The 288,358-nt window shown below is 40.8% G+C and overlaps 1 protein-coding gene across 3 annotated transcripts; it reads right to left on the bottom strand.

Annotated features, from left to right (window-relative positions):
• Positions 1-52,946: 52,946 nt before the first annotated feature.
• Positions 52,947-248,902, bottom strand: lingo1a (leucine rich repeat and Ig domain containing 1a). Of its 3 annotated transcripts, none has more exons than XM_049573561.1 (3): positions 248,549-248,902; positions 145,697-145,841; positions 52,947-56,898 (listed from the first exon to the last, which is right to left on the bottom strand). In XM_049573561.1, the coding sequence occupies exon 3, from the start codon at positions 56,884-56,886 to the stop codon at positions 55,039-55,041; it is 1,848 nt and encodes a 615-aa protein (XP_049429518.1). In that variant the 5' UTR covers positions 56,887-56,898; positions 145,697-145,841; positions 248,549-248,902; the 3' UTR covers positions 52,947-55,038. The 3 variants fall into 3 exon arrangements, with proteins under 3 accessions (XP_049429518.1, XP_049429519.1, XP_049429517.1); XM_049573562.1 differs by lacking the exon at positions 248,549-248,902 and adding an exon at positions 248,099-248,118; XM_049573560.1 differs by lacking the exons at positions 145,697-145,841; positions 248,549-248,902 and adding an exon at positions 88,064-88,767.
• Between the last annotated feature and the right edge of the window lie 39,456 nt (positions 248,903-288,358).

Here is a 288,358-nt window from a genome sequence, read left to right as displayed (position 1 = left end):
TGCACATTTCAGTTTACCATCTTTCCAAATTCAGGAAGTGGAATTCCATGTTTCCTTTCTTTAACTTCCGCCACTGAGTGAGTCACTCCATCCAGGACACAGGAGGTTGGGGAGAGATACATGCTGAAGGCTGGGGACAGATTCACAGCATATCAGTTCGGGGAATTGAAGCATTGCTTTGGAGGACAGTGACTGAGTCTCTAGGGCCAGCAACTGCTCTGTTTTACCCAACCAGACATCTCTGCTGTTTCCCCTGCTAGCCTCCTGTGTCCTACTGTCCTCTCACTTTGTCAAACTGCAGCATCCCGGGAGACAAAGGTAAAAGGAAAATGGGGAAAGTCTACCTTTGCAGGCTCTATACCTCACTGTCTGAAAAATAGTAAGATTTACACTGAGCCACAGCATTCACAGGTCATTTCTCTTCAAATCTGGCTTTGTTTGCCAATATGTTGTTTACTGATTCTCTGCAACTGCTGTATTTGTGCTGACGTGGGGAGCTGATAGCATCGTGGAAACCTGTTCATGATGCATTCTGAATGCCTTATATGCACATCACAACAGCTCAAATACAGAGAATTATAGAAACCAATTAATGCAGTCGAACAGATTGATGTCAGTTACAATTAGTTTTCTTCAGGGGCTCGTCTTTCAGAAAAATGACAATCACCAGCGTTTTTTTCCCCAAACAGATGTGACCAGATCTATCATAGATATACTTTAGCTTTAGCCTGCTTTCAGACCTTTATATCACCACCCACATCTCAGATCTGTTTAGCGATTCAAATATGTTAAGTGTTGTGCTCGTTGACTTTTGTTTTCCATGGTTGGGGAAACAAACAACTACTCCAAGCTTTGTGAGCGGGATCAAGAATGGGTGAGTCGACAAGCTAGTACTTGTACTTGGCTACAGCAATAAAAAAAAAACAGCAACAGAAAGTTGGCTTTTAAAATGGCAACAGGTGTGGGTGGGACTGACACAGTCAGCCCAGTTGGCAGGAGAAAATGTAGGCATTGAACGTTTCTGTAAACCACAAATAAGTTACATTTGCATGTTTCATGCAAATCATATCAACCTTTCTAAATGACAGCAATATTCACGATGTAAAATATAAGCTGACTTTGTCATTGGGAGGTGGAGGTGATGGTGGATGGCATGTCACTTGGCAAGATGCCTGTTGCTGCTTTTTAGACACCAAATGTGAGCATTTTTTAGCTATTTGTTGCTGTTTCTCCAGCAGAGATAGTGGGACAAAATTCAGGTTTTTGTTTTACCAAAAATGACTCTGTTCCCAGCAACAATTGACCCTTAGCTAAGCCCCGCCCCTTTGGGATGGTCTGTCAAGCTGTCGCAGTAAGCATGGAGCCCACACTGTAACTAACTGCACTCCCTGAAGAAATATTATCATATTTTTGGAAAAATGAAAGAGTGATTCCAGAGAGAAGCAGACAGAGGGGTCTACAGTCTGTGTTTGAAGGATATATCCAGGATGTCAAACTGACTCAGCAGCAACAACAGGTTAAAAAGACAAAGATAGTTAGAAGCTAAAGCCGAACTATAGGCTACAGATCACAGCGTAAAAGTGAACCAACGCATCACTGCTGATCGCCACACAAGACAATGAATATAAAGGGAAACTTTGCTGATATTGAACCAGCTGTGTGACATCACAGTGTGTGCAGATGAACAGTGTTTGGCTTCATCCCAGTGCCGCTGCCAGCTCCGGGAAAGGCAAACACTGTTCTTTTGCACACACTGTGATGACACACAGCTGGTTCAATATCAGCAAAGTTTCCCTGCTTCCCTTCACTGGTTCCTGTACAGCAGGGTCGGTCCTTGTTTCACTGTTATAATCATTAAAAAGCAAAAGCAGCATGTGTATACATTCAGTAGGCTGTATCTTCAGTAGCTAGCTAGCTAACCCTACACTTTTCAGGGTTTGATTTTGGTTTTGGAACAGGGAAGAAACGTATATCTTTTTCCAACCTCTCCAGGTAACGAGTATCATTAATACACGACGTGCCCCAGGCACAACATTTAGGTCCAAATCCACAAAACCAGCCTGAAAATGAAGGAAATCTGAAACGACTGCATTAGAGTCAATGAAGCACAGCTGTGTTGTTGTCGGACCCTGGCCCGATGCTGTGTTATGATTGGCCAGGCTGTGTCTGGGGGCAGGACTTAGCGAAGGGTCAATTGTGCCCCCCAAACTGTCTATTTTTAATCAAAACATGATCTATTCCTGACCACAACCACGTGATTTTTGACCCTAAACCTAACCAAGTGGTGTATTCTGGCTCAAATAAATAAGGGCGGCCATCAAACTCTGCAAAATCAAATTCCTCCTCCACAAAGTCGAAGTCTGGCAAAAAGTCAGCCATTATTCTATAAATCTTTCATAAAATAAATGAATGAACTTTTCAGGCTACTGTCCGGTTCTGCCTTCCAGCTGTTGCTGCTTGTTCTTGCGAGATTTCAGGCACAGTATGAGATCGCTGCTTGTTCTTGCGATATTTCGGCCGCGCTTTGGAAAGCAGAGCTAAATGGTAAACAAACATGGCACCACACTGGTAAGGTAAGACAACACGTTTACATGTCGTTTTCTATATGTTCTCTGACATTTATCCTAACGATATGAGGCGGTCTTTGTGGAAAAAAGCTTGTTTAGTGGACTAACTTTGCACTTGAAGGTTGCCCATTCACTTACGTTGTAACAGGTCTGACGCTACTATGCGCCCCGGCTGTATCTAGGCTAACGGCTAACATGCTAACTATTATTTTTATGTCACTAGTCACTTGAAACAAATTTAGGACGATAGGTTGAAATAAACCAAAATTTCCCTTTAACTACCACATGTACCAACATTTCTCTGCCAGTTTGGCTGACACAGATATACAGGTTGGTGAAAATCAACTCAAATAAACAACTCTTAAATGGGCATATTGTTTCGGTGTTGACTGCTATAAGTAAATAGTAGTAGCAGTAGATAGGTCACTTGCTACTCGTTAGTAAGGGCGAAAGAGAACACATAACTGCTAAGCTAAAATTAACATGATGTCAAACTAAATTATGAAGTGAAATGAAACTGCAATTCAGCCTGATTATCAGGCTGCTTCAGCTCGTGTTTAGGTCTCCACAAAGAATATGTATCCATCTATTCATTACTCTGGGCGTGATGTAGGAAGACATCCTGAATGAGAAACTCGTCTGTTGCAAGGTCAGCACTGGCAGAGGTTTGATTTTTGTTGGACATCGTCTAGTTTTCTCTGAATTCCCCAGACCCATTTCACAGAGCATGCCTCGTGTATACATGAGTTTATTTCTGCCCATGTGATTTCAAAAAAGGTAGTAGTGGTGTTTTTCGATGGAGCACATTTAAACAAGACTGAACTGAACCTTCGAGGATGCTAAAGCTGACAACCTGAGCCAAAAAATGCAGGGTTTTTCTGGATTCTGAATTCAACATAATTTGGCAAAGTGCTGCAATCAAATATGTGCAAGCACCCATTGCTTTCAGATTACTTTCTTACTTAAAAGCCGCATTTCTACTGTTTTTATTACTTGATCGTCACAGTGAAGATAATAATGATGTGATAACATTCCATCGCAGTAAAATTATGTCTCACAATATGTAATAAACCAATAAGCAGCATGTTGGGAGATAAACAGCCTTCAAATTCATTGATGTATTACTTAGTGTGTTACTCTTGGATCATTGTCTCACCACCTACAGCAACACAACCTCCCTAGCGCAACCCACTGCATTGTTTTTCAGTCTCAATGCCCACCCGGACTGTGAGTCTGAAGTAAAGCTTCTCTAAAAGTATGCACTGTCTGCAGATGCAAAGTACAAGACAGAGAACGAACTTTTGTTAGTAAGTGTTCAGCTCATCATTATTTTAGTGTTTTCTCCTGAAAATATTCCCCTACATCTCTCGCTGGTTTGATTCAGAGGCCGAGCAGATGGAAGAGGCTTTCGTGAGACAACTGATATGACCACAACTGCTGACACATGCAGAGATCCCACAGCATCCTGTACCAGAGCTAGTCACTACGCATAGTCTCAAACTTGATATACGGGCGGCACAACAATTCTACAAAATGCAAAGGAACAGAGATTTTGAAACGGAATAAACAACAGGTGGCATTGCAACTGTTTTTTTGGTTTCAACAGACACACAGTGCCATTAGCAAGACAAACCACTCTGCCATCTTGTCTTATAGAGGACAGCTTGAAGTAACAGAGCTTTTGGGCCGTAGGGTGCCATCGGTAGAAAAGAAAGATGGGGGGATATGAGCGTCAGATGGATGTGTTTGCAACTTAGAACAGAGGAGCACCTGTTTACTTGTGGTTTGAGAAGGGTTTGACTAGCACTAACATTTACAGCCCAGTCACCAGAAGAAAATGTCGGCATTGTACATTTCTGCAAACCACAGATATGTTTCATTTGTATGTTTCATATGTGTTATATAAATGTTTCTAAAGTGATGTACTTCTAAATACATGTTTATGAGCTGACTTTGTCATCAGGAGGTGGAGGGGATGGTGGATGGCATGACACCTATGCGAGAAGGCTTCCAAGCCAGACCACTGCAGACAACTGTTCAAAAACAACAAACAGCAAAACCGGTTGTTCATAAGCGAAACATTGTGGCGTTTCCAGTGGCGTTTCTGCCACCAACCCTGGGTGTCTCTAAGCAAAACATTACAGCGTTTCCATCAGTTTATGCCACCGAACCAGGGTGTTTTTAGTGAAACATCACAGCTTTTTCAGCAGTGTTTTTGCCACCAATCCTGGGTGTTTTATACCAACATGTGGTATTTCCAGCAGTGTCTGTGTCACTGAACGTGGGTGTTTTTAGCAAAACATTGCCGTGTTGCCAATGGCTTTTGAGCCACCAAACCTGGGTGTCTTTTAGCCACACATTGTGGCATTTCCAGCAGCTTCTGCCATCAAACCTGGATTACTTTTAACAAAACATCACAGCATTTTCAGCCGTGTTTTTGCCACCAAACATAAATGTTTCTTAGCAACATGTGGCATCAACACACCAGCACACCAACACTGACTATTTTTTAGCGACACATCACAGCATTTTTTAGCAGTTTGTGCCAACGAACCTGGGTGACACATGACAGTGTTCCCAGTTTCGTTCATGCCACTTAACTTGTGTGTTTTTGTTCGTCATCACAGCATTTCCAGCATGTTGTGCAGGTATTATAAGCCAAAACATGACCTTTTCTTAACCATAACCAATTAATTTTTGTGCCTAAACATAACCACACATTAAGCACAACATTGTTGAAAGTTTAAACATTTTTGCAACATAATACTGTTAAACTGTTACACATCCGTGGTTTAGAGAAATGTGCAATCATTTACTCTGGTGACTGGGTTGAACATTAACCATGGTAGTATTTCTTGGAGACTACGAGAAGCGAGTTTCCTGGCAGAGAGTGGCATTTGTGTTGCTCCTCTTGTCTAGCATACCAACATATGCAAATCACCTCTGCAGCCTACACCAGCAAACTAGCACTCTCTCTTCTTCTTGTCTTTTTATCAGACATGTTTGAGCCCCAGCCAGCAACTGGACACTTTCTTTAAAACTGGAATGTTTGAGTCAGGCGATACTCCACTCTGTCATTTTATTTACCCAATTTCCAGTCTGGAAATGAATAAAAGAACATCAATAAACTTAGATGTGAATGTTAAACTAATTCATGTTCTGCTGTATGTTTCCAGAGGGAATACTTTTTGCCACCTTCGATTTCACATCTCATCCACCATTTCACAGAAATTAGAAACAGATAAGGTGACTCAGATCACTCAGGAGGGCGAGAAACACACCTTTGCAGTCACATTTAAAAGCTTTGCCTCGGGCTAAATTCATGAGAAATTTTGAGTGTTTTCATATTTCTTGGTTAGAAAAGAGCAGCAGCTCCAACGATGCTTAAGAACAGTAAAATACCTAACTGCAACATATGTTGGAATCACGCACAGCTTGTTTTTTTGACAAACATTTCATAGCTTTAAACTATAGTACCGGCAACAGTAGTTAAGTAAGAACGCCAAAGATTTACCACATGTTTCTTTTTAAAGGAAGATAAACTGCACAACAGTTAAACACAGTTATTGAGCCATCACCCTTGTGGAAAGAGTAGGTTTGAGCTGAGGTTTGTTGCAGTGGCACAAAGAAAGAGAAGTGCGCTGATAGCATCCTATCAAAGGAACTGTCATGGAATGTTTTGTCAAACACTATATGCAAGTGGTGTTTACTTCTCTGAACAACTTGTCCCCTTGCACTCCAACAAGGCACTCATGCATATACGCCTGTCAAGGCAGAGAAACACTTCTTGTTTAATGCAGGGGTGTCAAACATACAGCCTGCGGGACAGAAGCGGCCAACAAAAGGGTCCAATCCGGCCCACTGGATGACTTTGCACACCTAATACTGATGCACTTGTGAAGGCTAAGATGTGCCAGGTTTCAGAAGCAAGTTAAACCGTAATTAGCTTCATGTAAAATGACAGCCCAAACGCCAGAAGAATGTTGGCATTGTACATTTCTGCAAACAGATACGTTACATTTGTATGTTTCATGCGTATCATATCAACGTCTCTAAAGTGACACAGTATACGAGCAGACTTTTTCCTCTCAGATTCAGCTACAGACAACCTTATTAATCCCACCAGGGGCAACTTGTTTGAACAGCTTGCCTTGCACGCATACTATAACATAACATACAGTAACATGTAGACACATAAATAGCTGAGTAATAAATACAAATTTGTGTTCAGTGGAATAAAAGAATCTACAAATAATAAAAACGTTAATAGGCTGGTTATCAATAAAAGAGGCAAAAAAACAGTAAAGACACAAATTTACAGTGAATTTAAAAGATGAATAGTCGAGGGAATTAAAGATTTTGAATACTGGTTGGTTTTTGCCTGTGAGAACATATCCAGAAGAAGCTAAAGAGTTGTGGCTTTTTGGAGGATTTGTTGATTGCAAAAACTGATCAAGTCCCGTTGTGTCGCCTTTGTGATCTTAGAGCAGAATTTAACAATACTATTCCGACTATTCTGAAGGTATTTAGGCCACTCTGGAGGTGCAGGGGATGGTGGATGGCATGGCACCTCAGCGAGAAGCTTGCTAAGCTGCAGACCTGTTTGAGACTCCCTGTGTTTAAAGATAAATGATTAAAAAAAGAATATTTTTAATTGAAAAACTGAGCCATTTGCTTTATAGGTCTTAAAAAAACACACCTTAAACCCATCTGCATCATAATTTTCATCAATTTTTTTAACCTCTCTAACCCCGCCAGGACGTCGACATCCTCACTCCCCCCCACCTCTGTTAAATGGTATCTCCCAGGCGCAATACGTCATCAAACCATGTGATGTTTGGTATTGCCGGATTCAGGAAGCTCTTGACTTTTCAAAAACAGCATCGTTTTTCATTTATTTCTTATGGATTTCGCACCAGAGCAGCCTAAACACACAAAGTCCAAAATCACAGTGAGTGGTGACAAGTCATGTCATGCCGTTTTTCGACGGGAAAAGTTAAAGGATTACTCGCGATCTTATGCAGAGCTGTTAGCGGGGACTTAGCTCTTTTATAAAAGGTAAGAGTCTCACTCCTACCACTATTTTTAGCTGAGATATACGGTCTAGAAAGTGGGATCATAACTTTCACATTTCATATGGCTTTATTTGGTGATATTTTATGATGTTTCTGTGTCATAAACAACATCAGCTATCATAATCACACCTGATTTCAATCAGGTACAATGTTTGAAGCTGGCTGAGTGTTGTTTGATCACTGATAGTATTGTTTTGAAGCCGACTGACCGACTTGTCATTTGGAGCTCCACCTGGATCTTTTTATGGACAAAACTCTGTAGAATGGTCATTCTTAGAGTAGCTACTTAGAGTAGCCCCACAGTGTCATTTACCTGCTCAGATGAAGCCACAGACAGTTATTCATTCTGAAAAACATGTTTTATTTTATTTTAGGCAAAATCTTCAACTTTTGCATGCATGCATGTAGTCAGAGCGGTTCAGAAGCTACAGTCATTTTAATTTGGGTATGTCATTTTAGGCGTTTTTGCTACAAAATGGGGGTGGAGTACAATTAAATTGTCAGTAGCCATCTCAAATGAAATTATATGTCTTGACTTTATAAGCTATAAAATCTATAAATATACCATAAAAACTATTCCATTAAATGATACATTTCTTACCTTCTTTGATATTTATGCCAAATATGCAGTGATGATTTTTGGGTAATATGTATGTTGATGTTGTTTAATGTCAGGTCTCTATATGTGTCAAGACAATACATGCTATAGGATGGTATATAGGATAGTGTGATAGGGGCCTGTCATACCTTCCTTACTCCACTGATTTATAAGTCAGAGGATAACTGAACTTGCTCCCTCAATAGCTTCCACTTTAGTTTGATGTGATAATGTCAGCGTTGCTACACAAGAGTGGAAATGTGTGGAAACATGCACATGTAATGACAGAGGAGTAAACTGACTGAATGTGGAAAAACCGAGACATATAGTCAACACTGTACTTATTCTCCCTACGACACCTCTAGCTGATCATCACTTTTCTAGATGGATGAATATTCTCAGAATGTACTTTGAGTTCTTTACACTTACAGTAAATAAATGGTAACATTTGGTGGCGTTGCTTTGACATCCCTATAAGCACACATGCACATAAAGGAATAGACACCTTTGCACAAGTGAGATAACCAGGTGCCAACTCTGATTAACACATTTGGGTATTTGTAATAGAAAGCAAAAGAGCGGCCATGCTCAATAAATCATTTTTACACCTTTGTTGAGAAGCACAAAATCAACAAAATCAACAAAGCACAACACAATATTTTTCTTTTATAATTATGCATTAAGACATGCATGAATTCTCTGTTTAAAGCAGTGTTTATACAGTAGATTACCCAGATGTCCAGAGTTATTGTATAATGCAAAATACTGTGGTGTTAGATGTGTTCACATGTTGACATTTGTAGGGTTGTAAAACAAACAGGTATTTCTCAAAGGAGATTATGACAACTGAGACTTACAGATGAAAGCCCATCGTCATTAAGCCTGTCTTCAGTTTAGGTCAGTTACAGTAACATGTCACCTCTTCAGCTAATTTCACTGCAGAATGAATGCAGATGGTCAGATGACTTGTGAGCTCACTGAGTCCTGAAGCAAGCTGAGCAGATGGATGCACAATTTGAATATGTCTGAAAGAACATGCTGCAAAATATGATGTTGTGTCCTTCATGAACAGCATTTTATTGCTTCAAATCGTCACTTGTTATGGTATGAATGCAGCTATGTTTGCTTTGAATTTGACATTCTGGCCCAAATAACTTTTTATTCATTCAAATCACTCAAGGTCATTTTGTTCTTGAGAGAAGCCTCATTACAATGGGACAAGAATGTGATTACACACAGCCACTGCAAAGAAAAGAAAAACAGAAATGATGTGTCATGTTGAAGTGATTATTTATACAAGCTGCGTTTCTCTGTTTCAGATTCATATAAAAGAAGTGGACCACAGGCTCTTGCTGTGGTAGCTGGCCTTTCTTCTTTCAGTTTCAGATGTTACATTTGGCTTCTGAATGGTATCTTTTTCTTTTCATGACATTTACAGTAACAGAGCAGACAAGCAATGAAACCACTGAAAAAACTGCTTATTAATGATCAGTACATGATCAATATAATTTAGGGTCATCTGTAGGCAGAAATGGTATATAATATTCAAAAATATATTTTCATTAGTTCACAATCACCTAAAAATTAGACAAGACTAGTCCATACCCATTGGTAGCTTTGTCACCTTCTACCTATGCCAATCCTCAATGCCTATGTGCAGTTTCACATAGATTGACCATGTAGAAAAACGTGGGACAGACAGAATGACTGACTGACAGAATGACACACTGACAGTTGCCCACGTACAGTTTCACATGGTGTGTGTTTGGGACACAGGTCATAGATTAAATAGTCAACTGAACCCATTAAGAAGAGCAAGGTATTCAGAGTTTTTGAAAAACGTGGGACAGACAGAATGACTGACTGAGAGAGTGACACACTGACAGTTTCCGTGATTATGTACAGCATACCATACCATGACTTAGTCATACCAAAAATTAAAAAAAACCCCAAAACATTCAGCCACAGGGGGAGCCACAGTGATCGGTCACATTCTAGCCATTTTTAAGCATTTTTCTGTTGTTATAGTGCCACCCAGTTGCTAATTAGAGTTAAATTTCTCCAGTCACCTTGAGGCGTCCTGTTCTACAAATCTACCAAGTTTAGTAAAAATCAATATGGCAGTTAGGCCTAGATAAGAAATTAGCTCTCTAGTGCCCCCATTTTGTTTGATGGGGTCAATAATGGAGGGGTCCCCTCAGATTATGTGTGGTCATATGCCTACAAAGTTGCGTGGTGATGGGTGAAACCCTTGAGATGTTATACACCTTTATGTGATGAGCCACGCCCTCCGCAATATTCATTGCCTTATAGAAGCTCAGTTTTAGTAAGTTTTCCAACTTTTGCCAAGAGGGAACTTTAGATATTGGTCCCTAGATTATGTTCACCCAGTTTCATGCAGATCGGTCAAACTTCCTAGGTAGAGATCGATTTTAAGTGTTTTTCAAAAAATTCAAAATGGTGGAAAAACTATATAACTGGGAGTTATGGGTTCTTGAGGCTCTTATTGTTTCATGTCTCTACGACATACGGGGCATGAGATATGCCCATTCAAAGTTTGCAATTTCAATCGGTTGCCATGGCGCCCCCCTTTGGCCAATTGATGTAATATTGCTTCATTCGCATCCTCCCATGACCCTCTACCACTGTGCCAAATTTCACATGGATTGACCAAGTCAGTGATGAGAAAAACGTGGAACAGACACACACACACACACACACACACACCCACAGACAGAGTTTTTGAAAACAGAGTTTTCATCATTATATATTAAGATAATCCTTTATTCGTCGGCGGAGAGTTTTGCAACATTATAGCAGCAGAGGGACAGTGCAAACAGGGAGAAATCGGTAGAAATAAATACAAAGCAATATATAAGTACGTAAACTGTATAAAAACAAAGAGCAGTTTATTGAGCAAACAGTATAAAAACATAAAACAAAAACCAAGATTCATCCAGGGAACGTTCCCTGATGCAACAGATGCAGAACAGTAACAGGTTCTCTCATTCATACTTTCTAGACTTGTCCACATTTTGTGGTGATCTAATGAGTTTTCGACTCTTGGAGAAAATAAAAGTGTACACTGGGTGGCTCTACAAGTAAATTTTATTAGTGTAGAAACGGACAACATGCAAGTTTTTGTATTTTGGTATTCCACTCTGGGAAAAAAAAACAAAAAGCAATATAATAAGTAAGCATCAAAAAGAGGCAGAATATAATAAAGAGACAGACTGATTTCACATCATTGACTGCTGGCAGTAAAGATATTGCACAGTCTGAGTGGCAGAATTTAAATTATTGCATGTATCGTGTGTGGATATTTCACAGTTAGTACATACAGATGTTGCACATGAGTGATGACTGTCAATAGTTTTAGTATGTTGGTCCACTGGGAGCAGTGTTGGTTGTCGCCTGACAGCAGCAGGAAGGAGGGACCTGTGCTATCTGGCCTTCAAACACCACGGGCGAAGCGGCCTGTCACTGAAGGAGCTGCCCAGTGCTGTCAAACTGTCCTGCATGGGGTGGGACATGTTGTCCATGAGGGATGATAGCTTGGCTATCATTCTAATTTCTCCCACCACCTCCACTGGGTCAAGGGAGCATCCCAGGACAGAGCTGGCCTTTGTAATCAGTCTGTTGAGTCTCTCCCTGTCAGCTGTCAACCACCTCTAAACCACTCCATAGAAGATGGCTGATGCCACCACAGAGTAAAAGAAGGTCCTCAAGAGTGCTGTGTACTCCTAAGGAACTGAGTCTCATTCTCTTGTATAGTGCGTTAGTGTTGTCTAGTCTAGTTTATTGTTCAGGTGAACACCCAGGTACTTGTAAGATTTCACCTTCTCAATGTCCATTCCTTGGATGTTCATTGGTACTGGGGTAGAGTGTTTGCACCTTCGGAAGTCTAACATCAGCCCTTTAGGTTTTCCTGCACTGATCTGGAGGTGGTTCCTCTGGCACCAGCCCATAAGGCCCTGGATCAGTTCTCTGTATCCCCTGTCATCCTCGTCCGTGATGAGGCCGACAGTTGTGGAATTGTCAGAGAGCTTTTGTAGATGGCAGTTGGCTATAATAATAAGCATCGCAGTGTTTTTGTTACCTTAGAATGAGCCATTTATATCCGCCTGTGGAATGGGTCCTCTCCTGTCGAGTCCGCCAAGTCTGGCTCTGTATAGGGCCATTTGCGTCTTCATGTCTGCCACCATAGTCTGCCTTCACAATCGGCACTAGATGACACTAAATCTTAAACACTAAACCTTTAATTACACAACATGCAACTTGAGCAGTATGTCCAACACATTATCATTCCAAGTCGTTAAATACAGTACTTTTCAGATGCACTGTCAGTAGCTCTACGTGTCAAAATATGATGTGCTAGGTACCCTCCTGCATCAGTTTTAGGGCTCATTTATGCTCAGCGTTATATACGGATACGGACACGGAGGGAGCCTTCTGTCCGTGCTCTGCGTTCATTTCGTCCATATTTCTGCACGTTTCCATAAAGCTTACGGATATAGGCCAAACGGAGCAGTACCACCGGGTACCATTGGGACAGTGTTGCTGTCACTGCCTGATACGTAGCCTAGCTCTAGTGAGACACGAAGAAGAAATAACAATTCAATTTCTCTAATCGGCAGACGGCACAACTAGAGAAAAGAATTCTCCGTCCTCCAGTCGCAATGTATTTAACGGCCTCACCGACCACCGCCTCCTACAACGCTGCCTCTGTTTTTGTCTTTTATACAAGAGGTACATTATCAATATCTCCTCCACAGTCGCCATGTTTGTTTTTGAGTTTGTTGTTGTCATAAACTTTTGATGCTGGGCTGCCTCTTGGTGGATATATTGGTCAACATCCATGCCAACGTAAAGTACACATGGAAGTATGTGGGCAGTGACGGTAACATCGTTTGAAACGGACGTATACATTTTCGTACGTAAAGGGAGCATAAATCAGCCCTTAGGCATTCAGGGATGGTATATCAATTTAAGCTTGTTAAATGCATTGTGCCTTTTTTAAAATAATTTTCTTTTTTCAAGGGAAATGTACAGGTTCTGATCTTTACATGCATAAAACTTACAAACTAGGTAGAACACTTCATTTTTAGGTTTACTTCCTCAAGCTAAGGCAACAAAAGTCCATGGCTTAAAATAAGTAATGTCTGCAGTTTGTTTAACCTATCCACCTCTTCCTTCCCACCCTAGCTGGGCTTTCTTGCTCTTTATACTACAGAAGTTGCCCCGAGCGTCACAAACAGCCACCGCCTGCTGCGCATTATACAGCTGCTAAGGGTGCTTCTGTGGATCAGTGTCTGCAACCAAGGTCCACTGACAAAGCATCAGTATTTAATGAGTTGGGCGTGAGAACAGGCTGGTGTGCCATCATCAGACAATTGCTGTTTGAATCTGTTTCTCAACATGCTATGAACTGAAACCAGTATATGGTTGCAGTTTGCTTTTTGATGGTGAAACCACTACTGAAAACAAACAGCCTAAACCAGTGGAGACTTTCTATTACGACTGATATTTGCTGTCTAAAGAGGGACTTTGATGGAGGAATAATACCAGATGTTGCAGACAGAATGAGTCTTGACACCAGAGGCTTTTGAACAGATGAATGTGTGCCAGTAGCTCTTAACGAGGCTGTGGGGCAACACTTCCAATGAAAGTGGATGTGATTGGTGTTTCATAGGAGTTGTATTACCAACCATCGGAAAGGCAGAAGAACCAAGTTCCCCTCGAGCTTTTCAGTTTCCCTGTTAGGTGATGTTAAGGAGGTGAGCACAGCTGGCTGCACTCATCCTTTCCACTTTATGCTTTCTAGACATTACAATATATCTATACACTAGCAACTGTGAACTCATCTTCAAATGCAAATTGCAGAAAGTCCAGAGATGTTTAGTCCCAAAACTTTTTTTCTCTGTTCTTTCGGTGGTGTGTACTGAACCGAGGAGACAGTCTTGTATAAGTGCTCAAAGACTGGCTGTTTGAAGAAGTCCAAACAAAGCAACTGCTCTTTTGCAGGACTCAAAGTGAGTGGAAGTAATGAAGAACAGACAGTCAGAGCTTCAAAGAAAATGTGCTGGAACTTTCAACCACATAAAATATATTGTACTGAAAATTGAACATATTCTGAAAATTTTAAAAAGGGAGCCATAGTAGGGTTGATAGGGTTGATAATAAAGTTTGGATTCATGATGCTGTGTTTGTTGCTGGTTACTGGTTAGCACACCGGGAAGTGAAGAATACAACCATTTACCTTGTTGGCTGTTGGCTGGCTGATCCCAGCTGGCATGATGGTAACGATTTAACGATTTGAATACACTGTGTAATAAATGAAATAGTTTAATCCATCCATCCATTTTCAACCGCTTATCCCAAGCCGGGTTGCACGGGCAGCAGGCTGAGCAAAGTACTCCAGGCGTCCCTCACCACAGCAACACTTTCCAGCTCCTCCTAGGGGATCCTGAGGCTTTTCCAGGCCAGCCACGATATATATCCGTTCATAGTGTTCTTGAATTACAAATCCAGCACAAGAAAAGTCTTGCTAACATTCTGCGCAATCATTGCCAGGTCAGAAAACATTTTAGCATGCTCCTTCCACCACCATAAAACCTAAAAAGGTTCCTTTGGTATCTTGAACTTGACCTAGGCTGTCACCTCATTTTCGGACTGCAAAGTTTCTTTGCCGAAGTCCAACACATCATTGATGAATGAGACAACGGGGTCAAAGGTTCAACTTGTGGCATGGACTTTCGAAATAAAAGGAATTGTGACTTGATTTTAGTGATTTAGATGTCAAAATATTACAACGCATCTTTTTCATTGCATTTTTTGCCCATGCCCGTACCTGTGAATTTATAAACCTGCTCCTGACCTGGTGCAGGACCCTGGTTTGGGGCAGCATTGAGTCCAGAGTGATACAGAGAGCTAAACAGACTGTCGAGCTTACGATGGTTTTACCAGGCTACCAAAAGCCTATTTCACAGACAGCCTATTATCCCAAAAAAAAAGGTCCGTTGCTCCGAAATCCCCTCTCTCCAAAAATACACACTCCCTGCAGTGAGACAACCAAATGACCAGAAAAAAAAGTTTGCATTATGTTTCTGTAAATTTGTCATTAATGCTGCGATTAACGTGTCTGTGTTTAAGAATAAAACCCATTTGGTTATGGTTTGGAAAAGACTGTGTTTTTGCTGGTACAAAAGTCACTGAAAATGCAGGGATGGGATGGTGGGAAGAAAAAAGCAAGGGTTAGTGACTCAAACACTGCTGGAAAATTGAAACCAACTGCAGGGAATGTGCATTTCTAGAGCAATGGGTCTTTGTTTTTGCGAGAGTTGATGGAAAAATGGGCGTTTGGTTCAATGGGAAATGTTTCACACTATTGGGGTTTTGGAATTTTGGGCCATCGGAACAACTGTAGCCTGTAGCATGTGCAGCCTTGTTATGCCAAATAAAAGGAGAGCTTAGTTACTGTGTCTGTGTACTGTGTTTATTTACAGCAGCAGCTTCTGCTGTAGCTGTTTGATTCAGAGTGACTTTGACATTGTTGTTGCTCCAGCTAAGAGGAGCAAACTGGCTAAATCTGGTGCTGGTTGTTGAGCCTGCTTCCTGAAAAGTGGCAGTAGTTGAAGCTGTGATTGGCTAAGACGTGAAGATGAAACAATAATAATTTCTTGATTATCAGATGTTTATTTATCTTATTATTGATTTTATAATTAATTCTAATATCAAACACATGGCATTCAACATGTTTCTAGAATCTGATAAGAAAAACAAAGTGATTGTCATCATCACACTCACATACACACACATCAAAATCTTTAACATCCAACATTTACACCCTTCTCAAGGGCAACAGCCACATTGCTAATTACAATAAAGTTTAAAGCAATTTGGAAAGGAATCAAAAAAGCAGGTAAAAACAATCAAATATTGGAGGAATTCTGACTCCTTAATGTTCTCTCATTCTGGTTTCATTCCAAGTCTTCTGTGCACGTCTGCTTTTAATAGCACCTCAATCTGTTCTACATACGTTTTATCGATTTAATTTGGTTCATTTGAAATCTGTGGCAATTTATGGGTGGATAAAAGAATGTCTGAATGTGATGGAGATCTCTGAAGAGTCAAAACAGTTCATCATTTCTGTCCATTCTTGATTTCCTGTACTGAGCCCACCCTGTCACTCCCCTCACCCAGGAAGTCACAACACATGCACGAGGGCTCATCCGTCCTCTCTTGTGTAAACAACCACCTCCTCAGACTCCTATAATTTCTCCCGACACGCAGTCTGTGTATTGTCTTGAAAGTGGTGTTAAATTTGAGCCGTGATAAGATACAAATCAAACAGATGCTTTCGCTATTAGAAATTTGTGCAATACAGTGATGCATTGTTCTAGGACAGATCAAGGTTAGTCTTGTGCGGTCTCTCTACATGAATTATAAATAGGTTCTGCAGGTGTGTGTTTGTGTATGTGTGTTTTGTGCGTGTGTGGCTTTATACAAAAACTGCAAGAGAAAGTTTACAGGCCTGAGAGCTCATTGCCCAGCAGAGATGAAGAGCCTGTGTTTGATTTGTGCAGTGTTGTCTTGACCAAATACAAACTGAAAAACTGTGTTTAATCTGATAAAGTTTGGGTTGGCTGCAGCAACAACACTAGACCAAAGTGTATTTTTCTGTTTTTTATATTGGTCAGTTGCCCTCTGCGTAAGACACACATCCATCCACCCATCCATTTTCATCCGCCTATCCGGGGCTGGGTTGCGAAGCAGCAGGCCAAGCAAAGCACCCCAGACGTCCCTCTCTCCAGCAACACTTTCCAGCTCCTCCTGGGGGACCCCAAGGCGTTCCGAGACGAGACGAGAAATGTAATCCCTCCAGTGTGTTCTGGGTCTGCCCTGGGGCCTCCTACCAATGGGACATGCCTGGGATACCTCCAGAGGGAGGCGCCCAGGGGGCATCTCGGTCAGATGCCCGAACCATCTCAACTCACCCGTTTTGATGGCAGCAGCTCTACTCCGAGCTCCCTCCTGATGTCCGAGCTCCTTACCCTATCTCTAAGACTGAGCCCAGCCACGCCACAGAGGAAACTCATTTCGCCGCTTGTATACACGATCTCATTCTTTCGGTCACTCAAGACCATAGGTGAAGGTTGGGACGTAGATGGACCAGTAAATCGAAAGCTTTGCCTTCTGGCTCAGCCCCATCTTCACCACGACGGACCGGCGCAGCGCCTACATCACTGCAGAAGCCACATCAAACTGCAGATCCATCTCACGCTCCGTTCTACCCTCACTCATGAACAAGACCCTGAGATACTTGAACTCCCTCGCTTGAGGCAGTAACTCTCTATTATCTGGTAGCTCTAGTAAGTCCTTAAAAACTCTCCAGCTAATTCAGAATGCAGCAGCACGTGTACTAACAGGAACTAAGAAACGAGATCATATTTCTCCTGTTTTAGCTTCTCTGCACTGGCTCCCTGTAAAATCCAGAATTTAATTTAAAATCCTACTGTTAACTTATAAAGCTCTAAATGGTCAAGCTCCGTCATATCTTAGAGAGCTCATAGTGCCATATTATCCCACCAGAATACTGTGCTCTGAGAACGCAGGGTTACTCGTGGTCCCTAAAGTCTCCAAAAGTAGATCAGGAGCCAGAGCCTTCAGCTATCAGGCTCCTCTCCTGTGGAATCATCTTCGCTCTCTCTCGTATCTCGTATCCTATTACTGCATCTTGCTAACTCGGCCATTCTGGATGTCACTAACTCAGCTTCTTCTCCGGAGCCTTTGTGCTCCACTGTCTCTCAGATTAACTCATATCACAGCGGTGCCTGGACAGCGTGACGTGTGTGGTTGTGCTGCTGCCGTGGTCCTGCCAGATGCCTCCTCCTGCTGCTGCTGCCATCATTAGTCATTAGTCATACTTCTACTGTTATTATACACATATGATTATTGTCACACATGTATACTGCCAGGTATTAATACATACTTTCAACATATTGTACCGCAGTAACCATAACTATAACTATAATATTATTACTTTCATTAATGTTATTGTAAGCTACTGTCATTACCGTCTGTCCTGCATCTCTCTCTCTGTCTGTCTGTCTGTCTGTCTGTCTGTCTCTCTCTCTCTCTCTCTCTCTCTCTCTCTCTGTCTCATTGTGTCATACAGATTACTGTTAATTTATCATGTTGATCTGTTCTGTATGACATCTATTGCACGTCTGTCCGTCCTGGAAGAGGGATCCCTCCTCAGTTGCTCTTCCTGAGGTTTCTACCGTTTTTTTTCCCTGTTAAAGGGTTTTTTGGGGAGTTTTTCCTTATCCGCTGCGAGGGTCCAAAGGACAGAGGGATGTCAAATGCTGTAAAGCCCTGTGAGGCAAATTGTGATTTGTGATATTGGGCTGTATAAATAAAATTGATTGAATTGATTGATTGATTGATTGATTGATTGATTGATTGAACTCTCCCCCAACCCAGACACGCAGTGGCAACCTTAACTATGAAACACAGCAGGCGCTGACATTTTTTGACACTTTGGACAACTAACAGTATAACAAAGTATAATGCCGGGTTCACACTGGACGCAAAAGTGCCCCAAATTGCTAAGTGTCGCGCTTCCACCCAGTAGTAGTCGCCTGGCCGTTAACACCAGAAGTGCATTTCTCCACGCCGATCAGCAAGAGATTCTCCTCTCTGCTCTGTTTAAATCACATGTAGAGCCACATCTCTCCATGCTTGTGTGTTTATGTGTCTGTATGCGTGTGTGTGTGTGTGTCTGTCTGTATGTGATTGCATGTGTGTGTTTCTGCACATCTCTCTCGCTGTCTTTAGACACAACTGACAAATATGTGGAGGCACGGGATGCCTATTCTTTCATATATCATAGACGATTTATATCATATTTAATTTTCACTTTATATCGTGTACCATGCATTTTCAATGAGTTTTCTGTCCAGATTTGCTCATAGCTCCTGGAAAAAAATAGACCAGGCGCCGAAACTATCACTGCAGATCACGTGCCGGCCAGGGCGCCTGGAGCCATGCCATGTCCAGTGTGAACAGCCCAATCAATTAACATGGGCGCTGGGAGCAAGCAGGCAGCACTCCACGGAAAATTGGCATGCTTTGCGTCGCTTCTACGTCCAGTGTAAACCTAGCATAAATAGTAAGGGAAAGACGCCATAGGATGAGCAGAAGGGGTGGTGGACGGGTCAAACCAGCTCCGTATTTTACCCTGGAGTCCACTATTTGTGTACCTGTGAATCCAAAAGGCAATTGCGTTATCTCAATAATGTAGTTTGCTTGAATGTGTAGCATGCTATGCTACCGACGTATTTCATGTGATATGTAGCGTATGTCATTTGATGTTATATTACATTAGTAACGAGCATAATTATTTCAAGCCAAACCATATATTTTTTTTCTAAACCTTACCACGCTTTGTTGCCTAAACTCAAGGAAGTGAACCTAAAAACTAAAAAGTATTTGCCCTATGTTCTAAGTTTTTTTTTTAAAAAAGAGACGGTATAGCTTTTACGAGCAGGACCTGAAAACAATTTTATTTTGAAAAGACACAATGCACGTTACTAGAGTGAATTACTGTGCGTTAACTACATCTTACATATGTACAGCAATATACGATTTAGCTTAACTTATTTAATGCAATGCACAAGCTAATTTCTTTATATAAAATACTTTATCTTCTCACACAGTAGTCTTTTTTTTGCACTTCCCCATAAAAAATATTGATATTACATTTCTATTGTGTGTATATATATATGTATGTATAAATTAAATGATGTAGCCTACAGTTTTTTAATTACTCAGATTCAGAGGTGTTGGCGTGTGTATTTTTGAAGTGAGACTTGCTGTTTCTTTCTGTTCTTTACGCTGAAATAACTTAATTGCCTCGCTGCTCCGGTTCTATACTTAACGTGCAAATATGAGAGTGGTATCAATATTCTCAGATAATTCTCAGAAGGAAGCATATTTCTTAAAAATGTTGAATTATTCCATCAAATTCACACGTGGGAATTCTCTATTTGCTACATCCCTCCTGAATGCCCTGGTAGAAATGGTATCGTTTTGCATGAGTGCTTCCTGCATTAACTTTGTCGAGCTCTGTGGCACAGGATTATGTTAAAGGCCATAGATACAGGTTTAATAGGAATGTGTTGTTTTTGTACCACTGTTTCCCGAATCGTTAGTAATTTAAACACTATGCTGCATTCCCCCTTTTTTCCATTAATTGTACATTTACCTTGGTCTTATTGTAGAGGCCTTGTTGGTGGACAAGCATAATTGATGGTAGAATGCAACATTTTTTATTTGGCCTCAAGTTCAGAGCAAATGCATTTACCTTGCACAGATTAGTTTCGAATTAAACTTATATAACATGGGGTCTAAGCAATCAGACCTCTCCCGGTAGCTCCCTGCGACTCATTTCTTTGAGCAAGTTTAATTATCTTTAATGGCAAAGTCAGGCTCTGCATATCTGGCGAGAAACAAGGTCCATTCCTCATAAATTCATTATACTGTTGGGCCTAGGTAGGAGGTGGTGCTTAAGGCAAGTAAATGTCTTGTGTCATTTATGGAAATGCAGAGAATGAAGTTTGCTGTGGTATTTTGTTTTGATTAGACTGCAAAGAAAATTACCCATCGAGACAGAAATAATTAATTGTAATCAACCTGTATAATAACCGTGCACACCCTGAGGGATGGCACATTTTCAAATATGTTAAGAGGAATTTGTATCAGATGTGTCGGTGTGTACAGGCAGAGGTTCTTCTTATCTTTAGTATGAAGATCCAAATAAACTTTTGATAGCTTATGTGAAATTACTTTATTATATAAGGAAGCATTATCTCAAAATGACTCTTCACACAGTTAATCAGGCTTAAAAATAAAACAACTATTGAAGGAATGAACCAAAGATTATTTTTTCTTCTTCTGTTTTTTATCTAAATCATCAAAAAATATGATATTTTGTCTTTGTAAAGCACCAAACATGCACATTTTGAGGAAATATTTGCTTCTAATGGAGATGACTGTTGCTGTTACTTTGTTACCATGGTTACTTCTGTTTTCAGCCTGCTGTTGAAGCATCTGATGTGTGTGTGTGTGTATGTAATATATATGTGTATATATATATATATATATATATATATATATATATATATATATATATATGTATATGTATATATATGTATAGATAGATAGATAGATAGATAGATAGATAGATAGATAAAAATCTCCCCATGGGGGTGGTGGTGTGTCTTCCTCAAGCTCAGGTCCACGCTCAAACGGAATTGGATCTGGGGAATTTCGAGGCCAGGTTGATGCCTTGCCCTGGCCTCAAAATTGGTCTTGGTTTGGACTTGGTCTGTAACGACGTATGGGTGGGTGGCTTTCAAATGAATGTCAGCACCAAAGGTTTCCAAATATAACATTGCATTTTAACGAGATGATCAATGTTATTCACTTTGCCTGCGGTTTTGATGTTTTGACTGATCTATATATTGACAGTGGATTAAAAGATTTGCTGAGATATCAGTGGCTGCCTTCTTCTGTTAACTGTCATTGGCTTGTGTCACATGATACACAGTAATGTACTTTCTGTGTGTGTGTGTGTGTGTGTGTGTGTGTGTGTGTGTGTGTAAGGTCACATGTGGGAAAGGATGACACCGCCAAGATTATCTTATTAAATTTCATGCAGATTGGAGTTTTAAATTATGCAACCATTACTCAGAGTCAGAGCTGCTCTCCAGACAGACATGATGTCGTTGGTTGAGTTGAACCTACAGTAAATGGGCGGAGCCTGAAATCCACCTCCGATGTGTTTCCTGGCCAAGTAACACTACACTGAGACTTAGGGAAGAGCCAAGCAGTAAGAGAAGAGGAAACTAATACTGTGATTCCTTCTCACTGAGAGAATGTAATCTAGCTAATTATTTACTGTAGGTAAGCCAGTTAACCTTACAGTTACTGTAAGCTAATCTTGTTAGCCTGTGTACCTGAGGCAAAGACTACCAACATTTGAGCTGTTGGTCCAATTGATCAAATTGGGATAAAAACACAAGGAGCACTGTAAGTCCATAAAACAGGACACAAAGGGGAGAAGTTAAAAAAGAAATAAGAAAAACAGACTAACTGAGAAACAGCGGCACATGTGGATTAAACACCTGTTTTCTTTCTTTAGGAGTGGAGTCAACTAATGTCAGATGTTAGAGCGTTGGATGTAACTACAATGTGCTTTGACAACTTCTCTGTTTTTACCAAGATTTTTTTGTGGCGTTTCACCAAACCTCAGGGAATGGTTGACCGAGTAGGTCGAAAATAGTACCTAAAGTTAGCTAACATAAGCTAGTAACATTAGCCTGACAGCAGTGCTTCGATGTGCAGAGTTGAAATACGAAAGACAGTGAAACTCAAGCCTTTACTCACCTGACCCAAAACAAGATGGCAGTTGTTTCAGATGTGGATCCAACCGCACACAAGGTAGTTATAGTCAACTAGTCCCTTGAAAACTTTCATAAGCTTGGCGTGCAACGTTAGTTAACGTAGGTTGTACTAGCCATTGTATCCAGTTGTGATATAATCGGTCAAGTTGTGGATAAAAAATCATATTTTTTTGTTTTGTTTGGATCCCATCCATCATGCAGGTTCAACCAACCTTTAGCTGAAAACACACTGGCACCGCCACAGTGCGTCATGTGACACGTCTCAAGTGCCACCCCTAGCACACACCGGACGCATCGCACTGCAGCTTATTAACAGACAACCACATAAAGTAATTACTACGTTTACTTAAAGGTCTGTACCTCCTCCACCTCTGCGTTAGCTTAAAATTACATGTGGACAGCCCCTAATTAAACTTCATTTCTTACCTAAAGAGCCGATCTCCAGAGCTTTAACTCGCCAGGCAATATCTTTTTGGCCATTGTCTTTCTAATGACTGGCTTGTGGGTCGCTCAGTTCGGGATAATTCTCAACCTCAACAACAAGTCTCTCCTTGTCCAGTCTTTGTCACACACGAGACAACAACAACAACAGAGTTCTCTTTATGCATCAGTGGTGAGAAAAGGAGTCAAGCTGCCATAGGAGCAGAGAAAATGGGCTCCTACGGATGCTGGTATGTACAAGCAGAGAGCTAATGGGGGAAAAGTGCATTTAATTCCAGAGCAATGAGGCTGGAAATAGGATGGTGGCGTAAAGTGCTGCGGGACGGCACATCCAGGTGCGCCTGCACGTGTCTAGCCACCGCAGATGTGGGGTTGTGTATTGAGAATAATAGGAGCGTATCAGTGTGTTTTGCCCCTTTTTTTATGTTTCTTTCCTTGATTTCTAATTCACACAGTATAGCTTTATCACTTCCTGAACTTAAACAAGCTATAAGGTACTCAGGATCAGGAAAGACACAATCTATTGTAGCTGTTCTAAACCTGTCTGTACTTTACATTTGCACTCCACTGCAGAAGACAATTTTGGTTCAAGCCACTATCATTCTGAAATAGATAAAAAAAAAAAATCTAGGTTGTTCAAATTTCTGAATTTGATAGCGTTCTTTAAGGCAGTGGTTCCCAACTGGTGGGTCGCAGTCGAAAAGTGGGTCACAGGTCCATTCTGAATGGACCGCAAGCGACTCATGAATGTATCAAGTTTGTATAAAACACACTTTACGGCACAGAGGTTTTATTTTGAAGTGCTGTTTCTTGCTGTAGAGTGAGTGACTAATGGACATCTACTTGGCAGAGACAGCGAACTAGCTCAATGACATGGCCAAATGCCAGTGTGACGCTGAATATATTACACTGTGTGGACCTTGAACTAATGACTAAGGAGAAATCTGGATCCCGTGGCTGGACCAGTTGGGAACCACTGCTTTATGGGATACACCAACATTTTTCAAGTGACAAATTATCTGCCCTGCGAATGGTTTTCTATCATTAGCATGTAGCTTGTTAGCTTGCCACAACATAACCAGAACAACAACAACAACAAACTCCTTCCAAAAACGGCACTGTTTCACCTTTACCACCAACCAAGTCTGAATATTGACATCTGCACCAACACCATGCTACAGAGCAGCATAGTTAAGTAACAGAACTCATGGGATGCTGTCAGCTGGTTTGCAACATGTCACAGGCTCTGAGACAATTAATGTGGGTGTATGAATCCACTTGAGCTCTGTGAGGGTGTGTGTGTGACTTCCTTAGAAGTTTCACTTTCAATTAAATCTCACTTACAAAGCAGTTCTCTAATATTGTACTGTGTGTGCAAGTACTTATTCCTACTACCTCAGTCACAGCAGAGTAATTACACTACTGTGGAAGCAGGCTCGTTAGTAAAGTTAATTGTAGATCCCTGTTGAACACGACCTGTCCGCAACTGTACTTAATGGTTTAACGTGTTGTGTTTTAATACGATTCATTTCAAAACCAAACATTTATCATAACATTTTACGTGCATCTATGAGCAGATGCTGGTCTGTATGATCCAGTTATGTTCATCTGTGTAACCGTAATATACTGTATAGTGACTGCAGCAAGAGGTTCTCCCTTACAGAGCTCATTACCAAAAACAACAACAAAAAGAAAAGCCTGTCTGTATCCCTCTGGTGTAGCCCAATCATCTCTGGCAATGGCTGTATACAGTATCCATGGAAACAAGAAAATAACCTGGTAGAGCTGAGGAGGACACTGGCACAAAAGAGAGGTTGTTAAGTTTATTGCCTGAGAACAAAACAAAGAAAGACAGCGGACACTTACTCAAAAACAGCAACAGATTTTAATTCGAGTTAATTAGAAGAAGCCTTAGACCTCACAAGTCACACGTGTGATGACTCATTCTCCAGGAGGCTAATGTCGGTGCTATGAGCTGGCCCCGAACAGTGATATGAGTGGTTTTGCTATGTGAAAAAATGACTGGGGCAACCCGTAGCTGCAGAGCTCCCCCTGGCTTTGACAAAAAAATTAAATGAATAACGATTATTTTTATGTCAAATTTTACTTTAAATTTCTCGTCTCGCCTAAAATGATTATTACATTTCAGTCAGGAACACTTCAGTCAAAGGAAACTTTATTTCAATTTGAAGTATTATATTGTATTTATTATACTCATGGCTCTGTTCTGGGGCCTCTCTGCGCACCTCTCTGCCCTTCTGCGTGCCAATGAGGAGAGCTTAAGGCGGAGAGAGCACACCTTTCTGCCCTTCCATGTGCAACGGAGGAAAGCCTGAGGCACAGAGAGCAAACCTCCCTGCCCTTCCATGCGCCTACATGGAAAGCCTGAGCAGCAGCAAAGAACAGAGCAGCATCAATGACAAACAGAAATGACATTGATAAGTCAGACACAGCATGAAAAGGAGGAGCTGGGGTGGAGGCAGGTTGCAAAGCGGCTTGCAGAGGAAGCAGCAACAGTAGGCAGGTCGGAGCAGTTTAAATAGGGCGCCCTGAATGAGATTTGCCAATTGGTTGCAGAGAAAGGAATCATGTGATCTATCAGCTGACTCCATCAGTTGATTGGGCTGTGTGATATCAGCTGATGTAGCTGGGATGTGAGCTGAGCTTGACATCGTGTCCTGCCTGAACTAACGCTATGCTCAAGCATAAATACACACAAAAAATGTTTTAACAAATAGTCAGCTAAAATGTGCATCATATGTTTACGGCCTAGCGCCTTTTCCTCTAAATTTTGCCGAACCTCAATAGCAGTCCTATCTTGAGTTTCTCTAGCAAAGCAAGCTATGGAGGATTGGTTAATCAAAGGATATTACAATTCTTGGTATTCCGTTGGAAACTGATGCAGCACAGAGTTCGTCCAGTTCACTTCCAATATCCGTACAATGGCGGGAGGATGTTAGTTCAGGTGGTGCCGATCTTCTCCAGCTTTTACTTGATGTTAACGTGAAAACCTCGCGTTGGCTAGCTAGTGGCTAGTTAGCAGAAGTCGATGGAAGTAGAGTTGACAAACTGATGAGTTGATGTCCTCATCACCATAAGTCACCACCGTCCAACGGCAACCACAAAAAGCACCGCCAAGAATTGCAAAATTGACATAACAGCCTACATTTAGTACAAGTTTAGTGGAGCTGATAGTGAGGCGTCTGAAAAACATCTGTGTCTATGTCATATACCTGGGGTTTGGAAACCAAATCAAACTGACCAAGAACAAAACCCTGTATTTGACAAGCTTTAAACCGAGACATTGGCGACAGGAGGGTAAGATTATCAGACAATGGGCCTCTGGGCATAGATATGCAGAAGTCCCACCCCCAACCCCCCATGTCTAGCCTCATTTTGTCTCATTGTGCACTTCTTTGTAGTTGTACAGCACATTTTTTTGTGGTGTTGTATGTGAGGTTTTGAGTCTGTTTGAGGTAATTCAGTGTCTCTTTTGGTTATTTTGTATCTCTTCGTGGTTGTCTTGCCGCTTTTTCGTGGTTATTTTGTGTCTCTTTGCAGTTCCTTTCCATCTCTTTGTAGTCATTTTGAATCTCTTCCTCACCAGTACATTTTAATTTGAGCAGCATTTTGCGGGTGAGGGCTCGGGGGCTCCCCCTTACACTTTCAGCCCCCAGGCCTGTGCATGGTAGTCCCATTCAGTTTATCTTCCATGATTGGCATTCAAACTGGAAATCAAATGAAATAAAATCTGGTCTGTGTAAAAATATCTTAAATTCCCACTCAAGTCACGCCGTCTGTAACCTCAAGAAGATCCTGCCAAATACAAGCTGTACTATTTAAAACGTGAGGAGTTGTTGCAGTAAGTCACATGTTGTCGACAGCCGTGTTTATCACCCTATCAGCTTCCAAGGATGCTTGTAATGCCTGCTCTCATTTATTTGATACAGTGAGAGGCTTAAGCGGCCACCCAGTGATTAAATGGAAATTGCGGAAAGCCTTTATTTGAAATGTGCCACGACCATGGCAGTTAACTCAGCAATTTGGAAGCAATGCTTTAACACTGCCCACCTGCATGAAATATATCCTTTTTTTATAGAGCACTTGGCTGCGTGCTGTTCTAGTGTTTTTTCCCCTCAGTAATCTGTATCCTCTCTGCAGCAGTTTTTTCTGTTTCTTTTTCTTTATCAGGTGTGCAACTCTGCAACTGCCATGAATTATCTATGCCTGTGCATCTGTGCCTCTGCACCATTTACACACAAATAAACACCTTGCACATATTTGACTGACTGCACCAGCACTTGTTTTTTACTACATCCCAGTCTGCTCTTGCCTCAGAAGTGCAACACAACACACCTGTTTTTCACTGTACTTTAAAGAGCAGCAAGCTCTCAGCTTATACTGCTTTCTTGGTTTCAGACATCATAGAGCCGTGAGTCTCTCAAGTCCCCCTTTAATGTGTCAACACAGTCCTCACCCCAGGAGCACTCGGTCTCTGCAGTTGGATGTGTCGCGGGTCCTGTCAAAACAAGGAATGTGTTTATTAGCGAGCATACTGGATCGTACCATTGTTTCAGATTGCTGAGCCTGAGATAACCAGAAGGTACAAATTCAGATCTATTGTCTCCAGGGCGAAGCTGTGCAGCTCAGGCTTCCAGTTAAAGCCGCTCACATCCTTAATGGGGTCAAAAGTTACACTCTGCTGCAGTGCTCATCATTAATAAGCAACAGTTTTTCCAAAACTTTTACAGCCACACAATGTTTCACTGTAGATGCACTCGGGCTCCTCACACAAACACTTACTCATCCACACTTTACCACTGAGCCAATTCACACAAACAACTGAGCCTGAAGACGGCCCAAAGGCCCCTCAACGGCAGTTTAGATGCCTTTGAGCAGTGTAATGTAATTTGGCAACATATGATGGAAATGAGGAAAAAATATGATATGATAGTTTTGTTATATTGCACAGCCCTAAATACAATTTAAGCATTACTAGTCTGGAGTTTCAAAACATCAATTGCAAAAGCTGTCTTCTCTCATAAATGGCAGTCCACCCCAAAGTCCCAAGTGGAAAGAGGTGAGCTGTATACCCATCAGCAGCTGTTAGAATCAAATGAATGGGCTTTTTGTTGCAAACGATCTGTAATTTTTGGTGACAACGCCAGGTGGTTCCTCCAACCTCACGTCAGATTTAAAAGTGGCTGGTGCAATAGTGACCTCAACGTAGAGAAAGTTTCTTGAGACAGAGTTTTTCAGAGTGAGACAGAGGCCAACAGAAGATGACTGGGTGTAGGCAGCTCACAGATGTACTCTAACTAAATTAGTCAGGCTGTTGTAGAATAAGAACAAAATGTACTCAAGCAGCTCCTCTCTGGACAAATACAGAATAAATGAACAAAATATGCATCTTTGTCCAGTTAAGTGTTGAAAGCTTTGTACTCCACACCACATAAACATACGCAAAACCAAAGTAACAAGCAGTTGATGCAAATACACAAATAAAAGCACCGAATGTGTGTTTAGCTTGCTCTGCGCCTCATGTTGTCCCTTTTACGATGCAAACTCTGCAAAAAATCAATTATGTGAAAAAGAAAAAGGGGACGTTTATTCTTTGAATTGAATTGAGTCAAAGAGCAGAAGTCAACACACTGGTGAGAGGCTTGTATTGTGTTTGTGCAACTTGCAGAATCAACCTGCCAAAGCTGCTTTTGTGCTTCCTCAGACACTTCAGCTCAGGTTGTACTGTCTGCTATGTAAATGTACTTCTTGGGTACAAACGTATTTGCCTATTGGTTCTCTGTGGACTTTGACTGCTAAGTTAAAAGAACAAGTTTCTTGCTTTTTTACCACCCAACTGTTTCTCAATAGGCGATGTAGTTTAGTTTAGGTTATTTGTAAATACATTTACATTTTCAAAGGACTTCAGTTAATTTTGCACCAACACCAACAAACTGCCTTATCACTTCCTGTTTGTTTGCTTGCTAATCATCATGTTTACTTGTTATGCATTTTGTCACTTTGCAACAAGAGAAACAGAGAAGAAAAGAGACGGAAAAATTAGTTGTACATGTTCTGTAAGGCAAGGCGAGTTTATTTATATAGTACATTTTATATACAGAGACAGCTCAAGGTGTTTTATAAGAGTGGGCGATATAATAATATCACAATATTTCAGGGTATTTTTGCGATAACGATATTCTTGATGATATGAGAAATAGTTTTTAAAATATTACTAATTTAAGAAAATAGAATTGCATTCAATTGCATTGAAACAAAAATCATCGTCTTTAGTTTGTAAACAACAAACACAACTCAGAGTGAGATTCAGATTCTGTATACAATATTCATAGTTAAACAAAATAAAGTCTACCACAAATTACACATTTAAACAGCTCCCGAATATAAAAAAACTAGTCCATACCCATTGAGTGCACAGTTGCCCACGTACAGTTTCACATGGTGTGTGTTTGGGACACAGGTCATAGATTAAATAGTCAACTGAACCCATTAAGAAGAGCAAGGTATTCAGAGTTTTTGAAAAATGTGGGACAGACAGAATGACTGACTGAGAGAGTGACACACTAACAGTTTCCATGATTATGTACAGCATACCATACCATGACTTAGTCATACCAAAAATTAAAAAAAACCCCAAAACATTCAGCCACAGGGGGAGCCACAGCGATCGGTCACATTTAGCTATTTTTAAGCATTTTTCTGTTGTTATAGGGCCACCCAGTTGTAATTAGAGTTAAATTTCTCCAGTCACCTTGAGGCGTCCTGTTCTACATATCTACCAAGTTTAGTAAAAATCCATATGGCTGTTAGGCCTAGATAAGAAATTAGCTCTCTAGCGCCCCCATTTTGTTTGATGGGGTCAATAATAAAGGGGTCCCCTCAGATTATGTGTGGTCATATGCCTACAAAGTTGCGTGGTGATGGGTGAAACCCTTGAGATGTTATACACCTTTATGTGATGAGCCACGCCCTCCGCAATATTCATTTCCTTACAGAAGCTCAGTTTTAGTAAGTTTTCCAACTTTTGCCAAGAGGGAACTTTAGATATTGGTCCCTAGATTATGTTCACCCAGTTTCATGCAGATCGCTCAAACTTCCTAGGAAGAGATCGATTTTAAATGCTTTTCAAAAAATTCAAAATGGCGGAAAATATGTATAACTGAAGTTATGGGTTCTTGAGGCAGATTTGTTCCTCATGAGGAGAGGCATCTCTGTGCAAAGTTTCACGTCTCTACGACATACTGGGCATGAGATATGCCCATTCAAAGTTTGCAATTTCAATCGATTGCTATAGCGTCCCCCTTTGGCCAATTGATGTAATATTGCTTCATTTGCATCCTCCCATGACCCTCTACCACTGTGCCAAATTTCACATGGATTGACCAAGTCAGTGAGGAGAAAAACGTGGAACAGACACACACACAGATGGAGTTTTCATCATTATATAGTAAGATATAGTAAGATATACCCTGGGATCTATATTTATAAAAATCAGCAGGTGATTTCTGTCTATTTGAGCAAAATCATCAGTTGTTATAAGGCATTCATGAACAAAAACTCTTAAAACCACTTGATAAAAGTAGTTCAGTCGGTGCAAATCTTCTGGCAGTTTGTTCCGACAGGATGACATGATAACTAAAAGCAGCATATTTCGTTCTCACTCTAGGAACAGTTCGCTGGCCTCAGTGGGCGATTTGTCAATTTTTAACAGGGGGACAGACCCACCTCGAAGCCGACCCTGCATTATGATTCAGTGATTCAGTGCCATTTCTCTGAAGTTGTACCTTGTATTTATGCGACAAATACATTTATTGATGTGAAAAATATTTTAATGTCTGTGCCCTCAGTTCAGATCTGAGTGGGTATGTTTGCTCAAAAGATGCTCTGTGCTTTGACTCGTACCCGTGCTTCACACTGCTGTTTTTAATAATCATTACAGTCATGAAACATATGATGAGATGTAGTGGTTTGGAACAGCCTGTGGGGAGAATGAACATGTATGTGTCTGTGAATTCTTCATTAAAAGCTTGGTTTTTCGTGTCTGCACTCTGCAGTTCCCTCTTTGGAACACAGCATGTGAAATTACTTTTCTCTGACTCACTTATTTCTCTGACGTTTATCTCTCATCTCGTCTCTCCCTGTGTGAGTGTCTCACACTCACTTGAGTCGCAGTGCTCATTGGAATGCACAGGTATGATCGACTGAGTAGCATCATGTAAGATAGTCTGTGAGTTTCCTGGCCACTTAACCAGTGCTACAGATGCTGTGCAGTTTAAAGGAGAAATGCTCTGTCAAAATGTGATCATTCACATTAGAATTAGAATTTATCGGTTACAGGTCTGGATCCGGATAGGACAGTGTCGGGTCTGGACGTGGGTAATGTAGAGGGATGGTAAATTAACAAAGACTATGGTGTCCCCCTCATCCCCCCTTAAATTGGGTCAACAACTTTAGCTATCAAAAGAACCATTTTTGACCAAAAAATATTTTTAAAAAAATCTGCCTGGAGTCTAAAAACATATTGGAGCCTCGTAGTAAGACTACATATTAAGTCTAAACTAGCCTATTGACATTAACAATTGGTCTAAATAAGCATTCAAGAATATGTTTTACCACAACATGGCTCCTCTGCAGTGGGCCATTTATGATTATTTGGTAGCTTAAGTTTGCAGTGTTGGTGGTGAAAGCTTCCGAATTTGTCCAGCCATCATTAAATTCTGTATTTTCCTCTGAGACTTTTATGGATTTGGAGTTCATTGTTAGCCGAGCTAGGGAAGTTCAAGATGAGCCACCGCTGTTGACGTTTGGCAAAATTTAGAGGGAGCTGCAGATTGCCTGGGAACTGCCCAGTGGTCTGACAGTCCATTGGTCCAACCATATTAAACCCATTGTTCCGAAGAGCTGTTGTTCCGAAATCATCATGATGCCCTGTGGTTAAGGTCTGGTTAGGTTTAGGCACAAAAAACACTTGGTTAGGGTCAGGAAAAGATCATGGTGTGGGTTAAAATGAAAAAGAAAGTGACAAACACATAAGCCGTGAGCCTGCTTCGCCTCAAGCCTTTCCCAGCTGACTCAGAGCCGGTCGCGGCGCACCATCAAGGTAGAAATACGCCCGCTGGGAGCCGTTCAGCACCGTGGACCGTCGGACTAATGGGATGTTGGACCAATGGGCTGTCGGACCAATGACATGGACCCAGGTTGCCTACCCCTGGGTTAACGTGTTCCTTATGACCCACCACAGACCACAGTGCCTGCATGAACACAGCATGTGCATAGTGGAACCGCCTGTGTTTTCCTTTTTTCATTTATTAATTTTTTTGCGCCCATGTTAACGGATTAGAGCAGCCACACTGCCCGCGTAAGCAGTGCTGCTCAGCTGCGGAACATCAAGAGATGTGGAGTTAATTGTTAATGACAATGCAGTGGCTTGCACGGCTCCACAAACTAGTGGCATACCAGGTTTTATGGAAATACAGTATTCATACCAGCAGGTAGCTCTGAAGTAGTGCCACGGAAACAACGCTGTCTGAGTGAACACCGCATGCATGTGAGCCGCAGCAGTTCAGCAAGGTTACTGTCATGCACTGCTCACACAGGCAGTGTGGCCTGGGCATTAGGAGCCTTAGGGTTCAAAGGGAAGAAGTAGGTCAGAAACGTATTTAAGACCTGAGCCATTAAATAATTTATACATAACCAGCAGTAACTTAAAGTCTGTTCTATAGCCAGTGCAGAGACCTGAGAACTGGTGTTTAGCTTTCTTAATCTTTGTGACAACTCAAGCAGCAGCATTCTGAATGAGCTGCAACAGCCTTCATGTTTTCTTGGAGAGACCTGAGGAAAGACCAGTATAGTAGTGGTCTGAAGACAAAGGCATAAATTAGTTTTTATAGATCCTCCTTTGCAGAGAAGGGAAGTATTTCAGGTAAATCTATATAGAATATGTATTTAACTGAGTATTTTGTAATTTGTGTTTTTGCTAGATGGGGAAAAAGGAGCTTGTATCTGTGTTTTTGAAATACTAAAAACACAAAATGTTATACGTCAGTTTATTCTCTAATAAGGCACATTTTTATCCCCAGGTTTAAACTGTAGAGAAAAACTGCTCAACAATTAGTTACCTAGAGTCTTTGGCTAAATGCCAACTAATCATGTGACATGTCCCGGAGGATGGTACTTGTCTTTCTCTTCTACTATTTTGGACTCTATCATACTCTGCTGCTGTAATGGCCCTGTTTTGTGTCTTTTGCACTCATTCAGTTGGTTGCCTGTAAAGTTGGAGAGCTTTTAAATTTACTTACTCCACAGCATTTATGAAAAAGGCATCTGCTAAATGTCCAGTTTTATTGACTTCTGTAAGAACTAGTGCATCACTAAGGCCGAAGTGTTCAGTCTCCTCAGCTGCATTTCAGTTGGCTGTTCACTCAGTCAATAGATGGTCGCTTTGACTGACAGAAACCACCCAGCATGCAATACTGAATTCACAGCCATCTCCACCTCCAAGATTGGCCACTTCAGATCTATGATGTGGGAAATTGGCAGAGCTCATGTTTTCACTCTAGGGGGGTTGAGAACGGACCCATACTGAGGCTTTGAAATGCCTAAAATGTGATAATATTAGCTGTAGAGAATGTATTTTTCTGTTTTCAAATAACAAATTACTTGTGCTTTAATGAAATACATTTTCTTTTATCAGTATTTTGTGTCTTATTTCAATAAATTTAAAGAGCAAGTATTTGATATTTGTAACAAGACAGTGTTTGATGTATTTGTGCCCAACCTTGCTCTTTAAGTCCAGTTCAGACCAAAGATTCACGACAAGACTTGGAGTTGAAAGATGCAACTACTTGCAACGCACCGTTCAGCAGCGTTCTAAAAACCTACTGGTTCATATTAATGCAACTAGATGAGATCTCTATGCAACAACTCTCTGTACTCCTGTTTTGATTTCCAGCTTATTTTATGGCTCAATGTAATTTGTAGCTTCTTGAAATATGACCATGAGGATGGAAACAGAGGGCTGGACAGAGACAGAGCACCTGCTGCAGCAAGTGAACACGCCATGACTTGACCAGCGGACTTCACTACAAGCTGATTGGCTGAAGAAACTGGTGACTTGCTTTATGTTCTAAAACCAGCCGCTGGTGATTTGACGAGCTGAGTTGCAGGTGACACCATCAGCCGGTTTGAGTCGAACTCAGACCGGCCAGTTCACACCGCTGCAACTTTTCTCTGCAATGTTCTTAAACAGTTTCATCTCGTCCCGAATCTTTGGTCTTATTTGAGCTTTTGATATGTATCCTGAAAGTCTCTCCATATTTTTAAAGTGATAATCAGCTAACTTTGTTACTGACTTGATATGGCTCTTAAAATTGCGATCAGAATCAATAATAACATCAGTATTTCTGTCTTGGGTTTTTGACTTAAAAGAAATTAAGTCAATATCAGCCTCCACTATTTGCCTTTCTTACTTCATAACTACATAAAACAATGGCAGTTTTGTCATTATTTCACTTTTGGTGTTTGCTAAGTATTGTTATGCTACAGTATGTTAACATGCTATAGTCTGTCCCAGCATCACAGACATACAATGACATGGCGCAAAAAATCTGTATCAATTAGTTAATTTTTAGCCACCTTAAAAAAGGTCTACCTAAAAATATATATATATCAGTGTAAGTGTGTGCTACATTAAAGGGCCAGTGTGTAAAATGAGTTGAAAACAGTGACATCAGTAGTCAAATTCTAGATTGCAAGGCTCGCTCGCTCACCCTTCCCGTCGGGTAAATGATGGTGGACTCGTAGGGACAAAAAGCCTTGCGCACAAGTTTTTCAGGAGTAGGTTTATCTAGCGACGAGGTGAGTGTTTATTTAGAAATCTAAACCATGTTACAATATTGTAATGAATCCCTCACGAGCAGGAGACCAGAGTAACGTTCGGGAAAAAGGCCAGTTTATTTGAGCACTCTAAAAACTCCAGTAACACTCCAGGGGGTAAAAGACTCCGTCCCAAACTCTGACTCTTCTAGCGTAACACACACACACTCCATACACACATACTCGTTTACCATACTGAGTGGGGACCCCCTCCCCTCTCTGCTCCGCCAATCTCCAGCCCGCACACTGACTGACAGCGTAGCCCAGGGCTGCCCGATTAGTTTTGGCCCGCGGCCCATGCTCAAATTTTCAATAATTAAATAATTATTATTTTCCCGCTGCCAGCAGTCGGAATATCTCTTTAAATATTTATTTATTGTTGCACTTCCTCTACTGACCACAAATCAGCATTGTGTTACATTGAGGGTAGGGTGGCGTTGTTTAGCTCCCATCAGCAGTGATGAATGTATTGGAGGCCTAGGCGTGAAATGTCTGGCACTTTGGAGTATGTTCTGCTCTGTATGGTTAATGTTTCAGCTGAAATTAATGTAAACACAGTTGAGTGATTTACAAGAAAAGGCTAAAAAGCTAAAGCTGTTGTTCAATTATATTCCTATTTGAAAATGATTGTTCAAGACAGTGGAGACTGTAATATATTGGTCTTGTAGGGACATGTTGTGTCCCATGTTTTTAGAGACATAGGCCTGGTACTTATTATTTTTCTGCTTTCAATAAACAGAAATGTTATTCATTTTCTAAATTACTTTGTATGACTGTTTATTTTGCATAGTTATATCATAGTCATTTAATTAAATGCACTGCAACATGAATGTTTAGTTTTGGCCCGTGACCCTCCACCCTGAATCATTTTTGGCCCTCCACTGAGAAGTATTTGGGCACCCCTGGCATAGCCTGTAAACAAAACTCAGCTGTTTATTTAGCCTAGCAATATCTCCGGACTATAGTAGCTGCAATGGACGACTTTGAACGCGATTTTGAAGAGTTTCTTGTAGCGGATACAGACCCAGAGCCATACCTGTTTGAGCCGGAGCATACAGATGAGGAACTCCATGTGTTTGATGCTGAGCGGGCGAGAAGAGAGGCTGAATGCACAGAATGGGATTCGGTGCTACCATTGTTGGGGAGATATATCATCAGGAGGAAAAGCGCCGCAGAGAGTGCATCACAAGGAGTGAAGTTGCGTCTTCTTCTCCTCGCAGATGACGGTTCGGGTTCATTCTCTCCTGTTGCGTGGTAAGTGTGGTCCATTCACAAACTTTATAACTAAAAAAACTTTTCACTACTCTCTATCAACGAACTACTAACACTCTCTGCTGTTTCCTCCTCCTTCTGTCTTCCTTCCGCTGTCTTCGTTGGTTTATTTATACACGCGAAACACGTTCTCTGGCTGGCTGGATTGTCTGCTCGGGCTGCCTTACATACATGGCGGCGCAAGATGGCGACCTCTCTAAAGCAAGGCCCTTGCTATATATATATATAAAAGCATAATTATATGGCTACGAAAACCAAACGAATTTTATTTTATAGCGATTATACACTTATATAACCATATTAATGGGTAGAATATTCAGATTCAGATTCAGATTGACAATAAACCATGCCAAATATTACACACTGGCCCTTTAAGAATATTTTCACCACTTTACCTTGCTGTCAGACAGCCTTTTCCAATGGGGAATTTAAGCAGTTATCTCAATGCCACCAGACTCCACTGGCAAAAAAAGTCATTTTAGAGCATTGCTGGTTTACCACTGCCTTGATCAGTCAGTCTGTAAGGTAAAGCAGTGAAAATATTCCAAATGTAGTGTTCTCTTAAATAATATCTTGATAATTCAGACTAGCATTATTCCGGTAGCTAAGATAAGTTTTGCTGCGGCACTCATCCACAGCACTACACTGCTTAACTTTGTGCCAGTAGATTTGTTTTTTCAAAAAAGCTAGTCAAGCAACAGTACATAAAATAAGCACAGCAGAAATGTCAGATAGGTCAGACCACCGTGTTGAAGTATATATCTTTAATGGGTACAGCTGAAAAGACAACAGAAACAAACGTGTGGCCTGAAAATTATATCACGGTATTTTAGGGTATTTTGGAGATTTTTTTATCAAGCTGTGAGCATCACATAGGTTTATTACCAAAGGGTTTATTACCAAAGGGTTATGACAAAATCACTTGATGACACCGACTCCTGTGTGCACGCTGAGAGAGGAGAGGGAGAGATGTTGTGCTGCTGCCAGAGGGGCTGATGAATGAGTTCAGTAAGTCACTAAAAGAGTGTGAGAAGTCCGGGGCTGTTCATAAAACATTCAGGGCGACACAGTTTATTCCACACTACTGAAGCTGCTCCTCTTTTTGGAACCACCGCGGAGTTGGTGCTAATTTTCTTTCAGCCATGCTTGTTGTTGCCGTGGGTAACAGTATGACGTCAATATGTCAATAAGTCCAAATATCGCGAGTATCACGACATGAATTTCTCATATGATAATAAAAACTAAAGAGGTATTATTGTGAACAAGATGATATGGCACACCCCTACGAAACACGTTTGCCGATCACCTATCTCTGCATTTCAAATCAGTTTTAGTGCAGCATCACGGTGATTCTGTGTCCCACTAATACATTACTGATATGGCTGTAATAGAGAGTATTGCATTTGTATTTTATTCTAAGCAGGCAATTTTCTCATGTAGTTATTTTGTTTGTTGCTTTGCTGATTTGTTTTCTTGATATTGTTAACAGTTCAGCAGTTGAGATATGTGTAAAAAAAAAACAAAAAAAAAACCCATCAACTTGCGAGCTTTAAATTTCCACACAGATGAAAATATTGTAGATGTTTTTTTTAAGCTTGTTTTCTATCCCATTTCTGCTAGAAATGACAAAGTGCTAACCCATAAAGGCAAGTAATTTAACCGCCTAGAGAGTTTACTTATTTTGCCCTAATTAGTTGAGCCAACTTTCCTCCTGGCTGCCCTGATATTGTAGTAAATGGTTTTGAATACCCCTCAGCATGTTCTCAGCAGTCATTTATATCTGTGGGTAAAATATGGAGTTGCTGGCTGCATGCTGGCCATCTCATAGTAATGACTACAGGATAGTAATTCTTCCCTTTAAAGCTTATGCTGAAGTAATAACTGTAAAATTGTCTGATGTCCTCCGGTTCATTTGTTAAATACTAACACTCAGCAGACCGTCTGGCTTTTGATAAGGAACACACCTTGAGCGAGATTCATGTGCGGCGGTATTGATGCGGTTTAGATACAATAACAAAGTAATTCCACAGTCACGCGATGATTGAAAGTAAGGAGGGAAAAAAAGGAAAATAAAAGTATTTCAGAGCACTCTGTATTATGTTATAAGACAACTGATTTCAAGGGCTCTCCCTCTGCGGTGTAATTTGAGAGAAACAGGATTTTCTCACCCTCATCTTTCTCCTTGTGACTCCTTTTAAATAATTGAAAGCTGAGCAAAGCCGGGCAATTCTGTCCCACTGAATGAGAGCAAATTCTTCTGTGGGCTCCTGCAGTGAGACTGTTGAAAAAGCCAAAACAGCTTAGATTTGTAATATCTCTACAGCTATGTGGTCTCCAGCCATTGTTGTACTGCTCATCCCCAGGGCTTTGCAAAGAGAAAGTCATTGCTGAGACATTCAACTGGTTTGTGACATCTGCACTATTTCACTCTGAGGGATTTGGGTCTCAGAGAACAGCTGGGCTGATCACAGTCTCTGTCGTGTCTCCGTTGGAACTTTAGGATATCAATTGCTCTGCTGAAGGTACTCTGTCATGCAGTTATTACCTCTGTAGAAAATGAGTGACTGCCTCTTGAAATTGCTGTACACGATAAAGCATGCTCCATACAATAATTACGGTGATGTCAAATGCAAGTGATTTTCAACATGTCTGTACTTTTTGAAAACAGCCTGTAATTAACATCAGTCAGTATGGAGGACTTCTACTTTGATATGCACATCAAGCGTAGAGAGCACAGTTAATTGGGATGATGACAGAGCTTTAAATGAATAGATGCGAATATGCTCAGTTTTGACAACATGCCTTTGAGTAGACACAGCTGTGTTTTGGGAATTATTGGTTTCTGGAATACGAGCACTCAGGGATTCAAGCGCTTCCATTAACTGCTCGGGAGGTTGTTTAGGCGACCACATACTGATGTTTATGACATATAGTAGATGTTCATGGTTGAATGACTAATTTAAAGGGTTTTCTTGCATGAAAATCCATATATGTTGACAGTTACAGTAAAAAGACTTTGAAGTACAGCGTTCTCATGCACACCTTCTGCTGGAAAATTCACTCCATTACATTTTTTCTTTCATGTAATCAAACATGACGAACTTTCACAAATGCAAATTTACTACCATTTTTCCTCTAAACAGATGTGACAGGTTCTATCATAGATGTGCTTTAGCTCTAGCCTGCTTCTAAACCTTTATAACTCCAGCCTCATCTCAGCTATGTTTAGCGATTCCAATGTGTTTGGTGCTCATTGACCGTTGTTTTTCATGGTTGGGGAAACAAACAAACAAGATCCAAGCAAACCCTGCATAGGTTATATTTGTATGTTTTGGTTTTTTTTACAAATCATATCAGCGTTTCTAAAGAAATGTAATGTACGTAAGTATATGAGCTGACTTTGTCATCTGCAGGTAAAGGGGATGGTGGATGGTGTGACACCTCAGTCGGAAGTCTTCAAGGCTGTGGGCCACTGCAGACCAACAAACAGTCATCACTGTGTTATGAGTGGCTTTCTAGGCACCAAGTGGGTACTTTTTGGCAACTCGGGGTTCTACATACAGAGAAGAGGAACCCACAGATGGTCCCAAGCCCTGTTGGAGGTTCAGCAATAATTGTAGATGGCATAGCTTTGAACAAGCCCATTCCAAACAGCAATTTTTTACGATGTTGGCTCTACACACAGAGGAGAGGAACCCATAGATGGCCCAAATCCCTTTTGGAGGTTTAGGAATGATTGTTAGTGACAGGGCCTTGATCATGTCCATTCCAAACACAGTGATTGTTTTTAATGTGGTGGCCCTACACACAGGAGAGGAACCCCAAGATGGTCCCAAGCCCTGTTGGTGGTTCAGGAATGATTGTCAAAGACAGAGTGAACAAGTCCATCCCAAACAGAGAGATTTTTGTTATGATGGTGGCTCTACACACAGAGGAGAGGAACCCACAGATGGTCCAAATCCCTTTTGGAGGTTTAGGAATGATTGTTAGTGACAGGGCCTTGATCATGTCCATTCCAAACACAGTGATTGTTTGTAATGTGGTGGCTCTGCACACACAGAAGAGGAACCCCAAGATGGTCCCAGGCCCTATTAGTGGTTCAAAAATGATCCTCAAAGACAGAGCTTTGAACAAGTAAATCCCCAACACAGTGATTTTTTTTCTTACGGTGGTGGCTGTTCACACGGAGGAGAGGAACCCATAGATGGTCCAAAGTCCAGTTTGTGTATCAGACATGATTGTCAATGACAGAGCTTTGAACAAGTAAATCATCGGGGATAGTGCCACAAAAAAAGTTTTTTGTTTTTTTTTTTGTTTTTTTTTACCAAGACATTCCTGCATTTCCAGCATTGTGCCACCAAGACTGGGTGTTTTAAGCCAAGTCATGATCTTTTCCTAACCATAACCATGTTGCTTTTGTTTCTGAGCCTAACCACACATTAACCACAGTGTTGTTGGAATGTAAAGTTTCAACATATCCGTGCATAATGTACAAATGTAACACCTGGTTTCCAGAAACCTTCAATACCAGCCTTTATTCTGACTAATAGGTTGGAGGGACACACCTGAGTGAGAGCTCTGTGCTTGACATTTGACCCTGGTCCCTTCAGGACCAATGGGTCTTCATTTAGCAGTGAGCAGTGAGATACTCCTCTATACTCCTGTGGGGTATATACACCTGGGACCATCACTTTTGGAACATCCGAGTCAGTCAATATGTTCTAAATGATCAACTAGCTGCTCAAGAGACTGTTGTTGATGCCTGGGAATTCAACAGCTTTGGGGTGCTGCCTGAAGATAAAAACGGCTAGTCATGATGGAAATGTGCAACAGATTTCTTAACTAGTTAATTTTATTCATATAGCCCAATATCATAAATCACAAATTTGCCTTTTGGGGTTTTACAATCTGAAAAACATACGGCATCCTATATCCTCAGATCCTTGTACAGTGTTTGATTGTCTGCACATACTGGGTTTATCAAAGTATGGACTATGGATATACTATCCAAATATATGTATATCCTTTGAACGTTTGTTGTCTGTGCCATAACAATTCTAAAAAGGAAATTAATATTTAAAGGGGTACTTTCATGGCATCACCCAGGTGTCTTGGCTTTGGTGTGAAGACTACACTTGCAACCTGCATTGCAAACTGGGGCACGTACTTAAAGTAGGATTTTTACCAGACCGGGAGGATGTTACAAAAAATTCTGTGAAGCTGCATTGTGACAAGTAAGGGATTTTTTGGAGCTAAAAGGCAGGGTATCTCTTTCTGCACTGCACAGATTCGGATTATTCTTGTTAGGGACCTCGGCTGACATGGGGCCCCATTGGTGTGCAAAAAAACTAAATTTGACCCCCTAAACATGCTCAAAAACTCACCAGAATTGGCACACATGTCAGGACTGGCGAAACATTTGATGCAATGAAAAAATTAACCCCAAAAGTACCAAAATGGGCTCTCTAGCGCCACCAAGACACTTTAAAATGGCCACTGCAGCCCGTAGGAATGTAGTAGAAAGATCAAACCAAAACTGGCTAGTTCGTCTCATCGAGACCTACAAATCACGCACTGACACCCCTGACCTAAATCCAACAGGAAGTGAGCTAGTGCCTCTGAAAGTAACATGAGCAAATGTGGAGAAATTGTCAGCTGTGAGCTAGAGTGGACAGGGGTCTAAAATCGTCTAAAACTTTTTGTCTTTAACAGCATGAGTCCGAGGTCCCGCCCAACGCTGCTTGCAGCTTTAATTTTATTTTGTCTTTTGCAGCTTCCAAAGCTTTATAGAAGTACAATAGTAAACTGCAAGACTGGCCCTTTAATATAGAAAAACAATCTAATTGACTAAAAGCATCACATGGTCATTATTTTTCTATAATTCAACAATGGTGAAACAAGACTTAAAAAAAACATATATCATATCAACACCAACTGTTCAGATCAAATTATTATATTTGTCAGGCTGTAATTTATAGTAAAACTATGATCAATAACACCAGATGTCTCAACATTTCTGATTCTGCCTCCACAAGTCCACTATCTTTTGTTGTGTTATTCTCGTCCAGTGCGATGAACCTTTAACATCACTGAGATAACATGATGGTAGGGCCTCTGGAAAACTACCCAGACCGACAAAACACAACATCAGGAGGAAGATGGGGAAAATAATGAAAAATGAAACCCATACTCACCTACAGATATCTTGGAACAATGCTGACAAATGGGAGCAGCAGCCCGGCTGTGCTGTTTTCATCAGATCACGTCGTCTATCTCGCAATGGCACCTGCCTCAGCTGCCCCATCGAATTTCAGTAGTCCGGCTGTCCTTGAGGCAAGTAGGCAGAAGCCAAATTATTTGCACATTGGTTAGCCACTTCAAGGTGAAACAACAACTGAGCTCTCAATTATTTCACACTGGCATATTCAGGCCTTATATGCAGGGGAATTGGAAATGGAACAGAATTATAGGATGGATTGGCCCCTTACCTCCTCACCTAGTTACCTTGATAATTATTGCTCAGATCACCTTGGTAATACATCTGCCTGCAAACACTCTGCTGTCCCCTAAAGTGAGCACAAATGATAGGTTCAGTATTGACAGTCGCCAGCAGTGGGTCCGTTTTAGCAGGCTGCCAAAAAGATGGTTTTAATGGCAGACAGATGCAGTCTTTTGGCTGTCACATTTTTCGAATTGGGAACTCATGACTCTTTCATGGGGTTGTTAAATAAATAAGGAGGGTAGATTGAGTTGCCTAAAGAGACGTGGGCTGTGGCATATGGCCCAGGCAAAAATGGGCCTCAACAGATCGCCTTTTTGGACTCCATCCTGGTACATGCTCGATAGCCACGAGTCGGCCAAGACCGTAAAACAATAGCAAAGCAGTCAAAAGCGAGTAACAGAGGGGAGTCAGGTGGCTTTTTTTTTTTTTTAGCAGCAGCAGGGCTCGGGGAAGTGTTTATTGGCTATGCAGAACTGTCTGCTCAACATCAAAGCAACCCCTAAGTCCCCTCATGGGAACCACGCCAGACATAAACCCCTGAACCCAGAAGGATCAAAGTCTCACCCACTTTTCAACTTAAAGCACATTAAATACATATGAATATTCTGAATATTATGTCACACATATAAATAGACAACCCACCATCAGGAAACTATCTTGTGTGCATATCATATGGTAATTACTATGGGTATTTTCAGAAAATGTATTGGGAGTTGAAAACATCACTTTTTTTCCTGGGAAGTGAATTTATGCATATTTACCGATCCACTACAGTAGTGTGTGTTCATATATTTGCATGTATTTTAAATAACATCATATGCTACACTATAGTTGGCACATCTTATAGTTAATTATCCAGAAACAAGTATGAGCGTGTCTCAAAAATAAACTTGAGATCAAACTTTTTGCACTTCATTAAGGTCATGTTTACATCTATTTCCGTCTTTACTGTACAATCACAGTGTCCGCTGTGTTAGTGAGGCGCCCTGTAGTAAACACAAGGTCATTTTCACCTCAGAACCATCCAATAAATGTACTCGAGGACGCACAGGACAGGTTAATATGGGATTTGGGCCTTTATCGGTGGAGCAATGTCCCAGCTAACAATGATATAAAGCAGGCTCGCTGCTGTCTGGCTGGTATGGCAGCCTCTAAACTTTATCATTCAGTCAGAGGAAGCCGGTAACAAAATAAACTGTCATGTCCAGTTTCCCAACAGTCCTGAAGAGAGAAGTTCAGTCAACAGCCTCCAGAAACAGACACATTGCTACTCACTCCTGAACAAAGGATGCTGCTGCTTTGATTTTGACTTTCACTGAAACAAGACAAGACACTCCTACTTTGTTTTGTGTGTCCGGTCTCCTCAGCAGAGCTGCAAACTGCTCAGCCTTGGGGATTTGTTGAAAGTAGGAAGCAGTCATGGTCTGTTCACATTAGAGCTGATATACTGAACGTGATGTTTGTTTTTTAATCATACCCATATGTATGGATGAGTGTGGGGAACACTGAAAACAGGGCTTTGCTTTGGAGATATTCTACTCCATGACTTATCATGCCACAACAATAACAAATACCGTTAAACTCCATAGCTTTACTATCCATCGTGTGTGGCCTCAAATGGATACTTTGCCAATAATTGCCAACCAGCGCTGTATCATAACAGTGTGAGTAGTATGTGTAAATGAACTATGGTAAACTTCCCTCCATCTTGCACACTCTCAGGTTGTTGTTTGAACAACATACTAAACATATTCTCAATCCCACCTCGTCACATATCGACATTTTGTCATGGACTTTCTACATCCAGGTATGACATGCAAGATCCCCTGTGTGCGTTGGTTGTTGACTTTCTTGGACACCCAATCAAGTTCTGCCTGTTACATGCATTGTCTTCTTCTGTTTTCACAGGAAATTTAACGTTTACATACAGTCTACCAAAAATTTTTTACAACTAACACACATGGTTAGGTTTCGGAAAAAAGAACAGGGTTTGGCTTTAGAATCTTGCGGGACGCAAACGTCACTCTCTCTGGTTAAAGTCAGTTGGACCCATCCTTCCTCCCCCTGCCTGCCCCAGTAGGACTTTCGGGCGCCTTAAGTTTTGTCCTTGTCCTGCTGCATTTCCCTGTGACCCCGGCGGGCACCAGTAAACTATAACAGCAACCGACCGTGTGTGCCGATGTTAAAGGACACCTTTTTTTCGCTGGTTTCTGACGCCACAAGTCACTGCCCAAGCGCCAGTTTTAAACGACTTTGGAGTGAGACTGGGCTCATATTGTGCATCTGCATTTTCTTACACCTGCCAGCACAGAGACAGAGTATAGAAGTGAATCAAGACAGACCCACCTTTTCTTTTTTCTCTCAAACTCAGACCAAATTCAGATCAAACTGTAAAACTAGGCAGGGCTGATCAAATAAAAACCAAGTTTTGTTCCCGTATCAACTGTCGCCTAAAATGTCTCTTCAGAAAAATAATTCAGTGCACTGTTGGGCTGCAGTATGAGAATTCATGAACAAGAAATGGACGCCATACTGTTTCCTGTACTGTAAAAATGGAGGCTTAAAAAACTAAGCTGTGCTGATCAAATATGAACCATGATTCTGTAACTGTGTTGCCTATTTCTCAACTTAAATGTTTTCAGAAACATATTTTAGCTTACTGTTTAACTATAATCTCAGTTTGTTAGCCATATTGTTTCCCTTGTCACAACAGCCAAGCTTGCATTACACCAGCAAGCGTTTATCAGGCCCCCAGAAGGTGCACCTGGCTTTGAGTCCAATTTTCATAGTGGCCAGACGGTGGAGTTACATCTTCTGTGCCTGTCATGTGGTGCTTTGAAGCCCAAAAGGACACATCCCCATAGACTTACATTGTGAACGAGATGTCCGTAAATAAGTGGATAATTTTTTTGGAGCCTCACAATCCCCGCATAATGACTCGTTTCACTTTATGAATTTGATCCATTTGGTTCTATAACATTTGAACGTCTAGGAGAACTACCCAATTAAATCATTTTATCCCCATGGGCTAAACCAGAAGTAGCCGAGTCCGCTGGTGGAGGTCTCCAGTGCGACTGCTCTATGGGCCTAATGATGGAAGGCAGCACCAACAATCCGGGTATTTTCATATGTGGCAATTGAACGTTTTTGGCTTCAAGCACCACTGAGCAACTTTCACAGGTATGAACAGGGTCCTGCCTCCAACACTGTATCCGGTTGTCTTCATACATCCATGGCGTTTATTGGTCCGGTGTGGCAAAGTGCATTCTGATGGTTGTAGCTTTTCTACCTCTTCAGCAAAAGCCAATGCCACAGCCCTTTCCCTCTGTTTTCTCTGCACATGTAGCACCAGAGTCAAAGGTATTTGTGCTTTTTTACTGCATAGACAGCCCAGTTTTATGAAAAGACAATCTTTCCAACAGTGAAATACTTTATTAGATGCATACTATGTGTTTTTAGCAATATAGTTTTGACAAAATACAAAGGTAACTTCGGCTTTAAAATGATGTTAGTACTTTAGCAACTGTTTTGTTTTGAAACATCGCAGTAACTTACATCATCACTGTTTCCTGAAATTATTTTTTTAGGGTTATAGTTATAGAACATTTTTGCACGTAAGCCTGTGTACCCTGTGTGTTGAGTAATAACAGCCCCTCTACAGTCGCACTGAGATCATCTGGCATTTTAAATCTATTCACTTAATCCTCCTCTCCTTCCTCTTTCCCACCACGTACAGTACATGAAGTACTCAGCGACTGAAAGTGAAGTGACTGAAAAAGCAAATGATGTAATGTTCAACTAAATGGCACCTTACAAAAAAAAGGTCATTATTTTTCAATGCCTCTAAATGTAAAAGACAGAATTCAAACAGGGTCACACTTAATGTGCCACAGTCCAGCGATACATACTGTGCTATCCAGGAGGAAATAATACAGGCTGTGATTGTACAAAATTACAATAAAGAACAAAAAACAAAAAAACTGCTGCTTTCAGGGGATGTCAGACTTAATATTTTGTGTTTTATGAAAACTGTTGTCTGCTGCTACATCCCATTTTTCCTAATGCATGAAAATGACAATTTGTAGCAATAAACTGTAAAATACCAAACCACTCTGTTGAGCATGAAAAGTTCTATCCCCCTAAGCTGAATTCATCACATATCATCTTCTTACTGTTATTTTTTATGTTAACATAACAAGCATTTTGATGCTCTAAATAGATATTAAGCTGGTACGTCATATTTCACCTGTTATATATGACTTAAATTGTGTGTAGGGGTTTTTAATTGGAAATGTTTTAGATCACCTTCAGTCTCCTGAAGCACCTGTGGCAGACAGAGTACAGTACATTTGTCTGATAACTGATGCTCGTCCTGTCATGTTTACACGTTTATGACACGTTAATATGCTGGTTGCTCTTTCCAATGCACCTGCACCTATTAACGGATTATTATATTCTGTATGTTTTAGCCCATTAACTGCAGATTGTGTGTACTTACATTACTGCAGCCTACTTTAGAACCAAATTTCAGATTCATTTCGACTTGTATGTGCCTCAAAAAGCCCCATTAGGATGTGAGAGCTTCTCATTTAATATGATCGTGAATATTTATCTCAAGTGGGACACTGTGCAGTTATCAGATAAATCATGATAGGGAAAAGATATGACAGTTATGAAACCCTGCCTGAATTTCTGTTTTAAACAATATGATGGAAATATCACTAATCACAAGGGACAGGTTTTTGTTTTATGAAAAAAAAAAAAAAAAGCATATCAAATGATGCATTTCATTAAAATGGGTATTTATGTGTTATGTGTATTTGAAGTTAATATGAGTTTAATGTTCAAATTCAAAATTAAGCAAATAAAATTAAGGTTAAATGTCCAAAATCTGGCTTAGGGACAAAAGAAATATAGCAAAAACCAAACAAAAGGCCACTTTACACCTTTATACGGTGTATATATACATACATATATGTAAGTAGTGCCCGACAAGGTGTCCATTATCACTGTTTAATGGCCAGCGTGGCTTTTCGCAGTCAAAATCTTACTCTTTTCACAAGCTATAACTTGGTTTCCATGGTAACACCTGAGGGATTACTAGGGATACACAATAACATTAGCATGTCATCGTTATCGGCCGATATTGGCTTTAAAACGAACTATCCCAATTGGCCAACATGCTTTTTTTATTTTGCACATGAATTAATATTACATACATCAAAAAGTATTGTATTTCATGTCTCCATCTGCTGGTGGGTCATCATGATGAGAGTATGCATGCATAATATGTTGTTAATTCCATGACAGAAGAGACTTGGTAATTAGGCAGGGAAAAAATGGCATATATCAGTATTGGTATCGTCAAATGAGTTGTTACACATCGGCATCAGATATTGGCAATAAATCCAATATTGTGTATCCCTGGGGTTTACCTCATACCTGGAACGTAAGGTTCTTATGTAATGGAAACGTTTTTCACTACTACAGTAAACAGGACGTACCTTAGATATGACCTAGCAACCGAAGATATTCTATGGACCCTTTGGACCGGCTATTAGCCAGAATGCTAACATCATGCTAGTAAGATTCAAAGTCAATAACTTTGCGTACAGTTGACAAACAGAAATATAATTTGAAAATAAGTTTAACAACAAGGCTGGCTCGCTATAGCTGTGTCACTGTCCCCAAATCAGTATCAAGATTTTCACGAACAAACGATACGTCATGTGTAACGTTGCTGTCGGAGATGAGTGCTTAAATTAAGAGGAGCGGTGTAGTACCTGAAGGGTGTGTCTTCCTCCTGTGGTGTTCAGAAAATGAGGCATTTATTCCCGGTGTTGGGAATTCATTGTAAACGGATTACAGATACTGATACTGTTATGTAGCCGGCCCATTAATTTAAAACAGTAGCAGACAGTTGTACCAGAACTGCTTTTTAGGTGTACATTATCATTTTTTAATGGGCACCCTGAGGCCAATCAGAAATCGAGTATTCCCCCAGACCATGGTATAAATATATGTTAATGACTAAATTATTTAGTGAAAAATATGAAATATATTTTTGTTTTTCATATTTCTGTCAGGGACACAGCAATCACGATAGCTGAAGAATCACCCATAAGCAAACAAACAATTAAACAATCGTTTATAATACACCTTATTGTGTATTTATATGATTATCTAAGGGCTAATGCCAGACAAGGTGTTCATTGACAGTTTTTAATGACCGACGTCGAGGCGTGACCGTCCAAAAAATTGTTTTTCCCATGCCAAAACTTGATTTCCTTGGTAACACCTGAGAGATTTCCTAAAACTTGGATCATTGCCACCCCGAAAGGTTCTTATGCAATGAAAACATTATTTGCTACTCCAGTAAATAGAACGAACCTTAGATACGACCTAGCAACACGAGATATTAGTTATTATATATTAGTTAGATATTAGATATGAGAAGAATCACCCATAAGCAAACAAACTATTAAATAGCTATTTATAAAACACCTTATTTTGTATTTATGTATGATTATGACTGTTATACTGTATTAGAGCTGCACTGTGAGACAGTATGGAAAGAGTTGTTACTGTATGTCTACTGACAATGACATTATAATGTGTTTTAAGGTTTATATGCTTATATAGAAAGTGCTAGCATTAACTGCAACACAAATATACAATATAAAAATAAATACCCTTGGATGCAGCTGTGTAATTAAAGTGATTAAGATGTGAGCACTTCCAGTATGATGTATGGCATTTCAAATAAAATGAAGAGTACTCTTGATTATCAGTCCACTTATGTCTGTTCCATTAGCATGCCATTGGGATTAGCCTGTGATTTAACACCTTTGTTCATTTTATTATATGTAGAGTTTGACTGACAGTGACTGAGAGAGATAAATTAAGATACAGCAGGTTTAGTGTGGAGTTAGATGTAAATAGGGGCTTTAATCTGACCCTTTGATACGGATATACTGTAATATAGACATGAGACACAGCCTCCCTGCCACAAGTTTATATTTTACATCCAACCATAAATCTCAAATGACTTGCTTTTTATTTTAGGCATCTGATGCTTCTGTTGTGTGACAGCGGCGCGGGCAACTCCAAATTCACACTTTTGTTTGCTTACGTGCGGTGTTTCCCAGATGTCATTAAACACATGGATTTGGATGAGTGCAAGGAACACCCAGAGGTGTGTCTGTATTTTCATGCTCAGTTGAGGAGAGGCGACTTGTCGCACGGTGTCAGAATCCATCAGCCTGTTCCTGACCTAGAAATTTAAGCACAGATCTAATATCTGAGGAATGAAAACAATGGATGTCTCCATTACTCCCCAGGGCTCCGAGGCCTCAAGAATAGCTTCTCTCCTCCTCTATTCTTCCTGTCTGTTTTCAAGTCAGAAGATAAATGAGCATGCTTTGATACAGCTTGAGGAAAAAAAGAACGTCAAAAGTCCCCATGGAGCCCTAAGCAAGGAAGCAAGGATGTGGAATAAAAAGGAATGGGACAGAGATCCAAACTTAATGCAGAGCAGCACCGTGCTTTATGAAACTAGGCTGTCCTAGTCGGATCCCTGGTCATTTCCCATAACCTTCAAAGGCTAACCTAATTTCCTCTTGCTTCGCTAAGAGACACTCCAAAATAAAACCGTTATTCAGTGTTAAACAGCTATTATTCTTTGTTTCAATTTGAAGTTCACTAATTACTATTATTATTCTCTCTTTTAAACAAATGTGCAGCATGAATGAATAATATTCCCAATACATATCTTAATGTTTGTGATCCTTTACTAATGGTGGGTAATTAATGTTTAGAGGCCAGGCAAGTGAAGAAGTGAACTAGCAGTACCCATGTAAACAAGTAATTAGCGCCGAAACATATGATGTGAAATTACCTTGCGGTCTGCATCATCATTTAATGAGGTATTCAATCAAAGAAATCCAACATTAAGTTGCTTATTTGGTCACTGATAGACAAAAAATACACTCAAATGCTCAGCTAGACTTCAGCTTGTGCTCGTTAGGAAACTCTCTAGAAACTGTTTCATTGATCTGTAATGATGATGAAGAAACTGTATCAAGGTCAATGGGACTCAGCTTACAGTGGCCTATAAGTGAAACAATCAATGAGGTCATAATGTTACAGTAGTGACGAATGAAAGAGTTTCACAGCCAGAGATCTCAGCACCTGGAGAAGTGGTTGTCATTGGTGCGATCTAGGGATCAACCGATTGTTTCAGGGTGATTCCAATACCACTTAATAGTAATCAAGGCGACTGATCAACGGTATACATTTGCAGTCAAATGAAAATCCTAGTGTAAAACTTAGAATGAGATAAACCTCACAAACAGCCGTTAATCTTCTCCCCTCTTTGGATGTATTGCAGCCTGCCCTTCCTGGTGTTGATCTGTTTTATAACCTCTGCAATTACACCTCCAAAACACTAGCTGACGGTGTAGTTTTTATGCCTCTGTGTTCCTGTTAAATGCAGTTGAGTTTGATTCAACTAAAACACCTAAAACACACATGAAACATGGCCTCATAGCAACAGCATTAAATAAAGTACAAATTCGGCTCCGTTATAACTTAAAAGGAACTGACGCACCAAGCCGACGGTGGGCTATCCGTCAAAGTTGGACTGTTGGTGAGTGTCTGCTGCCTCGTCGGGCCCCATCGGCTTTTGCGTCAGCAACAGTGGTGATTGAAATCACTCTGACTGGCATTTCAGCCCATCGCATGAGAGGAGAAACAGGAGTGAGAAAAATGAACAAAAAGCTAAAGTCAAGAGACCAAAACAAACTTGTTATATTAGGTCAGATTATTTTTCTTTAGCCATTGAGCTTTTTAGCAGAAACATTTTGTGATGGTTTCTGTTGCTGTTCACTGGTGCACAGTAAATATGCTTTGTTCTTTCAACATTGAATTGTGTTGTTGATGTGCTAACAGGCTAACTAGCATTGAGACAGTCTCCCGGTTTCCCTTTTTGAAAGTGGATTACAGACGACTGTAGTCTGCTGGTGTGGAGAGTTATTTCCTCTCACGCAAGTGCAGAATGTACATGCAGGTTGACGGTCAGCTGTAGTCTATGTGGTGTGCTCATGTGCAACTTTTTTTGGCTGAGACACGGCAATATCAGAATGCAGCAGGAGGCTTTTGGTGCCGCTAATTCTCTGAGGTCAGATTAGTGTGTCTGGGCCCTTAGGTTCGAAGACTAAAATGATTGTTTTTTGCCAGACCCACATATACAACATGCTAACGTTATTAACACAAGCCAATGAAATTGTGAACAGTGAACAGTGTGTAAATTAACCTAGCTTGGTGGAGTTTTCCTGACAGTCACAAACGTGCTGCTGTCCCAAATGAAGGTTTCCATCCTGAGTTCAATGCGTATTGGCAAGTCCACGCTACATACCTCTGGTGTATGACATGCATGTTTTGTCAGTGATCAAATGTTTATAGTTAATGACCTACAATAAACTCGACACATTAATCGCCCACATTCAAGTGATGTCTTACTCCGTCTTTTGTTCCTTGAGGTTCTTGTACTCATACAACTGAAGTTTCATCCAATGACTACTGTTACTACTTGCGGAACGGTGCCATCAGAAACACTGGGTGTTTTTGCAACTTCATGTCATTGGATTTTGATGTTTAACAACTTCAGTAATATCTGCTGCCTTCCGTTTGACACAGTTCCACTCACTGATCAGAGCAGCTCCAGTCGGGGTTCGTTGCCTGACTTATTACTCTTGACGTGTAACATTGAGGGACGCTGACACTGAGGGAGGCAACAGACTGCAGACAGAGGCAGGTGGCAGCATCAGAGCTGAAGTACTGCATTTTTCAATAAATTAATTTTGTCGGCTATCAGATGAAAAAAATATTGATTCCCTTGAATTGTAAAAAAGGTGAATGTCATGGCCAATAATTGGTCAATCCTTAGTATGAACCAGCGTTATCCAAACCCCACACATACCCAGCTGAAGTCCTGACTAACGGCACCTTCAGAATCAAGATAGGACCATCATGTGTTTAAAAAAGTCCATAGATTGTTTAATACAACATACCATATTCTCAACAATTCAACATCAACGAAATTTTGTTAATTAAAAAAAAAATCTGCATATTACCTTTATTGCACAGAACAATTTGAATGTATTTTCCATAGATTTCTTTTTTCAGATCTTTTTTTCTTCTTTTTTTGTAAAAAGTTGGCTTGGACTACATGGTCAATATAGTCCAGGGTCAAAATAAAAAAGAAGGAATAACAGAAACAAAAAACAGGATCCCGGGATCACTCGGGACCAAAAAAAGGCTAGGTACAGTAGCCACACTTTGAACGAAGAGAGCATTCATAATCAGCAAGAGGGAGAACCATGAGCCATATCCAGTGATTTTTTTTTTTTCCTTTATGCAAAACGGATTACACCAAAGCTGCTTCAGATTGCTCCATGGGTGAAACCATCTGTGTCACTCGAGCCATCTGCATATTCTGTCCATACTTCCAGCCCATTACTGTGTCGTTGTCTGTAATGTCATCCATCATAAATAACTTGGCCTTTATCCTCACACACGTTTGCAAGGCCCAGCTGTCCACAGTGTGTACTTGAAAAGGAAAGGCTGTAACCTCAGATTTTATATGCAGGACCAACTGGGAGCATAATATGCGCAGTTCCTTTCCCCCTGACAAACATTGCACATTTCTGGGGAATAGCAAACCTGTTAATGATCCTGGAAGGTAATATTTCCATGGCTTTGATGGGGGTGGGGTGGGGGGGGGGGGAGCATCGGCATAAATAAATCATTGATTTCATAAAACGATCAAGAAAAATAACCAACAATGAAAGAAATATTCTACAGCTTGAGGAGCACATTGTATCCAAAAACGTGAGCACCACAACTTTTATTCCTCACAATCATGTTGAGCACAAAATAATACCGTTACGTAACAGTTTCTGAAATGCAATTTTAAAAAGGCAGGGAAAAGCGCTTATGGTATCAAGGTACCATTCTGTTTGATGGCAAAACCCTGGGCTAGATGCTGCATCTATTGTTGGTACAAAGCCCCATCATATCAGCAACATCACACATTTGCTTTCTTTATCATGCCCTCAATCCATGTGTGTGTGCGTGTGTGTGTGTGCACAGTCTGGTTACATCCGAAAATTAGGGATGAGGGATACTGATATCTGATACTGGGCTCAAACGGCTTTGTTAAAGCATTTCCCCAATGCTAAGATCCTATAAAGAGCCTTGCTGAACAACAGGATTTGCTGCTACTTGTCAGTACTAATTTATGTCATTTGTATTTCTAAAAATGGAATATTTGGACTTAGCTTTTGGCAGATTTTTACGGTGCGGTACTGACAATTGGTCACCCCTGTACCACTGAACCTATGTGTTTTCAGGACACTTATATTCGTGTATCATTCTGTTTTTTGGGTCACATAATGACCGATGTAAACTGTTTTACAGCAATCGTCATTGTACCTTCTTGGGTTTAGCTGCTGTGACATTCACATTAGGTTCTATGTAGTTCCTCACATACAGTTTTGCATTTGAATTGTGCCATACTGTGTTATGTGTTTCTGCTAATTGCTGGGACAAACTTGTTTTCATCAGGTGTTGTGACACAGATATACATTTAATGGATTACAGAACAATCATCACTGTAGGAAAGGAAACAGACCATACCGTATGTAGCACATAGTATAATGATGATGTACATGAAATGCATCAACGTCGTATAAATGTGCTCATCAACCCATACAAATCCCATTCATAACTTGACATCTAACCTCGGAATTAAAAAAAACAAACAATAAATTAAAAAAATACAGACAAAAAACAGCGATGGACAAAATATGATCTGCCCGTCGCATTCTGGCTGTTTGAAGTGTTTTTTCTTTTCTGATATATTTTTCCCAGTATAAATCCACAGGAATATGAACTGCTTATGACAAATCTTACTTTCAATTAATGCCCCCGCAGGCCTCGTAGAAACCACCAGTGCCCCGTAGCACCAGATGTGCTTTCATTTCCCTCTCACTTATGAAAGTCAGGAACTACCCTCCTCTCTAGTAACTTCAGTCAGGAAAAAACATTACTCTATGTTAACAGACCAGGATCCACAGGTTTGTAAGGGAGGAAAGAAAATGTCTTCTTTTCCATTTGTCTTATTTTTCGAGTTCAAAAATGAATAAATCCCACAGCTCCGTTAAATCATTTTCATGTTAAACTTGCGGGGAGCATCCACCGTGCTGCTGCTCATGCCAGCGTCCGATTTCCGTGGCACGTACTCGATCTCGATGTTGTGCTTGGTGTTGCCTTTACCTCTGCTCCAAAGGAAGAGCAGTACCAAGCAAAACAAGACGACACCGAGAAAAGAGATGAAGCCCATTGTGGTGGCGATGATCAACGTCTTTATATCAAAGGGGAAAGGGGCGTTGGCTCTTGTACCGTTAGCACCAGTTTCTGTGGGCTGGTTGGAGATGAAGGCAAAAGTCTTGTTGGGCTGGTGTGGCCAGTCAGGCGAGTAGCTATGAATGTGCAGGTGAGCAAGAGAGGTGTCATTTCCACCCGCGTTGCTTGCTATACACACATATGTACCATTGTCTTGAATCTGGGCATAGCGAACCTCGAGGGTGCCGTCTGGCAACACAGAGAGCCTTCCAATTGTCTTGGTGGTGATAAACTTTTTCTGCGGGGAGAGCCACATTATCACTGGAGCAGGATCTCCATCTGCTTGGCAAGCAAAATGAACAATGGCTCCCTCATCAACAAATTTCTGCTGGGGCTTGCGATCCCTAATCCTCGACTTGCGACATGTGAAGTAGTTGGGCTGCAGAACATCCGGGAAGTCTTTGAATTCTTTGCCTTGGACAAACTCAGGGGAGGCACAGGTGGGCTGCTGCCTGTTGAAGTTCAGTCTCCAGCGTCGACGGAAAACCCATAACAGTCGGCAGTCACAGGCCAGGGGATTATCATACAAGGCAAGGGTTTCCAGGTTGCCAACTGAATGGAAAGCCGACTCCTCTAAAGTGCTAAGAGAGTTTCCAGACACGTTTAGAATCTTCAGGTAGTTCAGACCACGGAAAGAGTAGGGCTCAATCATTGCCAGTCTGCCTCCTACCAGGTGAAATTCCTGCAGACGCAGAAGATCATGGAGCTTATTCCCCTCGATGGTGTGGATCGGGTTATATGAAAGATTAAGAAAGCGCAAATAAACCAAGTGCCGCAGGGCTACATAGGGAATTGTGGTCAGGTTGGCATTTGCGATGGTCAGGGAGGTGAGATTTAATCCATACAAGCAATTTGGGGTCATCGTATCCAGATATGGCCAATTGGCTATTTCCAACACTTTGAGCCGATACAGCCGTTTGAAGGAGTAATCCCGTATGACATTGATATTGAGGAGGCGCAGCCTGAGCGTGATCAGACTGTGAAGGTGGGTGAAAGCCTCTGTTGGCACAGAGGACAAGTTGCACTTCTCCAGACTCAGGTGCTCAAGGCTACTCAGGCCATGAAAAGCCCGGTGGGAGATAAAAACCAGGTCGTTATCACCCACCTCTAAAGACCGCAGGTTGTACAAATCCTGGAACATGTAGTCCAACAGGATGACAATCTTATTCTCACTTATGTCCAGCTGCGTGAGATTGCTCAGGCCTGTGAAAACGCCGAGCTGGATCAACTTGAGCTTGTTGCTACGCAACCCCAATGTCCGCAAGCCGTAAAGGTTGTTGAACGCTCCGGGTTCTATAGTGGAGATCGTGTTTTCGCTGAGCTCCAGGTGTTCCAGGTTGGGAAAGGTGGCAAACTCGTCTGGGTTGATGGTTCTGATGCGGTTCTTGCTGAGGTCCAGCAATCTCGTTTCTGCAGGAATGCCCTCGGGAACTGTCATGAGCTTCTTGCGGTGGCACATCACAGAGCGCTCTTGAACATTGCACTCACAGCGGGATGGACAGCCTGTAGTGGAGCCAGACAGCACGGTGCCCAGCATCAGGATCAGAATGGGCTGCCAGCAAGCCACCAGGTAGCTGTGCCCAGTCGCTTCCCCGGCCGCCATCTTATCGGTTACCTGGGGAGACACAGAGAAGAGGAAAAACATTTAGTCCTGAAATGAATCTCAAACAACTGACACACTGATGATTTTTACTGCCAAACACTGAAAGATTTTGACATTAAATGGAGATTGTGTAACATTAAAATATATCAGCTCAAACAGGGACTTTAAGAGAACATTCAAATGAGGTTGTATGACATGGTTTAATATCACTGAGCTGATATTCCAATATGCAGCTCTGCTAAATTCAGCAATGTCACATCATATGAGATGGAAGTAGTGTCCAGCAGTGTAAACTGACAGCAGTATGAACTTCTATTAAAACACTTTCCTTTGGCCACTGTGTCCGTTTTCTGCCACACGGTTAGTTAAAGAATCACAAGTGCTAAAAGGATGCCATTCTTGTGTGACACAATTCCCAACAGAACAGAGTATGAATCCGGGTACAATATTCATGCCACACACTCAAGATGAATAGAGGTGGGCGGTTACGAGGAATAAGGTATGTGCTTGCATAATTGAGAGTGCTGACAGTTTTGAATTCTGCATCGTTCCATTTTTCTGCACAGAGCTTCAAAAGGTATTTCAAATGCAAGCAACTGCTGTGAATGCACAGAATTCTATCAGACCTATTTGCTATATAGAACAGGAAGTACTGATCCTAGCAAGAAAATCAAAGGCCAAGTAATTCTAGTAATCTACATACATCTTGCACCGCACAGTCACTGTGCCTGCTGTATGCTGAACACTATTTCCCCCGCACACCTTGCAGACGATCAATCAGTCAATGCTCTCAGCCTGATATGAAGTGAAGGGGCACAGCTTCAAGTGGAATTAACAGCATTTTTCAAGACGGTTATCCAACTCATGCTGTGTCACAGACACATGTGCTGAGCACATCTGTGGTTTGTTCTGGTAGCATAAATTCTTTTTTCCACCCCTACTCTCTTTTCATCCTACCTCTACTCTGAATTCGCTGTCAGGGTTGAAAAAAAAAAAACACAGTAGGGGGGATGGGGTGGCAGTAACAGGAGGATGCAATCAAAGACGGATGGTGGCAAGTGTGATGTATGTGCTGTGGCTGACACACGGCTTGTGCAATCCTTTACGATAAAATATAGAGCATACACCACCAGGGAATTGGATACTGAGAGATAAATACAGGATTTAAGAGTAAAAAAACAAACCATATTTAATATCAATGCCATCTGTTAGCATGCCTCAACAACTTCCACTAACAATTGAATTAAGTATTTATTTGATCAAGCTAGAATATGCACAAAATTATTCATATTATAGTGTGAATCTGGAGCATCATTTATTTATGCTATGATCTGCAGACAGTGATTCTGAAACATTAGTTGTATGAAGGGTCCAGCAGTAAAAAGGCAAATGGACTTAAAGAGTGATGATTTAGGATTTAAATGAATCATTTAATCACTTAAATTGTGTTGGATTCCAACATTTAAACACATGTATTTGGATTGTTATTCAGTGACGTGATGAAATGTGCAAGATAAAAAACCCAGACGAAAAAAAATCCTTCACATCTAGTTCACACTCATCAAGACATGTCTCTGGGGGACGCCTGTCTGTGTGTGATGGCTGTTGTCACAATATGTAGAATTTTGCCAGTGGTATGCAGTTTCATCTCCTGCTCTAAATTTGCCTTTAAAGTCGATTGCCAGCCGGTCACATGGTGCTTTTGTCCTGATCCACACAATGTTTGTGGAGAGAAGGATAGTGCAAATGTTTGTGCCTCAGCAGATTTCATGGACCATATTACATGTGACAGATGGAGACTGTAGAGAAACAGGGAGGAAAAATTTGTAATATTATGGTTGACAGTTAATTATGGGGTGACATGTTGCCACCATTGTGGTCAACACTAATAACTTTTTTTTGCCGCTAAACCAATCGACAACTGGACATCAGACTCATCAAAAAAAGGGGGGTTTATGGTTTCGATTTACTTCAATTTCTTTTTATTCCCTCTGAGGTCAAAGTTCAAATTGGGGATTTGATGATACCATCTGTAATCAAGTGAAACCAAGACATTTCAAAACAGGCAGAGATGATGGTGCGCCCCGAGACCAAAGACGTGCAATGTAGCCCGCTGTGCTCCTCGCTGCCTCCAGCCATCCTTAATCATTCTTATACGTTAACCCACATTGATCAAGTCGGTGCTGAGCGCTGTGAGATGGAGTGTCGTGGGGCTTTGTATGGCATGCTAAGACACCTTAGAAGAAGGAGTGGCCTTATCGCCAAGCTCAATTCCATCTGTCATCCTCTATCATGTGGCTTTCGCATATTGGATATCAGTCAATGAGATGCTATCATGTCCAACTCTATTATCACTGACACTGAAACCCAATCAGGAAAATGATCAAATCATAATCCCTTGTTGGTAAAGCTACATGACTGCAACTTCAGCAGGTTATGGACCCCAGTCAGGCATTTTAATGAGTCCTGGCACTCCTCTACCCAGGGTCAAAGTCCCCACAAAGTAACACTGCACCTGATGACTCAATCATAATTCACTGGATCCTTTTTGAAGTTCTATTAGAAAGAGATGTTACTCAAGTTTTCAGAGTCATTCCTTCAGAATGTTTGCCCATGTATTTTATGACGGAGCAGCTTCACTGCACATGGCTTCAGCAGCAAATACGCAGAGAAACAAATAAAGATGGGGACACATTAAGATGAAGAATGCCATCCGCGGGTAAACATTTGCAGCTCTGTTTTGTTAATGATCTAGTGTTATCATTCCCTCGCAGGCATGTAGTCTGAATGCAGTTCTTCATTCCAATCAGCACTCAAGTGAGCTCCCAGAGAATTACATTAATTGAGGTGAAGTGAGAGGGGGCGTGCTTCTTAAAGAAAAGAATGTGGTCGACGGGAAGTAAGACAGCGGTGCTGAATAAATGAGGGCCCACTGGTCCAAGACCAGTAATAACTAGATCAATGAATAGTGAGATTAATGCCTTTATGACAGAATCCTCTGGGATCCTGAAGATGTTGCCTGGAATTAGAAGGTGGATGGTGCCCTACAGTATGTGGCCATCTCATCAGTGGATGTACAATCATTACAATCATAATTAAAGTCATTAAAGGGTACATTTTCCCATTTTTTTTGTGTCTAAGTGACTAATGGACCAGCAGTTTTTGAAACTCATTCAGTATTGAGCAAGACAGCTGCAGCCGGCAACGGCTAAACAAGCTGCAATGAAATATTAATGGGGAATGTGTCAATGTACATCCACTAAAAGTGCTTGTTTTTGCCACTGACAGGTTTAGATTCTTGTTGTAAGTGTCTGACAACATTATCCTCCTCCTACCTGAGCTTTTCTGGGATGCATTTTTGTATTTTTTCCTAGCTATTTGGGATGAGAAGGACCTGATAAGTACACAGAGCTGAGAATTCCCTTTGAAGTTGCAACTATAAAATTTGATCAGGTTTTGTACCCTGTCCACTTTTGTGTCAGGATAGGCTGCAGACTGACTTTGCAGAGATGGCTACCAGCTTTTTTTTTTATACATGGATTACTGTGTTGTGCTTTTGCTACCACCAGACACATAAAAAATGTCCATGAACGATGACAACAGGTCAAAGATAAGCAGAATGAAGTATAAGGTGCAGCAAACTGTAATGTCCTCATATGAGGACGCAGGGTCAGAGGAGGTTATGAAAGGGGGTCCATGTCATTGGTCCGACAGCCCATTGGTCCAACATCCTATTAGTCCGACGGTCCGCGGTGCTGAACGGCTCCCGGTGGGCGTATTTCTGCCTTGATGGTGCGCCGCGACCGGCTCTGGGTCAGCTGGGAAAGGCTTGAGGCGGAGCAGGCTCACGGCTTATGTGTTTGTCACTTTCTTTTTCATTTTAACCCACACCATGATCTTTTCCTGACCCTAACCAAGTGGTTTTTGTGCCTAAACCATCATGATGGTTTCATCATGATGATCATGATGATTTCGGAACAACGGGACTTCGGAACAATGGGTTTAATACGGTCGGAACAATGGGATGTCGGACCAATGGGCTGTCGGACCAATGGGCAGTTCCCATGAAAGGACCCCTCCAGAGATAGACCTCTTTGTTAAACATTAAGATCTGTTATGTTTAAGCAGAAACAGCCTCAAAATTGTAATCACAAGACCAACCAGACTCCATTAGAATATACAGTAGTTTTATCATTGTAATACAAGCGACATTCAAAGTCAACAGAAATGAAATTAAACTCACAAAAATCATCTTTGTTCATATTTCAACTGTTCCAACAATCAATAACTCTTGTTTGGTTGAGAAGAACCTTTAACTTACCCAGCTGTATGTAAAAGCATGCTGACTCTACACATGCTAAAATTACTTATTATTCAAATGGAGTCTGGTTGGTTCAGCAATGATGATTTTCCTGCTGTTTCTGGTTAAACAAAAAGTGTTTTACTCTTTATAGAAAAGGTCTGTCTCAGTAGGGATCCCTTCCATATTGTTCTCTGACTTGGCCAGTTGCAGAAACACACACTTTTAATAGACGTAAATTGACGCTGCACAAATGCCCCAATTGGTTATTTTGCGGCTTGTTGTGCCCCTGCAGGCTGAAATGCTTTAGCTCAATACTGGAGCAATTTCAACAACTGTTGTCTCCATTAGTCACTTAGACACAAAACATGGGAGAATAGGATCCAGTATGAAAAATATTAAAGTTACCTTTTAAATCAAGTTTATTTAAAAAAATTAATAAATTTTGAGCTGTCTTATCGAGGAACATTAGCCACATGAGGGTTTCATTTAGCCCTCTTTAAATTGGTTTCCTCCACAAATTTTCATGTTTCAAATCAAAATCAAATTAAAATCTGATCTAATAATGAAACAGTTCTTTGTCAGGAAAGAGCATATTTTTCCACAATTCATCTTTGGTGCTTAAGATGTTTTGTTTTCTTGTATACAGAGACAAATCAAAAAGATCAAGCCACCATTCTCATATAATTGTGAGGCTTCTTTTAGAGGGATGAAGATCTTTTTTCAGTCACTGTATTTAAACCTTGTGGTGCCACATGTTTAACAGGTTTTATGCACCCACTTGTTGTAAGCTGTTTTAATTGCTCCCTGTCCTCACGTAGCTTTAACTATCATGCCACTAAATCTTGCTCCACACGTCTGAATGAGGCTGTCTGTCATCATTACGTTCTCCACAATAAGCACAATCAAACAGAAGTGGGGAGGGGTATTGTTACGACTTAAGCATTGCCCAGAGCTTTAGTTTACCTGTCACAAGACATCACTCCTGAGCTTTGTTAATACCATAGTTAAATACCTGTAAGCTTCTGGGAAATCCCTCAGATGATGCTGACGTTATCTGGAGCACAAAGTGTTAAAAGCCTTTAAAGCCCATTCCCCTGCAAAGTGCTTAGTCAGCTGGCAGGCTAATCCTGAATGGACAGACCCAGCTGCGGAATTTTATTTACTGTTAATATTTGCATGACTCTGATAGTCTATCCTGGGATAATTTGTGGTAAGCAGATGCCACTATACCCAATCTCCTCCTTATGTAGATGTAACAAATGCATATGTTGCAGTATGCCTGTTTTACCATACTATTACTGTCATTTGTCATCATATCAATTGTGTATGCTGATCCAGTTGCTGAGATTATGAATTAAACTGATTGGTAAGATGCTTATTGGTTCACTTCTTTGCAGTAAGTAGCAGTTATTATAACACAGAACATGTATATTGACAGCCACACTTTGGCTAAATCCATCTTAACCAGGAATGTCTGACCTTTAGCTCCCCAAGTAAGATCACTTTCACACTGCTATAATGTCGCTGAGCTGAATTTCGAGAGAAAGGTTACCCTTATGTCATTGAGAAGCTAAGCTGCCTGGTGGGATTGCTGGCTGGAGCCGGGCCTGTGAAATGGCAGGGCTTAAATGTAAGCCGACGCCCAACAGATGGACAGCAAAGCCCTAATCCAGGCGAAGAAGCTGGTTGGTGCAACAAGGTGCAGAATTCCAACGGTGGCCAGCTGTTGTCCTGATGAAACTCTGCCATGAAACCTGTCGACACGTCCCTCCCGAACTTCACCTCCAAAAAGGGTCATATGCTTTCCTCTGCAGGTGCTCTGCTTACTCATGTAGAATTCCATCTCATGGCTCATGGAAAGTGTATTTTTTAAACTACAATCAACAGGAGGGGCAAAATATCATGGATTGTGATAATAAAATAAGTTGATCATAATGAATTTCCATTACTGGGATAATCTTGAGTATCGTTTCCAGCAGCACCCAAAGAGACTCCTTAGCAACCAACAATGAAATGGACCCTGCAAACACAGGTTGCGTCCACACAACCTCAAATACTGCAAAAGATCTTACTGATTAGGGCTGCCCCCTGTCAACCAACAGTCATCATTTAGGGCCATTAGTCAATTAGTTGCCTGCATGTTCACAATATTAATTTAATTATTAAATGATATATTTTGGGCAGGGCAACACAGTGGTTTGAGTTGAAGGTGTGAGAAAGAATAGTATCAGTAACATTGTTAACACTGTGCTACATTACAGAGAAATACAAAACCGTACTAATGAACCTTCATTAATATAGGCCTATATTTTATCTCCAAGTGCACGTCACACACTGAGCGAGCCGCCTGTTAATGACGCTGTGGGCTAATGGGCATGTAGCTACTTCCATGTTTCAGATGATACGTCATGTTTGTAGTCGACCAATGAAGATGAGTTTACATATCACCTTGGGTTCGTCCTTCACCTTCTCAAAATGATCCCACACTTTGGATTTCCTGCCCGACATGTTATTAACTAGCCTGTGGAATAACCGAATAAATTAAATTCCCACATGGTCCAATCATGTAGGTTTTGATTTACTTTGACAGGGCTCAGCTTTTAATAGAGTTTCACATTTGCTTAGTTTTTCTGCAACTAAGCGACCAATAAAGTTTTGCCGAAGAATGACCTTTCTGGTCGACTAACTTTGTTCGACTATTAGGCGGCAACCTCATTGATGATGATTCTGTAACACTATTTCACAGCATCACAAACTATGGCCTCCAAAGTGACCAAATTGGAGCAACTGAAATAACTAATCTAATACAGTGATATACAACTTACAGCCAATGGGCCAGATTTGGCAGAGGTCTGGTCTAACCCTTGAATGTCCTCAAATCCTAGAAACACACCTGCGTAAGCCTGATCCGTGTGGAGTGCTGTAACTGGATTTGCCTTTAGGGTGAGATGAGTGAGGTCAGTAAATGTTGAAAACCTGAAAACAGGAATGTACTTATTATTGCATATGCTGCTGAATATAATCAATGTTTGTATTTTAAGTGGCCCCTGGCCTCCTGTCATTTTGCAAAAGGGGCCCCTGAGCAAAGCAAGTTGAGTATGCCTGCTCTGAAGCAATAAATACTGAATGTTATAACCTTCATGACAGCAGGATGCATTGCAGGACTTTTCTACTAGTCTGCATTACTTATAGCGAGGTGTACCTAATAAACTGGCCACTGTCACTGAGTGCCTGTACTGTATATAATCACAAATATGTATTAGTTTTTCTGTCTGAATAAGACCTTTGTGTGAGAACTGGTTTACAAGAGTAGAGCTGAAAGAACTCTGGTGTTTTTTTCCCATCCAAACACACTGTTATCCATCATTTTTTTAAGGGTCCTCGAGCCTTCAGACATTTAATCCCAAAAGCCACACAGCCTGCTGACCTTTGCTCTGACCTTATTGAGTGGTCTGGGTGGTAGGCGAAGTGGTCGATCAAATACATTATTATTGTTGTTGTGATCACAGGTTCCATGGTTTTGCTGTATTTTTTATTATTTTCATGCTTGCAAATAATAATTAAACAAATTGGATGGAAATGTAAAATTAAGTGGGACTTCCCCTCAAGAGGATCTGTTTACTCACTGTGTGTTATTTTTTAAAATAAAACAAACAAATTGCTAATGATAATGGCAAAACTCCATAATTTCTAAATGGGTGACACTGTGTGCAGAGATCACTACTCTAATGATTGCGGCTGTTAAAACTCTGAAAGTCATGTTTCATTGCACCCAAGATCACCCAGGCTCCTAATTTGGGCAAGCTTTTTACAGATGTGGTGGGGTATTATGTCTGCGAGAGGGAGTGTGTGTCCTTGTGTGGTGTTCCATCATTATTAAGCTCATTAGCCCCGTCTCCCCAGCTCTGTTCAGAGAATCACCATTAATTTTTGCTTCTTAAGGAGATGTGTTTTCAAAGATGAACAGCCTCCAGAATGTCAGACTTTAAAAAAGTGGATGCAGGATTTTGGAAGCACTCAGATCAGCACTCACTAATGAGAACCCACAGTCCTTTCACTACATCCAGAAAGTAAAAATAGAAGCCTGCCAATAGTGTTGTTTGGAGGAATAACAAAAAATCCAATATCGTTTTCTGATCAAAGCCATTTGAGTTCAAAACAATGTTAATGATGTGTATGATTTGACCACGAACAGTTGCATATTTTAACACCTTCTGACTATGTTGCCTTTATTTTAAGGAAGCTACAGGAAGCTAAGTGACGCTAACAAAATCAAAGAAGACAGTATTTTTGACACACAATGTTCTTGTGAATAGTATGTCTGGTATCTAAAAGACACAACCATTACAGTCTAAATGTGGGCAGTATGATCTCTAAGAAAAACTTATGCTAGGTTCACACTACACAACATTTTTGTCTGTTCCGACAGATGCAATGTCAGATTAGGCGATTGTGGAGACATAAAATCATGCCGTGACTTGGCCGACAGACATGACAGACTACACATTCGTCCATGACCAATTGTTGCTGATCGTCTTTCATGAGGTGTGTGATGTCACTGTGTTGTTGTCCTGTTTTTATTACTATTATCTCAGTCACTATGGCTGTTCATGTCCCAGCTGAAATGTTATTGTAGTAATGTAAAAAGCGCCACCAGATGGCAGGAGCTACACTCTGCAAGTCACTGAATCCTGCACAACAAGTTCCTGCAAATGTTTCACAATAAAAGCCCGTTTAGAAAATGAAGCGATTCTCTCAACCAAAGTTATAAGGGGCTTTAATCTTAAACAGGAACAGGAAGTGCTGAGTTTGAAATGACGGTGCGATGCATTAATTTTATCAAGGCAAACGGGAGTAAAAAGTATAAATATAAAAGTACAGAGGGAATAATAAATAATGGCCCGTTTCTAATGTAGTCTGTTTCAAATGACGCTGGTACCCTCTGCAGTTGTGGTAAGTAAAAGCCCCACTAGTATATTTTTTATTTCCTTGCTTTATGTCCGTCTCAGTTATGAAGAGGTAACATTGTTTGCTAGCTTGATGCTAATGGCAATACTCACTGGGTTGCTAAAGTCCCACTGCTGTTCCGCCCCATCATTTCCCCCTTTACTAAGTGTAACGTCCCTAGAGGAAATATCAAAAACCCTGGGGTGCTGTTGTCGTACAGTTCTCTACAGCAGCAGATCACTCCTTGTTTCTATTGGTCAAAGTGACTACCCTGGAAATCGTGAGTTCTCGCGAGAGCACAATTTGAATTTGCTCAGCGAGTCACTCTGGCAATCAGTAATGATGCTCATTACCCATGCCGTTGGAGCCGAGCTGCACCAATCACATCGGTGTATCTGATATAGGTGGGCCAGAGGCGAGCTAAACAGATGACGACAGTGCTGTGATGACGAAGTCCGGAATCAGTCAGTAAACATTGCAAGATGGCTACGGATGAACACCAGTTGTTTGAAACGGCTTTGGCCGCTACAATGAACGAGTTAGACTTGGCTTTTTTTCTAAAAGAGGAACAGAGATTTGGGTCTGGATTTCCATGCTACAAAGTGACGGCTGTGACGGGAGAAGTTGTGAATGACAGAAAGACAATCAATCATGCTAAACCTTCTGTTGGAACGTTGTGAGGTGTCCCAGACGTGGCGTTGGTTGTCGTCTACGATGTCACACTACACAAGATGAAACGATGGATTATCGCTTATGGCACTCATCGTCATTCACGATCCAAGCCTACACCGTACGAAGCTGTGTCGGGCTATGATTGGCTGATATCGTGTAGTGTGAACCCGGCATTATTGGCATTTTAGATATGGCAAAGGTACACCTTCTCATATTAGAGCTGGGCAATATGGAGAAAATTGAATATCTTGATATTTTTGACCCCATACCTCTATCGATATTGCAATAATAACGTAGGGTTGACTGTAAGTGCTTTAACAAAATATTTACACAATGAGGTTTCTGATAAATAATCATCAGTAATGTGGATATAACACAAAGTGGGTTAAAAAAAGAGCTAGAACAATCTGGTAAATTCAGAAAATTACCTCACTTAACTGTAATGCAGCCTTTAAAGACAACTCTTATGGTATACATATCCAAAATCTAAGACGATATCTAATCTCATATCATGATACTGATATAATATTGGTATATTCCCCAGTCCTTTCTCATAGTAATATCAGTAATGCATTCTATGGCCACAGAAAGGCAAAATGTAAGCTGTATCAAACCATTATTAACCAGTATCACAGTATCAGTTCCCATAGCTCTAAAAGCAACCAATTCAATCTCTACACTGATATAACCTTGATCAGATTTCTTTGAAGTGCCTCTGAAGTGCAAAAATATTTGATTTTATTCATGTTGAGTTTTCACTGCGCAATTCTGTTTCTTTGAAGCCTGTCAAGCATTTTAGCATCAAAAGTGAAGTTGTGGTTCACGAAACTAAAAAGTATTCATCAAATACTGATGCTTTGGAAATATGATAAAATGGGTCATTTGCAAACCAATTATGTTAAACAAGTTGCTAATTCTAAAACAGCATGAACTTTGCATCATTTTATTTTTCTCTATCTGTTCTATCCATTTTTTTTCTGTGTGCTGCTGCAAGTTTTGCAGGATTTAGCAATGCTAAATCCTGATGGTTAACAGGTATTACGTGTACACAAGCGACAAACCCCCGGGCTGAAAAATGGAGCCAACATGGAGTTACTAAAAACTGCAGTTCCTCTAATGGCCACATGAGGCTGGCTCCAATAGTGAGTCAATCCCCATTGACCACCACGTTAAAACTGTCCAACTTTACAGCATAAATAAACATGTTTACAGTCTGGTACAAAAATAAGTTTGTGCTCTTTAGCTATTTTTCTTATTCATGACAACTGTATGAGAGATTAACTTTTACATAACTCAAACAATTACATTTTATTGAAGCTTAAAGTTATGCTTAAATATGGGCGTGGTTTGAATGGCAGGCTGTCTGCTAGGTGTCCCCTCAGCTAATTCAAGTCACTCAACCACCCTCATCTTCCCCAGCTCCACCCTCTTGTCCAAATATGGCTACTTCTGGCTCCAAAACTCCAAGATGGTGACAGCCAAAATGCCAAAAATGGGGGTTTACAAACCAATGGGTGACAACACAGTAGCTACATTCATTATCTATACAGTCTTGTTGGTTTAGCCCGCTAACATTTGCTAATTATCACAAAACACAAAGTACACTACACGTGGTAACTTTACAGTCTGATAGAATACAAGACTTGAGGTTGTTTGGTCCAAACATACTGCAACTGTTCACCTTCTGAGTGGGTAAAAATCTGATGTATTTATTAAAGCAGCTGCAGCACATTTCCAGTGTTTGGGAGCAGAAAGTAACTAAGCAGAACAGCTAGATTGTGAACAATTGAGCTCCCCTAGAGAGAGCTGCTGGAATGGCCGTTTCCTTTTTTCCCCCTAAGGCTGAGAGGAAATGCTTTACAGGCGGGAGGGCTGCTTCTCACAGACACACACACACACACACACACACACACACACGGAGTTATAAAATTTCTGTTTGTCTGTGTATTGCTTTGTCCCATAATGCTTTGCCCCCCCACTCCGAGGCCTGATCTTTTGGATTTGGGACAACTTGCTGACAGAGCCTTCAAGGCTTGAGGCGATTATGTCACGGGGCACACGGTTACACATGGACTGTTCTCCAAACACTGCAGGAGATGCCAACCTTCAGTGCTCTGGAGCACCACTTGCTGCTACACTGGCAAAACTGAAAGCACTGCAGCCATGGCAATAAATGTAGGAGAAACAATAACCGATGAAGGTCACAGGGCTTTTCATATTTCATACTGGATGCAGATCTTGGATGAGTGTTTCAGCATGTGGGCACAACCTGGCATGTTGTTTTTTGTTTAGTTTGGAAGATTTAGAGGCCAGCACTAACAAGGCCCCATGAGGTGCTTTAAGAAAGTCTGTTTGGAGCACTCAGCCAAAGACGATATATTTCTTTTTTACTCAGCAGTTCTGGTCATACTTAAAGATCACAAACTTTGTTTCACTGATGACTAAAAAATGTACATAAAAGGGTAAAAGGTCATAAGGTCTGAGATACTTAAAGGAGCTCCATATGAAATTCAAAGTGTATCTGATTCAGTGGTTGTCTGCACTCAGCTCTCAACATGGAGGTGGCTGAGCTGGTGGCAAACAGCTGTGCTTGGACAGAGCTAACAATGTTAACTGGAGGGGAACTGGAGGGTGGGTAGGGTTGGGTACCATTCATAATTGAACCGATACGGTACTGGTACCGGTATCTGGAATTTGGTACCGGTACCAAACGGTACCTTATTTCGGTACTTTTTAAAGTCTAAACTTCTCAGTTTCAACATTTTATTGAGAACATTTAGGAACAGTGCTGCACGTTAACCTTTGTCTGCACATTTTTTTTGTCACCATTGTTGCTGAGTCTGAGGTGCGAGTCACGCACTCTGCCTCCACCTCAGGTACCGAAATTTGGCACCGATTCATTTTAAGTGAATCGGTACTCGGTAGTACCGACATGAATCGGTACTAAGTACAAAAAGTACCGAGTTTCGGTACCCAACCCTAAGGGTGGGTGCTACGCTTTTGTGCCACCACTGATATATCCGGTAATCACCGCATGAACACAATGCATCGGCATCGGATACACATATGGGACTCACATGCATTAATATATACATGCGGCCGACACTACAGAGAAGCAGGGATTACACACACAGAGGTAGTGAGACTTCATCCACTCCTCAGGACGCCATTACTCCACTAAATCTTTACATAACAAGTTGTGGTTTGCTGCTACACTAATGATCTGAATATCATATAGAGCTCCTCTAAAGATCACATCTACATCTACATCTACAGCTGCAATGGTTATATGATATATGTCCCCATGACACAGACAACAAGTTCTATCAAGGGATTTATTAATCAAACAGGTCAAATGTTAGCTTGATCTAGAGTCTTAAATGTGAAGATTTGCTGCTTTTCTATCATTAAAATAAAATATCTTTGGGTTTGGTCTTTATTCAATAGACTAAATAATTAGCAAGTTAATAGAAAAAATACTCAAATGCAGTCAAATGTGGTCAAAGTTTGCAGATTTTTACAGACATCATTAATTTATTTGAATCAACTGTGCAGCAGACATGAGCTTATTAAAGGTTATTTCAAATTTATCGTCATGGTACTTGAGCTTGGCTGTAGATCTTCAGTACATAAAATAGTCCCCAAGGCAATATGACTATTCTTCAAAGCTGCTTTGCTCATGCTAAAAGAAAAAAAATGATGTGACTGTATGCACGACATGATATAAAGGGTCCCACATAAAAACTAGAATAACTTGTAGTTAAGATGCACATTTGTCTTTTGTGAACCAAAACAGTGTTATTCAATTCCTTTGGATCCAAAATTAAGAACCCTTTTCCTTCTCTTGCATAATGTACCCACAAGCTTCTGATTAGGAAGAAACACTGACGCCTCACCATTATTATTGTAATGAATTCACAGGCTATTGTGCAAAAAGCAAAGGAGCTTAGGCAAATAAACAGGTTCCCCCATCGCTGCTTTGATGAGCAGCCACGAAAACATTTACTTACGTAATCATCCATCTTCCCTTCACCTACGTGAGGCACAATCTTAAATCCAATTTTCATTAAAGGGCAACAGCAAGAGAAAAGTTGTTTTCTTATAATTCTCACACTGAAAGTTTTATTTTGAATATGATTACCTTCTATATGTTTTTAAGTGTGTAAGTCAATATGGAAATTCAGCAAGGGAAGTTCACAACCCCAGACTGAAGGACATAAAAAATTCAGACAAAGTCCTCGTCAACTCGCTCCCATATCCAGCCACAGCATCCAAACTTATTTAAATAATCCACATTTTTTGCTCAGAATAATCATTCATGAGTGATGAGTTAATATTATGCAGCTAAATCAAGCCCTCACCTCCTCTATTGCGCATAAGCATTTGGCGAGACATTGTGTCAGATTTAATTTAATAGTGACAGTACTTATGGAAATCAAAGCAGTCCTCAAGTAGTGCTACTGGGGAGGGATCATTTTTTTTGAAAGGTGAAGATGTTAAAATTGTAAAATTCTACATGAGAACCCTACTGAATATCTCCCAAAAATGAATTCAAGGGTGAAGGGAAGATATAAATCAACGTTTTGAGAGGGGGGTACTGAACATATTACTGTTCTCACTCAATTTGTGAGTGAATAAATTTTTCCCACAGATGAAGTGAGTGAATTTGACAGTTGCCCCGAGTGTGTGTGTGTGTGTGTGTGTGTGTGGGGTGGGATGGTGTTTGTATATGGGCGAGCTTGTATGCTTGCTTATGGACCATCCACTGTATCAGCTGCGTATACGTCTGTAGGATGTAGCTCTAATAGATGCGACTACACCGCAAGCTACACTAGTTCCTCAATTAAGGAAGTCAACATGGAAACATGACTTCATTTTTATAATGAATAATTTAGGCTATATCTTATCGGCTGCTAGGAAGTGTGATGGGCACAGTGTGGAGCGGCTTAGGGCCATATTGACTTTAATTGTGACTGGCATCTGAGGGCTTTCCTCTCAGTGTGGCGAAGAAAATGTCCCCTCTGCTTAGCTGGCCCTGCAGCTCGCAACGACGCCTTTTAAAGGGAAATGAGATGTAATTAGTTGATAGAGAGGTGACCCCGATGTAGAAAATGCCACACTAATGCACTGGGAGCAGACACTGGAGGATACTGCTGTGGCGGCTGTGGTGAAGAACAGCATAGATCGCAGCTAAAACCATTGGTAAAGGGGAGTGCCAACTATGCATTAATTCATTATTGTATGTCAGCATCTATGTAATGGAAGAATTAGTTCTCGGGCTGAAAAGGTTTGCATTGTTGGAGAAAAAAGATCTTGCCACTTGATGTACAGATCACTTACATACACTTACTGAACATCAGGCAGAGGACAGGAAACATCTTGGAAAGAATACAAACAAAACAGAAATGGTCCATGTCAGGGTCAGTACATATCTTTGTCACAATTATTTAGGGTGTCCTTATAAAAAATGTAGAGCTGCCCCTGACTAAGAATTTTCCTGTTTGACCAATAGTCTTCATTTAGAGCCATTAGTCGACTAGTCGCCGCATGTTTAAGATATTAATTCAATGATCAATGATATATTTTGGGCGGGGCAACACAATGGTTTGAGTTGAAGGTGTGAGAAAGAATAGTATCAGTAACATTGTTAACACTGTGCTACATTACAGAGAAATACAAAACCGTACCAATGAACCTTCATTAATATAGGCCTATATTTTATCTCCAAGTGCACGTCACACACTGAGCGAGCTGCCTGTTAACGACGCTGTGGGCTAATGGGCATGTAGCTACTTCCATGTTTCAGATGATACGTCATGTTTGTAGTCGACCAATGAAGATGAGTTTACATATCACCTTGGGTTCGTCCTTCACCTTCTCAAAATGATCCCACACTTTGGATTTCCTGCCCGACATGTTATTAACTAGCCTGTGGAATAACCGCAGGTACCAGCCCTGGAAATTAACCTGACTCCTGTCTGACTGCTGCAAATTGCTCCTGATGGCTGTTCCATCGGTGTGTGAGAGCGTTTTACTGAGTAGCAGGTGGCACCTTGTATGGTATCCTTGGCCACCAATGTGTGAATGTGTGTGTGAATGCGGTGAAAGGGAGGCCGGAAGACTAGAAAGGTGCTTAACAAGTGCAGTCAATTTAAACTCTTCTATCATTATTAGCTTTACAAATCCAGTATCATTTCTTCTGTATTCATCTACTTTAGGATCACTTTAATTCAGCTACTAATTTTTATAATTACATTGGCATTTTCAAGATTTTTTTTAGATTTCCTTTTATATTTAAATGTGCTATACATGACATTCAGAGTCTGGGCTGGGATTGCCTGCGGACGGCTCTCACCTCTGACATCACAGCAGTGGTGATCCCAGACTATGGGACGGCCCCAGGCAAAGAAGCCCACTGAGGACCCCAACACAGCTGGTGTTTTTCTTCCTCCTCTTCTTCTTTCTTTCGTTTGTGTTGACTAAAAAGGTATGATCATTTTATTATGCTGACAATCACACCTAATGTGTGTAAGACAGTTATAGGTAGCTAGCTGGGGCACTGTGCAGTGCCTTTATGGCAGGTTTAAGGGGTTTACAATATAAAGAACACAGACGCTGGGATTACAACGCACACACAGAGTGAGTGTGACCTCTCTGCTCAGGGTGCTTGTTTGCTGCTGCGTTAGCGCTCAAAATCTCATGTATAGACCCTTTAGGAGCGTAAATGTTCCATATGACATGCAAGAGCATCTCGTAATGCAGCCCTGAACTGCAACAGCCATTCCTATTCAAGCAAGACTTCTGTGGCATTGAACAGATTAAAGCAACAATCACGCCATGTGTCTCCCAAGGCCTTCCTCCCAGCACTCTGTGTACCATTTCACATCTCACCACTGTCACGTTTTCACCACAAACCAAAGGAACAAAAAAAGCAATACAGCATCTTCCTACCCTCAACCTTGGGTCATTTTTCTCATTTTTTTCTGAAATGGCATAGTTCTTTCAAATAGTTGTTTTTGTAGGACATCCATGAAGGTGAACGTAAATCAGAGGCAGAGAGGAGTGTATTTCATGGCTTTAAAATGGATGCCGGTGTTACCACATCTGTAGCAAGGTGACAGAATAGATTCAAGACACAGTTTCATTTTGAAACAATACATTAAAATACAAAAAATGAGGTCTTTCCCTCACATTGTTTTGGATTTATGGCTCTGAAATGTACAGATTCTTGTATAAAACTGCCTGAGCAAAGTCACTTCAGCTTACTCATTTAGGATTTATCTCCCTCACTAGTTTGGGCTCAGACAAAAACACTGCCTCGTAAGTGCTTTATCAAAAATCAGAGTTGCATTATAAGAACTGCACAAGAGCCAGCCAAAGCTCCGAGGCAGATTGTGTTTCTGCACCACAACAAAACAAAACGTGTTCTTTTATCCTCCATTACTGCGATGTGAGGAAAGTCAAAAGGTAGATTTAACCTCCAGAACAATTAATGACAAGTCTGCGGTGTATTAACTGAGGTCTTCCGGTTCACCCTTTATATAAATAGCAAGGGCACGCGAGCTGTTGTTTTAATGTTTTCACCCAGACTTTCATCTGTTGACTTTCAACATTAAATAAAATGAGAGTGGACCCAGAACAACAAGGCATTTGAAATTCATACAGTGCTGTTCCTGCAGTGCCAAGCAGTGACTCAGGATACCTACTTCAACCAAAATGAATCACCTGATTGTATATGCAAACGAAATGGCGCCTGTTGAGGCATGCAAACTGATTGTAAATGAATTGTCCAGAGGCTTCGGTCTGTTAGGTTATCGATTCGAATGGCTTTCTGCTGGACAACTGACACAGTGGAAATAATTTACAGTATTTAGGTTATAGCTGGATTTGTTACAGCTGATATATAAGCTTTTTGCAAGGCTTGCACTGAAGGCATGAATCAATCAAAAACAAAAACAATCCTAGGCTCTTTGAGCCTGCAGGACTGAGATGTTTGCCCAAACTGAGTGTACTGTACTATCGATTTTTCCCAAACCTATACCGCAGCTCATCAATAAATCCTTTGATTCCCACTATCAGCATTCAGTATTTATATTTTCTCCTTTCCTGGGTATCATTTCACTAAAACAACCTTATGTCAGTGCTTTTTTTTCCTCCTCCGCAATCTACAGAGAGCGGAGCAGCCCTAGCCGACCCCACCGTGGCTCCAGTGCAGAGATAGGGGAGCTTAATCCATGTCCTCTGAGAGATTGCCCAGAAAGATGAAGCCTTAATTAGCCAGATAAAACCCCACATAATGGCGCTATTGATATAGACTGGGAAATGAGGACTAAGCAGAACCAAAAAAAAAACAAAGACTACTGTATATAAGATGGCCGAGATGGGCTTGGGAGACGGTTAGAAAGTAGCTGCAGTGGATGGAAAAAAGGGGGCAGTTCCCTCTCACTCTCAACTCCAGCAAGGGAGCATTGTCTCATCTCTCTGAGCAATCCACCTGCTCCAAATTCTCTCATAAGAAGCTTAGAGAAAAATGCTGACCTTCATATAATCAAAGATTATGAGGAGGAAAACAACAACACTTTTTCGGAGTACTTAAGCAATAGCACTCATGGGAGGTTTGAGCAATTAAAGGCAAAATTACTTGTCTAAGCTGTCCTTGTATCCTCCTGTTCCCTATCTTTGGTTCCCTGTAGTATGAGAGGAGGTCATAAAGATAGTGAAAAGAAGAGAATCACATCTCACCAGCTCCGCTAATCCTAGGGGTACTAGAGGGAGCGGAATCTTACTTTTGGAAAGACAATCTAGGTATTTCACATGCTACACATGGATCAATGACAAGGTGACCCTGTATCGTAATACCAGATGGCTTTAGGGTTGGCAAAGACACTGCAAATCCCTTGTCAACACTTGTGCACCCCTTAAAAGAAGTTGCAGAAAAATGAATTAGACTGCATTTCTTCTCAGCACTGGATCCTCAAAGTAATTCTTCTAAAACAGATTAAAAATGGTGCTTTTCGGTAAGCTCACACAGACTATGTGTGTGTAACTGTCTCTTAGAAAAACCTCATTAGATTCTGATTGCAACTCATCAAAGTCCCATCCAGCCTCGATCTGCAGAGCTAGGAAGTGAGATCTGTTCTGCCACTCATGCTTTAATTAATGAGAATGACTGTCTTTTTCCTTTCTGTCCCTGCAAAGAGCAGTGCCTTTGTTGAAGCATGCTGACAGGCAGATGATATGCTTGTGGACACACATATTAGAATTTCATCTCTGTAGTCTTGTCATGTTAGCCTTGTTGTGATGTAACTTGTTGTCTCCTCTGTAAGTGTCCTACAGCGCTGGAACACTGCTAACTGTGCTGGAAACATCTTTGCAGCTTTCTCTCAGTTTAAAAAAATGTGTGCAGTCTGGATGATTAAACACATTGTTATTTATAGCGCTGGCATGGGGATGAAATAACAGAAATGGTAGATCAAGGAAGGAAAACCATCCCACCTGAGAGTGACAAAACAAAGATTTTGCTTCAGGGCAAAAAAACAGTTGTGCTGCAGAACTTTAAATCTTAATGACATTGAAATATTGCATTCAAAACTGAAGCAATTAGTCAAAAAAAAAAAAAATCTTTTCAGTCAGTCAGGGCTCGACAGTCATGGTCGCCAGGTTACTAATGGCAACCATTTTGAGAAATTGGCAAACAATTCTTGGTCTCTGGTTGCCATCAGTGACAAATACTTTTTAACACAAAAATAGGGACTGCAAACACCAAAACGTGCACCACAAATAAAATACATTTTCAGTGTTGGAGAGTGGCCAGTTACATGTTACTACGTAGTGAAATGGTATTTAATTACAAAGTAGCTGCAGTTGTAATCAGTTACAGTTACTGGGAAAAAAAAATGTAAATAAATGACAGGTATTGATCAAAATGTTGGTGATTATTAAGATATTTTTTTCAGTAAACGGTTAATATGTAGAATATGAGTTTCATTCAATTACTTTGCATCTTTTCCTCGAGCATGGATGCCTTCTTTCTGCATTGTCTCCTTTCGGACAATTCTAGCTTTATTGCTCAGTTAACACCATTGCCCAACACAGTCTCACTATGACCTCGTCACATATCGACGTTTAATCCTGGACTTTCCACGTCTAGATATGACGTGGTTGACGTTCTGAGATAAATACCATTCCCACAGGACATTTACTGTCTAAATAGTCTCTTTCAAAATAAATGTACTACATTTGTACAACACTGCAATTGACCTTTTATTTCCTTCAACAACTAACACACGTCTTTGAGTTTAGGAAAAAAGAATAGGGTTTGGCTTTTTAATCTTACACTCTTTCGAGGGGAAAGTCAGTGTTTATTAAAGCCTTTCCAATCCTGTACATTTTTTTAATTTGTTACATTAGTGATGTTTAAATGTTACAGAACACTGCGCATAACAATGCAGCACGTGTTTACTCACGAGCAAAGAACCAGATGAACCTTGACCCATGATTAGATAGGATCAAATAATTAATATAAACAGATAAAACACAAACTACAAATAATTCTGTTTGGTTGATGTAATAAAACTTTTACACACTCTACAATGTCACATTTTCATTATAAAGCTGATGTATGACTGCATAGTATCTTAATTACTGAAAATATAAGGTAACTGGCAGACAAGTTTTCAGTTCTGGCAACAAAAGCTGATGCCTGGTTTGCAGCCTGGTAACCACTTTGAGAAGTTTGCCTTGAGCTCAGTCAGTTATTGAGTAAAATACCAAACATTCTCTGTGTCTGTTATCACCACTGTGAAGATTCATGCTTTTGTCTGTTTCATGTCATTGTAAATAGCCTTGGGTTTTAAAATGGTGGTTAAAGAAACAGGATGCTGGACATCAACACAATGGGCTCTGGGAAACTGTGATGCTATCTTCTGGTGTTTTGAACATTAATAATGAATCAACTAATCAAAAATTACTAGATTAAAAATTGCTTTGCTTATTTCAAATTTAAAAAATGCAACATACAACAGTGACGGCATAATGCACATGATGAAAATGCTTGGCTATGTCTGCCCTAAAGCCTGGTCATATTTTCACTATTGCTATTTTCATCATTATTTAAACATGGTAAAAGCAAGCACAAGAAAATGCACAAGAGCTGAATTATTTATTTGGCATTTGGTTCAGGAATAGGGTAATGATAGATTGTATTAAGGACGGGAAGATTACTCCCGAGGTTTCTTTTTAGGGCATAAGACCAATTTACAGATCTCATTACTTCTCATTATAAGCATGATTTTCATGTGTAGTGAGAGTTAACCCATAGTTCGATAGAAAGCACACAAGAGTTTTTTTCCCCCCTCCACCTTAAATTGACTCATTCTGTCATCGTAATAACTTTTGCGCACCTTTACACCTTTGCCCAGAGTCCCTTGCTAAATCAGTTCTGACCGGGAAGGGTTAAATTGCCTGGACCATCCTCTCGCCCAGAATCAGCGCTCCACAGACCTGATCTCTCTCGCCTCTTGATTCCCACAGGTTCCCAAACTACTTTGCACTTCTGTGGCAGCACGTCACTCGCCAGCGTCCAACAAGGTCAAATGCCATTTCATTTTCTCGCCTTTGATCGCTGCCTGGCTCTTTCATCAGTCTCACCCTCCCCATCCACCCACATGCCGCCACCACTACCATTTCACCGCTTAAACTGCCCTCACTCATCCTACCCAGATTTACAGAATGTGACTGGCAGTAGCCGGAGTTCAAATCTGCCCGTCCAGAGGTAATAAATAAGCAATCAATCAACTTGAACTCGTCAAACTTGTAAAGTCAGAGCTATACTTTTACTTTAGAGAGGATTAAAAAAAAATCCAAGTAGACCACACCGTGCATTTAAGGTGTGGCACACGCATAAATCTCAAAGCCCTTTGGCAGTAATTCTGCTTCTCTTGTCCTTGAATGGAGCTCCCTGAATTTTCTTTTACTGAATGAAAGCAGAAGCACATTGATTGAATGAGAATATCCATCTCACCTCTCTGTTTAATGAACCCCACCCATACTGTGCAGCTCAGCTTAGAGAGGAGGCTGTGTTTTACTGTATGCTGCCCTGCAAAGGTCCAAATCAAACCAAATATGCCACGACCACAGAGCTTTAGTATGATATTAGCTGTAAAATGGACATTATGTGGGTATCCTGGTGTGGTGATCCCCAAATGGGGCTCCTTGAGGGACTTCCAGGGGGTCCCCAAAAATTGGGGGATACTTTATCTTCACTAATTAATTCATTATAGAGGTGAGCCCATCATGAGTCAGAGTCATAAGAGAGACTGTTCTGGTTTCATCTTCTCAGCTGTCATTGACAACTATAGAATTCATGTCTTAATCTTATCTAACAACCAAAATCTTTTCCGATGGAGGTCCCTAAACCAATATCTTATCAAATCGGGGTCTGTGACCTAATGTGCATCAATTTAGGGGCACCAAAAACACTGAGAACCACTGTCCTAGTGCTGTAGGGGTTTAAGATGTTGGCAATGTAATCTGCACATCCCTGGTTTGAGCCCGGCTACCTATAGTTACATATCAACCTTTCACTCTCTTCTCTTATAAATTACCACTTCTATGTTTTCTGTCTAATAAAGGCAAACTGCCCCCCCCCCCCCCAAATACTTATAAAATTGACATTGCCCTACCGTTAACACTCATCATTGTGTATGTGTTAGATCCAGTGTATTATACCCCCCCAGCTGAATATTATATTCCCATGTAAAGGATTTTGAAATAAAATGGGTACAAGATGGCTGATTATGGATGTACCAAACATTTCAACATATTGAATTATGAATGCAGTGGTTAGCACTGTCGCCTCAAAGCAAGAGGGTTCCTGGCTTGAACCCAGGATGGGGAGTTCAAACCCCATGGTGGGGGAGCCCTTCTATTGTAGATGGCAGACTTGCAAATGGCACAACTGTGACACAAGAATTCCAGTTTCCTGTGGCAACAAAAGTACTTCGGTTAAGATCATGATTTTGGTTAAATATCAATACGAAGAGGCGGCACGGTGATGCAGTGGTACAGCAAGAGGGTTCCTGGTTCGAACCTGGGGTGAGGGGGTTCGAACCTCGGGGTGGGGGATCCCTTCTGTGTGGAGTCTGCATGTTCTCCCTGTGTCAGCGTGGGTTTTCTCTGGGTACTCCGGCTTCCTCCCACAGTCCAAAGACATGCAGGTTAACTGGCGACTAAATTGTCCATAGGTGTGAATGTGAGTGTGAATGGTTGTCTGTCTCTATGTGTCAGCCCTGTGATAGTCTGGTGACCTGTCCAGGGTGTACCCTGCCTCACAAGCCTGATGAAGCCTCCTACGTGAGGCAAAACGTTGCTTATTTGTTTGGTGTGGGAACAAAGCACGGGAGCAGCAATACATCGAGCGCGACAAATCTTTTTCCTTTGATGTCAGCACCGATTGGAAAAAGTTTATTCGGAGGATGTGCATTCTTTATGTTTGTTTCACTGTACCCCACCTCTTGCCATAATATCAGCTGGGATAGGCTCCAGCAGTAAGCAGTTATGGAAAAAAAAACCCAAATAAATAATAAAACATGAAAAAGAATGCATTTCAAACACCCTGACTTTTCCCATATGGTCACGTACTTCAAATAATTCCTTCAGTTAAAAAATTGTTCATTTTAAATCATGTTAAACGATTCAAGATGTTTCTCAATGGTTTATCTTTAGCTATTTATTGGTAGAAAAATGATATATCTCTGGATATGGAGTCTGAAGAGTTGCTTGCTTTTCTTGCTTGTTATCATAACATTATAAATTGAACACTTTGGGTTTTTTGGCTGCTGCTCAGACTAAATAAGCAATTTTGACACATTAGTTTGGCTGTGGGAACTTGTGATGGGGATTTGTCATTATTTTTGAAAATGCTGTCGAGCAAATCTGAATGCTTGGGGAAAAATAACTAATTAAAATAATTATTAGTCGCATTCATTCTGGATTTTTTAATGTTTGCAGTGTTTATATACTGTCAACATCTTTTAGACGTAGCAGCAATGCAGGTGGCCAAGTGGCAAGAGCTCCGGAACTGGTGGTCAGATTCAGAAATAGACAGGACATTATGTTTACATGTCAGAATATACTGAACAATAGGCATATCCCAGCTGACATCATCAGGTATTTATTTACCATGATATAGACTTAGCAGCATATGGCACCTACATTTGGTAGACACAGTAGTTCGTTCTGATTTTTAATGCAAACACATTCAGTGACACCGCTTTACTTCCTGTTAATTCTACAAAAACTGAAATAGCTCCTTTTCACGCCTATCTGCAGGTGAGATTGTTGCTGCTGCTTCATGTCTTGAAAACTAACATCTCCTATGCCACCCAGTCTGGTCGATAACCTGAAATCTGACCCCTTGTTTCCTCCCCTGCACTTTTGCTCTCCTCCATCGACAGTATTAGCAGTTCTTTGTTACAATATTCCGTCATTCCTTTCTCTCCGCGTTGACAGCGAGTGGGTGAAAGAAACCCAGTGTGAGGGAAGGGAGAAAGAGAGACAGACAAACACACAGACAGAGAGAGCTTTTAGGAAAGTTAAACAGAAAAAGCGTAATCGAGGGAGAGCACCAAAGAGACGGAGAAAGTGAGCTTTTAGGGAACTAAAAGCTTCTGCCCCTTTCATACCTCAAAGTAAGGCCCCCGTTGTCTCGAATCACATGATGAATGGGAGTAGACTGTCAATGGATAAAAAGCAACTACACTTATCTGACGCAAGGAGGGTATAATGGGCTTGAAGCACATTAAAATATTTGAATGATCAGAGAACACTTTAATCAATGTGTCACAGAGGGAAGCCTTTCTATATCATGGTGAGCATTTGAACAGAGGTCTCCATGTTCTTCATAAATTCTAATGTGGCTGTTAATGGCACTTTTTGAGTGCCATGAAATAGCAGCAGCAAAAACAAGTTCTGAGACATGCTCAGACCTTACTCAGAATGAATTAGCTAAATGGCAAGGAACTGGCCTGCATATTGTTGAGCTAAACCCCCAAGCAAGTCCATTTCAGAAATACTATGCACGAGAGAGGAGGTGGCACGGTGGTGCAGTGGTTAGCATTGTCCCCTCACAGCAAGGGGGTTCCTGATTCAAACTCAGGGTGGGGGGCTCGAAACCCGGGATGGGTAAACTGCATGTTCCTCCTGCACAGAGCCGGATTGGCGAGTTGATCCGAGGTGCCCAATTTTCCGCCTCATAGGGTAGACATATTGGTGTAACCTTTTTGGTTTAAAAGAACGAGGCGCCCTTCTGCCACGGGAGGAGCTGTTGATGATGCCACACGTGTGACCCACTGGCGGTGGATAAACAGGAAATGGCTGATAGCAGGAATGAGCAGCTAGTAGCAAGAGGGAAACGCAAACCTGACAAACTGGGGAGACAAGGAATTGCGTGCCCTCCTTGCCCTTGCAAACGAAGAGGCCATTAACCATCAAACGGGAACGGTGAAGGACAAGAGAATCGCCGAAGAACTGACCAGCCGCGGCTTCCCTCAGAGTACGTCACTGTTTATGTCACACGCTGAGCTACACGTTTTCTTACTTGCTCACGCCCCCCAATGCCCCGAAAAGGTGCATTCAGTATGAACAAAAGTAGGCAGGCGGCATTTTGCCGTACTCCCCGATTTTGTTTTTATACTGCCAATGCTGAAAGAAGACTGATTGGGCTTTCCTGCAAATTTGCACAATTCCTATTTTAAAAGGGCTTATGTGTCAGCCCTGTGATAGTCTGGTGATCTGTCTAGGGTGTACCCCGCCTCACACCCAATGTCAGCTGGGATAGGCTCCAGCCCCCCCGTGACCCTCAAGAGGATAAGCGGTTACAGAAATGAATGAGTGAATGAATATCCACAAGAAATGGAAAATGTATTCATTTATATGATTTAGATTTGTTCGTCTTTAGGGCTTCAACTAATGATGATTTTCATTGAAAATTAATCTGACAATTATTTTCCCGATTAATGGATTACATGTTTTGTTCTATAAAATGTCACAAAATAGTGAGAAACGCTCTCAAATGTCGTTTTGTCCACAACCCAAAGATCTTCAGTTTACTGTCATAGAGGAGTAAAGAAACCAGTAAATTTTCACATTTAATAGGCTGGAATCAGAAAATCTAGACTTTTTTTCCTTAAAAATGTACTCAAACTGATTGATTATCATATTAGTTGGTGATTCATTTAGTAGTTGACAACCTTGATTGTTGCAGCTCTAGTCATCTTTAGCTTTTGAAATCACAGAAACCTGTAGCAGATCTGGTGTAAATGACAACTTCACTTCTAAGTAGATCCTCGGTCAGCCTACTAGACAAAGGAATTGAGAGTCGAGAGTGCTAGTACAGTACCTAAACACCGAACTGGGTGAACTCTGGATCTCAACAGGGTATTCTAACAGCTATTACATCAGGGAGGTGGGGCAGAAACACAAATCTTGTCCCCACTTATGGAAAATAACATACGCTCCATTCAAGTGTGGCTGCATAAGTGGAGCTGCTGTTGTCCCACTGTTGGGTCTCCAGTCGCCACTGAATAGCACGGTTTGAATAGATGCTTTCAGAAGAACAGATGCAACGTAATTGTAATTTTGCCGCACAATGCTAATCATTACCGCTGCAAAACAATTTATTCAGACTCTAGTTATAAATGTATGTGTGAATATCAAATGTGACAATGCTACTCATTGTCTACACATGGAAAGGGGAGCATTGTAAATAACAACGGATAAAGAATTCACACTAGAAAATCATCACATTTGGTGCTTTACTTTTCACTAAACGTGAAATTAGAGGGCGCTTTTTACCACTTACTTCAGCAACTTCTATTTAGGTGTGTTAGCTCTAGCTTCCAATCCAAAGCTGTCAGTCTGAGGCCATCCATTGCCTCCGCCGCTGTGATTTACAGCCCACTAGCAGCTTACCAGAATGACATACGTGCCATTCACACAATCATCTAAAAGATGGGTGTCTTGTTTAAGTCTGCCTGGCAACAGGGGCACCAGCACTGGTACTGATTAGTCCCTATGCTGTGAATACAAATGTCCTCTCCAGAGGGTTGGAGAGGAGCTTTAGTAAGCACAATAACACCTCCCCAACCCTTGACCCAAACCTTGTCCACCATCGATGCCTTTTTTTCTTTAATGATGCATCCTCCAAGGGATTCCAAGTGGTTTATGACAGGATGATATTCCAGTAATGTTATTCCTGGCAATGGTCAGGAGTTTACATCTATTTAATGTACATGATTTCGAATATAATTTCATTGAAAGCTGGAGGTAGGCGAATTCATGGGATCATTAAAATGCTGGCAATGGTCAAGCATTATTAGAATAAAATCTATATGGATGCTGTATTTACATGTAGACTCAATAGGGTCAGGGCTTGCGGAGGTACAGTACTCTGAGCACACTGTAGGCAAGAATCCATTTCTGCTGGCTGTTGCCATTTGAAAACATGTGGTAATCCAGCTTTTCTTTGTGGACACTTTGATTTTCCACACAAGCATAAAAGGTGAAATGGCTCTCTCAAGGCACCTTTGCAGAAACCCTCTAAAGACATTTTTTCCACAACACTGTGACTCAGATCACAATTAGGTGCACTTGTACCAGCTTTTCTTATATGAATCCTTTAAAGGTGAATGGACCCTACAGGCTCATGTAAATGTATGGCATTAAGACATGCCTCTAACATGCCTTTAGCAAGACTCCTTCATATTCCATAACTAGTCGTAATTTCAGATATTCTCGTTCTTTTCTTTGCGTTAGTAAGAGCCCTGGAGTACCTGTCAAACATCCACTTAAAATAAAAGCCAAGTCACAGTAGATTGTTAACATTTTCTACAGCAACATCACGCGGCTTTGACCGCAGGGAACATTCTGTTTTTGTATATTATAAATGTGGTATCTGCAGCTTTGTGGCCAGTATCACTGGTGCCATAAATACAAGGTTAGCAATTCTGTGTAAATTCTGGATTAGTGTATACAATAATTATGTTAATGCATCCAACATTACAAGATTAAGGGCAATGCAAGCACAGTTGGACAAATTTGATTCCGGGAACGACACAGTGAAAGCCACTATCACTCTGATGAAGGTAAAATGGAGGGCAAAGCATTGGTTGCATGCCCAAATGTGTTTATCCAATGCAGTATTTACTGCAGGACCCCAGGATAAATGAGTAGTTATTCAACAGAGCTTTGTTAAAGCAGCATGTTTGTTTGTAGCAGAGGACATGTGCTTTTTTATAATTATTGGTCATCAAGAGGCCTGAAAACTGTTACCCTGTGTGAGAACAATAAAGGAGTAGACACTGTTGCAAAGAACAAAACCCCATTTCTTTTCTTTCATCAGTGCAGAGACACGTCCTGAGCGTGACAACCAGGTGCTGCAATACAAGAAACAGACACGTGGTGTTGCGTTAGTTCCACTCTATTTGAGGGAACGCGCGAAATAAATGTGTTGCTACTGTTATGGAGTTGTGCCACACTGACACTTTCACAATAGGTGAACCATCTTCTGCTCAAAGAGATTGCCCTGCTGAACCTTTGAAAGGTAGACAAAAAAATACTGATGACTTTTAGACAGCACTTGCAGCTGCTCTTCCTGCTTATGTAGTTCAGACAGCAACCACCAAGGACAACAGTGACTTGTGAACAAGGAGCTCCCTCCCCCTCCCATCAAACAGCTACTATGATCCCACCGCAGGCCTTTTATAAACATGCCATCCAGCCCCGGGCATCTACGCATCAAGGCAGTGGCATCAAGTGGAATGGCAGCCGGAGTCTTATAAAAACAACATAATTGCCATCATGGGCAAAAACTCCCAGCACTGTGCCACTGTAGAATTATGTAGGCATCATGACCTCACAACTGGGAGCTAATAAACACCTTGTCAGTGCGGTAGGTGTCAGCTTTACACCCAGGGTGAGTGTCTCCAAGAGACATGATAACGCGTCATAAGCCAGCATTAGCGTGTCGCTAACACTATTGGTCATTTAGTGTGTTGTGAGAAGGCAGGCCTGTGATCAGTCAGCATGCACTAACATCATGGTCCACACCATCACCACCCACTCTGTCTCGACTGCTCCTCTGCCCCGGTCTGCTGACAAATCTATGTGGAAGCTGATCTTTCACGAGTTATGAAAATGCTGCACACGCTCTTATCTTATTGGCTTGCTGTTCCATTCTTTCTGCATGTGATTAAATTACAAACATGCCAAGATGTTACCATACTTCACAGAAATATAATGCTGTTATGGGGTGCGTGACTTTCCAGTGACATCTGATACTCTGTATTATCTCAGCAACTATGTAGAGGGTTTAGCTTATTGCAAACATTGATCAACGTGTTGTAATTCAATATAGTATGTCAACAGCAGCATAATGTTGTAGGAGAGGAGGGAGGAGGGGAGGAGGGGTCTCTGTTACTGTGTCGTATATCCCATGGCAGGGCAGAGAGGTGAATCCTATTGACAACTTGTAGATAGCCAAGGTCAGCGGCCGCACATTTGTTTAATGAAGGCGACCAGGGCGTCTGGACAAAGCGGATCACACACCTCAGCAGCCTCTTGTTGGCTGTTGTACGGCAGCCATGATTCAGTCAGCAGCATCTCAATCATCAAATGGAACAACAGTAAAATCTAACAGGAACAGGATTTTAAGCATGCAAGTGAAGTTTGGAAAGAAAAATCCCATAGGAATGTAGTGATACTTAAAGAAGAACGTGTGATAAGGTCACTCTGAACTTACAGCTGAGTACCACCAAGACACAAAGGGACAATGCCAAAGGCATTTTTAATAAGGGGAGCAAATGACACTGGTGGAGATCAAAGAACTCAGGATGGGCTCCAATGCACCCACAGGGACAGGCTATAATGACCCATCAAGCCCTCCTGTGCCACACCCTTGCCCGTGCATCTGTGTGATATCTCAAAGCGTATCAGCTATCTATCATCTTGGATTGTGAGCCCAGATAAAGCCGAGAGAGGCTGCTCTGCTGCTGCTGCTGTTGCTACTCGAGCTACGGGAGGCTGCTCCTGTTCTATCTGGCTGTCCGCTCCCTCCGGCTATTTATAACCAATAGAGCTACAGCACTTTATGAATGTCCGCAGGCACAGCATCACACAGTCTTCTGATACTCTGCCGCAACTGTTTTTTGTGTGTCATTATAAGAGGCAGCGCTGGACAATAAAGGAAGGGGAACATTTTCAAGGGGGGGGCATTGTCATATATTCTCTGCAAATGCTGCCTTGAATAACAAACAACAGACGGCGTGTGGCACCACAGACACACACCAAGTTTTTCATCTTGTGTCCTGCATGTGTAGCTGCAGTGGAAGCTATATATAGATCCCATCAGTGTTTTGTTGAAAATCCAAAGGTCGTTTCTGGGGATCAATAAAAATGCACGACTCTGTTGCAGCATGAAGCCTGCTTTGCTTTTATACGCTGCCCATTTGAACAGATAGCCATCTTTGCAGATGAATAAAATGGCATATGGGGAGGATCACGACTGCCTCACACTTCCACACAATGAGAAATGTTATCTCAGCAGAGCCTATACGTGACCAAATAAAGGCTAGATTAAGATAACATTTTTGCAATTCACCCCCCCCCTTCTCCCCTGCACACACACACACACACACACACACACACACACACACACACACACACACACTCCCCATTTCTCTCTCTTCTCTCACACACACATACACTCTCATTCGCGGGACAATTACATTTGATTAATGGTTTAAGCCTTCCTCCTCTCAGACAAGCACCACATAGACAGAGAACTGGCCAGAAAAGGAGATTACACTGTAAAAATGCGCACGGATAACACATCTATAAATTAATTTAGGAATCTGCGATGCATTTTTACCTGCAGAGGACGCGCCTAACCACACTCAAGTCCCCGTTTCTGTCCTGTCAACCGATTCTGCCCTGATCATCGCGGGCTTGCAGGGATATTTTAGCCGATGTGACATCGGGATGAGATCCGAGGAGTTTTAGGAAAGCCTCTGGTGTGATCTGACGTCGCCAGTGGCACGGCACAATTCACATATCTGAGGGATGTTTTCCTCAAAGTATAGCCCAGGAGAGATCACAGCATCCTGGATAGCCAACCTGGCCTCAGCCCCTCCACACATTATTAAACTGCATCGACATGAGATTGAGCCCAGTAATCTGCTCTCCTAATCGGATACTCACCTGCTGTAGCCTTCACTGCTGCCAAGCATCCTTTCGCATTTCTCCCCGACGGCAACTCCCAGCCACCAACACTCAAATTGAGACGCACTATCTCAAGTCCATCGCCTTGAAAGACAGCTTTCAAAAAAAAAAAAAAAAAAAAAGGAAGGAGGAGAGGCCACAAGAAGAAGAAAACACAACAAGCAGCCGTTTTCTTGCAGATTCCCAATGAGTTTCTCCACAACGGCGGTGCTGCGGATCGAAAAGATGACAGCTGTAGTTAAAACAGGCAACCCACACGCGCACACACACGGCGCGATCCTCCCTGGGTAATAATGGGACTCCCTTTGCGCCCGAACTCGTCCGAGGATGAGTGTAGAGAATAAAGAAGGAATGCAAATGGCAGGTAGAGAGAGAACAACTCCCACGCACCCGTTCCCGATGCAAGCGCACAGTTCTCGCTCCTTGATGCAGTCTCCCCACAGCCTCACACTCACAGCTCTGTGTGACTGGCTGTCGTCAGCGGCACAGGCAATCTGCTTGCTGAGGGGAGGGACGGAGATGATCGGCGGAACGCACTCTGCCCGGTGTCCTACTCAAGTGTGTGTGTATGTGTGGTAGAACTATGTGTGGGTGTGTGTGTGCTGTGTTTGCCTATATGTGTTTGATCACTGCAGTCTGTTCATTTGCTGGTTTATTTATTTCGACTCTGCCCCTTTTCCTAACCAGCCTTATCTGTCCAGATTTGTCTGTCCAGATTTCAGCCTTAGCGCGCACACACAAACGTTTACGCGCACGCAGGCGCACGGACGCACGCGCGGAGGACACATTTCAAAACAGAGGATGTCTTCTGGGGGGGGGGGATTGAAACGAAATGGCTCACATTACCCCCGCAACATGCAGATGTTTCCAGTGACAAGCTGCTGGCAAATAAAGAAATACAATCAGATTTAAGTCTCTGGGAGCGGAGTGGAGACATGGAGGGAGGGAGGGAGGGAGGGGGTCTATAGGAAAGCAGCAGTTCCTCTTTTGAGAGCCTGGTGGCACTGTGGGCTTCAGATACTGCAGACAAACACACACATTGATAACACACAGCCTTTTGCAGGAGGCAGGCCCTGAATGTTGTCTAATACAGATCTGATCCTTTGTCTCTCCTTGTGATTTAAAAGGGGGTCTCGGGCGCAGTCAGACAGACTTCACAGGGGGCCTTAAAAGCAGGAGGAGTAAATATTTCATAGCAGCAAACCTTTATCTTCCATCTCCAATCCAGCGCTCCCATTTCTCTGTCTTTCATGTGATGCCAAAGTGAGAGAAAATCAAATTGTTCTTTAACATAGTGAGTTGAATTCAACTTCACCAGATCTCAATTATTCTGGGATCATTTCATGATCAATTAGGTCAATTTTAAATGCATTTTAACTCAGTTTTAGTGGCTGAGTTGTAGGACTCATTTGTAATCAGTGCCCACGGTGTACATTGATTAGCTAAGGTTTGTGGGAGGACAGCAAATCGGATGGATTCCTTAACACTAGCCTCTGCTCACCCATGAGAGGCCTTGGTTAGTCATTAGTCTGCCGCACGTTGCAGGGGGGCGAGGGTTCTCTCATTTGTGGAACAAGATTTCACTCACTTCTTGTTACAGTTTGAAGGGTTTGATCTTGTTTGCATATTATTCATTTATTTAGGCATCTGGGAAAATACAAGGAAGACATCAAGAGAAAAATCTGAATTCAGATGTAGATCTTGGGCCAGTGACACCACATGTTCGAATACAGCCAGTTCTCATTCCCAGGTCATCACAACACTTTGTCACACCCCTTTCACAATGGATGTCTCAGGTGAATATGGCAGACCTTCTGGCCAAATAAAATCTCCAACGAGGAAACAGGTAGCCGGAGCATCGACAAGGAAATCAATCAGTTGAGCAGGGCTGGATCGCGAGAGTTGCTTTAAGATAGACACCACCTGGCAAAAGAAAACCTGAGGGCCCAATACCACTTGGTGAAGAACTGCAACACTGGAGTTGGAAAAGATGAACCTATCACGGGGAGAGGCTCAACATGCTGCCAAGGATCAAAAGAGTTCATTGAAGCCTTATGTCCCACAGGGAATGAAGAGGAGTAAATAAGTAAGTTGTCACTCTCCTTGGCATGTCACACCATGTTGAAGGTACCTCTCTGCGTCTCTTTAAGATGCACTGGCCTTCCAACTAATTCCAATGTAATTTCATCCACAGCAATATCTGAAGTTCAGAACTAATATAGTATAAAGAGTGGGAAAGGCCACTTAGAGAGGTGATGCAGATGGTGGCTGACTTTCAGCCAGGACACGTGATCGTTCATGTCCAATGTGACACTTCAAGTCAGTGCTGTTTTAATGCAATGTTACATAACTTACGTCCATCTGTGATGTAACTAAGTCAATAACATGACATACATATGAGACATTACATACTTCTAAACGTAACCAAGTAGTTTTCACGACTGACAACTCCAACCACCGATTACAGCTAGTTTGAGGGAGGAGACAGCTGTGCGTCACTGTTGGTATTTGACGTTCTGGGATGAGAACATACACATGTGATCTGAACTACGCCACTTCAGAAATGAAACTTTGAAGAGCGAGATAGTAGTGTGCTCGAGGACCGTCTTTATCATACGATACTCAAGAAAAAGACGCAGTGTCTGAAGCTCATTTTTTCTTCCCATGCGCTGACACTTCAGAAATGTTGATGTGATACATGGGCGTCGGTGGCTTAGTGGTAGAGCAGGCACCCCATGTACAAGGCTGTTGCCGCAGCAGCCCGGGTTCAAATCCAGTCTGTGGCCCTTTGCTGCATGTCACCCCCCCCCCCCCCCCCCTCTCCCCCCTTCACGCTTACCTGTCCTGTCCAATAAAGGCAAAATGCCCCAAAAAATATCTTTAAAAAAAAAAAAGAAATGTTGATGTGATGCATATGAAATGTAAAAATGTTACATATCAGTTATTTGCAGAAATGTACAATGCCAACATTTTCCCTGGGTGACCGGGCTGGTGAGGTACGTCTGCAGAGACAACAGAACTTAACAAAGAGCCAGCGCTGTATCAACAGGGGCATTCGGCTGTCTGAAACTTTTCTCTGGTTCACTCACTCACTGTTGCCGAGATAATAAAAAGACATGCAATCTATTCAATAGTGAGCAGTAAACTGAGATGTCTGACCCTTCCTAATCATCATCATCATTTTCCTGTCATTGCAGATGGGAGTAATTTTGCATAATCGCTATCATTTCATCTACAATATGCATGACATGGCATTGTGAGATTGTAAGCAAGACTAGTGTCCAGGCACTCCTTTCTTGGGACAGTGAATATGGTGCATTACACAGTAAATAGGGAGTGGTTTTGGACACAGCCTTTAATTACCACCGAATGGCTCCCTGCACTGAGTCCAGCCAGAAAAACTACATTTGAATAAGTCGTACCTGTTGACAACACTTATTTAATGGATTGCACATCAGCAATTACCAAACTCTGTTATCAGCTCATATGGTTTTCTTTGCTTTTTATATCAGCCAAATATTGCAACTTTTAACCTATGTTTGTCTCTGGGAGTTATTTTTGATTACTTCAACATGATATAGGGTCATAAAGTATTTTTATTTTATATTTTATTATAGATCAGTGAATGTCTATATCTATCGGAAGCAAACGTTCATAGTAGTTTATAGATGTTTTGCAATGCTTATTCAAAATCTTGGCCCTGAGGTGCCTGGCATTTTATTTTAACTAATAAAGTGTGCAGAGGATTATAAAAATACAACCTGGTTTCACTCTGAAGTTGTCGAAATCCGGCGCTTGGGCAGTGACTTGCAGCGTTAGTCGCTGACGAAAAAGCCGTCCTTTAACGTCGGCATGATAAGCTGCCGGTCGCCGTTGGAGTTTAATCGCGCTCGGTGGCGTCAGGGAAATGGGGCGGGACAAGAACGAATGTTAAGGCGGCGAAAGTCTGAGCAGGGTGACCGGAAGGGGTTGTGGATGGGTCCAACAAACACAGACTTTCACCCGGGAAAGTGGTGTTTGTGTCCCGTAAGATTACACAGCCAAACCCTATTCTTTTTTCCTAAACCCAACCACGTGTGTTAGTTGTTCTATACTTCCTGTATATTTTGAAAGATACTATGTGTAAACGGTAAATTTCCTGTAAAAATGGAAGTGTATTTTGAAAGAAGACGATGCATGTAATAGGCAGAACTTGACATGGCATCCCAGAATGTCAACAACCAATGCGCCCATGGTACCTTGCACATCGTATCCGAACCATTGCCAAACGTTGATATGTGACAAGGTCAGAGTGAGACTGTGGTAAAAAATAATAAAAAAATAAATTCTTCATGTGTGACAACTATTCAAATCCACTGCTGTCATAAAAAAGGCATTCAAGTATTGCTGTGTTTACCAGTGTTGACACCTGAAAGCAGCTTGCATGCTTTGAGTCTCCGGGATCGGTCACCTGTATGTACTTTATTAGTAACTAAAATGAGCCATTGATTGTTGCCCCTTTTTAATATTCAGTGTGAAAAGAGTTTTGCCTTTTGAAAGGTTTTAAACAACCTCACATTCACATTTAAAATGAGCTGAAACTTAATGTGATTCCAGTGTTAGGTGGAGAGAGGAGTAACACAATTCAGGCATTATGAAACCCAAATAACATCTCCTGTGTCTCACCCTCCCGACATCATCCGACGCACCCATCACGTGTATATTGCAGTCAAGTTTTTCCACTCGTAGCTCACAACAGAGAAAGCACTAAAGTATTTGTCTGGTTAAAATGTGTCTCTGTCCTTCTTGCATCCTCAAGCTTCTCTGCACAGACCCTCAGAGCAACTTAAGCCGCTCAGGCATCACAGCTACATGTGAATGTCATCAGCATCAGTTCACGCATGGCCAAGGCACCCTTGCTATGAATACAGGGTATTTTCTCTGTATTTTAGAGCTGTTTCCCAGTGCCTGGCTGTGAAACCATTCCTTAAGGGGGGACACAGGCTTCTTCCTTTTCCAGATCAGTAGTCTACACTCGACCTGACCACATATAAACTCAGCTGCAGAGGTAGCTCAGCAGCTACTTCAGTCTAAAAGTCACTTGACATTATATTTCCCTATGGATATGACATTAAAGAATAAATAAAACTAGATGACATTTTTATTTGAGCTATGTGAGACACTCATCCGCTGGTCCAAAATGCTTTATATGTAAAACAAATATACCAATAATCATCTGCATTTTAGCAGCAGTGGTCAAATGTATCAGGACTGTTGCTAGATGAATAAAACCCAGAAAGAATGAGGTTAAGAATGAGGTCAAAACAGGAGAAAATTAGCCTTGGCAGGATGCACTTCACGGGAGGGAGGAGAGAGGCTAAGTTCGTGGTCTTTATCCCCGCCTGCCTCATCTCCATCCTCTCTGCCCCACTAAGAGCTGCAAACAACAACAGAGGTAACAATGGATACCTAGTGACGCCACGGGCTTTGAAAGCATCCCATCAATAATTAATTTGCTCTGCTGTGTTCCTCAACACCGGCACGCATGCTTGTCCTTAATGTTTCCCTATACTGGGTGTGAGATGTCTGTCACTCTCGACTCTAAAAGATAAATGGGTCTGTGATGAGATGATAAAATAATCATTTGCTTGTTTTGACGGAGTCATTTTCCCTGTTATTCAGCAGGTAAGTGGTTTTGCATACTAACCTGCCAGGCTGTCATTCTCGCAATTTAACTTGGCTGATAAGCTCCACCTTTTAATGAGCACCAGTCCTATTCTTATATTAATACACATCACAGCATTATAATAGAACCACAGTAGAGTTGCATGGCTCTCATATAGAAAAATGGCTTTTTTAAAAACTAAATCTTAAATGTGTCAGCAACAGAAGACTGAATTAAATTCTGCTGTTTTGGAATGAGTATTTTTTTTTTCCCGCAGTTTGTGACTAATAGAAACTAAAGAGTGACATCCAAACAGTCTACATGAGGTGAAAGCAAGATTCACCTATGGCAGAACAGGTTTTGTTTCCATCTTTTGTCCCTTCAGTATCCTTTTGAAATAAAACATGACAGCTACCAAAATTATATCTTATTAGATTGTACAGATGTTAGTGCTGTTTTCAGGGATGCGCAACAATATCGGCACGTCGGTCTCGGCCAATATCGGCTTTAAAATGGACTATGGGAATCGGCCAACATGCATATATATGTTGAAAAGTATTGTATTTCATGTTTCCATCTGCTGGTGGGCCATCACGATAAGAGTATGCATGCATAATATGATGTTAATTCCACTGCAGAAGAGACTTGATGATCACTAAAATTAGGTGGGGAAAATAGTGAATATATCGATACTGGTATCAGTTATTGGCTGAAAGACTTAACATATTGGCATATCAGATATTGGAAACAAATAAACAATATGGTGCATCCCTAGCTATTTTCTTTCATTTCAATTCAATTCACTTCTTTCAGTTAATTTCATTTCATTTTGTGACTCAAAACCATGATCGCGTGGATATGGAGCACAAACATGATATACAGTAATATCAAAATGGTGGCATGGCTAAAGTACAACAAATGTTATGTAAACAAAGGAGGGACATTCTAATTATGTGATTATAATAGTGAAATTAATTGAAATATAGATGGGTGTTTTAGATAATAGTTTGGCAAATACAGTTCTCTACAGTTCACAAAGCTTACATTTAACTTTTAAACAAAATATGATACTCATTTCCCAGACAATTGTTATTCCATCCATCTGTTTTTGTAACCGCTTATCCTCTTGAGGGTCGCGGGGGGGCTGGAGCCTATCCCAGCTGACATTGGGCGAGAGGCAGGGTACACCCTGGACAGGTCACCAGACTATCACAGGGCTGACACATAGAGACAGACAACCATTCACACTCACATTCACACCTACAGACAATTTAGAGTCACCAATTAACCTGCATGTCTTTGGACTGTGGGAGGAAGCTGGAGTACCTGGAGGAAACCCACGCTGACACAGGGAGAACATACACACTCCGCACAGAGGGGCTCCCTCCTGGGATTGAACCAGACACTCTCTTGCTGTGAGGCGACAGTGCTAACCACCACACCACCGTGCAGCTCCAATTGTTATACCAGAGGTTGCAAAACCTCTCGTCTCTATTCAGCCCTATCATCTGTGACTTAAGGAATTCTAGTGTTGGTTGCTCAAAAATTACAAATAACCTGGCGGTACTTTTTCGACTATACGTATATTTTGACTAAGTAGTTCAGTCCATAGGGACTTGTGTTGGGAACCTGAGGGTTGCAGACTCAAGTCCCCGTCTGGACCAAAAATGGAGTTTGGACTGGTAGCTGGAGAGATGCCAGTCTGCCTTTTGGGCACTGCTGAGGTGCCCTTGAGCAAAGCACTGAATCCCCAACTGCTCAGGGCACCTGTCCATGGGCAGTCCCCTCGCTCTGACATCTCTCCATTTAATGCATGTATAGGTCCTGTTTGTGCACGTGTGTGTATTTCAGGCCTGTGTGTATGTGACAACTGAGTGAGAACATTGAGTTTCCCCTCAGGATTAATGAAGTATGTCTTATTCTTCTTAAATAACAAGTCGTTCAACTAGCTCCAACCCAGGGCTGCATTTGACCACTTCACAGCACAGTTGTTTATTATGTATCTATGTCATAAAGGGCTGAGGATGTTAAAGACACTCTGGAGGGCGGCTGACATATTTCAACAGCAAAGTCAGATGTGATGAAGGAGGGTTTCTAGTTAAACATTCCCACAGTATTTTGTGAGTGAGGGAGTTTCTTTCTTTCTGTTCTTTTGGAGCTGCGCCAGCCCCCTTATCACTAAAGTTTTTGACTTTTGTGTTAAGGTCTTTTTTTAGGTCCAAACAATGGTTTGCGCCATGCTGTGACAGCAGCCCAACCGCAGCATTGTACAGTTTTTCTCTCAGCACAGGATTTGGACAGCTCTTGGTTAGAGAGGAAGTTCGCCAAACCCTCCTGCTGGAAACAAATAAATGCAAAATCTGCTCCACATACAGCAGACCCTCCTTTTATGACATGAATATTACAATGAAATAGTTTGTTTTTAAGTTTGTTATCTTCAGTAGTGTGCAAACACCAGTCAGCCTCAACCTCTCTACTCATAATTGACTATTATGGTAGTAATTAGTCCATTTCATTTATATATCCCAATATCACACGTCACCATTTTGTCTTGAGGAGTGTTTAACCCGTTCAGATCCCCCGTCTTCTAGTGGACGTAACTTTTCTAGGATGTCTAGATCTATGATTACTGTTGTCTGACTCCACCTAAATGCACAGACTTATTTGATGGGAAGGACAGGATGGGGTGTCAATCACAGTGTTCCACATCATCTAAAGTGGACTGCAGTATGGCTACTCCCCCTTTTTCTAACAGGCATGGCCGACCATGAGGCCAAGAAGAAAGCACAAGATTTATAGCTTTTACTCAGGATTTTGTCAAAAACATAAATTTATTGGAATGGATAATGGATCTTACTGTCATTGGAAAATGATTAGACCCTAGGGCCGACATTATAATGACCTCAGTTTGTTAGCTGGAAGCAAAACACGACTCTCGACCACAGGGCTGTAGGCATGAGACATGAGTGACCTGACATGGTGCATTTGTAAATTCAGTCTGACACTCTACACTAAAATGAGAGCCCTGCTGGTCGAAGAAACGTTATAAAAGTGTTATTTCTATATGAATTACTGAACAGTTAAGTTAGTCACACATTCACTCGCGTGCTCTGCTGCTCCGTCTCCCCAGACAGAGTGCCGAGAGTGCGCTCTGCCACCCTGAGAGTGCGGTGCTCTGGACAATTGAATGGTACATTTAGACAAATGTACGTACAGAGTGCACTCCGACACTCAGAATGAATATTTCCGAACACACCCTACTCAGACTCGTTTTATCTTCCTCCACTGTCTAAAACAAGCCAACAGAACTTGCTAGGTAGCGCTAGCTAATGTCTGTGGAGAATTGTTTTGCCTCCAGCTAAGCCCCGCCCACCAAAAAACATCATACTGTTGACTGACAGTAAAAGGGTCTGTAGGGGAAATACTGATCTGATATGATTTTCTGATGAAACAGTTTATAATGTATCCTACTGATTATGTCCACAGAATATTTTTTGACAAATTGTTTTCTAGAGATACTTCAGAAATTAAGGATATTTTCAGTCATGATGACAAATACAATGCAATATATATATATGTGTATATATATATATATATATATATATATATATATATATATATATATATATATATATATGTATATATATATATATATATATATATATATATATATATATATATGTATATATATATATATATATGTGCAATGTGTTGTAAAGCATCACTTTATTCCTCAACATCATGTAACTATTGATTAAAAAAAGTACAGACCTGCTTTTTATTCAGTGAACACCATGGACAAAACTAGATGGAGGCAAACTGGTCCACAGCTACAGGAATGTCAACAGGAATGTCATGTTCTCTCTTAACACCAGCACAGAGAGGAACCTCAGATACAGTAGAGCCAAATATTTCCCACCCTCTTCTTTATTTATTCCTGTCAAAGACAAGGACAGCCCCACTTCCTACAGCAGGAACTCAGACAGTCGTCCTGCTCCTAGGTGTGAGAGGCTCATGCTAAACTTGGCCTGCTAGGTCATGTCAATATTATGTTTTTCCAGGGTCTGCAAGGTTCAAAAATATTCATGCATGGCGGGTGTATGTTAAAGTCACAATCAGGTAATCAGCTCTGGCACAAACACCTACTCTAGGATTTATATTAGAAATATACATTCATGATTATTTGTTTGGAAACTGATAGGTATTCAATATGTGAACATGACCATAAACAGTCCCACTGCTGACAGCTATAACTGTCATGCTTCATGTTTCCTGATTACCCAACAGCTAAAACAATGCAAATATCCAGTGGTTGAAGACATACTGAGAACTTTTACTTACGTAAAAATAGCAATAACGCAATTTAAAAAAATCTTTATTACAAATAGAAATCCTTAAAAAAAATCCTACTATGAAGGATTTTTAAAAAATGTGTAGATTAATACAAAAGTAATCCCCCCGATTATCACTTATAACCCACTAGAAGTGTGTGGCAGTGTATTTTTCTGCAGAGACTCTGCCCTCTGTTTTCTCATTTTGTTTGTGTGGGATGTTTTATAGTGTAGATTAGGGCCTGACCGATTTATCGGCTGGCCGATTTAATTGGCGGATTGTAGCCATTAGAGAATAATTTTGGCCAATTGACGCCGATGTTAACACATATTTTCATCACTAATAAAATGCAGGGAATATGTTGTTAAACCTACCTCTGTTAAACTGGCAATAATAAGAACAACTCTGGCACTGTGAACGTACATGTGAATGTCTTAATTCATATAGACTTTGCATGATTATTTTATTTCCCAGTGGTTTACTGCCTTTTTGCACATCATATTTTTCTTTTCTTTTTCAATTTCTGATAACAAAAGTATTTGAAAATAGTAAAATGTTCTTCCTTCAATTTATATCTTTGTAACAAGTGTTTGAACTATATTTAAGCCATCAAAAGCAGGTATTTCGGGGTTTTTTTTTAAATTGAAAAACGTAAAAATTTAATCGGCCGATATATCAGTTATCGGATTTTTATATTCCATAATATCGGAATCAGCATCGGCCCCCAAAAATCCATATCGGCCAGGCCCTAGTGTAGACGGCCTGACATAAACTTTTAAAGTGCAGATGACCTGATGTGACCCTAAACAAATTTGATTATGTGAAGAGAAGCAATTGTTCTACTACTACTACTAATAAATATATTTGTTTTTGAGAGAGTGGCTCATGTTCACAAATGATCATTGAACATTCCTCCGCCTACATTTTGGAATTCTTAATTTAGGCCGTCTTTCTCTACCTAATTAAATGTACTTAGGTACTTTCCATCACTGTAAGTATCATATTATAGGATGCGCAAGCTTTTATCTGTGATCATGTGTTGGTGGGTTGGATTAATACCTAAATCAATACCGTTCACCAGCAGTTTGCACAAACATCCCAAACACTGCCACAGCAACACCAATCAATCTCTTTGTGCTGTACCTCTTGTGACCTTTTTAGCAGTGGCTCCCTAAAAGCTTCTGATTTACCACCACCCTGCAACATGCCTATCCTTCTGACCTTTAAATTGAATATACTTTAGTGGCACAGGCGCTTATTACTATTCTGAGCTACTTGTGTACTTCCTTGTGGGTTTCCTGGCAAAAGCAGCACCCAGACTCTTTCTGCCTCACTCCACTCCCACTGTATGAATACAGGCACATAGACACATGAAGATTTCCTCTATGACACATTCTTAGTCATTTTCTTATGTCAAATCCACTTCACATTATCAGTGTGCATACAGACAGGCAAAGTAATGCTAATTAATTGGATCACGGCTTGCAGAGTGGAGCTTCCTCCACCAATGTCGCTTTGCGAAAACATTGTTTTGTTCACAGTTTAAATTGGCTGCGCAGTTATCTCCTTGTGACATGCTAACGATGGTTTACCACTTCATTTATCACATTTCATTTTTGACCTTTTTCATTTCCTAAAATTTCAACTTGCAACATTAATAATGTCATTCAGTCACTGTCTGGCATAAGCTTGGAGGGGATCATGTGTTTGTTAGTGTGTATATCTGTCTGTCCGCAGCCAATATTGCAAACTACTGGAGCGATCAGCCTCATATTTTGCGTGCAGATATATGACTGTATGCTCAAGGACCTCTCATGGTTACGGTATTCAGACTTGTAGAAAAACTTGTTTTAATGATTGTTTTATTCTGTCATTGACTGCTGACCGCTCACTCTAGGAGTGCAAATTTCCTGGAAATGGGCTCGACTAAAAACAACAAACATGACCTAATCTGTCACAGGCCACATTTTGGCTTTCGTTGCGGCTCAAAAACTGACATCCATAGAAAAGTATTGCTTCATCATTCGCATCCTCCCATGACCCTCTACCACTGTGCCAAATTTCACATGGATTGACCAAGTCAGTGAGGAGAAAAATGTGGAACAGGCACACAGACAGACAGAGTTTTCGTCATTATAGGTCTGTTCATCTCACCTCAGCCATTTTTTTTCAGCAGTAACACGTAACTTGTGGACTGAAAAGGCAATTGATAAAGTTTGATTTGTATTTGTGATATGAATAATTTATATAATTTAAAAAAAAAAGTTACTTGGTACTGAGTGATGATACGATATTGCCACACAAAAGTATCGCAATATCATGCTGAATCAATCCCCCCCACCCCCCCACCCTATATGTGTCTCTATTTGTGAACTAAGGTGAATGGATGAGTAGATAGCATTTCTGTTTGTAGCACTGTACAGGACAGTAACATGTATACACTTACTGATGTCTTATACCAACAGGTCTGGTAGCTATAGTGAAGAGAATTTGCATAGTTCCTTACAAAAAACCTCCCACACTTTCTCTCTCACTCTCAAGCATCCATAAACACACACACACACACACACACACACACACACACACACACACACACATTGCCCCACTCATTGTCACTCACCCTCACCCTCACAGTCACTCATTTGCCCTGACTTGTATTATTGTGCTGCTATGTGAAACGCCTGGTGCAGTGAAAATGGAAAGCAGCGTATTTGGCGAGGTTGGAGGGGAAAACTACCCTCAATGGGCTTTGAATTGCCAAGATCCTGAATAAGCATTGTAATATGGGCTTGCAGGCAGCAACCAAATGTGCAAGGAATTGGATTTGGCATTACTGACATCTGGTTTTATCCCTGCGAATGCATAACCTATAATACAGATTCGAAATCCTGCACTAATAACATGCTGTCATACTGTAAAGGATATTACTGAGGGACTGCATGGGGTTGTGGGGTGGTCATTTTGGCTTTGCAGTATGACATCCTTGGATGAAAGCTATTTTAATGACAGGCAGTTCAGAGCCATAATGTTGCAAAGGTGTCGCACTGACTCGATAATGACAGTCATCAAGATCATGCAAATCTGTACGAGGCAGCACACCAGAGAACAATCTCTGATGATTGCAAAGATGGAGAAATAAGAACAATGATCAGCTAACTACACAGCATATAAGTACCCATAATCATGGCAAAAGAACTTCTTCGAGGTACAGTAGCTTTTAAACAATAGTTCCCACACATGATTGGAAACACCTGAGAAAAGAAGGCTACCAAAAACTCCTTATTTACAATCTCCAAGGCTGAAATATTCAACTAATTTCAGATTGTTTGGTGTACACTGCCTATTGTACAATAAAAACTGCTTCACAAGACTTTCTTGCCAAGTGACATTAACAAATCTATTCTCAATTTCAGGGGGATAAGAAGGGGATTATTCACACCAATTAGACCCAGCTCTGTTCGGCTAGTGGTCATATGTGCCACACTTTGTCTTCAGTGGTTTAGATTTCCCACTAAACAATTGGCAGGCTGCTGTGCTCTCTCTTTGCTACTCAGCCTCAGTGCAAGAAGTACTGCAAAGAAAAATGATGCTCCCATGCAACTTGCACACACTGCTTTGGGCACACTATCATTCCCATTAAACTAATAACAGTTAGCTTCTTATCTCACAATGTCTTGGCAAAGTCACTTCCACCCTTGAACAAAACACAATGTCTTTGAATGCCGGGGCTTAATCTATCACTGAGGCCCAAATGAGACTGCATAATCCTCTGCAATTTGCCTTCTTGTATTCTACATTATCACCGATTCCTACTGCATTTTTTTAGTACACAAATTTCTCTTTTTGGGGACAATGATGCCGTCCTTCAACTTCACGAGTCGGCCAAATTTAAATGTTTGTATTTTATTTATTTTTTTTATCTTTATGCTCAAACAACAAAAGCCATTACATTTAGAACCTAATACAAGATGAGAGCTTTCTCATGACAAGTGTCTCCTCTCAACTCTGTATGCACCACATTTACAAATGTGTGTTTGTTCCTCTGCTAGACTTATATTAAAATGTTAAGTAAACATTGCAGTTTAAGATTGTAGTGTAACTATTAGGGCTGACCCAAATGCTTTAAATCTTTGACTGTTGACATGGTAATCAACGTCCAAGGCAGTATTCATTACGGCAGTGGTTCCCAACTGGTGGGAAGTGGGTAACAGGTCAATTTTGAATGGACCGCAAGTGACTTCAGAGCATGTCAATTTTGTAAGAAACCACACTTTATTTTGAAGTACAGTGAATTTCTGGCACTAAGCTTTTATTTTGAAGTGTTGTTTCCTGCTGTAGAGTGAGTGACTAACAAACAGCTACTTACCAGAGATAGCAAACTAGCTTGATGACATAGCCAAACGCAAATATGACTGTGAATATATTAATGACTGAGGAGAAATCTGGTCCCCGTGGCTGCACCAGTTGGGAACCACTGAGTCATTTATTAACATTAATTATTATTACTTATTCTCCGACAAAGACTTTTATACTTTGTGATAGTTTTGTGACTCCAACTCGGTCTTATCTATTAACATCCGTCAGCAGCAGTCCTGTACTTCTGAAACTGGGGCAGTTTGACCACAGATGACAGGGTAACAGATACACTAGCTAGACGCTGAGAAAGTCAAGCGTGCAAAATTTGCAAAGATGGGCCCCCAAAAGTCAAGTGCAAGACATGCCACCTGAAATCAACTGAAACCTGTAAGTAACAGCTTATCTGTCCTGCAAAGTAGTCTTGTTTGTAGCAATTATGACCAATGTTACGAGTAGCTACTACAAAGTGGCAACAATAATAGTTACTATATTTTTGGTGCACCTACTGAAAAATAAAAGTATGACCCATTGTCCCTCATTAAGGGGTTACCCAAAGGAAAATGGAAATTTAGCTATTACCAATTACCTTTTTCTCTGAGGCCATGTGGTCATTTAGTAACAAACCACCAAAGATAACTGTTCTGTCCCTGAAAACAACAAGTTTAAATCAAGTTAAATCAGATAGGAGATGGCAGTTCGTTTTTCTTATTTCTCAGTCTCTCCCTCTTTCCTGTATGGTGTAACTAAACCAAGTTTGAAGCTCCCTTGTCTGAATTGCCCGGTAGAAGGGTGTTATTTACTCTCTACATAAATATGTCACTCAGGATACTTCTTTGTCCCCAAAAAATTCAGTTATGTCAACTTTTCTGTGAGTATTACACAGTTTTGTCTAGATTAAAAAGGCCACCTGCTCAACTATAACATGCAGAAGGATAACAATGGCCTTTAGACTCTGACAAGTATGAAACTCGTCAACTGTGGAGAAAACATATGCTAATGTTTCAAATCTTTGATTATATAAAGAAAAATATCATCTGCATAGAAATATTTGTGGTGTTTTGTTCCTTTGAAGGAGATTAGGAGATTAGGAGATTAAGATGGGTTTTATTAATGATTTAAGGGCATTACTTGACAGGATGATGGCTTTCTTATGCAGTTAGACAGGTGTTTTGCTCAGACTTCTCCATTAAAAGTGTTCATCAATATTCCAGTATTCAGTCATAGACAACTTTGTCTTTCTTTAGAGACAAAAGTTATTGCAACTGGGTTACTCTGAGCCTGTATCACCAGGGTGAAGCCTGACAAGATTGATTTTACCTGGGGAATTACACGCTATGCAAACCTTGATGATAGGACCTTTGCAAATAACAGAGTTTAATTCAGAAATTGGATGAGAACAAGATATTTCAAAAGGATCCTTTCCATTCTTTAGAAACAAAGTTCAAAACAACTTTTCAGTTCCTATAAGAGGTGTCAGCCTTGGCAGAGCAATTTGGGAAAATAGGTCCAATTATATCTATGAGGGCTGACAGTTCCTGGGGGATGCCGTCTAAATCAGGGTCTTTTGCTGTTGGCATTGAGTGCTAAGGGTGTTTAAGCTCTTGTAGAGTAGAAAGAGCATCCAAACTATTAGTCTGGATGGCAGACAATGATGGACCGTAAAGGGAGTTGAGGAATGGCATTATTTTTGTGCTATCACCTTGAGAGTGAGAGGAGTATAATTTGGAATAAAGACTTGTGGAAGCATTATTTACCTGTCACATACCGGGAATAACTCAGTATGCTCATTTCTGACAGGGTCTTCAGGTAAAAAATGTAGACCTTTTTAAGACTCATTGCCAACAGCCAGCCGAGTTCTTTTCTTTACTATTATAAACTACATGTTAATTGGGGTTTTGCCATCATACTTGCCCACCACTTGACGTTGGTCATATGAAACTATGACTATACATTCAGCGGTCAATAACTGTAGATGCTGTTTTATCTTTTTTGTTTTATCTAGCCATTTGGGTTTTCATTTTGCCAGCAAGACAAATGTGACAAATGTGTTTCACTATAGACAAGCTATTACGAGCAGCACTTTGGCCCCAGACCCCTGCAGATATTCCGCTCATGGCCTCAGAAACAATGGCTCCATTTTTATTTATTTTTTTCATCTGCAGGGCACCATCCATTGCCAGGGCTACTCGCCTGTCAACTCGACGCACAGACAATGGCTTCCTGACATGAGAGCTCCTTGTAAAAGATGTTGCCACCCCTCGATCTCTGTGCAAGGCACAGGCACACACATAAAAAGTAAGTGCACAGACCAACACACAGTCACCACAAACAACACACACACACGCACACACACAAATCTAATCTGGCTCTGAATCAAATCCCATCCTTTTGTTTTTCAGACAGTAAAGGAGGGTGAGGGAGTGGTGTTTGGAGTAGTGTACACTGGTAAAGTAATCACTATCTCAAGCGGTTTTGGGGTCACCCCCCGCTCCTCACCAACACTGCACCATTCTGAAGGGTTGAGAGATTTCAATCACTTTAGAGCTGCCACCGTGGCTTTAGTAAATTGTTGACAGCCAAATCCATGTCGATCCGTTGAGTGATTGCATGCTGCGAAAGGTCTAATCTCATTTTCTCTTCAGCTTCTGACTGCCTGTAAATGAACAAACATTAAGTTTAGGTTTTCAGTGTGTTTCCCTCTATACAATCCAACGTAGCATCATACAGTGAGGGCATTGTATGAATTGAAATATAATGAAGAGCAGTGCAGAAAGTCATCATTAAAGCCTCAAAAGAGTAAGGGACCTTTGACAGAGTCAAGTGCAGTCCATGAAAAGTGTCACATCCTTGAAGTGATGCATGTAAGAGTGGCCTTACAATATGAAAACGATATAATTAAATCACTTTACACTTCACAAAGGCCTTACAAAGCCGTGGATGGTCACCGTTCATCAATTTTGCTGATGTCACACACATAAAAATGCTTATAGAAGCCCAGTGCCTCGGGCTTATTTTCAAAGCCTGCACTCTTAATGCTTTTCATGCATCTAATATTGTCACTAAAAGGCATGAGTCATGGAAAAATTATCTGCTTCCTTTAAAACAGAATCATAAAGAGCTATTCCACACAAAAACCAAAGTGCTGAACTCCAAGAAACACGTTCAGAGATAATTATTAAATATTACTGATTACAGTGACACCTGCCTCAAACACTCCTGATTATTGTGTCCTTTGAATCGAATTAGAGCACGAGCAGCTTTGGTGAAAAAATGGGAGACATGTGAAAACAGAATCTATTTTAGGATAGCTTTTGATGAATATTGTGAGGAATGAATACACCAAAGATCCTTTAGTAAATGTGTGCAAATAACTGCCTATTCAGCCACGTCTACAACCATCCCAGGAAGACCTCGTCAGTGTCTACTTCTGTGTTCTGTTTTGTGTGAAATTCACTCAACCTATTCACCCAGTATTCATCAACTCATCCATACTATTCAAATACACACTATACTGAAAAGACATATGGACGTACTGATGTCAGAATATGATCATTTTATCCACATTACAACTGGAGTGGAAAGCAATATCATGTTGTTATCATGCCAAATCAAAGGTTCACCCTCCTCTCTTGAGCATTGCTTTCCAGTTTAAAAAACTGTCTTCAACACACTGGAATTGTTTGTCATCTGCCGTACATTAGAGCTCCACTGGGGCATCAAAAATCCATTACTTTTTAAACATCATTTGTTTTCTTAGCAGAACATTTTCATACTAAGCAAATGACAGACAGCTCACTTTTTAACCCCTCACACATTTCATAGTGAAAATGTCTGAGCTTGCACAAAGCTAATGGCTTGCATCTGATGCCTCATTTGAACAAGGTGGCGGCTTGGACCAAGAATATTCCCACTCTGTCACTTCGTCCCTGAAGGCTAGCTCCATTAACCCTAATGCACTGACAAAATGTCAATGTCACAGGCGTTTAATGCAGCAATCTCTGTTTTCCCCCCCTAAAAACCTAGACTTTTCAGGAACAGAAAATATGGTGGGCTGGTTACTACAAAGGTGGCTACATTTTACTTAAATTGATTCAAGATGCATTAGTGTTAAGAAAAATGCTGTCATATCAACAACCATCATCTTCCGCCACTTACTTGCAGCATCTGTATAAGCTAACTGCACACTGACTGTGACCAAACATAAACATAAATGCAGTCAGAAAACTTCTGGGGCTAAAAAAAATGAAGCCAACGTGGAAGTGCTAAAATATAACAGTTCCTCAAAAGGTAGTCTCTATATACAGACTCTACATTCAGTGAATGTAGAGTCTCTACATTCAGTGAATGTAGAGTCTGTAGGCAAACCCCGGAGATCTTGCCTCTGGAAGAAGAGCGGAAGAGCCCTGGTTTCCGGTTGTAAGCTGTTTGTAGTCCGCGTGATATTGACCAATCACGTGTGAGCCGGCTGCAGTTGTTGCCAGGTTAAATGGACTGTTCGGTGAACTAACGAGGCAGAACATAATTGGCATCACTGCAAACTCTGAATCCATCGCAATGGTTCAGCATATTTACTTATATATAAACGGAAGTCGGAAACGGAAATTCGCCTCCTCCACCCAAATCAAACCGGAATGCCAAAAAATCGGGGGTCTGCCCCCAGAGGCTGTATCGCTGTCTGCCGGAAGTCAGACGCCGAACACAGCCGATGGGTTCCGAGAATGCTCAAAAGGACACTTGAAGCTGGCTCCAACAATGAGTCAGTCCCCACAGACCCCCAGGTTAGAATGCCCAATGCTACAAAAAACATTTTTGATCTCTATAATTATTTCCCCTGTTCTTGACAACTGTAGGGGGGTGAATTTTCATGTAACACAACTATTTAAATTCTATTAAAACCTAAAATGATTATTAAGGGCATGGCCACATTGAGTGGCAGGCATCACTACAATATATGAGTCAGATCGACCCCTTGCTTCTCCAAGCTCCACCCTCTTGTCCAAATCTGGTCACTTCTGGCTCCAAATATCCAAGATGACGACGACCAAAATGCCAAACTCAAGGATTTAAAATGGGAGTCCACAAACCAATGGATGAACAGTGGCTATGTACCATAGATATATAATAACTTTAGATGTATAATGCTGGAAGCAAACAAACTGCCAACTGCCTTTTTTGTGATGGCTGTTGCTGTTCTCTGTAAAGCGTCTTTGAGTATCGTGAAAAGCGCTATATAAATCCAGTGTTTCATTACTATTACTATCGTTATTATTGTATATTATTGTTATTAATAATATCAACTAGATACCAGACCCCAAGATGGCGCCTATTCATTCTAATGGAACTTGAAGTCTTCATCCCCATCAGAAGTGATATCACTCGAGGCAGTTATCATATTTCACACAGCTCCCTCAGGAGCCGCAAAAGACTTCATAGAACTTTGTTTCACACATGCAGCAGTGCTCCCCAAGACAACACAGACTGTCACATGTAAAATCGGCGGAGTTCCCCTTTAAAGCACTGTGGGGGTGGTGACACATTTCGTCTGTGTTCACAGAATCTGTGCTGTGCTCTAAATCATCCCTCTCTCCTGTATTATTAGCTGAGAGCCACAGCTCATGTAATCTTTTTTTAGATCTCACTGTGTGAATTTATTTCTAGGATCATCTTCTTTACTGTGATTCACAAACTCCACCTTCTGTCTTTTGTCTACAGAGGTCCAGTCTCAGTGACTGCGCCATATTCAGCAGCTCTTAAGAACCAGCCAAATTCAATATTATTTGGAGTATACTGGACCCCTCAGGGTGCTGTTATGGGCATTTGACTATATTGGTGATTAGTGCAATGCGCCCAATTTAGATTGTGCAATTAAATTAGGGTTTACTCATTTGGGTCGCATCTTCATCTTTATTCTGGGAAATTATTTAAAGTCCCTGAGTATTTTTCTCTGACCTTGCTAGAAGTCTACCAGCTGCTATCTGAGTTCAGCACCAAACCACATGGTGTATGGCTTATTAATCACAATGAATCAAATGAAAACAAAATCCACAGTTGTGTCTTGTTTGATTTACAACAGTACTCGTTCCAGCACGGACAACCCACTGAGATCCAAAGTCTGTCAGGAACGCAGTCAAACAGAGCTGCATCTGTCAACATTTGCTGGAGATGTTCAGAACACAAACCACAAGGCTTTACTCAACGGAGAACAGGGGTTTTTCTTTTATCACCCTGAGGGTTTTTGGTTTACAATTTGGGGTCAACAGACGTGTCACCAGTACTAAAAGGTACAGTTTTATGAGCTGTGATGTTGAACTGCCTCCTCACCAAATAAATGATGAGTTTGGTACTTTATTGATCTCCATATAACATTGCTCTTCTTATCATTCATGTCCACAAACAGGTCACGCAAGTCGCTTTTGTTACCTTTTTTGTACGGTGCTAGACCTGCTCTTTATGAAAAGTGTCCTGAGATAACTTTTGCTGTGATTTGGCACCATATAAATAACACTGACTTGACTTGCTGTAGTGTCCTCACCCCGATGGTACACAAGCCAGAAATGATGTCTTGTATTTTGTGTATAGAGCAAAGGCTCCGTAGGTTGTCATTAGACCCCTTTACACTGCCAGATTTTCGGCGAATGTTGGGCCGTTTTGCTGGCAAGCAGCGAGCGTTTAAACACACAGAGCCGGATTGGCGAGTTGATCCGAGGAGCCCAATTTTCCGCCTCATAGGGTAGTCATATTGGCGGAACCTTTTTGGTTTGAAAAGACCGAGGCGGCCTTCTGCCACGGGAGGGGCTGTTGATGACTTGTGGGAGGAGCTGTTGATGACGCCACACGTGCGAGCCACTGGTGATGGATAAACAGTAAACAGCTGATAGCAGGAATTAGTGAGCAGCTAGTAGCAAGAGGGAAACGCAAACCTGACAGACACTGTAAAGATGAGCAACTGGGGAGACAAGAAATTGCGCGCACTCCTTGCCCTTGCAAACGAAGAGGCCATTAACCGTCAAATGACAGGAACGGTGAAGAACGGGCCAACTTATGAGAGAATCGCCGAAGGACTGACTAGCTGCAGCTTCCCTCGGAGTACGTCACTGATTACGTCACACGCTGAGCTACACGTTTTGTTACTTGCTCACGCCCCCCATTGCCCCGAAAAAGGTGCATTCTGTATAAACAAAAGTAGGCAGGCGGCATTTTGCCGCACTCCCCGATTTTGTTTTTATACTGCCAATGCTGAAAAAAGACTGATTGGGCTTTACTGCAAATTTGCACAATTCCTATTTAAAAAGGGCTACTGTCTGAAACACACCCTACATTAGATAAGTGGTTGTGATTGGCCTGAAGTGGGCCAGGTCGGCTAGAAATCTGTTTGAACAGGAGAAGGACCAGATGCATCTGCCAGAGCAAACAGAACATGAGCTCGCAGATTCATTAGGTTCCCAGGCCAAATGATTCCAACAGTAGACAAGAATAGAGAATTTAAATAACAGAGAAAGGACACAGATGCAACTTTTAGCAGAATCTTGCAGAGTTCCCTCTCCTGTCAGAAGCGCTACTCAATCATAGCGGCTTGCTTCTATCAGAATGCTCCATAGAAAGCAATAGGATGAAATCTGTTATCATAACAGTATCATTTTTCCTAGTTTTTTTTCAGGTTAGAGGACAGATAGAGCTATGATACAACAGCAATTTCACAGAAGCATGGAGATAGGAGTTTCCGCAGCGCAAACAGGCAATAGCAAATAAAACCATTTAACCTCTTCAACCTGTCTACCCTGTAGAGCCAAATGGCAAATACATAAATGTTTGGGCATATACACACGACTGCTCACGCACAGCCAAGCAAGCAAACTGTGGAGAGGTTGGATACAACATATATTGCATTCACTCTGGCCACTGCATTGTGTCAGCAGAGTCTCATTATTTTCATGCAGCTTCTGAGGCAATTATTGGGTGGGGAAATGCTAGCTCTGTATTGGTTGGCTCTGTTTGTTCCAGGGTTATGGCCATTTCTCAATGTGTGGCTCTGAGCAGCATGCCAGTTCCCCTTGTGGTGTGTGTTTGGTGTTTGTGTGTGCGCCTGTTTGGATGTTAGGGAGCGAGTTGGGATCATTATCAGCCATTTCAGTGACGAAATACTGATGCTGAAAAGGCTGCTGGGAGTTTCAGTAAGTGACTTAGAGGTCAAATGTCAAAGAGGACTTTTGCTTTTCTTTCATCTGGTAATTAGAAGAAGCTAAACTAAATCACGCTGAGCAGAGATAAGCCAGAAACAATACGGGGAGCTTCACGCTGACCCCTGTCTTTTTCTGATGTAATCATTTCCTTGCCACTCACAGGGCCCAACACAGTCCAATGTAAGAAGAGAAATTTGTCTTGCAGGGCTCACAAGTGGGGATGAGAGTACCACAAATGACTTAATTCTGGACTTCAAATGATGGCTGTTAACTGAACACCATCTCAAGCTCACTAATATGGAGCTAAATGCAGCAACATTAACAGTAAAGTAAGTGAAAGCTGATTTAATTGAGTCCTGAGTGGGTCCTACTGAGATGTGGTAACTGCTTATGTATGGTAAGGGGATACTATGCAGGATTTTTCAAAGAACAATGTAAAGACTGGTACAAAATAACCTCCCTAAAATATCACTTAGCCCCTAGAAGTGTGAGGTGTATTTATCTGCAGGGACCCTGCCCTCTGCCTTTACTTGTATATTTCCATCTTATTTTGCTGTGTTTAAGATGTTCCTGAGCACAGTGAGCAGGTGAGGTCAAGACTTTATTGAAGGGTAGGGAGACCTTAAGCAGTACACATCCAGAAGGAAGCTGCACACATCATGTGTTGTGTTTTTACGTACGTTCCAACACATGAGGAGAGAAATGCACTTCTAGGGCTCCCTGACCGACCTCATTATAGCCGAGACTTCAGAAAATGAGCGCAGGAAGTCTTAAAAAATGAAGTACGGGAAAAAGTATGAGTGTAGCTGCCAGCAGGGATGTGGTGGCTGCAGATAAGCAGTTATGGTATGAAAAAAATACAACACAACAAAACCATAAAGCAAGAGAAATATTGAGCTGTCATTGGTGTTGTCCATTTGAACCTTTTGTACCAGCCACCCATTGTACTGTTAGCTGTCTTTATAAATTATCCCCGTATGAATTGACTGATTGATGCTTTTGTTTATTCATGTAGTGTAATTGGGATCAAGATTTCATTCTCAGTGGTGAAAAATAAAGAAAAAAAAACAAGTACAAACACAGAGTGGTAAAATGAGCAGCGTGTGACATGGGCATGACAGTGAATAGTGGATTTTCCTTTTTTCACTAATGACGCATTTATTCAGATAGTCATAGCTTTGCAAGTCACAGGTAAGTCTCAAGTCTTTTCAACCAAGTCCCAAGTCAAGTCCCTTGGCAGCTGTAGAAGCTTTTTGCTTAAGTAAAATTCTGCATAGCGCACACAGCAAAAGTTAAAGTCAAATTCCTGCACTTGGCAGAGGTAATATTGGCACAGTGTATTTAACTCTGTTCAAGATGGAGCTTTTCATTCTTATGTAAATTATATTATATCTAATTCTGTTGTTATATTTTGTGAGAAATCTGAATCGGCTTCATAACCAGCAACATGTCTCTGTTGGGTAATTGTAGTGCTACAGCGTTGTCCTCTTAAGTACCAGTATACAACTGGCAGTGATATGTGATATATGTTTTGAATGTGCAGAAAGTTTTGAACATGAGCAGAAATATTGCTGAAACACTATCCAAGTGATTCACATCATCATTGATGTGAATAGATTCCATTTGCACATTTAAAGAGGTTATTCCACAGACAAAAGTAGGTTAGTGTAGTAAACTGTGCCTACACGTATGTTGACTCAGCAGAGATAACATTAAATGAGAAAAGGCTGAGACAGAATGCCTGAGAGCGTCAATATACTATTGTTTATTTTTATGTTTTGAATTGTCACCTTTGTCTGAATTTTGTGTTTTTCTTTCCATAAATTAAGATATTTCCACCATAAATTGACCCTTTGCTAAGCCCCTCCCCTGGACGCAGACAGGCCAATCATAATGCAGCTGTGCTCCATTGACTCTAATGCAATCGTGTCAGATTTCCTTCATTTTCAGGCTGGTTTTGTGGATTTGGGGTGCCATGTCATAATTCCAACATCCCATTATTCTGAAAATTACCCATTACCCAAATTACCCGAAATCTCAATGTTTCGACATCCCATTGGTCCGACCATATTAAACCCATTGTTCCGAAGTCCCGTTGTTCCGAAATCTCAATTTTGCAATGCAAAAAGTTGAAAAAGAAAGCAGCAAGGGACCGTGTTGTCTTGTTGTTTACTGTTGCCATGACGACAACAGTCACCCTGATTTGAGGAAGTAGAAACGATGTTGAAAGTTATAATTTTAACCCAAACCATGATCTTTTCCTAACCCTTAACCAAGTAGTTCTTGTGCCTAAACCTAACCAGACCTTAACCATGAAACAGTTATTTTGTAACAATGAAAAATGAGATTTCGGAACAACTCGACTTCGTAACAATGTGTTTAATATGGTCGGAACAATGAGATGTTGAAACATTGAGATTTCGGAACAACGGGTCATTTTCGGAATAATAGGATGTCGGAATTATGAGCGGACCCCAGATTGTGAGCTAAATGTTGTGCCTGGGGCACGTCGTGTATTAATGATATTTGTTACCTGTTCCAAAACCAAAATCAAACCCTGAAAAGTGTAGGGTTAGCTAGCTAGCTACTGAAGATATAGCCTACTGAATGTATACACATGCTGCTTTTGATTTTTAATGATTATAACAGTGAAACAAAGACCGACCCTGCTGTACAGGAACCAGTGAAGGGAAGCAGGGAAACTTTGCTGATGTTCAACCAGCTGTGTGTCATCACAGTGTGTACAGATGAATGTTGTCTGACTTCCCCTGGAGATCCCTGCCTGTCCGGCAGCGGAGGTCCAGGTGCTGGCAGTGGCACAGGGTCAAAGCCAAACATTCATCTGCACACACTGTGATGCCACACAGCTGGTTCAATATCAGCAAAGTTTCCCTTTATATTCATTGTCTTGTGTGGCGATCAGCAGTGATGTGGTGGTTCACTTTTACACTGTGATCTGTAGCCTATAGTTCGGCTTTAGCTTCTAACTATCTTTGTCTCTTTAACCTGTTGTTGCTGCTGAGTCAGTTTGACATCCTGGATATATCCTTCAAACACAGACTGTAGACCCCTCTGTCTGCTTCTCTCTGGAGTCACTCTTTCATTTTTCCAAAAATATGATAATATGTCTTCAGGGAGTGCAGTTAGTTACAGTGTGGGCACCATGCTTACTCCGACAGCTTGTCAGACCATCACAAAGGGGTGGGGCTTAACATAAGGTCTATTGATGCATTAAACTCCACCAGAATGCAGGAAATAAAGTGTTTAACAATCCCGCCACCCCTTTATTTGTGTCCCTACCAATGTTGAAATGAAACCTATGCCCTTGGGAAAAGCTAATGAGAATGCAGGGATGACTGGGTCTAATACAACAGGAAATTATCAGCAAAACACACAGGGACTAATGCAAAGCTAAGCAGGGAGCTGCAGGAAAGGAAGGTGTGGAGGCAGAGGAGAAGAACAAGAAAGATGGAGCGGTTGTCTCTGTCTTGCATTTGGTTTTCTTGGTTAGATCCCGTGTCCTCTCTGTATTACATTACTTTTGTGGCTTTATTGTTGTCTGAGTTGAATCAGGTGAGCTTGTTTTTTGGAGTCGTTTTGCAGCAACATAACAAATCCATGCATATATCATTGCGTTTGGATGATAACATGGGCCATAAACGTTTTGCAGCCCTCAGAGAAACAGGCTGCAAAGTGCATTTGGTAGAAGTTTAAGAACATGAGATACAATTTGAACATTTGGCTTGACTGGACAAGCACTTGCTACTTTTTTACATGGCTGTTGATGCATGGCTTAGTGACTCTGACGCTAAGTGCATGATTTTCCTGTGAGTATAGGTTGTATCATGAGAGATTCACTGTTCTGTTCTGTGAGTTGAAGTATTCTAAAGTAATAGCTCAAGCAGTACATGCTGTCAAATATTAAAGCCTTTCATCGTGGGAGGACCGCGCACATATTAACTGTTTCCTGCCTCACAAGAGCTATTAATAAAATAGCAGGTGACCTCTCCAGCACAAGGAGACCCCTGCGGCGCTACATTTCATTTATAGAATTATGAATGACACTGATGAGTGAAACAATGATTGAAGGTTAATTACATGTCAAGACTGAGGGAGGGGGAAGCCATGTAACTAGTCAACCATTTCTGCTCCAACAGTGGCGCCTGAGATACTTGAGGCTTAGTCTCACTCGCTTTGGGGACTTGGTAGTGGCATGTAGGTCTACATTTGACAGTAGGAGAAAGTTGCAATGGCATGTATGATGACTCTATCCCCTAGAGTTAAATTAACAACTGAAATAAATATTGTATCACTATCAAATATTGGGTTGAGATATATATAGAATATACTCAAGGTATCGTGGCTTGTTCCACATGGGATGTATAAAATAATGAGACTGGCATACAGACACATGCAGAAGGTTCACAAACATGGTGCGTCACACACACACACACACACTCCTCTACCCCAAACAGATGACATTTTCCTGAGCAAGAGTAAAAGCAAGTGCGACGTGGGTTTATCCATGTGCACGGCTCCAGCCCGCTACTGTTTAGTTTCATTTTGCGACCATGGAGCACCAGTGCTACTTCCAAATATTATTAATATAAACTGGAGAGCTGTAAGGGTTGTTTCCAGCTCACAGTTATTAATCCTCAGCTTTAAAGGTGGCACGGTAACAGTTTAACTTTCTGCCAACTGCAAACAACTGTTGACCGGAAACTTTAACTCCAGAGCAGAAACTTCAACACTTCAGGCCAAGATGAGCCGGGTGCCTCAAATTAAAAGCGCCAGTGGTTTTACTTTGATTTATTTAATAATAAGACATCTTTATTAACTTTATTATAACAGTACTTTATTTAACTTTATAATGATAGCACTTTATTTAACTATTATATGACAGAAGCGACTTTATTTAACTTTATGGTAACTGCAGTTTATTTAATCATTTGTATTTTAGCAGTCTACAGTAGTTTAGAGAAGAGTTCCTGTGTTTTCAAGGTTCTATGTTTCCCAGAATTACATGGCACATAATGAGAACATGACAAAGGCTCATATGATCCCAGAGTCCTACGTTTCCAGTTCTACATATTACTTCTAACGAGATCCTATTTTCCCAGGGTGAGAGTCCTGAAATTGCACTAGACTCAGCCTTAATGGTACATGGTACAACTGAGGCTGCCTTGACTGCAGTGTTTGGACCGGAGTCTGGAAGTGTTTGAAACGGGTCCATGTCATTGGTTCGACAGCCCATTGGTTCCCATTAGTCCGACTGTCCGTGGTGCTGAACGGCGGAGCAGGCTCACGGCTTATGTGTTTATCACTTTCTTTTTCATTTTAACCCACACCATGATCTTTTCCTGACCCTAACCAAGTGGTTTTTGTGCCTAAACCTAACCAGACCTTAACCACAGGGCATCATGATGATTTCGGAACGGACTTCAGAACAATGAGTTTAATATGGTCGGACCAATGGGATGTCGAACCAATGGGCTGTTGAACCAATGGGCTGTTGAACCAATGGGCAGTTCCCTTTGAAACATGTGCAGTTGGTGTGCTTGCTAGGTAATGACTTAAGGTTCTTTTATCTCAGACATGTTAGTATATTACATACCTTGACATGTTTCGGCAAAAACTTCCGTTACTTACATCCGCCGTGGCGTCACCATCCTGTCAGTTTTTGACAAGACGGTCACGCCTCCCTAGTGTCTGATTGACAGATCAGCTGTTGAAGATGCGTCACAACCACCACCAAGTGACACTTCTGAGGAAGGCGGAAGTTTCCGCCGAAACATGTCAAGATATGTAATATACTAACATGTCTGAGATAAAAGAACCTAAAGTCATCATCATAAACTAAAGACATAATGAACACCATTGAACTGTGCTTGCTAGGTGTGCAGTGTGCATGGTCACAAAAGGCAGACGACTGCATAGGAGTCCGTGCCGACCCTCACAGAGATGGGAGGATGATAATACATGTCACGTGGACAAAAGCGGATCCATGTGGATGCAGACACTGTGAATTAGCCCTTAATGTGTGTAAACAGAACATTGAACTTGGGAACATAACACCTTGGAAACATGGGACCCTGGGAACATAGGAGCTTAGGAAAAATAAGACCTTGTGAATTCTTTTTATTCTTTAGTAAACAGACATGAAAGTATACACAGCACTTAAGATCATAACCTCTCTGTCTGTCTGTTCATCTCATGTAACTTTACTTTAAATTCTAACCAAAATCATTAAGTTTTAAATGATGCTAAAATATGTCAGGATTACTGTCAAATGATGTCTACAATATTTCCATTTGATGTAGTGATGGTGCAACAACAAAAAATTTACTAAATATAATTTGGGCTTTAAGATCTCACTAAATATTAGCATTTTATCTTCAATGAAATGTTGAAACTATGACATATTGGACCAGTAGGACATGTGAGTGCATCAGTGTTCAGTACTAAAGTTCACTGAGAAGGATAATGTGATCAACCAGACAGAAATGACAGGGTGGTATTACTGAGTCTGTGTCTGGTTCAATTAGTCTAATCACTCCAGAGCTGGTCAGCAGTTACTAACAGTGATCGGCAGAACGAGTGGAAGGCACATGACTCAGAAGAGCATGTGACAGTACCAAAAAAAAGAAGACAAAATTCATGCCGAGCCCTGACCCACCTTTTGTAAGATAACGTACCTTACTGCAGCACTTGCCAGGCAGAAAATCACGTCGAGCTCTCCTATCTGTCAATTTATATTCAAATCCTCCATGTCCTGTATATACAATGTAGAACCAGGTCTCCCAACAAACAAAATACGATAATCACTTCTCCTTAATGGGTTTTCTCACAGTACTCCCTCGCCTCAGACTTTCTCCGGAGTCTTGACTCAGCACTAATCTGCTGGCAACAAATTCCCTCTCTTTCTCTCACAGGGAGGAAACAAATATTTACAACTGTCATCGCCCAAACTGATGCAGACGTGCCATAACTCAACCTCATTTGGCCAATCTGGGAAACATGATTGACTAAGGCGGTTAGGGCCTTTCAGTTTCAGAAGTCTTGACCTTTAATTACACCACCTCATCAGACCAATTAGTGTAAATACCAAAACAGTGTGCCAATATTTTTCAGCCTACCATGAGTCGTCAAATAAGGGCAGTTTCTTTGACTTTGTGTGTTGGTTAAAAACTTTAGTTGTTGATGTTAACACTGCAGTTTGCTCAGTCGCTGTATTTTACACTCTTAATCCCTCTATGTTTTGTCAAAAGCGGACGAAAAGAGATGAAGCGACACAGGTTGATCGATTGTCTCCACTTCTATTTCACAGGGGACAAATACTGTGGCTCTCTGCGACAATTCTGCAGATATGACTCTGCTTCTGTTGAGGCGCCTCACACTGGACCACAGTTTCTAGTTGATGGCTGAAGTCAAAGAGAGACTTGACGCAGCCTTGGCAGGATTCTCAGAATTAAAGGTGAGGCAGGCCACCACAAGTGTCCTACTGATACTAAAGCCAATAAACACTTGCTGCTCCCAGCTGGAGACCAGCCAATGCCACAGGGAAGCAGCAGGATTAAAAGGTCTCCTAAACGATTGATAGGGCAAGGTGGGCTCAGCAAAGTGTGTACAATGACACATGCTGTGTCGCCCTGTATTAACAGTGGTTTGTAATGTTTTTCAGGTGAAAACACTATTATTGTAGCTGTGTGATTCTATTCCTTCAACAAAATGCAGGGGAAAACAAGTTTTTTATCGAGTTTCAATCCCCTAAGATGAAACATATCATTGTTGCTACTAGTCAACCAGGCCACCTGACTGTGTGCAGGACAAAGGCAGCTTCACTATATGCTGTTACTTTGCATTAAAGGCCAAACCAGCAGGTTTGAGACTATAAACGTTACATGTAAGAGTTTACCTAACCGATGGTACTGTTTTACTTTCAACAGACCCTTGAAAGGATCAGTATACATTAAATAAATAAAATTTAGTGTCACTCCATGTATAAAATTGGGAATGGGGTGTCTTAGTGGCATGGGGAGAAGGTAGCAAACACCTCACCCTGGTTTGTGTCGGGACCTTGATTGTATGTCATTCCCATCTCTTTCTCCCCTCACTCTGTTAACTGTCTAATAAAGGCATTAATCCTTTACCCTAATTCCCTTAAAAACTGTAAGTGCTGGTGGTAGCACTACTTTTTAGTGTCAAGCTGGATTTAAAGCTGTAGTTGGTAAGTCCTACAAAAAATAAATGTTTGTCATATTTGCTGAAAGTGTCAATATCCACACAGAAATACATGAGATTGTAAAACCAGTGGAAAAGAAAATCTCTTAGTACTTCTAATGGCATGAAGTAGAATCCACTGCACATAAACAATAAATCAGAGCCAATAGTGTCTCATACAGCTGTCAGTCACTGCTCATGAACTATGTCTGCACTGGTCTGTGCCATCGATCTTACATCTGGTTTTGCACTATGTATGTATTTTTATGTGGCAGCCTTTATGTCCAAGACAAATGTCCCTCAGGACAAATAAGGTAACCTTGCATCTTGAATCTTGAATTGTGGTCAAATTGCCAAACTAAGCAACACTAATCAAATATAAATCGAGATTCTGGTACCTCATTGCCTCTGTCGTGCCTCAAACATGATCAGAAACATACTTTAGTGCACTGAATAGCTGCAAAATGTGAAAGTTTGTGACCCAGCTGCCATGGTGGATATAGTCGAGCAAAGCCCACCAGCTAGAGCAAATGTTCTCATGTTAAGGGCTAAACAGTATATTAAAACATGATTCTGAAAACATCTAAGGGGAGAAATAGACCCTTTTACTGTTCAGAAACAGTAGATGTTTTTTAGTGGGCGGGACTTAGCTGGAGGCAAAACAGTTCTCCGGTGATATCAGGTGGCGCTAGCTAGCGAGTTCTGTTGACTTGTTTTAGACAATGGAGGAAGATGATACGAGTAGATATGCACCGAATATTCGGTGACCGACTATATTCGACCGAATACTGCAAAAAACACACATTCGGTATTCGGTGGAATAAGTGAAAAGCAAGGCCGAATAATAGCGTCGTGTTTTGATAACACAATCAAACAGCGTGCGGTGACGGACGGAGTAAAATGTCGGCAGTGTGGCGATATTTTACTCCATCCGTCACCGCACTCACATTTGCAACTACAAAAAAAAAAAATAGTTTTGTGTGAGCAAAATAAATCATTCAGCACGCTGTGCTAGTACAGATTTCAAGGCAAATCTGCCTCATTTTCGCTGTGGTATCGTGATACTACTCAGAACCATGATGGGGGGGTTCATCTGCAAAAACTAATGAAAAACTAAACAACGGTATTCGGTACTCGGTATTCGGCCAAGCGTTTAATTTTATTTGGCTTCGGCCACAAATTTTCATTCCGGTGCATCCCTAGATACGAGTGGTGATTATCCAGAGCAACACACTCTCGGAGTGGCAGGGCCTCCGTCCAGTCCTTTCAACTTATCACATTTAACCATAGTTGTCTTCGTTTTTGTTGACGGGCAGTGACGGGCAAGTTTTTAGTCCTTCTTTTGTGGCTCCCAATAACACAACAAGACAACATTCTAAGACTCCTATGTAGCCTACGGCCCTGTGGGGGAGAGGTGTGTTTTGCCTCCAGCTAACAAACTGTTGTCATTGTGACGTCGGCGCTAAAAGGGTCTATAGACTATGCAGTAACAGTATCTTGATTCATAAATGATCAGTTTGACAGTTTGACCGAAGCTCACAAGCAGTGATTGACATGATCGACAGCTATGTCTTCGAGACTCCTCAGCTCTGATTGGTTGTTTTTGTCAATTCTAGCATTAGAAGCACTATAAGAAGGATGATGACATGATTTCTATTTCACAGACCATCTGTCTTATATATGACTGTGTGGACGTAGTGACAGTTTCTGTAAATAAGCATGCAGGCACTTTGGCAGACTGAGAAAATACAAACTTTGTTTTCGTTTGTGGCCGAAAAACCTGTATTTGTTTTGGACAGAATCCAAATTTAGGAGTGTATCTATGCATGATTCTGCATTAAGTGGGAGTCCAGGACAAGCTTAATGCCAACTGTTCATGAAATCTCTTAACTATTATTTCACTCTCAATGTTCATGTCATTGTTTAACGGCAGTAAGCTCACACACAAGTTTTGTAAATTCCTTTGTCCCTTCCCATTCCACTGACAAAGTGGTATGCCTTTTGTTGTTACTGTACACGTTGAAGGCCTACAGTTTATTTATGTAGCAAAATGGCTTCAGACACAGCCAGTATTGGGGGCCCTTACTTTAATGTATGGATCATCAGTATGCAAATTCAGCAGAATCAATATTGTTTATGAATCAAATTGCTTTCAAAAATGGTTCCAGATTGTGAGTGTGAGTATTTGTCTCTTTCCTGCGCCGTCAGTGTGTCATAAACTTTTAAAGTTTTCTTGGCTCTAAACATTGTTGTGTGAATCATAGTGCTTCATGCCATCTATTTTATTTTTTCACCACTGAATACATTTTGGCATGAATGAGTTTGAGAGCACTGCTGCACCAGAATCAAAAGAAGACCTTGTGCCTTTATTTGTTACTGTATAATCATTAATCGTCAATGCCTTGCTTCAGTTGTCGTGACATGCCTCAATGGTACTAAAATAGGGCATGCGAGTGAGGGAGCGTGCCCTATTCAGTTTTAAGTAGTGTGTTTGAACAGTGTACACATTTCACGCAGGACAGCTGGGACAAAGTGTTTATACATAGGCTCAAGGAGAAGTAGAATTATTAATACTAACAGTGGCAACTGTGATCGTGATATGTAGGCTTCAATAACAGTTATGCTAAATTGAATTAGTGATATAATAAACTGTCTGCCCTTCATGCCAGTGAAATGTGAGTTTGAAATTGGTGGCTTTTAAGAGGCAGAACATGTCATTTCTCCTGAAACTCTGTCATTGTGTAATGCAGATGTTTATTCCAGAGTACTTTGGCTTCAAACTGTGCGTCTGCTGAAGCTTTTAACGGGTGTGCCAATCTTAAATGTGACCCTGTAATTAATCCCTGCCTCCCAGATAGAGCGGAACACATTCAGTTCTCCTACCACCTTTGTAAACTAGCCTTTGCACTATAGGAAGGTCTAAACGTGACCTTGCAATGACATTTAGCACAGCCCCTTGAGTCCGACTTAGTGCTTTACTTTTAAGGCTATTGACACAATGTTGTGGCATAAAAGGGCTTTGAGACAAACAAGCTGCATAATTGCTTTTGTAAGGAACCCTTTCTGAAGTCTCAAGGGTTCTAATGTAATTCCCATGATAGTGCCATTATCTAACATTGCTTTCACCTTCCTACCGTGATATGCTCAGAGCTGCAAGTAATCATGGGCAGAGGAGAAGATTAGAAGCCGCGCTCTGAGGGTTCGGCTCTGCGATCACCTTGCTGCATCTCTTTCGCGAAAGATTCATTGCCCTTCACTCTTTTTCAATGATCCTCTTTCCAGATCATTAAAGCACCTTTGGCTTGAACTTTGGCGTGGCACCCATCATCCACAGCACACCCCCGCCCACTGACCCGCACCTCCGGTATCGAGAAGCCATCCTTCACCTTCTACAAAAACAACAGCCAACAAATCGCTTCTCCATAGGGAGTAAATGACTCTTTCACAATCAATGCTATTTTCCTCAGATGCGACACATTAGTTACTGCCACTTGGTGCCACGGCAGGTTATTTGTCAAACAGCTGGTTCATGTATGCTTTCAGCGAGGCTGTATTCCTGGATTGGTTTCCCAGTGAAAAGGAGCAAAGAGACCGAGAGCTCATTTCAACATTAAAGCGGGCATGATGAAGAATCTAACATTACATGTGCTATTTAACACTCTTAAACCTCACAGGGAACATATAAATCTTCTGGGTGCAGGTGTCTCAGATGATGTCAACTTGATAAGGGTGCTGGAAGACCACACAAGTGTTCCCAGACTGCAAGTTACGGGTCTAATGGATTCCTCCTGTGATCTGTGTCTTCTATCATTGCAGGCAACTGCAGTATTCTCCCTGTTGGCTGCCCTCATCAAACTCGCTGAAACCAGTACTGGGACACCTAGTCTCATTAAACCGATGTGCTGCTCGCTGTAACTTGCCACGCTTAGTTGCCAGCAGACAGAATAATTGGCTGTATCAATTAAGGTCTGCTTACTGTCTTTGCATCACACTGGCACACTCCACTGCTCTCCAGGGTGGAAAAGAACAAAGGGCGGCCAACTCAACCTGAGTCAAGCTACTACCAGTAATTTTAGGACAAATTATGTGTTCATTAGGAGTTTGTTCTTACTCTGAAAAACCCTAAACAAAACAAAAAAGACATTCACTATTTGATTTTAGTTCCTGTTTAAGTTTTTATTATTGCAGTGTTGTGTTTCCTGTGAATCTGCACCCTCCAGAATTAACCCATTGCACTTATTCAAAGATCCACCTTTTTAAAACTGTCAATCTTTTTCGATTTGTGTACAGAAAGTAAAACAGGTTAGTAAAGAAATATTTGAGAAATAAAAACATCAACTTTCATTTTTATTTTTTTTTTACTTTCCATAGGAGATTTACGTTTGCCACTGGGGATAAAAAAGCAATTTCTTGACTTCTCCGTCTCTCTCTTACACGTCTACTCTTGACCTTGAAGAGGAATACCTCCGTGATCATTGTCTCTTTTATTCCCTTCCATCTACCCTGGCTTGAGAAAATAGGCTACTGCTCGACAAGGCAATAAGCAAAGCTTGCTGGAGCTGAATATTGGCTTTGTTTGTCTTTTCTCTGTGTATGTGAGTAAGTGAGTGAGACACACCGAGAGAAAAAGAAGGTTTGGTTTCCGCTCAGTGTATCACATGTGATTTTTAGTCATCGGCTTTGATCATCAGGTCCTGCACAAATACGTCACGACATCAACACTCTGAAATTATTTTCAGAGCATGAGCACACTATATTTATTCATAACATATCAGATTTTGACATACAGAACATGTGTACTGGTAAACCAATTAGGCAAAACTGTTGTTTTCCCAAATGTGTGCCTGTGCCAATAAAGAGTTTGATAGTAAATGATAAATCTATACCTGCTGTGAAAAACACACACTTGAAAGAATCTGAATAACATGTTAGCACAGTGACAATAGGTGGAACTCCTCTTCAAACCAAGGTCGGCCTGAAAAATCCTGAAATGATGTCATTTTGTGAATCTATTATTGCACACATCGACTGCATTACAGTGTTTACAAACAGCTCTGCTGACTTTAAAATTGATTTAAATGCAAATAAAATGAAGTTCATGGTCTCCTCAAAAGCTCGCTCTCATTTCTGAAGGTAAATCCATTGAAAGAGAGTCCTCATAAGAGTATTTGGGTGTATGGACAGATGACAAGCTTTCATTTAATGTACATATTGATACTCTAGTTCGGAAGCTAAAAGGGAAAATTGTAAGTAAGTCTACTTTCAGTGCTCAGAAAAAACTTCTGGAAGTTAATTTTCTGTCCGTGATTGATTACAGTGACAAATGGTATACGCATGCAACCTCCGCCATTTTACGTAGTCTTGATTCAGTGTACCATGCATCTCTACATTTGATTACAAATGCAAAGTCCCTTACTCATCACTGCATTCTTTATGATTTGGTGGGTTGGATCACTGATCACTCGCAGACAACAGCACTGGTATATCTTTATCTATAAAGCAATACTGGGCAAACTTCTGGCCTATCTCTGCACCCTTCTGTGTGTCAGCTCTGGTAGTTACCAGCTATGCTCCTCCAAGTGGTTGTTTTTTAATGTACCCCGGGTTTTAACAGATGCGGGGTAAACTACTTTCTCCTACTCTGCACCATGGACATTGAACAATCTCCAAAAATCTCTTATAAAATTAGAAAAGCTAACATCCATTAATGTATTTAAGGGCATCATAAAGAATGTGGTGACAGAGATGTGCTTGTTTTTCTTGAGAGGCCACTATGTTTGAATAGTTGTTGTTTTATTGTAGATTTTTGTATTATATCTTGTATTTGTTGCATTTTAAATGTGTTCTGATCGGCTGCCACCTTGGTCAGGTCCCCCTTGTGATTGGTGGTGGTTAAATAAAGGTTAAATAAATAAAGACAAACTGTTCTATGTACATATCAACCATGTTAATCCCAGGTAAGGTTTAATGGATCGTTCATCTGGAGCAACCAAAAGAAGTCCCAGGAAATCAAATTATACACAGATGCCCAGCTGATTGCATTTTCCGCATTGTTTATTCGCTTCAAAGCAATTATGTTCACCTTCCTTGTCTAAGGGTAACCTAGCAAAACAGACCAATTCTCAGCTTCCTCACAAATGTGACAGTGCTTGTGTCCTGTCTGAGTAAATAACACTTATGGATGGAAAGGCTACTTTAACAGGAAATGTCCATAACAGTTGACGTTTCTAGGTTATTTCCAGGCAGGAAATTACCGGCCAAGTAATGCTATTTTCAGCAGTAACACATTTTAAGTGGGGAAAAACGTGTCATTGCTTATTTCCATGGAAATGCACTTATTGATTTAACATCGCATCTGGATTGCCATAAAGCACTAATAATATTTCATCATTCTCCACATAGCTCACTATGATATCAAATATTAATGACCTTGGCATGCAACTTTCCTGCCCAATCAGAAGGGCAAAACACAAACAGCTACAGCTCCCCCATGAGGTAATATGGAGATTAAGGCACAAGATAACTCATTACGTTGACACATACAGCACATGGTCTAACACACATATGCTGTATATAGCATGTTATAGGGTCACCTGATAAGTAGCATACGAGGGCATGCTGGAGTGGTGCTTGATGCATTGCCCTTTGCAACGCGGCAGTGACTGGCAAATAACGGTTTTAAAGATTTATGGCACATGCCATTTAGATAAACCTCTCCTTTATGTGAATGGTTGTGAGAGAGCAGATGATGGTCATCCAAAAGCTACATTTCTGCAAGTTCCCTTTTCACTTCAGGAGGTCAAAAGGGTAAAATTTGTTTCAACATATGAAATGGAAAGGCAAGATACTGTAGTATCTGCTTGGCTGAAGTACAGAAAAAGTAAGTACAATGTTAAGAGGGAGGTCAGGTAGGTGAAACTCTTCATATGGCATATTTCCTACAACGGACGCAATAAAATGTGCCTCACAGATGATGAAAAAGAAACAGGGAAAAGTAGGAATATTATTAAGACAAATAAAGGCCACACAGGAAGACAATATAAAACTGCCATTTTCATTTGTAACATGGCAAGCAGTGTAGGCCAGTAGCTGTGGACTCAGGGGAATAGAGCAATTTAGTTGAATGGGCCCGACAGAAAAGGACAGTACATCATACCAAACACTGATAAAAATGCCACATGAAGTGCGTCATAGGTTCCGAGGTGTCATTTCTGGGCAGATAGAGGAGCCAAACCACACATTTTGAAGAATGTTGTGAGGTCATAGCAGAGACAAGACAGGAATGATTACGTTTTTGTGTGTGTGCAGAGGTGGTAGTGAGGTGTGGGGGTGCATTAATCAGGTTACGGAAATAGAATAGTTGGCTCCTGTATATTAGAGAATCAGGCAGTTAGTGGAGGCAAGGTTGGTATTGATGGAAATAAGTTTGATCTTCTCTTTCTTCATCTCCCCCTCAAAGCAGATTGAAAAACAAATCACGAGTGCACAGCAGCTTCCTGTGATGCACGTGGACTGTATGAAATAATAGATTGAGCCACTGTGATGTCACCCATTGGTTTGTCGACCCCTGTTTTGAAGCCTTGAGTTCGGCATTTTGGCCATAGCCATCTTGCTGGAAGTGACCATATTTGCACCAGTGGAGTAGTAAAGAGTATACGCAGGTATTCTGGGTATACCCACCTCTTTTTCTGGCCATTTAAGCGGGACTTATACTGTGTCAGCTCTATGCAGAGCCTACGCCGTAGCTTACGCACGTAGTCTACACCGTTGTGAGCATTTATACTTGCACTGGTGTGTCTGTGTCACTCTGCAGTTACACCTCCAAAACACTAGACGGTGGCGGGGTTTCTGTGAAGTGCTGTCAAGTTGAGTTGATTTTAAAACACACATTAAACATGGCTTAATAGAGACAATTTCAACCACAAATACACAAATCAGCTTCACTATAACTTGCAGGATTGCTGGACACATTTTCCCACAAATACAACATGCTAATGATTTTCGCATAAGCCTATGGCATTTTACATTGTTTAAATTAGCCTAGTGGCTAGCAGACTTTTCCCCTACTCATATGAAGCCAGGAACAGCAGCAACATTTAACAAAGGTAACGTTACAAAATTCAGTTCCACTTCATCTCACAAGGTTCATCAACAATACAGTTAAAGAGACCAAAACAGTTTTTTGTACCAGACTGTAAATGTGTTTATTTTCACTTTAAATTTGGGCATTTTAGCAATGGTGTCTTTGGGGACTGACTCGTTCTTGGAGCCAGCCTCAAGTGGCCATTAAAGGAACTGCAGATTTTGGCACTTCCACATTAGCTTCATCTTTCAGTCACAGAGGCTGCAGTTTGAGCCTAGCACCCACCCTCTGGTTCCCCCCGGTTAACACCTTTAGAAGCATTGTTGTCATTGTTTTGCACTGTTTATTGAGTTAGCACCTTTAGCTACAAGCCACTGGCTCAGCCACCACCGTGTCTAGACAACTTGTAGCCTTGCGTTACCAGGCTCTTCACGTACGGCGAAGGGCCTGGTTTCCATTCACTCTGAATTTTGTCTGGATTCTGGTTCCAGTCTAGAGAGCGGATCCGGAATTCACCAAATTCACCAAAGTAAAAGTGTTCACCAAAGTAAAACCTTAAATTCTGGCGCACCATCGATTTACAATAAAAGAAAAAGGTTAACTTAATGGCTTGGGGCTTTTCTTGTAAATTATATTCTTTAAATGAAAAAGTTTCACCGCATTTTTATTAGCTTGGTGCTTTTATTTTGATGGAAAGGTGCATCCATCCAACCAAAATGGCCACTAAACGGCCCCAGACTAAGACAACTGGACTAGCTTTCAGAGCCAGCCTCAAGTGGCCATTCACGGAACTGCAGTTTTCGGGCACTTCCATGTTTGCTTTATGTTTTAGCCTTGGATGCTGCTGCTTGGTGTTCATAGAGCTACATCCATTACTAAGAGGTGAGGTTCCTTCATGTGTTACAGAGTGAAATCACAAGCAAACCAGTAAAATGATGACGATAAAACAAGGAAACACTGAAGACAAGTCACAGGCATTTTTTTTCTGACATAAAAAAATAAGGTGTCCTGAGCCTATGGGTACTGTATTTTGAAAGGAGTGGTCTAATTGAAGATTTAAAACAAAAATCTTAAAGGCATGGGGTACAATCATCATGACTAACCTCACAAGCATGGACAACATGGTGGCCTAGAAAACAAACACAGCAACCTATAACCAAAGGATGAGCTAGATCAAATTGACAACAGCCCGTGTGTCCATTGACAGCTATGCCCAGTGAAAGTGTCCTTGACCTTGAACAAGACACTTAAATCCACCTGGCTCAATTATCGTAAATCAGACCTGATAAGAACATCAGCCAGACGTCAGAAACAAAATGAACATAATGAAAACCATGTGTCAAGAAGGCCTTATCAGCAAATCTCAATGGAGGAAAAAATGGCACTTATCAAGCTAACTGTACAAAGCCATGTGTGTTCACAACGTATAAAAATCAGTTTCTGAATTGGTTTCACCACGCAGCACATTTAATTCTGTTCCATTTTCGTTGTATTTTTGCAATTTAGCTCACTTTAACTGTAATCCATAACTGCGCATTAGAATCTCCCCCACGACTCTGTAACTCTGGCCTCTTGGTAAACTGCATCTGCTCTCTCTGCTGTACTCTATCCACGGAAAGCCATTTCTCGTCAGTTAAACGCATCAATATTTGATGTACAATCAGCTCTAAACCATTACGGCCAACCTTGGATGAAGCTCAGTAGTATAATCTTGGGTAGTGTAGTGCACCCACCAATATGAGAGGCGATGACCTTCATGAGTTGATGCTTTGCAATCATTTTAAAAGCAGAATCTCGCCGCAACAACGTTCATGAGATAACTCTAAACCTTAACAAGAGGCAGACGGTGCTCACCTTTGAGCCCCGAATCTGTTTGCAAACTCTGGACATAAATCCAACAAACTGCAACAACTCAAACATTTGTAGCGGATCTACTTAATTTTAACCCAGCTGCACTTTTTTGATCTGCAACTCTGAACTTGTGACATAACCATAAAAAGGAAAAAATTACGGCATCCTGCTGTGATTTTTCATTAATTTCGCAAACACACTGACATCCTACTGTCAGTTCCTCTGAGCAAGATCCTCATTGAAATAATTACCAAAGCCATTTCATATTTAAGATTAATGACAATTGAATATCCATTTAGAGGACCATTAAAACATACATCATAAGCAATAGAGATTAATTCCAAGGGACATTTTAATATCAGTCCCATTATTTAAGTGAGTGTAACAAACACATAAATGCTTAGAAAAAACAGCTACAAACTGAAGGAAAACATGATGAATTTGATTTTCTTGTCCCGCTGAGTGTCAACGAGTGTGCTGACATTCACACAGATAATACTCCAAATTCCAATTCTGCTCTTATTAGAGACGAGCTTTTGTGTATCTTCATATTCCATTCGCAAACACTCCTGTATACTTGAGTACACAGCCTGTTGCCGTGGCAACAGCTTCCGGCAAAACCAACAGCAAACATAGTGTTTATACACGTGAATTACAGGACGGGCGTCAGTGCTGAAGGTGCATTCCAGGAATCTTTGTCAGCTTTCTCTTTATCTGCATTAGAGCTTTTCTGCCAGATTTCAGCCCCAGAAGCCTCGATTGTCTGTGATACACTGATATAACTCTTACTTTTCTTTAACACACATTAAAATATCAAAACATGTATGTTTTTTCTTTAATCTAAAGTGTGTGTGTCAGCCACACAAAGACATTTCAACGGGTTCCCTGGGTGGCACCTTTTCAAGCTTGTGCCTTTGCTTTCAGTGTTATGCAAGTTGTGTCTGTGCGCTCACGTAAATATGAACGCTTGGTGTGTATTCAGAGAGACAATGGTAGTAGAATACTTATGTACCACAAGGCTGCACCCCGTAAATCCCTTTACATGATAGAAATATGGCCCTTGCATCCTTTGGAAAGCTGACCTTGGATTCTTGTTTTGCGCTTAGCAGCAAGGATTAGAGGAAATCTTCAACAAACACACATTTTGCTCCGAGAGATCTGGGCCTATTTTGCCTCAGCTTTATTTCAAAAACGCAAAACAAGGCTACTTTTGAACTGCAATCTGTGGCTATTGACAGAAAAGGGAAAATACTGTGCGAGGGGCTGATTTTTCTCTTATCATTTTCTTTTCGTGTCAAAAGTAGGTCGAGCTGAAAGGCAAAGAAACTTACTGATATTCAGTTCTGTGAGAAGAAAAGACTTTTCAAAAGTCAAGCTAAACTCTTGGGCAACATGACCTCCCCATAAATTAATGAAGCTCTCTGATGCTGCCATAGCTGCCTATTTATGCCAAGAATTACTGAACTCCAGATGTGCTCTGGTTAGCTGGATGACATTTGGGTTGGAACAGGGTAAACATCTCCTATCAATTTATTATTAACAGCATAATTGAGGGCAGTCCAGATTTCCTTGTAATGCAGATTCTGTATGATGGACATCTGCTGTCTGAACTCAGCCCTTTGTTCTAGAAATTCTGTTTCTACCGAACTAAAAGAAAAACAGCAAATATGTTTTTAATGGAAACATAATGCAGAAGAGAATTACATTTTCTTTTAACATAACGAAGAAATGTTGCTATTAGCAAGTCCGTTTTCATTCCAAGGTCGTCAAATACTGACATGTTGACAGGCACCCTAGTGTGACATCAATGCCAAAGGCAACCTTTGGTGTCTTTGTAAGATGCACTGGGCTCTCAGTTTACTCCAATCTGTTGCAATACTTGAAGCTGAGAGCAACCGACCGAGTATAAAGAGCAACAAAGTCTGCATCGGGAGGAAGGAGAGGTCGTTGGGTCAAACAAACTGTACTTCACCTACGAGGCTGCTCTTGGTGTCCAATGTGAAACCACAAAGCTATTTTAACATAACGCTAAGTTACGCACCCACATGAAAACCAACAGTTACAATTGTTAAAATGTTCCTATGGTTGATGGCACTGATATCACATGACGTATTTATGTCACCTTCATTCTAAACCTAACCAAGCAGTTTTTCTGCCTAAACCTAACTGCAACTCTTTCGCAAAATTAACACACGTCACAATGTTTTTTTTAACTGTGTGTCACATAGATTCACCAAAGGGTGTGTCGCTATCAGCTATCAGACGCCAAGGGTTGTGACAGGGCATCACTATTTGACCTGGGAGTGAGAATGGGTTGAACTAACATACTCGGGATGACACAAAAACGTTGATACCTAACGTATCAGCAAAATGTTTACTTATCTTTTTTTCATTTGTCTTGGCAATCTTGCAATACCCTATTTGATTGATTGATTGATTTTCTGTAACCGCTTATTCTGTTAAGCAAATGATTACTTTGGGAAATTAAACCATCTGGTAAATTGAGGATTATTTATTAAGTGATATAAAAAGACATCAACAAAACTTTTTTCCTTTGCTAGAAATGTAAACTCTACTCACAGTAGAAACCACAAAGTGGGATGTGAACTTGGGTAATTGGAGTTGAAGACAGATGTTAACACCAAACCTCTACCTCAGCCAAAAGATAGCACCTCAGTCTAGTGAGAAAAAGTGTTATGGCACTTCCTTGTTAGACCATTAGTGCACTGCATGAATAAGCTTTGGAACGTCTCATAATCATTGAACACACTTTACACTGAGCACGAACGCAGAACTGCTTTGATTACCTTTTCACACATTGGTGAGCTGGTTGAACAGCTTAACTAAACATAATGGGAGTTATTTAAAACATCACACTTGAAAAACTAATGAATTCCTTGAGGAACAGTTGTTGAGTTTTACATATTTCATAGCTTGTGAATTTCACAACAGTTGGTGCCTGTTTTTGCTTTTAAGATGTTATTATTCTCCCCAAGAACCCCAGCAGGAAGATACGGACACTTGAAGCCCTTGATAAGAGACAATATGCATTCAATGACAGCTTGCATGATGCTGAAGCTCTGCAGCTTGAATACAGGAAGAGGAGTAAACACTGGTGGCCCTGGCATATTTAGTGCCTTAGGCAAGGTCATGAATGAAAAATTTTCATTTGTTACTGAGGTGGGATTTTAAGTTTTCTTTTGTGTGTTGAAGGGCAGGGACACGGGGCCTTTGGTAACAAGGTTGCATATCGTGTGTTGACAACCTCTGATATAACCCAAACACTTGAGAGCGGTGCTTTATGACAAACAAACATGCCTCCTCCATCTGTCAAGTAAACTGAATACACCAGTGGGCAGCTCAAGTGGTGAGTGGGAGGAGGGAGCGACATATGTGGAGAAGCACATGACATAACAGGGAGCTTTCTTTGAAAGCGATAATGTAGCAGTAGACAAAAACCCTGCTGCAATGAGGCAGCTGCTTTCTTAGATAACTGCCCAAACTCTCCACCACTGGGAATAAAGTTATTACTTGAAAAAGTGAAGACGGTTACAGTTTCCTGCAATAAAATACAGACTTGTAAAGCTTTGCTAAGTCATAACATCCAGTTTATGTTAATGGAAGTTATTATACCATAAAAACAGTAGTAGTAGTAGTGGAGGTACAGAGTTAACTGCAGCCATAGACTAATTACATGCTGTCCTAAAATTTTTATTAAATGTGTACTATTTCCTGCTCTGTAAGTGCAGTTAGAGAAAAAACATTGCATGGTCTGGATCATAATAGTATTCTACAAGAATGAAGATGTGCTGACGGTGTACTACATCCATACGAATACGTTCATTTCAAAAAATGAAGTTGTACTAAATGCACAAACCCGCTATTTTTAAATACCCCATCCCGAGAGAGTCTCCCTGCAGCCTGCTCTATTTTGTTTTAAAATGCTGGTGTGCAGCCTCGTTCTGTGGATGAGAAACGAGGTGCACTTGTTCCATGTATGTCACTAGTGGTGACGAAATACAGCGAGTGCCGGATGGAACGCACACATTTAAGAGTCCTGTTTGTGGTGAAAAAGCTAAATGGACCCAGGGTTCAGGTACCATCCTTTTTTTTTAAGATATTTTTTTGGGCATTTTTAAGCCTTTAATTGATAGGACAGATCAGCATGAAGGGGTAGAGAGAGAGGGAGTGACATTCAGCAAAGGGCCACAGGCTGGAGTCGAACCCGGGCCACTGCGGCAACAGCCTTGTACATGGGGCGCCCGCTCTACCACTAAGCCACCAACGCTCCAAGGTACCATGTCTAAAGAGTTACTTTCGGTTCCACAGGTACCATACTGAAAGTGTTTGGTGGAAATGGGGCTTAAAGCAACCAATCACAAAGTTGACAATCTGCTTCCTGTTTACACCAGCACATGTATTTCCAGTGTATGTGAATAGCCATGTGATGTGCGTTTTCAGACTTGTTAGTATGGACAGAGATTATTTCTGAAATGATGCGTAAATGCTTGTGTGTACGGAGATAGTTTAAAATAAAAGCATTAGTGTGGATGCAGTCTTATTCTACCTTGCTGTTGTGGATGTCATGACTTTGTAAAGCTAAAAAAGTATATCAATATTTTTGTGAAGGAAAATAAATGGAAATGACTGTACATAAAATATTGATTTGGGTGTTGAAACAAATACAGACACATCAACCTGTTGCTACGGAAAGAAAACTGCTGAGGCTTTTTATTAAATCTGTTTTTGTTGCAGTTTAATAAAGTACTGCTTCTAGTAAACAAACAGGAAATGCTCTGCCACTAAATACTAAGCGGTTTCACAGGTAAAGGCTATGAGGGGAAAAAACAGTTGTGGTATCTACAAAGCCTGCAGCAACAGGACTGAAAAGGTGATGCTAATTAAAAACAGTGAATTGCGAGGATTGTCTTTTCACCACCTCAGCAACTGATACCATGAATCTCATCAAGGTTTCACGAAACTTTATCTCTGAAATTTAATTGTACCACTGAGATTCATCAGTCCGCCGACAAACAAATATTTGTCCTCACCTTCTCCTTTTCCTAATTTACCTGTTTATTCTGCTGTAGCTACTTCACAGGGAATTTATCACACTTTTCTGACATGATATGTGTTGACATCATATAATATATGGTATAATACTATAGTCTGTGTGCACTGTTCGGAAGTTCTCCAGCTGGGGGAAGAGAAGGCAAAACATTCATAGTGCACCTCTCATCAGGATCAACACACCCAGCTTGGCAGTGTTGGTTAATGCAAATGGTAGAGCACACAGCTTGTAGTGTCACTGGCAGTTATCAGCTGCCACTGCCAGTTCACTGCCATGAAAATTAGAAGCATGTGTTCTGATATGTTCATTGGTGTCTTTGTTGGCTTTTTTAAAATCCAAGCCCCCATGCAAGGGTGTAGGACTTGGTACAGACTGGTATATTTCCCTACCAATATTCAGTGACTACTAAGTCAAAGCAATAACTTTGATTATCAAAACATATAATATTAACACAGTTGTCCGTCAGTGTCTCGTCAATGTTTTTGGTACATTACGTTCTCTCCCACAAGTTCCACCTCCCTAACTGGATGTTGTTCAAAGGATTGGCTTCGCAGTTTCTTGCTTAAAACACAGCAAACCAACATAAAAAAAACTAGCACTGACATAAGGCGATCATCATGTTGCCTCATGCTGCCTGTGTTTTAGTCAAAAAGTTGCACTTGAACACACCACAAAGACTAAAGCTGATTGCCAACCAGCACATACACTCTGTGCTTGCGTGAGAGGAAATAACTCTCCATATCAGCAAGTGACGGTAATCCGTATTCGTCATTCAAAAAGGGAAACTGGAAAACTGTTATGATGCTAGTCAGCCAGTTAGCAACACATTTATATGTCAAAAGAACAAAGTACGTTCTGAACAATAACAAAAACAATTACAAACCATCTCTGCTAAAGGACTCAATAGCTAAAAATGTTACCTTACCATATAACAAGTTTGTTTTGATCCCACTCCCTCTTGACCTTAGCCGTTCATTACTTTGCTCACTTCCTTTGTTCTTCTTCTGCACTAAACTACCAATCAGAGAGACTTCATTCAGAGATGGGCTCTGCCATCTCTGACAGCAATTTAACACGCTGAATCGGGCAAAAAAAAAAGCCAACAAAGGCTGAAGAGTTCCCACAATGGTGCGGGACACACTGCAAAGACTAGGGCAACAGCCCAACATTAACCGACTGCCAACCGTCGGCTTGGTGTGTCAGGGCCTTAACATGTGAGAAGCTGTGGCTCAGACCAAATTCAGACAAAAGATTCGCGGTGAAGTGAGTTGAACCATGCAGTTACTTGCAATGTGCCATTCTGCAACGTTCTACAAACCTGTCAGTTCACACCAATGCAACTAGATGAGATGGCGCATCATGTCAATGCAACAACTCTCTGTACTTGTGTTCTTATTTGCAGCTTTTCAGGCTTATTTTGTGGCTTAATATAATTTGGAGCTCCTAAAAATATGAATGAGGATAGTGATAGTGAGTTACTGGCTACAGCTGCATTTATAGTAGTGATGAAACGGCGAAAAACAAACCAAACGAGCCTCAGGTGGACTGTATGACTTGACCAGCGGACTTTACTACAAGCCGATTGGCTGTGGAAACAGGTGACGAGCTTTATGTTCTAAAACCAGCTGCTGGTGATTTGACCAGTGGAGATACAGGTGACACCATCAGCCAGCTTAAGTCGAGCTCAGCCAGTTCACACCGCTGCAACTTTTCTCTGCAACGTCTTAAACAGTGTCCTCTCATCTTGAACCACTGGTCTAAACTGGTCTTAAAAAGCACCAAATCTATGTCAACTAGATGTGCATCACTGCTCAAGGATGCTCAGTGAAAAGCTCGGTGAAGACATAGCTCTGTATTAAAGGTAATGAAGCCAACATTTGCGTGGACACTAAGCCACACAGTGATGAGATTTATGCCAGAACAGAAGTGTTTTCCATTTTCTATCTCCAGTGATGAGCAGCACACAACCATTTCCCCAAACTCTGTCTCATCCAGACAGTCCCAAACGGCGTTCTGTGTCTGCCAGATGGTTGAATAACATAATGTACTGTGGACTATGATGCAGGTAAATTTATTGTCAAGTATTATGACTTTCTACTTATTATATTAGTATCAGCACCTCCAAGTGTGAGGCCATGGTCCTCAGCCAGAAAAGGGTGGACTGCCCACTTCAGGTCGGAAGGGAGGTCCTGCCTCAGGTGGAGGAGTTTAAGTATCTCGGGATCTTGTTCACGAGTGAGGGTAGGATGGAGCGGAAGATTGACAGGTGGATTGGAGTGGCATCAGCAGTGATGCAGGCGCTTAACCGGTCCGTTGTGGTGAAAAGGGAGCTTAGCCAGAAAGCGAAACCCTCGGTTTACCGGTCGATCTACGTTCCAACCCCCCTCCAAAGCTCTGGGTAGTGACCGAAAGAACAAGATTGCAAAATGAGTTTCCTCCGCAGGGTGGCTGGGCTCAACCGTAGAGATAGGGTGAGGAGCTCGGACATCCGGGAGGGACTCGGAGTAGAGCCGCTGCTCCTCCACATCGAGAGGAGCCAGTTGAGGTGGTTCGGGCATCTGGTAAGGATGCCTTCCGGACGCCTCCCTTGGGAAGTGTTTCGGGCATGTCTAACTGGGAGGAGACCTCGGGGCCGGCCCAGAACACACTGGAGGGATTACATCACCCGGCTGGCCTGGGAACGCCTCGGGGTTCCCTCGGAAGAGCTGACGTAAGTGGCTGGGGAGAGGACTGTCTGGGTTTCTTTGCTGGGGCTGCTGCCCCCGCGACCCGGACCCGGTTATGCGGACGACGAGTACGAGTACGAGTACTCATTATATTACTACTTTTTTCTTGGAATATTACAACTTTTTTCCCCAAAATATTACAACTCAAAATCTCAATATTTTGAATATGAGCACAAATCTTGCTCAAACACATCTGAGCTATTGAAGTCCATGGGTTTATAAATGAATTAAAATACAAAAAGGAATTAATTTATCATTGACACAGGTGTCACACTAATATTTAAAGAGGTTGCTGCCCCAAAAACAAGATACAAAAGAGGACAACTCATGCTAAAATAAGTCTTACATTGTAAGACTAAGAGCTGTGTCTCATGTCTTCATTGCATTAGGGTCTAATCGAGGCTCAACAAAGTCAGTGAAGTCACTGACATACTGGCCTATTCTGTTTTTCCTGCTTGCAATGTACGTGAAAAATAGTGAGGCTAGGAAGAAACATAGAAAGCTGGGACTGATGTTGACTCAGCACTGGGGAAAAAACAAAAAAAAGTTTCTCATAAAATGCCACAGGAAATGCAGTACCTCAATGTGATGTCAAAAAGACTAGTCTAAAGATACACCACCCACAACAAAATAGGCCAGTGGGATTCAAGGTAGATCACCCAAAGCTGTTTTTAACAGTGATAAATGTTTCGTATTGGCAATTTGCTTTAATCTTTAGTTTTAACAAGAGCACATATCTGATCAGATTAGGAAACAATGTTGAATAAAAAGGTACAACACTTCTGCCTCTGTCTTTGTTTCCTCATCAAAGTGCTTCAGCATCGACTGTGCAAGAACATTTTGAGAGTATTGCTGTCAAAATTGCTATTTGTCAAAACAGCTTTGAATGTCAGTCCAGGCAGGAATATCTTGTAAAGTATTTTGTTCTCAGAGCTCAGACAGAGCTTACATGGATTCTCCAAAAATACCAATCGAGTTTCCAGTGTAGCTTTTTTGATTCTAAACGACTGGCGTGAAGACATCCTTTGGTGAAATCAGAATATAATTATCTACTTTTGACAACACGCATTGAAAACTAAAGGGTCCAACTGAAGGGAAATTGTCCCTAATTGGATAAAGAACCATGCGCTGCCCTAAAGCACAAGAAACCAATTATGCTGCAGGTACTGAAAATAAACAGGCAGCTTCAGTCAACCGTTCTTTGAGGAGAAATTCATGAATTCCAGATCAATCACATACAGTCAAGATGTCTAATGATGTGTACAGATAAATCTTGCATTAGAGAATTGACAGGGCAGCATGTTTGAAATGCAGTCACTAAGATGAATATAAGAAGAGGCTGAAGCTAACTTTCCCAGCACAGCTTGGATGTGTTAGGATTCCTTTAAGAATCTGCCGCACAGATTTAATAAAGTAAAGTGAAGCCAGGGATACTTTCTCAGCTTACAACAGAGAAAAATTAAGAGCACCATGACTCACAGCCATTAATGGCATTTCAGTGCATCTCAGATTGTTTTACTTTCCATTTCTCCCGTCGTGTCGACATGGATGCAGTTTCATGCTGTGGAGAATGTTCATAATTCAAAGGTCAAGTCGTGGGGGTTTTGTATGCAAGGTGGAGTGCAAGTCATCGAGCAAGAACGTTTCTCATTAGAGCTCGCTGAGAGGTGTCCCTTCATTGTTCTTATGCAAATGATGAATCATTTCCTGATGCTGTACATGGCAGTTATCCTGTGCAGCAGAATGTATAATCTCCACTTTAAAGGCAGAGTACAAGGGCTTTTTAATAAGTTTTATCCAGATGTAGAAGAATAGAGCTGACAACAGCTGAGCTGAGGCCTCTGTGAGTTCATATTAAACATTAGGAGATGAATAATTGGCATTTTTGGTAATTAATTATGCATCCATTGTTATTTAAACCAGATAGTATGGTGGACTGTTGAGTGGTGAGTGTGTCCGTGTAGAAATTAAGAGGATTATGTTGATTTGAGTGAGGGTTTGAGAAGAGGTTCTGGTGCTCCAAGATGTTTGTGGTGATTTTAAAAACACTGAATTCTAATTGGCCGTAATAATTCAAAGCCAATTATAACTTCCAAGTTATTGTCACAGATACAGAACAGAACAGTTGGGGGACATAAGAGAAGAGGAGCTCAGCCTCAAATATTAAAATGAGTGAGCATGTTGAGTGGTTCTATGCACTTTTTTCCCATATATACATATTTATTTTATCACTCTATTTCATTGTTCAATTGCATTTTAGATGCAAAAGGGTGTGTACATGAGTGATGATACCAGAATTTTATCCCTTTTGAGGAATACCTTTGGTACGAACTATATGGGCAGGGTCGCACATGAGCAAGTGCAGACGAGTGACAATAGGCTGCTGAGCTTGTACTTGTACTGATTGTGGGGAGTGATGGATGCAATGTACACAGAAAGCTAGCATGCCAGCTAATGTCTGCTAGCTTGCTAATATATATATGTATATATATATATTTTTTTCATCCTTTATTTAACCAGGTAAAACTGAGTTGAGAAAATTGAAAAATTGAGATTTAAAAACCTCTTTTACAAGAGTGACCTGGCTAAGAAAGCAGTGCACAAACAACATCACATAGAATTATACAAACAGCATAAAAATGTACAAATTACAGATTACATTAGGCAAACACAAGAGCTGAAAGATCTCCTTTCTCGATCCTTCAAAACTGATCTGAATTCCCTCAGGCCAATAAGTTCAGTCAGTCCTAAATCCTTTTGCAAGTCGTTCCAGCTTGAGGGGGCACAAAATTTAAACGCCTTTTTCCCCAACTCAGTCCTGACTCTTGGGACCTGCATCTGTATGATGTTCTGGGATCGCAGGCTGTAATGGCTGGAGATTCTGCATATGTACAGGCACAAATATGGGGGGAGAAGCCCAAGTATAGATTTATATATAAAAGTCAACCAGTGGGAGAACCTGCGAACAGATAAAGAGAGGCACCTTGCGGCAGCATACAAAGAACAATGATGAACACGGTGATCACTACCAGTCATGAACCGCAAAGCGGAGTGATAAACTATGTCCAATTTCTTTAGAGACTGGTCAGGTGCATTCATAAAAAGATCTCCATAATCCAGTAAAGGTAAAAAGGTCATTAAGATTAAATACTACAAAAAATGTTTTTCACTTCCCTCTTCAATGGAGCTAGAAGATGAAACTTTTGATTTACTGGTCCATCTACGTCCCAACCCTCAACTATGGTCATGAGCTTTGGGTAGAGACAGAAAGAGTAAGATTGCAGATACAAGTAGCTGAAATGAGTTTTATGGTGGCGGGGCTCAGCCTTAGAGATGGGGTGAGGAGCTCAGACATTTGGAAGGAGCTCGGAGTAGAGCCGCTGCTCCTTCACATCGAAAAGAGGCCAGTTGAGATGGTTTGCGCATCTGATCAGGATGCGTCATGTGTGCCTCCGTTTAGAGATGTTCCGGACACGTCCCACTGGTAGGAGGCCTTGGGTAGACCCAGAGCACAGTGAAGGGATTACATATCTCATCTGGTCTGGGATTGCCTTTGGATCCCTCAGGAGGAGTTGGAAAGCATTGCTGGGGGGACAGACATCTGGAGTCCTTTGCTAAGCGTGCTGCTCTGTTACGTAGCCTCGGATAAAGTGATCAAAATGGATGGATGGAATATCATATAATAGTCTCCTCCACACAGGTTTTTTTTTTTTTTTTGCTATTTGAGGCAGTAGCTTCGCTGGTCAAAGCTCACCAAAGTTGAACGGCACGCAATGCAAACATGTGACTTTGCTTAGCCCCTGGAAGAGAATGTTTTACTCACCCATTCACTTGCATTGAATGGAAGTAAACAGGAGGCAAGTATTTGCAAATGGTAATTTCAGGCATGTCTGACTGCGTCCTAGAATGACGAAGAACTGGCTAAACATAGTATCTTTCTGTCTGCATGTTTCACCCTTCTAAGAGAGACTGATGACTATATAAGAGACAGAGACTTTTTCTTCACTACCACCACTTTTCCTCTTGACATGAATGTTGTGTTCATTCTGAGGTTGATTCTATAGTGGCACTTAAGTATACTATGGTATAAGTAGTATAAGTGTACTGTATGGAAGTAGAATCCGAACACAAAACACCCTAATGATACACTACAAAAAGAGTCGACAGTGAGACTGCAGAAATGCGTTTCAGAGTCTCTCTCACATATAATGAGCTGACCAGACAGTAGCAGCTATACATCTGGATCTCAGAGGCGTTGCTCTGGTGAATCTCCTCCACCAGAAACCTTCTGTTGCATCTCATTCGTGTGCCACTTTAGACAAAACAGTCTGCCGATGAATACATGTAACTGTCTGTTATCATTTTAGACTGCTGTTTAAATAACTTCCACTTATTTGATTGTTTTTTAGCTGTAAAATCACAGTGTGTTTCAGTATCAGCAAGCCTCATGGAGACAAACAAACAAAAGAAAAATAAAAAGACCAGGAAGCTTTTAGCTCACTGTATCCTCCAAAGATTGAGACACCACATCCAAAATGTTCTGTTCAGTCAGAGGTATGGTAAGCGTCACTATTTCCCCTGTTGGCACCTTATGGCGGCGCTGAAAATACAATAAAGAAAAGCCCCACTAGCTCGCCTGCGTGTCTCATACATCTTCAGTCATGCGGAAGGCCGTCCGTCAGTTTTACTGCACATCGGCTTCCTCTCAACGCAGCATCGATGACTGATGGCCCTAAGTGCAACTAGATAACTACGGCAGGGGATGATAAAAATGTGAAAACACACATCCTAGACAGGAAATTGGCCATTTTGGAGCAATTGACACAGAGAGGCTGAAGTGATGGCACTTCCTGTAATGCTCATCCCTTGAAAAGCGGAGATGTCTGGGTGTCCGCTGGAAGATAGCTACAGTCCAGTGGACATATTACTGAGGTGCACTAACCCGAGAGATCTCAATTAATTTTTTTTGGGGCCCTTTAGTTTTTTTTTCCATGTGTTTCAGCCATCATAGAGTCAAAGCTAAGATCAGGTGTCATGAAAAAAAGTTTCAGTCAATATCCTGGTCATCTGTGGCACAAAAAAATCAATTGAAACAAGTTAGAGGTCATGTGAGGTAGAGCCATCAGAGGAGGAATTAAACAATGGCCTGGTAAAACTAGGGCAATGAGGAAAAGTGAATACCTATGAAAATGGATCGCTAGGGCTTAATGGAGAGTGGAATATTGAAAGAGGCAGACAGCCGTATGAAATTATGATGCGACTCAGCTGTACTTCATAGTGTTGGTCATTATCGGAAAAAATGATGATATCTGAATCTGCAAATATCTGTTTTTATTCTCAGCCTCATATCTTGTCTTTTCATCCTTTATCTTCCTCCTTCTATGCACCACATGCAAAACAGTGAATTGAAGTGATTGATGATAATGGTGATGACACTACAACTGTTCTTCCAGGGTTGTAAGCACATTATCTAGGTCAGCAGTTTAACCTTTCTTATGGAGTGCAATCAAGGAGTTACGTAGCATCTCTATATAATCCGATATGAATATTGGCAATCATACCTTGAACTCAAAAAGACTATTTATCAGTGCACACGTGTGTGAAATGGATCTCCAACCAATATTTTTTATCACTGAAAAAAACCCTGATCACGTAGTAACATTTCAATCACTCCTAGTTAAAGCCAGCAGTTTGTATACATGTGGGTGTGAAAATCACTTCAGTGCTGATTAATAATTCATCTGTGTGTTGTCAGAAAGTGTTACTCGTCTAATGCTTATCAAATTGCATTACCTCTGAGACCAGAGGATCGCATTGCAGGGGATGATTTTCTTATTGACCAGCCATAAATACAATTTTCTGCTGTTGATTAAGCAAAGCAACTTAAAAGGCGCAAATGGAGGAGAATTTGTGGCACTGCAGCAATCACAGGAAAAACAAGTTAATTCGTGTCATGTTTAGCACATTTAATAAATCAAATAAAGCCAAATGAAAGGTGCACTTTAAATGTGGGGGCCCACAGAGATAAATTAAAACACTCTGAAAGCTTTTGCCACAACGCACATTTAACACTGACTACAGTGGTGGAGAATTGCCGTCAAATCAACCTCTTGTCCCGGAAATTACATTTATATATGTGTTACCTACAAGAGCAAATATATTTTAAAGGAAATGCAATGACGAAACTTAAATTAATGCATCTGGCTGTTGTAAAAGTGTCATTTCTGAACATCTCAGTAAAATATTCACCAACAACAATTTCCACTTGTGCAATACAATATCAGCTTATAGCAACTAAAGCATTATAAATTTTATTATATTATTATAATTTATTTATTATACTTTTTATTATATTATATATTAATATTTCATCATATATTATATATCTTATTATAATATATATGTTACAATTTAAACTATTATTATTAAACTATTATTAAAAGAAGAAAAAAATGTAGTTATGGTTTGGTCTGGACACTCACAGCATTAAAAGGGACAGTTCACCCCAAAATCAAAAATGCATTGCCGAGTGTTGGAGATATTGGATATCTCTCCAGTATCATGTAACTAGATAGCACTCGACTTGTGGTGCTCAAAGGGCCCCAAATAAATACATTTGAAAAACTCAACAGCAATGTCTCTTTCCAGAAATCATGACCAGGTTACCCAAGATAATCCACAGACCTTGTTGTGAGCAGTTTCATGTAGGAGCTATTTTCTCTCCAACTACACCCACCAACCGTGTCACTGCGCAGAAGTAGCGTGCATCTACTGCTAGCTTACCTCGCACCTCTGAGCTAGCTAACGTTAAAGCTCAGCCAAAAAGGATGCCATTAATGTTTACATCTTGCTACATGAGCACAAGCTAGGCTGACCAAACGTCCTCTTTTGCCCGGACATGTCCACTTTTCACATCCCGTCTGGGGCGTCCGGGGGGGTTTTATAAACTGATGATAATGTCTGGTCTTCCGTGTGTTTGTGTGTGTGTGTTAGAGTGCAGCACGGGCCGCACATTTCTGTCCGAACCCGAACCGAGCCCGACATTATTTAATGACCAAAGCACTGAGTTTGTGTCACACAGTGGTTACAGGCTATTTAACAGGCCGGGTGTGCTCAGCAGAGAGGGAGACCTCCGTGTTTGAGACGGGAGAGGGCGGTGGGAGAGGGCGGCGGGAGGTCCGACACTTCCAGCGAGAGAAGAGGGAGAAATAAAACAAAATAAGATAAAATAGGAAAAACCTGTCTCCCTCTTTTATTTGGAGGTCTGAGACTTCCAGCGAGGAGAGAAGAGAAACAAACAGCCAATGTGTGTGTGTGTGTGTGTGTGTTATGTTCAGGTGTTGTCATGTAAATAACAGTGCCCAAGCAATAAACAGGACAGACAATAGGATTTTATTTATTTTTACACTACATTTTCACTGAAAGCTGACCGAATCCAACCTGAGCCCGAACACAATTTATAGCTACATTTTTGACCAAACCCGGCCCGACCCGTCGGGTACTGTCGGGCTCGGATCGCCACACTCTAGTGTGTGTATGTGTCCCTATTGGGGCCTATCTGAATTTCTGTCTTTGAGAGATATTATTTTGTAATATAACTGAATTTTCTATCCATACATATACATTTTAAATATATTAAAATGATAAGGCATCTGTGAGTAAACTGCGAGTATCATTTAAGTAGGCTATGTTGTGGCCGGCTGAGTGTCCTCTTTTTTGGAAATCAAAATATGGTCACCCTAGCACAAGCCTCTCGTCCTTGAGTAGATGCACGTTTTCTTCTAGCTGTGATATGGTTGGTAGGTGATGTTCCTACATGAAACTGCTCACCACAAGGCCCATGGATTACGTTGGGAGACTGGGTTGTGATTTCTGGAAAGAGACATTGCTATTGAGTTTATCAAATGTACTCTGTGGTGCTTTTAGCACCTCAAGCTGAGTTCCATCTAGTTCCATTATATTCAAGAGAAGGCAGACATCTCTATGGCCGATATCGCCAACGCTCTGCAGCTCACACTAAAACAGTCCAGACTGATACATAGCACTTCAGGTAAACGGAAAATCAAATATTTTCAATTGGTAAAGTGTCCCTTTAAGTTTCAGGAAAGATCGTAGTCTTAGTTAACTGTACTGACATTCAACCAAAACCAATTTTTTCCCATAACCTTATGCTCCAGATGGTCTGTTAAACAGAGACATCTGAGAAGCCCTCATTTGAAACTGTTTGGAAAAGGGCAAAAAACACGAGGCAGTTGATTGGATGAACCATCTGTCTGTCACAGGCTAATTTCAACCAATAAGGTCAACGAACCTACCAGCAGAGCCAGTTGGTAAGATAGTAATAAGACACTTGTTGAAGCCAGCTGAGAGAAGAGTGAAAGCTTCTTTCCCTCAAGAAAAGCCTTCTTGTTCTGTTCTTTGCTTCTTTCAATCAGGAAATATTTTTCAGTTCTGAAATAACTGATGCTATTGGGGCGTCTACGCAAATGTCCTCAGGAGCCACCATTGTTATTTTGAACTAACAGTCGCCTCTCCTTGTTACACACACTGAAACCATGCCTGTAACTGCCAGTAGCTGATTGATATTTGTGTGATCTCATGATCACACGATTCTAGTACGAATCCATCTGCCATGCACATAAGTTTTTCCACTAACTTTACCCTAAGTGCTTCTGTTGCCTACACCTAACCACACGCAGAGCTCAGAATGCAAACCCTGTAAAACCCTCATGAAGCACTGTTTTGAAACCACCTGTTTGAGAAGCCCATAAAGTCCATCTGAGAGTTCATGCATTCTGGAGGATGACATGTACGGTGCAGTGATGTTGATTGACACTAATTAACTCAGATGAGATGAGTAGACCAGATGTTTCAACCTTTGAAATGTCTTGTGTTCAGTCGGTGTTGTTAAGACTCTGTTGACAGCACCTTCACATTATCGCATGCCAAGTGGTGTCATGTTGTTTTCTCATTACTCCTCTTTACTGTGCTAATTGTTGGCTGGTTTTAAGATGTGCTGGAAAATCCAGAGCATAACAGTGCACTGAAGTTAGAGACGAAGTAAGATTCTCCAACTAAACTCAAATTCTGTGCGCTGCGTGCGGATCAGCGGGAACGTCTCATAATTCGGGCAGTGCAATAATACTCACAGGCAGTAATTGCTGTCCTGCTGATTCCAAAGACTGCTGGAGCTGCTTACTGTGCAAAAGGCGGGAGGCTGGAGGTGCGAGGTGGGCAAAGTCTCCCCTTAATCCACATACCCTCGCAGCATTCCCTCTTCACTTGATCAGCCACCTGCAAGAACCAAGCAACAGTGGAAACCTTACTCTCGAGCTCATAAATCAGACAGTCAGGTAATTTTCTTAATACTTTTCTCAACATGTATAAATGAGCTTTCAGTTCTGAGAGTGAAACATTTGAGGAAGTATAACAGCATGTGGAGAATCTTGTTGTTCAAACAGCAGTTACTATCTATTTTGCTCTATTAAACACATTTTAATCACTTTGTCATTACATTGTATGTGCATGTGGTGCACGTGTCTTCTGTTGATTTAAAATAGAACTTATTTGCTTGAGTAAATTGGTATTTAATAGGGCTGCCCCCTGAAAGTCGGAGATTTGAATCATCAGTCGGAGACCCCTCAGTCGATTGAGATTCCTTCAAGTTGAGCAGCCTTTTTTTTTGTCAGTGTGAAGAGTAATTCTGGGGACATTTAGCTTCCCAGGTTTAGTTGCAGAGTGAACTATCTTCATTTTCACACTGCTCTTTGGTACAGGCAGCTGTGGACCCAGACCCAGGGTGAATATGAGTCATGCAATCTAGAAAGACTTGGGGTCTGGCTATGAGTAATGCAAATGGCCCGACTTGAGGGGCGGCACCAAGCATGCATTTGAAAATATCACTGCATGCAATTGGATAACACTACGACCAATCAGAACAATACTTAGCGCTTAGCTACCAGCGGAGCTAACTGGTAGATTAGACTCTTGCCATATCCGGTCGGCAAAACAGCAAAAACGTCCTTCTTGCAAAGGAAAGACTCAAGCGCCGTCTTCTGTTCCTCTTTTAGAGAAAAAGCCAAGTCTAACTCGTTCATTGCAGCGGCCAAAGACGTTTCAAACAGCTGGTGTTCATCCGTAGCCATCTTGCGGTGTTTACTGACTGATTCTGGACTTCGTCGTCACAGCGCTGCCATCATCTGTTTAGCTCACCTCTGGCCCGCCTATATCAGATACACCGATGTGATTGGTGCAGCTCGGCTCCAACAGCATGGGTAATGAGCATCATTACTGATTGTCAGAGTGACTCGCTGATCAAATTCAAATTGTGCTCTCGCGAGAACTCTGGATTTCCAGGGTAATAGACCCCCATATTAAAATGCAAAACTTCACAGCAGAAACAAACATGTTTACAGCCTTGTACAAAAAATGGTTAGTCTCTAAAGCTAATTTCCACCTTCATGCCAACATTACGGAGTGTGAATATTTATATAACTAACTGGCTGACATTTTACAAAGGCCTATAGTTGCACATAATTAAGGGCGGGCCGCTTTGAGTGACAGGCTGTCTGATGATAGCGTGCTTCGCTTCTCGGTCAGCCCTCACTCCTTCACAGCATCAGCCTCTTGCCCAAATAGGGTCACTTCTGGCTCCAAAAAACCATGATAGCATCACTGTAGCTCTCAAGCTTAAAGTCATCACTAATGTCAGTAAACTAACCAATCAGAAGCTAGGAGGCCTTGAGGAAACCCAAAAAGCTCGATTCAGCAGATCATTGTAACTGTTTGAAATATTTAAACGTGTTAATATGTCAATAATTAACTGTGTAAACATAACTAACCATTTACTCAAATACATAAATTAACTCCTGAACCTTTGACTTGGTAGGAAACAGTTGCTTATACACGTCCAGCCAAACTGTGTTTAACTCTGTTTTGGTCCCCACCACTTCCTAAGTGAAATATTTGGAACATTAGCTGCTCAGTCATTCACTGTATCCCCCTGCTAGTCACTTTGTGTCTTTCCGCTGCTCTTCACTGAATACAGCTGCTGATGAGAGCAGTGGAAGTGAACCAAAACAATGAGCTGGAAGATCCTAAAATGCTGCATAGAAATGTGAAATTTCAGAGCATTTGCCTCACCACAAGTAACCACTTTCACCTGTTTGATTCATTGCTCAAAAAGTGCCGATAAAAGCATCTCTACAAAAATCTTGGTGATATTCCAGAAAGGAGGACAATATATCATGAAAAGCCTGACTTCAGTCAACCTAAAATATTATGGGTTAAGTCAATTCTGATTTAAACAATCAACATCAATTCAAATTCACAGCTTTAAAACCTCCTGCACTGCAATGCATTCTAACAGAGTGAGGTTTGGATACTTCAGGCAGAATTAAATAACTAAATTAATTAAGCATAAAAAAAAAACATCCGACACTATTATAGATGTCGCCCGCCAGTCACAATAAGAATATATTTAGACACTCAGAAACTTCCTACTGAAGAAGCTTTTTGCAAAAGAGCACAACAGTATTTCAGCTTTTGGATTTCACATCTCTACTCGCTGCCAGTAATAACCACATGCTCCATTTCCCTCACTGTGGGTGAGATACGATCAGACTTTGGAAATGCCAGAGAGATCTTCAGTGTGCAGAGGTTGTGGATGCCACAGTTAATTTGCTCCTTCATTACAGAAAATAAATAACAAAGAGCTTCTGATAAAATTATTAATATTCACATTCCAATAATTGATTTTGTGCTACAGTATCTCACTCTAGAGGCTGCTAGGACCACCCAATGACAGGTTTTGCAGACGGTAATGAAAGCAACTGACACTTAGACCCAAAATTCAGCAGCCATTGCTAATGACTTTTACAACCACACATTCCTGTAATATCATTACACTAGCTGAGCTACATTTATCAGCAAACAGTGCAAAAGGCAACGACCATCAAATGGCTTCGCAAACATTTGATCTTCCACATTTTGATTGGTACACACAAAACTAGCTGATGCATTTAAATCAGAAGGGATGAACCTCCCTTTGATTTCCTGGCTGGGGGAAATAAGACCTTGGATCCAAAGTAAAGTGTTGGCGCATCTGTGCTGGTGTAACGTGTCTGCAGAGTTGTTGGCAGTAACAGAGACACCTTGTTCTTCCTCGGCAAGATGTTCTACATCTCATCTGCCTCATTACTGGCAAAACAATTCATTTCAATGCATGGTTTTTGGTTCCAGATTATTTACTAGCATCTGTTGTACAGTTTTCATGTCACATTATTAGTGACATACTGTAGTTTGGGAGCAGCTGTAAAGATACACATGCAAATTCTGAACTTACATGTTAATGCCATGTCATGTCAGCACTTGAACTTTAGTGGTGGCATATTTACAAACTGAACATTTGGCATTTACAACAGTCATTAATTGAATATTGACTCACTGGGTCCAGGTTGCAGATTTAGAAAGTCTGAGACCGTCATTTTCTAATGTAGTGCACTGAATTATTAATTTACCCAGACATTCTCTACTGGCAAAATTTAAGGTGTGATCTGGGGCCTCATCACAGGAACTTGCCTGAAAATCCTATCTTATGTCAGTTTAAGGTGACATTTAGGATTGCTGGTATTAAACAAATATGTTTCCTAACTGCATTTATGGATTTAGCTATTCAGCTATTACAAAACCATCCTAACTTAGGGATTTCCAAAGTTAAGAATCCTGAGTTAGGGTGGCATAGACCCTGTCCTAAATTTAAAATAACTACCAAAGTCTATATGGCAATGACAGTAAAGATAAGCAACAACATGAACATCGAAATATAATGATTTAACCTTTTGAAACCTGGAGTGACATCACTTTTCTTGTGAGAAAACTGTGATTTCTTTCAACAACATGGGGAAAAAAGGCAAAGAGCAACTAGGTAAGAAATACCCAAAGATTGCAAAAAAATAAAAATAAAAAACAGATTTTAAAAAAACTAAGGGAAAAAAAGGTGAGGGAAAAACTATATTTAAAACAACTGTTATTATTACATTTTAAAATTATGTTACAGGATTATTAGAATTTTAAAGCATTTTTAAAGCTCATTGCCTTGTTTGTTTTTAACTTTCTTTTTTCATTACTAATTTTTTTTTGTTTTGAATTTTCTAATTTATTTTTGGGTCATTTCTTCTTTCGTTGCTCATTGCAATTTTTAAAAGAAATCAAGCCAATTTGCTCAGGTTTTAAAGGGTTAAAGGCTACTCAGACCTTGTGATGATGGGTATATATTGACTACCAAGACAGTTTATCATTTTTTTAATAATAATCAATAATCAAAATAATAATAACTAATCAATGATAGTTAATGTTGAATGTGAAGGTCCTCCACTGACATAAGAAGTGTTTATTCCTCCTTGAAGTCTTGTGTACAGTCTAAACATAGATATAGGCATGGCAAGATGAATGCGAATTGAAGTATCAAATTGGAGGTCTGGTAGGATAGGTCGCAGCCATGAGTTGAGGAATTACTTCTATTACAGAAAGATAGGACTTTTCCTGTCCTTGAAATTTAAGTTAAGATAGGACAAGTAGTTAGGATATTTTTCTGTAATGAGGCCCCTCAATAGTGTAGCTATAGTGTAACTTGCTCTAAGAATGCACCTTGACAACCAGACACCTCTGCTTTTCAAGGGATGAGCATATAGGAAGTGCCATCACATCAATTCCTCTGTGTCAACTGCTCTCCACGTAGGGGATGCTATCATAGCTAAATGGCCTTTTAGTGGCTTGTGTGGTTGATTGGCAGGGTTAATACTTTTAGGACATAAACCAGCTACAGAATGATGGGAGAAGAAAAACATTAGTTTGATTTCTGTCAGTTAGCCTTCCAAAAGCTGTGAATACATGAATAAAAAGATCCAAACCTTTAAAAGAGGTCCTGCTTTATTTATAACCCGTACCTGTATTGTGCAGAAGTGGACTGAATCGACAATGGAGGCCAATTTTTGAGGTCAAATCCTGAGGTCAGGGAAAATCAAGTCATGGACTGTGTACTGATGCCGTCAGAACCATAATTCCCTTTTCTAACAGACCATGTGTGATTGCAGACTGTGTGATGGTATGTGATGTACTGTGTTATTATCCCTATAGAGTCCACGCAGCTGAATTTAGGTATTAATGGCATTACTTGCTGAAGCAGCAAACATATTATGCTTGGCTTCCCTCTGATAATGCACAAGGTGCTGCTTGAGGGAAACCTGGAAGTCAGCTTGCCATCAAAACTGCTGCTGGGTATTCTAAGAGTGAAGCGGAGCCTGATAAGGGAATTGGCCCATTGTTTCCCCACTTGAAAGCCGTCAGCTTGGGCATGCAAAAATTATTCCTGCCACTCCGTCACATTGATGGGACCTCCGAGGATATCACTCTTACTGCTGCCGCCTCTTCTGTGCCCTACAACTACCACAGCATGCAGAGCAGTGAGTAGCTACTTCATGTTCCTGTGTGAAGTATAGCTGATACTCAAAGGCAGCGAGGATGCTTCACTGACATATTATGAAGACAGAGTCAGACGGGATAACAGGATTCAGACGATAACCTGAACACAAGCAACTTCTCTTTCGACAACCTTGGGATAATCGCAGCTAAAAGACAAAAGCACACATACCGAGTCTAAATAGAAACTGAGCACCATATAGAAAACAAGGGGAGTGGGGGAGAGAGAAGATGAGTCATTGATAAACACCATCTGCAAGCCGTGTTACATTCAAACATTTAAAATGGAGAACAGGGATCCAAACGAAATGGAAACAAGAGCGTGATAGACGATGGGCACCTTGTGTAAAAGACCTACCAGTAAGCTCGGCAGGAAAATAATTTCAAGGGTAAGAGTATATAATAAATAACATAAATGTATGCATAAATAAATTACGGATCTACAGCAGCAAAGCCTCTGGGGATAAAAAAAAAAAAAAAACTTTTCTCAGTTTCTATCATGTGCTAGCATGATTTTACAAATCATCTCCGTGAGCAGAAGTCTTTGCACTGATAGCTTGGGATTTCTCTTTTTTTTCCTTCCCCTCCGTGTCTGTGACAAGATTAGACTATCTTTCCTTGTGCACATGGATGACTGACTCCTTGGGGCCGGCCGCATCTCTCTTGCACCCCCATCCCTCCATCCCAAGGCAGAAAACATTTCTATTTTCAACAGGATTAGCTCTCACCACAAGCTACCTGACAGGCAAAAGCATCACCCGCACGGCACACGCCCCCAAGGCACCCAGCAGAACATATCATGGCCTCAGTGACTAACAGGGATCCTGGGGAGTTTACGTTACAGTGGCATGCACAGTGGGTTACACAGTCCAGCCTCTGTAAGACATCTATTAACCGCCCCTGTCTCGCACATTAACAACACAGGAGTTCTGAGACCTGTCTTTCAAGCAGTAAATAATCTGTGGCTGGAAGAGAAGAGCACACACAGTCCCTCGGTGGAGTTAATAAACACACTTATCATTAACTTAAAAGGATGGATTGGTTCAATATCCCGTGTTATAAAATTGCAGACTCATCCTCCGGCAGCAAAATAATAAAAAAAATACACAAACATATTTTAAAAAAGTAGTTAAGATGACAGCTATTAGTGCTTGCCAAGGTATTTGGTGCATCACGTTGCAAGAAAAACACTGTCATTGTGTTGCTCATGATTTCAGTAGTAATCCCTGTTCCAGTTCCTCTTATCGTCATTTGGGGATAAACTTTCTGTCAGTGTGCTCTGTATTAAACCAATACTTTTCCCTAATCTGGCCTCTGTAATCCTTCACCAAAAATTCCTCAAACAAGGGATGATACAAAAAAAAAAGACTTAAAGATGTATTTTTATATTTTTGAAATAGCCTGATTAACAATGCAGCAAGTATCAGATTTTTTACAAGCACAGATTATCTGTGCCAGTTTGAAAAGTGTGATTCACCTCTCTCGCAACAATTAACAGATTTAACAACAGCTTCGAGGTGCCTCTGAGCAAGACACTTAACCCCAAACTGCACTGTTGGGAGTGTTCGCTGAGGTGGAGCAGAAAACTGCTGTTACACTCACGGGCTTCGAGGCAGGAAGCGGTGTCAGAAAGTTGGTGTGTGAATTATAAACCTTCACTAACACCAGTGGAGGCAAGAGGAAGATCAGCAGTAACAGGATAATCTGCTAAATCTTAATATTGTAAGTATGTGAATTGTACATGAAGAAAGGGTGCTGCTCCATATTTAGTCATTTTGTTCAGGAGACACATTTCTCTATTTTCCAATTCAAAAAAGTGTTTCAGTGTTCAGTGGGTACACAGATTCCAATTATCTGTGTTTGCCATCACCGTACAAGAGCTAGAAACAGCGTCACAACTCCAATAAATCCATGTAAAACCATCCTGTGAATATGAGTTTATAATGGATTTGTAGATAAATAGCGAGGTACTTTGGAAAATATACTCGCTTGGTTTCTTGACGACAGTTAGATAAGAAAATTGACACCACGCACTCATCTGTCCATAAAATATAAAGAGAGATAGCTTAGCCTAGCTTAGCATAAAGACTGGAGGCAAGGGGAAACAGCTAGCCTGGTTCTGTCCAAGGTTTTTAATCAGGTGTGTGTCATAGCAGTTAGGGTTTACATTCGTCCATTCCTGGAACCCATCGGCTGTGTTTGGCGTCTGACTTCCGGCAGACGGCGATACAGCCTCTGGGGGCAGACCCACGATTTTTTGGCATTCCTGTTTGATTTGGGCAGAGGAGGCAAATTTCCGTTTCCGACTTCTGTTTATATATAAGTAAATTTGCTGAACCATTGCGATGGATTCAGAGTTTGCAGAGATGCCAATTATGTTCCGCCTTGTTAGTTAACCGCACAGACCGATTAACCTGGCAACAACTGCAGACGCGATTGGTCAATATCACGCGGACTACAAACAGCCTACAACCGGAAACTAGGGCTCTTCCGCTCTTCTTCCGGAGGCAAGATCTCCTGGGTTTGCCTACAGACTCTACATTCACTGAATGTAGAGTCTGTATATAGAGACTAACATGAGCCAGGATATGCTGGCTTTTTGCTGGTATCAGGAGGAGCTGTCCAGCCCGTAAAAATATCAAAGGCGTTTAAGATATGTTGCAACACAACTTAAAGAGGCAACAGATAGGATTCGGGTTTTTTTAGCTTGGCGCCACCTAGCGTCAGCGGTGTTGCTCGCACTGTCGCAACGACCAAACTGACCGTGGGGATCAGAGATAATCAATAAAATGTAGGCTGTAAAGCCACCAGTATACCTCCATGTATATGTAGAATGAGAAGGTGTGTGGACACTATACTAAATAAATGAGTAAAGAGACCGAGCAACAATTATCAGATTTATCTGAAGAAAAAAACAAATAGTAATGCAAATAATTATAGCAGAATGCACAGTACCAGTACAAACAACTCACAGTAAATTATACCAATATGTACAGTATCAGTAATCACTGTCCAAGGGCTGCCGTAGAATGGCAACGAGGATGTCAGCCGACCAACACTCGCTACCCGGTCCCTTGCGGCGATTTGCGATGCTGGCCAGCTAGGAATGAACTAGCAGCCAGTACAGTCCAGTCCTCTCTCGGCTAGCTAACATTTAGCCGTGTTACTTACTGATCCATTAGAAAGAAAGCTAGCTGGACATCGGTTTTGAAGCCTCTTTGGTCACGGAGCTCCCTCCATCTCTTGAACGTTTTTCCTCTTCTGTTATCACTCTCTTTTTTGTGCATCCTCGCCTCCTCAGACAGAGGAGCTTGTTTTCTTTTGGGAGGCCGTTTTTCACTTATCTCCAAACTTTGTCCGTCTGCCATTGTGCTCCTGATTCAATTATCTCATGCCTCGGCCAGTTTCTCATAAGGACCAGCTCCAGTCCCTGATTGGCTGACTGACCAATTTCGCAATACATGACGCGTTTCCTGTCGTAAAGCAGATTTTTTCCGTGAAAATTCGCCCCCGGTGGCAGAAGTTTATTGCAAAGATTGCAAAGCCACTAAGTAACCTATGTAAACGCTGATAGTCTGATTTTACTGTGGCCACTACCCTGTGCAACCCACGTTATTTTCATAATGATATATATAGGCAAAAATGCTGTCTGTTGCTTCCTTAAAGATAAAAATATATAATGCAGACCAGACTTTAGGATTTTAATTCCAGATGAACATATTTATCCAACAAAGCCGTACACAGTGCGGGATCGTGTTCTCCAGGAAGACTTCCAGCACACTGCGGGTCTCTTAGATTAGACCAGAAATACGTTTCACTTTACCATGGCAGGTCAGACGGTGGATAGCGGGCTTGATGGCCAATATTAATGGCCATACTGGCTATCAAAATAAAAGTCTAGTGTAAACCCTGGCAGACAGGCGGGGAGCTCCGAGGAAGCCAAAAAACTTTCATCTGCACGCACTGTGACGACACACACCTGATTGAATATTGGCAAAATATCCCTGTTTCCCCTCATCAGCTCCTGTAGAGAGGGGTGGGTGTCTATTCTCTGTTATGTTCCTTAAAAAGCAAATGCAGCATGTGTTTACATTCTGTAGGCTACATCTTAAGTAGCTAACTAGCGAGCTGACCCTATGTTTTTCAGGGTTTGAGTTAAATTTTGGAATGGGGAAGACATACTGACATAACGACTATTGTTATTACACGTGCCCAAAGCACAACATGTAGCTCCAAACCACAAAACCAGCATGAAAATCAAGGAATTCTAAATGGTTCGCATGAAAGTCTACAGAGCACATTCATGTTGTTGTTGGACACTTGTTGGAGCTGGCCAATGATACGCTGTGATTGGCCAGTCTATATTCAAGGGGCAGGACTTAGGAAATGGTCAATTAATACGTTATAGGGGCAGCGACTTCCTGGAGTCTCTGCTGGTTGCTTGGCAACATCGAGGTGATGACAAGATTTCTTTGCTAAGCTAAGATAACTTCCCTTGGCTGCAGCCTGAAACGAATATGAGAGAGGAACTTATCGTCCCATCTTCTTCCAGTGTGGTTAGTTAATTGTCTGTACTAAACAACACAGCATTAAATATAGCACATTTATGGTCATGGCATCAGGGCAAATGAGAATGACAAATCTTTTTCAGTGTGCTATAATTTTAAAGCCAACTACCTCTCCTCTGTGCCACAATGACTAGGAGGAAGCAGAGTGTCTCTTAAACCAATGAATATTACATGCTCTGCTTACTTCCTCCTCCTACTCCTCCTCAAAGAAAGAAAATCTCAAATCCCAAGCAAGCTTTGTGTCCTGGAGGTCACGACAGCAAATAAAGCAAATCCCCACTGCACTTCTATGAAAGCTGAACAATTCTTTGTTTCAATTTATACTCCAATAACATTACTCAGAGGAAGTACCTGTAATTTGATGTGATTTCAAATAATCTCACTTTCAATTTCTGCCAACTTAATGGCCTTGTGTGTCCAAATATTTCTTAAAAGCACAAAAGGAGGGAGAAAAAAGCTGAAGGCTGCAGGGTCACGTGAACCCCTCAGACAGGGCCAGCAGCTCAGATCATTAAAGGAATGTCTTCAACCTTGACATTCTGTATTTTGGCCTGTTATTCAGCCAGCTCTGTCACGATGCAGTGAAAAGTTTCTAGAGTGCCATTACTGTGAGCTGAAAATAGCATTTTAGCATCGTTAGCAATCATTTTTGAAACCCACAGACACTGTAATTCGAGCACCCTAACCCACATGATATAGTGTTCAGAACCGGATAGGATGATGGGAACCGACATGACTTCAGAGCAGTTAGTGGTGACAAATTCAGTATAACCCATTTTTTCCCATGTATGCCTGTTTTTTAATAGTGAAGTTAAGAGTGTGAGGACATCAAGAAGTTTATTGTTTTGGCTCTTCACTCCAGCACATTAGATTTAAAATGAAAAGAAGCAAGAAATGAAGCCGGCTGCAACGCAAAGAAGCAAAGAACCCCATTGAGGCCCTGAGCTAACTAATGGTATCCAGCTGTCATATGGTAGATAGAAGGAGTTTTTTGGTGTGCTGTATAGTGCCTTTATGGGAGGTTTAAGGTGGCTTATAGTTGTCATTGCAAAATGTTTCACTATGAGTGGCCAACAAGGGCCCCTTTTCCCAAATTTATTTTGGGGCCCCAAACATTTGCTCACGAGGTACAGGTATATTATTTGGCACAAACTGTTTTCCAAAGGTCCCTGTCAGTGAACTTGAAACTACACAAGAGAACAGATTTTATCTTTATTGTCCATCATGGGTAGAAATTTTCAGCTCACCAAACATAAAAGACAAACATTATAAAAAGCAGATCTGATGGCAGTTAAGATGAAGGACTTCTTAAATACATTTTAAGGTGCCAGAGGGACTCTATCGTGCCTCCCAGAGCTCAAGAGCTCAAACTAGCTAAAGAGAAGGTGGGAGCTGTGCACCAAGATACTTCTTCCTCGTCCTTTCTGTGAAGAGTTGGGTCAACGGCTTTTGTGGTTTGCCAACTATTTTACTCGCCATAGTTACAATCCTAGAGAGTTTATTCTTGGATGTACAGTTAAGGTGACCGACCCAGGCAGGAAGGTGAAAAGTTAAAACATTAAAAGTATGAAATGTAACATTTAAAAAAGCATGAAGCTAATGTTGCTCACACCACCGCTTTAAACAAAATCTGGCGCGTCTGCTGGTTAGCATCGATCATTTATGGTGTGAAAGCAAAGCGGACGAAGCACATTTTTTATGGTAGTAGTTACGTCACGTTAGCAAGAACTCAAAAGCTAAACTACGATTTAATCCATCTGCTGATGGTGAACTGTAAAGGAAGCAAGCTTAAAGGCAATCTGGATGAGCAGGGTATGCAACATCATTTGGTAACCATGGTAGCATGGCATCATGTGAGTGCAGGTGTGTTGTTTTTGTGTCCTACTCCCTGGACTTAAGCAGTAGGTAATATGATAAACGGAAGCACTTGTTTATCCTGTTTCTACCTGTCTGTCATTATTCATAACACGAGGTCCAGCTGCAGTCTTGATTTACAATGCTCATAATAAATCATTTGTATTAGGGAGCCTTTGTGACACCCCAGAAGATAAATTAACAAAGAATAAATAAAACGCTTCATGATCTGCTGTCAGTCATAGAATCTGATTTTGGCAAGAGGGTTTGTGTGGTGCTGTTGATGCAGAGTGACAGTCACCACTGTCCAGTCACTGAGTTACTTCTCAGTCCACATGATGTCATGTTTACAGCTTCAGGCCAGAACATAAAAACACAAAACTAAGCAGAAACAGCAAATGGCATGAACTACAGGTATAAAGGAAGGGGAAGTTAACTGTTAACCGTTGACCGTCCATAGGTTATTTCGCTACTCTCCAGTTTGCTGCACTGCCCCCCAGCTGGGTTTAGTGTGAGCTAACTAGCTAACATTGCCACTCATTTAACACTAGTAACATCATCCTGACCAAGCCCAGTTCTAGGCAGCCACATATGAGGGGGCAGTCATAAATGTGAAGGGGGCATCATGCTCCAGCATATTTTTGCCATAGGTAGAGCTGACAAATAAAGGTCACTCACTCACTCACTCACTCGCAGGATGTGGGGACGCTGTGTGAGTGCCCTATAGAGGGTGTCAAAGCACCGTGGTCTCAAATGTGCTCACCGCTTGTTTTGTTGTTGATAACAGTGTTTTCTACATGGAATTGGGTTGTTGTTAGCTGTGTGTCCAACCCCCAACCTAGAGAAATGGATTGCACTTTGTCAGGCCTCCACCCTAGGACCTGTCCAACTTGGGTGTCCCACCTGAAGACTAAGCTCCTGCTGGTATAGCTCTTAGGGTCACTGAGGCACACAAACCCCCTGACCACTATAGCCAGTATTTACCAAAGCTAGTCTTATAAAGAAAAACTTATCAAACTAACAGAACTAACAAACACAACAGATATAGGCTAGCAAAGGCTTTTTTGTTTTGTTTTGTTTTTTGTCATTTTTTGTTTATTTTGCTAGCAATTTAACAGATTTCTCTTCACTCCACTCTCCTTGAGCTGCTGAAAGCTGGAGGAGTGAAAAGTTAATAAAAGCTTTTTTTAAAAAAAAAAAAAAAAAATCTGTGATTATCAAAAAACAGCGTGCAGAACTAGAGGCTAGGCGGGGCTTTATGTAGGGGTCTGGCACACACAGGGCATTTGTCCTCAGGATGTGACATGCAGCAGGCACTCATCTCTCGCTGTGCTTGTGTGATTGAAGAAACGTTTGCACTGACAGGCTCACTCTCTATGCTCACACTTAACTATATATTAAGTATCTCACGACACGAGACGCTACGACGAGTTTAACGGAGCTTCACTTTACTGCTTCATTCTGCCTCACTGAGACTGAGAAACCTGACGCCGATGCATCTTGGCTCATTTGCATACTAAACAGTGATTGGGCGTTTACTGGGGGGAGGGTCTCTGCCGACTGCAGACAGTAATGTTAGATCACACACAGCCGGCACACAGCACGGAGTGGAGTGGAGACAGATGAGAAAACTTTTCAGTTTTGTGCCTTTTTCGGCGGATTTGATTTGAGGGGGCAAGACATTTGTTTAAGGGGGCATTGGCCCCTCTTGCCCCTGCGTAGAACCGGCCTCGATCCTGACCTGTGGAAACATTGTGCCCACCCTCCATTCTCCCCCCAGGTTGCTCTGATAAGTAAGCGGCTCAATTTTGAGCCACAAACCCCCCTTTAGCATGTTGTTAGCTCTGTTAGCACTGTTAGCAGTTCAGCACAGCTAGTGGTGCTAACATAGGGGGTTTACGGCTCAAAATTAAGCCGCTTACTAACACGAGCTACATAGGGGGAGACCAGAGGAAGACTATCATGTTTCTGCAGCAGTTATTACCAGCAGTAACATATTCCAAAAGCAGCAGCAAAGCTAGCCAGCGTAGTGCAGAGCAGCCAAGGCTGACATTAGCTACATTAGCTGCTTCTACATGTTAATGCAGCTTGGAGGCTGTCTGTCAGCTAAACTGACAGAAAATAAAATGAAAAGGAAGAAATTTACAACACAAAACATGACAATCACCACCTCTATGCTGATTGTGCTTTAAAATGCAGCGCTAAAGCTCACTGAGTCGGTGGAGCGCCAGACTAAAATGAAAAGCCTCTTGTATTTCACGTCTTTTTGCATTTTTTTTTCCCTTCAAAAATTAAATGGTCAGATACAGTTTAATGGGTGTTGGGCTATCAAAAGCAAAATTCATTAAAACTGACATCTACTCTAAGAGAAATATACTTATGGTCTTCCAAGTATATTATAAAACTGTGACCAACAAGTCTTCTTTTCTTTCACCTTCACATTTCACTCCCTAACAATCCCCAATTTATTCTCGGCATAACAACTTGAGGAGATTGGCTATTTATGTAGCACTAGTCAAGCTCAAAAACACAATCCAAATAACCACAATCAAACTCCCAAGAGGCAACAAAAAAACGCCTTGACGTGCAAAAGTAATCATGCTCCTGCACCCTTGTTTTCACGGTTCATGACTCCTGTCCCCCCGCCCTCCACCCTTCGCCTCCAAAAGGAATCTGAATTCATTTTAATGACTTAATTTAAAAGTACAACCCAATCAAGGTAATTAGGTGAACCTAGCAAAGTTTGGGTGACTGTCAGGTTTTAAGTCTGTGTCAATGAGGGGAAAGATGCTGCCAGCACCGGCCGTCACAGCTCTAATTGAAGCTAGGGCAGCAGTTTAACTGGGGCAGACGAACGAGGTGTCCGGAGAGCTCCGCAGGTCCACTTTAATTAACAGATAAGCAATTAATCAATTACTCATTTGTGAGGGGCAATTAACAAAAAAAATTGTAAGTCTGATCTTAATTGTGTTGTTATTTGCTTTAAGTACGCACCGTGCCTTTGCAGGTTTTCTCCCTGCAGCCACTGTGGAAGGTCCAGCGGTGCTTAAATATATCACCATGTGTTTGGGTCATTTCAGTGCCGCATGAGGAATCTGAGCACTGTCATGATTCACCATTTGCACCGCTCCATGCCAATTTCTAAGTAATCCATCAAATAATTTGCTTCTCATGAGCAAATTAATCTTCAATGTATAATTATAATATCATTAAGAGGCTGTGTATCCCTGAAAATGATGCCTAAATGATTTCATGAATCATTCCGTCCAAGGTGTTACAAAAAAAAAATAGCTAGAATACAGAATCCACTGCGTTTCTCACTAAAGAGAAGTTCTGCGTTGTTAGTTTTGTCACATAACACATTAGCACACACATTTTTGGGGTCATGAGCCATCACACTGAATTAACTCAAGATCTTTTTTCCATATGATTAAGCAGAAAATAAATGTGATCATATTGGACACAATGTCTCACGGTATCTTATACCCATCAGCAGTAACAACTTTTAATTTATACCCAACGGGTTTTGATAATGAACAACAAAATCACCTTAAAATTTAATGAGATACTTTATTATACACGTCATGTTTCTGTGAATGTTATAATTGGCACATATAGTTTATTCTTATTTTATTCTCCTTTCAGCAGTGAAGAAGAGACATCCTTGAGCATGATTTGCCTTTGTTCAGTGCCTAATGAATTACTTAAATTGTCAAGGCTAATAAAACAGTCACATCAAACGTGAGTAGGAATTCGACTCTCCAAATATGACAAATTTGTCAAATAATCCCTTCTGTAAATTCATATTTAATGTACATACAATGACTGAGTACTGCAGACAGTCTCATAAGTGCAGAACTTCAGTGAGACATATCAGTAGAAAGTTCAGTAAGCAGATGCAACTTTTTCTTTTTTAATTTTTAATTCTCCTAATGGGCGTCTGTCTCATAATAAAATTCTGAAATATTGCTCTCACTTACTGTAATTGCAGTCTTGGGTGGCTTATTTCTGTAGAGGCGCAATTACAATATTAAGAAAGTTTACTGACGGGATCAAGTTGCTGAACTTTTTTCCCTCCGAAGCAAATTTCTAAGGGCATATCATCCTTTCAGTGGCAATATAAAAGCACCAGCATCTCTTTGAAGACCGAATCATTTTACTACATGAGGGAAGCAAATGTCTGATAAAGTAGCAAGGGGCTATTAGGACAGTGACTTAACTTTAATAAGGTAAGCAGTTTACAGACTCAGCGCTCGCGTTAGGGTCGAGTCAACACCTGAATGACAACAACCGGGGCAAAGTTTTGTATTCATCGTACATTTTGGGAAAGAACTGACACGGGGTCAGTCTCTGCTTTTACATCAAAATGAATGAGATGAACCAAAAATCAGAGGATTCTAACTTCTCCAGAGGAGACACAGCAGATAAACATACCCCATGCAGCCGACTATATTCTCCCTGATTGACTGTGGCAGTTACCCATTTGATTAATCAACAGGGAGGCAGAGGAAATGAGCTAAGAGGAATAGCACTGGGAAAATATACAACTTAGAGGAACATGACTGCACACTTTAAAGTACATGATATATCTAGTCATTAAATTAATGCATATCCACTAGATGCATACTCTGATGACTGTCTTGACAGAAGACCAATGCATAGTTCATGTCAACCTGTGGGCCTGCAGCCCAGACATGAATATTATAGACAATACCATGAGACCAAGGAAACCCATTATTACACTGGGCCATAATTGCACACCTACAGAAGTTAGGGCTGTAACTCTTAGTTTCCCCAACTTTAAAAGCTGGTTTGCAACCTTGAGATAAAAAAAAAATCATCTACTTAATACTGAATTTGGCCACTTTACATTACAGACAGGCCAACATTCAACACCCAAAGACAAGTAGAAGTAGAAGTAGATTTTCACGGTATTAATTTCATGATAATATTGAGCATTTTAATCTTGAACATCTAAACACTGATTCACACGACAACATGACAAACCTAATGTACAAACAAAAATGTATTAGATTTATGTTTCAAACGGAGATATAATTTCAATAGCAAACAAAACAGCAATCACGAGGAAAATATACGCTTCATCTTTCATTGCTAACCCAGTCGCCAAAAGAATATGTTGGCATTGTACATTTGCAAACACAAATGACTTACATTTGTACATTTCATACTGTATGTATCATATAAACATTTCTACAGTGACTTCATAATCTAGAGATGAAGGGAATGGTAGATGGTGTGTTACACAGGCGAAACGCCTGCCAAGCTACAGACCACTGATGTTTAAGACCAACAGGGAACAAAACCAGCTGTGACTTAGCGAGTCATCGCTGCATTTACAGCAGAGTGCCACAGAATGTGGGTGGTTCTTGGCAAGACATCTATATTTCCAGCAGCTTTTAGGACACAAAATGTGGGTGTTTTGTGGTGACCAATCACTTTTTTGCCAGTGGGTTTTTAAGCGACCTTTTGCTGTTTGTCCAGCGGCTTTTTGGGCACTAACAGCAGTCGTTTTTACTGAGACAAAGCTGCTCTTTCTGCCACAACAGCGGCCTGAAAAGCAGTTGTTTTTACCCAGATATCGCTGCTTTTCCTGCTGGGATAGTGGCCAAAAATCAGTTGTTTTTTTACTAAGATATCACTGCGTTTCCTGCCATGATTGCCCCTGCTCCAAGTAAGATTAGATAATACTTTATTCGTCCAGCAGCAAAGGGATAGTGCAAACAGGAAGCATCAGTAGAAAAAAATAAAATACAAAGCAATATATCAATACGCAAAGTAAATAAACAGTAAACAAGCGAACACAAACTCCAAAGTTTGGTGTCTATAGTGCACAGACAATTAAAAGACACTATTTACACGAAAAGTATTTAATTAAAATATTAGATTAAGAACACTATAAGACAAAAAGGTCAAGCTCAGGAGCTGATGCCACTAGTGCGACACCATCTTGATATATCTCCCTTTGGTTTGTAGAAACATACTCAGTATCATTCTGGTGGTTGGGTTGCAGGATACTACTGCTTTTTGCCACCTGATTGCAGAAAGATCCACATACAAAAACCAAAGTAGGAGTACGTAGAATTGGATTTCTATGGCGTTAATGTCACGATAACAATGAGCATACATTTACAACCCTGAACATGTAAAAAAGCTTTTCACGTGGCAGCAAACAAACCAAACGGAGAAAAACGCTGTATTAGACTTGATTTAGTTGCAGGCAGAGATTTAAATTAAATAGCACACAAAACAGCATTCACGATCAACAAATGCACTTCACCTTGGGCGCGTTTCTCTGCATACATGTGACTGTATCATGATTCACTTGCAGCATCTCAACAGCTGTTTCTATGTACAGCACATGCCCTGACTGCAGCAAAAAATATCACCATAAGCGCTGCCGCACCGTATCTGATGGCCAGATGTTGCTGTGACATTATAGTCTCAGAATATACACAGGTCCTCACCTTGAACCATCCTCATCAGAAAGGTCAGCAACATACACCTCTATGTGCTGACTCAGTATCACTACTGCCATCACTCCATCACCAATGCCACTGTCGTCTTAGCTTCTGCTTCCCCTCCCGCCAGACTGATTACCAGTCCATTATGTCGTAAAAGAAATCAGCAGCACAATCTTCCTCTACTGTGTAAACAATCACTAATAATGCAGTGGCACATTAAGCCCTCCCTTCTCCTTTAATAATGATTTTATGGTGACACCAAGTCCCAAGACACACTCACTGTTAGTATTCCCTCACTGATGCTTAGGAAATGATTTATATCAGCGCTGAAACCTGATACCATATTCACCACATGGCACTACAGGCAAAACAGTCAAATTTATACTCAGAGACACTTAATTCACAAATGGATTGAGGAGTGGTCCAAAGAAAAGAAAGGAAAAAAGAGGCAAATTCTAGAGCAGCAGATGGTGTGAAATGACTTGAGATTTTGGTGTGAAACAACTTGAGATTTAGTGCATGACTAACAAAAAAATGCTGCCAAAAGCACTTGAGCTTATTTCATAAGCATAAATGAGATAAAGTGCAATGGAGTGGCATTTTAGGGTCTTGAGATTAATGGCGAATGTAAATTTGTGATTCTGTAAGACGTCCAACTCTGACTGACTGGCTGGGGCTCAGAAGTACAAACAGTCTGAATAATTTGGATAGTGAGATAATAAGATGCTGACACATTTTCATACAGTCAGCGTCTCACAGCGGCTGGAATCTTGATTATGGATTTAGTTTTGTGTTTTCAATTTGAGTTGAGTGAGGAAAACCTTATGTTTGGCCAAAAGTACTGGTGCCTTCCTGGGCTAAATGCTGCAGACTGTAAAGAGAGCACTTCAGTCAATATGTATGGCTTTTATAGCATGCTTCAATGTGTAAGCACAATTTTAGTGTTGTAGCTGGTGGAGGTGGAGCTCATTTAACCTTCTTCATATACAGTTGGTTAGTATTCCTGTGTTTCCAACATGGGGTCCAGTCCTCTCCAAATGTTCACAAGATAAATCTGTAGGCTGCTGACATGATTAATGCTGCAGGGAAAAGAGCTAAAACAGCACTTCTATATATTTTTTTATGTATTTTTTTTCTAACCTTTGCTTTTTTTTGTTAAATATTGGACAATTCTCTCTATTTGGACCTAAAAGACGAAAGGCTAGTTCACATTACACGATTTTCACCCTGATTTCACGGCTTGGAGACTATCGTAATCTTTTCAGTGTTCATACCTGGCGACGTGTGTTTCTGTCATTGGGAGTCTCACCAACTGCGTAACGACCTGTGTGTGCACACCACAAGATTTCTGCACCGAGCCCTCGCCACCAGAGCCCCAGATAACACGGTGATGTCACCAAATAAAGGTTTTTAACTTGGAGACGACACATCGTAAAGGCATGGATATTCTTCCCAGTGTTGAATCAGATCTGCCTCCAGGGCCTGGATCCAAACACAACGCGCTCCCCGTGATCCTGTGGACGCTGCCATTGTTGTTGTTGCTTGCCGGCTTGTCAGTGTTGCCAGATCTTGGGAGAGAAACAAGCAACCAGGGCTATGGAAACAAGCCCCCGATGACCAATATTTGTAATGATGCTCTTTGTCAGTCGTGTCAGACTTCTCCAGTTTTCTAGCATGCCAGATATCCAGTCCCAGTCACAGACGAGGGGGCGACTTGCTCGTAGGCTTGTTCATACATGAGGACTTGTCGTGGCAGACTATCTGCCAACTCACCTCCGACCCGAGGTGGCTCTCAAGATCCTCTGCGACGTCAAAATCGCGGTGAAAATCATGTAGTGTGAACTAGGCTTAACTTAAATGAAACCACATGAGAAGTTCAGAGGGGAAATTTGTCTTTGATAGAACAGATTCATAACCCCAGGGACCCCTGACCTGATCGCCAAAATAAATGTTTATATTATATTATATGTTTCTGTAAACCACGGATTTGTTTGTACATTTTTCATATGTAGCAAATATGTCTTCATGTTACATTTCTTTGTCTTTCAATTTTCTGTTGTGACAGCGCTTTGGTAAAAGCTACAGTTGGTAGCTTTTCTGAAAACAACTGTGTCACATTTGCTGAAACTGTCACTATATTCTGAAAGAAGTATATGAGACAGATGGTCTGTGAAAATAAATGATCATGTCCCTCCTTTCCTCCAACTGCCTCTAATGGCATTTGCTGGAATCAGATCAATGTATGGCAGCAACAACCAATCAGAGCCAAGGAGTCCCTAACTCAGCTGTCAGTTATGTCAATTGCTCTGTGAACTGTGGTCCAACTGTCTAGCTAGACATATTTTAGTGTACTGTTTAGGTGTAAAATAAGAAAGTTGGTCCGGCTGGTGGTTGGTGCTTAGTACCCCGTTTAACTGTTTCAGACGTGGCGGGCGGGTCACAAACTTTCTCAATTTACAGTCAAACAGTACACCATGTGTTTTTGAGAACATTTGAGGCAAAAATAAGGCGATGTAGTTTCAGAATCTTGATTCATATTTGATCAGCGCTGCCTAGTCTGACATGATTGACAGCTGCATTAGAGACTCCTCAGCTCTGACTGGTTGCTTTCATTCACATGCAGTAAGGCCATTACACAGCAACAGAGTAGGCAGGGGAGTATGAGTTAATTTCTATAAAAGTTACCATGGTAGCTTTAACATGTGGTGAGGTTCAGGCACAAAAACACTTGGTTTTAAGGCTGGTAAAAGATCATGTTTTGGCTTTAAGTACATGTTACTGTTGCCACAACAACCACTGGAAATGTGCCAACATCGCCTTAAAAATACCTGGCTGTAATTGCCACAAACACTGCTGGAAATGTATCAGCATGTCGTTAAAAAACACTGTTGGTCTTGAACAGCAGTTTGCTACTTGGCTGCTTGGCAGTCATCCCACCCCAAGTAGAAGTATAAAATGGAAATACTCTTATGAAATATAAATTCCTCGAAATTAGTAGTATAAGGCCCGTTTCCACCGCAGGAACTTCGGGGTAATTTTACGGTTCCGGGGCCGTTGGTGCGTGTCTCCACCACAGGAACCACCCCCGAAGGACAGAGTTCCAGAACTTTTACGGGGGCTAAACAAGTTCCTGCCTCGGAGTAGGTACTCAGAACGGCCCCGAAAGACTCCTGGCTGGGGCTTGGGGGTTACTTGGTGCTGATTGGATATACTCAAGGAGGGATGTGATGTCAACAGAAAGCACAAAATAGCCAACATTTTAAAAACTCAGCAGACGAGGGTTAGCTTGTTTATATAGCTTCCGCCGACATGTAAAAAACTCACTAAATGGCCCGTGAAAAAATATTTTTTCCAGCGGATATCTTAGTTACAACATGATTGAGCTAGCAAAGCAGTTTTGTGTTGATATGTGTGGTATGTATTCAGTTTTGGGAAATCACGATGTCTAGAAAGCATCAGTGGCTGCAGCTGACAGGGACAGCTAACAGCAGCAAAGCTAACATCAGGACTTCATCTGCTAAAAGCCTCCCATTGTCGGAAACGACATGAAACTACTCCAGTTAGCTCAATCATGCTGTAACTAAGACATCCGCTGGAAAAAAATTTTTTTTTTCACGGGCCAATTAGTGAGTTATTACAGACACCGCTAAGGGCTAACAGCTAACAGCGTCCCTACGTCGCCCCGGTAAATGGTTGCGCAACGATTACGTCACATCCAGAGCCCGTAACTTTACAGGAACTGTCCTCGTACTCCGCTCTCTCAGTGGAGACACGGCGGTTGAGAGGGCAGAGCGAGAGGACGTTCCTGTAGTAGTTCCTGCCCCCCAGATAGTACCAGGAACTTCTTCAGTGGAAACGGGCCTATAAAGTACAGTACCTCAGTAAATTATTACTTTCAGCACTTGCTTTAGACCAGTGGTTCCCAACTGGTGGGTCATGGTCCAAAAGCTGGTCACAGGTCCATTCAGGATGGACCGCAAGTGACTCGTGAATGTGTCAAGTTCGTAAAAACACACTTTATTTTGAAGTACACTGAATTTTCGGCACAGAGCTTTAATTTTGAGGTGGTTTCCTGCTATAGAGTGAGTGAACAGCAGACAGCTACTTAACAAAGACAGCAAACTAGCTCGACGACATTGCCAAACGCAAGTATGACGCTGAATATTTTAAACTGTGTGGGCCTTGAACTAATGACTAAAGACAAATCTGGAGCCTATGGCTGGACCAATTAGGCACCACTGCTTTAGACTATCGGTACGTCTCCAGATGCCTCTGATCTCCAATTTTATTTAGTTTTTTTCTGTCATGCTACAAATCAGTTTGCTCTTGGCAACAGTACAGTTCATCGGTCAATCACAGTCATTAAAAGTGCCATATCAAAAAAATTGCATTGGCATTTCCAAATCAATAATAAACAAAATGTAGTCACATCTAAGATAAATCTGAGCACTGTGGACTGCATGTGAAGCCCCCCTGAGACCCCCACCCCCACCCCCCCCCCCATCTCAGTGGCCTTATCTGTGATGTGCAACTGATGAACTCCTGAAAGACTCCCTTGGTCTCGCCCGCACGGATCAACTGACAGAGGGACGGGGGGCTCGGTCCATTTCGCTCTCACTGCGAGATAAGCGCTGTCTGTCAGCTTGATTGACGTATCAAAGAAGGGCAGCCTCTGCCATTGTGGGGCGACTTGACTTCTAGATAGGCTTTCTCAGCCATTCGCCGAACTAGTTTCTTATATAAACAAGCCAGCCAGACGGACATGGCTGCTTTGTTTGCGGCCATAAAGAGGTATTATGATGCTGCAGGATTTTTAGTACAATAAGACCTGAGAATTGAATAGCAGACTTCAGCAAAAGCAGGAGGGGACAGTGAGGTTTGAGAATGGACAACAACAGTGAATTCAGGATCCAGGTTACATGTCTGGAATTACTGATTGGAGTGCAGGCATATGCAGCGTATGGGTTTTCAGAGGAAAAAAAAAAAAAGCCTCAGCAATTTCAGTAATCTTTGTTAGGCCTTTTATTCTATAACTCACTGGCATCATTTGCTTTGTGTCACGCTCAAAGTGAATAAAAAAAGTGGCATTGAGAGATGCAGCAGCCACTGACTGCTGCTTAACCAGCTGAACAAATAAGTCGAGTATAAAGCTTTGAGGAGCTCTTGAGTTATCAGTATTAATCTAAGGCATCATTTGGGAGAGATGTTTATCTGCAGAGACTTGTTGACTTCAAGGCATCGCAAGTAAATAAAAGCCTGTAAATACTGACCGAGAGGCTAACCGTCACACAGTGAGGCAGAGCGGGAGAGTTTCACAATGAAAGACCAAGAGCTGCTTTCTCCTTTGATACAGCAGCAGGCAGTTCGCCAAAACACCCTTATCCTCAATTCACCACTGCTCAAATGAGGCTTCAATTATTTAGCCAGAGACCAGCGAGGAATCATAAGAAGACCTTGTGCACATTTTAGTCCTAACAGGACTCTGTGATACATTTCTCTGACTTTTCCATGGACTTCTAAACACCTGATGGATTTCCAAATGTTTGAATCCTGCAGCAGGTTGTCGCATTAAAGCACATTCACATCACACCTCTTGCCAAGGAGGTGTGCCCGACTGAAGTTTGACAGTAAGTGTTTCAAACCTGCATTGACTTCCTGGTCTGTTCCTGTTTGACAATACATAACATTACAACAAGCACAACAAAAAGGTGTGGGGAAAACAACCCATACATATTGCAGCCGTGGGCTCACACAGGGGCTTCATACATCAAAGGCTGGGAGGAACAGGCTGCCGAAAATCACAGAGGCTGTTTTGCATTCACCTCTCCGTCCTTCAAAAGCTGTACGGCTAGCAGCCCGACTGGAGAAGCCACAGAAAAGTAATTGGAAATTCAGCCCCACACAAGGAGCCACCATTCATCAGGCAGTGATAGGTACAGTAGCATTTTACCCAACTACTTTTGATAGTTTTTTCTCAAGTGGTTTGTTACAGATGAGTCTTGTGATGCAGCTGGGCAGACAAAGCATTTTCATGTTTGGGCAGTCATTGCTTTTATTCAGCAGGTGCTATGGCGAGTATTATCTGATTGCTTGAAGCAGAATAGCAACAGCACTGGCAAATTTATTTCTGCGGCCCCACTCATGCACAGGTCCAAAGGTCTACATTTAATTTAGATGATTTCTGGGGGGGTGTCTGTGCAAGGGATATTTTATATATATTTTACATATGAACTTGTTCACCCAATAAAATTGCAAATACTCAGAAACTGGTGCATTAAAATTTGTCAGGAAATGAAGTGACTGATGCTCAAAATCTTCTTGCACTTCTATGTTCTTCTATCATGTGCCACCATCTCTGAACCAACAACACGTCCAACCTTGAAGCAGATGGGCTACAGCAGCAGAAGACCACACCAGGTGCCACTCCTGTCAGCTAACAACAGGAAACTGAGGCTACACTTCACACAGGCTCACCAAAACTGGACAATAGAAGATTGGAAAAACGTTGCCTGGTCTGATGAGTCTGGATTTCTGCTGCCACATTCAGATGGTAGGGTCAGAATTTGGTGTAAACAACATGAAAGCATGGATCCATCCTGCCTTGTATTAACAGTTCAGGCTGCTGGTGGTGTAATGGTGTGGGGGATATTTTCTTGGCACACTTTGGCACCAACTGAGCATGGTTTAAACACCACAGCCTACCTGAGTATTGTTGCTGACCGTGTCCATCCCTTTATGACCACAGTGTACCCATCTTCTGATGGCTACTTCCAGCAGGATAACGCACCATGTCACAAAGCTCAAATCATCTCAAACTGGTTTCTTGAACATGACAGTGAGTTCACTGTACTCCAATGGCCTCCACAGTCACCAGATCTCAGTCCAATAGAGCACCTTTGGGATGTGGTGGAGATTCGCATCATGGATGTCATGTCAATATGGACCAAAATCTCTGAGGAATGTTTCCAGCACCTTGTTGAATCTATGCAAGGAAGAATTAAGGCAGTTCTGAAGGCAAAAGGGGTCCAACCTGGTACTAGCAAGGTGTACCCAATAAGGTGGCTGCTGAGTGTATAGAGACAATTAAAATAAAGTACAAAGTACATTGAATTAGAATTATAAATAGACAGTAAACAATAAAAAACAGAACGCTACGTATGCACACTACCGTTTTATGTATTTAGTTAGTGTGTTAGGTGTGTAATTGAGTTATTATCTTCCATAAATAAACTGAAACTCACCAATTAAAAAAAGAATGAAAGCAGAGAGTAGGAAGTGCTGTCACTGCAGAGCGAGGACGCTTTAACGACTGCCACAGCTCCTTCTGTGTGCACACACTTACTCTCTTCATCTATGTCAGAGTTTGTCACCAGACAGCCAGGTCAGGAGGTATGGAGACTTCAAACTGCCTAAAGTTATGGATGTGAGTGTCTGTAGCTCTGTATTAACCCTGTGATGGAGTGACAGCCTGCTCAGGGATTCACCCTGGTTCCCTCCTAAATCAGTACTCCTCTAGACACTTTATTGTACATTATGGCTGCTTAGGACAATTTTGGGCCCATTCAGGCTCCAACAAGACGTATGAGTCATCTTTTGTTTTTGTTCTCGCCACTTTTTGAGGTTGAGGTATTCAAATTGTTAGACACATGCAGTATAGTTGGAGATATCAGCTCTAATTTGCCTATCGATTAAGAGTTAGGGTTAGGGTATTACAGTACGGTGCACTACGAAAAACTTGACAGAGTAACAATTCATGACAATAAATGTGAAATCCCAATTTGGTTTTGTCAGATAAAATTATCTTCTCTCCCCTGACCTTTTTGTCTGTGCATGTTTGTCACCTTCCAAGCTTCATTCTTAGATCCATGTCTTATCATAAGGGAGTCTTTGTTCGCAGCGCCGGCAATTTAGGTTTTTTTTTTTTGTCTGACATTATGTATGAAAAAAAAACCTGGTGTGAACGAATCTCATCTAAAAAATCTAATTACATATGATCTGCACACTGCAATAATTGCCTGCTAAATTAAGAGCTATGCCACTGTTCTTAATTACAGCACTGTTACCCTTTAAAGGTTGACTAATGCTTGTCATTGTAATAAAAAATTTGTTCTTTATTTAATTCCTTGTTTGATTGGTGGATTGAGTGGATCTATTAGGTGAAATGGAATATAATATTCATAACTATGTTTTTGTCAGCCTGAAACTAGAGGTTGTGTTAGACTTTTCCCATTTTCCATCACTTTGACGAACAGGGTCGTAATGTAATTGCTGTGGCTGATTAATTTGATGAGTATTACCCATTTGTCGTTCACCCTCTACCTCATCAATCCCTCTGTTTTTGGGCTCTTGAGCTTTGATAACGTCAGCAATCAAGTGTTGAACAATTTTGGCGTGGAGGTTTTTCTGAATATGACCGCTCTATGGCCCGTCATTCACCTGCTCTCACTACAGGAGTGTGAGCTCCACGCCTGCAACAGTTTGTGAGAGTCGGCCCACATGCAAGTTAGCAACACAAGGCTAACATTTTCTGTTAGCAACACAAGGCTAATGGAACTTAATAGTTATGAATGGATTTTTATGACAGAGTCAAGCCTTTTTGGTGTTTGAACTGACCAGCCCTACTTTTTTTACCTAATTTATCAGCGCCCAGTCTCGCCACCAGACAATCAGAGATCTCCGCCTTCTGATAGTCTGGGGACACTCCTTTCTAAAGTGTGTTTAACACACCAGAGAAAACGGCCGGCAACGCCTCTTGCATTTTTTTAAAAGGTTGCGCCCTCCCGGAAATGTGTGCTCCCCCTTTTCTCGTCCGCAAGGAAACAAACACACAGAGAGCTTGAAAATGGATGCCGGAGTTATAGTAGATCCATCACTGTTTTAATCTGTCAAAATGACGGACGACCTTCAGATTTTTCTGTCATTGTTAAAAATGAAAGAAAAATCAGCCAATAACAGAAAATATTCCGTTCATGCTATCTATCAGAAACCAAGACTCTTGTTTTGTTGGCTTGGAATAAGTCCTTCATATCCACATTGGGAGGGGTCCTTTCTTCAAGGAGGCCACCATGTTGTATCGCCATGTTTCTACAGTATGGACAAACCAAACAGTGCCTCTAAAGGAGCCCTTTGCATTTCCATGTTATCGAAAGGCCACGATGAATTCTCTACAAGCTTGGAAAGACAGTGGTGATAGAAGGGGTATTCACTTGGCTGCAATCTGCAATCTCACCACTAGATGCCACTAAATCCTACACACTAGTCCTTTAAAGCCGTGAATAACGGTAAAGTAGCCTTGAGGTCTCTATAAAAGTAAACAGCTCCCAAAAATTACATGATACAGTTCTTTCATGTGTCTCTGCGCCTAATTAGGTTAGTTTAAAATAGTCTTTTACAGGACACATGAGTATAAGTTATTTCACTTCACCTCAAAAACTGTTAAAACAAGTTTGTTTTGCCAGAACTGAAAAAGAAAGTGTTTTTTTTCCTAGTTTGTTTACCAAATAGAAACACTGACCTAAATTTTCTGTCTCCCTTACTTCCTGTCTAAAGTCTACCCTTATTTCCTGTTTACTGATAGAGCATATGCCATCTGTGAGCCATTACCATTAAAATCCACAGACTGACACCCCGCTGGCATGCAGGGAGAGGCATGATTGAGTGAAAAAAGAGCAGACACTTTTTTATTGTCAAGACAGATTTCAAGGTGACAGGAGAGGTGTCGAAAATTTGATTGATCGCACTCAAATCCAATAGAGTCCAATAACACACACAGCTGAGTCAAACCACCTGGATCAATACCGTTCCAAGTGACTAAGACGGATATTTATTTGTCTTTTCTGTGAGAGCATTATGTAATAAATCAAGTGCAGTTGGTAATTACTTCATATGCTAACTGCCAGACATTATGATTACCTTGGGAGTCATGTTTATTATTGCCAAAGTAACTGAACATAAGGGGCTAGTTTTCATATGATGTGCAACTTGTGAACACTCAACATGCAGGCTTGGTAGTGGGACAGATGGAGAGCAGAAACACTTAAAATCCTAAACAGTAGCACACTGCAGTCACTGTAGTATGAGGGTATGATGTACATAACAATGAACTGCACAATGAAATGTTCTTTCAACAACAGTGTACAGTATTGTCTGATTACTGACTGCAGATCTCCACAGACAGACAGTGATATTTCACAAAAGTCATATAATATCCGCAATGGCACCACATGGAAAGGTCACTATAACCAAGAACTATTGAAAACTATTTTCCACCAAAGTGCCACCACCATTTTTCTTCATGAAACTGAGGGCAGCAAGGTCTGGGGATTATCCCGAGTTACTGGGATATTGTATCTTGACACAGACGTTTTTTGCAGACATCATCTTTTGATGGTTTAATGCACATACCATATTTCTTCTGGTGGCAGATTTAAAAACCTCTTACAATAAAATCCACCCTCATAAAAAGGACGTACCTGATTAAGCAAGAACGTTGCTCTATGTTTTTCCTGTGATGGGAAAAAAAACACAGAAACAAAAAAATGAGACTGTCCTCCCCCAAAATACAGCCACATATGTTGTTTTCACAGGCAGCAATACAGTCTATATATACATTTATTGTTTAGTGGAGACCTCTAGTGGACGTAGTATTAATTTTGTGAGCAAACAGGACGTCAGGCAGCATGAGCAAAAAAGTTCGCTTAGAGGACGTAGATGGGTCAAACAAACAGGACTTTCACACACCAGACAGGTGTTTGTGTCTTGATTAAAACCAAAAGTCAACTGTAAGTTTTTCAGGCTGTTCTCATGCACTGTTTGTACATACAGTATACCTAAGGAAAGTCATGTACCGAATTTTGTGCATCCAACATAGTCAAGAGCCAGTAATTTGTATATGATTCACATAATCAGGAAGAGTAAAGAAGGAAGTAGTCCCCATAAGGAGGCAGGTTGGGGTGGTGGATGGGTAGGTGTTCGGAACTAACATATTTTCACTAGTCAAATATTGCCATTTGGTCAGTGAACTGTCACATCTACCTATGATGTGCTAGGTATCCTGGGTGCGTTTGTTGATGATGATCTTGGACATCATGTCAATTTATGCCTACTAAATGTATTGTCTTTTCAAGATCCACTTTTTCAAAAACTTACATTTGTAAAATACCTCGTCTTTACGTTTGTTTCCTTGTTCAAAAGAACATGGTTAGATTTAGAAAAAAAACATCATGGTTTGGCAGAACATTCATACGGTAGGCAAACACCTTGCTCCTGGGTGAAGATCTGGGTTTGTTGGACCGATTTACCACCACTCCTGCCCACCCTGTAGGAACTTCCAGCTGCTTAAATTATGTTAATATCTGATGCTGTTTTATATTGACACTAGCCATGTTTCCATCAGCCTGTTAAGATGCACAACTAGAAGTATCGCATCGGAAAATTATGATGAAAATGCCAAAATTCGAATTAAAACCCCCTGAGTCGCACAAACTAAAATACACTCGCTTTAGCCGGGTTTTGGTTGATTCGAAAAAATGTTGATTCGCAAAACGGGGGATGGAAATGGTCAGTGTTGGGTAAGGGTTACTTTAAAAGTAATCAAAGTACGTTACTGCGTTACTTTCTAAAAAAGTAACCAGTTACTTTACTGCGTTACTCCCTGAGTAAAGTAACTCAATTACTTTAAAAGTACTTCCAACGTTACTCCCTGAGAAAAGTAACTCAAGCACTTTTAAAGTACTTTTGAGTATTCTACATTTCCTATTGGGCAATGGACCACAGGACGCTAAGCCTACATTTTTTTGTCTCTAAAATTAAAGTTATGGACCACTTGCCCTTCACGATCTGCTGCCGTAGACAACTGTATGACAACAACACCCCAGCGTTTTTAATATTTCCTCTAAGGATGTTACCACACAGAGTAAAAGGGGGAAATGATGGTGTGAAACAGCAGAGGCACTTTGTCAACCCGCTGAGTTAACGTTACTGTCATTAGCATCAAGCTAGCAAACAATGGTACATCCTCACGGTCGGACATAAAGTAATAACATTAACAAACAGCGGCGGGGCTTTTACTCACCACAACTGCAGAGGCTCCCAGCTTCATTTGAAACAGATTACATTATAGACTGTCCGTTATTTATTAATCCCTCTGTGTGTTTATATATTTACTTTTTATCCGCTCTGTTGTCTTTGTAAAGTTAACATATCGCACCGTCATTTCAAACTCAACACTTGTTTCAAATTAAAAGCCCCTTATAACCTCAACTGAGAGAATCCCTCCATTTTCTAAATAGGCTTTTATTCTGAAACATTTGTCAGAACTTCCTGTGGAAGATACAGTAGCTTGATAGTTTACGTATGGCGCTTCAAATGTAGCTCCTGCCATCTGCTGACACTTTTAGGTGACTACAACAACATGTCGGCTGGCACATGAACACACACAGTGACTCAAATAACAGTGAAAGTAATAAAAATAGGACAAGAATAACCCGATGACATCACACACGCCGTGAAAGACGACCGGGGATAATTGGTGAGTACCAGCGTGTAGCGTGTACCAGGCATAATGCAAGTCCTGAGTCTGAAATATGTCTGTCAGCGAGTCCTACTCCACCATAGACAAGGGCAGCATTTCTCCGACCATGTAGCGAGCCACAAGCTCCGTGGCTTCTTTCGGACTGATAGGTTTAACGTTATCTCCGTTATTAGAACCAAACGACAGCCGTTGCTGTTTCGGAGCTGAAGGACCAGCGTACTAAAAGTAACGGAAGTAACTGATGTCTTGTTTGAAAAGGTTCTTCAGTATTTGATTACTCAAACAGCAAACTAACGCATTAGGTTACTCGTTACTGCAAAAACTAATGAAAGTACCCAACTCTGGAAACAGTTATGTTTGAATTAACTCTGATGTAGCGCACCTCTCTCCATGGTGATATCCACACTCCGGGTCGGGAAGGCGGTAATGCAATTACAAGCTGGTTGCCAACCGCCAGAAAACGTAGAAGAAGAAGAAGAAGAAGAAGAAGAAGAAGAATGCGAGACTTGTTTTGTTTCCGGTTCTGCGGAAAACTCGCGCAACTTCGTAGTTTTCACCAAAGTCCGTACATTTAATGGAAACACACAGGATTCGTACTTCTTTTAATGCGCATTTCCCAATGATTCTAATCACTTTTGGAAGGAAACAAAGCTCCTGTCTGAAAAGGATGCCTTTCTTGATGGAGTCTGACACTGAAATCACTGACCAAGCAGCAGTGATCTTTTTCTATACCTAACCAAGTTTTATTGCCTGAACCGAACCACACATGGGTGTAACTGTGACCAGTTCACAATGTTAACCACATGTTTAAAACTGCAGCCGTTCGTATATGAGCTATTCTGTCATCCACTAGTAGGGGGGCATATTTAGGAAACACTCCTGAGGGTCGTACTAGAGGGCAGGAAAATACGACCCATGTGGTTGTATGGATTTGAGGACTTGATGTTGAAAAGCATGGTTTTTGTGTTTTTATTCATAATGTACCAATGAGTCAGATCAGCACTGACAGTGACCCTATTAAACTGATCAAGTACCGGCCATGACCTGACCAATCCACATTATACATTTGCGTGTCATTATAAAAATCAGTGTTCCCGCCACAGAAATCCCTGATCTGATGCTACCTCAAAAAATGACTCAGATGGCTCTCTTGCGGTGGTGCATATATGTTTTAAATTGTGGAAATATGGACCACTGTTGTCATATCGTCATTCTCTATCCACTTTGCATTTTGCTGGTATTTTTTAAACCGCAAAATTTCAAATATATTTAAAATAGAAGTTCAAATGAACACATTAGTGTGATTGCCCCAAATTGTGTCATGCTATCTAGTGCTACAGGGTGATATGGTTATAGCAGACCATTAACAACACATGTACATCTTATAATAAGCCTCAGACATTAGTTCTTTGAGTTCATGTAATATGTTCTAATTGTGGTAGTATAGATGTAAAGCCAAGTAGTGTAATTTAACTGTACTGTGCACATGACATATGAAGACATCAGCCATGAAGCTGAATAAGTGATATCATTTAATTGGTAATTATAGTATGTTGCTCAGTCGTCACCGTGCAGTGTGTCTGAACAACTCGTTAAACAGAAATGTGAATTCCTCAGGCCCTGAAACTGAGTGTATGGCCCCAAACAAAATCAAGTGTGTAGACTACTCAACATTTAAGAAAATACCTAATTATCTCACTCTTCCCTCTCAATCAACCTAATCTTCACTTTACATTCAGCTTCACTTTCAAGAACATAAACACAGTTGTCACTCAAGTCGTTTAGCCAAAAGACTGCACCAGATGCTTATGTTAGATTATCATGCATACTAATGGCAGCAGACTTTTCACAGCACTGCATCAAAATGTTAATTTTCCCGAGATGAAATAATCTAACATTCTGCAGTTGTAATTAGCAGTTAGTTTTCCACAATTTTGAAAAGATGTTATATCTGTAAAAGCTATTATTGGGGCATGTCAGGGGGAGACTAGCACAAGGCAAAACCTGCATTTGCAAATTACGGCTTATACTTTAACAATTTCCGAATTTCTTTTGTGGACAGTATGCACGATATCCTATGTGTCACTAGTTTTTGAGGCGACTGAAGAATCCCACACCAGCAGCATAAAATGAAGTAGGTCTAAGTAGCAAGGAAGATATGAGAACACTTCTTTCCCCAGTCCCCTCAGTCAAGATCATTCTGGATTATGTAAATCTGCAGAGTCTAAAAAAGACTAAATTGAAGGAGCTGTGCAAATCAGAATGTACCTTAAATAAATTCCCATGATAGAGTCACGGGCCACTTAATTTATTCAAATGTTGCGAGTAATCATTCTCGCTTACTAAATTTATGAGACCCATAGTTTTAATGTCATTATTGTGTAACAGATATGATGGCAGCTATACTTTGTGCACCTCAACAAGCTGCAGTGATAAACATGTCTCCCAACCAAAATGTCATTTAGATGAATCTGTAGATAAGCTATTCCCTTGCAAAGAGTGCATGCAGTGTTTTTCACTCTGTTCCAGATAGTCGTCTCCTAACATGTTAATTTGATGTTCTGAAACACAGACAGGAAACACACTTAAAACAGCAAGAGTCTCGTTGTTTTACAAAAGGTATGATGGTACACTCATCGAGCTCTTCACACTGTTCTGTTTCACAGCCAAAGTAATGAGTGCACGGGCTAAAATACTTGTTGAGATACTTGTTGTAAAAAGACTGGGAACTGTGTAGTACTGAACTGTGGAGCCAGACTGTTAAATGTACTGGAGCCATCCTTGACGTAACACCTTCCCTTCTATAAAAAAAATTATGTCACGACTGACATGAGAGTGCATAGTGTTCCTATTGCCCGCTATGTGTGATCAGTGCTACGTCCCATGTGCTTTCTTAGCTCTTTCAGTCTAATAAATACATGAATAACAATTTTGTTACATGCCACAATCTCATAAACACAACCAAAATAGCCATCACTTACATACTTTTTAGTCTTTCAGCTACTTGGCCTGCTGGTCTTTCCTAATGCTAGCTGCTGTTAGCTGCTGAAAGAGAGACTACAGCTGCGCAGCGGCTCTTGCTCCCTGGTTTATTGTCGTCTCGTTTGAGGACACTGGGACTTTATTGTCCTCTCGTTTGAGGACACTGGGACTTTATTATCGTATCGTTTGAGGACACTGGGACTTTATTATCGTCTCGCTTGAGGACACTGGGGCTTTATTTTCGTCTCGTTTGAGGACACTGGGACTTTATTATCGTATCGTTTGAGGACACGGGCTTTATTTTCGTCTCGTTTGAGGACACTGGGACTTTATTATCGTCTCGTTTGAGGACACTGGGACTTTATTTTCGTATCGTTTGAGGACACTGGGACTTTATTATCATCTCGTTTGAGGACACTGGGACTTTATTATCGTATCGTTTGAGGACACTGGGACTTTATTATCGTCTCGCTTGAGGACACTGGGACTTTATTGTCGTCTCGTTTGAGGACACTGGAGCTTTATTGTCGTCTCGTTTGAGGACACTGGAGCTTTATTGTCGTCTCGTTTGAGGACACTGGAGCTTTATTATCGTCTTGTTTGAGGACACTGGAGCTTTATTGTCGTCTCATTTGTGGACACTGGGACTTTATTACCATTGACAATGTTTAGTTTTTTTATACTTATCAGGTCCTGCTGATCCCAAATAGCTGGGAGAAATTGAAAATGCATACCAAACAAAAGTTTGTGTCTCAGGAGGCTATTACATGAACTGTAATGTTGTCCCCCACTGGGGGGACACTCCTGAGGTAGGAACATACAACCTTAGGCCAGGGGATATGGAGAAAATCAAATATCACAATATTTTTTGACCAAATATCTAAAAATCAAAGTCAAAGTGGGTAAAGGCAAAAAAAGAACAGCCAGACTAGTTGTGTAAGTTCAGAAAATAACATCACTTTACTGTAATGCAGCCTTTAAAACCAGGAAAAGACAACAATTGCCATTTTACGACGACAAAATCTGATATCTACTATCATATCACGATATCGATATAATGTCCATATCTTGCCCAGCCCTATATGAGTCAGTGGCGTGTGAGCTGGAGGACTTGTTTACATTATAGGAGTTTCATGTTCATTCAGCTACAGAACTGTCAATCACAAGAGAAAATGGATGGGACTCTAACTTCTGGAACCCTGCCTGCCCAAAATAAATCCACCCACTTCGCAGCTGTATGGCAGTGGTGTGGCTTTGTGAATGGTTTTTAGTGGATATATAAACCTTGCTCGAGTGTCTTTAAACAAAACACTCAGTTGCTATCAGCAGCAGGGTGCTGTTGTGCGGCTGACCTGTTACTCTGACCTTCCTGTGCAGGAGGGTAAACAAAGACAAAGCTTATCTACAATGAATAAGAGAGTATCTGTAGCTTCTTTTAAATAATGCAGCTAAGCTATCATTTAAGAATTTCAGATGATAAGCGTTATCTTGCTTCTGAATAGACCTTACAAATTTTCACACAGTCTCATGTCAGTTATCTTTGTTAATTCTGGGCATTTAAAGGAGAAGAACAGGATGTAAAATAATGGAATGAGTTAAACCCCTTCACAGCCATACTTCCCTACTCTTTCCTCCTGTCTTGTTCTCAAAGCTCGAGGGAGCTCTTGTAGGGAGGGAAAAGGGATATTTTTAGCAGGTTCCACAATCCCTCCTGTAAATAATTACCCTTGTTGCCGTTGAAGCTGCCAGCTCATCGGATTGGATGAGCGCACAGCGTCAAACGTCAAAATAAAGCAAACTGGGTTGGGGACATCACATCTACACAGGCCTCTTGGTGATGAGGGACGAAGGATACTCGCCTCACGCCACAGTGTAATGGGAACACTGGAGGGATGGAATGGAGGGGGAGGGAACGTGAGCCAGCACATTTTAAATGCAATGGGTAAGAAGAAAGGGGGATGAAATATGGGAATGGGAAGTTCAGCTATTGCACCAATCTGCTTAGGGAGCTGTTGACTAGAGGTAAATGTGTAAAGGTGAACATAAAGAGCGAGATAACCCATTGCATTAGATTGATATTTTAACACCCCCAGCTGCTGTAATGGAACTGCCTGGTGGCCAACAGTCGACTGCAGTTGTACCGGGCAGTTCCCAAATGTGAGTGTTTATCTGTGTAGCCCTCCCTATTCTTGCAACTACTCCCCTAGGCCATTGCTGTAAACAAGAATATGCTCTTAGCCAAGTTTGCCTGGTTAAATAAGGATGAAAGAGAAGAAACTCCAACAAGAAGGTCAACTAAAGTTTGCTGTTTTCTCGTCTTGTCTACTGCACTGGGACACACATACAATGCTAAGCATTAATAATGATAACGCTGGGTCAATTTAGGTAGGGACAGTGGTGTCCTTTAGTGTTAGTACTGCATGTTCTGCTGTAAAACTACTGGTTTCCTCAGAGTTCAAACAGAGCCACTATGCAAGCTGTTCAACAGCTCACCAACTTTTTTGCTTTTGGGTTAACAGTTACACCAAGATCAATGGCACTCTCAAGTATAAGGGTCTGTATACATTCTGCATTTTTTGCACCCCTTTAAATTAACTATTTTGAATGTAGACATGCGGCAGACAAGTTCAGACGCCTGAGCAAAAAATGTCTAGCACATAGCTGCCCTTAATCTGGTGAACTTTCATTTCAACACACCGGTCTGGTCTTTGGGGGCCCCATAAGATTTTTCTTAATGAAAAGAAATGGGTGAAATGGACAAAGTAGGTATGCAAAGTAGGTCATTTACTGTCTCCTAAAAAATGAGTACTTCCAGGATTCTGTGGTTAAAAAAAATAACATTTTGGGGTTGTGTTAGATATGAGAAATTAAACAAAATTAATGCACAAGACAAGAACGAGAGTCAACACAAATTCAGATCAGTATCTTGTAATGGTTTTGGGTCTGTGTAGCTCTGTAGTTAGAGGACAGGCAGAAACTCACTTTAGCACACGTGTGGGATTTCACAAATGCTCGTTGTTTATTTTTACGTCCACTTAAAACACTCCAACCTTACCAAGCCCGGTTGTACGGCTACTACAATTCCACACATGAACACAATAGTTGCCACACGTACTTACAACCATTACTGTTGTGTCGAGAGACATAAAGGAAAGTGGGAGCACATAGGTGTAGGTCCGACCAGCGTTTGGGTGAGCTCTCAACCGACAGAAAACTTAACGAGCGCTGCTTGATGACGTTGCTGTTAAGCGACACAGTATACATCGTATTAAAGGCACATTTCATATATTCGACTGTTACAATCTTTACAAGCTAACCTTCAAGAGTTTGCAAGCACTGCAGCCCAATTTAAAGGGGAACACCACATAAATCAAGAATTCCAATATGTTATGTCCATGGCCCGGGAAAGTTCAATCAATATTTGTGAACATGAGCTACTCTCTACCAAACCAAGAAACCAGAGAAGGAAGTCTCAAACTGGTGATGTCATAGGGTATAAAGAATGGAGCTGCTCTATTGACAGCAAATAGGAGCCTGAATTTTTGGACCCATCAAAGGTTTGTTTTCTTTTCTGTACCTAAATTAGCTTGTTTTCTATTGTAGTGCAAATGTACCCATATTACTCAGAACATTCCCCTGGGTGCTCTCAGGCTCATCTATGACATCTTTTCGAATGTATTCTCTATGGAGCAGTTTCAGGCTTTATACCCTATGACATCACAAATTTGAGTTTAAGCACTCTAGTTTTTGGATTTGGTAGAGTTGTTCATGAACTAATATGTTTGGACTGTGTTAGACCATAGGAATAACATGTATGAATTTTGAAAATGGGCGGAGTTCCCCTTTAAGTTAAAAAGAAATTACATTTGAAGGTAGGTTTAAGAAACTGGTAAAATTATTTTCGTGTTGGGACAGCCATATGTTATGTCCTTACCTGCCTGCGCGAATTTACTGTGTCATTACAAATGTACATTTAGTAGTTCATCATAACAAATCATAAGGGAAAGCCCATAGACTTCTTTAAACCCTGGTATATAAAGGGTCACTGTTTTATTTATTCATTAAGAAAAAATAAACACATTTGATCAAAACAAGACTAAACTAGTGCTCTAAACAAATATTTGCAAATGTACGTAATATTTCATTTAAACAGTGCTCCTTTTGTCTTTTGTTCTCATTTGATCACGACCAGACTTTGCACAATATCATTAGTTACTTCTAAAGATGTGTGTCACCATATGGTTGCCTTCTGCACGTGATGACAGGTGAGATCCAGCCCTCTCCAATTAGACACTAAACAGTATCACATTTTATTTTGATCAAGCAAAAGGCCCTGAGAGGGACCATTCATATTTTGTTTAATTCAATTTAAATCATTTAATATTTAATTTCACCTTTTATATTTTTTTTCTTCAGTCTTTTCTGCATCATTTATTATGTTTTATATTTTATTGCTCTGTAAAGCACTTTGAATTGTCCTTGCGTATAAGCTTCCCTCAGGGGGCAATAGAAAAATACTGTCTGTACTGTTGTCCCTTTAAAGATAGTATGGCTGCAAATAGGTCCACTTTAGTCTTTACATGCTTATCTATTTTTAATATTATTATTATTTATATTATGTGTGTTTAAACTAATATATAGGAAACCAAGCCGGTTCAGTGCCATGTGAAGTGGCAACACTTTAAAATGAGGGGCCCCCCAAACCAAACCTACTTAGTGCCCCCAAAAGTCTAAGACCAGCCCTGTTTTAACACTTCAGCCTCTGTATGAATAAACCAACCATATATTACATGTTAATTAGTCAGCTTTAGGGTTGCAGGTCGGTGGATTTTGTTACCTACCAACAGAGACAGGCTAGCTGTTTCTCTCTGTTTGCAGTCTTTGTGCTAAATTAAGTTAAGCTAACAAAGCAAGCTGCTGCTGGCTGCTGCCTTATATTTAACAGACAGGCATGAGAGGAGTATCAATCTTCTCATCTAACTCTCTTGTCTAAGAATATATTGATCTACTGAGCCGTATCAAACACAAATTGTGGTAAAGTGCGACGGACAGTTTCTGATTATGAATCTGAAGAAAAAATATTCTTTGACGAAGCACTGCTTCTCCCTGATAAGCTTTATAGCTGCTCAGACTTGAACTGAAAGGCTTTTCGGGGCCAAAAAGTGGTGGACTGTGATTACAAACGCACTGTCAACAGATTCTCAGGGGCCCACTCTCTTCTGAGGAGAATAGGCAGTCAGCCCTCCTTTGGTAATTTATTAGGACTGTTTGAAGACGCTGACGCAATTCCCCCTCTGCTGTGATGTCACTGATGTTAACTATCTGGCTTTCATCTTTTTTCGGCTTTACTGCCTTAGCAGTAACTGCTGCGTAGCTGCCTCATTTCTTTCTATCTGGAGCCTGCCTGATGTCTTTGTGTGGAAGGCAGTGCGTTGGTTTTTTACATATCCTCTGGGCCTGCATAAAAGAAACCTAATTTGGCCAAACAATGTCAAATCCTCCAGTGACATGTACCAACCGTGAACCTGCTAGATCAGATCAATTATGAGAGGAGTAACATCAGTCATTGACTTTCAATACCAGCTGCCAAATACATGTCCGAGAGAATTTTCTCAGCTGTCTGTCTAAACCTTCCCAAATCAAAGCCTTACTCTATAAGCCTTGACACAATCCATTTTTGCTGCGCACAAAGAAACATTCTTGTGGTATTTGTGTGAGGTAACTGCAAGGAATTCCTTGGAGACAAACATTGCATCTCATAATCTGATTGTACATCGTATTTGAGTAAATCACCAACATTTAAAGGGCCAGTGTGTAATATTTGGCATGGTTTATTGTCAATCTGAATCTGAATCTGAATATTCTACTCATTAATATGTTTATACAAGTGTATAATCGCTATAAAAAAAAAATCGTTTGGTTTTCGTAGCCTTATAATTATGCTTTTATATATATATATAGCAAGGGCCTTGCTTTAGAGAGGTCGCCATCTTGCACCGCCATGTATGTATGGCAGACCAAGCGGACAATCCAGCCAGTTAGAGAACGCGTTTTGCGTGTATAAATAAACCAACGCAGACAGTGGAAGGAAGAAGGAGGAGGAAACAGCAGAGAGTGTTAGTAGTTCGTCGATAGAGAGTAGTGAAAAGTTTTTTTAGTTATAAAGTTTGCGAATGGACCACACTTACCACGCAACAGGAGAGACTGAACCCGAACTGTCATCTGCGAGGAAAAGAAGACGCAACTTCACTCCTTGTGATGCACTCTCTGCGGCGCTTTTCCTCCTGATGATATGTCTCCCCAACGATGGTAGCACCGAATCCCATTCTGTGCATTCAGCCTCTCTTCTCGCCCGCTCAGCATCAAACACATGGAGTTCCTCATCTGTATGCTCCGGCTCAAACAGGTATGGCTCTGGGTCTGTGTCCGCAACAAGAAACTCTTCAAAATTGCATTCAAAGTCGTCCATTGCAGCTACTATAGTCCGGAGATATTGCTAGGCTAAATAAACAGCTGAGTTTTGTTTACAGGCTACGCTGTCAGTCAGTGTGCGGGCTGGAGATTGGCAGAGCAGAGAGGGGAGGGGGTACCCGCTTGGTATGGTAAACGAGTATGTGTGTAAAGTTATGAAGTGTGTGTGTTAACGCTAGAAGAGTCAGAGTTTGGGACGGAGTCTTTTACCCCCTGGAGTGTTACTGGAGTTTTTGGAGTGCTCAAATAAATGGGCCTTGTTCCCGAACGCTCCTCTGGTCTCCTGCTCGTGAGGGATTCATTACAATATCATAACATGGTTTAGATTTCTAAATAAATATTCACCTCGTCATTAGATAGACCTACTCCTGAAAAACTCGTGTGCAAGGCTTTTTGTCCCTACGAGGTCACCGTCATTTACCCGACGGGAGGGGTGAGCAAGTGAGCCCTGCAATCTAGAATTTGACCACTGATGTCACTGTTTTCAACCCATTTTACACACTGGCCCTTTAAGATACAGTTATTAACATGAAACATCTACTGTGTGATATCAGGGCAAGGTGTGACTAAAATTTACACTTTAAACAAAACATATCCCATATCTTTAAAATGAGGTGATGGTGTAAGCTTTTTGCTTCAGTCAGTTTAGGATAATGTCCATTTTCTATTGGTTTGTATTGCTTAGTAAAGATTCATACAACTCCAGCAAACTCACACAACACAATACACTGTATAGACCCTTTTACTGTTAGTAAATGGTATGATGTTTACGGGGGGCTTAGCTGAAGGCAAAACAATTTCCAGAGACATAAGCTAGCACTAGCTCGCAACTTCTGTTGGCTTGTTTGAGACAATGGGAGAAGATTATGCAAGTGGTGCAAACTGGACCGTTCGTAAATTCGGAGAGCTGTTTGAATGTAATGTTCGGTTATCCAGAGCACAGCACTCTTAAAATGGCAGAGCGGACTCTGGACACTCAGAGTAGCAGAGCACCAAGTGGAGTGAATGTGTGATCTGAGAGGGTCTATTGACAGATAGATGTAATCTAAAATTTGTTCTGATGCCAGTGCAGTTATTAACTTTTAAGACTGGATAGACATCATGAAACAAAAATTATGTTGCCTCTGAATAACATATTCATATTTGTATGAACGCATTATTTATGGATTGAAAAAGGGTGACACAAGCACCAGCTCACATTATTATCAACAACATTTCGCCCCTTTTTCACCTCTTTCACTTTTCATATATCCTAATGAAGCACAGAAAAGCTTTGCATGGTAGTGTCATCACACTTGGAATTAAGTTTATGGCTGCAAATGGTTTCTGGATCATTTGTCTGTTAATTGCATTAACCAAACTGCATTCTGTTTAAAACCCTACTGAGTTCTTCAAATGTGGGACTGAATACTGGGATGAAACAAGATTAAAAAAGAATGTCACTGGTGGAAAGTTATATAACTAAGCTGGCTATGCAGGATAACAACGCAAAGATTTTTTTAAAGTAATGCTATATGACCAAGGAAAAAAGAGGAAAAGGGCTGTGGTGTTTGCTTTAGCTCAAGAGGTAGAAAACCTACAACTACCAGAATGCACTGCGCTGCACCAGACCAATATATGCTCCCAGTGGTGGGTGACCTCATGCAAGCTTATCAGAAAACAATTTGGCGGCTGGCTGGTAAAAAACAATCTTGTACTGCAATTAAACGGTAAGCTGGTGATTTTTTTTTTTTTAAGCCTTAGTTTTCAGAACAGTTCACAAACTCTTGTATTACAGTCAAACTGTGCACTAAAATAAGTTTCTGGAGACATTTTTGGCAAGAAATAGGCGATACAGTAGCAGAATTTTGGTTTATATTTAAACAGCACTGTCTAGTTTAACAGTTTGGTCTGAGTTTCTCGATCAACTTCTATACTCTCTGTGTCTGTGGAGGCAGGTATATGAAAATGTGTTTAATCTGTGTTTTGAACAACAGCACAAGGAAAATGAGAAAGGAGATCTGGGCACTGTTAAGATGGAGGGAAGTTTAACATAGTTAATTTACACCTACTGCCCACATTGTTATGATGCGGAGCTGGAGGAAAATTGGCAAAGTATCCTTTTAAAGGTCCAGTGTGTAGGATATAGAGGACTATATTCAGTACAATTTTGTCCAATCAACTCAACTTCTCTGCAATTTTGACCAGCCTCCCATGAGTTCCACCAATCATAGCAGTCCCCTGCGCAAATGTCTCACATTTACATTTACCAACAAAGATTACAGCTAAAGACCGTGCAAAACAATTCCCTGATGTAAGGCGGAAGTAAACTGTTTTGCACCCTGTGCAATATTGCGGGGAACAAAAAAAAAACAAAAAAAACTGCAACTTTTTCTGCAGTTCTTACTGTTTCCCACAATTTCATCACAACAAATATGCTTGAAATACTGCAACTTGCATCGCAATATTTTCTGAAAGCTGCTGCATATTCAGGCATTTTAGGCCGCAACTATCCCCCCAAAAAGCCTTTAAAATCCTGGAGGGACTGTATATTGGCAGAAATTGAAATATAATAATCAAAATTATGTTTGTATTAGTACACGATCATCTGAAATTAATAATCATTGTGTTTCATTAGTTTGAATGGGCCATTTACACAGTGGGTGCTCCTCCTCGAAGTCATGTTGTTTCTACAGTAACCCAGAACAGACAAACCAAACACTGGCTCTACAGAGGGCCATTTGCGTTTCTGTATCAGCCACTGGTTGGTTTCAGATGGTTGCAATCTTTAACCTCACCTCTAGATGCCACTAAATCCTACACACTAAACCTTTAAATGTTTAAAGAACTAAATCATGGCCACTTCATGCCATCATCAGTTGCAGTACAGTGATTGAGACGATGTATGCAGCATGGTGCTGTTCATAATTTTCTTATTTGCTTTTGTTTTTGTCCATTTTCAGAATAGAGAGACTTATTCCTGTGGTACATTTTAGGAGCTAGATTGAAACAAACGGAGCATAAAATAGAAAGTAGCACTACTCAGTGCCGGGCACACACCCCCACAGCTAGTCTCTCAAAGTGTTAGACTATAAAAAAAGAAATAAAATATGCACTTTGCCCTCGTTTACTCTCAACTTCCTGAGCGAATTTCACTTTGATGAAGTTTGGCTTGCAGGTTGAAGGTTAATGTGGACATTTAATTAAATTAAAGCACTTGAAATCACACAGTTTAGGAGGACAGTCAAGCATAACGTAAAGTGAGTTGGTGATTAGAGGACTAACACAGATACACAAAAGGTCACCTACTTTATGAGCCCATGCTAAACTATGTCTCTTATTAGCTTTGTTTTTGTCACACCTCCTTCTGTGGAACGTCGCAGTGGACATTTTTAGTCTTCTCGTTGTGCATTTTGGACTGTTGAACAGTTTTTTTGTATCACAGTGGAGGTCTGCTCTTTCTAAACGAGACATTTCTATAGCTACATGACAGTATGTGACTGTTTGTCTCAAGGGAGTTTCTTGGGGATAACTGTCTTGTTGCTGGAAAACAAAAACAACTGTAAGTATGAAATCCCACTCCATGAATCATCAAAATCAATCTGCACAAGACGATAGTTATGATGATAAAATATAAAGCATGAAATGTTATTCCACAGTATTTTCATCTTGGGAATACTGTATATTCTTCAAGAGAAGGTTCATCTTAATAATAAATGAGCGAATGGAATGCTCATAGCCATCAACACACTTACAGCACTAAAGCAGACATACGCCTTTGTTACCTTTTACACACGGTGGTTTTGACCTTGTGCAATATTTAGTCTTTCCCAAGTCTGTGAAACCTTGTTTGTGATAACCATATGATGTTCAGGTGAGCACCATTCCCAGTGCATTATAAGTAAATGAAAGGGCATTATTGCTCTAAAAGAACTCCACATGCATCATGCTGATTGGCTGCCCTCTTGCCTCCTGGCTGATAGGGTCCTCTGAGGCGCTGGTGTGAGCCTTTGTGCTTCTGCCAAACAACAAATTCACCTTAACAAATAGCACTCACAGCTCTCGGCAGAAGGTCCTTTACAAAACTTCAATACTTTCCCCCCTTTTTGGGGCTTGTTGTACAGGAGCAGAATAGAAAGTGAGATAGGGCGTTTTTTGACTTGCAAATGGCGAGCCTGCTGGGACGACCTGAAGATGCAGCGGAACAATGTAGATACCTCCGTTGGATGTCTTGTGTGTGAGTGACTGCAGTGAGTGAACAGTGTGTGCTGAAGATCTGTCTTGGCCATTTTCACAGAGTATGTGTCTTATAAAGATGCTGAGACATGGAGGTGTTTTGTAAAAGAAAAAAAAATGTCAACAATATGTAGTTCATGCAACAGGTAACTGATGTGCTTAGCAAACAACACTGTGCACAATAACTGACTTGAGTGACTTTTAGTATGGATTAGATGGGGAACAAAGAATCTTGGAGTTTGACTATACTACAAATCTAAAGGTTAATTTGTTAGCTTTTAACAGGGCTTTCATCTGCATCTCATGGTCTTCATCAGTGAAAGGAGTCGGCTAAGAGGCCATCATATCAGTGTTGGTCACATGATAACAGTATACAGTATACACCGTTCAACCAACCACCCTTCTGTCATATAACGATATAATGCTTTATGTTTATGTTAAACATGGATTAGGAGCTAAACTGTCTCACTCACCAAACCTTTCTCAAGAAAAGAAAGGTCTGGCTGCGGCGACTCTCACTTTAAGATTGGAGAAAAAAACGCCCTGGCTTTTTATATTTCTGTCAACCAATCATAATCGTTCTTGGCGGTGCCAGCAATGGTGCGCTTGCAAAAATATTGCCGGGGGAAACAGATTTTGGTGTAACACGGCCACAAAAATATCTCCTAGAGGACGCGAACCATGGCAGAAAAATGGCTACATCCCCGCAAGATCAAACATCGCAAAAGTTAGTAAAGGACGTGTTGAAAACTGCTACACGACTGGAGGTGGTAGGGTGGGACTTCAGCGGGTGGCTCGTTCCACCCAATGAGAGGTTGATCTATGCAGCGAACTTCCGCCCGCTCAGACTAGGAGCTAAATGTTGTGCCTGGGGCACGTCGTGTTTTAATGATACTCGTTACCTGGAGAGGTTGGAAAAAGATATACGTTTCTTCCCTGTTCCAAAATCAAACTCTGAAAAGTGTAGGGTTAGCTAGCTAGCTACTGAAGATATAGCCTACTGAATGTATACACATGCTGCTTTTGATTTTTAATGAGTATAAGAGTGAAACGAAGACCGACCCTGCTGTACAGGAACCAGTGAAGGGAAGCACGGAAACTTTGCTGATATTCAACCAGCTGCGTGGCATTGTATTGTGCGCAGATGAATTTGTTTGACTTCCTCCAGAGATCCCTGCCCATCCGGCAGATGAGGTAGGGGTGCTGGCAGGGGCATGGGGGTGAAGCCAAACACGGTTCATCTGCACACACTGCGATGCCACACAGCTGGTTCAATATCAACAAAGTTTCCCTTTATATTCATTGTCTTGTGTGGCGATCAGCAGTGATGTGGTGGTTCACTTTTACACTGTGATCTGTAGCCTATAGTTCGGCTTTAGCTTCTAACTATCTTTGTCTTTTTAACCTGTTGTTGCTGCTGAGTCAGTTTGACATCCTGGATATATCCTTCAAACACAGACTGTAGACCCCTCTGTCTGCTTCTCTCTGGAATCACTCTTCATTTTTCCAAAATATGATAATATGTCGTCAGGGAGTGCAGCTTGTTACAGTGTGGGCTCCATGCTTACTCCGACAGCTTGTTGCATCATCACAAAGGGGCGGGGCTTAGCAAAAGGTCAATTGAGAATATTTGCATGAATGAACATGTGTTTCTCTAGTTTTAGTTCACCTCACCACTACAAAGTGATCTATGAAGAGCACAATATGTGAGGTCTCTGTGTGCAGTCTAAACAACCAATAATACTTGTCCACAGCGCTGCCTCATCTCTACTTACTATAAGACAAAGTCTTTTAAACCGACACAACTCCCACACACCAAATATACGCACCGCCTCATTTATTCCAAACCCAGGTGCTTGTATACATACTGATACAGTGTTCATTATATTCATATTACAAAGCTGTAATTTAATGACTCTGTTAAGCTATTGATGTCTCTGGCGCACACTGTGATGATGTACAGCACATACGCCTCTTTGGGACTTTAGAGTCAGAGATGAATCAAAACAAGCAGCGCATTATTACTCACAACATAAACAATTTTGCTGTAATGATGTTCACAAAATCCCAAGTCTTAGTTAGTCATCACAAAATGTGTTTCCCCTCTTTTCATGTCGCACAATATGGATTGTCTGTCACTGCCTTTGATATACAGCAATATCTTTATCACCTGGGATTCAGTCGGTAAAGTCAACATTAAAGGATCGCACCAAAGTAGTTTAGGACTTCTGAGGATCAGTAATGTCTGTGCCAAACAAAACGACTGTTAGGAAAAAAGCTATGATATGATTTTATTAGATTTATTGTAATATCACACCTTTTGCTGTGAACACCACAATCAAAACTGAATTCCAGCCTGACTTTAAATACGGTACATTTGTGCTCAGGGTGAAAGAAAATGAAGTCTGTTTTTCTTTTTTTTAAATGGACAGTAATGACATATGATTTTCCAACAAGTTTCTCAGTGAAGGCCTTTAGATTCAAGCCCCTGACGTCTACAGCAAGACTGAGTTAAACCTAAAACAAAAGCACCTTCTTCAGTGCTATTTGTCACTGAATCACACTGTTCAGTTTTAAAGACAGAGAGAGAAATTATATATCATATCTTCATAGTCTGTATTCATTTACCTTTAGCTACTTTGTGTTTGGCAAACCTTGAAAAACTTGATCAAAGTCCATTGACGGGAGTATAAAAAAGCAATGCTTACTTTGTTTTGAATGTGCGTCACTCACTCAAACACCTAACAGCACAGGGACATCACTGACCTGCACTTAAATACAAATTTACTTTTTTTTTCAAGTTGACAAATATTATATTAAAAGCAAACATTTAAGTTTAATTTAATTCATTATCTATCCCTGATGATCTACGTGAAATGCAAAGAACTAGTCTGTGTGGGGTCATGAGATGTTGTGGGCAAAGAAACATATTTATATACACTTAACAGCCACTTTATAAGGTACACCTGTTCAACTGCTTGTTGATGCAATAGTTAATCAGCCAATCATGTGGCAGCAACTCAATGCATTTAGGCATGTAGACATGGTCAAAGTGACCTGCTGAAGTTCAAACTGAGCATCAGAATGGGGAAGAAAGGTGATTTAAGTGACTTTGAATGTGGCATGGTTGTTGGTGCCAGACGGGCTGATCTACTGGGATTTTCACACACAACCATCTCTAGGGTTTACAGAGGATGGTCCCAAAAAGAGAAAAGATCCAGTGAGCCAAAATGCCTTGTTGATGCCAGAGGTCAGAGGAGAATAGCCAGACTGGTTCAAGATGATAGAAAGGCAACAGTAACTCAAATAACCACTGGTTCCAACCAAGGTCTGCAGAAGACCATCTCTGAACCAACAACACGTCCAACCTTGAAGCAGATGGGCTACAGCAGCAGAAGACCACACCAGGTGCCACTCCTGTCAGCTAACAACAGGAAACTGAGGCTACACTTCACACAGGCTCACCAAAACTGGACAATAGAAGATTGGAAAAACGTTGCCTGGTCTGATGAGTCTGGATTTCTGCTGCCACATTCAGATGGTAGGGTCAGAATTTGGTGTAAACAACATGAAAGCATGGATCCATCCTGCCTTGTATCAACAGTTCAGGCTGCTGGTGGTGGTGTAATGGTGTGGGGGAGATTTTCTTGGCACACTTTGGGCCCCTTAGTACCAACTGAGCATGGTTTAAACACCACAGCCTACCTGAGTATTGTTACTGACCGTGTCCATCCCTTTATGACCACAGTGTACCCATCTTCTGATGGCTACTTCCAGCAGGATAACGCACCATGTCACAAAGCTCAAATCATCTCAAACTGGTTTCTTGAACATGACAATGAGTTCACTGTACTCCAATGGCCTCCACAGTCACCAGATCTCAGTCCAATAGAGCACCTTTGGGATGTGGTGGAGATTCACATCATGGATGTGCAGCTGACAAATCTGCAGCAACTGTGTGATGTCATCATGTCAATATGTCTCTGAGGAATGTTTCCAGCACCTTGTTGAATCTATGACACCAAGAATTAAGGCAGTTCTGAAGGCAAAAGTGGTCCAACCTGGGACTAGCAAGGTGTACCTAATAAAGTGGCCAGTGTATACTGCAATATTGGTTTGCAAGAGGAACAATTACCTTCACATTTTCAGAATTTTGGCATTGACTTGGTACTGAAGTATCAGTTCTCGTGAGATCTCTGCTGTTCACACTATATGAAAAACATTAAATGTAAGACCTGGAACCATCAGCTAGATTTTCAGTGTTTAAAAATAGATATTAAGATTCACATCATACTAACTGCTTCACCACCTTAAAAATTCAACACGCCTGTGTTATTTTCACCTGTCAGCACAGAGTTGGGTATTGTTAGCTGCGGCTCTCTGAAGCAGTAACTACAAACTTTTCTGCAGCCACCTTTCAAGCCTTCAGAGGATGAGCTTTTGATACACAAAAGATAGATTTTGGGTGGAGTATCACTTCAAGGGTTTAGTCTCATACACGCTGTGGCTTTTTACACATCCAAGCTTCTCTTAGATGTTTTTTCACCAGCAGCTCCTGAGCTATTAGTGAAACCTTTCAAATAAGCCACAGCAGGTATAATTCTGCTGACACTAAACCCTCAAAGAGAGATCTGTGGCAATAACAAAGGTCCTTCCAAGAACACAGGTCTTTTACTTTTCAGGCTGGGTGATTCAGGGATAAATTCTCAAACAAAAAGACAATGCTCCAGAGTTCCACAGACTTTTACTGTGCCTACATGTGACAGCATCTAAAAAAGGGAAATTAATAATTATATAAGCCGGAGAGAGAAAGGAAATGGAAGAAAAGGAGACAGAATGCTGAATATTGGCCTAGTGAAGGATGCAAGGGAACAGGATGAAAGACCAAGTGGGAGATACAGAAGTGTAAGGGAAATGAAAAACAAGGAATATTCCTTGAAAAAAAAAACACAAGACTGAGGGAGAGAGACAGGAGCAGGAGAGAGACAGGAGTAGGAGAGAGACAGGAGAGACTGGTTATGAAGTGCATGAGGGAGGGAGGGAAAAAAATGGAAGGATGATAAAGAGATGGCACAACATCTAAGACGAGAAGCAATTCTCACTGTCCCTCCTTCCCTCCCACTCCCTCTCATTATCACTGTGTTCTAGCCAGCTTCTCTCAAAGTGTCAGGCTCAAGACAGGATGTCGCTGTTGTTGTTGTCGAGATTATTTGTGCATGTAAGGCACAGTTAGAGGAATGTGGGTATCTTCACTCCTGTTGCACGCAGGCAGAAAACAAGCATCTGTCAATCAGTTCGCCGGTGAAGGTGGAAAAGGTAGCGCTTCAGTGAAAATGAGCACAAAGCTAGTGAGAACTTGGTGGATATCCAATGTTTACTTAATGATTCCAGGTGGTTTGAACAGTAAACAAGAGAAATGAGAGCCAAGGAACTCCCCACCACCACCACCACTTCTAATGAGCACATTGTGATCCACCTTCCCTCTAGTTAAAGCTGCAATAATCAATATTATGTTGACAATGGGTCAAATTAATGTATGCAACTGATGGGGTGACCACACATTCATTCATTTTCTGTAACCGCTTATCTTGTTGGGGGTCACAGGGAGAGTTTAGCCTATCCCAACTGACACTGGGAGACAGGTCACCAGACTATCACAGGGCTGACGCATAGAGACGGACAACCATTCACACTCACATTCACACCAACAGGCAATTTAGAGTCACCTAGAGTAATGTCTTTGGATTATGGGAGGAAGCCAGAGAACAGAGAGAAAAATGACATGGGGAGAACATGCAAACTCTGCAAAGAAGGGCTCCCCAACCTTAGGTTCCAACCCCCCATCCTGGGTTTGAATCAGGAATCCTCTAGCGTGTGTTGTTTTTTTTAATTTTGTGTTTGTGGTTTTCTGGCCCACACTCTTAAAAAGATAGTGCACCCAAAAATGAAAATTCAGCCATTATCTACTCACCCATATGCTGAGGGAGGCTCAGGTGAAGTTTTAAAGTCCTCACATCCCTTGCGGAGATCCAAGGGGAGAGGGGTTAGCAACAAAACTCCACCTAATGGAGGCTGACGGTGCCCCAGATTCAAACGTCCAAAAAACACACAAGTGAAACCACAGAATATCTCCATACTGCTCGTCCGTAGTGACCCAAGTGTTCTGAAGCCCCGACATAAAAAGTTGTTTGGAAAAACATCATTTGAACTCTGTTTTTAGCCTCATTGTAGCCTGTAGCTCTAACTGCTTCTGTGTACACCAAGCTCACGTGTGCGCGCTTGCGCGCAAGACCAGCGAAAGCACATGAACACACATGAAGGCGGTGCCCATGTCTCACGGTCTCGCGCAAGCGCACACACGTCAGCGCAGTGTACACAGAAGCAGTTAGAGCTACAGGCTACAATGAGGCTAAAAACAGAGTTTAAATGAAGTTTTTCCAAACAAGTTTTTATGTCGGGGCTTCAGGACACTTGGATCACTACGGACAAGCAGTATGGAGATATTTTGTGGTTTCAATTATGTGTTTTTGGACGTTTGAATCTGGGGCGCCGTCAGCCTCTATTAGGTGGAGTTTTGTTGCTACCCCCTCTCCCCTTGGATCTCCACAAGGGATGTGTAAAACTTTATCTGAGCCTACATCGGCATATGGGTGAGTAGATAATGGCTGAATTTTCATTTTTGGGTGCACTATCCCTTTAACCTTATTCCTACCGTAGCAAATAAACCTTTTGGGAAAAAAAGTTCTGATTCACTGTACCCCACTGGTCCAGCACAAAACAAGAGACAAAATTAACAACTGCATAGTGAAGCAAGCCGGACAAACAGCTAAGGAGCCACATATTTCTCAGGAGTTGATGAGACGAGCAGAAGTGGTGGAAGTGAAGTGAAGATGACTCAAAAATTAGCTACACTCATTACTGTAAGTGCAATAAAACTTTAGCGAGTAAGAAGCCAATAATTTATCAATGCATGTGTTCAGTAAGCATGAACATGTAAATATGTAGACAGCGATATTCAATATGCTCCATCCGCAGTCTCTCATCGACCGTCGTTAACGTTATGTCTTACATGCTGATTTGGACAGCATGCTAGTTCGGCTAATAGCAAATTGTAACGAATAAGTTGAATAACAGCTGTCTGCATGTTGAGACAAAGAGCCACTCCTCCCTCTACCAGCACTAATGTTACCTGCACACAGTGAATCACATCAGCGGAGGGGGAGCAGGACAGAGGACAGGAGGACAGAGGACAGGAGGACAGAAGGAATGACTTATAGTAACTAATGAAAACTAAACTTGTATTCTAACTTCACCCCCTCTACAGTTGTCACAAATGTTCTATGGAGACCAAAACCGTTTTTGTACCAGGCTGTAAATGTGTATTTCTGCTGTAAAGTTGGACATTTTAACATGGGGGTCTATGGGGATTGACTCATGCTGGAGCCAGCCTCAAGTGGCCATTTGAGGAACTGCAGTTTTTTGTACTTCGTATTAGTCATTGTCACATTGACTATGTCCATTATTTTCATACAGTCTATGGATTTGACTGACAAACAGATTTCTGACCTTGATAATGAAATCCTGAGTTACCTTCAACACTGAACAACACTTTGCTTGGCGCTAAATGTCAGTATAAATTATTTAATAATGCATCCACAAGTGGACAGTTTTGTATTTGTTTCTGAAAAGACAACTGCTACCTCCAGTGTCTAACAGCAAGGTGTCAACAATTGGTAAAGTCTCATCTCATAAAACAATAATAGCCACCTTTGTTTCCACATGCTGCGTTTCCTGACAGCAATTGTGAGTAGTAAATCCATAAATAATTACACAACTTACTCACCCAAAAATATGTGAATTAACTGATGTTTTTTAAGCACTATAAGCCCTAATCAAGTCAATCCAGTGTCTCTTCATACTGCTTTCCAATTAAGTTGATAAAGAAGAAAATGAAAGAAGCCATTAAAACTCAATTGAAAGTCAGTCCTTGAATCCCGGATTATATCTCACCTTTTTTCACTGATGGAAGAAAACAATTTGAAAAACAATGAATGTGTTTTGAAAGCATGAAATGCTGTGCACTCAAACAGAGAAGCGAGAGGGAGGTGAAGGTGGGGATGGGAAGTCTTTTAAAGTAGCTGGTATAAACACGGTGGAGTGAATGACTCATTTTCAATTACAAAACACAAGCTTTGTGTGTGCGGTGCCCCCGCTTGACTCCCCAACCTTTAGTTAAAGCCCATATTAGGCCCAACAATTATAATCTTTTAAATCTCTCAAGACACAGGTTTGCTTTAAAGCATTTAATATCCTTTAATTTATTGATTTCCTCTTTGTTAATAGCTGGATTTATTCATTAGCTTCAGTGTGATGAGGGAGTTCTCTCAGGTTGAATCACCTTTTTTTTTTGATAGTTTGTTTTTCTGTTTCACTCTTTTAATGCAGCAGCACATTTCAAATTGCCTCACACATTAACCTGTGTGCTCCTTTTTCTCCTATGTCTCATAAATAAGATAAATTATTGTCTGTGTTTGCATATTCACACACTGGTGTGAATTAATGCATTTCAGCAGGTTCTTGTGTACAAAGTCATTACAACAGATACTGCTCCACACTGTTATGCTTCTCGCTGAAAACTTTACACTGCGCCAAAATCATCTCTTATGCCAAATTGCCTTCCTCACAGCATAAAATTGCTGTGCTAAATCTAGCATGGCCTTTAGCTATGGGTGTTGCTGTGCGTCAACAGAGTGATGTATAAGGACAGCACCCAACCTGCTCTTTATAAGGCTGCTGATTGCTGGCTCTTATTACTCGGCTTCATATTGATTTCATGGCATGTCAGCGTGTGATTGCGATTCGCGGGAGTAACAAGTGCTGTATCAACATTTTCGCTCCTCTCTGACCTGATACGACTCGGCAGTGTCCTTGGGTCAGGTTTGTAACATTAACTGGAGTTTACAGCTGTCGTTATCTCAAATTAATGACAGGGAATGTCAAGTAGAGACATATGGAAGCAATACCATACCGCACACTAGTGTCATTTACATTAATGCTATTGATTTAAGACAGCCTCTTCTGATCTTTAACCGGCAATAAGGGCAACACTCTGTCTGTACACTACTTAAAAAAATCATTTTAACACATTAACACATAAAAAATTACTTAATTACGGCTCTTTGTCACATTCATTGCAGCCTCCTCATGACAGCTTTCATAAGATGTTCATTTAACTGTGCTTATTGTTACACTGGGCATACATCAAACGGTACGTACATTTATTAAGCAAAATCTTTAAGCTCCACTAATCAATATTTTTATATGAACAATGGTTCAAATTACTGGGTCAAATACAAAAGAAGTCACTCATCGTGACAAACCCTCAAGGCATTACCACCCACACTGCAGTTCCCCTTAGCTACAAAGCATATTTCAGCTCGTTGTTTTAGTTTTACAGCCCCCAACGTTTCAATTTTCGTATTTGTTTAGGCTCATCACCCCACAGCCTTGTTACCACCCACAGCAGGCAAAAACACTCACTGTAAGCTACCTGCCTAGCGCCAAACAGTAGACAGAAACAGTGACTAGCTTGTAGAGCATTTAGCAGCTTAAGAGCTGTATTTTTGCCTCAGAAGATGGTGGAGACCAAAACAGAGTTAGTAGGAAATTGTAGTTCAAATGCAAATTTGGCATTCTTTAATCTAGACCCCACTTTCCCATGTTTTTGTGTCAAAGTGACTGATGGGAACAACAGTTTTTAAAATTTGTCCAGTTTTCAGTGAGACCGCTGCAGTCAGCTGTAGCAAAACAGGCATTGTAACCACTTGGGGCATGCTTACACCATCAATTTCCGTCCACTAAATGTGCTTGTTTTTCTCTTTGACATGCTCAGATTTGTATTGTGTGTGTCTTTCAACATTATGAAAGGATCCCCACACAGGTGGAGCTCTTTGTTAAAGAGTAAGATCCTTTTTGTTTAACCAGAAACAGCCCCAAAATCACTATCGTCAAACCCACCGGGCTCCATTCAAAAAAAACAGTAATTTTATCACTGTAAAAACACATAATTCAAAGTCGACATATGCAAAATAAAACTCACAACAGCCATCACGGTTAGTCTTCCCACTGTTCCAACAGTCACCAACTCCGTTTTAGTTGAAATGAACCCTGTTCACCCAGTTAGGCGTGGAAAACATGCTGTCACTATACAAACTAAAATGAGTGTTTATTAAAATGGAGTCTGGTGATGTCTTTCTGGTTAAACAAAAAGGATCTTGCTCTTTATCAAAGAGGTTGACCGTCGTAGTGATCCTTTCCACAAGTTGTCAGACACTTATAAAAACAATCTGAGCCTGTCAGTGGTAAAACCAAGCACTTTTAGTGGATGTTAATTGACAGCGCTCAGTTGCCCACAGAGATTATGCTGCAGCCAGTTTCTACCCTGCCGGCTGCAGCAGTCTCACTCAGTACTGGACCAGTTTCAGGAATTGTTTTTCCCATTAGTCACTTAGACACAAAAACATGAGAAACTAGCCTCCAGGTTTAAAAGTACTAAAGTTATCCTTTAATATTGATTTAAGGTGCACCAGCTGGTGAGAAACATGACTCCACATGACTGCTAATGTTGTTTTGTGTCTGCTGGATGTCTATTCTCCAACAAGTTAGTCATGACAGCTTTATATTCTGATAATATGTCAATGTTGTGTTTACAATTTACAACATTAATTGATGCTGCTTTAAAATTACATAGAATCCCTCTTATAGTTCTTGTAGGCACAGTTATACAACTCATGTTGGATATCTGTAAGAGCGATGCAGCAATAAAAATGTAAGGCACAGCATAACATGAGGAGTAAAATGCCTGCTATGGCTTTTTCAATTGCAGGTCTGTAACATTTGTATCTGAAACTGAATCAGCACACCTTTGAGAATCTTATTCCACTGAGAGTACTGTGCATCTCGAAAGCTAAAATCTAAATCAGGCCTTCTATTTTATGAACCTGTTTGCAAGGGTAGATGTTTGCTTTTATAAGTAAGACGGTCCAGCTGGTATTCGTCGTTTACACTAGTTGCTTTTGACAGACTGTGACTATGAAGAAAAAGATAATCCATCAAATCAACTTGAGAGAGAAATTTCTGTCAGCTTTGGTAATTACTGAGTTAAGAAATATAACTGCAGGGCCTCTCTTGAATTTTTGTGAGGGAATTCAGTTTTTAAAGCACAAAGCCTAATTACCAATTTGGTTGATTATTCATTAAAATGGGTCCACATCCTCCTCCGTGGTTTCCTCCCACTGCCTGTGCTGACCGTGGCAAAGCACGACATTAAAACAGATCGTTTTTCATGTCGATACAGGTGGCCCAAACATCTGCACCTGACCCAGCGGTGCCAGCAAAGGCACATCTCTAATGCCCCTTGTCTACAAACACTTTCAATATGGTACCTTTGGAACCAAGAGTTACCCTTCAGCCATGGTACCTAGACCCTAGCATTTCCACCGCAAACGTGGTCTCGCCACCAGACAATCAGAGATCTCCGCCTTCTGATAGTCTGGGGACACTCCTTTCCGAAGTGTGTTTAACACACCAGAGAAAACGACCGGCAACAAAGCAACGCCTCTTTCTCCCCCTTTTCTCGTCCGCAAGGAAACAAACACACAGAGAGCTTGAAAATGGATGCCAAGAGATTTAACTCCGTTTTATCAAACGTGTGCTCAGTCCACAAGATTGAGGAAATGAAAGACTTAGAGCGACTTTGTTTAAAACTTATAACGCAGTCGGACTATATTTACGAGCGCAAGAGTTCAGCGAGCCACCAAAGGACCGCCTTGCGGATTTACTATTGGTTCTGCAACGTAGGGAGTTTTTTTAAACTCTGAAATTGTATCCGCCCATCTAAACACAAAATCAGGGAGAAATACATCAGTCTTTAGTTAAGCAAAGCGTCTAAAGACTGACTTGTGAGTCTACCGCAAACGGTACCCTTAAATGTGGGCGGGGTTGTTGTCACTCACTGCTCCGTCCAGCACTCACTGTATTTCTTCATTACCAGTGACATAAATGCAGTCTGCACCTTGTTTATCGTCCACAGAACGGGGTTGCATGCCAACCATTCAGAACAAAATAAAACAGGCTACAGTGAGAGTCTCTCTCCATGGGATATTTAAAAATAGCAGGTTTTTGCATTTAGTCCTTCTCAGGCAAGCTCAGGGGTTTAGTGATCCGTAGCCCACAGGAACGACACTCCACAATGTTTTATTGTCTCCAAGTGAGGATTAGAATATCGGCAGTTCATATAACCCAGCTGAAATTAATGTATATTTTTAAACGCTTGAAGATCCACTCATCACTAAAAGTGTATGTCATATAAAACTAATGGAATGGTCAAAGTTGTCATATTGAAATTTAAGGTGTGCTGATGGATTCACATCGTCATGTCATGTATTGAATAACATTACAAATAAACATTCCACCTTGAAAGTTTCCGACTACTAGAGGCAGCAAAACATCCTTTCATTTTATAGTCACAGTCTACTGATAAAACTCTCCACAGTATCAACAGTGGTTACATGAGCCTCAAAACCAGCCACAACTTAGCCCTGAGCAGAGTGACCGTCCTCTACTGACCAATCAACAGACTGCAGTGTTCACAGCTCCACCTTTTAGTACCAGATCTGTGTGCTAGGTACCCCAACAGAGGGGGACCAAAACTGGGGACGGTACGGAACAGTTCCATTGGTACCATCCACAACTTTTCACAGTGGAAATGGAAAAAAAGCATACCAGACTAAAGTGCACTGTACCGTACTGCTTGGTGGAAATGGGGCTTAAGTAGTGGTTTCATCCTGCCAATGACAGTTAACCTTATCAGCAGTCATTTGTTAAGGAGTCATTATGACTTAAAGTATGTGTGAAAGTAGAGATAAGATATATATCGTTCTTTTCTCACCTTGGTCCAGGAAGATTTTTAGAAAAAATACTTGACAATTTTATTCAAAGATCTGTCATGAGGCTCTGAGGATAGAGTGGCTACTCTAAATACCCAAAGAGCATCAGAGAGGAAAGGCCTATCAGCCTCCAAATGGCCAAGTAAACCTCTCTAACCACTTTAGATTGACGATGCTTCATGGAGGCCACTGCAACAGGGCAAAGGAGGACATAACATGCAGATGTAAAAGCACGAATGAAGCAATACCCTAAAAGCAGTCCCACTCTGCATTAATACTGCAGAGTAAACACCATCCAGCACCACATAAGAAAAAAAAAAACACACACAGCAAATAATCTTTGGATGACTGCTATTCTGGGCAAAGGATTCCTGTAACTATACTTATAATTTACAACACAGAGGGCTGTGTACTTCCTGGAGCATTTTCATTAGTGCAGTTAGAAACTTCAGAGCCAATAGCCTGTCCTTCATTCCCTGTCATGTTGCCATGGAAACAAGAGGAGAAGTAGGGAACGCAGGAAATAAATTTATATTTTCTCAGAGTACAAGGACTCGTCAAGTCCTCAGGTTGGCTAATTGTGTGCTGTAATTTTATAGAGAGAAAAAGAAACAAATAGCCTGCGCAAGTAACAAAAGGAAGTAATCAGGGAAATGAATAAATAACACAAATATGAACTGTAAATTCAAACAGTTGTGTAAACAGCAAAAAGATATCTGAAATCTTGCATGATCTAATGTGACATTCATCAAACCTATCAATTACCATTTGGTGTGTAGTATCTCTCACTACCGCGTTAGTGGTGGGCTGTATGTGCGTACATATAATCTACCTCATAGCACTGCATAAATTCAGCGCAAGAGTAAATGTATCATGACACCATGATAAAAATAATATCATGGTGTCATTATCCGATGATTTATGTTGCAGGCACATGATGCTCGCAGCTCCTTGAATATTAACACAATATGGACATCAGGGATGGCGGATCATTCTGGGATCATCTGCTATCTTTGAGTGGGTGCTGATGCTGCACATGGCTTATCGCACATATTTTCGGAGTTTGATTACAATCTGCAAAGAGATCAAGATGAGGACAAATTCTCAGCAACTGCAAGTTTTTATAACACAGCTCCGTCTTCCTTTTCTCGTAAAACATCCTGTTACAGCCTGGACCGATGCAGACGGACCTCCCACCTGATTGCTATATATATCTCTCTTGTTACTGCTGTAAAGCCGTCCGTGTTTATCCTGTAGTCACACTTATAAAGGCCTTATTAGACTTATAATTTCATGGGCAATGTGAGTTCAAGATGGCCAGCCAAGTAATAAAACAACAAACAAATCCCCCCATTATACCTTCTTTAGCAGTTCTGAACATTAGAGCATGAGTAAGGCAGATTAAAAACTGTTATATCCGCCTCCCTTAATACTGAGCTGTAGATCATTTTTAAATCATTGTGCAGCATAGATTAAATGCCATTGTCATCTGCAGTATTACCACTAAGAATTTCATCTAACAGGTCCATGTCATTTTACAATTAGAAGAATGACTACTAACTAAAACTATTAAATCTAGATTACTTAAAGAAGAGACATTATTCCAACTCAAAATTATGATTGGACTACAGCCCAAGAAAAAAAGTTTAAAAATGTCTGGTTAAGGTTAAAGTAAAGACGCCAGTCAATGACCCTTACTGACTGTGTACAGAGGGAGAAAGCTGTTTCGACTGCACATGGATGGATGGATGGATAGATAGATAGATAGATAGATAGATAGATAGATAGATAGATAGATAGATAGATAGATAGATAGGTGGATGGATGGATGGATGGATGGATAGTAGGTGGATGGATGGATGGATGGATGGATGGATAGTAGATGGATGGATGGATGGATGGATGGATGGATAGTAGATGGATGGATGATGGATGGATAGTAGATGGATGGATAGTAGGTGGATGGATGGATAGTAGATGGATGGATGGATAGTAGATGGATGGATGGATGGATGGATGGATGGATGGATGGATGGATAGTAGGTGGATGGATGGATGGATGGATAGTAGGTGGATGGATGGATAGTAGGTGGATGGATAGTAGGTGGATGGATGGATGGATGGATGGATGGATAGTAGATGGATGGATGGATGGATAGTAGGTGGATGGATAGTAGGTGGATGGATGGATGATGGATGGATGATAGTAGATGGATGGATGGATGGATGGATGGATAGTAGGTGGATGGATAGTAGGTGGATGGATGGATAGACAGATAGATAGATAGATAGATAGATCAATAAATACAGCCCTATTATTTTCAATATTCATCCCCACTGTGGCTAGACATACATGTGCGCTTCTGAACACATCAACCCATGGTACTTTATGCCAATGTCCTATTTCCAGCCTCACCACCCCCAGAATTAAATGCATATTTCCCCATCGCTCTCTGCTTGTACATACCAGCTCTCATAGCAGGTCTTCCTCTCTGCTCCTATGGCAGCTCGACTCCTCTCCTCACCATGGATGCATAGAGAGAACTCTGTTGCTGTTGCTGTCTTGTGTGTGACAAAGACTGGATGATGATAGACTTCTTGTTGAGGTCGAGAAATATCCCAAGCTAAACGACCCACTAACATAACATAACATAACATAACATAACATAACATATAAAGACAACAGCCGAAAACACATTGCCTGGCAAGTCATGGCTCCGGAGATCGGCTCTAGTAAGGGCTGTCCACATGTGATTTTATGCTAATGCAGATGTGGAGGAAGCACAGATCTTTCAGTAAAAGTAGCTTTGTGTGGTTGTCTGTTGACAAGCTGCAACGCAACCCTTGACGCGCATCACATGACGCACCGCGGCGGTGCCGGTGTGTTTCTGAGTCCAGGTCCTTGCACCATTTTGTATTTGGTTTGCATGCACTCCCGTTCTGTATACTCTAGTCACAACATATCACACAGAGTTGAGTGAAACACAAGACATATATTGACTTAAAATAATAAGACAGTGCCTGAAGGCGTCCCAGTGGAATCATTCTCAGTGGAGAGAGGACCAGGTCATATGTGATTGCGTTATTCAACACAGGTTGAACTGTGTTCATGAAAATCATCACATGAACCACAGAGGTTTTCCTTCAGGAGTGCTGTTACTAATACGTGACTATAACTACTCACTGTTTGATTTGGACAGCGTGTGAATGAAGTTTTTACAAATCAGCCTGACCGAGAGAAGGCCTTGCATTCTGAATTGTTTGTGACAAGAAATAATACACTCATCTCAACTACAGCACTAAGCTACAGTATGCACAGGGGAAATGTGTGTGTGTGTGTGTGTGTGTGTGTGTGTGTGTGTGTTGGGAGGGGGAGGTGGACTTTCAGAGTCACAAGTCAATAAATAATTGAAAAGCTGCTCTTGTTCCACAGTTTTTCCTCTGTCTGCTTTAGTCTTTAATTAAGAGGTTATGGACCCGCTAATCCAGAAGCTCTGTGTCAGGAAGACCAAAGTCACACAGGACAACGTGAGATACAATCAAACTTTAGCAATCAAGGAGCACAAACAGGTGCAACTTCAACGGAAGTGGAGTGATTAAAAGAGAGATCCAATGATGGCGCGCTGTCACAGTCCACTTCCTACAAAAACAAAACAAAACAAACACACAAAAAACATTTCCTGTCCTCTGTGACTTTTGGCACTTTCTGTGCTACACAAAATCTATTTCTTTTAACCTGCATCCCATCCCATCAGGATCTTGCATTAGTGAGTTATTGCAAGTGGCTTTCTGATAGACAGTGTTACAACAATTGACCAGTTAGTCTTGTGATTGCAACTTGTCAATCAAATTCTACCTCTAAGGCCCTGATCAGACAGAGTGTGTTTTTGCAGGCTGGCAAGGCTTTTGGTAACAGTTTTTAATGAGAGTGAAATGTTTGCTTGCTTTTTTTTTTGCGTTGCTGAAAGCCTTGTGTTTTTCCACTCTACAGCCCTCATGTTTTTGCAGGAGCACCCTGAACGCCTCAAGTTGCAAAACTTGAACTCAGAGTGGAAAATCACGACGTCAGAGGCGTTTATTTTTTTTATTCTTTTCATTTTCCAGTCAGATGTATTGAGAGGCGGGCCTTCTGTGATGATGATGTGTGATGCTGACAAGTGTAGATTCAAGTGTTACACTAATGTTTCACTTTCAATGTTGCCCTGGGAAAGCTGCAAAACATATCTGAACAAAAATGTAGCCTCAACTTCCTTCTAATGTTCCACAAACTGTAATTAGGTCAGGCAATTGACAGCAGATTGTCTAACTGATTCATCCTATACAGGCTGAACCAACCATCATCCAGGTGAAGCTTCTGGACCAGCTTTGGTACTCCCTGTGATCGGTCCTCTTTCTGAAGGCCTCATGTAACCACATGGATCTTCATGTCACTGTGTCAAGTCACCAGATGCTCTCCACCTGGCCATTTTTGTAAGCAGATTTTAAGGTACAGATTTGTGAGGTTACTAACAGCAAAATAATGGCTTAGCTCAGTATGGGTGACTCTGTGGTTGCCTAGCTACAATTAAAAAAGGTGCAGCAACATGCAAAACATAATCTGTCTGATCTGGACCTAAGTGGTTGGATTCTTTGTAACAAAATTAGTCCCTGATTCAGACTAAAGTAAGACAACTCTAGGTCCGAAAGCACCCTTATTGGCAGGTGTTAGACAGTGCATCGAGGGCCCTGTAGGTTGCAACTATATTCACATTGTACATATAAATAATCTTGATTATTTCTACATGGAGAGAAGGCAAAAAATATATAACTAGATAAAAAAATAAAGCACAGTCGTAGAAAAATTCCTGGCTGTAAATGTGCTATTCCCATTATTATAGTTTACTGTCTAAAGTTGTACAGTCCTGACCAGTGAGGAAGAAAGACTGAATCTTACTTCATATCTATATGCCAGGAGAACAATTTTATGTGTTTCCAAAACAGTGCTTTCAAAAACGATTTTCTTTGGCATTTTTTCCACAGTAAATGTGAAGTAAGCTGCCTTCCTTGCTAAAGCAAACTGCAAGACAAACAAGAGGTGTTATTACACATCTCTCTCACAATATTTCACTTGTCCATTTCATTTTGGGTTACTCTGCCCTTAAATGCCTTGAGCGTCCACCATATCATGTCTGCAAAGTAAGGTATGGATTTAGTCATAAATTGAAATTGCTATTGATGTGCGTTGTGGTTGTGCTATATGTCAAGGCTAAAATTACGGCTGGGGATAAACCGCTGTGAAGAGATACCATTTAAAACACTGACTCATTATGCTTATGTAATACTTATGCTGTCCCTCATTATTTACAGAAAGGGAATGCCAACTGAGTGTTACCTCATATTCAGTGCATAAGAGGGAAGTAACACATTTTTCACTTCAGATGTCTCACATATTAAATACTATGAAGAAAGATTAGAAGACGTACTTTATAAGTACTTTAGTTTTTGTATTTATCATACAAAGTAAGCTGCATTGAATTGGCACCTCAGATTCATTAATTGGATCCTATTAAAAGATACTGCTCATAAATCTGTAGCATAAGTGTCCATTAGCTTTCATCCTCCCACACAAACTGACATTGACCTCTGTATTCGAAGCAAGATATGACAACTGTCAACTACGTGACTTTGTGCCACCATGCCACAATAATTCAACCGCCTTCGCCTTGGACCGTCTTCTGCTGGCAAGTCGTAAGGCAAGGACAAGACACGACGACCTTTCTGTAGCTCTGAGAAAAAAAAAAAAAAAAAACATTCACACAGTTGTATTTGCATAACTATTCCTACCTGCACATAATTAGTCAAATAACCTTGAGTCGGCCAGTTGAATGAGGTGTGACTAATTAACTGTGCAGTTTATGCTCAAACCTTCAGCCCGGGCTGGTGGAATGCTGGGGGCACAGAAATACGTCCAGACTTTAGAGCCATAAAACTCCTCATCAGGTACTTGAAGCAGTAAGTTTATGATGAAGTTACGATTACATGTGCAGAGCGATAGCCCATGGTGACTTTTACCATCTTTGTCCGTGCAGGGAGATGTAATTCAAGAATTTAAAAAAAGGGCATGAGGTCATACATTATTCTACTTCTTATCCGTTTGTATAAGAAGCACAAGTTAAGCAAAAGGAAACATAAAATAAATGCAGATTTTATTCTAACTGTGTCACACATGAGCAGAGAAGAAGAAAAAATCAATTTGGACTGACATCAAACAAGGAGCGAGGCTTACAGGAGGACACTGCCAACTAAATGTGTGATTTTGTTCTTATATCAGGCTTGTATTCAGTTTTTCTGAAGCCATTTTTCCTACAATAATGTCAAGTGGTGAATAATGTGTTTCATGTCGCTTATCAACAGTATTTCTGAATCAGATATAATGAGGGAAGCGATCAAAATGGTGGACGCTGATTTGCAGGCATTACCATGCCAGCCGCTCCTGATTGAAATGAAGGAAACCTGCTGAGTGTAAACATTCTGGAGAGAAATGACAAAGCAATTACTGCGTATCTAGCTGATTGGAGGGGTTAGACCGGTTGTTTAGTGAAGGATACCAATCAATATCAAGCCCAAATAGAAAGTGACTACAAAATGGGTAACTTTCTGAAACTGACTACAAATGTTGTTGTTCAAACACTTTAGAAATGTCTCATCGGAATACTCAATCAAAAGTGAATGTGGAACTGTTAACAGTGATGTTGGGTGGTTTCTACACTGATATGATGGCTGGATGTAACATCACATGAAAATACTGGCAGTCCATAATGCAATGTGATATACAGGAGGTAAAAGTTTTGATGCAGCTGATCTTTTAGACAGTAAATAAAACAAAACTACAGATATAACTACACTATAACAGCATGCAGCCAACATGTTTACCTAATTACATTGCCAAATAATATAAACATGCACTGTAACCAGACAGCCAGGCAATTATGAGAGTGACTCATGCTGCCACAGCTTAAGTGATGAAATTCCAGAGGTTGTTGTTACAGTGCAGCTTTGTGTAATTAGAATTCTTGGTCCACATGTCAAAGGGCTCTCTGAAGGGTGTTTCCCCTCAGGAGAGTATTTAGGTTTTGCATTTATGATTTAAATATTCTGATTAATTTAGCCCCACGAAAACTAATTACACACGGATAGCCTGTCAGCTGCAACTTCCACCACAGGCAACAGTAAAGCTTGTAGTAATAATTCCATGCCCTACAGAAGAAAAACTCAACCTCTAGACGTATCAGCTTAGTCACCATACTTCAACAAAACTAAAGTGAAGTAGTTCTGATTACATGTGCATGAGTTAACTCTGTCATCAGGAAGTGGAGGGGATGGTGGGTGGTGTGACACCTGCCAAGCAGCAGAACCCTATGGGGTGCCGTTTGTAAAGTGTCTCACGCTGAAAATAACATCAACATTTTGCCACATTTAGCTTCAAACAATGTTTAAAAAAGTATTGTGATTTCTTTAACGTCACCTTTTACCACATTTACAGCAATATTTGTTAACTTAGAAATATATTAAATAGTTAAATCTAAATATTAACTGTGGCACCTAAATGTTAAATGTTAAATCTAAATATTAAATCTAAATATTAAATCTAAATCTAAATGCTAAATCTAAATTTAAATATTAAATCTAAATCTAAATGTTAAATCTAAATGCTAAATATAAATATAAATATAAATATAAATGTTAAATCTAAATATTAAATCTAAATCTAAATCTAAATGTTAAATCTAAATGTTTTGGGTGAAACTAAATATTTAGCTAATATGCAAATTCACACCGGAAGTACCAAAATAAAAGCTCGAGATGGTCAGACTGTTTATAGAATCAAATAACGAATTAAAACCAACTTATCGGGGGAAATGGACACTTGAACATACATTAGCGTGATAATAACTACCTAAAACAACAAGAAATGTGTTTGGAGAAATTTTATTTGATGTGTACTTTGAGCTGTTAGTGTCCCCTCTGAGGGAATCACCTTGTTGTTTACAAATACTTCCGGGTAGAAAACCAGCGGAGTTTAGCAACATATATATATGCACATCTCACGTTTTTCACGTCACTGTATCACCGTTTAGACTAATCTGGTGTTTGTAAAGCCTATAAACACTATGACTGAACAAACATTACTATCACGGTCTGAAATTAATAACATGGTTATCGTAGATTAGCGAGGCTAACTGTTAGCCCCGTTAGCGGTGTCTGTAATGACTCACTAACTCTAAACGGTCCGTGAAGAAAATATTTTTTCCAGCGGATGTCTTAGTTACAACATGATTGAGCTAACTGGAGTAGTTTAATGTCGTATCCGACAATGGGAGACATTTAACAGATGACGTCCTGATGTTAGCTTTGCTGCTGCTGCGGCCACTGGTGCTTTCTAGACATCGTGATTTCCCAAAACTGAATAAATACCACACATCGCAACACAAAACTGCTTTGCTAGCTCAATCATGTTGTAACTAAGACATCCGCTGGAAACAATTATTTTTTCACGGACCGTTAAGAGTTAATGAGTCATTACAGACACTGCTAACGGGCTAAGAACTGACGGTTGTTAGCTTAGCTTAGGTTGTTAATCCTCCGAAGGACACTAACAACTCAAAGTACACGTCAAATAAAATTTCTTCAAACACGTTTCTTGTTATTTTAGGTAGTTATTATCACGCTAATGTATGTTCAAGTGTCCATTTCCCCCGATAAGTTGGTTTTAATTCGTTATTTGATTCTATAAACACAGTCTGACCATCTCGAGCTTTTATTTTGGTACTTCCGGTGACCGGCAGTGTGAATTTGCATATTAGCTAAATATTTAGTTTCACCCAAAACATTTAGATTTAACATTTAGATTTAGATTTAGATTTAATATTTAGATTTAACATTTATATTTATATTTATATTTATATTTAGCATTTAGATTTAACATTTAGATTTAGATTTAATATTTAGATTTATATTTAGATTTAGCATTTAGATTTAGCATTTAGATTTAGATTTAACATTTAGATTTAGATTTAGATTTAGCATTTAGATTTAACATTTAACATTTAGGTGCCACATTTAATATTTAGATTTAACTATTTAATATATTTCTAAGTTAACAAATATTGCTGTAAATGTGGTAAAAGGTGACGTTAAAAAAATCACAATACTTTTTTAAACATTGTTTGAAGCTAAATGTGGCAAAATGTTGATGTTATTTTCAGCGTGAGACACTTTACAAACGGCACCCCATAGAACCCTGCACACCACTGTTCAAAACCAACAAACAATGAAGACGGTTGTTTTTTAGCGTCATCACTGCACTTTACGTGCAATATTTATAATCAATCCACTACACTATATGTGCAATATTCACAGATGTACTGTGTGTAGTTTTTTTTTTTACCTATTACACTTATGTCTATTATTTATCAGTGTGAGGATTGGATGGTTGAATGTATTGAGGATGTGGTTTTGACTGTCAGCATCTTACAGGAGAAGCACTCCTAATTCCGTTACAATAAAAGGCATTCTGATTCTGATTCACTTCCGGTAGTGTTTGTGCCACTAAACACAGGTGTTTTTTAGCAATCACCACTGTGTTTCCAGCATTGATTCAGTGAGTCGTCCCTGCATTTCCAGCTTCATTTGTGCCACAGAGAGTGGGTAATTTTTAGCAAGACATCACTGTGTTTCCAGTGGCAACTGTGCCACCCAACATGGGTGTTACTTCGTGAGTCATCATTGTCTTTACAGTGGAGATTGTGTCACAGAACGAGGGTGTTTAAAGTGAGCCATTGCTGTAGTCATCACCCCGTTTACAGCGATGATTGTGCCACCAAATACAGATGTTTTAGTGAGTTATCGCTGAATTTCTACCTGCATAAGTGCCACAAAGGGTGGGTGATTTTTAGCAAGTCATCACTGCATTTCCAGTGGAGATTTTGCCACTAAACATGGGTGTCAATTAGGGAGTCATCGCTGTGTTTATAGCAGAGACTGTGCCATGGAACGTGGGTGTTTTTAGCAGGCCATCGCTGGCTTTTGTAGTGCCGAAATGTGGGTATTTTTAGTGAGTCATCACTGTATTTCTAGCAGCATATGTGCCAACAGAGGGTGGGTGATTTTTAGCAAGTCATCATTGTGTTTCCAGTGGGGATTTTGCCACCAAACATGGGTGTTATTTGGCAAGTTTTCATAGTGTTTACAGCAGAGATTGTGCCACAGAACGTGGGAGTGTTTAGCGAGTCATCACCGCATATGCAACAGCATTTGTCCCGTCCAATGTGGGTGTTTTTACATCAAAACATAATCTTTTCCTTACCATAACCCAGTGGTTTTTGTTGCAAAACATAACCACATATACTATACTTCAACTTTCACAATATCTGCTACATAATCCTGACAAATGTAATGTACCTGTGTTTTGCAGAGACGTACAATGCCAATATTAATTTTGGCAGCTGGGTTGTAGCTATATGTGGTAAATTAACAGCGCTGTGCATAAACTTGATCTAAACAGTGTCATCAGTTGTTGCAGTTCTACATTGATATGCATCCCATAGCATCATATTCATCAGATTTCCATGGTAGTTACACAACACTCAATGTGTTAATAAAGGAACTGGGGTTTGATGGCAAAAGATGTTCCAGTCATACATTCACTGTGACATGCATGCATGGATAAATGAATAAAAAGTGTGTACAGATTCCCTTTGTCTTTATGTGTCTATATTTTTATCATGCATTACCATCACATGTGTACATATTACCAAGGCTTTTATTTAAGTTTGCAGGAAATGCAGTCTGCATCGAGCCTGTTTTCCCTCATGTTTAATTATTATCAAACAATAACGTCAATTAGAAAGACCTCTTGAACTCTTGGTTTTGATTGATTAATATCCATCTATTCAGCATATTTTCTTTTCTTTCTAAGGTCAAGGGCTTTGGTCAAGGTATAGATCAGAAGCTATCTGATATCTGCGCTCTGTGTAATCACTTATGCTTCGCCGTCAGCAAAGTAGCTACAGCCTGAGGCGTGGACCTCACTATAAACAAACCAACAGAACAGCCATGAATTCCAATGAGATCTTCTCAACGACACCACCTCCTACACACCTAATAAGAATTTAGCGTTCACCCATGAACTCACCTGTGAGCATAACAAGAGGAAATACTGGAGAGTGGTGGTCACACACAATAAATCAATAATCAGACAGGGGTCACTGATAAGCACTTACTGCATAAAAAAGTAATCAATTTAGCCTAGGTGGAAGTAGCTCTGCTCCTGAATGGTCGAGCGCACTGTAGGAGATGAGCGTAGTAGGAATACATAAATAAATAAGCAGCAAGTACTATGAAACCCACCGCGGGTGCAGAGTGAGTGAAACCAAAGCAAGCAGAAGCTGACTGTTGGTCATGGTGGTGGTGAGAAGCAGCATCGTTCGTCATTACACTGCAGTTGTAGTGGTTCGTCTCTTCCAGTCAATATTATCTGCAACCCGTCAGTCCAACACTAGTTTTCTCTCTGTATTAATGACCCAAACAAGTCAAGAGATGTAGTTTAAATGTTAAACAAATATACAGTAGATCATGTAATTATCTATTATAACAGATGCATGAAACAAGAGCCATTTTAACCTTCAATTATTGATCTGTTCCACTAACTGCAATTCATATTTTCTAGGTCTCATCTCTGTACATTGTGGTCAAAATATTTTATTCTCTTCAATGGCAGGGATGGAATTCTGATACAGAAAAATAAAACTATTTCAGGGCTCGACAGTGCGAGTGTTTCACTCGCATTTGCGACTTAAAATAGGTGTGTGCGAACTGTAAAAAATATTTGGGGGCACATGTGCGCATGAAAAAAATCAGCTGAAGCAGCCTATATTTTTGTCAATAAAAAAATATGATAATCTAACCGCAAATGTTAGAGGAACTCCAGCCGCCTTCCCTCGTCCCCGTGTGACGCGGTTATGGGCAGTTTTCCAAGCCACTGTCAGCACGACGAATATAAGTCCCACTGTCGGCAACGTGGAAATAAGTCAAATTGTGGAGGAGACAGACCGGGTTAAGCAGTGGACCTCAGGGGAAGCCTGCTCCGTTCTCCCCGCAGTTAGGGACCGTTCGCCACGGTACTGCTGCTGGGCTGGGTGGAAATAAGTCCTGCAGAGTTTCAGAGGACCTGGAGAATGTTTTAGGATAGTAATAACATCATATAAGATAATCATGTTGCAAAGATAATATATATAAGATAATAACATTAAAGACAAAATTAAATTGCAATACTTTTTCAAAACTTGATGATTTTACCTTTCTGTACATTTTGTATACAAATTCATTAAATAATTTTGCTTGTAAATGTCTATTTGCATCATGTTTATTACAGAAAACACATTATTTGATCAATTTACATTGTGTCCCTAAAGTTCTTTTTGCGCTCCTTACTTTTTCAACTTAGGAGCATGTGTGCTCCTTGGGAAAAAAATTAGCGTCAAGCCCTGTAATTTTTTAGGCAAAAGAAAAACATGAAAAGCAATCATTTTAAGATATGTAAAAGTACACACTCTGAGACGCTGCTGTTCTTTAAGGTAAAAGCTCAGTATGTTTTTATGCTCACACGACAATTTTAAAAGGCTAATGTTTAGCTGGTGTAACATTTTGTTCACTATCCTGGTTTTGCCTGTAAGCATGCTAGAATTTTCTAATTAGCAATAACCACAGAGTACATCTGAGGCTGATGGGAATGATGTTGGTTTTGCAGGGATTTGGTCATAAACCAGACTCCTTTGGTGCAATGATGGAACTTGAGGAAAACCGTGCATATCTGTGCCTAATTTCATTTCATTAAAATAAATAGTTGATAACTGAATTTGTCAATTTTCAGCCATACCACAGGTAAATGTCCCATCCCATAACTGCTGAGATGTTTCAGTCAGGACCAAATGGCCTCATAAATCAAGATCTTTCTAAGCTTGTTCTTAAATTTGTTCTCGAGAAAGGTTCTAAGAAAAGTGTACGTCAGATTAATGATGTGTTCTGAGACCAAAGAATTGTTAGCACCTTCATTAGTAGTGAAGTGGGAGGTTCTTGTGCAGGAGCTGAACACCAAACAAGCTGTCATGTTTTGTAGCATCAGTAATGGGTATTTAATAACACCTCTTCAAGTAGATCTACATGGTTCGGGAAGATATATTTCCTCCTGAGGGCACAGTAATATCTTGCAACAGCAGTAAAAATGTCGATGAGCAAGAAGACCCAGGGATGCAGAAATGGGTCTAGGGGGTCTAGGTCTAGGTCTCTAAGCCTATAAATAGCGTGATCAATCACTAATTATTGGATGGTATGGTTCCCAATCTACAGGATTGATGTGTTAGTGTAGTGTTTAGTTTCAAGAACATAATACTTTGTAAAAGACTGAAAATAATTATTAAAAAAATGATAAAAATATTATTGCATTTGAAGTCCTATAATATAACTCTGGAGCAGTGGTTCCCAGATTCATTCTGAATGGACCCCAAGTGACTCCCAAGTGGTCAGGTTTGTAAAAACATGCCTAATTTTTATGTACAGTGAATTTCCTGCACAGACAACTAGCCAAACTCAAGTATGACACTGAATGTATTAAACTGTGTGGACCTTGAACTAATGACTAAGGTGAAATCTGGGCCAGTTGGGAACCACTGATCAAGACTAGACAAATACACAATGACCAGTTATTTTTGGACAAGCAAGTCATAACTCAAATATGCATAAGTGTGCCTTTGAATGTGCGCAGATTCTGCTCTTACATGAACAAATCCTAGATAAGAAAACATTTCAAAATCTTTGTGAAAACCACCTCAGTGGGTTTGAAGAGGAAAGTTTGTCTCATGAATGGTTGGTGAATGAGGCCCATTGACATCCCTAAAGTAAGACTGTCAGTGTAGTGAAAATATCAGAATCAGCCTTTAAAAATATGTGTTTGCATTATGTAAACTCCACTTTCTTCATCCTTAACACCCCAAATCCAAAGAAATATTACTGAGTACATGACAGTGTCCACAGGTGTAGCTTTGGCTCAGATTTTAACATTTAAATCCATTTTACTGAAATATTTTGAATTCGTAAACTGATAATTTAAACCCCAGCATCACCGTTCCAACATTAAACACGTCGGGGTCGAGCGGGATGCAGCTGTTTTGATGAGACAAATATTGCCTTTGTCAGACTGTCACAGGTACCCATTCTTTCAACTCTTTTATTGCTCGTAAAACGCCTCCCTTCCACCCAATGACTAGCACGCACCTGTGCCACCATCAATAAAAACAGCTTTGGTGAGTGTTTTAAGCAGCTGTTAACAACTCCTGCAAAACTGGGACAGCAGGTAAATTGATATTGTAAACCATTTCCAGATCAAAGACAAAAGGAGAAACTGCGGAAGTGACAGTAGCACCAAAGACAGATACATTTAGGGATACAGCAGAAGCAGTAAGATCATGGGTGCGTTCATGAAGTCTCTGCTGCGCAAGATGACTCAAACTTGAATTGGGCCTGATGTCTGCCTTTGACATGCTGTGAAGATATTTTTGTCTTTTTTTTTTTTTTTTTTGGTTATGTGGAGCAGACAAACAGTGATTTTTTGGATACAAATGTGTGATCTAATTGGAGAGGCGCAGCTGCAAAAGACTCTCAGTGAATCTGCGTGTCCTGCCAGAATAGACTTCTCTCACTTTAATTTTTTAAATCAGGCGATACTAACAGAGAGAGAGTGTTCTCTGCCACACACCAGCGGAGATTCATATACCTAATTACACATGTGAAGAGCACTATCACCGCCTAAAAACATCCGAAACTCATCTCCAGTTTAGCCGACGCTCGCAGCTATTTTAGTCCCATCATGTATTTTCAGGTAACAGATTGTTAAGTGCTACTTCAAGCTGTGAGGATTGCAGGCGGGAGCAGCAACAGCCATTTCGGTCTTATGTTCCATCAACAAGTGCAAATAAATACAAAGACAAAATTGCTTTCAGAGAAGATGTTGAGGCGAAAGAAGTTGCATCATCTGTATTATCTGGACGCTTCCTTATTAACCTCAGCTAATGTAAATGAAATTTTAATGTCAACCACGCGAGTTCAAAGCTTTGAAGAACGTATATCGACAAACACCAGAAATTCCAACTCTGTGAAGTTCACTCCAGGAAATGCCAAAGCAGAGACGGTGTATCTACAGATAACATACCAGACAACACAGCCTGAAGAAGTAATCAAATGTCTTAGCCACAAATGTAAATAAACAAGTAAAATAAACAAGTAAATAAACAGGTAAAACTTTATAATAAGCTTCATTAATAAATTCTTAATTGCTGGTAATTTGGATTTTAGTAAATAGTTATTTTATTGCTAACAAACGCTGACATGATAATTAATGCTTCCTAATTATTAGTAATGCTATAACTTATAGCACTGGCTCCCAACCTGGAGGTCCCAACCCCTATCTATTCAGTCAAATCTGAACAAACCGACATTACTGTTATTGGAATTCAACATATCCACAGGCCTCTGGAGGTACAACTGAACACCACATTGTTACAGTTCAACAGACACAGACGCCTGCCCATGACCTCCTAAAGCTTTCACCTCCATTGCTGACCCTAGCTAACGTGTGTTCGTATGACACAATTTCTAACATAGATTCCTTCCATTTTTCAAAATTTAGAGGTGATGTAGTCTTCCAGAATCTGAGGATCACTCGAGCAGCTGTGACGACCCCTACATTCATCACAGCAAGGTCATGTTTTGATATACTTGGCAATTCTGTTTGTTCCCCCATAAGGCATAACCTTGGTGATTTCGGTACTGTCATTCTCAACCATTTCCCTGTGTGATCCACAACACAACACAAAATGGATTAACCAGTTTACAAGTAGCCCCTCTTGATTTTTAAGGGTTTAAGCAAAATTTACATGTGTATATATATATATATATATATATAGTATTCATTCATATTTGTGAGGACAGCTAAATGAAACTGTTATTTCTTAAGTTTAGATTGTTATTCAAGACAATAACTTTAAAGCTATTGTCTACGTTTAGAAAGCTTAATCATTATTATTAACATCATTTAGATCATCAATCAATCAATCAATCAATCAATCAAACTTTATTTGTATATTGTTTATTTGTATTTATGCACTTTTCATACATTAAAAATGCAGCACAAAGTGCTTCACAGAATAAAAACAAACAAAAATAATACATGCATATTGAAAACCCGCCCCTCCCACCCCCACATATAAACACACACACACACACACACACACACAGATGGTGGTTATGGCCCAATAGTGCTAGCTACAAAATGTGAAGGAACCAAAAAAATCCACTCTCTCTAGCGGCTGCAGGCCTGCAAAGAAATTGACCACTCACAGCCATCCAGTCCGCATTGGAGTTACTCCTTGCTCAAATTTGCACTCTCTCTCTCTCTCTTACCCTCCGTCCAATCCCCTCGCTCCATTATGACACTCCCCTCCGTATTTGAAAGTACGAATGGTTTGTAAGGCCCTGAGCGATTCAGCTACACGAGTTTGGATATGGAAAATAAAGAGAGCGACAGCAGCAAGTGGCCTCTGCTTGCCCCACCGGCAAAGGCCAAAAGGAAGCGTAAGTCTGCCTCTGAAAAGGCAGAAATGAAGAGGAAATGTGACAAATTGAGGGCTCAAAGCAGGGTAAACATCGGGTCATCCTTTGACCGATGGAGAAAGCTCCGGCAAGATCTGGGTCTGAAAAGTGATGCTGATACAGCAGAGTTTTTGTTGAACAGGTAATATTTTGTTTTTATTGTGGATGTTGTGACATAGATAACTGTATGCCAATGCTGGCTGCTGTGGTTAGACGGCATTGCTAGATGGTTGCTATGCGAGAGGGGGTGTGTCGTTAGGAGGCTCTGAGGGGAAGGGGACACCAGGCGGGGGGGGGCGGGGTCTTTCTAAACGTAGACCATAGGTTTAAATAAAATCTCACAGGACAAGGGCATGGTAAAAACATGAACACAAGCTACACTCACAGAGTCTCTGCATAACAGCCTTGTGCAATAATAGAAAATTGCGCAGTTACCCAACAACCAAAGAGCTTAACAACACAATGGCCAAACAAAAGGGAGAAGAAAACGCTAAATTTATGACACATAATACAGACAGAATTGTGTTAAAAAAGTTCCTTAAAATATCAGAAAAATCCATCTGTGATGTAACAGTCACAGGAAATAATCTGCCCCAAAATACATCCAAACGTTCTGTTTTCTACAAATTTGCTATTTAGGTTAATTGTACAGTTTATCAGTTTTTCCATTATGTTAATGTTATGCATTGAATATAATATGAAATAACAATTAAATATGTCACTTAGTCAGAGCTTGTCTCTTTACTCAATGGCAGAAAAGGGGTCCCTAAGGGAAAAAGTTTGGGAACTACTAATTGATGGTATTCTGAATCACTTTGCTGTTGCACACATTATAACTAAATATGTTATGTACAATATTGAATATTTGTCATGTTTAATAATTGGTTTGTAATTATTTGGATGGCCATTAAAAAATTGCAAGTAATGATTGCAATACCTTGGTAAATGGTTAATTAATACCGTGTAGTGCTTCTAGAAACATTGTAACTTTGTCTTGGACACCCAAATAATATTCATAGATGTACTGTAAAACAATTAATAGCCTGGGCTATTATTTGCTTAAATCACTGAAATCAACAGGCCTATATTTGGGACAGGCCTTTGATTCCTTTCACACAAAACTGTTGTGCAACAAAGATAGGGGCATACAATCATCTGTTCAATTAAACCAGTATGAAAATCACTTGTATAAAAATTAGGCTTCAGATAATAAATCAATTATGAATCATTCATTTGATCTAGCTCCGAGAGACATCAGAAAGAGAGTGAGTTACGGCACTCGACACCACTTTATCCTGTTAAAGCAATCCTCACGACTTGAATTCATTTTTTATAAAAAACCTTTTTGATTCTTTTGATCTGAGGACCTTTACGGACTAAAGCAATATGAATAACTTACAGGGTAATTGAGGAGTGGACACATAATTTGAGGTCGCCAACAATCAAGTTTTATACATCCATAGAACTTCTATTAAAAAAAAAAAATAATAACTGCTTGGCAACGAGACCAGGCCTCTAATTGATTATTTGTAAATATGTGTAGCCGCACTGGGCTAATACACCAGACTGGGCATTTAAATGAAGTTTTATGGTATTTATTAACCATTTAACCACATTTTATGATCTTTAGTTCAAAATTTATAAAAGCCATCCAACAATGTTTAAATAGGGTTAAAAAAAAAACACCTTTTTAAACATTAACAAATACTTAATTTAGTAAATAAACTGTTACAATTTGTGCAACATAAATTGTTAAAATGCCATAAATTAAAGCATTACAAATTATTAGTGAACAATATTATTATTTCATTGTTTGTTAACAGTAAAATAAAACTATGAACTGATTATCTATTTGCCATTTATCAATAATGCTTATTTTAAAATGTTGTCAGATTTTATAGGAAATATTTTTCCAAAGCACAACAGGCAAATAAATGCAAATGTATGTACGTTAAATAATAGGTTATTGTATAAGTAGACAGCGTGTCTGAGGCTTAATGTGAGAAAAGAACAGAAAACTAAAACAAAAGGGAAAAAAACCCTGCTGGATGTTTACAGTGACCTGTGCATCGTTTTCTCCTCATGTCTAAACCTGCTACTCCTTAATTATGGCATACTGTGCTAATTCCCCACAAACAACAGGGCTACAATTAATAAGTACTGAAAATAAATAGCCTCGCTCAGTGCTGTGTCTACAGTGACAGACTTAACAACTCCCTGTGGCACACAGGCAGACACAAAACCTGAGGAGGAGCGTCAGAAGGGAGCAGGGCAAACATCCCAGCGGGACACAGAGGAACCTCCACCATACTGTATCCCACAAAGAGCAAAATATAACTTTGTTTTAAAGCTGTCAGTAAGGCTTTTAATCAGTGAGTATTTTGTCAGACACTGGAGTATCCTGCTCTCAAAACTTTTAGGAGAAAGATCCTGAACGAGTTTCACTATAAGACTCCCCACAACAGACAGGAGAGCGGTACTATGTGATGATGATGATGATGATGTTACAACAGCACCAGTGACAAAGAACTATTGTTCTTGCAGTAGTTTACATCATGGTACAACTTTTTTATTTCAGTTGCTACACTGTTCAAATGTGACTTTTTGCCACTTTACCAGCCACCACATGCTGTGTACAAGCTGTTTTGCAATTAAATGTTGCATGTGCTCGACTCTAACATCTGGGGCAAGAGAAACAAGAGACACTGCTGTGCTCTCGTTATGCATTAGTTCTTGTTGGCTTCAGAAATGTCAGTTCAACTTTTCACTTTCCCATCATCTTACAGACAAAACAACCACATGACCAGGATGTTACACATCAGCTCTGAGGTTGTCGATCAAGGATAAAGTACAAGAATTGGAGAGCTATGTGACCCAAAGCATCAAAACCAAATCAAACCTGCGTTACTGACCTCACAATGTACTCAAACACCAAAAAAACACTCTAGCACTAGGGTTAATTATAGTAAAAGTTCAATTAAATGATAAATTAGAATGATATAATACACAAAATCCCAAGTTAACACCATAAAATAGGCCAAGAGCTCAACAGAAAATAACTAAATAAATAAATAATCTATAAAAAATTACACATACCATTGCTTGTGGCTCGTGGTGCAGGGTGGCCCACTGTCCATTTTCTAATTCACAATGAAAATAAATGGAGTCACGCTGGGAATTTATGTACCTATTCATTTATTTATTATGCTTTAAATGTGATGCCGACGTGCATAAAGGAGCATCAAAATAGGGGTTGTTTGTCAAAAACAGAGCCCCTGACAGAGGTTCAGCCTCAGTGCCAGCCTGTGGCATAGGCAGTATAGGCGAATGCTAAGGGTGCCGTCATCTGTAGGGGGCGCCAAAATGGAGGAAGAAAAAAAAGAAGAAATAATTACCTCTACTATTTTTCACCAATACTATTACTAGTATTATTTTGAAATATTACATAAGGCCACAACAACATAGCAAAGCCTACTAAATAATAGAGTTCCTACCGCCTCCGCCCTCCGCCCCAGCTCCTTACACTTTACCTGCTCTCTGGGGGAGATGGGCGAGTTGTCTGACATCACGTGAACTCTGAAGCAGCGTATGGTTATGTCAAAAACAACAAAAGGTCTCTGGTGCCCACTCAGCTACCTCTACACCACTGAGAGGAGTGGATGTGTAGAGAAAAAACATGAAAACGACAACAACAAATCCGTGTTGACATCAGCAGGAGGAGAGCTAGTTATCATTACCTATGAGCAGTCGGTGGCCACAATGAACAGCTCACGAAGGTTGCACTGATTTACACTGTGAAGCGTCCAGGCTCTATTCAGAAGATGTGTATTGAGCAAAGGTAAATTATAATGTTCTTATGATGTGTTCAACGTAACCTTTTAATAGGTAGCTTATAACAAGATACCTGAATAAATCCAGCTGTTTGACAAAGAAATTTGTTTGTTTTCATAGTACCATAAAACAGATACTAGAGAGGGAGTTATGACGTATAACATATAGTAAAAGGGCTTTTTGCTTATTTTTTGAAGATGTTTTTAACAGATGATACAATTTTGGTGGTGATCGGTTGAAGCAAAGTGGATAAAATAATAAATAAAGTCTATCATCTGAGCCTCAGCAGCAATTCCAATTTCTAAAGACATTGAAAATAGCGCCATCCGGTGGCCAGAAAGCACGTCTCGTTCTACTTGCTAAATATTGTTGTAATTCTAAAGTTGAAATTAATGTTCTGTGTTAGAAAAAGAAAGTGAAAAATACAAAAAAAACCATATTATATTCTGTGTTGGTACAAAATAAAAACAAAATAAATACACCACAGTGTCTCCATGGTGAAGGCATATAACCTAATAATGATAGTGATGCAAATAACCTAATTGTGATGCAGGCTGCAAAATCTGATGCAGAGGGGGAGGGAATATCACCTACTTGGCAGAGGTCTGAACTCTGAGTGCTTTTCTAGTTGGATTTGTGCTCATTCTAAGGTCGTGTAGTAACAGACTGAATGACTTTAAGACTGTTCATTTATTTAATTTTTTTATAATGTAGATTTCTGTGTCTCCCTGAAACAAAAAAAAAGATTACATCACAACAAAAACAAAAGAAACTCCAATATGAACACATTGGTATTGTCTACTGGCAAAACTGTTAACTGAATTTAAACATTAGTATCAGCTTAGACCCGGAATTTCCGGTATATCCCTAGTTCAATTAGAAAGTTAATTTGTACATTTTATTTATATTTTACAATGTCATATTATTTTATTGTTTATTCTTCTTAACTAGTTAATTTGTAATTATTTTTTAATGATAATGGATTTATATAATTATTATAACATGTTACTGAAAGCAAACTAGGACATCATTTTATATTATTTTGTCTTGTTAGCTGGTTGTTCATTTGCATTTTGGTAATAACTGTTGACCTGCAGCAAAAGACACCAAATGTGTTCGGTCTGTCACTGTTCAGACTAAACCCAGAATGTCCTCAAATTTATGGGACAGCCCCACGTATAGCTGTGTAAGTAGTTTTAAAGATCAGAGTTTTAACCGCTATGTAAAGCTAAGTATTAACTAAGTCATTCTGACACTAAATGGCAGGTGGAGGAATGACTAAGACGAATAAGTAAGATGGAGACAGCCCTGACATAAAGTACAATTAAAGCTAAAACCACATATGCTTCATCAGCCATTCAAGAAGCTGTATGCAATTACATATGAATGTATGTCAGGCTTTTAAGTAAATTTGATGCATCCCACTTCGCCCTGTATGAGCGTGTCATTGATTTGGCAATGCATATGTAACGCACGACCACTGGCATTTGATGACTCAGCATCTTAGTCATCCACATTAATATCTATTCTCTGTGTTTGAATCACACTTATGTATTTAGTTACCCGTGGGTTTACCAGCCTCGCTGCCATGAGAACAATCTTAAATAAATGCAGTGGTGGAGTCTTACTGCATAAACCTGCACATGATTGATCATTATCACAATGTGACAGTTAAGCTGTGGCACTTGTCAGACTTGTTATGCATGTCACTCAAATGTGCAGTGAATAAATCTCATGGTTGTGATACAGCAGCTTTACTTCATAATTCTCCGCCTGATTGTCATCACAACTGATATTTCATGATTTGTGGCTGCCATATTGTGTCTCAAATACTTCCTTTAGGCCCCAGAAAGCCATAAGACAGCCCTAACTGTTACTGTAATGATTTACATCCAGAAGCAGATGCAAACGTCAATGTAATTAAAATCCTTGTGAAAAGAATTCTACATAAATAAGTTACATTTGATGGCATATCTAATTAAAAGTCTGAGACTTCACAGGAACGGGATTTTGTGGTGTTTAATTAAATTAAGAATGACTAAGAGACAGGCAAACTAATTTCAGACTGAATCGTGAAATATTTTAATTGTGCTTAAACATTTGTTCGTGCAAACGGCTCTTATTGAAGACACTTGTGAGATGACAGACTCTTTTAGAGACTATTTTTTAATGGGATGTATGTTCCAAGTGCCAGTGGTAGCAACACATTAAATTGGAAACATTTTTCAAATGTAGTGAACAGCTCACAACTGAAACCTATTTTTGTCAAATATATCTTGAAACCAGGAAAAACTGACAAAAAAAATGAACGGGATGAGTGAGACATGTTTGAGACAGGTCCTGAAAAGGCCATCGTCTTAAGCAACAAACTGTACACTGAGCAGGGGAAACACTGGTGATGTGCTAAACTGGTTCCCCATGGTCGAGGACAGTCCATCTGTTTGCAGCACCAATGGCATGACATGAAACTTTTATGATTTGTGCCTGGAAATTGGGCCACTGCAGCTGCAAACAGTGGCCAGAGACAGCCTGGTGAGGCAGTGAGTGTAATGATGTAGAGAGTTATACTGACAAATGTACAACGAGATAGGATAGCAGTTTATTGAGCCCCATGAGGACATCTGGTCATAAACAACTTTAACACAACATTTTAGCTTAAGAGAAATGAGCTTCGAGAAAAGTCAGTTTATCAGCAACTAAGAATGAACAGCCTTGTCTTTGGTCACGAAAGCATTCATTCCTAACTTAAGGATGCATAGTTTTGAGGACGCATGCAGCAGAGAGAAGGAGAAGATAAAGTGTGTAAATATCAAAAATTAAGGTAACAAAATGTGTTCAGCTGACAGTGAGAAAACACAACTGTAGTTTATAACTGAGGATAGACAATTAGGAATAATTTAACTCTTGGAAGCAAATTGAATTGATTTCTTTTTTTAAAAAAAAACATATGAGAAGAGGGCAATTAGCTATGATCCAAAAAAAACTTTGTAAAAGAAAATCTTTTTTAATAATTTTCAAAATCTTTTTTTTTTTTGGCAATTTCTGGGACATTTCTTACCAAGTTGCTCATTGCCTCAGCGATCAGATGTTTAAATACTTAAAAAAAAAAAAGGCATCTGAAAGCAGCACAAGAATAGTGATGTTGTTCCAGGTTTCAAAGGGTTAAGACATTTGAAACATAGAGAGAACAATATAAGAAATTACACATTGAATGAAAATCGATTTTTTTTTTTTTTAACAGGCTTGCATTGGGCCTAGAAAACATGCTCACACAATGTGTCAAGGCTTTACACATATTCAAGTAGGCTATACAAAGAGGCTGATTTAAGTGTGTGTTCGTGTGTGTGTGTGTTGCTAGCTCTCTATCTTATCAGAAACTCCAGATGGAAGTACAATATGCACAGGAAGATGACAGCGTATCAAGCACGTGTATTATTGTCTTTGCGCCTCATACTGCAGTGATAATCAGTCTCTATTTATAGACACAAGTAGGTACTACACAAAAAGATCACAGGTTTCAGACACATGAAACTGATGTATATATATATGTGTGTCTTTGGAAAAGATGGATGCAGCCGCCCAGGAGAGATTGTACACTGCTGCTTTAACAAAACAGCTGTCGGCATGTACACTCATCTGTAGCTACATTTATAAGACATGATCTAACCTAAAGGTCATGAGCTACAGCCGCGGAGTTCAGATGCAAAACATGTGCCAAGAATTTTGCGTAAGAGAATTATGCTGTGATTACTGATTTCTGGCAGAGGCAGATAACCAAACCTCTGAGTTACAGGGCTGTTTGGCTTCACCAGCCGGCAGTGTGAGAAGGATTTTTAGGCTTCTAGGAATCATACTTATTATCACATTAAAGCTGTTCTTCATCGTACCAATTAACAAAGGACCCAAGGTCACAGCCCTGTCTCCTAGAAGTTATGTGTCTATTTCACTAAACTGTATTCATAATTATGTTGTGGTGACAACATAATCATTGCCTGGAATATATTCAGAGATGTTTCTTTTAGTTGATAAAACACTACATTCATGTACTGCGCTGGAATTAAAGAGAGATGGTTGGAGTGAATGGTGTACAATCAAGGTTTGTGACCAGACTAGTGTCTGTGGTTCGGTTTAGGCAACAAAAGCACTTTGATTAGGTTAAGATAAGATAGTGATTTCAGTCAAATGTTAACAAAAATATTGATAGTGAACATTTTGTTGATACTTTCATTGTCAACATTTTTGCAATCTGGGGCGATTTCCGGTTTTGCAGGTGTATGAGCTTAAACCAGTTTGATTTAATGCAAACCATCTGACCCAGCATTGTCATTATGACATGTTCAGGCTAATTCAAAAGTCTGCCATTTGTACCAATAGTGTCATGGCATAACATATTCTCATAGAACACTTCGTATGATATCCTAGAAACTAGCACCCCATGAATGATGCTACGTCCATAATGTCTCTAGGTCACGATCTAGGAAAAGAAAATGATGAGGATGTACCTCAAAATGACTCAAAGTTCACATAGATCTGAAGGTCTGCGTTTTTGTGACCCTTCCATCATCCTGACCTGCTGCCTTACGAGACCACTCTGGACTGCTTCCTGGTTTACTCCCATCAGTGCACTGGTCATGTGATTTGCAGCCTTTCAAAATACCTTGGATACGTACGAATTTGGTGCATTACCTCTTTTCATAGGAAAACATAAGAACAGCTTGTGAGAACAGCCTGCACAGTGCCAATATTATGTTTGTTTATACCCTGACTAACTGAGCCAGTATCTGACAGGTCATGAGCCAAGCACGGCAACATACATACAGTACATTTAATTTCACTAGAGGTGGGAGGGGAAGAGTGGCACACATTGCTCTTGTTTACGAGAAAGTGTATGTGTTTTTTGGGGTGACCTGGCAGGAGTTATTTTCTCAAGCAAACAAAACTGCATCAATATGGCAACATTTTGGATATGAAGCCAACTAAAGTGGTGTCCTAACTGGCCATGTGCAACGTGACGCTCCGTTCTGAGGGGAACTTTCATCAGATGCCCTGTTTCTATTATCCCTGTTGCATACTTTGAAAGCACCACAATGGACAAGGAGCAAGGAATTAATTGAACCAAATCTCCTTATTTCACGACAAGAAGCAAAATAAGATGGAGGTGGACGGATAAAAAGTAGGCCTGCAAATATTAGAAGACAGCAAATAGGCTATTCAACCATCTTGTAAGTGGTTACATCTCCAGTTTGATCTAAAGCACACAGCCGACTGGTAGGAGGGGTTTGTTCACATAAACTAAGCCGAACAAAAGTGTACGTAAGTGTATATTCAATGGATTCAGTGTGGAAAGAGGGTTCTTAAGTTACGTAATGCATCGTGATAGTCCGATCCATGTTTGATATTAGGACACAGTGTCATTATGTTCCACTCGGGGGCGACCTCTAAGGGGGCGATCACACAGAGATGAAACACTAGAAGCACAACGCCAGTAAAACAATTGTTTTGAAAAGTTTGACGCTGAAAAGTTAAAATATTTTCAACTTTTTGAGCGTCAATCAAATCCTCCTTCCTGTTTTGTTGTGGCAGTTACGGCAGTTTACGGCAGTTACAAGTGACAGACAAAACAATGCAATCCGAAGACGAGAAATTTATCCTGACAATATTTGATTTTTAAGAATTATACAACACACGCACACCTCAGTACTCGAACAAACACAGGAGGAGACAGGCATGGAGCTGTGCGAGCAGCACAACAAATTTGTCTGGTGAGTACAATGTAATTGACGACGATGATATCGTCGTAGCAGCTAGTTAACTTTCAGACAGTGGGATATGTGAGAGGGCTGGTGACCTTATTTCGTAGTTCACAGTTTTTGTGCTGCATTTTTATGTATAAAAAGTGCTATATAAACAAAGTTGGATTTGATTTGATAGCTTGTGATAGTTTCATGAAAGCTAGTACTGTCTCTACTGTCTTTGAGGGAAACACTATATTCAAGGGGAGACATAGGGAGATGACAGGAGCTGTGTGTGTTGCGCACGCATCCCCGCTCCACAGGTGCTCCTTTCTGGGGGTTTTTGTCTAGCACGCATTGAATAAGCGCTTCCAGCGTTTCAAGCGCCTTTGAAGCGTCCGCGTCTCTAGCGTCTCATTTCTGTGTGATCGCCCTCTAAGTCAAATTCGACACCCAGTGGTAAAATTTGGTATACCAATCCAGTCCAGCTTTTAATATCGAACCGGTTTGATGATTTTTACATGCAGCCCAACCGTACTTGCCGGATATGTTAGTTACAAACATGAATTCATGATGTTAATAGAAAATGAATTTCTCTCTTCATTATGTTTCCCTCAATGGATTTGCTATTCTATATTAGATATATATAAACCCCTGGGAGACAGGGCTGAAAGCCATTCTCTTGCATTATTTAGGAATATCCGTCATGCCTTATGTATTTCTATGTGTTTATTCTTTCTATCCTTTTTAATAAAGCCATGAAACTAAAGCCAGTATGCTCAGTGGAAATGTGTGACAAAGATTAATTTATTAGCCTGGCCTGGAAGAAGTCAGCAGTTGGCAGGAACTGGCCACAAAGAAAAAATAATAATACCCAGGGGGAATCTCTGGAAATCAATTTCCAACCAGTTCCTGGCTGCAAACTGAAAACAGTATTGGAGTACATAGTTGGTTTTTGAAGACGATGATATCACAATTTGAGGAATCTCAGATAATCTTTTTTATAGACTCTTGCAGGTAACTGCAGAAGTGCCTTTTAAACAAAGGCGAGAAGCAGCTAAGTCAATGTGTGTCAGGCATGAAAGATCCATTATCCACACCAAAGCATTTTTCCACATTTCACATTTTTTCACGCCAATCACTTAAAGGTAACATCCACAGTCACATAAACACTGCAGCTCTGACACTTTCAAAGTGACACAAGCTGTCACATCAAGGGACAAAAATTCACTCCTTCCTTTCTTCCTCCTCTTCTGTCTACTCCTTGAGGGTTTCGTCCACTGTCTGCTCATGTTGTAACAATTTTTCCACACATTATGTCCCGCCACAACATTCACTTTGAACTGGAAGTACAGTACTGAAGCAAGACACTCTCCAAATGTGGCTTCAAGCTGTCTTTAAAGGCTCGGATTCCCATTGATACCTTATTTGAAGTATTCACTTACATTACTGTGAGACACTTTGGATAAAAGTGACCCAAAAAAAAACGGAATATGTTATGCATATTTTATGATACTGTTGAAATTATAAAAGGTTATACTTACTCTTTCTCTCACACTCTCTCCTGCACACACACACACACACACACACACACACACCAATCCATGGCTGTGTCCTCCCATACAGTGAGAGCCAGATTAAGAGCAAAGAGGGGGCACTTCGATTACAGCAGTAAAATGACCCGCTTCACACAAAGTTCACCTCATTTTGGTTGCAAATTAAATGTCGGCTTTGGTTTAGAGTGCTGAGCAGGTAACCTCGCAGAATACCAATATGCTGTGGCCATTCCTCTGCATCAACTTTCGAACCCTATAGGGTTGTTTAATGAAATCAATTCGATGGAAGTTTTAACTTTCAGTATATATTCATTTCAATCAAACAGACAGTGTGATCATAAAGAGAAAGAACTATAAGTGCTGAACAATTTAAATTCTCACAGCAGGACGACACATTCCCATCTCATCAGCTTCAATTAGACTGTGGCCTCAATCATATTAACACTACATCATCATCATTAGTGGCTTGACCTCCGGTGTAATCACAGCATACTGTACGCCATTAAAGCAACATGGTCGGTGCTTCTTTCCAACGCATATTAGAGTGTGGGTGAATACATGTTTAATCTACTGTAGGTAGCTTCTGGGTGAATTAAATCCCTAAACCTGACAGTGTAACTATGGCAGCATCACACTCTTCTTGGCAGTGATGGGCCAGTAGTGTAACGAATTACTCATCAACTTTCACCAGTAATATTACAGTTAGCCCAAAAACAAATAACTCGTCACAACCTACAACCTGTTTAGTCAAACCATCTACTGATTTAAAATACAACAATCAATAACATCCTTGGATGATTTTCATAGTCCCCACGCATGCACATCACGTAGCAGCAAGCTAGCATGGAAGATGAAAATCCTAACATTAACCAGCAGCTGAAAACATTCCCACGACAAGATGACAAGACCAGTGTTGTTCCAGGTAGTGGTACTAAAAGTGCTTTCACACCTGCCCTGTTTCGTTTGGTTTGATTGATCTCAAGTTCTGTTGCCTCCTAAGTGCTGTCTGTTTGGGCAGATGTGAACACAGCATTCGCATTTGGGCGCACATCAAAAAGCCGACCGTATTCCAACCTGGATCTGAAGCAACTGCAGTCACATGACACATTGTTTGGGTTAAACATGAGCATGTTACAGTCCTGGAGGATTATTAATGTGCACCTCCTCCTGTACTGCCTTAATATGCACATTCAGCACATCCAATGCATCAAAACATTGTTATCTAGTTGGAGCCGCGCCTCGTTTTCAAACTGTATGGTTTGACTAAAATGAACAATGACAGCAATATAGTCCACGATGAGCAGCGCTAAAATCAACCTGCGTAGTTGTCCCTCCATTGTGACATTAGAAAGTGTCACATTTATCTTGCAAGTGTACTCTTCTTCAACGTTTGGTTTACTGAATTTTTCCAGCACTGAAATTCTGACCAATCAAGAGCAGCTTTCTCACACAAGGCATTTGATCTGGTCTGCTTGTAAATGCTGCCGTGAGAACATGAACCAACTCTAGGCAATTATGCAGCTCTGCAACAAAACTGGTCCCTGATGTGGTCCAAAGCAAGACAACTCTAGGTCTGAAAGCAGCCTTAGAGTCTTTCCACTGCAGGAAACATACACTAAAACCTCCTGAAACATCCCACCAAGGGTGAGCCCTCCTCAGCTGCAGCACCACTGAATCTGGGACAGCTTCACGAAATATGACCAGCTTACAGATACACTACCGAGACGTCCTAAAAGTCAATCGTCTGGAATAATTTCAAAATTTTCTAAAATGACCTCCAAAAAGTCAAGTGCCAGATATTAAAAAAGGACCCTGGCATACCACAAATCTACAAAGAGTTCTGAAAATCACCTGAAAACAGCAGTTTTTTGAGCTATTATGGCTGATGTTAATGCGACCTGCATGCAAACAAAGTGGCTAATTGTCACATTTTTTTAGGTGCATTGACAGAAAACTGATACACACACATAGCCAGAAGCGTCGATGCCCAATAGCTGGTATTGGGACAGCCCTAGAAGGAAGTAATATGTAAAGAAATAATATGACTTTTCAAAAGTGTAACGAGAAATGAGTCATAAATTACAATTTGTGAGCAATGAGCCGAACACTGCTTCTTAGAGAACAACACAATGTCACAAGAGTTATCACCCTTTCGTTTTAAAGCCCATCACCTGTGTACTTTTTTTAAATTCTCATGAGAATTATAATGCTTCCCTGAACTAAAAGCAGCTCAGCTCAGTATAAAACTTTCCCAAACCCCTTTACAGACAGATCACGAGCTCACCAGTGCCACTTAGACCTCTGCTCTGACGGTCTTTTCCAATTTGGCTTAAGTGTGGAAAGCTCACCTGAGCCTGGCCCAATTAAGGTCATTATAGCTGAGGACTGCAGCTACAGGGAGCCTTCTCCTACAGTACCTGAACCTCCTCCATCATAATCTTCTCCCTCAGCCTCTGACAGTGCTTACTCTCCTGATGGAGCAGGTGATGAGTAGCGACGCAGTATTAATGTAATGCTATGTAGATTGCTCGTCCCAGGTGGGGATGAAATTCATTCGCAAACACATGCTGCCAACATGTGTCATTATGCGCAAGCACACAGCCTTGTGTGCAGTTACCAATAAAAATAGCTGTTTGCATGTATACATATTTCAAAGTAAATCATATTAAATATTCAGAGCAGTCAAGTGCATGCACACGTATATGTACTGCATGTAAACAAGATGAAATAGCCTACTTTTAGTTGGTGCTCAGCAACTACAAACTGCATACATATACCCTAATTTTAGTACCAACTACAGACTGCATAAACTATCAGGCAAATCTCTCCAGAGCCTCCTCCAAAGGAAAAAAAAAACAGAGTTGTGAAATCTCAGCCAGGAGAGGAGGATATGACAGACTAGTCTAGACTGTCTGTCATGAAATGTCTCTTGCAGTCTCCCGTAGGGTATCTGGAATGAGAAATTATTATCAAGTGAATAAGGCAAATGTGATGTATACTGTTGAAACATCTCTGAAACATGAGGATCACACAGTGAAAGCCAGTATTGTTGAAAAAGGCTGAGACAGACGAGCACGACTGTTACGAGGTGGAGGCTGACCAAGTGAAAAAAAAAGGTTAAGGTTCAAAGCTCTGCACGATGGACACAGGTGTTTTATTTCACCACGGGTAATTAGCCTTCTGCTCAGGTTAAAGCTGAGCTGTGATTGAAATTAAATAACATCAACAAAAAGTCTGTGTAATAACAACACTGATGAAAAGTGAACACTGTCCTGACCCAACAGGTGCAACAAAACTAATGGGAGAGTAAAGGAGATGCATGTCTTTGCACACCCACACAGTCCTGTAAAGAGATCTAATCGGGCACAGTGAGTGAAAACACCTGTGTGGGAGGACCACTGGCGTGTAGAAGCTTCAAACAACTGAAACTTTTCCAAAACCATTTTGGTATCTGGTCACGGATGAAAAAGAAACCTTTTGAAAAAGAAAAGGAGACACAACACACAGTAGAAAACTTTGTCATGAGTTGTTTGAATGACAAACAAGTACAAATGACTCAAATTTAAAACACCTGGAGCCTCATTTATAAAACTCTGCAGAGGATCTGCTGTGGAATAAAGAGACTCAAAACACAAAATTGGACATTTGAGGGTATACTCATGAGGAAGCCAAAGAATGGGCTCATCATGGCAGTTTAGAGTGTCTGGCAAACAAGCACTGTAAGTACTGTAGGTACTTCCTGTCACTTAAGCTGCTGTTTTCCACCTATGGGAAAATTGTAACTGAGTAGCAGGTGGCACCTTTTATGGTATCCTCAGCCACCACCGTGTGTGAATGGGTGAATGTGACATGTAGTGTAAAAGCGTTTTGAGTGGTTGGAAGACGAGAAAAGCACTATACAAGTCCAGTCCATTTACCATTTATCAAAACAGCCGATGCTGTGTTCTGAAAGTCTTTAATGCTATCTGATGTTATCTTGGTTTTGTACAACCGATGACGATAATTTCATTCCTTAACATGGTTTTACGTAAAAAGGGATTCCATGTATTCACGCTTAATAGCAAGGAAAGGCAAGACAGACTTCTCTGAATCCTGCCACCTGCCACATCCTGGCATCATCTAGCATTTCAACAGTCCGGCCCTCCTCTGCGCTCCAGGGCCGGGCAATATGATGGTGAGACAGCACTGATGAAATATTGAGCGGTATTTGAATTGAGATGTGTGTTGGCTTGTATTTATTTATTTTTTTATTTTTTTATTATATATATATATTTTTTTTTACAATTTACAAGCTCACCAGTGCCACTTAAGACACTTTAAGCCATTACTTGTTTTTAGAAAAGTTAGGGCTCACTAGCACAAGAACAGATAACACTGCTGGTTTGTATGTTTTTGATGAAGCGGATCTATAAGTATTGCATGATATTAAGTTTGTGTTTGTGCATGTGTGTGTCTTTCAGACCTGTGTGTAATTGACAAGCAAGAGTGAATTTCTCCTCAGGGGGATTAATAAAGTAAATAAACTTGAAACTAAATGTGCAATTGCATCATTATACATGAATCCTCTCACATCTCTTCTACAGTCTTGCTTCATTCCAGCACCTCACCCTCTGCATCGCCAGTTCTCCCTGCCTCCAAAATGTGCCTGCGCATGGGTCAGATTATCTATAAACGTATGCACATTTTTAAAATAAATCCCAATCATGCTTAGAAAGTGGCATATGCACATTTAAAGCCTTTTTATGTGTGTACACAACAGTTATAAATGAGACCCCAATGTATGAGAGCAATGCACACTACAAAGGGAGATGAACCTGATTTGTGTCAGTAAAAGACAGAGGCCTCTAGTTTCCTGGCGCGGTGCAGGGTGGCACAGGGTGGTGAACCCCATGCAGAGCTAGTTTCGAGCAGCACAACCCGAGGTGCACTCGATTTGGCAGTTTGGCAGACCGAGGTGCGCTGAGATTGGTGTGGCGGCGCAGCAGGGGGAGGTGTCGACAGATCCAGCTTGGCACAGTGACAGTTTCATGCCAAAAGGCTTCGCCGAAGGTGTGCTAAAAGCTCGCCATCTGAAACCACGTCTGCTGTCAGCTCAGGCAGAGCGCAGCTGGTGTAAGCTGAAGTTTGGCTGACCAGCAGACAGTGCGCACACATCACCAAAACCTCACAGGCAGGTTTCCAGAATATCAGGCACATTAATGATGCAATAAATACTCAGAAAACACTATTCAATGCAACTATCTGCAATCAGCACATAAATGTATCTCTATATCGACTGTCCCGTCACATCTGATGTCAGATCAAAGGGGACTGGCACCGTTTGGCACGTTTGGCACGCGTAATGGAAACCCAACCTGATTTGATTAACACAGCTGCAAACTAATGAGTTCACATCCCTCTCAGCCAACCACAAACAGCCACAGCATCAGATAGGGAGTACATATTCAGCATCTGTCATCTTAGAAAAGTCAAAAGAAAAGAAACAGAGTGAGACTGCGAGAGAGAAAGAGAGAGCGCGCGCGCACGAGAGAAAAGCAACTTGATTTACAATTGTGGTGACCTCCTCCCAGGCTACCTTTGCATCATCAGCCCGTGGAGGTCTGCTCGCAGTTCCGTATATTCGTACACTGTGAGCAGACCTCCCGGACCAAAACATCAGTTTCCTCCTGGGAGAAGTTTGGCTGTATGACGCTGCTGCTCTCTTCTGCCATGGCCAATTGAGTAAACTCTTATTACACCTTTGCGTGGCGCATTTAAGGGCGAGGAGAGGGGCTCATTTGACTGGTGTGATGTGTGTAAAACCCACTCCACGCCTTCTCTCCTCCCTCTTTCCGACTTGCGCAGGTAGGAGGGACGGAGATGGGAAAGAGGAGTAGCTGCGCCAGCGCACGGTGTGCCAAACTTGCAAAATCCGCCTGGCCACACCCAGTTGGCGAAGCGCAGGTGCGCTGCGCCTCCGCCTCGCCTGGTCTGCGAAACTAGAGGCCACAGTGTGATGTACTCCTTTAGTCAGCGGCACTACAGTAGCTGGCCATAATGCTTCACCGTACAACATACGAGGTGAATTGAACACACAGGAGGCCAAATTAACAGACAAGAGCTGTCATAGATGGTTTTTCCAGTCTTTTGTGGTCAGTCCAATGTCCCCACATTTAGGTGCCAACATTCTCATAATGTCAGCAAATGGAGACTTTTCATGTCATCATATCAATTAGATTATGGCATATTGTTGTATTCTATGTTTAGGAACATGACGAAGATCACAAGTGGCATTATAGAAAGCTGATATATTGCCTGTGCCTTATCCAGCAGAACAATCATACATCAGTGTCATGCATCTCTGAGGACACTGTCTGCATATGAAGTGACCCCACATGGGTTCACAGATGCAATGTTGAGGACCTAGATGCAACACAAACATGCACAGTACATACAATGTACTCTGAATCTCTTTTGTCTGTAATTTTTTGAAGAACATTTTACCATATTTCAAAGAGGCACGGTGTCCACTGGCTTGCTCCAGTATAATTATATGCAAAAGGATGATAAATTTAGCTGAATAATCAGCAGCATTCAGCAAATGAACCAACTGAAAGGCACAGGCCCAGAGCCCCTGTTCTTTTTCCTTGACTCTTAAAGAGTGCCCTCTTAGAATGTGCTCATTAGCATTTATTAGCATTAAAGGATTTTTGTTTATTTATTTAAACCTGGACAGTATTTCACTGAAAGAGACTGCCATGTACAAAAAGGCACAAAATAATTTCAGATGGGAAATGGCCACCAAGATGAGAGTGCACAGCGCTGACCAGAATACTAATGATGACAGAGACCTGGTCAGGAAAAGACTAGAAGCTTTTTCTATCACATAAAAACCCTGGACTGTCTGAAACCTGCTGTCTAAAATGCACAAACACAGTGACAGTTATTCAGGCCAGCTCACCTTTTTACATCTGCTATATATGCATTTTTTGCTTCATATAAACTTGAGTTGTTTTACAGCTACAGTGTGTTTCTGCAGGGCTGGTCAGGTCTTTTTATTTTCACTCTTATTACAGCACTGCAGAGTAATTTTCAAACCATCAAGATCAACCATGTCTGCGTTTTCATCTTCTGTTTCAGTGAACTCAGGGATGTTTTGATCATTTTCGTGGCACCACAAAAGATAATGTAGCGATGCTCACATTTCCCATCATGCTGGACTGAGTAATTTGTAGTTTGCTGTTAAGTTTGCTGTTTTTTGTTCCATAACTAACTGTCATTTTTGTTGTTAGAGTCGATGGTGTGTCTGTTCAGGACATGATGGTTTTTGCTAGTTATTGTCATTTGTGTGTTAGTTTATAGTTTGCACCATTAGTGACTTGGCAATCCCACTTCATGACCCCAGCTAGATTTTCCCACTGAGCTTTTGAGTCTGAGTTACATCTGTTGCATGTCCATCAAGACTGACAGTGTTCAGAACTACTTCTTGTCATTTGTGAAGCAGATGTTGTCAAAATATCTTAATTATATTACCCAGGTTTCAACATTAACTTTGGCTTTTGGCCCTCTGTGGCTGATAAGTTTTGTCAGCTCCTTTTGTCAGCGCTCTTTGAAAATGAATCTCAATAAGATTACCCGTCTAAACAAAAGTTAAATAAATAAAAATCCCCATACTGCACCCTTCGCCAAGACAATGTTACACTTCTACAAACATCCTCATTCATCTGCTCATTTTAGTTCAACATTCCACAAAACTCTTCGCCGGGTAGCCAGGGCTTGAGACCCGTCATCATGGCGACGACAGAAAATGTGTTTGTGATGATCAGGGTTTGTATGTATGTATTACTGGCACACAGCAAATGACAAACTGAATTAGGAGCACCTCTTTGTACTCATATCACTAGGAGAGGAGCCTAGTAGCTGTTAGCTGCTAGCAGTTGATGGGCTGCAGAGTTCTGCAGTGTGTGGCAGACAGAGCTAACAGTTATCTGAGCTAATAGAGCTAACAGCTAGCCGAGCTAAACACAGCAGGACTGAGAGTTTCTGTTCAGAGAAACATGAAGCATTTAAAGCTATAGTTGGTAATGTTGGAGAGCTAGCAAGATTTGAAAGCAGCATCTCCTCTAAGCTCCACCCCCTCCTCCCCTTCCTGTCAGTGCTCCGTCCAAAGCCACGGCCCCACACAAACTTGAACGCGCATCCTGCAGTAGGATTCAGCAGGGCAGAGGAGAGCAGAGTAAAATAACAAATCCCCCCGAAGCAAACAAATAAATACCTGTCCAACAGAAAGACAGCAACCTCTGCATCACTTTTCAGGCTCTTCAGCTCCCTCAGTTGTCTCCACTGTTCAAAAGCTGCACCAATGTTGATATCTGGTTTGTCCTCTTGCTTTATCCAAAGCCTTTTTCGTCGCAGCATTTTCTGCCTCCGACTTTGTTTTCTCAGCCTGTTTAGTGGGGTGAGCCGTTGGAAGTGATACTTTTGGCTGCATTTTCTCTGCCATTGTTCAGCAAACTCCTGCTAACTCGGTATTTCTGCTGAGGAGTGTGCTGAATATTTCCGGCAACAGTGACACGTGATGAGTACACGCAGGGAGGAGGGAGGGAGGGACAGAGGGGTGCTCGGGCATCTGATTGGTTCTTTCCATTCGCCCTGAATGGCAGGGATTGGTTAGAGTTTTTACAGGCCTGCAGCTGCCACAGAGGTTGGATTTTTTTCGTTCCTTTTTCTGAACACATTATGTATTGACTACTCTCAGGATGAAAGGACTGTGAAAGAATTTATCATATTCACAAAGATATTTTCAGTCCTTTGTGTTAAATTTCCTCCTCTGTAAGCTATTGTATTTGCCTAAGTTTAGATCTGGGCCATCAAAGATGTACTCTGGCAAGCAAATTTAGGGGCTTGGTGGCCCACGGGGCCAGTGCTTAAAATGATTAGTGTCTATCCCTGTTGCCTATTTTGAAACTCAAACTTTTGCAGAGGCTTGTGCTTGTAGGTGATGATCAGGCCTCCCTTGTCAGCAACCTTGTTTACTTTCTGTTTTTACAGTATGTCTCATTCTACAAGCTCAGCTGCTTACTAACAAGCTAATACACACACTTATTTGACCGTGAAAATGGAAACACACATCCATCCTCCTGTTAGATACAACAATCGCACTCTTATGTGTCATTTTAAAAGCCATCCAATTAACCATGTAATTTCCTTGGGCCCTCGTTGGCCGGAGTGATATCGATTCTAATTTTCGACATCTCATTTTATACCTACTGCTAATTTTGATTATGACCTGGCCTTGACATGTAATATCAGTTGAAAAAAATAAACATGCTTTGATTTTATATTTCATAGATGAGAGTAACGTCCCTTGCTTTCTCCTGCTGCGTTCGTCCAAAAATAGAGCTCTGGGTGCATCATCCATGATAATTAGAAATATTGGCAGCCTGTTTCAGCCTGTGTTTTCACTCTCAACTGACGCTGATCATAGTGGAGACTTCAGTACAGTCAGGACTGGGAAATGATCCAGGAGTGATGTTCGTGGAAGAGGCACCTCTCACCCAGCTGTGCTTATGTAATAGACTAGCTCTTTTGAGCCTGAAATTAATCTAAAACAAATAAATACTATTTTCATGGTTTAATTATATCTTGTTTTAGCATGTTTCCAAGCAAGCTGTGTGTTACAGCTTTGGAAATATTAGTCACAAAGCGGGATTTGTAAGGAGCGTGTGTTCCGGGGCATCAGAGTAACACACACGCTGGGGGCCGAGGGAGAGGTCTCCGCTAAATGTATTATTTTCAATTTACCTCCAACTGTGAGTGTGTGTTTGTTTGTGCATGGGTGGAGGGGGTAGGACCAATTTCAAGATTGAAAAGTGATGTCAGCCGGCCAAGAACGCAATATTTTAATAACGCCCGTTTGTAAGTCATCACCATGCTGACTCACTGACATTTACCATTTTCAAAGGCTGTATGCTCATGAAGCCTGCATACAGATGGTCTCAGTTTTCTTCACACATTAAGGCCCACATATTGTCTAAAATAGATAACCTTTGGGGAGTGTGAAAAATGTCCTGAACCACATATTGATACGGAATCAAGTGGCACATTGAATTGTCTAACAGGTGTGAAAATCACCGGCACTCACACGCACACCTCATAGATTGTGCAAAAAAAGAAATTGCCTCTGCTGTTTTGTCCCACGCTTTCTGACTAATTCAAATTCAAGGCGGGCTGAGCCGAGCATCATAGTGGAGGAATTAAATTAAGATAAAATGTGTGTTAACTGTCAACTGTTGGACAAAGCTCTTTCATTATAATACTTGCAACTGAGCGAGAGGTTCACCCCAGCATAGTAAAAGGTTTGTTTGCAGTTTGTTGTTTTCAGACACCCAGAGGAAAATACAGATTTACCATAAATATCAAGCAGCACTTCTATTAATATTGGGCTATGGCTTTGCATGTGGAAGCTAGCAGCTAAAAACCCCACACAATCTCTTCACTCACATCCGTCGAAAAAAAACCAACCCAGGAGCATCTGGATGAACATTTGGGATTCCTCCAATCTGACCTCCCCCTCAATTTCAGTAGGCGGCTCGCTATGTGTGCCAGCAATCAAAGAGAATCTATTGAGCTTCAACCCAGCAGTATTGTTTGTCCTTTCATTCGGCTGTCAGTAACGGACTGGCACAAACAATTTCGACAAAACTAACAGGTGGGACGAAATGCCAGTGACTTTGTCAATTGAGATTGAACGGTGATTTAACACAGTGAGGCCAACTCCTTGGGATAAGGCAGAAAGAAATGTATATAATTCTGAGCAGAGCTGTAGTAAAATTCAGGGCTTCTCTTCAGGTGTCTCACTCCTCACTGTGTACGTACTTCACTCACTCCTTAGCAACACTATCTGCTGTAAGCAGTTTCACTTGGCTGTGTTTTAGTGTCAAAAACTGAAGTGAGAAAGCTGGTGCTTTCTCTGCCTGTACTATTCTAATAAACACAAGCAGCATTGGCTCATGTGACTCCGTTTTGGAGGTATAAATACAGTACAGGAAGTACAGACAGACATTATCAGCCTGGTCTCACTTCCAGGGCTTAAAATACGCCACTTGGGCAAAGTGCCGTTTAGCATCTGTGTGAGACGCACTGGGCTTTCCACCAACTCTTACATAAACCCATCCGCGTCATTATTTGAAACTAAGAGCAAATGATGTAGTTTGAAACGTGAAAGTCTGCTCAGGGAGGGCGGGAAGGGACATGGACAGGTCCAAGGAACACTGCACTTTGACCCAGGAAATCAGTGTTAGAGACCAACAAACAGCAAAACTGGTTGCACCCATAGCTGAGTATTTCTAAGCAACACACCGCTGCCTTCACAGCCACGTTTGTGGCACTCAAAGCCGGATGTTTTTTGGTGACATCCGCAATCTTTTCCTAACTATGGCCAGGTAGTTTTTGCTGCCTTAACCTAACCGCTGACCCCTTCTTATTGCCAACCCCATGTCTTCTCAGTAATGCCCTGCGCTTCTGCCCAGGCATCAAAATTTGACAAGTAGGAATGAGATCACATTGATATTATCCAAGTGCACCAAAGTGCATTTAAGAGAAATGATCTCTACACAAAAATCAATAAATCAAAGGCCAGGCTTCATTAGAGGGAAATTAAATGAGATAATTCAGATTTATGCTGGATTTATAATTCTGTGTCAAATTGACGCCATACCCTACACTGCAGCCTGACATGCACTTTCTCAGAACTACACATCGCGATGACACAGACCTGTCTATTTTTGTAAGCTAAAACCATTTCCCTCAGTGGAAACAAAGCTTTTATTTACTTTAATTTCACAGATAAGAAACAATAATTTGTGAATACAATAAAGCCTCCACAAAAATAGCATTTTAAGTGTTGTGTGTGATTTATCCTGGCTTCATATGAGCAGAGGAAATCTGCACTAGTCGCTAGGCTAATTTATACAATGTAAAATGCCATAGGCTTGTGCTAATAACATTAGCATAGTGTATTTGTTTGGAAAATGTATTTAGTATAAGACTGTTGTTTATCAGTGAACCTTGTGAGTTGTAAAGGAGCCAAATTTTGTAACCTTACCTTTGTTAAATCTTGCTGTTGTTCCTGGCTTCATATGAGAAGAGGAAAAGTCCCCTAGCCACTAGGCTAATTTATACAATGTAAAATGCCATAGACTTGTGCTAAAAACATTAGCATGTTGTATTTGCAGGTAAAATGTGTCCAGATAAAGACAAATGCCTTGTCTGTAAATGTTGCAAATTATAGTGACGCCACTTTGTGTACTTGTTTAATGTGTGTTTTGAATCAACTCAACTTTACAGCACTTCACAGAAATTAGTGAATTTGTTTCTCTGAGTCAGTGATAACATTAAATATGTCTTCCTTCATAAATAATGTAGGGCCCATATTGCCCAATCAGTAACTAATATGTTCCCTTGTAACTGTAGCACTCCTCCTGGGCCACTCATTGTAATTCTGAAATGCTGCAGTGCAGTTGCAAAAGCCTTCATTTCCCTAAATTCCCTCTAATCTAATCAGTGGCGTCAGAGATTTTGCACATGTCACATGGATAACCAAACAAACCATCCTGAAATTTAGCCACTGGTTTATTTTCATGAATGAATAGATGAGTAAAATAATGCAGATTCATAATCCTTTGCCCTATTTCATCATGAAGAACAAGAACAAAAGTCTGAATAACATTTGATTTGTTCTTTGAAAGAATTTCCATAGAGGCAATGTATCCCAAATGAAAACTAGGGCACCAGTGGAGGCATTTGCTATGATTCTGTAGAACAACAGAATGCACAAAAGGTCAGGGAGGGTTGAATTTTTTCCTGAGACTGTAACATACAAGAATCACTATTGTGTTGGCCTAGTAATGCCTCCAAATACAGAAGATAAAAGCCGTTCCTGAATTATTTATACAATTTCCAATTTATACCATTTAGATTCGCTCAGCCGGCCGGAAAAAACTAGGCAGGGGAAGTGAACAAATATTGCTCTCTCATCCAACATCAGCAACTGCTGAGTAATGTCCTTAACCCCCAACTGCTGCAGACTACAGCTGCATTTCACTAATCCCAAATGTAAGTGCATGTGAATGTGTGAGTGTGGAGCAAGTTGCTGATTCTGGAAAAGATAACACATGTTAAAATTTGTGGCAGATGTAATGATAAACTCTGACTCATCTTTTAGTATTAGATAAAATAACACTTCTGTGATTTGGATAGCTGCTTTTATTTTATGTCTAATAAAAGGAGAAGATTGTGCACCGCAGAATGATTAGAGATGGATCTTATCAGTATCAGCCAACTAAAATCCCATTTGGATTAAGTCATATAAATGTACACCTTTATTTCTACCAATCAATTTGTGGAAAAAAACAACATACAATGTCCCAGCTGTAATTAATGTGCATAATCCAGTCTTTTCTTTTACATTAGTCAATTATTTGTTTTACAATCTGTAATACTGTAGATCATGGTATTTTTATTTAAACAACTTTAAAATATATTCATTTATTGTCCTGCTTGATTTTTGAACAACCAAGCAAAGACTCAGGTTATTCAGGCTGCTTGTATTTTGTGTGAGAACAATCTGTGTGGAGTACCTCAGGGTTTTGTTCTCGGTCCTCCATCATATCAACTGCGTTGGTCAAAATGAGACTATTCTGTTTCCTATTCCTGCGTGCTGTTTATAATAGGGATCCATTAAAGCATATGGGTGTCTCAGATCATTATTTAACCAGCAATAGTTCTAAGTCTTTGCTGTAACAACATCACATATGTTTAATAGTGTATGAAATTTTGTCCAGTGTCAGCAGTGGCACTCAGCCACCTTGGCATCACAGCAAGCCCATATGCACTGTTATGGAATTGTGATGCTTGTTCATATAATACACAAAACCAGAAGCCCACGACTGGTAATAATTCATGTCCAACTCACAAACTATAAGATCTATATTTAAGATAATTACAGTAAAGGACACTGCACTGGCTTTGTCTGGATATTTTGTACTCCTGTCTACCCCATCTTCAACCAGTGTTTTAGTACTCCAGTGCTTGATCTCCAGCCAAGATCACTTTGGTTAGTCTTAGCCTTGTCTCAAATTTAACGACATTTTTACTCTATCTTGTCTTGGAATCTTGATTTCAAGACCGGTCAAGACCTAAACTGTGAGGCTATTACTAAATTACCTGTGCAAAAATGGAGTGCTGAATAACTATGGTTAAGTTGATTTTAGCGTCTTAGTGTTGCTTGCATTTGTTTGCTCATAGAAAACAAAGGAAAATTCCCATTCATAAAATGCCTTTTGATAATTTTATTGTGACATCTCTCATGGTACACTTGTAAATGCACACAAGTTACTTTCTGTGGGCGTTGGGAATGTGGATCTTTAAATCAATTTGAATACTCTGCTTTACGTGTTTTATTGTAAGTTGATCACGCAGTGTGGGAATAAAAACTGATCTGGTGTTAATATTGACCTGATCTCAACCTGCCAAAGTCTTAGTCTTATCTTGGACTCGATACACTCTGGACTTGGTCATGACTTGGTCTCGGTGTAGGTGGTCCTGACTACAACACTGCCTTCAACCCTAACCTGATCTCACATGCTCATTCTTGTCAAAGACCCTCTCTTTGACAAGCTTTGTATGTGAAGTTTTTGTTAACACTGTTAGAAAAGAGGAGCTGTATAGTCTTTTTGTGAGGCAGTCGTTCTAGGTGGACTACATTACAGTGAAATGTGTTTATTAATGAGTTGTTAACCCAGTTTACATTTATGAAAGAGACTAATAGGACCTCAGTATAATTCATTAAAAAAATAATTGTCCTCCTTCCTGTATCTAAGGCTTATTAGCTGTTAGTTGTGATAAAAAAAACACAAATTCATCTGGATTTTGAATTAATTAGCAGCGATTAGCTAATCTTTCATCCTGTTTAGGTTGCAAATGGTCATTATCGAGGGGTGCATTAAAGCTTGTTTAACTGAATTTACTTTTAACCATCATAGTGAGCACTATTGAGTTTTACGTTAAGGGATAAAACCCTGGTTATATAGCGTTTTGACTGGGTATTAGCAAAAGGATCAAAACAGCTCTGAAAACATTTTTTACATCAGCTATGTGTTAAATTGTGTCTGGCAAGAGACAACATGGGTATGAGAAGCTCATCTGCACAAAACTTAACAATGCTAGCCACCACTACGGACACCATTAGCCCTGAATTGCTGTGACAAATTTGCCAACTTCATTTCATGCATCATGGTAAATCATGAGACCACATCGGTAATAACCATCATTTGCTATAACGGCCTTGAGAATAATTGCCTCGGAGGTTGAGGAAAAATGAGTTGTTAACTTCTCATTTGGTGATGGGCAGTATCAATGGTGCCTGACTGTGGGTGGAGGAGCATTCATGGGCACTGTGAGTCACTCTCGGATGCAAGTCACCCACTGCATGGCAAGCTTTTACTGCAGCTGAGCAGGATAAAAATGACTCCTGCTAGCCACAGTAAGGCACATCCTGTGTGTATGTATGTGTGTGTATGCCTCAGGGAGACCGAGAGGGAAAGAGGGAGACATCACTTAATAATTACCAAATAAACCAATCAATTAGCAGAATACCTCTGGTTCAAAAATACGAGGGATCAGCTCTGAGTTTAATAGTGATGCATCCTGGGATATCTTCTTGATTCCATCTTTCATCCGCACTAAAACCCTCATGAAAGCTTCACTATGCAAAATCAGATCCTTGTTGTTTATTCAAAGCCCTTAAATGCAAGCTGATATTGCATTACTCATTTTCAGCTTGGCTGTAGAAACTAATCAAGAATTAAGACAAAATAAGCAGCGACCAGATATGTGATACGTTAATGATACAAAACCTTTCAACTCTCTGCATTAAGTCCAATCTGCTTAAATATATGTTTCACAGTTATCATTGCCAAAGTGCCAGAAGCCCTGCAATGCAACCACTGTGGCTGCACCTGTATTTCAATATGCATCAGAGCGTCAGCCGACCTTGCCTAAGTGCTGGAAAGGAATTACAAATGAAACAGAAGGAGAAGGTCTACCCAAGGTGGGGTAATTTGATTTATCTTTTATTATTGTTCCATCCTTCGGTGTTATCATGGTTTCTTCTCTGAAATAGGAAATGTGATAAATATTGATGTCCTTTACAGGAAATGCAGCCAGGCATGTGTGAGGTGCAGGCCCGTGGCTTATCTATCATGTTTTCCTTTGAAGAGTGTGGAAGCGTGTGTAAAATGACCCCCCTTCCCAAAACCTGAACCCTCGGAAGAGGTTTGCCTGCCTAAAAGCTCTTTCTGAAGCTTGTTAGCACAACACTCTCTCCTTCGCTGTCCCTTTCGTCCTCTTGTCTCAGGCTTCCTGTCAATCTTCCATTGCTATATCCTCTCGCCTTTGCTCTCTACCCACTTCACCTTCGACTAGCACCTCTCTCCTATTCTCTTCACTGCTTTCAGTGCCACTACCAGCTTCCCCTTTCTCTTTCTTGTGTTCCAGCATCTCTCGCCCTCGCTTTTCTAACAGTCTCTCTTTACTCCCCTCCCTGTAGAGTTCATAGAGACAAGAGAGAGAGATGAACAGAGAATTAATAACAAGACAGCAGTAAAGATTAAAGGAAAGAAGCTCATCCAGCATGCAGAGGGGACCAAAATAGCAACATCAACTTTACCTCATGCCTCCAACTGACAAAGTGAAAAAGAAAGTGAAGCAAACACGGAAGGTATGTGTGATTAGCATTATGTATTCCTAAAGATAAGAATGATAACGAGCACAGTAAAACTAAATGCCTTCCTCTGCGCACATGCCTGTGATCTGCAAGTCAGCCATCTCAAATCAGCGTCAGGTGATCTCTTTACAAGTCAGAGCTGTTGTCAAAAGGCCCTATCAGGTAATCAGACAAATCAACATGGCGGGAAGCTGCAATTTCTCACCCCCCACTTCAGCTGAGGAGGAGGTCTCTACGAGAATATGTGTAGGTATGCAGACAAGCATCCAAAGAAGGAAGTCGCACCTTGTCGCATCACACCTACATCCTACATAGGCACATCGGGCACACACACACACACACACACACACACACACACATACACACACACTCTGTACAAATTCACACATTCTCATACTGTGAACAGAAGTCAGCACACACATGACAATGTTAAACGCAGCCGTTTCACTTACAGAATCAGAATCTATCTCCTTATTATGACAGAGCACCCTTCTTTCAAAATCCGATACTGTCACTGTCAGGTAGACCATGCAAAGTTGTCTCTAAGGGATGGGAGCTGAAAATAACAGCAGATCAATAGCAAGTAGCAAGTGGAGCATTTTTCCCTCCAGCCTCTGAGAGCATGAGCAACACTGCTGGTGTCTGCACACATTTCTGTTCCCTGCTTCTGTCCCTTCACTCTCACACACTCCCCAGCCAGCCCATCCTCATTTCTCCCCCTCTCCATGTCCTAAATAGCTTGCTGTGCTTCATTTAACTGCCCCCCTATCCCATAATGTGTACTGCTTGCACCTGTCAATAGGTTATGAAAAGTAAATCAGGTAGGAAGTGCAAGAAAGGGGGACAGATATACAGAAAGAGAGTGTGAGGGAGAGGAGGAGACAGGAGAGAGATATCCTTACCGGAGCTGTAACGAAGGGAATCCAGAAATTGCTTGCTTCATTCCACGGTGGCTGCTCATTAAATCCAAGATACTGGGGAAAGGATTGAAGATTCCATCGAGATGCTGCCCCGAGAGGAGGAAAATGAGATTCTTTAATAGGAGGATTTGAGGGTGTTGAGAATGAAGAAAATGTGGTAAATATGCATAAGGAGAAGGATCTGATATCCAAGTCCAGAGCACTTCATGAGTCCTTCCCGTCAGCTGCGAAGCCACACGTGTATACACACTGACACATGCGGTTCACACAGCAAGCCACACACATACACACACACACACATGGGGAGGGTGTATCTTCTGTTAGTCTCAGCTAGGCTGAAAGATTGAGGGAGAATGAAGGAGGGATGGAGACGGAGAGAAAGAGAGGCACAGCGGAAGGGAGGGGATCCGGAGAAGGGCAAGGTGGAGGGAGGAGCCGCAGTATGTGATGAGAGATTGAGAGAGGGGAGGGAGGAGGAAGAGGGGAGGAGAGAGTCTCTCCATCCCTCCCCACGTCTCCCTCAATTTGAACCGTGGTGCGATCGGCACAAACATAACAGTGGGAGTTAATGAAATTATTTTTTACCATATCTCCATCTGAAAAGACTGCGGGTGATGTTGAGCAGCTAAACGCAGGGGATGAAAGCGAACAACATGAACGCCGTTACAATCAGATGTGTTTGTGTATCTGAACGCTGAGTAATGCCCCTTCATCGTGCACAAAGCCGAACACATAAATAAGATGGGAAGATGGCTGAGAAAGATGAGAGAGGGAGGAGGTTGATGCGCTGGGCAGAAAGCCAAGATCTAAACACACCCTGGGTAGGATAGTATATCAACTTGGTGCATAGCAACTAACTTTGCAAACAACTATCAAAGCACCTCATCTAACTGTGGCAACCGCTAGCTCTCATCAGCATCTCCCTGTTATCACATTTAAACAGACATAAACTTAATTGCGAGTCATCATTACAATCTGATATATGCTAATGCTGCCTCTAAATGAGGTCGTGGTTTCTTTGTCAATGAGATGAGTTCATATGAACGTGGAAATTTTCTGAAAGCTGCGAGCTCACACAAAGTGTTGATTTTGCTAATGTTTTCAGAAATGCCGGTGGCCGTGGAAGTTTATTTTTTGCTGTATGATAAGTTAATATAATGTCATTTTAGTAACAAAGAATTTTTCTTCCTAACTTTTTTATGTCTGAGGAAAATGTTGACATTCCCAACACCCTCATCTTTTTCCTTGCCATTATGCCCTTTCATTTCCTGCATTACTGTAGCTTGCTAAATTGCCGAGATCGGACCAAGTCACACATGTGCAAGTCTCAAGTAAGTCTCAAGTCTTAACCTTCAAGTCTCAAGTAAGTCCCAAGTCATTTTTTCTTGGGCAAGTCAAGTCAAGTCAAGTCGCAGGTTATGTCAAGTCAAGTCAAGTCAAGTCAAGTCAAGTCCTGTAATAGGTCAAGTCAAGTCCAAGTCAAGTCACCTTATTATTGTAATTTTACCTGCAGAATCTGATCTTAATAAAGTGAAAAAACGATATAAGTAACTGTCAGTAAACACTGACTTCATAGCTGCAATGTTTACTTTGCAGGGACGACCCCCATGCGCGCGCACACACACACACACACACACACACACACACACACACACACACACACACACACACACACTAACCAAGGCAGCAGCCAAAATCACCCATTTAGCTCATTTAACCCTGTGTTGCTCGTTCATAAAATGTACAGCCGGTCTTGTGATGAACCGGTCAGAATGTTCGCTCACATTTTCTGTGGTTAATGTTTGCAAATAAATTAAAAAACAAGTTCCACCAAACCAACCCACCTGCCCACCCCACCCCCATATCGTATCAAGCTAACATTAGCTAACTACCGACTAACCAGATAATATTAGCTAATTGACAAGCACTTACTGGGCAGAATGGCTCTTCAAATGACGAACAAAGTTTGAAGTTGTTGTCTGGCTGTCCGAGATCTTTATGCCGCATGTCTTGCACTGTGCTGTTCGTCTTTTGCCGTAATAATGGTAATTCTAAAAGCCGAAGACGATGACTCTCAGTACCCCTCCCGCTGACATGTTGATGCCTATCTGATATAAGAGGGCCCGTTTCTCCAATAAACACGTAAGGTACGTAGAGAGGGCATGACTGATTGACAGGGTAGTGATCCAATCGTGACAACGCCATTCTCAGCCTGCGCTCCTACCGGGTAATCGACATTATTTTTTAAAATGAATTTATTAATTTTATATTCTAACCGAAAACATGATGTGAATAACACTCAAGTCATTCACGTCATCGTGTCTCAAGTCAAGTCCTGAGTCTTTAACTTCCAAGTCCGAGTCAAGTCTCAAGTCTTTTATTTTTTGTCAAGTCACAAGTCATCAAAACAGCGACTCAAGTCCCCATCTCTGCTAAAGTGTTAACTTTGGTGGCTTCTAGACGCCAGCAGCAGTGTCCATGTTGCCGTTGCCTAGCAGTGGTTTTCTATGAATTAACCAGTTGAACGCTGTGCATATTGTTCAAAGATGTTCTGTTAACTTTTTTCTTTCCCAATACTGATTCTGATACCTAAACTTGCATATCTGTGGATGCCGAGTACCAATCCGATACCTTGCTGTTTGCTTATTTTTAAAAGCTGTATACCACTTAACTGTCAACTCGACATTGCATCCACTCTAACTGATTTCCGTGGGGGAGGGGGATTCGATTTTCTATAACAAATCATGAGAGAACAATATCCACCTAGATCTAACATCATTACAACTCCACGCTAATGTGCAACCTTGCCAACATACCTGTTTGCCATCTTTTAAGAGTGGAGCGGAGCAAAGTAAAAACAAACTATGATGTCGGGTGATATTGAGAAAACATGTCAATTAAGAACAGCCTTCACTGCAGCGTCTATTTTGTCTATAGTGCTCAAGATTGTTGTTATTACTGTACACCATACTGGTTACAGCACACCACTTGACAACAGCATGATGATGGTGTTAGTCCTGTCCACGACGCTGATTGGCAAATTGACCGTTCGCTAAGCCCCGCCTATTTGTGATGGAGCCCACACTGAACTACACTCCCTGAAGAAATATTATCATATTTTTGGAAAAATAAAACAGTGATTCCAGAGAGAAGCAGACAGTCTGTGTTTGAAGCATATATCCAGGATGTCAAACTGACTCAGCAGCAACAACAGGTTAAAAAGACAAAGAGAGTTAGAAGCTAAAGCCGAACTATAGGCTACAGGTCACAGTTGTTTACAACATTCATCTGCACACACTGTGATGACACACAGCTGGTTGAATATCAGCAAAGTTTCCCTGCTTCCCTTCACTGGTTCCTGTACAGCAGGGTCGGTCTTTGTTTCACTGTTATAATCATTAAAAAGCAAAAGCAGCATGTGTATACATTCAGTAGGCTATATCTTCAGTAGCTAGCTAGCTAACCCTACACTTTTCAGGGTTTGATTTTGGTTTTGGAACAGGGAAGAAACATATATCTTTTTCCAACCTCTCCAGGTAACGAGTATCATTAATACACGACGTGCCCCAGGCACAACATTTAGCTCCAAATCCACAAAACCAGCCTGAAAATGAAGGAAATCTGAAATGACTGCATTAGAGTCAATGGAGCACAGCTGTGTTGTTGTCGGACCCTGGTCTGAGCCGGCCAGATGCTACCTTATGATTGGCCAGTCTGCGTCAGACGACTCGAATAGTGGCGTGGGCAGATTCAAAGGTATGGACCCATGCAAGTATACCACTAACCCTGTATGGATATGAAATGATTGCTATCATTGTTGTATGGCATGGCTCAAGTTAAACCATGTGTAAAACATGAACAAAAACAAACATCATAGGACTTCCTTTTAATATTTAATTTGACATTCTGCTGATGGCTGCTGGAAATCAGTTATTCTTGACAGCTTTAAAACAGTAGTTACCAATGGCAGAACCTGCTGTGCAGACTACTGCTTAAGAGCTGTGTTGAAGAACTGATCTTAACCCTAACTGCTGTTTTACCCGGTTGTGAAACAACTTTAGAGCTGATTAATACATTTCCTGGTTTCAGATTGGTGCATTGACACGCATACCTGCAGATACCCAGTCCATCATTATAGGCAGAAGCGGAGGCATTCCTGACTCTAATATCATGTACACGACTTTCAATGTTGTGACCATAAGCTCTCGACTCAAAGGAAGCATAATGCACCCTATACAGAACAAGGAATCTTTGAAAATCACAGCAAAAGCACCAAGAGACTTTGCTGTGCCCTCTCTGTATGTACAATATGACTGGCTCAGAAATGTGTTTTGTTTAATGTGCAGAGTCAAAGGCAACTGTAATTTTGTCTTGAACATCAAACAAATGAAAAAAGCAAGTTCAGTTTTCCTTATTTTAGCATTTCCTGAAGCAACTTTTGTTGAAGTGAAACTGGACCTGCTATATTTATCCTTGGGTCTCTGCCCTAACAACTATGTATCCTCCAGTAAATGTCCAACCAACCACGCACATTACAAAATATTTCCGCCAACACATCCTTTGAAAAGCACAGCGGGCATCCCTTGGCTGACATGACTCACTCCATATAATCCTACACTGATGATTCATGCTCTAAATCAGCGTACACTTCGAGGCGAGGGGTTAAGAGTATGGGTGGCATAAGCGGTCAGGACACCCCACTGCGTTCAGTTTACAGACAGGATTAAGAATCAGTGGTGGATGGATGGGAGGCTGGTGTGTAGGACTCCGAGGATATCTCTCTCCTCAGTGGAGCCATGCTTGTCAGCGGATGCCCTTCAGTGGTTGAGGCTCTTGGTTGATCTTAGAGGATGAAGACAACTGTCCTTTACACAGCTGGCTTGTTACCACTTCAAGTGTGCAAGATGACAGATATGGATTAATACACTGCACAAAGATTTCTCCAGAATATTGTTATTTTTTCCTTTTAACATACGATGCAACACTTTGAAATCGACTGGTTTGATCTCATTGATGTTGGTCTCACTGTTGCATCAATAAAAGCTCTTATCCTTAGAGGCTGTAAAACAATCGACAGTCAGGCTAAACTTAGGCATAGTGCTACTTTTAGCTCACTGCCAACATCAGCATGGCAACATTTAAACTATGACAAAGCTAATAGGCTCATTTTTAGCAGGTATAATTATATTATAACAATGTTCACCATTTCAGAATGATATCATGCGAATATTTGCTAATAAGTTTTAAATACAAGATGCAGTGGAGGCTTATGAGAATGTCTATGGCTATGGCTGTCTGTGGGAGTTAGTATTGCAGGTATTTGGTTATAAACAAAAGGTACTGCACAAATTAACACAATCCCTGACATTGACGAGATATTCTGGCAATCCCTGTTTTCACTGTTATAAGATAGGGGGCGCTTACACATTTTGTGAATTAGAACAGCACTGAAGTGTCCAAAAACTTATGAAGAAGAAGATCTGCTGGAAACAGGAAGATGTTGTTTACAGAGGAGACATAACAGCTTCTAAACCACACGAAAATGCCAGCGCCAACGGAAAAGTTTACGGTTGCGCAAGCCGTGAAGATATTGATGGACTCAGACTCCAACATTTCCTGTTTTGATTAACATTCAAAATCCGATTTGGACGAAGAAGCAAGAGTTTGGTGGGACGAAATGGGATCTCTATGATGGTGGCGGTGACATACGGACAAGACGACCACATGACAACATATTCTGCTATAGCTGAAACATAATATTATTTCCAATATTATTATCTTACTATATAATGGCAAAAACTCTGTCTGTGTGTGTGCCTGTTTCACGTTTTTCTCCTCACTGACTTGGTCAATCCATGTGAAATTTGGCACAGTGGTAGAGGGTCATGGGAGGATGCCAATGAAGCAATATTACATCAGTTGGCCAAAGGGGGGCACTATAGCAACCGACTGAAATCACAAACTATGAATGGGCATCTCATGCCCCGTATGTCGTAGAGACGTGAAACTTTGCACAGAGATGCCTCTCCTCATGAGGAACAAATTTGCATCAAGAACCCATAACTTCCGGTTATATAGATTTTCCGCCATTTTGAATTTTTTGAAAAACACTTAAAATCGATCTCTTCCTAGGAAGTTTGACCGATCTGCATGAAACTGGGTGAACATAATCTAGGGACCAATATCTAAAGTTCCCTCTTGGCAAAAGTTGGAAAACTTACTAAAACTGAGCTTCTATAAGGCAATGAATATTGCGGAGGGCGTGGCTCATCACATAAAGGTGTATAACATCTCAAGGGTTTCACCCATCACCACACAACTTTGTAGGCATATGACCACACATAATCTGAGGGGACCCCTCCATTATTGACCCCATCAAACAAAATGGGGGCGCTAGAGAGCTAATTTCTTATCTAGGCCTAACTGCCATATTGATTTTTACTAAACTTGGTAGATATGTAGAACAGGACGCCTCAAGGTGACTGGAGAAATTTAACTCTAATTAGCAACTGGGTGGCGCTATAACAACAGAAAAATGCTTAAAAATGGCTAAATGCGACCGATCGCTGTGGCTCCCCCTGTGGCCGAATACTTTGGGTTTTTTTTCTAATTTTTGGTATGACTAAGTCATGGTATGGTATGCTGTACATAATCACGGTCATTCTGTCAGTCAGTCATTCTGTCTGTCCCACGTTTTTCTACTCACTGACGTGGTCAATCTGTGTGAAACTGCACATAGGCATTGAGGATTGGCATAGGTAGAAGGTGACAAAGCTACCAATGGGTGTGGACTAGTTATTAGTATTTTCATTTCCACAATTCAAACTGATGTAAGGAAATGACTAAAAAAAATGTAAATGTGAAATAGATTTTGTACTTGAAAATGAGTCTTTGACAAAAGTGCATTTTTCTCAGCTTTTTGTCTGTTTTTTTTTTTTTGAAAATGCATAAATTAAAGTGTTGATAAAAAGGAAATTAATAAAATAGAATTAAATTTTTTTGTGTTTAAATACAGAAGGTCTCTTCTTTAGTGTGATGAATATACTGTTTACATATTCATAGAACAAATTATTCTGTGAGTCTTGAAAGATTATGATCAAAAATGCTGGCGGTGGCTGGCAACTTGAAATAATAATCTGACAAGGAAAGTGTTAACAGAGACGTGCACACAGACCCCTTCAACATTAAAAAACACATTTCACGTATGTTGAGTTTTGCCTTTTTCATGCTCTACAATGTCTCATCTATTATAAACTGAATTGTCAATAAAGCCACAACTTCAAACAATTAAGCAATTAAGACAGGTTTAATTAACGAGGCTCATTAATGTTTTCTTGTTTCACTGATTATGAGTTTTGCCAAAATGTTAATCAGTAAAATGAAGTTTTGTTCATTGCTTTCAACTGTTTGTAGAATTATTTTTCTTGTACTTTATTAAATATTTGTAGTCAGCACACAGCAGCAGGAAAAATGTGTTTGTTATTACAGCTTTTTATTTTTTCAGTTTGGCTGCTTAGATTCAAAGTCTCACAGCATTTGCTGTAGTGGTATTTTTGTGCACATGCATTTTGTCAACAATATAAACAAAGTATTTGGGGAGATGCATATTAATTATTTGGAGTTTTACTGTGTTGTGGGACTTAATGCTTCACAGAGATTAACTTTCTTTACCCCTCAGATACACCACAGCTTCTCTCCCTGGCTTTTTAAAGGGCCCATTCCCCCAACGCACGACTAAAATGACTATATTCTGAATACCCTCCAGTGGTATCAATCCAGTACAATAGTCTTTAAACACATATTTGTATATGAATGCAGATACATTTTTTAAAGCGCCAACATAAGGCTAAATTGTCATCAGACATTGCAGATGCCCTTTGCTTGATGCGTTCCACCTCTCAACGCAACCTCATTCCTATCCATCACATTTTGTCACTTGGTCAGAAGCCCCATGTTTCTATGACAATTCTGGAGGCAGCCTTTTGTGTTGTGTCTTGATGCAGAAGGGGTCGGCAGTTAGGTTTTGGCAACAAAACTACTTGGTCATGGTTGGGAAAAGATTGGGCATGTTACTAAAAAGAACACCTGACTTTGTGTGGCACGAATGCGGCAAAAAAGGCAGTGGTGTCACTACAAGACACAAACATTGCTACTGATGTTGTTGTTTGTTGGTCTCAAACACCCGTCTCCTGGGTCAAAGTCCTGTGCCTGTTGAAAACTATGTCGATATGTCGAATCGTGGACTGATATATTTTAACTTCTTATCTTGCAGTTAAGAATTATCTGATGTGCACAGTCCAGGTAACATATTGAGTTCCATAACGATCCTGTTTTAATGTGTTATGTTCCTGTATACATGTTAATGCGCTTCAAATATGTTGGTTGTACTTTACCTAAAAAAGACAAATATAAAGCTTTAATTTGAAGGAGTACATTGATTGTAAGGAACAACACAATAACTGGGAAATAGGCTGACTCAACTTTAAAAGGCTCACACAGAGGCCTCCAATTATTAGGGGCCAGGCAGCTCTGCTGGCAGTCCCTCTTGGATTTGCCAGTATCCTTCTTCTCCTCTTTCTCCTTCTCCTTCCGAGGAAATTTAACTTCCCATGCATGAAAATAAACCAAACTTGGCACATAAGTCAAGTCTCATGCTAAACTTCCTCAATCAGAATTGGGGGCCAATAGTCCTGATGGTGGTGCAACTGTTTAACATTCAAAGCTTTAAATATTCCTAACAAATCAACAAATGTATGGCCTACGGCTTTGCAACTTTAATCTAATTGTAGGCCCAACTGTGAAGACACTTTTGTGAAATCCAACCTAGTGCAAATTGCAAAGTCTATCACTCTATTTTTATCAAAAACTGCAAAACTAATTAAAACTATCCCCATATCTCACCACATTGTTGGCTCAATTCACACCAAACTTGCTACACAGCATCTTCCGTATGTCCTACACAAACCCATCAAACTGATTTTCCACTAATTCAAAATTGAATCCACGGTGCATCAAGAGGCGTCACCGTAAACAGTACTATCAACAGCTGCTGCAACTACATAAAGCTCCATGTTCATGGAAGACAGACAACATTTTGCTGTCAGGGTAGATGATGTGTGCTCGATTTCAGCACTGTATATCAAAAGCTACATTTTTTAAGTATTTTAAATTCAGCCATCATGCAGCCTTTAGTGGTCAATGGAAAAAGAGCATCTTTAAACATCATTTTTTTCTCACTAATGGATCAATCAATCTTTGTAAAAAAGACATTTCAGATGTTTTCGATGTTGTCTAGATGAAGTATGCAAACTCTCAGAATTTTATCCTGGTAACTGAATTTTTCATACATACATGTACAGCTGTTACGCTGCACCCTGGTGGTTGGCTGTATCATAGTGTGAAGTCAGCTCTACGTTCTACACTGCTGCAGTAGTTCAATTTGATAACAATCCACCACTAGTGCGTAACGTTTGTGAGCTCAAGTCCCTGGTGGTCCAGTTTAAACATGCTTTTGCCTCTTAAGATGTTGTGTGTGGGTCAGAAACACATGATTTTAAAGGTATTGTCGGGATTAATGATATTTATGTTGCAGAAAGTTCTACTGATGGATCCTCATGGATTTATTTGTTTTCCTCCTCTTCTTCCTTTCCTCATCCTCCCCTTTCTCTGCTTCTCTTTTTGTGCTTCTTCCTCCCTTTCTTTACACTTCTCCATAGGTATGTTTAGCTTAGCTTTAGGCTTTACACACAGTTTATTTATCCATAGGGGTTTCCCAGCACAGACGGCTCAACTAGATCACAATTAGCCATTGTTCTTCTGCCCAGCCCAGACCCATATAATAAGGGCCCGAGCACCATGCAGTGCGAGGACCTTCTTAACCTGAAGGAATTCTTCTTCTTCTTCTTCTTCTTCTTCCTCTTCTTCTTCTTCTTCTTCCTTGAAATAAACTGCTCCTTTGAGGGGCTTAACATGCTCCAAAACCCATGAAAGTTCGCACACTTATCAGAAGTGCTGGGAAATTTAATATTTTATAGGTCTCCCACTTTGATTTAAAAAAAATGGCTCAGCAGCACCCCCTACAAACTTTCAATGAAACAGCCCTCGCAGTACGTTTAACCTACATGTACATAAATTGTTAGACATGTGTAACAGCTTAAAACATAGAACAAGTCTATTGGAGCCCGTTCATTGCTGTCCTTTTTTTTATTATTTTCATGAGAGGAGCCAGTGATTGTATTAGGGTGGCAGTGCCCCCCTGAAGATTACAAATGGAAACCAGAGCGCAATATCAACATCTTGTCCCACTGCCAGCAAATTCTGCATACAGATTGTTTTTAGAGATGATCACAGAATTGACTAAATGTGAGTGAAAATATTTCAAGGGTTGATGAAGCAGTTAGCCTCTAACCTTGTTATGAAAGTACTGTCTTTGTCACCAGGTGGAACAGCAGATGATTGTGTCCTATAGATAGCTGCAGAGAGCAGCCTCCGATGGCTGTTTATATCAAGATGATGTTCAAAGGTCACGACAACCAGCACTTTATGAGAAATCCACTCCCCCTCCATTATGACTTTTTTCCTGCTTTGTTATATCTATTGAAGTAAAAAAATATATGTTCAGTACTACTGCACGCAGTCATATAATTTGCATAAGTATACAGAGTGTCCTGATATATTAAATCTGCCCTCCTATTGAAAGCAAACTTTTCATCATAAAAAATAAAACTATAGAACTGCATATACACTACTTTTGCAATGTATCCCAAAATGCAATGCTTCCTTTTTGTTCCTGACATGAAGAACATGTAAATTACAGTTAAGTGTCACAATATCTGTCAGTGGTGTTAATGAATTTACCGCTCACTAAAACACTCTATAGAGTCTTTATTGTCTAAGGAATACTGAATGAATGCATGAAGGAGAGATTTCAGACCCAGTACAGGTTTATTCTGTTTATTTGCCAGATTTTGTCTTTTTTTTTTTTTTGTCACAGCTTTCAGCCATATCCGAATCTTGTTTCCTCCCTGACTGACTGTTACCTGAGAAGCTTGCTTCACCCGGCATGCCTGCCAGTTGTCTGTTAGCTTGACTTTGAAGCTCAATTAAGTTAACTGCTTTTCAGCCTAACCTGCCATGTTTGGTGTCTGCATTTGAGTCCTGTTTGCCAGTTGCCAAAACTGACAAAGCCAGGATGAGTTTATTTCCAAACACCACGCATCCAAAATGGGGGAAAATATCTGAGAGTCGCCATTCAGCACCTCAAACACACAGGGAGTCCAATTATTTTGTCAAATTTAAGATAAATTACTCAAGTGTCTTTTCATAAGTGCCAAACTTATAACGGAAGTGTTTCAACTACAGATGTTCGGAATATTTCTTCTACTCTACCTACTGATATGAAGAGGGTGGACAAAATATGAGAAACAATTACACAACAAGTACAGCCTCCAGAACAACCACAGTGTTGAAGTACCAACAGTTACTTGCAGAGCTGTTGCATTGAACTGCCTTTGTTTTAGCTTGGTATACTTAATAAAATGACAACTGAGCGTAAAACCCGAAGTATAAAGACATTGTTGTTCTTTTTATAGGGAGTTATGTTACAAACCATTTCTTGGGCGAGTAAGTTATTTCCTTTATTAATAATAATAATAGTAATACATTTTATTTATATAGCGCTTTTACAGCTCTCAAAGATGCTTTACATTTAAAACCAAAGAAAAGAATATATTTAAGTGCAAAGACATAAACAGAAGACAAGGACAATATACAACAACAAGGTGCAAAACAAAGAAAACGAAGAAAAGGAGGGCACATGAGAAACAGAGAACGAAAAGCTAATGTTAAAGGTTAAAGCGGATTTGAAAAGGTGGGTTTTGAGGAGTGATTTGAAGGTGGATGGATTTGGACAGTCACGGATGTGTATAGGGAGAGTGTTCCAGAGGGAGGGGGCGGCTATGGAGAAGGCTCTGTCGCCCCAGGTTCGGTGCTTGGTCCTGTGTGGAGGCGAGAGGAGGTTTTTGTCAGATGATCGAAGGTTGCGGGAGGGAGCGTGGTGGTGGAGCATGTCCATGAGGTAGGAGGGGGCCTGGCTGTGCAGGGCTTTGTGGGTGAGGAGGAGGATCTTGAAATTGATTCTGTACGGGACAGGGAGCCAGTGTAGGATTTGCAGGACAGGGGTTATATGTTCACGGGAGCGGGTGAGGAGGCGGGCAACAGAGTTCTGGATGTGCTGAAGTTTGTTGAGGACTTTGGATGATGAGCCGTAAAGGATGCTGTTGCAGTAGTCGAGCCTTGAGATGATGAAAGCATGGATGAGGGTTTCAGTGGCAGAGAAGGAGAGTAATGGACGGAGATGGGCAATATTTCTGAGGTGAAAGAAGGTAGTTTGGGCCGGGGTGATGGATTTTGTGGAGATGCAGATTTGGATGTCATCAGCGTAGCAGTGGAAATGGAGACCATGATGACGAATGATAGAACCAAAGGGGAGTAAGTAGATGATGAAGAGAAGAGGACCAAGCACCGAGCCCTGAGGGACACCTTGAAGCAGGGGAACGGTGGAGGAGGTGCAGTTGTTGACGTTGATGATGAACTGATGTCTGTCGGTGAGGTATGATCTGAGCCAGGAGAGAGCAGAGCCAGTGATGTTGAGGGAAGTTTGTAGGCGGGATAGCAGAGTGGTGTGGTTGATGGTGTCAAAGGCAGCAGTGAAGTCAAGGAGGATGAGTACGCTGAGGTGGCCGCAGTCGGTAGAGAGGAGGAGGTCATTAGTGATTCTGAGGAGAGCAGTTTCGGTACTGTGTTGAGGGCTGAATCCAGATTGAAATGGTTCATATAGTTCATGAGAGCGGAGGTGCCTCTACTTGTTGCCTGGCCGACTGCACCTGGCCCAGCAATAGTCTAATGGAAATATAATTAGAATAAAACCACAACTTGACAATTTTGCACTTCAATATTTGTACGGATTATAAGTAGAGATATAGTGTTTTGTGGATTTTACTTTGGGGAATACAGAAGCCAGGCTAGCTGTTTTCCTGTTTAAATAGCCGGCAATTGGCTTCAGCTCCAGACTTGCACACAGACATGAGAGTGGCATCAATCTTTTTATCTAAATCTTGGCCAGAAAATGAATTTCAATCTGTTATTGACCTATTTATTTATTTGTTAAAAGGTCCAGTGTCTAGGATTGAGGGGGTATATTGACAAAAATGGAATATAATTGTCCGTGCTTTTGTTTATATTCTGTTGTCTTGTTGACTTTATTTTGGGGTTTTCTCCTTGTGTTCTTCCTTGTTTCATGTTCGTTCATGTTAAATCTGTTTCCTGTTTTAGTTTGTAGATTCTCTCCACACGTGTCATGTCTGGTTTTTATCCCTGTCTTTGTGTTTACCAGTTTGTTTTCTGTCACACCTGTCTCGTAAGTCCTACCCTGTTCCCAGAGTCTCTCCTTCACACCTGTTCTGTATTAGTCTTGTTTGCTCCACCCTAGTGTTCCCCTCGTTGTTTTAAGCCAATCCCCGTTTCCTACCTTTTGCCCATGTCCAGCTACTCCAGCTGTATCTCGTTCTTGTGATACGTTTTCTGTGTGTATGTACCTGTGAGTTTCCCTTTGTTCTTTGTCACTTCATCTGTGTTCATCCCCGTGTACCAAGTGTCATTCCCTGCTATGTTTCCTGCCTGGTGTCTGTGTTCTGTTTGGATTTCCTCCCTGAGTTCATCATGTAATCCCAATTGATTTTCAGTTTGGTTCTGGTTCTTCAGACTTTCAGTTACAAGGCTGTACTGGATTTTTTTTTATCAGCTTTATTAAAGCTTGCTTTTTGTTAAACCTACAACCTGCCTGCTGCTCTGAATTTGGGTCCTTCCTGAATGAATGTATGACATAATATTTATCACTATGTTTTTATTAGTGTATAAGCGCCTACAAATAAGACTGGTGTTTTTGTTATAATAGAATGAACCATTTTATATCTACATACAGAGTGGGTCCTCTTCCCAGAGTTCACCATGTTGTTTCTACATTAGTGCAAAACGCACATAACAAACACTGGCTTTAGATAAGGCCATCAACATTATCGTGTCAGCCACTGGCCGTTCTTCTACAAATGGGAGAAGTTTCAGTTGGTTGCAATTTGCAATCTCACCACTAGATGCAGCTAAATCCCACACACTGAACCTTTGAATAAGGCTGGTGGAAGAAAAAGAAAGGTGTTTTGTTTTTATTTTGTATACGCATGATAATGATTTGTGTTCATACTGCAATGTCTTGTAAGAGAACAAGTTAATTTTTTATGACATGGCAGCAACATGCACTGCAGAATGGAAAAGGTGACCGATGTATTTACTCCTTTCAATTGCTTCTCTGCTTTTATTGCTGTTGCTTAAGTATGTTTGGTTGAGAGACAGTTGTTCAAAGTGGAAAGTAACCAAATACTACTTAACTCTGAATCCTGTGAATTCTGTACAGGAATAGACATTATCAAGGGGATGATACTTGTTTTGCTCACATCTGAAGTACTATCACTAGATCACTAGATTTTGTGATCATTATTATGGTAAACAAAACAAACAGTGATTGCCTATCTGTGTGTGAAGTCAATATTTACTGATAGTCCTAAGCTTGGATATTGGATTGATGGTTAGCTCTTGTTTCAAGGCAATGTCTGCATGCATAATGCCACCCAGAGACCCACACAGGTGGCAGTGAATGATGGCAGTTTTTTTTCCCCTCTCTATTTTCCTTTCTTCCCAGAAGTTACAGTAAATACCCACAATGCAGAAATGTTGCACCTGCAGTTTCTTTGTGCGAGGCAAACAGATGCTTCTGCAAGGTTATGGAAAAGGCTTGGTGTTCACAGCCAATCATACACAACCATGAATTATTAAACGGTACCTCCAGCAAAGCCTGGACTTTTTGTCCATCCACACAGAAGACAGTCCCAGCTCTTACTGCAATCCAGGCGTTTGCTCTTGTCATTGTTTAGCATTCGCAGCGCGGTCCCCGGGGTAATGCAGGCGCAAAATCGTGGCTTTGTGCATGACAGCATTTCTCCCCTCTCAACACCATTGTGACCCCAAGAAGTGTTCAGCACCCGAATTTCCCAATGGATCACCCAGCCAGTGTAGCATATGCATGCCTGCGTCAAGGAAAATGGTCAGATTGATGTGTGTGTGCATGTGATTGCTTCAACGTTGCTCTAAATTGCCTGTGCTCAAGCAATCTGTTGTGTACCCTCTGCAGACAATAAAGGGAGGCCTACTTCTGTGAATTTCCAGCAAATTTACTTCGATATGACATTTGGAACTGTAGGTCATGACCATAATATGCACACATCCACGCGTAAACCACACTGAACCTGGGATGCTACGATACTGTTTCTCCTAATCAACGCTCATGTCTTTGCAGGTACTTTAGCAGGGGATTTGAAGTAATTTACAATTAACTAATCAAATAAGTTAAAATCAATGTTATATTCCTAAATAAATTCTGTAGAACAAAAGACTCAAATATTTATGTAAGTTTAATTTATTACAAAATACAGAACAATTCAAATAAAATTGATATTTTAAACATTTTAAATGTAGTCATTAGTTAAAGGAGCAGTGAGAAAGATTGAGGTGGATTTAGTGGCATCAGTGAGGAGGAGCTGAAACTTCTCCTCGTTAGAATTCCTTCACTGTTGATTGTTCAGGAGGTTTTTAAGGGGAGCCGAATTATCCACACAAGTCTCTTAAGCCCAGTTCAGACCAAACGTTTGCTACGAGATGAGTTGAAACAGGCAACTATTTGCAATGCGCCATTCTTCAATGTTATAAAAATCTGATGGCTCACACCAATGCAACTAGATGAGATGGTGTATCATCTCTGTGCAACAACTCTTTGTACCTCCGTTCTGACTTGCAGCTTTTCAGGCTTATTTTGTGGCTGAATATAATTTGTAGTTTCTTAAAATATAAATAAGGAATGTAATAGTAAGACACTGGCAACAGTTGTATTTCTAGTAGTGATGAATGTGTGTGTGCACTGGGGTGACACCAGCACACCATACAGAGAGAAGTCCATAAGGACAGAGCTCCTGCTGCAGCAAGTGAACACACAGTCATTTTGACTTGACCAGCGGACTTCACGACAAGCTGATTGGCTGTGAAAACAGGTGACGTACTTTACGTTCTAATCACCATCAGCCGGCTTGAGTGAAGCTTTGACAGACTGTTCACATCGCTGCAACTTTTTCCTGCAACCTTCTATAACAGAAGGTTTTTTTCTCGATGTTCTCATTGAGGATGGGTTGCTGACTAGGGTGGCCTTTGCGAAACCTAGATGACCCCATCTAGAGTTAGTCTTTAGTTTGTCTGCTCTAAAATATCGTAGAAACATGGCGGTGCAACACGGCAATCTCTGCAGACAAGGACCTGCTCCCTATGTAGATATAAATGGCTCATTCTAAGGTAAAGAAAAACCCAATGACTCGGGCGATTAGAGACTAATAAAAAAAATACTTATCACATTGTATTTCATTTCTGCCAAGACATCCCCCTAAATCCTGCACACTGGAAAACCAATGGAAGCATTTTTTTCTCTTTAGTTTCTTTTTGAGACTGGATACAATTAATTAAAGTATAGGCACAAAAAATGAAGCATCAGCAGAATATTTTTGAAATATAAAATATTTCTTTCAAGCTCTTATGTACAATAAAAATAAAAGGACAATATTTTCCATTACCTAATGCACTTGCAGTGGTTATATTCCTTTGTGCTTACACAGCAACTCCTCCAGGAAATATAATTATCCAGCACATATCTTTGGCCTTATTACCTTTGTAAACTGTTTTTGTGCTATGAGCAATGGTATTGTTTCTTAGGTAAAATAGAAAAAAGAGATTTAAATAAGAGCCAGGAACAGTCCTTCCTATCCCATAATGAGCATGAGATCCACAGACAATAGGAACTGTGTGTGTGTAATCCAGCAAAAGAGCAAAAATCCCACCAAGCAACTGAGTGGTTAATTACATGCTCAAGTTGGCAGTTGGTGTTAGCAGTGTGCTATACAGTCAAACTGGCCAGCTAGCTGTTGCACTGTCTGTAATTACAAGTCAAACTTATTAGGGAGAACTTGATTTATTTACTTTGCATCACCGCTAAAGGGGTAGAGCAACATCAACATGCCAGTTCTCACCTCATAAATACATACAAAACTAATGTCTGCTTGTTCAATCAGTCCTTGTAGGAAAAAAAAATCTAACCACTCAATGCACATTATGAAAAAGCAATTAAAAGGTGACAAGAGTTGTAATAATAAAATTATACTGTGGGTCATTCAGGTGTCAGCTAAATTTAGCAGCACGAAATTAGGCAGACAGTAATAAGCCGCCAAGACTGATGGTAATGAACTTGCAGTGAACACTAATGGAGCAGCAGTTTTTGAGCCACAAATGAGCCGATGTCTAAAACATATTAACGTCATTCTCCATGTGAATGACGAGCATCTGCAGAGAGGAGCAAAGATTGATCACCTCAAACAAGGTCCAATGGAGCAACTCAAAACCTAGACTTTTTGTAAAAATAATAAATAACAATAAATTCTGCTGCTGTGTAATGTTTTGCCAATATTTGGATTATTTATTTAATTAACATCAAAACTAAACACACTCTCAGACAACAGTACACAGCTGCTTCTATTATTTGCAGTGTAAACATGATGACAACCCTTCCACTGAGGCGACTGGCAGCAGCCGAATGACTTGACAATGGTTGACTGTCTTCAACTTGCTTCCACAGCCCGCCTTGTGCATAGCAACCAAAGAAACCATGCCACAAAAGCAAATGTATTGGTTTACTGTAGGGAAAATTATATGGAAATGAATAAGTTTTTTTTTGTTTGTTTTTATCATTTTAATTTTCATTTCCTGTTGTAAGCCTAAAGTGATTCTTACATTCTTCAACTGTAAAAATCTGTAGTCTTTACACCAATTTAAAAAGATGTTTTAACATTTCGTCAACCAAACTGTGGGTCGTACGTCTGTGGCCTGGCGCCTTTTCCTCTAAAAACATCACTACCAATGGCCACAGTAGTCTTAAGTTTTTCTAGCTGAGCTATCTGTGAATGCCAAATTCAAAAAGGGGAAAGTCTCGGGGGAAAATAGAGAATTTATTAGTGCTAGGACAAATTTGTTTGGTACCAAATACTCAGAAATAGTCCACAGAAGTATAGCCACGTTGTGCTTAAACATATTAATGAATGCTCATCCAGATCTTTTAGTAAAATTGTTAGGCTGAATTAGACTTAAAAGACTGTGTTACCTTTATTATGAGGCTCAAATATGTTTTGCAGCTCCAGACAGAATTTTCTTTTCCTTTTTGAACAAAAATGGCTCTTGTGATGGTAAAGGTTGCCGACCCCTGCGCCAACCACCTTCATGTCACAAGAATACATTAAACAGGCCTACAAAAGCCTTTTCTCTTAGTCCTGTGCTCCACTGATTCAGTGAGCTGTAGCTACATTCCAAAGTGCTATTTATCTTGACGTGGTGAAATGTTATTGTTTGATGGTGTGATGTAAATATATTGCCTTGTTAAGAAACAGCCAACTAGTTGCACTAACATGCATAGTGCCAACTGCCCACTTTCCAGTCTCTCCTGGTTAGCTAGTCTTGGCCACTTTGCACTGTGCACCACCCAGGTCAGGTGGAAGATACCATTCTTGGAACCCATTGGCTGTATTCGGCGTCTGACTTCCGGCAGACAGCGATACAGCCTCTGGGGGCAGACCCCCAATTTTTTGGCATTCCAGTTTGATTTGGGCGGAGGAGGTGAATTTCCTTTTCCGACTTCCGTTTATATGTAAGTAAATATGCTGAACCATTGCGATGCATTCAGAGTTTGCAGTGACGCCAATTATGTTCTGCCTCGTTAGTTCACCGCACGGACCGTTTAACCTGTTAACAACTGCAGCCGGCTCAAACGTGATTGGTCAGTATCACGTCAACTACAAACAGCCTACAACCGGAAACCAGGGCTCTTCCGCTCTTCTTCTGGAGGCAAGATCTCCGGGGTTTGCCTACAGACTCTACATTCACTGAATGAGCTGAGCCACTGGCGAGCCCCCACCAGACTCAGACGGTACTCAGTGCAATAAACAGAAGAGTAGCACATCCCCATGGGTTAACCAATCAATGGTTAACTGCTGACATCCATAGTTTAATGGTAAATGAGTATCAGTAAATTATCCACCTCTTCAACAGCAGCAAACAAACATTAGTTCAACTATCTTCTCTGGGCCAATAATGATGTTAGTTACTAAACTTGTAGTGTGGATCATGTCATGTTGCCAGCTATTTTCTCTATTTTAAGCTTTCGAGCTGTCATGCAGTCACCTATAGCATATGGTACAGCTTGTACCGCTAGAATCTGAAGTAGCAGGTAGCCATGACAGCAGAGTCAAATACAGAAGAGTAGCTTTGCTGTGTGGAACACAGTAGTAGCAGCTTACTGTCAGAAAACACTTCCAAGACTTAGATTAAGCACTTCCACCAGTGGCTAATGTGCAATAAGAAGCTGTTCTGTCCTCTTGCTTATGGGTCAAAATACATTTTCATTCTGGTTACAACAGCTTTTTGAAACAGTAAGCATGGAAGTGACAGAATCTCAAGTCCTATCACCCCTATTAGTTTTACTAAATGTTTTAAGTCCTGCTCATCTTCACTGGCTGTTCATATAGTGGACAGCTCACAAATGTTCCTGTTGAATCCCATCTTCATCAGCCCAGTTCATTTAGGCATGCACTGGTTTACAGTAGCCTGGTGTGAAAACAACCCATGTTTGAGACATCTGGCCTGGCTAATTCCTGTGTCAGTGGCTGTGTCCCCCCCACCCCCCTCAGCTCGCTCTCATTAGCTTGACCTCTTACCCTGCAGTTTTAATAATCCACAATATTACTACCCCATGTGACCCATGCATATTTATAAAGCCCTCATTATGCCATCACTCAAAGTAATCATGATCCTGGGGCCCATTATAGCAGATTTTTGGCACTATCCACCGCGGGACTGTTTTTCAATAGACACAGCACAAACGAGTGTGCTTGGCAGACTTTTACACCTTGGGGCATCACGGGGATCACAGGTGGCATTGAAGAGTGACAGAGTATAAACCTTGCATATATTGCTTTACATAAACAAGCAACACATTATATTGAAATCATCTGGCCAAAAGAGCAAAGGGGATAAAATCATGTAGCCTGCCGGAATGACTCAAAACAGAAAGGAGAGGCTTGGCTATAAACATGAACAATTTCATCTCTCCCTGCCTTCAAGGACTTTATCTGTGAGTCTTTCGCATACTTTCCAGCTCAATAACTACACTAACAATCCCCTCTCCCTGCGCTGCTTTTATGTTTTTTTTATTTGCTTTTAGCTGTGTATTGATTGCTCCTGTTCCTACTGTTGTCTGTAAGTCAGAGATACAATGTCTATTGTTGTTCTATTGTTGATCTATCCTGGTGCTCATATTGTTTGTATTTGTATCAGTGTGCGTTGTCCGGTTATGCCCCTCGTTTGAATCTGTTCTGCTGTGCTGCTTGAAGCTGTTCTACTGTTGGCCTGCTGTTACTGCCTCTGCCTCCTCTGCCGTGTGGTTGTACCTTGTTTTCTTTGTTTGTTCTTAAGCACTGGCTTTCAAAGTTGAGTGCTACTTCATCTTTTACTTTGGGGACACCCACCACCCCTGTTTCATAACATGCTGACTTGAACAAACCTGTGTTTGATTACTGTACAATTCTTGAATCCAGGGGTCGTATTCACAAAGCTTCCTGATACAAAGAGTTGCTCCTAGTGAAAATCCTAAGAAAAATCTTATAATTATAACATTTTCCAATAATTTCTCCTTAGAGTCAAGACTAGATCCTGGTAAAGATAAAAGTTATTCACAAAGTAACACAGCCCTTAAAAGAGCTCCTAAGGGGAATAACTGTTAGGAGCAGGGAGGAGGACTTTTAAGAGGCTTAATGTTTCTTAAGGAGAGGAGAAAATGGCAGAAAGACAAAGATGTAGGAGAAATATTCTTCAAACACTGAATGACAGTGAGTAAATGAAATGCTGCAGATAAGATCGTGCAGGAAAAATGTGTGTGGTCGATCTCATGAGGGATACGCACACATTTCCGACCCAACACAATAACGCTATAACCCCAGAAACAAAATGATCGCAACACTAAGATATATTGAAAACTGGAAAAACACAACAGTGCAGCAGTGATGACCTGAGTCTGTCTCAACCTTCCATCAGCAGAGTGATCACACTAACAATGACAACACTTTCAATGACTTATATTGTGATGCAGTTCATTTCGATTTGACGTCCACACCTTGAAGGCTTACAAAAAGACATGTCTGTGGCAACCAATCACATCTGTTAAAAGAATGCACAGGACCTCGCAGCAGGTCAACCACACCTCCTCACTGGTAAAAGTTTCTGTCCCTTCCTTGCTCAGAGCTGCTCTGAGAACTTTCCTAAATCACTCCTAAGCTAAAACTCATCACTAAGAAATGTTGGGGTAAGCTAGGAGCTCTCTGAGAGTATTCTCAAAATGTTTGTGAATACAGCCCCAGATGTTCACCCTTGCTTGCAAACCCTGACCACCACAACTGCCTCTACAGAATTTGTAATTTCTCCAATGGATGAAGCCACATTCAAATCAGCTGATCAATCCAGATGTGACAGATGTCTGATGTGACTTGTCAAATTACTTTAAGTGATAAAACCTGTTTTTATCTGTTTATACTGAACAAAATATTTTCCCAACAAATATTTCAGTAAGATTTAGAAATAACAGGAACAGCTTTTTCCTTTTTGTTTGGTTCAGGGCAGGGTTTTAGGGCAGTGTTAAAGTTGTAGATTTTGTTAAATTTTGAAAATGATAACAGGCCCCAGTGATATTTAAAGATAACCAAACCACCCCACTGAAACCATAGTCAACATCACAGTGATTATATTCATGTAATATTAGGTAATCAATCCAGTTTTTCTTATTATTACATGCTTTATTTATTTTATTTCTAAAGCTAATGTCACACTCCTTGCTACAGTAGGCACTGTACAAATACAAAGTATGTAAGCATGTTTGTGGTCATTCAGTTGTAATACCACTTAATCCATCCCTTTTATGCATATTCTTTTGTAGTATTTATCTTAGTTTCAATTTGCCATTTTCTTTCATTTGCATTATTACTTGCATTAATTGCACTGACCAGGACTAGCATTCCGAATGTCATTGTACTTGCACTATGACAATAGGGGCTTTCTATTTCTATTTCTAATGTTAATGAGAGTCATTTCACTGTCTTTTTACCTTTGCTGTTGAAAATCCATTGCTTTCTGATCTCATCCCTCTCAATTTGAACACATTTTTTCTGTCATGTTAAACTAGATGAGAGAGTGTTTGACAGAATGACAGACCGACCATTCAGGAGACAGGGTCCCTCAAAGTCAACCCATTCTGGAAGGACGACCCTTCCTAATTCCTATGCACTTTTAAAAGTTATGATTTAAGGACAAAAAAATCACCTCATTTGCATATTTATTTATTTTCAACCAAAAGTACTGTCATTTTGGATAATCTTGTTTGTTAGCTTTCCAATTATAAATTTCAATTATCTTCTTATTTTTGAAGGTATCTGTTTCTTTATGAAGGGTTGTCATCCAATATGGGTCAACTATGAGAGCCCCTGTCCACTGAATGGTTGGTCATTCTTGTTAATCAAACCAAGTTCTCACACTTTCTTATGTAGGTTAACAAAGAGGAAAAAGATGTGTTCAAATCAGATGGGGCGAGGTCAGAAAGTGATTGATTTCTGACAAAATGTCCCTCATGCAGCAAGCTCTCAAAGAAATATGTGACATGACGATGACCTCTGAGCACTGCATTATGTGGTGGTAATGTGTTGAAATTACTTGACAGCAGCACAGCTGGGTTTAGGCATCAAAAATATTTGGTTAGCTATGGTGCGTCTCTGCAAACCAGTCAAATTGCAATTAAAGTTGACATCCATGTTTATCCAGACTCATACATAGTCATGACAGAAGACAAAGCTCAAGTAAGGATGTTGCAGCAAGATGTTATAAATTCTGAAATGTGGATGCTTCCCACCCATCTTCAACCCTGCAGGTAATAAGACCTATGCAGTTGCCAAAGTTTCAAGGTGGGCAACCAAGAATGGCATCATCAATTCAGTATCCGATCACATCTTTTCCTTCCGTTCCTGAGTTATGTGTTTAGTGTTTTTGCAGAACATGATGTCACAGTGAAGTTGACCTTTGTCCTTTTGGATATAAAATGTCATCACTTCATTATTTTATTCTATTTGACATTAGTGGGGATTTTTTTTATAGTAAGTGACTGAATTCTTGAGTTACAGCCAAAAACATGTCTTGTGAAGTCACAATGACCTTGACCTTTTAGCATCTAAATCTAATCAGATTATCATTGGACGTTTGTGCTGAATTTGAAGATATTCCGTCAACGTGATCTTAAGATATCACATTAACAAGAATGAGATAGATGCAAGGTCACAGTGACGTTGACCACTGAGTCGAATCAGTTCATCCATGCGTCTGCAGATGTTTGTACTAAATTTGAAGAAATACCCTCAAGGTGTTCTTGAGATATTCTATTCACAAGAATAAGACAGACAAGGTCACAGTGACCTTGACCTTTGACCACCAAAATTTAATCAGTTCATTGTTGAGTCCAAATGTGAAAATTCCCTTGAGGGGATCTGGAGATATCGGGTTCATGAGAGTGGGACATAAAGGTATACACTTGGGTGGATCAATGTACATACAGACAGGCATCCTGAAACCATAATGCTTCCAGCCATGGCTATTGCCAGCGCGAAGGCAAAAAAAAATTGTGTTTTCAGTTAAAATTACTATGCCTATTATGTATGGGACGTAAGTACATGGTAAAGTGATGTTAAGTATGTCAAGTTATATAAAAGACCTAAGTACATTAGGTTTGAAGACATTCACATTGACTTTGACGTTCACATGGGACACCATCAATGTCCCTGAACAAGAAAATTTGTGCGTCCAAGGAGTCAGTTACAAAGGATCCTAACTGACTTTCTACTGGCACTATTTCCGTGGTGCCAGCACATAATTTCAACACAATATGTGTCGCCATCACAAAGTGCAACATTCAGAGGGTAATGTCTGTGAGACCGGGTTGACCTTATGTCAATCCAGCACATTTTAGCTTACCAGTCAAATACTGTAAAAGGAACACATAAAAAAGGTGATGCCACAGACATTTGCCACTGTGACTGTCTCATTTCTAACAGCCATTATTTGATATCATATGCATGACATTTAGTGGTATGCACATACAGCCTTCTCAACATTCCTGTCGTGTTTTACATGCATAATGATTAGATGTAACTACAGCTGGGTACACTTTTGCCAATATAGGATAGAACAGGATTAACTGTGTTAAAATGTAAGATGCAGTTGACTTTACTTTGCAAATCCCTCCTCTCATAACAGCTCCACTTACAGATACTTCTCAGAAAAAAACAAAAAATATAGAAAACAACTTCCTTGCAGTTGCCGGCTGAAATGCACTGCTAAGGTGGCTGATAAACCAAAACAAGTGCCGTCTGAGAAGGGATTCAATTTTTCATTAATTTACTCAGAAATATGAAGGTTTTGTCAGGAAAGCTCTTGAGGGTATTACCTGCTTCACAATAGAGTGGCTGATTAAATGAAAAGTGGCAGCGTCACACACAATAGTACATTGTGCATTCAGTGACACAGCGGAGGTATTATGGCTATTTTGGAGATATAACCTTCAGTCTGCAGAACCAAGGTTGTACTGCTCATCTAGTACAATGAAGTGGGACAAAGCCTGGCCAGTATGGCTGAATTATAATGCACTCCGATGAACAGTGGTCAAACATCTCAACTATTTTTCCATGATTATGATTTTGTGTTTTGGTTTTGCTTTTATCTTTGGGCTCATTTTCTAGTCAGAAAACAGAGAGATTATTAGTTTCATCTTTGCTGCCAGATTTTAGACACCGCACTACACAGAAACATCAAACAGGTCCCTTGAGAATTATGGTCTGGAGATATCTTTTTAACATCTATGAAATTATCTTTTTGCTTTGTTGTATATTTTCTGCAGGTCCTGTGAATCTATGCATGTAAATCCTTGAAACAACTATATGTATTATACTTAGGGGTGTAAACAGTTAACGTTTAAGTGATTAACTGGTTGTCGGCAATATTTTTGACAGGGTACCCATGTCAGTCTTTAGGTTAATGTTGCTACCCTTCAACTAGCTGCACTGCACACCACCTGGGTCTGGTAGGAGCTAGCCAGTCGTGCCACTTATTCTGGGATAACCATCACAGTAATGGCATTCTGACCAACAGCATGGCTGTGGAAACACTGGCGGGTAAACGGCTTTTGATTCAGATTCAGATTCAGAATACTTTATTAATCCCCGGGGGGAAATTGTTTTTGTTCCAATGCTCCGTGCAAAGTAGAAATAGAAATACAGCATGAATGGAAACAAGAGATAAAGTTGAAGATATAAATAAAATACTAAAATATACAATGAAATAAATAAAATAAAACATTAAAGTAGACATTAAAATAAAATAAAATATTAAAGTAGACAATAAAATAAAATAAAATAAATAATAAAATAAAGTAGACAATCTGAAATATATACAATATACAATGAAATGAGCTGCAAACCCCCCTTTACCATTGTTAACTAGGCCCATGTTACTGCCGTTAGCTCTGTTAACACTGTTAGCAGTGTCAGCGCACTAAGGGTTGCTACCATAAGTTAGATAACTAGTCCCTCTAGGATTTCTCGATGTGGCAACTGCAACAATTCAGTCAATCCCCATGAATTCTACACAACCTTGCTATTTTGTCAAATCAACACAACTGTGCAGCATGTTGACTCAGTGCTGCGTCAAATGGCATAAACAGCTGTTCAGGCAATCAGCTGTTAATGCTCCTAATTTGAGACAGCATCACAACTATTTTTGCAATTAGCCATTGCAAAACGCCTATAAACCTTGCCATATGCATCACAATTTTTTAGAAAAGCTGCTGTGAAATCAGACATTTCATGACACAACAATCCCAAAAACAGCCTACGAAATCCTGGAGGGAATGGTTAACGATGCTAAAGGGTTATTATGGCGTAAAATAAAGCCGCTTTCTCACCGGTCTACCTGGTCACCACGTTTCTGCAACAACACTGTCCTGGTGGTGGTACCAGTGGATATTGGGAATGAACAGGTCCATTAGCCAGCTTCCACCTGACTTATGTGGTGAGCAGAGCAGAGCTACCAAGGCTAATGTTAGCTAACCACTGGAGACGGGAGGGTGGCAATCGCTGTGTTTCTGCATGTTAATGCAGCTAGTGGGCTGTATGTCTGCAAAGCTAACAGAAAATTACTTAAAAGGAAAACATTTCCACCACAAAGCATTAACATTTCACCAACCCTACACGGATAGCGCTTTGAAATGTGGCGCTAAATCTCAGTGAGTCAGTGGAGTGCCGGACTCAAAGGAAAGGCCTCTTGTAATTCAGGTCATCCTGCTTTTTCTTCTTCTTAAAACTCAACTGGTTAGTTACAGGTAAACAAGTGCGGGACTATTGAAAGCAAAAAGTTATACTGTAGATAAAACTTTTGTTTTTGGTGCATTACCACAATGTTAGAAATCCTGTTATACTTTAGATTTCCATGAACATGAATCCAGCAAAAAGACAAAAAGCAACTGTATCTGTTACAAAGAAGACTGTACCTCAGAGGGAGAGGAAAAAAGAGAAGATATCAAGGTGTCATACAGCTTGCGAAGTCATTTTCACCCTGTCAGCCAGGTATCATTGTCCAGCAATTTGTTTGGCAGTGTGATGCTCATAACTCTGAGCTACCTGCAGTGGGAACTTCCTCCAACTCTTCAATTTTGCTGCCAAGAATGTTGCAATATGTGACCTACCGTGCCCTCCCATGAATATTTTAAATGAAAAGGCATAAATGTTGAAGAGATTATGAAAAAGTTAGGACCCCATCCCACTGTTACTGGCTCAAAAGTTTAACTGTGTATCTGCATGAAGAACAACCTCTGCATTATTTAGGATGATAGTTTGTTGCTTCTTTGTCTCATTAATTCTTTGCATTGTGGCCTCTGTACTCCAAATTAGATTAGACTCTAACCCTAAGCATCGACATGCAATGCTAAATATGTTTGACAGGATAAATGTGTGCAATCTGGAGCTGTGACATCTGAATATGCGTGTACATACTGCTTCATTTGATGCCTCACAGTAGAGTGGAAACAGAGACGGCGGGTGAGAGATGAGGCTACAAGTGACAAAGGCTGAAATTCAAATTTGAGGCTGAATTTGAATTCAGGACATTGCAGGTACTTGACAAGTATTTCATCTTTGTGAATCATCATGGAAGCAGTGGAATCATTTGATTATACTCAAAAGATGACTAACAGATACATGATGCGCCCCTGGCTGTCTGGTCCCTGTCTATAAATGTCTGAACACAGGGTCCTTTACCTTCGCTCTAATTTAACTCATCCTCTCTTTTTGACTATGGAATTTTGGCTGGGCCAAGATGATGATGTGACCGTCACCATGGCAACTCCCTGATCCTCTTTCATTTTCGGTTGTCTGTATGCTATCAGCTCGTGATAGGGAAGTGGTGGTAATATTTCCATAATGATGATTGTAGGCACGATGGCAATACCCTGATTTTTTTTTTTTTTTAATGCCATCAGTTCTCAAGGGGGGAGTAGCAGTTCTTCAATAATGAGACTTCCAGATGCTTCCACACATGATTTTACTTCCTCTGCATCTGGGTAGCTGTCTACATTTATATCTACTGTAAATAAAGTATAATAAGATGTATCTGGGACACGTCAACATCCATGTGTGTTGCCATGGTTATTAGATATTATTTGCCAACTTTGTTCTTGAACTGTTTATTATTTATCAGCCCTTCCACGTTCAATTACACTTTTCTCACCCATTTTTCTGTTTTGCCTTGCATTGCCCTTTATGTCATGGTTTGATTCAGCTGCTTTGGCTCTAACATTTAACCATATATATACGTCTTCGTATAAAGATGCTTGTTTTACTAATTATTAATATTCATATTGTGCCTCCAAGTTGGACAAAAGTAAATGTGAACATGCATGTTTATACATTCTTACTCCTGCCTTGTATTCTAATGTACTCAGACATGTTTTTTCTGATAATGTCCCCTAAAACAAATGACCTTGACTATCATGACTTGTATCAGTGGAAAGATTTTGTTTTGTTTTGTTAAGATATTTCTAGGGCTTGGGGGGGGGGCTCCCAATCAAATATGGGAAACACACATTAACAGGGGGAACACACTTCAGCAAAACAAAGAAACCTGACACCACAACAGACTTGTCAACATAAACAAAGTGAAAATTTGGACAGCAAATATGGTGTGTACAGTTTTTGGATGTAAGCTGGACCAGTGTGAATACACTGTCACATCGTAATCGCTAACACTGTGTCAGCCACGACCAGTTACAAGCTAACAAGTAGTGCTGCACGATTAATCGAATCGCAATCGCAATGTCAGGCTGTGCGATTGCATAACCGCATAAAAGGCTGTGATTTGCAATTTAATGTAAATAAATGCTAACGTGTGTGCCTGTGAACGTGACTACCTCTCCTGTAGTGTGTGGAGTTTGTTGACACCACGCCCACAAGCTATCCTGGTGTGTGCAGCACGTATGGTCAGGTGACCACCCGGCGTGCAGCAATGACCAACATACTGTAGACACTGAAGAAGAGCATGAGCATGACCATGAACAGGCTGAGTTGGCGGCGAAAAAAAAGCAACTTCTATTACATGGCGATACTTTGGATTCAGGTACGGTGACGTTGAACAGACAGACGTGCTGTGTAAAAGTTTAAAAGTCAAAGTCGCCACGTCCCGCGGCAACACGACCAATCTATATCAGCACTTGAGACAGCACGGAGTAAAGTACGAGGCATGCATGCAAGAGAAAGCCGAGTCGGGTAACGTTAAAGACAAAGAGACAACTGAAAGACACCAGAGCCTCATAAAACAACATCAAGCACATTACTATTCTGATACGTCTGCTGTTGGCTGATTTTGGTGCACAAGAGACTCCTCACCTGAGTCTGGGTCTGACTCTGAATCTGTCTGAATCTCTTTGATGTTTCCTCTGTTGCTAACGCATGTCATCTCGATGTGCACTTTTCTTTCACTAGTCTTGCATAGCCAGACCTACCTATGGTGGATGCATCCACGTTTTAGAATGTGCAGGTTCTTTGCAGTAACATCCATATTTGAAGCACTGTCTTCTGTTATGGTTACATACAAGTTACAGACATAGACGTAAACTGTAACTTCCGACTTGACAGGTTCGGAAAGGCATACAATCGCAAGTCTGTCATTCTAAGTTTACCTTTTATGTGGGAAAACCATTTCAAACAAATTACCTTTAAATTAATTTGTATTTTTACGTACTTTAAAACCTGTCTGGAGAGGGACTTTAAAAAAGCTGACACACTCCTGTTTGTCTTTGGTAACTGTGAAGACAAATGGAAACCACAGAGCAGTTAAAAGTCTCCTCGGTCCTCCTGGTGACTCATTGCTTTGTCAGACCTTGCTGTCAGTTGTTGTGGAAATAAGGACCGTTTTTAGGCAGGAAGTACCTGTGGGTTATCCGCAATAATGGGGAAATTGATTCTGGAAAATGATGTTGCTGTTGAACTCTTAAATGTCACTTCTGGATGATTTGAGCAACCAAAAATAAACTTCCAATCACCTCCGGTGTTCTGGGGTGGAGGGAGACACCTAATGGATTGGATATTTCTAAACCTGCGCAACTAAATCCCAAACTAGGCTCGACACCGGGAGCGGAAAATATGTTTTGTGTACTTTGGGTACAGCAGCCCTTTTATGTACTGAAATTTTGCACCACAGTTTGAAGTCTGAATGCTCCCACAGTTATAAGGAGTTCACTTCCCATAACAAGATGCTGGAATCAGACTTCAGTCCTCGGCTGCAGTGGAATACAAATATCAGATTGAACACAGCAGAAAGTCTGAGAGACCTGGATTAGATATTTTTACTGGAGTAGCAGCATTATTCAGAGAGCTTTTTGAAGAGGGCTGGTTAATGTGGCGCCAGTGTTCATTCTGCCGCACTAGAGCCAGAGGATGTCAGCCTCTGGGGGACTACATGAGTGTGTGTGTGTGTGTGTGTGTGTGTGTGTGTGTGTTTCAAAAGGGATGCACTGAGCCGCAACTTGGAGCCATTCCAGATTATCCCTCTCTGAGCTTCAATACCCCTGTGTGTGTGTGTGTGTGTGTGGCACATGTGCAAACACACACCCACAGAGAGACACACAACAGCACCCAACATGAATGGATTCAAATGAATGGTTCTGACTGATCCTCTTCTGGGTTCATAAACTCTCTTGTTGTCTGTTATGAAATTTGTTGGGTCAAATAAAACTTCTGCATCTTATTACTAAATTAAATTACATTAAATTATAATCATGCAGTATAATACACAAGCACACACACTTTATACATAGTTATTACATAGTAATTACATAGTTATTACATAGTAAACCTTACCTGTCAAAGCAACAGGTTGTGAGAAAGTGGATTTGGGGATTAAGTGTTATATGATATAATTTTGTAATAATAACCATGAGTTGACGCAGAAATGTACATCAGAAGATTATTACATAGCTCCAGTGCTTTGTATAAGTATTTACCTGCTTGACATTTTTTGTTACGTCCTGTAATTTAAATGGATTTTTATTTGGATTGTTTTGTAATGGACCTACACAAAGTTGGTAGACTAAAATTAAAATAAGACAACAAACAAAACAACTTTGTTCAAAAAATTCTGAAAAATTAAAAACTGAAAACTGGTGTGTGCATATATATTTAATCCCTTTGCTATAGGCCCCTTAACCAGTGGTTCCCAACTGGTCCAGCTGCGGGGTCCAGATTTCTTCTTAGTCATTAGTTCAAGGGCCACACAGTTTATTATACTCAGCATCATACTTGCGTTTGGCCATGTTGTTGAGCTAGTTTGCTGTCTCTGTCAAGTAGTTGCTCATTATTCACTCACTCCGTAGCAGGAAATGGCACTTCAAAATAAAAGGTCTGTGCTAGAAATTAACTATACTATAAAAAAGTATGTTTTTTTTACAAAGTTGATATGTTCCCAAGTCACTCGACCCACCAGTTGAGAATCACTGCCATAAATAGTAATACCTGGTGCTACCATATACCTTCAAAAGTCAAATGTCACATGATCTTAGAATATTCACACCTGTTGTGAAAAGAGAGTCCAGAGTCTGCAACAACACAAAGCAAGCGACACCTTGAAGACCAACAAGCTCTTCAAACAGGTTAGGAATAAAGTCCTGGAGAAGTACAGATCAGAGTTGTGTTGCAAAAATATCTGGAACTTTGAACATCCTACTGAGCACCATTAAATCCATTATTACAAAAAAATATGGCACCACAAGAAACCTGCCAAGAAAGGCCCGCCCACCAAAACTCCAGGAGCAGGCAAGAAGTAGTCTGGGGCTGTTTAGTGGCCGTTTTGGTAAGGAACCGGAACCAGGGCGAGATAGACAGGATCCGGAATTCTATGGATGCACCTTTCCGTCAAAATAAAAGCACCAAGCTAATAAAAATGCGGTGAAACTTTTTAATTTAAAGAATACAATTTACAAGAAAAGCCCCAAGCCATTAATTAACCTTTTTCTTTTATTGTAAATCGATGGTGCACCAGAATTTAAAGTTTTACTTTGGTGAACACTTTTACTTTGGTGAATGTGGTGAATTCTGGATCCGCTTTCTAGACCGGAACCAGAATCCAGACAAAATTCAGAGTGAATGGAAACCAGGCTCTTCCCCGTATGTGAAGAGCCTGGTGACGCGAGGCTAGGCAAGAAGGGCTTTAATCAGACAGACCAAAGATAACCCAGAAGGAGACTGGAGTATCTGTCTGTAGGACCTCTCTAAGCCATACACTCCACTGAGCTAGGCTTTATGGACGAGGACGCTCAATATTCGTCTCACTATGACCAGAATACCTTCTTCGATATGTTTGGGGAGTCCTCTACACGCCTTTTGTTTCTTTCTTTAAGCAATGGCTTCTTTTTTCTGGCCACTCTTACATAAAGCCCAGCTCAGTAGAGTGTACAGCTTAAAGTAGTCCTACAGACAGATCATTCTGTCTCTGCTTTGGAGCTTTCCAGCTCCTTCAGGGTTATCTTTGCTCTCTTTGATGTCTCTCTCATTACTGCCCTTCTTGCCTGGTCCTTGAGTTTTGGTGGGCGGCCCTCTTTTGGCAGGTCTGTTGTGGTGCTGTATTTTTTCCATTTTGTGGTAATGGATTTAATGGTGCTCAGTGGGATGTTCAAGTTTTTTTTCATTTCACCAAAAATCTTTTAAAATTATAGCAAAAATACCAAGTGGGGTGAATACTTTTGAAGGCACTATAAACAGTACAAAAAAATATTAAAACCAAGAGCCAGAAATACATGTAGAACTCTTATCAATGGATTATGGCAGGAATGACTAACTATTACGTTTGCATGTTTGAGGTATATTGCTTTCAGGAGCATGAAAAGACCATTTCACAGGTAACACTCCCCATGGATATCTGAATGTTACGTTATTCCATATCACTTAGTACAGTCAAAGAGACCTGTCAGAGTGGGGATAAAGTCAGCTTATTCTTAAAGGCACCCTTCCCTTTAATGCTTACAGTGATAACTGAAGGTTACCCGCTCAATCGAGCTGCCATGATAATTGACATTTAGTGATGAAATGCCTCACACAATGAATGCTAAAAGGGGAACTAATTACTGCCTATCCAAGTGTCAATAGCGTCTTCTGCTCTCTCCTAAATGTCAGTTTTACATTGAAATGCTGGAGGCATGGCTGCCAAGCACTAATGGCTGGTCACTGACGGCACTAGCTTTGGAACACACTGTCAGGTGGGATATGACGGACATTATGACAGCTCTCATCTCCATGCTGCGCTTGTCCTAAGAGCTGTGATAATTGAAATTTTTGCATTTTGAATTCTTCAAATGATCACGTACTATCAGATGGCATCATTAGGTCCTGATGTCCTTCTATCGTTGTGTTGGCAGCTTTGTTATGTGTTTAGTGCAGGAGTGGAGTCTATTTAGTGCTCATACTTTCTGCCCTCAGCTGCCGCCACTTGCTCCTCTCCAGCACTATTCAAAGGTGTGCATTGCATAAACTCTAGACTAAACTGTTGGGGATATCAGAGTAGCAGTGGGCTTGGAAGGTGTTGTGTGCAAACCCACCATAGTGTGGATGATCCCTGCCCAGTCCATGGGTCTACAAGTGACTGTGTAGCTGCTTGGGCTTTCACCAACTAGTCAACACGCATTAAATGTCAGAATGAGGGGGCTGCCCATGGACAGGAACCCTGAGCAGTTGGGGGTTCAGTGCCATGCTCAAGGACACCTTGACAGTGCCCAGAACATGTGCTGGCAGCTCCAGCTACTAGTCCCCACTCGTCATTTGGTCTGGGGACTTGAGCCAGCGACCATCCAGTTCCCAACCCAAGTCTGTATGGACTGAGCTACTGCCCATTTCAGCCAACACCCCAGATTTAGGGCATTTTCATACCAGGTATGACTGATGAACTCTGACTGCAGGTTGAAGGTGGCAACAAAGCCAGATATGAATTTGTCCGCGGCAGGCTGCTCTGCCATCTAATATGCAGTCATCAGTATTAAACTGAGACTGTTTAATAACCAGTAAAAAAAAAACTCTTTGCAGTCGCGTTAAATAGCAGTCAACTTTTGTGTTTTGGTTCGGTAGGTGTTCACACCTGATATGTACCATACCAGAGTACACATGAACGGTACTCAAGACCACATTTTCAAGTGGACACAGGCAAGATCGGTGTACCCTGCTCGGGTATGATGCACAATAATCACACTTATCAATCAGAATGGACTTTAGGGTCAAGCCTACTCAGATCCAGGCCTGGGTCCCTCATGTGAAAGCCTCCTTACAGATGATAATGTGTAAAACATCCATGCCTGTTCATATTTACATGCTTTCTGCTTCATTCATCTTGGTGTGGCACCACTACGACCCGCTGTGCATAATATTGCCTTACTTATGGTGATTTACCAGCGCACTGTCACAGCAGGGACCCTGTTTATTTTATTCTGCACTGTTCATTCACTGTAGTGAGCTAATGATGCAGCTACAAACACGACACTTCCTTTACATGTTTCTAAATAAATGTCTTTTAATGTTAAAGGTGAACACCACTGAAATAAAGAATTACGTTATGCTATTTCCAAGACAGAGGAAAGTTCAATATTTGTGAACATGACCTGCTCTCTCTCAAAACCTGAAACCAGAGAAGTAGGTCTCAAATTTGCGATGACAGTTAATGGGAGCCTGATTTTGTGGACCTACAGACTGTTTTCTTTTCTTTCTTTTTTTTTTTACATAAACAAGCTTTTTCTACTGTAGTGCTCTCGATCTGAAACAGAAAATGTTACCCTATACTCAGAACATTCCCCTGGGTGCTCTCAGTGTCATCTATAACATCTTTTCCCAATTCAGTGGCTTTGGAGCAGCTCCAGATTTGAGTTTTAGTATTCTCATTTCTGTATTTGGGAGAAAGTTGTTCATATTTACTATAATAGATGATCGATTGATTTTTTTATTTGTGTCATGCACACTGACATGTACCCAACCGTCATGGGTTTACAAGACACCATTACAATGAAGTTGCAGTATTAATCAAAAGTAAATGTTATTGAACTACTCAGTCCAGAAACAAAATACTGTGCCGGGCAAAGAAATTTATAAAAAAGGTTCCTTTTCTAAAACAAAACTCAATTTTTTCATGATCATCTAACCAAAAGACATCAACACTGACAGAGGTCATCTAACTGAGAAGTACATTCCTTATGCCTTCATATCCAGGACAGTAAAACTAGAAATGTACCTCATTCTCAACTTCACCTACATTACACAACAAACAAATTCTGTCCTCCTCTGGGGTGGCGTTAAACCTTCCAGTCTCTAAGGCTAATGGTAACGTTCCTGAGCGCAGCTGTGCACATCGAGATCTCTGTCTTTTGTTTAGGTTCCACACTGTAGCTGTTCTTCATGAGACAATAAGTTTGGTATTTTTTTTTGTACCATCTGAAACATTTCACTCCTAGTCTCCTGAATATCACAAAGTAACCTGTTCTGGAAAATAAATGACAAATTGCTCGAATAAATTAATGATTTCACCTCATTAGCCCAGGGGTGACAGTGGGAGGTGTCCCAATGAAATATCTTTTTAGTGAGTCCCTGATCAGACATCCTTTCAAATCTATTCCAAAGCCAAAGCATTTGACATTCATGCCTGATGTTTGGAGGTTCCCATCCCATATCTCCACTTATGGCCGAAACTGATTTTGGAGAGCCAGGAAAGTTTGAATCGCTCTATAATGCACTGTGTTACAACTTGTATACTCTTAGAAACCCCAAACACCAGAGGCATAGTCAGACACAGGACACACGCATGAATTATAGAGTTGTGTATAAGCAAGAAATCCTAGACTGCCTTATTGCTTAACATTGTTCAGTACAGATCCCCGAGCTCTACCTGCTGACTGAGCTACAACACTATTACACTAATATTTTTGAGACTATACGACTATATGAAGAAAGTGGGCAAAGATCCCCTGTAACGTAGCAGTAGGGCTAATGGTAGTGGTGCTTGTAACTGAAGGAAACGCTTGACCTGTCACTTAGTAGAACTGATTTTCGGTTATGAACCCATTACTGGAAAAAAAAAATACAACTCTGTCAGTCTCTGTGTTGTTGGGCACATTCTGTGAGCAGAAAGAAGCAAAGGATGGATCCACACATATGAATAAATTAGATGTAGGGAAGAAACATTTTACAGTCCGGGCAGACATCAAGCTGGTAAGGTAATGTAATGAAAATGTGCAAAACCTCCTCCTCATGTACTTGTCTTGTGGACATACAGAGGGCAGCATGCCTGCAGCAGGGCTCTGATCACAGCTGCACACTGCAGCTCAAAATGTGTAATCCCATATGATGAAACTATCCCTGTTACATGGACTAAAAAAGTCGAACAGGAAGGCATTAGGTTAATAACATCGCGATGCACTGCGACTTGTTGACAACTGTTTTGCAAAACTTTGAGACTAGGAAATATTAGTGGTCGTAAAACCCCCAATAGCCTCTGGTCCAGGGCTCACCCAGTGCAGTCCCAGGTTTAAATCTATTGGATGAGCCAGATTTACAACTACTGATTCACATCTAAGGCCCCGATCACACAGAAAGCATTTTAGAAGCAGGAAGCAGCTTTTTGTAATTGTTTTTAATGAGAATGAAGCTTATTGCTTGCGCTTTTTGTGCTGCTATGTGCCTGGCGTTTCTGTGCTCTAGGCGCCTGGTGTTTTTGCTGGAGCGCTCTGAACTCCTTGAGTTGAAAAAACTTCAACTCAGAGCAGAAAAACGTCCCATGTCATCTCTTTTCCCACTGTCCAATCGGCTGATTTGAGAGGCGGGCCTTCCATGGTGGTCACAACAACAAGTTTACAGCTGGTAAACAATGAAGGAGAAACTGGTGGTAGCAGATACCCAGAGCTATACAGCCCGACGATAGACAGCAGGTTGTCAAACTGCCTCCGAGTCATCCTTAAACATGTCTGGAAACAGCCATCATGGAGGCAAAGCTCCTGGACCAACTGGTGGTACTCCCCGTGATCCACCCTCTTTATTAGGGTCTCATGTACCCACACAGATCTCTGTTTCCCTGTGACCAACAAACTATTTATTGACAGCCTCTCAGCCTCAACCAGAGCTACAGCAAGTACCCTCTGCCTCAACATTTTAGTAACTAGGTACTAAATACTGTGAGAAAATAAATGAACGTAAAGCGCAGCAGGCCTTTTACTTTTTTTTTTATTGGTGACATTCAATTAAAAAAAAATAAAAGGCAGTGCAGTGCGTCTCAACCTGTAAAACGCTTTCTGTGTGATCAAATCCTAACTGGCTCAATGCATGTGGACATGTGAAGACTTAATGACATCAGTTCCACTCCAGCTGTGCCACACCTGTACTGTAATTTACATACTGTAATTTACAGTACATAGCGTGCACTCAAGAGCAGGGCTAATTAAATCATTACTTAAAGTCTTGTTATTAATTAATCCTATTTTTAAAAAAGCCACAGTAGAGACAAAGTCCCTTAATAATTGACTTGTATCATTTTTTTCCATTTGGAAAGGCTAAAGCTGATTGTGTGTGCATCCAGGTGAAGACATGCCATCATTTATCCTGAACTTGTGTGTCTGACTGTCACCACTGTTGCTCTGTTGGGGTTATCTCCAATCAGACCCTTACACAAGGCTGTCACAGTTGAGGTCCTGGTACTTATTACCAGTTGCAACAAGGGGTCACAACCACTCTGGTCCCAGTGATGGAAGGTCAGGGCTAATCACAGTGACACAGCAATCATGTCAGCTGAGAGGGAAGTGTTGAATGTCAGGGCTCATTATGCCAGCAATGACATTGTAGGCAAGTTAGCAGTTAGTGCATCCTTACCATGGTCTCTCAGAGGGAACGGGGCTTTAGTTACTGCTCTGAGTTCACTATGCTGAGGATTTGCTCCACCTCAGTTTCACATAATGGAAAGGGAGGGGAAGTCAAGATAAATAATGTGCCGCAGAAAATGTGTCTAAATAATCATTTTTCAGCATTTTCCTTTTGCTTGTTATTCCTCTGGCTCTGGCACGCAATAGTCCATTCTTTATCACTGCATTAAAACACAAACTGGCGACCACAACCTGATTGCCAGTGCAAACTTATTCTAAGCTGAGTGTATGTTTCCACTGGCAAACAGTTTGAAATCTTGATGCCCAGAAATTTTAATTTAGAAAGCGATATTGCAGTTAAATTTATATATGCCATTTCATCATACAACCCTACACTGGAATTATGAAACAAACAGACACATGAACATTAGGGATGCACTGATAATTTCATATTTTTGTATTTCAAAAAGAAGTGTATAACTTGTACTTTATACACACATGAGGGAAAGAAAATCTAAACTGTTTTTTATCAGTATTAAATGTATAGTTAATGGTAAGAGAGAGGGAGATAATGAAATACAGTGTGACTGTGTAATTCTGTGGTGTATCAGTGAAGTGTATAAACTTCACTGCAGGAGTGGAGTCTCTACAAACAGAGACAACTGACAGCTGACTCATATGAACATCGGCAGGTCGGCATTACATCTAGTGTATGAAAAGTCAAATCGTTACGCTGCATTTCTGGGAACACACCCAGGTGCCATCTTTCCTTCCCACAACAGCATGGCCTAAAACTACCAAGTAGAGCAGCAATGCGCAATTGGTTCACCTCACAAATTAACACTCAACTCGGACAAACAAGCTGCTATGACTCACACACACACAGCTAGAGAGAGAAACATGCCCCAGGCTGGGTTGCCAGACAGTACAAATAATCGCTAACCGTAGCATCACATGGCTAGCAGATCTTAACAAGTTTAACAAAAGAGTCGAGCCTTTTAAAAGCTTGTTGTTAGATTGAAGCAGCTGCTGCTAATTACCTCGTGCTAACACTTTGGAAACAATCCCTCAGCGCTGTGTTCAACCTCTTTCATAGCTACAGAAAGTTTGCCTGGTGGGATGTTGGGCAGTCAGAGATCAGACCCTCGGTGCATTCCTGATGTCTTCCTCTAGAACTGTGAAAGATGTCCACACTGCGACATGTTTGGCCCTCTAGACGGCGTGCTGCAGTTGTTCTTCTTCTCTGTGGTTATCGGCGGCTCGCAAACCAAGTTTAAAGGTATGTGTACCACCACCCACTGTGTCAGGTGTGTAGATGCTGCCTTTGTTAAGTCAATGAAAGCAGTTTGGCCTTGTATTATTGGCACTATAATACAAGGCTATAATTTTAATTATCGGACTAATGCATAATAATTAAATGGTCCCATTAACAGTCGATAATCTATCAGCCCAATATATGTCTTACATACCTATGTAAAGGCTGCACCCCATTTGAGTGGACAGAAAGCCATAGATCCCACAGACGCAATTTGAAATGTGTTTGAACTATAATTAAAACACGTCTGGATGTATTTATTTATTTATTGTTAAACTAATGTTTCTTTTATAGAAATGTCAAATTGTTTTATGACCTTGCCTGAACCTGAGAATTAGCAATAAATTAAGATTGAGCACCATCACATACTTTCAGTCTCTCCCATCCAAGTGGATTCATAAACAAACACAGTGGCCAGATGATGCTCATGTGGACATCTATACATATTTGAATCACCAGGTATTGTTAGACTAAGGCCCTGTTTAGACGACAACAGTGTCTCTAAAAACGGAAAAGTCTGTCCTTTGCGTTTTAAAAAACTTCTGAGTTTATATGACGATGTTATTGAAATGATCCCCGTTCACACGGAGCTGCAAAATCTACTGGAAATGCTGTAGTATGCACACCAGGCCAATGGGTGGCAGTGTAACTTTGCAAAGCAACACCACGGCATGACGCCATGCGCCTGCGCTGAGGCACCTTCCTCTACAACGCGGTGATTACAAACAAAGAAGACACAATGGCGAAAGCATGCACAGATAACTTTGTCTGGATG

The sequence above is a fragment of the Epinephelus fuscoguttatus genome, linkage group LG4 (genome assembly GCF_011397635.1).
Source record: "Epinephelus fuscoguttatus linkage group LG4, E.fuscoguttatus.final_Chr_v1".
Taxonomy (NCBI): Eukaryota; Metazoa; Chordata; class Actinopteri; order Perciformes; family Serranidae; genus Epinephelus; species Epinephelus fuscoguttatus.
The sequence above is the reverse complement of the archived record's forward strand: the minus strand, read 5'-3'. Positions and strand labels throughout refer to the sequence as shown.

Coding starts and splice junctions, on each gene's coding strand:
- lingo1a (XM_049573561.1), bottom strand. CDS start 56,886: ATGGCGGCCGGGGAAGCGACTGGGCACAGCTACCTGGTGGCTTGCTGG.